This window comes from Astatotilapia calliptera, chromosome 5 (assembly GCF_964374335.1).
Source record: "Astatotilapia calliptera chromosome 5, fAstCal68.1, whole genome shotgun sequence".
NCBI classification, from domain to species: domain Eukaryota; kingdom Metazoa; phylum Chordata; class Actinopteri; order Cichliformes; family Cichlidae; genus Astatotilapia; species Astatotilapia calliptera.
In genome coordinates this window covers 10,945,947-11,234,304 of record NC_137426.1, presented here as the reverse complement: position 1 = coordinate 11,234,304, position 288,358 = coordinate 10,945,947, and the positions used below count along the sequence as shown (strand labels likewise).

The 288,358-nt window shown below is 40.6% G+C and overlaps 5 protein-coding genes and 2 long non-coding RNA genes across 17 annotated transcripts in view; 4 read left to right on the top strand and 3 right to left on the bottom strand.

Annotated features, from left to right (window-relative positions):
* The window catches only part of cenpp (centromere protein P), a 118,619-nt gene extending 114,876 nt beyond the window's left edge, over window positions 1-3,743 (bottom strand). The window contains exons 1-5 of one of the 2 annotated variants that reach the window (XM_026167225.2): window positions 3,708-3,743; window positions 3,476-3,611; window positions 2,472-2,626; window positions 2,242-2,396; window positions 1,705-1,793 (exon numbers count right to left, since the gene is read on the bottom strand). In XM_026167225.2, the coding sequence (XP_026023010.1) occupies window positions 1,705-1,793; window positions 2,242-2,396; window positions 2,472-2,626 (399 nt within the window). In that variant the 5' untranslated portion in view covers window positions 3,476-3,611; window positions 3,708-3,743. Of the gene's footprint in view, window positions 1-1,704; window positions 1,794-2,241; window positions 2,397-2,471; window positions 2,627-3,237; window positions 3,612-3,707 lie in introns of those variants that run through there. The other variant, XM_026167227.2, reaches the window with a different exon arrangement.
* A 155-nt stretch (window positions 3,744-3,898) lies between these two features.
* Window positions 3,899-16,152, top strand: nol8 (nucleolar protein 8). Of its 2 annotated transcripts, XM_026167216.2 has the most exons (18): window positions 3,899-4,030; window positions 4,695-4,823; window positions 5,410-5,472; window positions 6,324-6,402; window positions 6,659-6,815; window positions 6,993-7,279; window positions 7,785-8,041; window positions 8,618-10,092; window positions 10,531-10,734; window positions 10,903-11,016; window positions 11,134-11,230; window positions 11,661-11,793; window positions 11,885-11,968; window positions 13,189-13,484; window positions 13,586-13,727; window positions 13,968-14,029; window positions 14,277-14,359; window positions 15,659-16,152. In XM_026167216.2, the coding sequence occupies exons 2-18, from the start codon at window positions 4,703-4,705 to the stop codon at window positions 15,716-15,718; spliced, it is 3,714 nt and encodes a 1,237-aa protein (XP_026023001.2). In that variant the 5' UTR covers window positions 3,899-4,030; window positions 4,695-4,702; the 3' UTR covers window positions 15,719-16,152. The 2 variants fall into 2 exon arrangements, with proteins under 2 accessions (XP_026023001.2, XP_080157304.1); XM_080301178.1 differs by lacking the exon at window positions 6,324-6,402 and having other exon boundaries at window positions 4,000-4,030.
* A 2,883-nt stretch (window positions 16,153-19,035) lies between these two features.
* Window positions 19,036-25,025, top strand: gpr37l1a (G protein-coupled receptor 37 like 1a). The gene is made up of 2 exons (XM_026167215.2): window positions 19,036-19,817; window positions 23,857-25,025. Exons 1-2 carry the CDS (start codon window positions 19,176-19,178, stop codon window positions 24,877-24,879), a joined length of 1,665 nt encoding a protein of 554 aa, XP_026023000.1. The 5' UTR covers window positions 19,036-19,175; the 3' UTR covers window positions 24,880-25,025.
* A 7,244-nt stretch (window positions 25,026-32,269) lies between these two features.
* Window positions 32,270-33,778, bottom strand: LOC145428857 (uncharacterized). The gene is made up of 3 exons (XR_013909193.1): window positions 33,662-33,778; window positions 33,464-33,551; window positions 32,270-32,754 (listed from the first exon to the last, which is right to left on the bottom strand). It is a non-coding gene; the product is annotated as an uncharacterized LOC145428857 (long non-coding RNA).
* Window positions 33,779-128,513: 94,735 nt separating this feature from the next.
* LOC113021813 (uncharacterized) lies at window positions 128,514-131,733 on the top strand. Its single transcript, XM_080301694.1, has one exon. It carries the CDS (start codon window positions 128,679-128,681, stop codon window positions 131,715-131,717), a length of 3,039 nt encoding a protein of 1,012 aa, XP_080157820.1. The 5' UTR covers window positions 128,514-128,678; the 3' UTR covers window positions 131,718-131,733.
* Window positions 131,734-157,758: 26,025 nt separating this feature from the next.
* LOC113022133 (plasma membrane calcium-transporting ATPase 1-like) lies at window positions 157,759-287,234 on the top strand. Of its 9 annotated transcripts, none has more exons than XM_026167211.2 (23): window positions 157,759-158,309; window positions 185,716-185,775; window positions 213,624-214,037; window positions 236,655-236,852; window positions 239,524-239,781; window positions 239,980-240,105; window positions 240,501-240,626; window positions 245,503-245,538; window positions 250,960-251,133; window positions 254,636-254,850; window positions 254,951-255,193; window positions 256,816-257,057; window positions 257,168-257,405; window positions 261,089-261,268; window positions 262,187-262,274; window positions 262,434-262,540; window positions 268,170-268,361; window positions 272,299-272,512; window positions 272,650-272,861; window positions 273,614-273,721; window positions 274,808-274,990; window positions 279,271-279,481; window positions 283,369-287,234. In XM_026167211.2, exons 3-23 carry the CDS (start codon window positions 213,842-213,844, stop codon window positions 283,371-283,373), a joined length of 3,552 nt encoding a protein of 1,183 aa, XP_026022996.1. In that variant the 5' UTR covers window positions 157,759-158,309; window positions 185,716-185,775; window positions 213,624-213,841; the 3' UTR covers window positions 283,374-287,234. The 9 variants fall into 9 exon arrangements, with proteins under 9 accessions (XP_026022996.1, XP_080157816.1, XP_026022998.1 ...); XM_080301690.1 differs by lacking the exon at window positions 279,271-279,481 and adding an exon at window positions 212,602-212,666; XM_080301689.1 differs by lacking the exon at window positions 279,271-279,481 and having other exon boundaries at window positions 157,836-157,985; window positions 158,195-158,309.
* Window positions 163,402-176,039, bottom strand: LOC145428856 (uncharacterized). Its single transcript, XR_013909192.1, has 3 exons — window positions 175,956-176,039; window positions 165,446-165,576; window positions 163,402-163,595 (listed from the first exon to the last, which is right to left on the bottom strand). It is a non-coding gene; the product is annotated as an uncharacterized LOC145428856 (long non-coding RNA).
* Window positions 287,235-288,358: the final 1,124 nt, after the last annotated feature.

Below are 288,358 nucleotides of genomic sequence, written 5' to 3'. Positions count from 1 at the left end.
TAAATTTCTAAATGTTTTACAGAGTTAGGCTAGCCATTTCACCCCACCCCACCAGCCTTCATGCTGAACTTGGCTTCGACTAAACAGCTCTTTCTCTGTGTTAATGAAAAAGGTGTTTTTATATATATATATATATGGAGATACGCTGGTTGGTTTCAATGTGTTACAACAAACAAAACAATTTAAGGTTACTGGAAGTTGTGCTAGTCCACATTAAGGTGCAATAAAAAGGTCAGTAAACATTAAACTACAGTTAAGGGTAAGAAGAGATGGTTTCAAATCAACAAAACAAGTACTATTCTCATTAAAACAAGTTAAAACCCTTTGGCTAATTGTAATTTTAATAACATTTTGTGAAAAGCTTTAAATAAAACCATCTGCTTGCTCTAATAGTCAGTGTAGCTAGAATTAAAACCAGAAAACAAACAATTAAAGTCTTTACTGAGTTACTTGTGTCAAAAAGTATGGGTAAAATCTGCATCTTAAATGACTTCACGAAACAGCTTATATACATTATTCCTAAAGCCCAGCTTCACTGGTGGCCAAATGAGCTAAAATTAAAACCAGAAGACTTCTGGACCAACATGAAGCTGGTTTATTGGTCATTATACTGCACAATAAATTAAAAATTACTGTTAACTTTACATTTACACTATTAGCTGATGTTGAATTGTCTTTTTTTTTTTATGTGACAGTCAAAAACGGGATTCTAACACACCTAGATATGAAGTAGGATATAAAACTTCAGAACTTTTTTGTTACAGATACAAATGTAGCCTGAAAGAGCTCCAAGTGCTGAAAGTTGTCCTCGTGTGTTCGGTTACGTTCACAATTTTGAAAATAAATATACACCTGATTTAGCCATTTTTGCAAGTTACAAATCATTTAGGAGGATACTGTGTTCAGGCACCTGCAGCCTTTTAAAACATGTTAACATTTCCCAAGTAAGCTACTGGTGAATATCATAATCATAGTTTTATTATTGTTACTGAATATCAGACATCATCACAAGAATTGTAAAACAACACCACTCATCAGTGAAACACTAAGGCACATGGCTTTGTCACCCTCTGCTGGCTGGACACAGCACTCCAGAAAGAATTCAGTATGGTTTTTGTCTCTGAGAATGTTTATATACCTTATTTTCTACTTTAGTTAAAGATTGAAACAAATTTCATCTGTCGCAAATTAAAGTGGAGTAAGATTAAGGCAACACCAGTCTTTGTATGATCAAAACCTTAAACAGATTGTGCATAAGACAAGTAGAGATACATGTGAATACTAATAATAATAATAGCCTATAACAATAACAACTAATAATCGATACAGTCCCAAGCTAAAGCCACGATTTTAGTTAATTTTTAAAATAATACGTTTTATTAAGACTGAGATTTTGAGTATCTGAGCCAACATATCTACAACATGCAGACTCAACTGGACTTAAACACCAAGTCTGGGTCACAGTGACAGCTACATATATGGTTACACAATAATAATAATAATAATAATAATAATAATAATAATAATAATAATAATAGGTTAAAAAACAGAAAATCAGACACTAGATGGGTTAGAAATATGGACACAAGATAAAATAAGCTGAAAAGTACTTGCAAAAATCAAAGCAAGAGTTCAATGAACAGTTTCAGACCGGAGGAAAACTATAATCCATAAACAAAAACGGAAGGAAATATAACAACTCACCTTGATCTCGGAAAGCTGAAACTCGACCTGGAAGACCAGTTCAGAGCAGTTACCCGACAAAGAGAGCTGCTGAACCAGCTTTCTGCCACCTAACATACACAAATGCAATTATTTTTAGATCTATCATTTCATACCAAAATCCACTAAAGGGACCTTAAAGCCTACAGTGCATTGTGTTCCAAAAGAATGTTGTTCATGTATTATTTACATTCATGGTAGAAGCCTGTCTTTTTTGGCATACAGTCACATATAAGTTTTTGATCAGTGTCAATCATGCAGGCACAAACCAAATGAATATTGTTTAGCTCATCAAAACCTTGCAGATAATGGGAAAAAACAAACAAAAACAAATCAAACAACAAAAAATAAAATAAAAATACATTATATACTAAACTACACAGGGAACAAATGAAAACACTAAATGACATAAATAATTAAGATGCATCAGATTTATATTCTGATGGAATCTTAATCCTCTATTTAATACATAACAGGTCAGATGGCAGTGAAGACTGTGGTTTGAGACCCTGCTCTTACTGTTTTGTAGAGTCTTTGTGGTGCAGCTGTTCAAAGTGATGCCATTAATTTCTGTCTGCAGTTTCACATCCTCCTCCAGCTCCTCCAGCTCCTCTTTGAGTCTGGACATCACCATCTCCTTCCCTCCTTCTTGTCTCTGCCCGCACATGAACACTCTGTGAAGCCAAATAATTTATGATGTAAAGCTGTAGACAGATTTCGCAAAATGCAGAACAAAAATTAAAACTCACAGAGCATTTTCCATTTGTTGGCTGTAGTGGAACGTTATGTCCTTATTGATTTCCTGTTGTTGGTGCTGCAGCGATTCAACTTCAGCTTGAAGACGCTCGATCTCAGACTCAAGCACCTTCACCTCCTCGGTGTTCTCATCACTCATCTTCTCCATCTTGAAGGATAAAAATCAAATGATTTAGTTAAAACAAAGACACGCATATTAGTTTGCCAGCACAACTTTAGAACTTATAAAAAAGTATCAATTTGAAATTTACAGATTAAAACCACAAATCTACAGGAAAAGAAAAGAAAGAAAAAAAATTGTACTTAGAGGAATTATATATTTTCAGTCTGAAAAGTTGGATCAACTTCATTATATTACAGACATTGCTAATATCAGTTAATAATCTAATCAACCAATAATTTTATACTAATTATTGGATGCAATAAAGAAATGGTTTTGACTCTAACAGAGAATCACTGTTTTACCACAAACAACCCTACTTTCCTTCTCTTAACTCTCTCGTCATGGGTGCTTGTTCCAGTTTAGGTTAATCCAGCTTTGCAGAGTGAAGTGATAGGAATCCATGACGCTTGGACTAATAGGGTAGCTTTGCATTTGAATTCAAAATTAATCTCTCTTTATTTGACACTGGTGAAACTCCTTATTTTATCCTCTCCCTTTCAATTAACTTTAGTCAGACGAATTTACTGAAACGGTGAAAAGTGAACACAGCACCACTGAAGAGGTGCTTTTTCGAGAGTTTTAAACTATAAACGCACCAGTTAAGAAAAAAGGTGTCAAAGTGGTTACGCTTTCATTAGTTGAACCAGTAAATCCCGGCTAACGAGATACTATAAAAATAACAACAACGTTAACAACAACAGACAAACTTTCGAGCTAACTTTCCACAGCTGTTTCCGTTGTGAAGAAGAAGTGTTTTTAACAATTCACAGTTCTATTTCAGTAGCTGATATAAAAGAGTTCTGCCATTATTAAGTAATGATTATCTGTATTTACCTGTTTGTTTTCCGTTTCTTAGCAGATGGAACCGAGCACTTCGGAAACTCGCGCCCTCTGGATTCTACCACTTTTCTAAAATCCGAGGGGGGAAGAAATTGCCTCCTTGAATAACAGTCACGCCAGCACTATGGCTCTGTTAAAACAAATACTACTGTTGTATACATGTTTGCATTTTAAAGTAAATATAAGTGTTTTATCATCGCAAATGAGCCACAAAATCATAGCCCACCAGGAATTTGGGTGACTCCTTCACCCCACGTAGAAATAATGGAAATCCGCAGCTGTACCTAGTGTGTATTATTTTTTCTCCTTTATCAATAAAATGGAATATAACAATTATATGTTAATTAGCTTTCTTAAGTAAACACTTTTATAATTAAAAAATGTACCGGCATCCCTTAGCAGCGAGTTCGTTTATTTATTCATTTTTAAACCACCGTTGAGTCTACGGAACATTTGGGTGGTTCCCGAGAAAAATGTTACGGACGGATTTATCTGCAGGACCTCAGCTCCGGACAGAAATTGTGGTAACACCAGCTGGATACATGTGAGGTAAACATTTGTAGCTTTTCGGACTTTTTATGTAAAAATGTTCGCGATAACAAATAAGAGTAGTTATAAATCGACTCACTTAGAGATCATATATGTAGTAGATGCTCTGTGATTTATGTTATGCTCTATTTCTGGAGTTCCTCCAGGCTGAAATGGATTTACTGGATCCACTCAGTTGCTTACAGCTAAAACCTGAGGCTCTGCTCTCAGTCCAGTCCTCTTAAGTTTATTCATTTTGGACGCTGCTTTAAAAGGTGTTTCAGCTTTAAAGTTATTATGAAGTCTTTGGTTTGTAATTTCGTTGGATTGTGCTGTATTATACTGAGACGCACAATGTGCAGTGCAATGGAGTGGACACAATATTAGAAACAGTAAAACACAATTCAGAACCGTACAGACGAGCAGATCTCATCTGGCCTGATCTTTCATGCGAGCAGTGAGAGTATCTGTAGATTTATGAGAAGCATTTTGCTTTTCGCTTTTTGTTTGAATATGAATCTATTTTTTGTATGACTTTCCTGCATGTTTTACAAATGGTTATGTATGCAGTATTTATAAATGTGTAAAATATGCGAGGTAGTGATAGTGTACTTACTATGCCTGGTAGATCAGCTGAACATCAATTTACAAAGCTTTTTAAAGTGTAGCCACCTTATACTTACAGTCACAGCAATGCGGCGACTGTACGTCGGTGGGTTAAGCCACACGGTCACTGAGAAGGATCTGAAGGATCGATTTGGAAAGTTTGGAGCCGTTGAGGATGTGGAGCTCCGGACCAGGAAAGACCCAGAGGGTGAGGAATCCAGTATACACTGACACACTTTGACAGCCAGAATGGTGACAGTAACGATGTTTAAATTCTGTTTATCTAATTTTATTGAAATCACCTTTCACATTCAGCACTGTCACTATCAGGTACTTGTGCAATTGTTGTATTGGAAGGCATCTGATATTAACGAACCAGCAGCATTCATTTATGTATAACTTTATTTGTTAAAAGTTAAAATCCAAAGAAAACTAAACTCTAAAGCATTTTCTTATTTTACTGTGCATTTCTATTTAAAACAAGAAAACATACTTAAAGTTTGAACTTATTTACATCTAATTTGCATTGAAAAAATCTTTAGCTGTTGTTCTCACACTCCACAAATTATACAACTTTATTTACAAGTGATGCTTAAATACAAGATGTCAGGGCTGCTCTGAACATTAAAAAGATTTTCAATACAACTGTGAAAGTTTAGTTTACTTTTTTATTTTTTTGGTCAGGGACAATAAAAATTAATCAGAAAAAGCATAATCGAAAATAGATTTATGATCATTATGTTTTGTTCATTATGAATTCTTACATCTTGATAATCTTATTGTTCCTCCTGCAGGTGTTCCCTTTAAAACCTTTGGCTATGTCAACATCAATATTTCAGATGCCGACCTGAAGAAATGTAAGTGACCATAGCTGCCGCTGAAAATCCTCAGATTTAACCCCGAGGTCTAAGTCATTATCAGTGACAACCCCAAACTTCTAACTCTAAACATGTGTTTTAGGATTTAAGGGTTGTCATCCCCACTAAGTAAGTGGGGTTAGGTTAATTGGAGACTCTAAATTGTCCACAGGCGTGAATGCGGGAGTGAATGTGAGTACAAATGGTTGTCTGTGTATATGTGTTAGCCCTGCAACACACTGGCGACCTGTCCAGGGTGTACCCTGCCTCTCGCCCTAAGACAGCTGGGATAGGCTCCAGCGCCGTCCGCAACCCTGAAAAGGATAAGCGGAAGCAAATGGATGGATGGATGGATGTTATGCTCCAAGGTGCATAACACAAATACAACACAACAAAAGCAATATATACAAAAACCAGGAATAAGAAGCGTAGTTACAGTATATTTAAGTCTAAATAAGAATAGAGAGAAGCACAGATGACTATTTTGAGGGGAAAAAGTAAATAATTTCTTATGTGTGTCAGTGAGAATTATTTTTTTGTTTGTTTTATATTTACCAAAACCTTGGAGAAAACAAACATATTCTGTGAGCATAGGGTTGGAGTTGTCACCAGTGATGACTTAGACCTCACAGGGTTAACTAACTTATGTAACTAATATTCATTCACACTGTTAGTGGGACGCCTCATCCGCCAAACTGAAGGAACCCTTCATCTAAACATGTAGTTAACACTTTCAGTGAGAATTATGTTTGTGTTGTTTGCACCATTGAGTAAATTTTCTACAGTCTGCTTTCTAAACTAACATTAAAAAAAAACTGTTGCATTATGAGATTGGTGTGTTTCCTCTGCAGGCCTGACAGTGCTAAACAAGTCTAAATGGAAAGGGGGAACTCTGCAGATTGAAATAGCAAAAGAGAGTTTCCTGCACAGGTACAACCACGTCGATCGCGCCATGTAAATCTAACACTGACAGAAAAGTGGAAATTATTATTGAATTATTAGGGGGGTGATTTTTTTTTTAACTCAGACTTTAATATCAAGGCTCACAACTGTTGATTGTCTAGTTTGAAAATTCTGGATTTTACCGTATGTTCTCCAATCTTAAAAATTTGATCTCTGTACCTGTAGAAAATTATTCCTATCTATTAGCTTGAGAGCTAAAAGCTCTGTATTGACTGTGTCATAGGCTGGCTCAGGAGCGGCAGGAGTCAGTAGAGCAGCATCTCCAACAGCCTGCAGCTGAGGACAAGAGACAGAAGCTTCTGGACTCACTGAGTAAAGCTGGTGTGGACAACTTCACCATGAAGGCTGCGGTTCCGGGGACCGAAATCCCAGGACACAAGGTCTAGTCATACTCTTTCCCTCAAGACATGATTATAACGAATGCACTTGCTCTCTTGTGGGGTCATGTAGTCACAATGTGGAAACCAATTCTTTTAAAAATTGAATCCCCTTAACATAAATTATTACATTTTAGTTTTAAGGGTTTAAGGTTGGTGTTGACTGTCCTCTGGTTTCAGGACTGGGTGGTCAGTAAATTTGGACGGGTCCTCCCCATCTTGCAGCTCAGAAGTCAGAAAGGCAGCAAATCTCGAAACCTGAAGTACGACCCATCGAAATACAGCCACAATATTCGCAAACTGGACCGAAACACCATCCCTGATGAGGCCACACCTGTGACCCAGCTCACCTGGGAGGTCCAGGGTGGGGATGACGAAATCAGTAAGAAGAGGCGGGGAGAGTTCCCCCCATGTGAGCCATGGAGACCCAAGAAGAGTCGGACAGACAATGTTTCTGGCAGAACCAGGTATCCATGTGACCTTTTCAGACTATTCAAGTAAACCAGGTTTGATTTGGTTAATCCACAAGGTCTCAGTTGGTTTCTGTCTCCGAGGGCCTCTGGGATTTTAGATTTTCCTTCCTCGATCCACTTTGCCTCCTGGACATTTTCTGTAATTTCTGGGATGCCCAGGTGTTAGCTTTGGAATTATGAGGGATATCTACTGGTACAAGTGATTCTGACATATTTATTTCTGGAGTTAAGATAACTTTTTTTTTTAATGACTAAAACCTCTAATGGATTTATTGTGTTCTTCAAGCCACCTGGTTTCTGAACTTGTTAGAAGTCCACACTTGTTCCTGACATTCCATATTTCCATTTTTGTTTAATTCTCAAAGGTTCCTATCAGATTTCCTGATGTTCCTAGAGCTTTGCAAGCTTTCAATAATCCGTTCTGATTCATGGTTTCTGGGTTTTTGGAATACCAGTTTCTGAATATTTAGTGTCCCTTTCTTTTGTTGATTTACCTTAGATTTGAACACCCTGTCAACTCTGTCAATCGCACTGAGGGTCATCAGCTCACCAACGGATTTGAAAAACAAAACAACCACAGACTGGCACAGAAGAAGTGGACACGCTTTACTGACAGCGATGGCGACTCAGAAGAGGAAATCCGCAGGCTGGTGGCAGCTCAGCAGACCTCCCATGTTACACCACAGCAGCAGGAGGTGGAGGAGGATAATCTGGAAGTGGTTGGATATGACTTCTTAGCAAAATCTGCATGCATAGGTAACAGATGTGTTTGAAACAGGCAGTTTGCGCATTTTAAAAATTCAAATTTGTCATTGTTTATGTTTACAATTCTACCTAAGTGATGAGTTTAACTTTATGGCTGCTTATTCATTTTACTTTCAAATGCACATGTAGGTTCACGTGTGCAAAAATGCAATAACAAAGACTTCTCACACAGGATTCTGTTGTACTGAAGTAACCATGAAAGCCACAGGTTTCATTTTGTATGATTTTATTTGTACTTTGACGAGCAGAAAAGATGCCAAATTCTTAAACAGATTACATCAAGTAACCTGATTTTTATTTGTGGATTTTTGTGCCACATTGACTGCTAATTCTATGTAGTGCGTGTGTGGATGCAGATTTCTAGGGAAGAGTGCGGTATTAGCTTTATTCAAACCATGATATCAGGGATGTTCTTTCATTGAGTGACGCTGATCAGTACCAAATTATGTCAAAAGTCACTACAGTAAAAATAATAGAATTAAATATAAGTGAATCATTGTCATTTTCTCCATCCCAGAAAAAAAAATTGATCTTTGGAATAGCAGGTTTTCCTCTTTGTGATTCCAGGTGATCAAGACAAGGATGACTACGACTCTGCTGACACAGATGAACTCTTTGCATCGAGGAAACCTCCTCCTGCTAAATGTCAGGAGAAACATACTCCCCCAACAGCAGAGCACCTCTCAGGAAACAACACAGACAAGAAGAGAAAAACAAAGAAGAAGAGAAAAGCTGGAGAGCAAGAGGAAGAGGACGGATCAACAGATGATGAAGAACACCTTACTTCTAGAAAACCGTCCTGCGTGCAGCAAAAGAGGGATTCTAGTGAACAGAAGCTAAATAAGAAAACTCGTGACCTCCCTGTCGTAAGGCCGTCCTCATCAGAATCAGATAGGGATGAGGAAGATGAGGGTGATGAAGTAGACTCGGTAGATTCATGTTCAGACTCTGATTATGAAGCCATGTTTTCTAATATCACCCATCTGGAGATCTCCCTGGCTGACCTGCAGAGGCTAGCTGAGGCGGCCCAGCAGAACTCAAAGACTGTAGCTCCCAGCTTCCTCGGAGCTGGACTAGAACAAGAAACGCTTTTCCCGTCTTTTCCTGCAGAGCAACCTGCTCCAAAGAAAGGCTCCACGCCTGAAGAGATCCTCGCCATGATAATGGAGGACGACAGCAGCGAGGATGAACAGAAGAAGAAAAAGAGGAAAAGACAAGCTGTCACGTCAGCACCACTGCCTGCCTTCCAGGGCACAAAAGCATTGAATGAGGTATCGGAAGACGAGGAGGAGGACGATGGAAGAGGAAGAGAGGTTAAAAAACAGAAGATGAACGCTGATTCTACACAACTGGTTCACAAAGAAACAGACAGCAAAACCATCACAAGCGTAAGAGACCAGAATCATGCAGAAACTAAGATTTCAGACAGCAGTGAGCAAGAAGAGGATGACGATGAAGAAGAAGAAGAAGAAGAAGAAGAAGAAGATGAGAGTGATGATGGTGATGATGATGATGAAGAAGATGAGAGTGATGATGGTGATGATGGTGATGAAGAAGATGAGAGTGATGAGGAGGAGGAAAAAGGAAAGATTATAAAAGACATGGTTCCTCCTGATGTTTTAAAAAAGGTTACAACTAAAGTTTGTGTAAACACAGAAAAGGCTGAGACTGAGTCTTCGTCTAGCAGTGAAGAAGAGGAGGAGGAAGTGAAGCAGGGGAGGGTGAACTCCAGTCAGATTGTTGTAAATGTTAAATCTGCAGGCAAGGCTTCACCTTCATCCTGCAGCTCATCTGGAAAGGATAAGAATGAGCCGCAGGTCATTTCTGCTAAAGGGGGTGTGAAAGCAGCTTTGAACAGGGAAACCTCCACCAGTGAGGAAGAGGAGGAGGAAGAGCTGGCACTCCCCCGGATGGCATTAGGAGTTGAGGAGGAAGAGGAGCGGCAGAGACAGGCCAACATGAGGAGGCTGGCTGCTGTACAGCAACGACAGAAAGAGGCCGAAGAACATAAAAAACTCATCCAGGGAGCACTAGCCAACCTGGTGAGAGCGCAGCGTGTTTATAAGATTGTTATTGTAATAAACTGATTAGTTTGGAATTATTTTAACCTAGTTAATAAAATCAAAGCAGTACTTGAGGTTTGGAAGGGTTTTTGATTGATGTTTCTTTGGAAAACAAACAAACAAACAAACTAATCTGTAGGACAGAACACAGAATTATAATTTTTCATTATTAATGTAAAATTTCATGGTTTGATTGTTTGTTTGTTTTTAAATATATATTTTTTTCTGATATTAAGAACCTAAAAACATGTCAAGTATATCTACATATTCCTCACTACCTTTAAAAGCAGGCAGAAAAGTTTCAATAAAACTTTAGTCCTCTTTGTGTGCTGAAGGCTTCAGATTTTCTTATGACACAATTCGTATTATTTATTAATAATAATTACTGATAATGATAAAACGCTGTTTCTTCATTAGGATGCTCCCGTGGCAGGAGCAGGGAAACACATCGTATTTGGCTCTGACGATGAAGAAGATGATGGTAATGACGATGGAGATCAGCAGAGGATGGACTCAGAGGTCTTAGCATCAAGGAAGACACTCTTCCAGGACGGCCAATCAGAGGATGAGGCCACTGGTGATGAAGCCACAGCAAATAAAAGTGTCAAAGTAAAAGCAGAGGTGAGTGAGTGCTGAGCTAAGGTCTCTGAACTGGAATATAAGAATTTAAAGCTGCATTCATCCACCTTTATTTCACCAAAGATGGTTATTATCAGTAGACATCTTAACTGATCGTGATAATGTGGCTCTAAACGGGCTGTTTTTTAACTTTGCATTTGTGTGTTTCAGATGCGTCTGAAGTCATCGGGCCCTCAGCTGTTTGGCGGCAGTGACGATGAAGATGAGGAGGATGGCAGCAGGTTTGACATCAAGCCTCAGTTTGAGGGTCAAGCAGGACAGAAGGTGAGAAAAGAAGTTCCACACTGTTGCACAGAGGTGGTCATAATGTTTTAGCTCAACCGTGGACTTGTGCAAACTCGAAACTTCGCACTAAATATTGGTTTGTTGTTTTTTGCTCAGCTGATGGCGCTGCAGTCTCGCTTCGGGACAGATGAGCGTTTCCGGATGGACTCTCGCTTTCTGGAGGAGGATGAAGAGGTTAAAGAGGAGGACGCAGGTGAGACTGTGGATGCAGGTACAGTAGCTGGTAAATGCAGGAAAGTAGATCAAGATGGAGAAACCCCGTTTTTTTTTTTTTTTATGTGCTCCGGACCAGGTTATTTACAGCATAACACAACTACCATTAATTTCTTCCTATAAGATATTATGGACCTTGGTGTGCTTTTATTTTCTGAAGCTACATAAATCCTTTTGAAATATGGAAAATATCATCAGTCTATTAAAGCATCACCAGCTGGCCTGAAATTACACAGATGTTATAGATAAAATATTTTTTATTAACAAAACAGTCAAGCTAATTTTCTGTTTGAAAGCAGAAAGGTTTTACCAGTTTAGTTGTGCTGTAACACAACCTCTTTATGTTGTACATCATGCACACTTCTTTATCTTCGATTCTAAGAATTATTTGTTACGTGTTTGTGATTCAGAGACAAAGAAAACCCTGGTGGAAGATGATGAGGATTTGGAGGAAGAGAAGAAGAAGACCCTGTCTATTCTGCAGAGTGTTCTTGGCCAACAACACTGCAGCAGCAAGACTGCTGGCAAAGCCAAGAAGTTCAAGTGAGCTTCACACAGCTTCTGAACTGGAACAAGTCATATTCACTGTGGAGAAAATAAAGAAACTTAAAGCTGTGTGACTGTGTGTTTGCAGAGATGTGTCAGCGCTTCATTACGACCCCAGCAAGGAAGAACATGCTGCATTTGAGACCAAGAAAGAGGAAGTCAAGAAGGAGAGGTACAAGCTCAGAAACATGAATTTCCACCTATTTTTCTTAAGTTCTCTAAATAAACTATATTAACACTGTGTTAAGCTTAATGGATAGTTCTAGGATTTTGTAGTTTGTTGTTTTAGACAAATCCAGTAGAAACTTCTGCACCAGCGGTCCCCAACCCCCAGGCCACGGACCAGTACCGGGCTGCGAGAGTTGATGTTCGGGTGTGAAATTTATGATTTTCAGGGTTTCTATCAGCTTTTATCTTTACTTTTTTAAATAGTTTTTATCATTAACTCCGTCTTTTCCCATGTGTTATGAATAAATCTTCTTTTTTCTGGGTACCGGTACTGGTTTTATTTTGTTGTGTTTATCCACTACACCTATTGTCGGATGTAAACCGGTCTGTGGCACAAAAAAGGTTGGGGACCGCTGTTCTACACTCTTTCTATGGTATTTGTTTCCACTAAACACTTCAAAACTAGATCAGAAAAAGTAGTAAGAGATGGAAATTTCTTTTTGCGGGAAGATGTTTCTGACAAACACTGTTCAGTCAAACAAGTAGTACATTTGTTTGGATATTATTTTCCGCAGTGGATTTAATACAAGCCCTGCGACACACTGGCGACCTGTCCAGGGTGTACTCCGCCTCTCGCCCTAAGACAGCTGAGATATGCTCCAGCGCCCCTGCCAAAGCAGATGGATTTAATACGTCAGATAATCATTATTATTGTAGGTGCCAGACTTTGACAAGAAACTACCTTAGTAAAAATAATATATAACAGTGAGTGACTTTACTACTTGTAAGTCAGCTCAGCACAGACCCAGACAGACTACATTTAGGGAATATCAGGGTTTTATTTTTCTGGGCTCACACACTGTAAACAACACAATGGCTGTGTGCTTCTTAAAAAGAACTCGGGCATGCTCAAGTGTCACTCAGCCTTCCCTCCTCTGCCTGAATCACTCTGCCCATCCTCTCCACCTGCAGCTGAGCAGAAACATCACCCTACTGCAACACAATCATAACTATGGTTCTGTGTGTCATCATTGTACTGGTTTTACTGTTAAACCTGAATTCTAACAATGTTTGTAATGTTGTTGTTTTTTTGCGGTACTCAATATTTATGTCAATAAATGGTTTAATATGGTTTTTGCAAAGTTACAATAATAAAATAAAGTTTTTAGCATTCACATGTGCAGGAAACCAGAAAATTCAACCTGTGATCTGTTGTCTTCACAGCAAAGCTGCCAGGAAGAAGAAACGTGAGGAAGCTCAAAAGCTTCCTGAGGTTTCTAAAGAGATTTATTACGACGTGTCAGGTGACCTGAAGACCGTGTTTGGTCAGAGCAAGGATGAGACGGATCAACAAGAAGAGAAGATGAACTGGGACCAGAAGGAGGAAGAAGAAGAGCGTAAAGAGAAGGAGGAAGAGTCAGCCCCGCTGCTCTCTGTTCCCAGTGTGGAAAAAGAGGATTTGTGTGGATTTAAATTTTCCTTCTTTGGAGATGACACAGAGACAGGAAGTAAAGAGACAGGTAGGTAGAGCCTGAACTGATCTTAATCTTCCAAATACATGAATGCTGTTGTTTTTGGGTTTGTTTGTTTGTTTTTAATCTTTTCATTTTTCTCTAAACAGCCGACTACAAGGTAGAGGCCATTCAAGCTCCAAAGGTGTCATGGCATCAAGACCCACGTTTCCATGACAGCAGCTCAGAGGAGGAAGAGGATGAGCAGGAGGAAGATGAGGAGCAAGGCAACACCACAGCTAAAACTACAGAGTACGAAAAACAATCTGTGTTTGATTAGGAACTATTTATGAGAAAGATGAGAGCATTGTTGCCAGTTATTTTTGGTTCATTAACACAGCTGCTTTCACACACCTGACCAATCAAAGCATGAAGTGGATATGACTGTGAGATTGTTATGAAAGGAGACAGGAGATTGAAGGTGTGTTGAATCGATACAAAGAAAATACAGTATGATCTGAGCTTTTGTGTGTTTTTGTTGCGTTTTTACAGAGTGGTGATGCCGTCACACACTGAGTTCTTCTTCTTTTACCCTGATGATGACAGACTGACAGGTAGGATGGTGATTCCAAAGGAAATAAAAGAAAATTATCTTATTAGCTGTCTGTGAGAGTCAACATGTGTGTGGGTACATTTTTTTGCAAACTCAGAGGTGACAGAACTTATTAAACTGGTATCCAGCAGCTGGTTAGATCTGCAGTCATGTCAGTGGAGATTTCCAAATTTTTGTTGTTGCTTTTTTTTTTTTTTTTAATTGATAAAGGTTCTGATGTGTGATCTGAACACTGTTTTCTCCTTTAGATGGTCCCAAGTCGTTCTGGCGTGTGTCTGAGTTGGAGGAGCAGAGGGAGCAGTGGGAGGAGAGGAGGAGTGCACTCAGACAGGTACAGAGTTTGTATGAACACTGCTAAAACCGGTCAAGAAGTTAAACCTTGTTAGATGCTAAATCTTCGGTTTTAAGAATTTTTTTTTAAAAAAAATTTTAATGAGAAACATAGCTCCACAATTTGCTTTCACAGTGAGTGTGGTATACATTGCATATCATAACTTTATTACACTGCCAGACTGTTTTTGTAACACTAGGTTTTTTTAGTTTATCTGAAAAAATTCAGTAAAATCTCTCATCTAGACCAAAAAAGACACATATCTACACTCCCCTTAAAACCACTGCTGCTAATACTGGTAATTGAGTACCTTAAGGTGCCAATCAGTGAGGCAGTGTTAGAGAGAGTTGTGACTTATACACCTCTTACCCACCTTCTGGATGTTATTTGGTTTACTAACTGTCATCTAAGTATAAATCATATGGTACACATTGCAACTTCTTTGTGTTTTGGCTCAGACAATAAAAGTAAACAAGACACAGGTTGTGGTGCTATGGTCACCCTTCTACCCTGTACAGACATGTGATGCCACGGAGCTTAGAGGCCTTACAGCCTGTTCACCGGGAACATCTTGTGCAAACAAGCCTTTATTCCTTGACTTCATACCTGGCAGTATTACTTGCTTAGGCCTCTGTGTCAGCAGACCTGATCTCTCTAAATAAAACTTAAGCTTCCCGTTTGTCCATTCATCCATTTTCTTTAGTGCTTATCCAGCTCAGGCATGCAGGGGTGCTGGAGCCTGTCCCAGCTGTCATAGCTTGAGAGAATGAATGCTGGACAGGTTACCAGGCACTGACAGGTGGTCTACTTAATGATCTTGAAACCCAGCTACAGCGGCAGTGAGAAACGTCTGCAGTGGCAAGGCATCAGCCCAGAAACCCATAAGAGCAGCGAACCCAGCTGTCGTCCTAACCGCATGATCTCACAAAGTTCTAGCCCGTGATGGATGAAAGTAATCAAGAAGACAGAATTGGAGCAGAAAGATGTGTTTTAAAGTTTTGAAGAGACAGATTGTGGAGAAATTTTTCTCTATGACGAGTAACTTAGATAAAAATATTAGAGCTTTAAAAAAAATACTGTTTATGAGTTCAACATTTTCTTTGAAGTTGTTCGTGGGAGCATTTATGAGCACTGTCAGACAGTTCCATTACCAACCACAACTCTTTGTCTTCATGCAAGTCAAATCTGTAGGTGCATAAAAATGTCTTTGCCAAGTGTGATAATTATGTAGGAGTGAAGACGTAAAGTGGCTCAAGTTATTCAGTAAACATGTTTCGGCTTTCCCGTCTGTGTTCACAGGAGTACCGCAAGAAGCACAAGGATGCTCGGAGGAAGCTGACGTCCTCCCTGAAGAGCTGAGGATTGTGGGCAATGAAGTCTTTGTGTTTCAGCACTCACTGCCCTGAATTCGTGCCTGACAGAATTCATGCCTGACCGATCATTTCTCCTTTCTTGGTGCCAATTTTTTGGCTCGGACTGATTGTAGCAGTCAGCAGGATGGAGAGCAGATGGCTGCCAAAGACAGTGAACTCATCTGAATGTTTAATATCGTCCAGAGTTTCAGATTAAATGTTTATTTTAGTGGATATTAATATTTTTGATGAGATATTTTGTAGTAAGTTTGTTTTTTGTTTTTTGTAAACAGCAGGTGTTACCTGCTGTGAAAACATGAGTTCATATAAGCAGCAGCTCCCACTTATGGAGGACCAAACCTGCTATAAAAGTGGACAAATAAATAAATATGCTTCTTCAAATTAAAATAAGAATAAATGAAAATGAAAGGTATAACTTAACTAAACATTTTCTTTTCCATTGTTTCTGGTTTCAGGCATATTATCTTATCATTATCATTTTTTTTTTAAATCTCACCATTTTTACCCCTCCGCCTGTAAATGGCTGATAGGATATTGTTGTCACCCTGCTGGGCGGGCAGCATGAACACTCAAGTTTGTCAGTGCGATAACTCATAAATGAGGCGATGTAGGAGCTTCAAATTGATACCATAGTGCAGCTACTAAAACTCTCCCCTGAGTTTGAATCTTGTTGACCTCAAGCTAAAGGTCAGAGGTCAAGCTACCTGAAAATATTGTAAATTCCATAACTCAAGAAGGAAGACACCTAGGATTTTCAAATTGATATCGTAGGTGTATCTACTAAACTCACACAAGTTCAAATTCCAGTGACCTTGGCCTCAAGGTCAGAGGTTAAGTCCTCTGAAAATCTTTTGAATGTGCTAACTTCAGGATGTAGGATTTTGAAATTGATGTCTACTAGGAGGCTGAGGGGTAGCACTGGCGGTCGTTTTCTCTTCCGGGTTTGGTCTTCCGCACTTCTGAGATGAGCCACTTTGAATGAGAATATTGAAGCTCCTGTCGCCACTTTGGACCTGTTACCTCATGAAGGTCACTATGAGGAGAGGTTTCAGTCTCCCTTTGTGTTTTGTAAAATAATTTGAATGCTTTCAGTTTATGGGAAAAAGTTTATTAGATACACGTAACTCAAACCAGTCCAGTCTAACGAAGAGTCAATTTAGGATAAGATGAGCTTTATTCTCACTGTGAGCACAAACATAAAATATAATTGGAAAAAGCATATCTGTTGTATATAGACCAATGTTGCTGTAGTTAACTAAAAGCTAAATAAGAAAAAAAAACTAGACTTTTGAAAAATAATTCAAAGTAACTGAAACCATTTTGTGAACTTGGAAAAATAAAATAAAATTAACAGTCCTAATGAGAGCAGCTTTAACAATGCTGAGAGTTATTATAACCAATTACGTTATAATAACTTATTTGGTTAACTTTGACTTTCAGGTCCGAATTAAAATGTTCCAATATTTTATTTTTATTAATTTCAATTAAATTGTATTCATACAGTGCCAAATCACAACAACAGTTGCCTCAAGGCACTTTGTATTGTAAGGTAGACCCTACAATAATACAGCAAAGAAAACCGCAAAAATCATATGACGCCCTATGAGCCAGCGCGTTGGCGGCAGTGTGAAGGAAAAACTCCCCTTTAACAGGAAGAAACCTCCAGCAGAACCAGGCTCAGGGATGGGCGGCCATCTGCTGCAATTGCATGGGGTGAGAGAAGGAAGACAGGATAAAAGACATGCTGTGAATAATAACTAACTAAATGCAGAAAGGTGTATAAACACATTGTGCATGGACGGTGACTGAAGGAGCAATACTCAATGCATCATGGGAAATCCCCCAGCAGCCTACACCTACTGCATGTCTGACTACCTGAAGAACTAATAACAGCCTCACCTGTGCTTTGTGTATTTTGTTCATCAGCAAATATCAGATTTCTAAAATACTAACTTAAGAATATTGACAAGGTAAACATTGTTCTTGCAGAGCACTGGTATGGTATTACAGTAGTAGTAATACAGCTAAACAAAAACAAAACTGAGGTAATAGTCTTTGGCGCCAAAGAAAAACAATTACAGGTCACCAGAGAACTTCAATCTATACATCTAAAAACCACAAACCAGGCGAGAAATTTGGGTGTAGTGATGGATGCAGACCTAAACTTAGAAAAACACATTAAGACAATAACAAAGTCAGCTTACTATCACCTCAAGAATATTTCAAAGATCTGATGTCTCAACAGGACCTGGAAAAACTAGTCCATGCATTCATCTTTAGTAGGCTTGATTACTGTAACAGCATCTTTACAGGTCTACCTAAAAAATCAGTCAGACAACTACAGCTCATTCAGAACTCTGCTGCTCGAGTCCTCACTAAGACCAAAAAAGTGGACCACATCAGTCCAGCTCTGAGGTCCTTACACTGGCTGCCTGTCCGTCAGAGGATAGACTTTAAAGTTCTGATGCTGGCCTATAAAGCTCTGAATGGTTTAGGACCAAAATACATCAGTGACCTCCTGACCCAGTATGAACCTTCCAGATCCCTCAGGTCATCTGGATCTGGTCTTTTATCAGTTCCCAGAGTCAGAACCAGACACGGAGAAGCTGCATTCAGCTTTTATGCTCCATATACCTCGAACAAACTCCCAGAAAGCCTCAGATCAGCTGAAACACTCAGTTTATTTAAATCCAGGTTGAAGACTCACCTATTCTCAGCTGCATTTGAATAAAGCACCAAATCCACACTTTTAAGCTTAAATTTCAAAACTAACATTTTAACTACTGATTTTATCTATTGTTCTGATTTTATCCGTTTTGATTTTATATGCTGTTTTGTTTGTTTGTTAATTAGTTTGTTTGTTTGCTTGTTTTAATCAATTTTAAATCATGCTTTTTATTTGTTTTTGTTTCTAATGTCTCTGTAAAGCACTTTGAATCACCTTATTGTTGAATTGTGCTATACAAATAAACTTGCCTTGCCTTGCCTAGTAGTGTCTCATATTCTACACTAAACATAAAATAGTTTTTTAGAAAAGGTAAATATTGTCTAGCATTCTTGGATTTCTTGGAGTTTAATATAATTCACTGCATGTGTCATCTTTATCCAACTGTCTGGTGTTTGGACCTTAACTTCGTTTGTTCCAGTCAGTATGGAGCTCTTAAAGAGCGATCTGTGGTCACAAGACTTTTTTTATGACCCCTTTTTTTATTATTTTGAAATGTGTCACCGGAAACTCCGTGTTTTCTTCACGGTGTCTTGATGTTGGCCAATAACAAGTGCTGGAAACTGAGCAGCAGACTCCAAACTTCTCCGTCAGGACTGGAGAGAAGCTGAGCTGCATCACAAACAACTTTTTTTTTTTATTTCAGGAGTGAAGTTTTTCTGCAGCACATGTCTGTGACACACACGGATAACACGGAGCAGTTGCATTTATTTAAAAAATGAGCTCGGTTTGGTGTGTTTTGCTCCTCTTTCTGCACTGCGCGGAGCTCCGGTACGCAGCTCCGCTGGAGGCGCAGCAGGCAGAGGATGCTGGCGCACTACCTGCGCGCAGCCAGGCGTCTCTCTCTCCGGAGAGGAGCTCTCTGAACGGGTTTCAAAGTTCAGGACTGCCCGGTGTAAAGCGAGTGGCCCGAGGAGCCAAAGATGGGGGCTTCAGGAAAAAAGAACCGGTTCCCGCCAACAGTTTAGGGCACCCGCGCCGGTACGACGACCCGAGCGCCTACTTCACCACACCGCGGACGTCCCGCTTCACCTCCGCCCCGGTGGGGAACCACTCGTCCGGCCGCGGTTCAGGGCTCCACAACCCGCTGTTCCCAGTTACCGACGGCTCCTACTGGGCGTACGCAGTCATGCTGCTCGCGCTCGTCCTGTTCGCCGCGGGCATCGTTGGCAACCTCGCGCTCATGTGCATCGTATGGCACAACTTCTACCTGAAGAGCGCGTGGAACAGCATCCTGGCGGGCCTGGCCTTCTGGGATTTCCTCGTGCTGTTCTTCTGCCTGCCTGTGGTCATCTTCCACGAGCTCACCTTGAAAAGGTTGCTAGGAGACCTGTCCTGCAGGCTCGTGCCCTACCTGGAGGTAAGGAGGAGGTGAAGGTGCGCGTGAAGGAAGTGTTTTAGTATTTAGCCTACAAGCAGCACCTTTTAGTGTCGTGTGAACACCTTGTAACTTTCACACACCCGAGTTTTACCATGTACCAACTTTTTCCTGTGTTTCCACAAATTCCCTTAATCAATGCCGAGATAAATTGTTTAATAAATACTTACATGTTTATTATAGATGCACTTAAAGTGTTGCCAGGTGAAGAATCTGCGTAATACTTTGTTCAGCTGTTTTACTGAAATGTTTAAATATATTGTCACTTAATTTGTCTTTAAGTCATTTCAGTTTTTTGATGCAATACATTTAAACACAATCGACCTCGATCAAAGTAATTAAGACATCAATAAACTGTGGTAATAAATTAAATAAAAGCTGAAGCATCAAAAAACAAGAAAAGCGATTATAAATTAAACACAACAATGAAAACTGCCTGAAGATACTAAACTATTCAACAATTAAATTCATGATTAAAGAGTGATCAATGATTAAAACTGAATGCGATGTTGACTTTTCTTTTCTTTAATCTAATGGATAGACTCTAATGTCATTATGATTAATCTTTGATTTTACTGAAATACATTTCTAAATTGTGTGAAATAAGTAAAAAATATCTATGATCTCCTGACTCAATTCTAAATACATTTATGAAACATCAAGTTCTAGGATAGTGATATAAAAAGTTCAGTGATATAAAAACACTTTTATACTCATTTAGTTGATTGGAGGTCATTTTCTGCAGGTAATCTTTCATTGGTTGTTTATTTTAGCATCATCCTCACTGCAGCCATTCAGAATTGAACATTTCTGCACAGATAGCGAGGCAGCGAGGCAAACTTTCACACAAGCATGGAAGTTTTTACAGCTCGTGTTTGACTGATTTTAAGTGATTTCCAGTTTAATAAAGAGACCTCCAGGTCTGATGAATGGCCCGTTTGTGTCTTTGTTCCTCCTCAGTTTCAGCAGCCTTTACTTTGAACAAACGTCCGTTATGGTCTGTTTGGCCTCTTCACCCGTCTGTTATGAACCATCAGGGGAGGCTAGTGTGGGGCCCCAGCATGAAGAGGCTCTTCTTCCTCAAGAACGAAACAGTAAAATACAGAGATGTAGTTTTCAAGAATGGTGGTGTTTATGTGCAGGTGCAGCTCCAAAACTAAGTCTCAGTAATGAAAGAGAAACTGTTGCTAATCCTGATGAATCAATGAATGAACAAAGAAAGAAAAGAAATAGAGATATCAGGCCGTCACTGAAAGAGAGCTCCATTTCTTTAACCCTTGTATGGCGTTCGGGTCTGTGAGACCCGTGTTCAGTTTTTTTCAAAAGAAAAATTAAACAATTAATTATTTTTTCACGTGTAAATGTGTTGTGTCTTTCCACTCACTCCACTTGATTATAACTGATTTATTTATAACATTTTATATAAAAGAAAAACGAGAAGCACATTAATTCATAAATGTGATCTAACAAAGGTAAAGGGAAAAAATCAACCATGTTTGCTGTTCATATGTCTTGTAATTGGGATGAAGTAAACATCTGTTGAGTAATTTAACATAAAATTGTTTGATAGTGTTAATTTGGAAAGCCAAAACTCTAGCGGGTCCACCAGACCCATGAACACTGGCTGAGTAACAAAAATACGACCACCACACAAGGGTTAAATGCAGAATACCAGCTCAGGATGGGCCAGCAGCAGCTCAGTTTGGAATTAAAAAAAGCTTTTGTACATGTTTTTAAATCTCTATTTTGAGGCCCAGTGTACACCTGAGTTTAACTGGCATACAGGGAAAAAAGGCTTCCGGCTTATATGGAGGATAAAAGTACAAATAAAGATATTGCTTTAAAAATGTAGTGATTAATCAGACGAAGCAAAAACAGATTAGACACTTGGGATATAAAATGGTATTTAAAGAATGCTCTTGAATATGTCCTCTTTTAGTGTTTAGCCTAAATACAATTTGAGATGCTGACATTTAACTCAGTGGATCTTCTCTGCATCACACAACAGTGATGTTACTTTGATTCGCTGCCTTGGACAACAGAAATTTAAAGAACGTATCATAGAAGACCACCGGGTTTTAAGGACCTACTGAAAAATAGTTTTCATGATTAAATAGTCTTGTCATTATGTAAAATATCAGAAATGAATGAAAAGCAAGACGGTTACAATTCCTTAAAGACCAAATGATTTAAAGGTATTGGAAGAGGCCTCATTTAGAGGTCAGTTAAAAGCTGAAGCAAGAGCTTAATTTAGATTTACTCTCACTGAGCGATGAATGCTTCAGCACAGAGATAAAGTCCTGCAGCCTGTGGAGTCTTTGTTTTTGGCTCTAAACCAGCTCTGTCCGCCTACACAGCTTCAGATCACTGAAGTGGAGTTTCACTAATTTGTAATAACAGCTTGTGTGAAGCAGTCTTTAACAAGGTCAGGCTGCCGGCCTCCTCTATTCTTTGCAGCTTTACCTATTTTTATGCTAATGAGTGAATTAATTTCTGGTTAATGAATTACTGTTGTTTTGTTTTTCTAAATGCTCTTTTACTGAACAGTACTGAAGCAGGTCAGGCTGCCAGCTGCCCTGTGCTCCGTTAGTTAAACTATTTTGATGCTAATTAAAGCTCTGTGCTAATTATCTTGAGTTGTGTCTTAACAGTCTGAGGTCGTTAAGCACTGACAGAGGGAGGACAAGTCTCTGTAATGATAGTAAGTGTTTCTGGCCAAAACCACCAACTTTAATGGGCACGAGGCACCAATTACTGTCCGCAGTACGAAGGCTAAGAGCTTTTACAACACAATGACCTTTTTCCCCCTCTGTGTGTCCTTTCATTTCTGTTTCTGTGTTCTGAATGTTAATGGAAAGTTGTCTTTGTAACTTTTTTCTTAATGCTTGTAAGATTTGTAATTTAGTCTGTAGCCGGCATAAAGAGCAGAGGAAATCCTCAAACATGCTTTCTTCAAAGCACTGGTTGAATTATATTAATTCTTATTAGCATCATCTTACTGTTTATGCCAGTTTGAAGTAAAATGGTTAAACAAAACAACCTTTAAAATCGTTAATAGTAACAATATTTTGTTAACTATTAATAAATTAGGTATTAATATTGTATTGAACATTTATTAAACATAAAAACAATATTTGGGTAACGTAATGGACCGTTCCATCAGGACAGGACAGATTTTTTTTCTCTCATTAACCGTGTGGTGACTGACTGGGACCTGTTCTGCAGCTTCAGAAGTTTGAGTCATGAGTGTAAAAGACCAAAACATAAATAACTAAAAATAATTAAGAAACATTTGTTCTGTCATGGCTCTGAGCGTAGACCCAAGATTTTGTATTTTTGGACTGAATCAGTTTGTTTTGGGGGTTTTGGAGCTAATATTTATTGTTTTGAAGGCGTCTTTAATCTTCGGTTATTTTTTACGTTATCTGGTCTCTGTTGGTGTTTAGTTCTGCTTATATTCAGATCTCTCAGTCTTTTTAAGTCTTCAATTCCATTTCTGAGTCCTTGTAATGTAGATAACCTTTCATGTGCTGTAACTTCTTTTGACCAACCACCTATCCCACATTGTGAGATGACCTTTTTTTTTTAACAGAGCTCAAATGTGTTTCATGTGGCTTACTCCTATATTTTAAGTTATGCAAGCTCAAATATTTCAATCCAGAGTATTTATAGTATGAATGTAAAAAAAATTTCATGACTTCATTAAAATATTGAAGCATTTGTAGAAAAATAATCATCAGATTCTGAAAGGGTCAGGTGGGAGGCAGTGATTGATTTTTCAAGTTGGGCCCAGTGGGGGAATCAGCTACCATGGCTCTTTTTGAGGATAAAAAATCACACCTGGAAACACGTCTACATTATATTTGCTTTTTTAAACCAAGATCCTCATGTTGATGTTGTGGTTTGAATTAGTATATGACTGCAATGCAACTGTGAATGAATGTCTGTCAGCAACTGCATTGATTCTTAGTGATGGCTTATTAATATTATTTTTTTCTGATCAATTTCCTCACTCTGTCAGGTGACCTCTTTGGGCGTGGCCACATTCAGCCTCTGTGCGCTCAGTATTGATCGTTTCCATGCAGCCACAGGCCCTGGGCCTCATCAGACTCCAAAGGTGGAGTCCTGCCAGTCCATCCTGTCCAAGCTGTCCGTCATCTGGGTGGGCTCCATGGTCTTAGCTGCCCCGGAGCTCCTGCTGTGGCAGCTCCTCCAGGAAACTGTCAGCCTGCCGACGCTTCCCAACGACCTACAGCAAAGCCAGCACGCAGGCTCACTGATGGCGGCCTTTAGAGGCCGGACTGAAAGGTTCAAGGTGGATATGTGTGTCCGTGAGCCATCTGTGGAGCTCCCAGAGAGCATCTACTCTCTGGTGCTGACCTATCACGAAGCTCGAATGTGGTGGTTCTTTGGGTGCTACCTTTGTTTGCCACTGCTCTTCACTCTGGCCTGCGATTTGGTGACAAAGCAGGTGTTAGCACAGCGACTACCACAGAAACCCAGCAGCGAAAAGGTGACTATCAGGTGCTCCTCCTCCTCTTCATCTTCATCTTCGACAAAGAAAAAGCAGCATGTGAGGGAGCAGAGGCTACGCTCCACTGTGATGGCACTCACTGTCTTGTACATCACGTGCAACCTGCCAGAGAGTATTTGCAACATCACCCTGGCGTATATCTCTGTCCCAGTGACCGCTGCGCTTCCGGCTCTGGTTCTGCCAGCGTTGGGTCTGATTGGACAGTTCCTGCTGTTTGTGCGCTGCTCTGCGACGCCAGTGATGCTGCTGTGCCTGTGTCGCTCGCTGGGCCAGGCCTTCATGGACTGCTGCTGCTGCTGCTGTGAAGAGTGCCTCCCTGATGGCAACTCCTCTTCATCTTCCTCTGCCTCAACTGCTGCAACCTCCACCCTCTCCTCACCCACATCGCCTTCGCCAGTCTCCCTGTTTCCTTCCAGCAAAGAGGAGCCGATGAAGAGCCTGTTGCCGGCAGAACCAGCAGTCCATGAGAGAGTGAAAGACTCATCAGCAGCTATTGGGACACCCTGCTGAGGCTCAGAACATCACTTTAAAGGGTTATTTGGGGTTTAATACAACTTGGTTCTTAATTGGTAGTTTTGTCCAACATTTCAGTCGGGATAAGTATAGTCAAAAGATGGATTTACACCTGCATTAATTTACACTCGGTGACCTCCATCAACAAAAACAGACATGACAGATATGATATGAAAACAGGAACCAGAATGTAGGTGGGTTGCAAAGCAGCTTGCACAGGGGTGCAGTACATCTGAAATTGCTAAGGCATAAATTAAATTGCATGCTTCACATGAGATAGTTGGACATGTAGAAGCATATTAGCTAATCATCAGCTGATGTAGGTTTATCACTATGATCAGCTGATCTGAATGGATCATTACCTGTGTGTAACAATGTTATGCTTGATTTTACTACGATTCAAAGATCTGGGAGCACAGTTACATCACTAAGGAAGGAAGAGTTATCAGTACGGAAGAGAGGACGAGAAAGTTTGAAAAGATATCGGTATCGGGAAAGCTGTGTTCCAGTCTGTTTTTGTGATTTTAACCTTCATCTCTTAGGTCTAACAAAGGCACTGTAGTGATTTTCCAACTAGGAGGAATTATTTGCACCCAGGTCTATCATTTTACTTTATAAATGCTGCCATTCTTCTTTTTTCCTTCTGCACAACTGAGTCCCATGCAAACCTTTTTCTGCGCTGTTAAGATTTCGAAACAGTCACTAGAAAATCTGTTCAGGTAAACCTTTTTTTCTAATGTGGTTTCTTGTTTGACTGATGAAGAATCAGATCTAAGCAAAAGTAAGGCAATGTTATGAATAAAATCTCAGCTAAATTCTACATACCGAATCGGAGCAAGTGCCCAGGTGTCTAAATACTTTTGGCAATACAGTGCATCTAAAAACTAGGTACCAGTGGTACAACCACCAGTCAAAGTTGTAGCTTGAAGCGAATCTGTGAATTATAGTGTGTGCTGACAAATGTTTACTTTTTTCTATTCCAGATATGTTTGATTAACTTGGAGGTTTGTTCTCAACTTGTCTGATCACCTGAGCTTTTTGATGTGAATACAGGTTATATATAAACTGCCATTTCATCAGCGCTCAGCTTTTAGATTCGTGATTACACTGTTATTGCAGGTGGTTAAACTTAGGGACAAAAATACCTAAATAAAATCCAAGTCGTTGTAAATGGTTCTTTACGTTTAGTCTGTATAAACTTGGGTAGAGCCACTGTAGAGCAGAAGTTTGTCAGACTAGCGTTAGGTAATTATTCAGATTATGGAGCATGTTCTAGATGGATTTAATTGATATGCCAGTTATTAAATGATATGTCATTGTTTTATGGTACAATTTACATTTCATAGTTATTGATAATTGTCTAATTCCCATTCAGGATATTTGCATCACATTTTCTAAGTACTGTATCAAAAAGAAAGTCATTTGAGTTTTGGGGGATTTTTTTTTTTTTTTTTGTAAGGCATTTAAACTGAATATGAAGAAATACAGCACCAGGACAACTACCAGCAGACTGATATTTTTCAACAGTTATTTGTTTTTTTTGTCTGTTCCTTTTTTAAAATATGTTATTTTACTGTTATTCCTCATACATAGCTGATCTGCACAGGAGACATCAAATATGTGGATACATAAAGTTCAGGTGGTACAGGTTCACAATGGGATCAATCAACATGCAGAAATGTGAAACAAAAGTTTGACTTTTTTTACTTGTTTTATTATTTTGATTGAATAAAATACATTTTGAAAAAAAATGTGTTCTTTGTTTCTTTAATATCTGGCATAAACAACAGCAGACAGTAGACAAAACTATCCATCAATGACTTCATTTATGAAGAGAAATTAGTTATTAAGATAAAATGGTTTTGATTTTTTTTTTTTAATAAGCAAAAATAGCAATTTGAAAGCAAGACATTTATGAGGGTGTTTTATTTATTTTTTTCTATTAATAAATATATTGAAGTTGTATCAGTTTGCTGTTTACATCCTTGTCATTTGTGTTTACAGTGTAGGTTTACTGCATTATATGAAGGCCTTGCATTAGAGTGTGTTGTAGCTTATACTCAGTAAGTACACACCTCCAGCTAAGTTAAAAAATAAAAATACCAAAAAAATTAATTAATAAAAAATTTTCATCTCATACACTAAAAAAGAAGAAAAAGCCCAAAAATGTAACTTTTTGAATACATGATTTGAATACATGTAAATTATCCCTGCAATTTTGTTACACAAGTAAAATGTCAGGTTTAATGGAATCAACTGAAATTTACTTGACTGATATACATTTGGTTTATACCAAGCACATTTTCCTTAATGATTAATTATTTGAATTTACCTTTGATTTTATATATTTAATATGTATTTTACTCAAAATTTGTGTTTATTGAGGGTGAAGAATCTCTTTTCATTGTATATATTTTTTATATTCTGCATCAGTGAACTTCACTTCTGCCTAGAAACAATGAACACACAGTGGGTTACATTGCATCAGTTCACATGTACACACTACACTTTGAGCTAAAGAGCCTGCAGAACTAAAACCTTTAACATGTTTGCCACAAAAAAGTCAGAAAGAAGAAAAAGTTCTCTCGATACTTCCAGGAACATCAGATTTGTTTTATTTTTAGTTTATAGACAATTCTGAATGTGATTAATGTTAAACCTACATGTAGAGACAGAAAAAACAGGCTGGAGGACAGTGAGAGAAAACATTTCCTGAAAGGTGCATTACATGTAATGAACATCTGAACTCTGGGTGATTGTTGTCTGGATTCATTTTCTTTAGCTGCAGACGGCTCATGAACACTCTGATGTCTACTGGAAAGAATGCCTCTGCGCTGTGATTCCAACACCCACAGACTCAGAACGCTCTTCATGCCTGACTGTGACACTCCTTTTTGACATTATTCAATTATTGAAGGTCACAGCTTCACAATAAGTGCTGGCCTTTGAGTTCGAGCAGCCATAATGAACACAGTCACTCTATGACCAGTTGCTTAGGAGAACAGACAGGAATTCCTTGCTTTCCCAATTTTTATCCACCCATGTATTTTAAAGAGGCCCAGCCTGTTTTCTCCTTTTTCATATACTGACGTGAAAAAGTTTGTCATGCTTCCTCCAAATGTCAGCATTGTGCATACAATGTAGAGCAGCCAGAAAATTTCTTCAGCACAGGTATGTAAACACACACAAAAAAAAACATTAAAAATTTATAATTATAAGAAAAACTTTCATATTATGCAGAAGGTAGAAGCAGGCGTTCACAACACTGAATCTGATGCACGATTTTTATATTTCAGTCCATTATTTTTGAAATTGTTCATTTATATCGTGACATATAAGATCATATCTTGTATCCCTCTGCAGAAAACATAATATATGGATGACGATATCTTTGTGGCCTAATAAATTTAAATTATAGATTTTATTCAGCTTGACATTGGACAGAGTAGTCGATATTTTGCACCTCGTTTCCTTCGCTGAATTCACGTCGCTGCACTGATTCAATATTCTGGATCTCAGCAATTCTCAAGCTTTAAAATACTCTTACACAAAATAATGGAAAATAGTACTTCTTATTCAGTCTGTTTGAACATAAATCATAAATAATGCTTTTTCCACATATTACATGAATCAATATGGGCATCTTGTGTCCTTAACCTATACGCATCAGGAATTAATAGTAATGATTTTCTGTGCCTTTTCACTAATGTGCAAAGCCAGCAGTTTCCACATGCAGTACCTGCTTATTACATAAAAAACATTACATACTTTTAACAGCATGTTACAGACAATGAATTATACAGTACATGTTGAGCTTTTCAGTGATGATCTCTGGGTAAAAACTCCTTTTGAGGCAATTTTTCTTCACCTTGTTTGATATTAATCTTGGTTAATATTAATGTTATCTTAGGCACACACCTGTGGCTGTGAGTAAAGACGGTCCGCCCACCTGGTAAACTTTTTATTTGCAAGGCTCAGCCAATTAGGACAAAGCTGGCCTGCAGAGCTACGCCCCCGCCCCTCTATGTCCAATATAAGATATATAAGGATTCCATTAAATTGGAAATCATGCAAAACTCATCAAAAGTCCAAGAATAAAATTCAGGAGATGAGAGTATTAGGCTTTCTTTAACTGCTTGCAGATAACTCACACAACTTCTGTGTCAATTATACATTTCAGAAAAAAGGTTTGGAGTACTTTCCGTTAGGTTTCAGTAATACAAACGCTCCAGCAAATGGACAAAATTTCATTTGACACTTAATGAAGAGTAACAGAGCACCAGAGGTTGGGTTTGATTCCGGAAGGGTGTAAAATTCCATCAAATGAAACACACGGAGCTACCTGCTTATAGCAAAGGATCAGTTCAAAGTACCTTCATCTTCTGGATAAAAAAGCGGCCCCTGGATTTATCTGCTGTGCTAAAGCTCCCATCTCTTTAAATCCACCCTCTTTTTAATCCAGCTTTCTCCTGATTGGCTGCTCTTTGCAAACACACTGAACAAATCAGTCCAAATACCTAAAGTTGAGCCAGGTCTGTATTTGGGCTGAGGCTTGTGTATAGTTTGACCCAGAAAAGGTGATTGTCCGAGTGTCATGTGGCTCTACTTGGCTGGAAATCTGGGACAAAGAGGTTGGCTATATGTTTACGCGTAGAGTTACTTTCCTCATTTTTGGATTAGATAAAACTAAATGATAACTGCTTTCTGAACTTATTATTGGTCTTATTTTACCCAGTTTTTATCCGTTTTCCCTTCTGTGAAACCGATTAACACTAGTTAATGATTTCAAGCTGGCATATAATTTTGAGGTTGTTAATGTTCATTCTTGCAGGGAACAATCCCTGTGAAAGTTGTAAACAAAACAAAACAAAACCACAAGGAGGCACTTAAAAACCACAACAGACATGAAGCTGAATAAAAAAGTGGAGATCCAAATAAATCAGGTTTTTAATATCACAGAGTCCAAGTGTCTATTTAGTCCCAAATGGACACATTTAATCAGATGATGTACCAAGGAGTGAAAAAACGTTGCTGTTGACTTTAGAGGTGTGATTATTTGAAGTGAATTAGGAAGTGTGACGTACATATACAACTTCACTTTGAAGGTTTAAAGCTTTAATTTCACTGAGGACACCAGAGTCCCTTCACAGATGTTTTTACAGCCTTTGAGTTTCACTTTAAGAACCTCTGCTGTATGTTGAGTCTCGGTTCCTTTTAGCTGACATATTTGTCCTCCCACGTCGCCTTGCCTGGGCAAAAAGAAGGAGGAGGGGATGCTTCAATAAGGCCTGCTTTGTTCAGGCATCCCCCTCTCTGGCTCAGAGAGAGAGACACTTGAACAAAGCTGCATATCAATCGCCATCCGCTGAGGGAGTTGCTAAGCTACACGACACCCACCGCCTCCCACCAGCTGCCCCAGTCGCTGAGAAGAGAGAAGAAAGAGGGCTGAAATGCAGGGGAGGAAAACTGCTGTGGTCTGCTAAGATAAGCCAAAACTCCTCTCTTCTTGGTTGCCTTGGCAACCAGCTGAGACACAGCAGCATGGTGGCCTCAAGTTAGCAATATGGCCCAAAACCAACACTAAAGGCTCTTTCTAAACTCTGCATGGCCCTGCTGTGTTTACGTGGGCCCGAACGATGTTTACATTACTTGTGTCTAAAATGTTTTATTGCAAGCGAGTGAACGTAAAACAAATCGATAATTCATAATCCACTGATGGATAATATGTTAATGATGTTTGTAGCTTCTGGGTCTGAAAGGTAATGTCCATGCACAAGTATTCTTTCTAATGGACAGCAGGGGGGGACTTCTCTGGTTGCAGAAAGAAGTTCAGAAGACGTTTCTGTGAAAACTGCCTTTGACTGTCATGCTCAGGACTCAGTAAACATTGTCCTGATTATTTTATGGTCTCAAGTTCTAGTTTCAAGTCCAATCGTGTCTGTTGTGGTAGCCTAGATTAAGCATGAGTCGGAACGCCGTAAGAAAGCAGTTATCATTATTTTTCAATCAGAACTGTCCTTTCTGTTTGTTTTGAAAACACAGACATGGTGTTGCTGAAAGTCTTGCTTTGAAAGCTTTGAAGGTACACAACAGACTTAATAATGCCACAATGACTATGTCCATCCTTTATATACAGTCTATGATGCTAACCAGTTATATAACTGCACTGTAGTCTTATATCATACACACCTTTAAAAAGTCCCAAAACTTCATGCCGCACATGAATTTCAAGTGAGTTTTCACTTTAGAGTTTTAGAGTGGAATAGAAGTTATGAGCTAATTCTTCAGGTTGTCACAGATCCTTGCTGCTCAGAACTAAATAACAGACAACTGACTAATTCTAATTTCCCCTTGTGGGACTAATAAAGGTATCTCATCTATCTATCCCAAAATCACACACCAGGCCATATTTTAGTCAAATAGCCACTCAAATGTTCAAAATGTTCAAAAAGCACCCACACTGCAAATATGGTCTTACAAGTTCAATTAGGTGGCTTGAACTGATGAAGATCAGGAATAGCAGATAAACTATCAGGTAAAGCTGCATGTGTCAAGTCAGCACACCTATCAGTAAAATGTAAACCTGGGAAAACTTCAGAATGGTGTGTTACATTTTTATTTATCACGACTCAAGGTCCAACAGTAAACCACAGTTTTCATGATGGGGGAAATCATACAACAGGCTGTAAACAAATATTTTTATGCCTTTTTTGGGTCATTTTGGAAGTCTGTAGTCCAAACTCCAGTGGCCATTAGAGGAAGTGCAGTTTCAAGCTTCATTTTTCAGCCCCCGGGATTTCTGCTGGGGAGAGCGAATCTAAACTGTCTCATTTACATTAGCACAAAATTGGCCATTTTCTATATGAATGAATTAATATATTAAATGGATTAATAAGTAAAATAGATGAAAAAGATCAAAGAGATACGTTCACTGACTTTCCTCACAAATTGCACAGAATTCCAAAATAAAAGCACTCTGTTGCCTGTCTTTATCCCCATTATATTGATGTCCAGTCTTTCCTCTGTGTGCTCTGACAGTTGTGGTTTGACTCTGTCTTGTTCTGTCTCCAGCCACAGTGGGCTCAGGAAATATGCAGCACAGTATCTGTTAGCAGTGTCCATTTCCAGGACAACAGCTCACTGCTAATCAGCGATGCTATCAGAGGCCTGTCCACAAATGAAACCCTCTGTTGGCTAAATGCAAAGCCAGCACAACCCAGAGTTGTTGCTTAGGATCGCAAAGACACTATAAAGGCCTTTCATTCGTTTGCTAGTCATTGTTGAAGATATTACCAATAAAACAACATCATTTAATTTTTTTTTTTTTTTAAAGTCTATCAATCTTTTTTTAAATATTTAATTTTTTCTGTGACATGTACACACAATCGCTGGAAATCCTCAGGGGTGATGGCATGTGTATTTTTAAACTTTTTCAGGCTAGTGATTTCTTCTTGTTTGCAGTCTTTGAGCTGATCATATCCAGACTTCCTTAAACACAAGACTGAGACTGATTTCAGTTATCTCAGGTGAAGTATTTTAATTCCCAGTTTCAGATGCTAAGAGGAAATTGTCCTATATGAGAAAGAGAAAGTGCTCTTGAGGCAGCAGGAGGGATGGTGGTGAATTCTAGTTTTTCTTGACTGTGTCTTGCACCAAAAAAAAGTTTTTCTCTGTCTCTGCTTGATGCTAGACTCCCACAGAGTCCTCTGAGCTGCAAAGTTCCCATCAGAACCAGAAGGTCCGAATGCTTTCTTGTCCTCGGTCACCAGTCCAGTTTGTTCTGTTCAGTGAGAGACGGCAGGCGGTGGAAGCTGACTGGAGGCCCACCAGCAGCCTGGGGGAGGACTGCCAGGGCCACTTCCTCGTTGATCCCTTTTAAATGACATGGGAAACATCAGTAAAGCTCACAAATAAACTCTGGGGGTCCCTTTGAGTCCTGAGTAAACAGAGCTTTCATTAATTTGGCAACACTAAGACAAAAAAAAAAAAAGCCAAAATTCAAAGGCAGACTTCAGGAAAAAGTTCAAACACAAGATCTTGTGTTTGAACTTTTTCCAGAAGTCTGCCTTTGAATTTTGGCAATTCAAACTAATTCAATTCAAACCAATAAAGTCAAATTAATCTGACTTTATTGTTTATTTTCATGATGAGAAGGGCGATACCACAGATTGTGATTTGGAATAGATAAAACCTATACCAGGGCCACAATCAGCACTTTTCATATCAATAGTTTTTCATGAAAATGAATTTCTATTCAATTCAATTCAGTTTCGACCGTTTGGGCCGAGCGGAGGAAGACAGAATATTTCTGAAAAATGTTAAATTTTTTGATAGAAATCATTTTATAATTTTTTTTATGCCGGTTTAATTTGATTTAAAGCCTCAACCATGTGTTAGATCAATATACTGATACTGAAAAGTAGTTGTGTAGCTGGCAGAATAACAGCACATTCACACCCCAATCATCATGACGCTTGTTCTGTCACCTTGTTTTTATTATAATTTAACAGCCTAACATCATTTTCTGACTGACTCTGCCAAACGCAAAGTTTTTCCAGTGCGAGGAAGAAGAAAAACAAACTTATGTTAGGAGGCAGGAAAGATGAAAGCATGATCATCATCAGGCCCTCTGGCAAAGTTCCAGAGGTCCACAATACCCGAGCGTCCATCTGTGGCACAAAAAAGGGAAAAATTATCTTTTGTTTTAGTTCTCTTTTTTGTGGGTTACGATTAATCTGCCCCAGCTGATTCATTTTCCATTTAATGTAAGGTATCTCACCCCTAAAGTTGTAATGTGATGCTAACTTTTCCCAGTGAAGAACAGCTCTCTCAGTTATTAGAGGAGGGAAAAGTTCTTTTAAAAGCAGCTTAAAACAAATCAGTGTCAAACCAGTTAGCATGCATGTTAGCATTAGTTACGCAGGTGTTGGAGATCTAGTAGTCACACACACACACACACACACACACACACACACACACACACACACACACACACACACACACACACACACACACACACACACACACACAAATCCAAATGAGGATTTGAGAGAAAGCATGTAACAAAATTAAAAAAAAAATAAAGGTTGAATGTCAGACTATATATTGTGACATATCTTGAAGAGATGAAGACAAGTTCATGATAAATCGTATTAATTCAAGATTGGCAGATCTCTTTTTTGCCACACGAGGGCAGTGTTGCTCCATGACTGAGGATTCAGCGTCTCTCAGACATGAAGGGCGACACCAGGTACAGATTAATGATACAGCTGCAGTGTTGAGAAAGTTTAAAATCAATAACTTGATTTCAGTCTGACAACAGGCACATCTATCACTACAATACGTTGTGGCAAAGACGGGAAATATCTGTGAATCATAAACGTATCTCAGTTCATGAAACTTTGACAATTTCAGTGCATTTTATTCTTTCTTAAGGATTTAAAAGCTGAAACAAGCTGATTTGTTCTGAAACGTCTGAAAATAATCTCAAAGGAGGTTTTCATTCTTCTTGAAACTTTTAGTGCTCAGTCAGCATTATAAAGATGTAAAAACCTGTAGCGACTGCCAGGAGAATATTGGAGGATGTAGTTTGTGATGCTGTGGAAATATAAATGTGAAATCCTGACTGGCTTTTGAAGCATTTTGTATCACTCATATTACCGAGTGTAGACAAACAGAAACACCTCTGAGCAGCAGGGGGGACCTGCGGCAATTCTAACACCCTCAATATCTCCAATTAGAATCAAGCTGGAGGGCTGACACTGATTTTGACGTGACCACGAACAACTTACAATAAAAAAAATAAACTAAAAAAAAAAAGCTGTTTCTAGACAGCATAAAAGGTTTTTATCAGGGCTGCAAGATCTAAGCTCCAGATGGCCCAATCTAAGTGCTTCTGTCTGTATTGAGAAATGAAGCTATGACTCACCGAATTAAATCCCTATAATGTACTGTTTTGGTTTCTTTTGGGGTATTTTAATGGAATTATCATATAAAACTTTTGACTTGAGTTGTATCCTTCAGATCTTTCAGAAGGTTCATGCTTTATAAGATTATTTTATAGCTCTGTTTCTAAGCGCTAATTAGGAGTTTTCTGTCTGTAGTTTGCTAACCTAGCTTTAGCTGATAATAGTGTTTAGCCTACTCTTGCAAATATTTGCACTTCTGCCACTAGAGCCCTAAGACAGGAAAGGCCATAAAGTCAAAGAGAAGAATTTAAAAAGCTGGCTTCAGTAACAAATGGGTGGGGTCATGGTTCCTACATCCTGGATCCTTCTTTTTTACATTTGAATATGCAACATTTAAACGTGACATTGTTTTTAAAAGGGGTGTCTTTAAACAAATGTGTTAGTTCTCAGCAAAGACAACAGTTAGTTCACTTATAGGAACCACGCATACTATGAACTTAGCAAATGTTTACATTCAAGCCCAGATGTTAATGCTGACTCACACTTTCAAATCCATTAATTAAAACTTAATTAAATTTTGCTGGAGTGGCCACTCCTGGAAAGATTGGCAGCTGTCCTCACTGTTTTCAACTCATGAATAATATTTCCCTCTGCAAAATGATGGCGTTTATATATTTTGGAAATGGCCTTATAGCCCTCTTCAGATTGATGGGCAGCAACAATTATTTCTCAAGATCTGCCAAAACCTTTGGTTTTTAGAGGAGGTCACACTCACTGACGATCAATCAATGATTAATTAGTCAAGTGCATTTGATTAGTAGCACCTGGCTGCTACCTACTCTCTTAATTGGAAGTAGTTAAGTTACTCAGTTTTTCAAAGGGTTGCACAGATTCCCATGAAAACTGACTCCGTGTTTCTGAACCTATAACTGGTGCATTTCAAGAAGTTTGTGAGCTATGACTGTGCTACAGCCATGCAGTACTTCTCCATCCTCTGTCACTGTTGCATATGTATTAACACTTTAAGTCATTCTTTCCAAAGATAATAAGTAAACCTGTCATGGACACAAACGCTGTCTGATGGCTGTTAGGGTGTTGGAATACATGTTCAGTGCAGAACATTACTGCTGAGGATTTTCTATCAGCACTGTTCCTCAGTGTGTTGGATATGGAGGCTGGATGTTTATACAGGAGGCCTGCAGCTCCCTAACAGAGACCAGCTCACAACGTCCATATTTAGACTCTCAGCAGGTCCAACAGCTCGGCTTGTTTATGACAGCGAAACGCAAGACACAACACAGCATTTTATACCCGCATATGGTGTTTGTGTGTGTGTGTGTGTGTACTGATACAATCACATTGTTAGGACTAAGTAGTCCTCCCATGGTTAACTGTGTCTCTTGGGGTTTTGTGTCTCATGGAAGAAATGTAAGCTAATATGATGTCTTCACAAAGGTAAAAACAGGTTACGTTTTTTCTTTTGCCTCCATTTCACGGACCAAGAAAAGCTCAAGCCCAAAATTCAAAAGATAAGAAGGAATCCAAATATCAAAAACATGCTAAAGAAATTCAAAGTAGAAGAGGAGAATTAGACCACATATACACAAGATAACGAGGGGAAAGGAAACAGATGGGGACCACGACAGGATCTAATGCGCAACAAAGCTAAGTACAAAGCACAGATGCATGACTATCAAAATAAAATACGAAGCAACTAAACAGGGAAACACCTAATACAAAGAAAAAGAAGACTTGACAACAAAATACAGTGAAACACTGAGAAAGCTAAACTGAAACACACAAAGAAATAAATGCAAATCAAAAACATGAAAATAAAAATAAACCAAGAACCAAGACATTTTTTAAAAGTCAGGACACTTTACCATAGAGGACATGAAAGTTTGTCCATCCAAACTATATTTATGATCCCTCTACAAATAGTTATTTTCCAGTTCGGTTTGCAGTTTCCATGGTTGGGATGTCAAAGTCCTCACTGGCCAGATGTGGAGGAAGAAAACTGGGAAGCTCAAAATTCCTTCTCTGTTCTTTGCAGAAGATGTGATTAAGCTGGGTTCATCTGATCACCACAGGGGGAAAATACTCAGCCTGAGGCTCTAGTTTCAGACTATCCTGCCCATAGATTATGTATAAAAAAAATGAAGGACATAGGCCTGAAAAGTGAAGCCCATGCAGATGTTTGTGTGTGATGTTTATTTAGTGAACTTTGGTTCCCTTTAGATTCCAGAAGGGCATAAACCAGGATAAACTTTAGAGTGAGCCTTGATTCTGATTGAAAACTCAGAACCAACTGAGTGTTCTTCACTTTCACATTGAAAGCCACTGCAGGTGCACTTTTCTGGTTTCAAGAAGCTCAAATGGTGAAAATGCTCAGCTCAAGTCTAGCAGAAAAAGGGAACTTTGGACACCCTGAGTGTAATTGTTGAGAATGGGAACATTTGAACCCAAATGAAGCCCTTTTTCTAATGTTGAAAGTAAAAAGTGGAGCAATTGTAAATGATCAGTGAGTGAAAATAAAGTGAAATTTGGTCTCCTGAGTGAAAAGCCTATGCTGTCACTACCTCTGCAAATGTGGACTTGTGTTTCTCTGCAGCCATTTGTGTGCAAGAGCAGCATCTGAGTAGCATTTGACAGCCTGGGGTGAGAATACACAACAACAAAAGAAAAAAAAAGGGAAGCTATTAAAATTAGTTTTCGTTGAAAGGTGTCTGGGTTCATCCTCACAGGCGAGCGCTAAGACACCAAAGGGATCAGAGCTGCTGATCGTTTGCATCAAAAGAACCCAGTTGAGGCTGTTTGGACACTTATTAAGGATCCCTAATGGATGCTTTCTGTTGGAGGTTTATGAGCATGGTGATTTGAGGTCACCTGGGAGAGGAATACCTGAGAATTTGATCAATGGTGTCACTTGCTGACACTACAACCTGCCCCTAGAATAGCACAAGAAAATAGTTAAAAAAAAAAAAAAAAGTACACTTCTATTTTACTAAAGTTAGTGTACTTTTAAAAACCTCAGGAAAGCACTAATTTTAAATGAGCAGGAAAAGAAATAAGCCCTCATGCTGTCATTATGTGGGGACACAAGGTTGTAGGAAAAATTATTTATTAGAGAAAAGAACATAACACTCTTAAAACAATACAAACTCCAAAGGTTTCCACTAGGAAAGTTCGACCCAGCTGTTGTGTGGCGGTAGGGGATACGTTTTGAGTTTAATGTGTAGGCAGAGAGAGAAACACATACCTGGACATTATTTTCCACTTCTTCCCACTTAGTGTATAAACTTGCCAATAAGATACATCGTCTAACTTAACAGTTGTAGCTTTTGTCTTAAAAAATGTGCTTACCACTAGCGTGCTTGTAGTACACTGGTGAAAACCGTGGAATAAAGGATGTGGTTGTCAGCATGACCTTTAATGATGTTAGTGCTGAATCTAATAAAACTGCACCGCATTTTGTCCCCAGATTTGCACCTCCTCATGACAGCAACCTGACTACTCTTTGGCATTTGTCTGCTCTGCCTCTTGCTAACTGAAAATTGTAATCACATTACCGTAATGCTCTGCTGCCCGCTGCTATGGACACAAGTACATGTATGTCTTGTGAGCCCCGTGTGGAGGATAATGGTTGATGTTCTTGTTTTTGATTTGCAGGAATCAAACTGAGCAGCTGCTGTAAATCAGCGGCCAAACCTCCACACAGCAGAGACAGCATCTCCCTCTCTCTCCGTCTGTCTTTCATTCATTCTGTCTGTCGCTCTACCTTTCTGTTTGAAGCCGAGCTCTATTTAATTCCCAGTTTCCCTCCCCCTCAGAGACTCAACACTACATCCCATCTTGTCCTTCCCTTTGTTTCTCTCTCTTCCTCCCACACCTTCTCCCCCTCTTTCATTCCATCTCTCATCATCCGCCGCCTTCAGCTAACCAGCCTCCCAGCAGAGAATTATGAATAGAATTCAAATCAGTTGAGCTTTATTGTCTCCCACCCCCTCTCTACCTGCCCCCTCCACGTCTCTCTGTCTCTACTTTCTAACTTTCTCCAACTGTTTTGTATTTATTATAGCTGTGACCTCACACCCACACCGCTCAGCCTCCTATACATTAACCCCTTCTTTTCCTTTCTGTCCTGTCTCCTGCCTGCTTCTCACAGAGCCTCCGCAGCCACCCAGCGTTCATGAACCGCCACCGTGACTGAACGTGGGATTAAGCCTGGAACAGAAGTGTTGCACAGCAATTCTCACTGTCAGATTCTTTCTGAAGACAGAGCTTCTTTTACACAAGACATTTTGTAGGAGAGCACAGGTGGAATTAACGATGGCTCAATTCCATTAAAGCCGCGTTGCAGACGTGCACTCCAGTCCATTAATCTGACTGCATCTGTTTGCACTGGCTTCATGTCTGAATGCTTGCAGCTGGTTTAGCAAATAGGCTGACACACGATTAGAAATGTGTGAGTTTGCTAAAGAACATGACTCTTTTAAGCTAAACCCAGGGTGTCAAACACAAGGCTCGGGGGCCAGAATCAGCCATCCAGCTTTGGACCTTTAACTGTATTTTCACAGGTTTTGCAGCATTTCTACTAAATGAAGACCTTCACCACTGACATTTATAATACACCAAAGTAATTCAGAAATATATAAACTACCACAGAAAAGTTCCGGTTTTTCTACTATAGACATTTCTAGTTATTATTATTTTTACAGTGGGTCCACAGGAGGAAAGGGGAGATTTTCTGGGCACTGAGTTACCAGAACGTTTTCTGTAATTTTATACAATTATTTATTTGTGCTGACAGATTTCTTGCATTCACTAGAACAGCATTTCTATATTGTGTAGAAAAACTGAAATATACTGTTGAAAATGCACTTTTTTAATTTTTAAAATGGGAATAAATGTGCAGTTAAACATCTTTGCACTGACATCAAGGGAGGTTTCGCTGGTTTGGCCCATTTTAAGATCAGAGTTGGCTATGTGTGGTTCATGATGTAAAATGAGTTTGACCTGCCTGATCTAAACCATCAGTGTACCTCGATTTCCATTAATGCCTTGCCAGTGCTAGTGTAGAGCCATTTTTGAGAATGAGCCCACATTTCAACAGGTTTGAGAGCAGGTTTATTATGATGCATTTCTAGCAGAAGCTTTAGTGACGTCCCTGGAAAGAAAATCAGTGCAGACAGAATCTGTGGGCTGAGATTCATCTGTGAATTCCTTGTGGTAGCTACTCCTATTGCTGCTGATGTTAGTGTCATGGCTCCTCAGTCCTGCAGTCCAGCCTTGCCAGCTTCTATCTGTCTCTTCTTCTTGTTCTCTCTCTTTGGCTTTTCCCCTGTGTGAGCATAGATGTTGGTGTTGTGTTTACTGTTTTCAGGGGTCATCATGCTTGGTACCCTTTATCTGCCCAAGTTACAGGCACATCTGGCTGCAGGGCACTGAGGAACTCACCTGTGAACAATGACTTATTTCCTGTATGCTTCTTGAGGCTGAGAAAGTGGACTTACTTGTGGAATCTCTAAACCTATCCCTGCCTGTCCTGACACTCTTCATGCCTTTTATTTGTTGCTTGTTTTCTCCCATTCTGTGCAAAGCAAATAAACTGTGAACTTTCTTTCTGTGTCCTGCATTGTGAGTCCAGTTCCCCAGTGATCTTTGACCATTAGTGGCTACAACAAATCACACCATTGTCAGATTTTTGGTGGCCAAGCATGGAATCTGTTTAATCTCCGAAAAAGAAAAATAGAATTACAAAAGAAAGTACATTGATTTTGAATAAGATTAAGAAATTCACAAGCAATTTTGAAAAGAAGCCCGACGTTTTCACACATCCCACCAGGAGAAGGTCCTCAGAGCCGACCCAGCACATGCTGCAGAGATTAGATTTCTTGGCTTTGAGAGCACATTGGTGTCCCCCCAGAAGTGCTGGAGGAGGTGGCTGGGTAGAAGAAGATGTGGGCATCTCTGCCTTGAGTTCTGCACTTGTAACCTGGATAATGGCTGTCATGGTCCTGGGCCATGTGGGCCCAGTATTCTTAGTTTTCATGTATTTTTGTATTTTGTTCTTTATTTAGGCCATGCTTCCTGGGTTGATCTGTTACGTTGTTCCTTATGTGTTTTCCCTTCGTGACTCTTACCCCCTGTGTGCCCCTCTGTGTATTTATGAGCCCTCGTCTCTCTTTGTGCTTTATTCTATGTTTTCCCCAGCCCGTTATGTCTGCGTTCTCCCCGTGCTCTCTCTCCTCCTGTTTGAACCTCTGTGTACTTCCTGCTTTACTTTGCCCATCTCCCATCAGTGTTACGTTCACTCCTGCCGTGTCTTGTTATGATTATCAGTGTCACCTGTGTTCCCCGTGTGCATCCACTTCCCCTGATCTTCCCTCATGTGTATTTAGTCTCTGTGTTTCGTACAGTCTGTGTCGCGTCGTCTGTGTTCCCACCCTCCATGTTTCCATGCCCGGTCTGTTGTATGCATAGTCTTACCTCAGTTCATCCCCAGTTTAGGTTTCTGTTTAGTTATTGCTTTTGAGCTGCCCTTATTCTTGTTTGTTTCTCTTGCGTTACCAGCCACAATAAAAGGCTCGCTTTTGTTTAAAGTTTACTCCCGTGTCACTCGTGTCTGCACCTGAGTCCTCCACGCACTCTCCACACGGTCTGTCACAGCGGACCGTGACAATGGCCGGATGGCATGGATGGTTGGATGAATGAATGGATGGATGGTTGGATGGACGGATGGATGGATGATTGGTCAATTTTGCCAATGCAGTGAACAGATTTCTGTGTGATATGTGGAAGCAGCTATTTGCTGCAAGCACACACATGCACACGCACATGTCTCTGTGAAACCAAGGCTTAAAAAGCAAGGTCACACGAGACAATGGTGACGATGCTCGTTGCCACAGTGGCAACAAATCTTTTGCATGTATGGAAAATATCGTATGCAACAGTGAACCACATGCAGAAAATGCAGGATCACCCCAGACTGGAATACAGCCAATATTAAAACACCTCTGCTTTCCTCGCTGTGAGTAAAAACTGTTTCAAAAGAGGTCAAAGAAACCCAGAGATAAAGAAATTTTTTTTTTCTTTTCTGACAATGAGCAGATGGATCTAAATCTGTGTGTGTGAAGCAGTATATAAGTTGCAGGATGGTGAGGCCAGCTTAGTATAAAGACTGCTTCCCGTCTGTTAAAAAATACACCTGGAGACATCTCTGGAGATGCTTACAGAGATGTCGCATGTTTGTTCTGATCTGGGTTCATGAAACAAAGAGATGCTAAGATTGGAGTCACAGGAAGCTGCATCATACATGGAACGAGGACTGTGGTGTCCTGAGCAGCTGGGCATGTTCTAGGTGTTCCTAAATATCAGTCCACTAAACAAATGCGCAGCCTCAATACACTTCATAGCTCACAAATATATATAATGTTACAATTTTTACAAGTTCAGACTGTGACTGACTAAAAGACAGCGGGCATTGCCTGTAATATGAAAGGGTAAATTATTAATGATGATAATATTACTGTGTGGTCGGTTTCAGGCATGAGCTCAACACTTCTGTGGTTCAATTCTGCTTCATTTTCTGATCCATTCATGTAGTGACACACATGCATGTTACCATGGTTACAAAATCACCTTTTATAGATATAGGTTGTACAGCTCATGTACAGATTAGAAGACAGGCTTCTTAACTAGTCACAGTCACTACAATGACACGCAGTCTTGTTTCTGGGCTGCTTTCTATTCACACCCCAGGCAACAGACCCAGAGACTGACTGGAAGCGGAGTGAGACCTTTGCCAGCGTGTATGACATCTTTGACACCTTACATAAAAAAAATGAACCAAAGAGGTTAGGTGATTAAGCACCCTGAAGCTCATAATTAACACACTGGATATTTTTTACATGCGTGCTGGTTGAAACACGTAACTATTTTCAGTCTACCTGCCAGTCTAGTGAGTCATCCTGTGAATGTATTCATTTGTTTAAAAAAAAAGTAGTTTTACCAGAACTTTGAGACTATTGCAGCTGTCATGAGGCAAAAGGTGGGCTACAACCTGGATCGGGCAGAAATCTGGGCTAACACAAAGACTTATAGAACCATTCATACTCACATAAATACTGCCAGCCAGAATCCCCTAACAAACACGGTTTTGTGCTGTGGGAGGAGACCATGCAGGCAAATAGAAAACAACTGGATCAAAATCCAGCACTTTCTGGCGGTGCGTGCTAATTACCTCACCACCATGACAAGTTTAGTTCATACTGTGCTACCAAACTGGCTCTGACCGTGACAGGACAGTGGATGCTCAGAGTTGTCCTGTACTTGGTGAGACATGGCCGAAGAAGACACCACCCATCCAGCTGTAGCATCTTTTTTGGCCATGCTTTTGAATTGCTTGCCTGTTAGCAGGACCCTGATGTCTAATGCCCCATGTGGGCTGTGGAGTCAGAGCCTTCAGGGATCCAGCACATTATGTGGATGCTTGACTGAATTGTGATGTGTCGGTCAGAGGCCTGGCTAACTCTTTAGGATCTTTGTCAGATATGCTGTGTGTTAATACACTCAGAAACCCTTTAGTCTAAATGATAGACTGTAATACAGGTTAAAGGTTAAAGGCAGTTCCTGTTTCCTCTTGCTTTTCATACATCAGAGAAACCTTTCAGTTGTTTCATACTGAATTTGCTCTCAGACCCGAGTGTTTGACTGATGATATGTGCCTGTTTAATGCAGTCACATCGTTATTCCACCCACCTCCTCCCCATATTACTCAGTAAATTATCTGAGTCACTTCAGTTCTGTTGTTTGACAGTAGAAACAAATTATACATGCAAATGAGAACACCTTTACTCTGATATTGACTACATTAAAACAGAGCACAAGGTGACAGAGCAGGAGGGGACTGAATAGACAAATATCTCTCACTGTGTTCCCCTTTTTCTTGTATGTCTCTCACTCACTGAAGGAAAATAAGAAGATAATTTGTGACTTATCTGTGTCTCCTACTTATGTGTGTGTGGGTGTGATTGTTTAGCTTTTCTCCAAGGTGGTTCCTTCCAGGTTTCTCCACCTCTCTGCTGGTCACTCACCTGTTCACTGATGAATTCACCTGCAGCTCATCGTAGGATTAAGGTTGGAGTTGACATTCGGCCGTTACCAAATCGTTGCGTTGGCCAAGTAAAATGCTCAACCTCAGTCTGTTCATCTCACTCAAGGTCTCTATGCAGACCTGTCGATGCATCTGGAACCAGTAAGAGCCTAAGAGACTGTGCAAGAGTGTGTCTGTGCCCACTACTTCACCCTGGAAATACCACCAACAGTGCTAACCTGTTTTATCCTCTACTTGTAAATGAGCCTGTTAAGATTGTTCCAGTGTATGTGTCCATCTTTGTGTTCATTCCGACTATAAATAGTCATGAATGAACAGAACATATAGTCAGAACATCAGTCAAATAAATCAAAAAGTTTATTGGCATTTCGTTTGGTATTTCGAAAAATACTCAGACTGAAACGAAATACTGTTTCTCACCAGCCTCTACAGTGCAGTAATCAATACAAATTTTAAAAAAACTAAAAAGAGCAGTAAAAAAGGCAATAATAAATCACAGTAATAGTAAGGATAAATAACAGCGATTCTTAATCTAAATTCTAAAGCAAGCTGAAGTCTAAACAGCCACAGAAGGGAATAATCAGCTCAAATAGTATATGTATCTGAGGAGTATATTGTATACGTGTGAGTGCGTGAGTAGATAGGGGGCGTCACAATCTACGTGTGGATCTTACAGTATAGCTGTGTGAATAGCTGAATGGATGGGAAGGGGCACAGCCCATTTATCAGTCTCACGGCTTGTGCAAAGAACCCTTCCAACATCCTGGTGGTTCTGCAGCTGATGCTCGTGTACCTCTTGCCAGAGGGAGAACAGGCCATGAGAGGGGTGGTGGGAGTCTCTGATGATGGAGATAGCTCTGCGTATGCAGCACTGTTTATAGATCTCTTCCAGAGACGAGAGAGGGACACCAACAATCCACCTGGCAGTCTTAAAAATCCTATTGAGTTGTCGGTTCTCATAGGACTTCCAGCTGCCAAACCAAGATGTAAAACTTTGTGTCAGGATGTTTTCAACGGTGCCTCTGTAAAAGTTAAGAGGTGAAGTGTTTTTAATAACTGCTGTGGTATTAATGGAGAAGGACAGATCATCAGCTAGGTGCACATCCAGAAACTTAACACTGCTGACCCTCTCCACAGCAGCACCATCTATGGTGAGGTCTGTGTGGTGATCTTTGCCAGATTTCCTGAAACTGTTCACCATCTATTTTTGTTTTGTCCACACTGATGGTGAGATTATGGGATCTACACCACACTTCAAGCTGCTCCACGTCCATTCTATAAGCAGACTCATCATTGTCAGTGATGAGACCAACCACTGTTGAGTTGTCTGTAAACTTCACAATGTGGTTAGTGGTGAATCTGGCCGTACAGTCATGTGTGAGCAGACTGAACAACAGCGGGCTGAGGACACATCCCCGAGGAGAGCCTGTACTCACTAAGATGGTCTTTGATGTGTGGCTGCCCACCTTGACTATCTGTTGCCGCTTTGTCAGAAAGCTGAAAACCCAATTGCAAATTTCAGGTTTAATGCTAATAGCATCAGTTTTTCCACCAACTGCTGTGAAATGATTGTGTTAAAAGCTGTGCTAAAGTTTATGAAAAGGACTCTGGCGTAGGTGTTCTTCCTCTCCAGGTGAGACGGCATAACGTGGTGTGTGGTAGAGATAGCATCTTCTGTAGATCGGTTGGTTCTATATGCAAACTGAAGGGGATCCAGGTCTATTGGGAGACTGTCCATAATATGCTTCAAAAACAGCCGCTCGAAGCATTTACTCATATATTTACTCATATATATATATGTTCTGACTGGACTTCATACTTCAGAGATGGAGTCTTCTCAGGCTTTACTAGAGCTGAGATCAATCCCACCGGCAAGTCTCCCTAGTTTTGTTTTTCTATTTTGCAAGGAGGTAAGTTGATTATCAAGTGGCAGTGGCCATCTAATGCCTCAAACAGATCTGCAGACTGGGACTGGGTGTTTGAGCAAACTCCAGAAACACTAACTCACAAAGGTGTTCAATACATGTAAATTAGTCTCTAACAACTAACTGAAGCAGATTTGATTCGGCCGCTTTGAAAGTCTTCCATAGCAGAAGCTAAAATGTCAAGCACTTTTTAGCCTGAGCCCAGCTCAGAGATGCAACAACATGATTCACATAATTGGAGATAATCTTAATTTCAAGAGCGGGACCTGGGGATCTGCCCGGCCCAGGAGCCGCCGCCAGTCCCCTCTGAGGCCTCCCCCAAACTGCAGCCTCAATTAATGTCCAACCAATCTGCTATTACCTACTAGAAATCCAGTCAAACTTAAAATGATAATGTGGTCCCAGCTATTGAAAGTAGTTTTTGAGGCAAGGTTCAATCACCTGCCTAAAGTTGAAGTGTTTCTACCTGTAGTGACTGTCCACATTAAAAGACGAGTGCAAAGAGTCTGCTGTGGTAAAGAATGACTCATGCAAATGAGAACAGTGCACACTTCACACTTTCAGCCTCTCTAGAAAAATGCCTTTTATTTCCCAAAGATTAGTTTTTCATTGCTCTCACACTGAATGATGCACTAATACTGTGCTTAGCAGGGACCTATTATGCTCGTTTCCAGCTTCATATTTTTTCTCTGGAGCTTCAGAGAATTGCTTTGCATAATTTTGAGCTTTAAAACGTTCTACATTATTTATATTGGCTAGTGTTCCCCTGGTGCTATGAAAAAGTAATCCATTACACAAATACCTACTTAGAAAAGTAACTTGCTAGAGGACATCTCGGTTACCAAAAATAAACTCGTCTTTGCTTTCAGCTTGCACATACTGGTTGTATTTTTTGAGTGACTTACTGTCAATTAACTAGCTTGTATTGACTTTACCACACTGCACAACAAGATGATATTGGCTGGATCTCCTTCAACACATAATCAACAACAAGCTTGTTGTTAATTTCCATCTGACAGCTAAAAGCTTGCACATTCAGAGCTGCAGCACCGGCATCATTCTCCTCCTCAGTGATCCTCACCACCAGCTTTATGGAGTTGAGTTTGGCAGATGCAAAGTACAGCTTCTTAGCAGCTAACACTTATCACCCTGCCATAAAATATTATTAATACTAATATACTATAAAGGAGTCTATATCATTGCAGTAACTGAACTTTGCTTTGTTTTCTTTCCCCCTATTTTGTCAGAACATTTTGCCTATTTTTATTAACTTTCAAAGCATAAATATGAAAATATACCAAACAAAAACAGATGTTACATTTGAACAAACAGGCACAGGGTTGTTATTTTCTCTGCAGTCTAGTGTTGGGTTCCAAAAAAAGGTTTGATGATTGAAAGTGGTTTACAAAGACTGTCCAGGCTTTCTGAAATTTATCAGAAAAGCCACGTTTGATGAATGTTATTTGTCTTTTAGACTTCTTTAGGAAATCTACGGCGGAGATTCTGATTAAAATTAAGATTCTGTTTCCATTGTAAGGTATGAAATAGATTTTCTGTCTAAATCACAGAAATTTTAAACATGCTCTGCTTTTTTTCCCCTCTCTCAGCCACTATGTCAAACTCATGAAAATCTGTGTCTTTGGAAAAAAAAATGCTGACTTTTATTTTAAGCTCCAGAGGAATTCTTGTTGTTCTCTCCCACATTACCAAACAGGCATTTAATAGATAGCTTATTTGAAAAAACACTAACCTATTATGTTACTTGCTACAGCAAGTGGTAATCTGAATACTCTCACAAACTGGGTTACCCCAACAATGGAGTACGGTAACTCTTTTCTGACTGACTGCCACAGATAAGCACAAAAGTTTGAATTACAGGTAAGCTGCTGTGATCACAGGCAGAGCTGTCTGATCAGGATGACCACATTTGGGATATCTCCTCACAATCACATCATCCAGAGCCAAGAGTAGAAAAAAAACTGACCGTAACCCTGAAGATATCAGATATATGAAGCAAGATTCATGGAATTATGTAGCAAAGAACAAAATTATGAATAACTCTTAAATATGTCTTTTATTTTAGATTTCGGGAAGTAGCCACACTTTGCTTTGGTGACAGCACTGCAAACCATTGGCCTGCTCTCGATGAGTTTCATGTAGTCACCTGAAATGGTTTTCACTTCACATGTCTCTCTTGTCATGGTTCATTTGTGGAATTTCTTGCCTTCTTAATGCGCTTCAGACAAGCAGTTATGTTGTGCAGAAGTCAAGTTGGTACACAACTCACAGCCCTATTTGACAACTGTTAGAATTCATATTATGGCAAGAACCAATCAGCTAAGTAAAGAGAAACATCAGTTCATCATTACGTTAAGAACTGATGGTCAGTCAGTCAGGAAAATGTCTGAAAGTTTGAATGTGTCCCCAAGTGCAGTCACAAAACCATCAAGCGCTACAACGAAACTGGCTCACATGAGGACCGCCCCAGGAAAGGAAGACCAAGAGTCTGAGGATGAATTAATTACTCACCAGCCTGAGAAATCGCAAGTTAACAGCACCTCAGATTAAAGCCCAGATAAATGCCCACAGTTACAGTAGCAGACTCATCTCTACATCAACTGTTCAGAGGAGTCTGCGTGAATCAGGCCAAGTAACTGCTAAGAAACCACCACTAAGGAAAAGCAACAAGCAGAAGAGATTTGTTTGGGCCATGAAACACAAGGAATGGATGTTAGACCAGTGCGAATCTGTGTTTTGGTCTGACGAGTCCAAATTTGAGATCTTTGGTTCCACTCGCTGCGTGTTTGTGCAACACAAAAAAGGTGAATGGATGGTTTCTGCATGTGATGATGTCGGGGTGCTTTCCTCATGACACTGTTGGTAATTTATTCACAATTGAAAGCACACTGAACCAGCACGGCTATCACAGCATCCTGCAGTGACATGCCATCCATCATCATTTATTTTTTAACAGGATAATGACCCCAAACACACCTCCAGGCTGTGTAAAGGCCAAATCGAGATGGTTTGGGATGAGATGGGCCACAGAGTCAAGGCAAAAGTGGCCACCAAGTGCTCAGAATCTCTGGGAAATCCTTCATGACTGTAAGAAAACAATTTCTCGTGACGACCTCACGAAGCTCATTGAGAGAATGCCAAGATATACACACACACACACACACACACATATATATATATATTTATTAGGGGTGCAACGATACACAAAATTCACGGTTTGGTTCGGTTCGATACTTTGGTGTCACGGTTCGATATTTTTTCCATACAAAAAAAATGTTCGTGCCTTTTTAATTTGTCATTTATTAAATTTTCACGGCTCATTCTGGACCACATCTCTGTGCGTTCATCATTTGTTTGAAGCCAGCTCACCTCGTGCAACCACTTTTCCGAGAATACGCGCTTCTTTTGTGGTTCGGACTCCTGACATTTCTTTGGAGGTGGAGGAACATCACAGTAATTGCTTAAAGGAGCTTCTTCGACATCTTTAAGAGTTCTAAACAAATGTCTGTCCTCCTCCTGAAAATCTTATGTACGCAAACACGCGTTGCAACTTCTTATCTTGTGCCCGTTTTTTATTTTGACAGCGAATGCGCACCTGCGGACCACTTATGTGCAGCCCTGGTTATTTAGCTCGTCATATTGCAGCCACAGAAATGATTTTGTCCATGAAACCATAAAGCTGCACTTTCTTTTTGCCTCATAGTCTGATTTGTCATAACTTTTCCGTTTTGTGGTAAGCTTTTCTTTGGCTGTCACTTCTTCACCCTGACCTGTCTTATTTGGCTCAGCAGAACTAAAATATAAATCCTGCTGCTTTTACACACGGACTCACATAAGCTCAGCGATTCTCTGCGCGATCAACCTCTCACATGTTTAAGCTTGCTGCAGGAGATTTCACTTGTCATGTTTGCGTAGTAAGCTAACGATTAATAAGACGATGTCAGAGGAATTGGTGCACAAATTATCATCACTCACCAATCAGTGCTGTCGCTCTCTATACACAGTTCACGCGATTGCAAAGTGAAAGCAAAAAACAAGCGCAAATTCAAACGCGATTTCAATATGTCACATATTGGCAGTGGCTCACCGATGCCAATGACATAATTACCCAGCTACATTTCCGAAAGAATGCAAAAGCATTGACATATATTTTTCCTTCCTACGATAGGCCGACGGGCAGGGCAGAGATAGATTTTGGTAGCCCGACTGGAAAAATCGCTAGCCCCAGGACGTCGGGCTAGCGATTTTGCGAGCCCTGTATCTGATTGAGGAATCACTCATCTTTGGAAAAGAGAGTTTATTACAGAGAAATGTCTCTTTCCAAAATAAAAGCTATACTATCCGCTTCTTCTGGGCTATATTCTCAGCAGCATATTAAACATATCAGGTCCCCATGAGGAGAATCATGTGCTAACGGCTGTCTAAATGACTCTGGTAAAGTTTGTAGCATGCATGCTTGTTATTTTTGTCTGTTTTCACTTGTCTTTGCACTAGGATGATGTCGGCGTAAATGTGCAGTCATATTTGTTGTGTTCCCACTAGTGCTGTCAGCGTAAATCTCGTTGAAATGACGTTAACGCCACAACACGGCAAATCTCCGTTAACGAGCTACGGCGGATGGCCTGTGCATGGGGCTGGACGGCCAACATGTTAATGAGCTAACTGCGCTAACACACTAGCTCCCACCCATATAATTGAGCATTGCGTGGCACATCCAACATACTGTTTTACTTTAGTCCATGACTCGCTTACCTTCAGGGTCATACGTCACATGAAAACCAAAATAGTTCCAAACGCCAGATCTGAATGAGGGTGGGGGAGGTTCAATTTGCCATGTTGCAAGGAGAGCTTAACTTCTGTCTCGCTAGCTTGCCCTGCGCCCAGTGAATCTGCCTACTCCGCCTAGGCTGCACTGTGGAGCACAGATCCATTGAGCGCTCAACACAGACAGCATCGTCAGAAGGAAAGTTGATAAAATAAATTAAAAATTTTATATTGTTCGATACATATGCGTACCGAACCGAAAGCACTGTATCGAACGGTTCAATATCGATACGAATATCGTTGCGCCCCTAATATATATATATATATATATATATATATACTGTATATATATGAATGAAAATAAGGGAAGCACAGTAGGCCCTCTCTGAAGGACATTTTCGCAAAACCAAATCAGGCGGTGTATCCTCAAGAAGATGGAAAAATGATTAATTTTTTCCATGTGGAGGCTGGGCTGCTAGATTTAGAAGAACAGCCACCAGTTAATCAGTGTCACAGCTTGAGCACCATGACTGCAGCACAGAGCTGGTTATATAATGTATGACTGTGGGATTCCCAGCAGCTCTGCCTCCTCCACTCAGCAGTCTGAGAGGAGAGGTGGGGGGCTGCAGAATGGATGGCAGCCAAGGGAGGAGGGCATTGATATTTATGATTGTGGTCATGAGTGTGAAGGCCTCAGATTGGCCAGCAGCTCCTCTACTCTTCAATAATCCAATAATTACAAGCAGCATCGTAATAGGGGATCCCTCTGCTGCCGCTGCAGCCAGGCTTAGCAAATCGATAATGCACCGCATGTTTGTACAGAAACTGAGGGCACAACATTGAAAAATTACTTTTAAGAGACTGAAGAGCAACACATCTCTCTAGGAAGACTGTCCCCGTTAACTCTGGATGACCCACAGAAAACACTGCCTGTTTTTTTCCCCAGCAGAAGCTGAGTTAAAATAACTGCTGACTGTGAGATCTGTGCAGAAAGTAAATGTCAGCTGGTTGGACTCAAGTACCAAGGCTTCATTTTCCCATTCCCTTGAAGTCTTTCGTTGAACCTGCTGTACCTCAACTCCTTCTGCTGTTTGTTCTCATGCAAACACAAACTGACCTCAGACAACAACTTGTGAGTTCTCTCGATACTTTATGACGCCCCGTCTGTGGTACTCAACTTCAAAACCACTGGTTTCGGGTGAGAAAATGCATTTTTTTTATCTTGGCTCATAAATATAATTAATTTCCTTTAAAAGATAGCAATTTCCTTCTCTTTTCCGTCCTGCTTTCTTCACATACTGCAGCTTGTCTTTACCTTCATAGCTTTTTTTTTTCTTTTCTTACGCTAGCACAAACTCCTGGCTGGGAGCAAAATGCAGAAGAACTTCTAAAAACAGTTTTTTATGAGGGAAATATTGCCTTATATCATACTCATATTATACAAACAATCTGTTAATCATATTTATCTGCATGTTAATCTGCAGCCTCTTTCTTCGAATGCCTGATGACCCACGCATTTGATTTGGAAAACATTCAAAATGCCTTTCGTGACGGACGTAACCTTCCCATTTTATCCGTGCTTGTGGACACTAGGAGTACACTGCCTTGTGGCTCCCCCTGTGGCCCTGTGGTCCTTTTACTCTGCTGAGTTTACTTGACTGCTTAAATGGTGAGATTGGGAGTTTATTTTTATCCATGAAAATTAGAGAAAAATGGAGAGTAAAATTTAACATATCACATTACCTCAGTGTCTATAACAATATCTCTGCACACATATGTTGCACCTTTTGCCATGAAGGCATGTAGAAACCAAAAACAAGACTCTGGTTTCAACAGCAAACAGCCCAGAGTATGAAGGGATTTACTGATGACGAGCAAGAGTTGGGTCAGTGACTTCTAAATGTCGGAGTGTCAGTGACTGTCGTGACCGAACCATCTAAGAAACACAACCTTTAGAGATGACAAGTTTGGAATTTCCTGGAGTCATATTTCTGCTATTTTAGAACGGGGCACTGAAAGTAACTTTCCAGTGCTGAAAATCACTATAGGCTGTATATCAAATCTGGAAACATTGTCAGATATACCCTTAATGCTTCAATAGAAATTATGGGAGGCAGATGCTGGTGATCAAATGTAACCATATATCACCTCTATAAAAGCAAAAGTTTTGGCAGTTTTTAGGTGCGGTGCATTCAGGTGTGTTAACACAAAGCCACAATCTTCCCAGGACTGGATTCACCCCAAGGTCAGAGAAACTACTACTACAGCACAATCACAACAAGACAAATATGGCTTATTTTTAAAGTTTTTCCAGGAAAAGCCTTTTGTCCCTAAAAAGTAAGGAGGCCCACAAGGGACATGAGAGAAAAAAAAATTAAGATGAACTTCGCAAAAGTTGAATTCCAACAATGGCGGCAACTACTTAGTTGTAATATTAGTCTTTCTGGGTCACAAAATAAACTTTTAAGATATTTTGAAGCGTGAATGTAGCTGTGTAAACGTCAAATATCTGCTCGATTTACAAGACATCACATATTTACAAAAGTGCTCCGACGTTTTCGGAGACGTCTGACACCCACCATCTCGAAGCTAACGGGAGGTCGAGACCTACTATAGCTGGGGGGATCACCGCTCTCCTGGCACATCGTGCCTCGACCTCCCGGTCGGCTTTTTTTTCTCCCATGTCCCTTGCGAAGCTCCGTAAAAAACAACATCATGTCATGGTTTGCAAAATTACACTTTAAACCTCAAGACTTCTTAAACAATGATCTTTGGACAGATTAGATCAAAGTGGAGATGACTGGTCATAATGCACAGTGTCATGTTTGATAAAAATCCAAACACAGTATATCAGCACAAACTATGCAAACTATCAAGCACTGTGGTAGAGACTCAATGATTCTGGCTTGTTTTGCAAACAAAAAATAACATTTTTAAAAACGTAATCGACCTCTGTTGGAGTGGACATTACTTTGAGTTTGAGTCCTTAAAAAATGCAAAAACATATCCGCTGTACACTCTGAGTGGGAAAAAAACTGCTTTCTACAGCAAATAATTAAACTTCAAATCTGAGCAAGCACCTGGTACGCTGCCACGGGAATGTGAAATTCACAGACAAACCCTGGGATCTCCCCGCTGACATGACCGCTGCGGCCACCGTGCTCCACAGGCCTCACTCCTGCTAAACAGGTGAAAATAGATTTAAGAGTGACAGGACTTAGTGCCACTGAATCTCTGATTTTATTTATTTTTTGCTGTGTTTTACTTGCATCTATTATGAGTGAGTGTAAACACAAAACATTATTTTATTTTATATGCTGGAATATGCAGAAAATAAGTTTAAATATTAAACAAATTTCTTCCAGTCAGAAAATGTTGCATGTAATTTAATTTTTGCTTGATACAATTTTGCAAAAGTTAAAACTAATAAAACAAGTTTTAAAGAGAGACTTTTTCATTGGATTCAATTTTTATGATGGATTATGTATAAAAAATAGAACTGGCCTGAAAGGTCTATTGCTATATTATGAATGCAGGTTATCACGTTTTTAAAAAGTAAAAGTAATAAAGTAACTAGTTACCTTTCAAATAATCATAAAGCAACAGTAAAGTAATGGATCACTTTCTTTGAGAAGTAATCAATAATTAGTAACTAATTACTATTTTCAAGTAACTTGACCAACACTGCATATGTCACAACAGAGCCAGAAGCCAGTTGAGTCTAATAACATATTAAATGCCGTGCTGAGGCTGTTATTTTTACATCCTGCTGTAACCAGGTTTTTGTCAGCCAGAGTAAATCAATTTGTTGATCAATTATTAATTCATGTACTAACAGAGACTTAGAAGAGAGAAACCTGCTGATTTCCTGATTTTTCTGTTTTTTTTTCTGGGCACTGACACAGTCGCTAAGGGGCCAGATTTGGGGGATAACAAGAGGAGAGAAGCTGCAGAGAGGCAGGTAAGACTGCAGCTCTGCTTCCTGGTCCCAACTCTGGATAATCATGTTTTGGGAGGGTTTAATAAATTTGGCCAGATTTCCAAAGTGGGTCTCCTAATAAGACCCGTTTTTCTCCTCAGAAAGTGTCCCAAATATATATAAAGCTCACACCTTTTTTTGAACACCACCCAGACGGCCAGCAATTTTAGGAGAACATGCAGCCAAACATGTCACTCCTGGTCCAAAGGCAGGAGGCAAAGGCACAATGCAGTCCAGTTCACTTACTGGAATTACTCCTAGCAGGCAGCTATCAGCACACGGATCAATCATAGAGGCCACACATAAACGTTAGAAACTATAATAAAACCCAAATGGGTGATTTATAAATATATACTATGAATTTAAATTTCACCCCAGTGCAGTGATTCAGGATAAAGCTATAAAGGCTAACACTGCTTTTTGAAACATGAAATAATCATGAACTTTAAACGTGTCCTTGCTGAAAAAAGTAATCACATTACTGTAGCATATTCCTAAGTCATTTATTGCTGTCCAACACTGGTAATGACAATAATCCAGGGTCGGGCGGTACAACGTTTCCTCTGGATTCAAACCTGCTTGGGGTCTTCCTCTGCTGACTTTGGATGTTCTTGCATGTCTGTGGATTTTCTTCACGTTCTGAGGCTGAAAGTCTAAAGACAAGCAGGAAAGAGAAACTTTGACCCGTTTAGGGAACATGTTCTTGATTTGACAATGGGTCAGAATGTTTGCAGTGTTCAAACCATCCTCGGTAGACATCAAGAAGTCTGAACAGATGGAAATTACATATATAAGTAGTAATAACACAGAGGTATCACCAAAAAGCTTCATCTCTAATCCACCAGTTTGACCTCCTTGACGTCTTTTATATCTTTCTTGATCATCTTACTCGCCTTCTTAATGACCCATTTCTCTTTTCTCACCCTCTCTTCCTCTCTCTCGCTGACCTGCTCCCTGAAATCACAGCTCAGTCTGTTTTATTAGGTCCAGGCAAAGAACATAAACTATGGATTTTACAGCCTTCTTTCCTCTTGTTGTTTGTGTCAGTATGAATGGGCAACAGGAGCAGGTTGAATATTTATAGCTGCCTTGAGTCTCACAGCAAAACAAAACAAACAAGGCTCCATCCTGAACAACAGTGTGTGTGTGTGAAAAACAAGAAAGACCCATTTTTATCTTTTGTTGTGTTGTTTATTGAGTAGCTGCCAAATTCACACATCCAGCCCATTTAAAGGCCGTCAAAAGTGCAGTTTGTTTCATTTTTGTTTACATTCATCTTGATTTCCTCGTATACATACGCGTCATCTAAAACCATGCTAATCATCAAATGGCCAATAAAAAGAAAGAAAATAAAGACTGTTTCTGACTGTTTACTTTGCAACAAATTCAAACTTGTTAAAAATCTTTGAAGATTTAGTAAAAATATTGACAGAATTTTAAACAACGACTTCATGTCTGAGGAGATATTAAGTGAAGTTGAACTATGACTGGGCCGTACTTTTATGCTAAATTAAAGTGAGTCAACTAATCGACTCACACTCCGGTTCACAGTCGAGGTCTACAAAAGGTCTGAAGCTAAAGGTAAAAAATTCGAACAAATGGTGGTGGGACTAAAATCGAATCCTGAAACTTAAAGGAGCACTTAGCAAGTTCTAGATATAAAATTCTTGCTAACAACATGCTGTTACGGTATCTGGGTCTTGTGACCCAGTGTTTTTGTTTTGATTATCAATATTCTTTGACTTAGTGTTTCTAATGGTTTAGTCTTTTGTATTTCTAGCTCCTCAAATTATCTTTAGGAACTCTTGGGCTACGTCCACACGTACCCGGGTATTTTTGAAAACGCAGATTTTTCTATGCGTTTGCACCTTTCGTCCACACGTAAACGGCGTTTTTGGTCACTGAAAATGAAGATTTTTAAAAACTCCGGCCAGGGTGGATATTTTTGAAAACTCCGTTTTTGCATTTACGTGTGGACTAGAAAAACAGAGAAAACGCAGCGTCAAAGGTGTGCGCATTTTTTGACATCACACTGTGCGCCACGTTATTGTTTCGGTGAAATGAATTTCTACAATACTGTTACTGTTAATTGTACTCTCTGCAGTGTTTAAATGCTTACATATACACACACAGTTACTGTCCCTCCACACATACGACTCGGTTCTGCTTCTATGCCTCAGCTTTGTTTACTTTTTCCCACCGAGGCTTCTAGACTTCTGATTGGCCAACATTTCTGCACGGTTAGGAATATATCGCCACCTGTTGCTTTGGCATGTTCATAGCAGCGTTTTCCTTCATTTCTGCCTTTACGTGTGGACGGGATTATTTTTTAGAACGAAAACGGAAAATCTCCGTTTTCAAAAATACCCGTGTACGTGTGGAAGTAGCCTTGGTTTTTAGTTCTTAGGCTTTGTTACGGTGACTTCCCTGTCTTTCTTGTGTCTTGTTGACTGAGTTATGTTTTCATGTCTGTTCTTTCCCGGTCCCCACGTCCAGTACGTGTCTCAGCGTGTGTCTTATGTTTCCTTTTACGTTGATAGTTCCTCTTCTTGTGTTAGTGTTTTCTGTTTTGCTTCCTCCCGGTCTCGTTTCCCTCCCGGTCCTCATCCCCTTGTTAACCTCTTGTATTTATTGTCTGTGTCTTCCTCTGTTCGGTGTTGTGGTCTCCCTCAGCCCTCTCTGTGTGTTCTGCCTGCATACCTATCCGTTCATTTTATTGTGTATTCCTAGTTTAGTTAGTTTTGGTACATCTGGTATTCAGCAATAAAGCTGCCTTCTGAGTTTACTTTCGCCTCCTTGAGTCTGCATTTTGGGTCCTCCATTCCTGCACACACAGCGCCTGACACATGAAAAGCTGTTGAAATGCAGCCAGCCTTATCTGACTTTCCATGAGCAAGCTGAACATTGGCGAAAATAGTGATGAGACATCTGCAAGACAGTCCTGCAGTAAAATGTATATTATAGCACATACCCCTGGATGTACTCAGTCATGAGTCTTTTACAAAACTTAGAGGCCAGCTTATGCCTGTCCATCAGCATAATGGCAACAAAACTGACTTGGATGTGTCCAATGTTCTTCTGCACTCAGCCATCTTCAGATGTCTGCAGACACTTCTTTTATGCAGTTATTTTGAAGTATTATTGATATGACTATGCTGGACATAGGAACTGTGTGTATCTGATTACAAAAAAATAGATGACCTTATCAGGCGAATTACAGCTAGGGTATTTGTGGTTGTTGATTTGTAACATTACCTGATGCAGTAATTTGCAAATGGAAGTTAAGTTAATAAAAAAAAAATACCCTTCAGTTTCTATGAATATATATCAAAGGAACAAAGACCAGAGTTGGATTAAATATCAGAACCCAAACAAACCTGCAATGAATTGAAGGCCGTGTTCAATCTGACACAGGTTTTCCCTGATAGTAAATTTCCTCTTCCAGAAATTAGTCCACACTTTGACAGACTCACATGTCATGCACATCTCATTTGTCTTTTAACCAGTCCAACCAACAAGCAACATTTCACAATCATCATTTTTTCAACTTTTTGGACCTCTATTCATTCCAATGAGCACCACTCACTGTTCTAAGGTCGAGATACTCTATAGATATTTTATCTACTTTCTGACCAGTTTACCACTGGTCAGATGACAACACTTCACTGGCACTGGTTAGTTAAATATGAATTAATTATGAACGCTTCTCTGTGCTTGTTGAACTAAACCCTCTCCGACCCTGATGCTCTTTTAAACGTGCATCCCGATTTAGCTAAAGCTTTCAAACCTCAGTTCATCTCTCTGATGTATTTAGACTGAATGCATCCATTTAGAAAGGAAAAAGCAGCCAGGAATACACTCGCTCTGAACTCAGACACACAAACAGCAGCTGATGGACACAACAGCCCAGAATGACTCTCTGCTGGGAGCAGTTTCCTCTCAGCATCACGAATCAATGTGGATTAGAGGAGCTGAGCTGACACATGCAGCAGCACGCAGCGCATAAGCATAAGCATGTGCACTAACAAGGGACGGGGTGTGTGTGTCTGTGTGTGTGTGTGTGTATGTGTATTTGGGGAAGGGTGGGTTATGAAGTGACTGCAGGACTTTGTTGAAGCTAGATGCTGCAATGGACACATGAATAAGTACTGCACCACTCTTTGTAGCACACAGAGAGGCAGGAATCCCCAGCTGAAGCTGTGACAGGATGCAGGCTTTTTTCAGTGTTAGTGCAATACTGTTCTGTAGTCTGTTAGGATTAAATTTGCTCTTAGTACCAAAGCAGCTGTAAAAAATAAGAATGGCAAACCTGAAACAAGTTATTAAAATATGATATAAACCTCCTGCTCTGTTCTTTAGAGCTGCCTTGGCTCCACTGGATGACTTGAGATTTATTGTCAGTTTAAAATTGTAGGATTTCCGTCACTGGTGCCAAATCCAAATGTTTCATAATGCTACTGCTCAGATTAACTGGTCACCATAGTCTGTATATAAAAGATGGGAAGCCACTGTGTCTGTTATTTGGAGCCATAAGTGACAATGTTTGAATGTGGGGGAGAATTAAGGCTTCAGTCACACAGGCCTAGAAGCCAGTCAGCAACCCACTAAAACCTCTGGTCTCTGAGGAAAAATGTGTATCCCACTAAAACCTCCATGGAATTACTTTGGTTGTGAGCAGGTTGCTGCATTTGCCCATAATTGACGTGGAAGATGCTGACTGGTCTGCAAACACTCACTGCTGTTTTTGCACTATATAAATAAAAATTTAACTAATTTGAAAGGATCCTCTCGTAACCACACACCAATCAGTTGGGGAATACATGTTTTACCAAGGCATCACTAACTTTGGCCTATGTGACTGGAGCTTTAGCAGTCGATTTAAAAAAAAGATTTAACTAACAACCAGGCTTTAGTCAGACATAAATGCTTTTGATTAAAACATCTTTTCACAAGATTGAGCATGTAACAAACCCAAACCTATATCTCCAAAAACTTCAACACACATTCTTTTGTTTAATACATTTGCCTACAATCTCATAGCATTTATTTAAGAAAGAATTTTACCAAAGTCTATTGGACTATCTTTTAAGGTAGAAAATAAGACGCAGCTTCAACCAAGTAGATTTATGTATGTGACAAGTCGGAAGTAGTTGAGGAGTATTTAGAGCTCAATTTAGGATGATTTGTCAGATTTTTGCACTACATGCCCATCCATTAATGCATTCGTACTCGTGCTTTTATCTTTCTGTTGATGGATTTTGAAAGACGGTGGGTGGAAAATGCACATGGCAGCATGTTTGCCCAGTGTAATAAAGTATTTAAACATTACATGTGCTCGCCACAGATAGACAGTATTTAAGATGACGAAGATGGCGCGAGGAGGAGGTAGACGAGGTCAGACAGATTCACCAGACTGGAATGAAAATGACAAGTTTTACACTTTTTACTTTTTCAATGTAAATGACAAAATGGTTTTCATAAAATTGAAACTATGAAAGAATTTCATGATTAACAGGTTAAGATCCTGCACGTTAACGGCATGCGGACTGGTTCTTTTACAATGTTTTTCTACTCCACATAAGCACTAAAGACCTTTCTTCGACACCTAGGTACTTTCTGTGTAACACTCACACTTCAAAGAGAAACTCTAGGCTCAGTATCTTACCCAAAGGCATTTAGGCACGCAGACGGGAGACCGAGAAGGCAAGGATTGAACCGCCATCCTGTAGGTGACCTATAGCCACCCTGTGGGATGCTCAGCAAGAAGAAGGAAAACCGGTCTCTCTTTCTCACACGCACAGGAAGCCTCAGGAAAGCCCTTCGAAGCTGCCAGCTGATCCATCTGAGAGCAAAGTCAGCAGTTTTCAGTTCTTCTTTTTGCTCTGACCTGAAAACAGCTGAAGTCTTTGTTTTCACAAACCAGAGAGGTCTGGATGAAAAGAAGAACCAGCAAAAGTCACATTTGAGCTGCGTGAACAATTTGCGGAAATTTGTGAAAAGTCATCAAAAAGAGGATCTCGGTTCCTCTTCATACATTTCCACTTTAAAACATGCTCATTTTCATCTCCCGGATTTTGTTCTTGTATTTTGCTAGAGTAGCTTTGCATGATTCACAGTTCACAATAATCCTCATTTATCTTATAATTTGCTTTGGTGAAGCCCCTCGGTTGATCCGCTGTTTCAGCTCCTCTCCCTTTAAACCAGGCGGTCTGAGCCACAGGCGAGTGGAGTTAGTGTGCCTGAGTTGATTGTATTAATAATATCCTATTTGTGTGACATCATTAAAATGAATAAAAAAAACTGTAAGCAGAGTGCTTAGAGCAGTCTAAGGCTTGAAATTATAGTTTATTAAGATTATTTGCACATACACTGACCTTGAAAACTTTGGCCATGTTTAATATGAGCCTTCGGTAGTGTGACCTAGTTCATGGTCACACTAACGAACGATGAACTTGTCATGTACTGTGTGCAGGCTGGAATAGTGGACCCAAAAGTGCAGACTCACGCTCCACAGATGGGCTTTGGGTGGTTTCTGGGGTTGATACTGGAGGTTCATCGGTTGTGTGTTGAGGTGATTCAGCAGGTAAGGAGTGTGATGTTAAAATCCCTCTTATCTCTGGAACAACACAGTCCATGATCACTTCTGGTCTTCCCTCTGGAACTGGTGGAGATATAACTGGGGATTTCTCAACAGTTTGTCTCTATGGTAACAGGTGGTCAACATGTATTGTGCATGTTTTCTGTCCCTCTTGTATCATATAAGTAACACTTCCCATTTTCTTCAGAATTGTTCCATGAGTCAATTTTTTTTGTCTCCCCCGAGGTTTTGGTTACGGACAGCCTCTCCTTCCGAAAAAACACGTACAGGTGGAGTTCTGTGATGTTGGTGTCGCTTCTGCTCAGACAGTTTCTGTTCAATGTGTCTGGTGAGTTCAGGCTTGAGCAGGCTGAAACGAGTCCGGATCTGACGTTTCAGTGACAACTCTGCTGGTGTACTGTGATACATGATAAGGAAGTTTGCCAATCGACGACTGAGTGACAATGTGGCCTTACCATCTGCTTCCAGCACATTCTTCATCAGGGATGGTTTCAGGATTTCACCTCTCTGCTGCTCCATTTGATTCAGGATGAAGCTGTGTGTCTGATCCCATTTAACTCCAAGAACTGACTGAATTCTTTTGACACAATTTGAGGTCCAATGTCTGAAACAAGCTCTTCTGGGAGTCCATATACAGCAAATAACCCTCTTAAAACCTCAGTGGTATTGTTTGAAGTAATGTATGACATAAGAAACACTTCCAACCATTTTGAATGCCTGTCTATGACAACTAAAAAATACTGCTTGTCTTTTTCAGGAAAATCAATGTGAATCCATTGCCAAACTCTCCCAGGCCACTTCCACAGATGGAGTGGTGCAACTGCTGGCGACTTCTGTACAGCCTGACAGATTGAGCAGCTTTGAACTAGTTCCTGTATGTCACCATCACAGCCTGGCCACCACAGGTAACTGTGGGCGAGATCTTTCATAGGATGTCTGGATGTTCATGATGCAGGTCTTCCATTACTTTCTGTTGGTAAACTGGTGGAATGATAACTCGTTGTCCCCAAAGAATACATCCTTGTTCTGATGACAAGTCTTGTCTGCGTATAAAATAAGGCTTATCTTGCTTATAACTCAGCCACCCATTCATAGTGTAGCTCCAGACTTTGCTGAAAACTGGATCTTCGTGGTTGCTTTCTCAGTGTCTTTAGCTACTATTGGTGGCTCTTCCCCATGTGAGAAATAGAAGATACTCCCCTCCTCTGCAGTATTGTCCGGTGAGAAGTCGAAGGTCTCTTTATACATGTCCGCTTCTCGATGGCAGTGAATGGCATATAACAACAACACAAGCTGAACACGTTCAACATGAGGAATTTATGACACAATCTGGGCATAACATGGAAAGATGGAGAGAGTTGTCAGAACAAGATTACCAACCATGTACACCATCCTCAAACAAAGACTTCGCTGGCTTGGACATGTCGGAAGAATGGACGATGGAGGCATCCCAAAAGACCATTTCTATGGAGAAATGAAAAAAGGGAATGTCCCCAGCTGAGGTTTATGGATGTGCGTTAACGAGACATGAAGAGCACCAAATACCCACTGACTGCTGGGAGGAAACTGCCTTGGACCATGGATCATGGAAGGCTGAAAGTGGGTGAGCTCTTAAACAAAACGAGGAGGAGACATCAGAAAAGACAACAGCAAAGAGGAGTAGCAGTACATAAACAAAGAACAGCACAATCGATCGATTTTAAGGTTCTGGTATCGGAAACTCCAGGTTGAAGGGTCATTTTTGAAGAGCAAAATGGGGGGGGGGGAAAGAATGATGGAGAAAGAAATGGGACCAGAGGGAGGTGACAGAGGGAAGAGATGAATGAAATGTGCTGGAAGAGTTATGGCTGCCAGTCAGCACTGCAGGCTGCAGTCGCTGAGCACGGGGGTGAAACATGCAGATTCATTTCCAAGAAATGCGTCAGTCTGTGGAAATGTTTCTGCAAAATTATGCTCTGTTTGCATTATTACTCCCCCGTGCTTTCTGACGGTACCAATATCATCGCGACTGCCGAAGCGTTACCAATTTAGGCGGTGACCTTGCATCTGTTCCATAATACTCTTCCCCTGGTGGTTGTAAAGAAGGTCCACAGCTCATTCGTCTCAGTGTTGTTAAATTAGACATGAAGGTAATAACTTCTTCTTCAGTTGCTGTCCTCAGGCGTAGGGCTTCCCTGTTTTTATTCCGTGTGTGCTCCTTAAAAAGTCTCATCTGCTTCGGCTGATATATCTTTACTCATTTATTTATTTTAAGTAAATAAATTAAACCACTGAAACTTCAAATCATCAGAATGACTTCAATTTCTAATATAAGTGAAAAAAAACAACTGTTTCTAAAAAAAAAAAAAATCTTTCCTTTGTTGTCGTTTTTTCTCTGTTAAATTAGCAAAAAAAGAACGGATTATAAGGAGTGATGCTTTAAATGTTTTCAGAAAGAACCTTAAAACTCAGGGTTGATGGTCTGCTTTGTCAATTTCTAGACACAAAATGATCTTACTTGTTGACTTACACAGATCAATACAATGTGGCAAATTACTCTCTATCCCAAGACTCAGTCTGTCTGTCCTGAAATGTGACATTTGGAAAACAGTGTTATAAATTTGCAGCTGTCTCCTAGATTCAGCTGCAAAGTCAAGAAATTAAGGAACTGCTCTGCCTCGTCCTACTAACGTATTTAACATACACAAACTACTGGGGATTTACTGCAAGAAGCAAATATAATAGCAAAAAATTATAATGACAGCAAACCTTATTTCTAAGTGTTATTTGTAAAGGATATATTATATGTTCCATATTGACAAGTCTGCCAGGATGCTTTGGGTGAAGTAAATTTCATTATTGGACCATTAGCAGGAAAATTAATGTGAATGTCCATGGTCCTGCCTGTTTTTTGTGACCAAGTGGACACCTTCATGGAGAATTTACATTACATTGCACCAACGACGCATGCTCCCCAGGAGGTGCACTTCAAGCAGATGTCAAAGAAGTAGCTCTAACAGGCCACTGTGTCTCTAGCTCCAGCAGACTCCAGCAGGGGAGGGGGGGATTTTCACCCACACGAGACGTGTTCCCATGCAGTCCTCCAATATCCTGACTGTGTGTCGCTAGAAGTGGATGACATAAGCAGCTGCTGAATGTCGACTGGTTGACAAATGAGTTGCAATAGAGAAGAGCGATGGCAGAGTTCACCGGGAACAGGGGAACCACAAAGAATATTCAAAGCTTTAAAAAAGTGCAGCGGACAGCAAATGTGCTACCTTGACTGGAAACACATTTCTGCCACTTGTTGTTATGTTTCGGGGTGGGTTCAAGGTTTTCATTTTCCCTTTTTTCCCCATACTCGTTTCTTTTTCTGGACAGGTGGAGAAGTGGGCTTAAGTTTTCCTTAGTTTGGCCTCAGGTGTAGCCTCTGCTGGTGGCTGTTCACACCTGTGCTGAATCCACTCATTTACCTGAGTAATTAGTGGCTGCAAGGATGTCGGATCTCTGCCTGATCATTTCAGTTACATGCACTCTGTCTCGGAGTAACTCTGCTTACCTGTTCACACAGCGCTTCACTGGAATCCTGCTTGCCAATCTGGGAATCCTCACACTACTTCCATTCGGCCCTTGGCCAGGATTAGTGCACCTCTCCTCTCGCAGATTCCTCTCTTCTGCTGGTGGTTGCCCAAGCACGTTTTCACCCAGTTCAATAAACCTTCTAAACTGGTGCCGGTGTACCAAGTCTAGCTTGTGAGTCTGAACCATGTATTTTGTATCCATTTATCTATAATAAATATGATATTGTTCTTTCAGTCACTACACACAGTTCCCTACCAAGGAGCCAATAAACTGACAGTTGACAAACATCACAGTACAGCATCCACATCACTATCAAAACCACATTCTGTCTGTCTCCTGCTCTACTCTTCCCTCACTCGTGAACAAACCCTATGATACTTCAACTTCCATTTCGGGCAGCAACTCCAACCTTCCCCAGCTGAGAACCACGGCTTCAGACTTTGAGGTGCTAATTCTCATCCCAATCACTTCACACTTGGCTACAAACTTCCTCAGCTATGGATTGATGAAGCCAACAGAGCTGCATCATCTGGGATAAACAGAGACGAGATCCGGAGACCATAAAATGCTCCACCTACAGACTCTTGCCTAGAAATTCCGTCCATACACATTATGAGTAGAATTGGTGACAAACAGCAGATCTTGTGGAGAACTACACCCGCCTGATCAAGCTTGACTTACTGCTGGCAACATGAGCTAAGCTCTTACTATGACTGCACAGGGAACAGATACAACTGAAACACCTGCAGGCATTTAGAGCACATCTCATGGTTTGCTCAGGGCATGCTGGGATGTGACAGGAGGCGCAAACAGTCGCTGCCTTCCTCTTTGTGTTTCAGAAGCAAAGGTGACACCTTTATTGAGTAATCTTATGGTTGAGCGTTGGAAAGTCACACCAGCAGATGAAGGTCTCGCTCACTCCCAGCAGTGTCATTCCAGCTCAAATTGAGGCTTGCAATGCAGCTGTATCTGTGCTCTCCTCTGCTCATCTGTGCAGCTACCATTGATTGTACTGCTGTCTGTCATGACCACAACACTGTTGCAAAGGAGATTTTCTTTAATTTCACAGTGTTATTGTCCTGGTGAAATAAGAAGAGAAACGAAAATGACACAATAGGGACAGGAATCACAGGCAAACTCTCTGGGTGGAGAGTGAGAGATGCATCATATTGTCGTAGTATTGAGTTTTTGTTTTAGCTTCATTTCCTTTTTTATTTTAGTAACTGCTTTTTCTCGTGTGTCTCCTGTTGCTTTACTTCCTGCCTTTGTCTTAACAACCCCATCTCACTGACAACTGTGTTGAATTGGTGGCACCAGTGGTCCCAGCTGTGTATATGTACTACTTGTCTTAGGCCATGTCCACACTAATATGTTTTCGTTTGAAAATGCGTCTTTTTCTCCCCGTTTTGGCCTTCCATCCAGACTGAGACGGTGTTTTCGGTCAAGGAAAGTGCAGCGTTTTGAAAACGCTCTCCAAAGCAGATACATTTGAAAACGGCGTTTTCGCATCGCAGTGTGGACAGCGAACCCGGAGCCTTTTCGAAAACGATGACACATTTTAGTCATGTGATGCAGTCATGCAACCAATTAAACTAAGAGAGAGGAGGGCATTATACAGCAGTTGTTTTGTTTGCGCTCAATTTTCACTGTTACTCGCAGCAACAACTCCACCTCATTGTTAGTCATTTAAAAAACTTGGTGCTTTTCCTCGACATTTTGCTGCGATGTTTCAAAGAGCCGGAAAGTAAATAAACGGCAGACAGAAATGAGGCAGGTCGAACTGCCTTGCGTTTCACGCATGCGCAGTACTGGAACATAAGTGTTTTCTGCCATTTCAATGTGGGCGCACAACTCTGTGAAAGCAACTGAGACCAATAGTGTGGACGCGGAGTGTTTTCAGACGAGTAGTAGCTAGTGTAGACATAGCCTTATACTTCTCACTGGTCAGACTGTCTTGTCCCATGAAAGTCAAGCTTTCAACCAATTTTGGGTTTTGTTCTTTTCCTGCCCCTTTCTCTCCTTAGATAAGGGATTTGTAGTTTGTTCTTGCTGCCTTGTACATCCTGAATTAGTGTTTTTTAAATAAATGCTTCTATAAACAACCATCAACTATCAACGACTGTATGTTTCATTTCATAAACAGTACAGAAAAAAAGGGGATCACTACTATCTGGAGATGCTTTGACTAGCTGGGCTACCTGATGATGATGGGCTTCCCGAATAATGAACCTCAGACATGAGATGTGAGATGTATTTCTTTTTTGGCTACAGAAGTATGAGATACTATGAACTATCAACTATACTTACATTTCCAACTTCATAATTTTATTCTTGGATTGTACTGAGGTAGCTTTGCTGATTCACAGATCAGAATAATCCTTATTTATGCTATAATAGGCCTTAGTAAAGCCCCTCAGTTCATCTACTGTCATCTTCTCACAGTAAGAGGGTTATGACAGAAAATGGGGGAACGCATAATACGTGCACTTTCCATCTTTACACTGACAGGGTGTAGGAAGAACCTGCTGTGAAAGGGGGGAAAACAGAGCTGCGAGTGATGAAATGTTTAGGAATTTCTATATGGACATTATTAAGACATTATTAAGATGTGTAACAAAAGATGAGAATATGTTCTTGAGCCATAGGCTTAGGCTGATATCACAATAATAAAAGACTGACATAAAAACCACAAGAGGTGTGTGTGTGTCTCATTTAAGGGAATATTTAACCCATTATCTTCCTTCAACACCATCAGTGTCGTGTTGTGCCAAAGTCAGATCAAACTTTACCCACTTTGTGTCATTACTGAAACGGTGATTTGTAATGATTGTTAAAGGCACAAAGACTGACAATAGATTTTGTCTTGTAATATGGAGGACTAGTAAATGAAGACAATGTTTCATTTTTAGGTGGTGGTGGAAAGATATTTGCTGAAGAAGAGCCACTGAACAACAATAACAAAACAAGAAGAAATCACAGTTAAAGAAGCTTTGTTACGACAGCATTGAGACACAGAGGGTTTTTCATTTTAATTGTACTTTCTGAGACATGCAGACTGATTTGGAGCTATTCCTTTTTTTTGCTTTATGAATTTCTGAATGGATTTGCTCATCACAGGTGAAAGATTTTTCTTTAGTAGGGATGTAGCATTGGTCAGCACTGTTTGTAACTAAAAAGGCTTAAAAATGAACAAAGAGCACAACTTGTTATCCCAGAATAACGAGATTAAGTTTTGATCCCAGGTTTAGAAGCTGAAGCAACAGCTGCTGACCCGCCTGTTAAGACTCTTCTGAGGTACATTCTTATTTTTCACACGTGATTAATTTCAGTCACCTTGGCAGTTGTGTGTGTTTCTGCTCTCTCCTTTGCTTCCCTCTGTGTTTTGTCACTAGAAAAACCTTCATTCCTGGTCATCTATTATTGATCAGCTTCAGCGGTTAATTATAAATGACTGTGTCCCTTTGAGAGCACTAATGAATCCTACTTCACATGGCGTATTCCCACTGGCTAACAACCTTCCCAACTAGAGATAGACAGTGAGTTTATAAAAAAAGGAAGGCTATTTTTATGTTTTTACAATGCACGCATCACAGAGGAAGAAATGCCAATTTATTACCAAGGTTGCAATTTTGAGAAAAAAGAAAGCTTACTGCTAAAATAAGCTAAATGAATGTTGATGCTGTTCACTCATAGATGAGCAACATTAAGAGTTTCAGAACTGAAAACAACACCCAGACTGAGGACACTGAATTTCCACCAAATCGGCTCATAGGGAACACTCAATGAGTCACTGTAATAAACATGGAACCTTCCCTCATTTGAACAAGCTTTTTGTCGCCCATCACATTGCAGCTACATCCTGACAGAGCTGATTGAAAGAGCAGCTGGGTTTTTTAAGAACCATGGTCTGCTTTTTCTAAGTCCTTATAAATTCTGCTTCACATACTTTCCCCTCTGACTTCATAATGTTTGCCATCAAGGTCAAGGAAAAGTAATTAAAAAACAGTTTTCGGCATCTGTTCAAATACAGCCATCTCATTTTTCTTGACCCCCCCCCCCCCCCCCCTTCTCTGGAGTTGTCTATGTCTTTGTTGCTCATCATGTAATCAACCACCTGCTGTATATATATGGCCTGTCATCCCCTGCTTAGCAAATTATCAGTCAGCCTGCTGTGGTGGACAGCACTGAGGCTATTCTCTTCTATTTTTTTTCTTGTTAAACTCTGCACCGAACTCATTACTCACTTCCTTTGTGCTGCAGACCTCTAGAAAGTGTTAGCTAGCATCCTCTGATTTGTGGCAACCTGTTTCCTCAGCTTCTTTTCTACCTGCCATTCTCCGCTGTCAGCTAAAAACCCCGCCTGCCACGCTCCACCAATGACTCCAGTGTCTACCTCTCATCTCCTCTTCAACCTTCTCCTCTACCTTTGCACACTAAACTTGGAAGGAAACAAAGGTTGATTATTTTCTTACAGAAAAGTTAAGTGTTTTGAATTTGAGTCACCAGTTTGTTTCTCATTACCCACACTGTATATGGATGCGACACTTCCTACATTGACTGTAAATATTTTCAGTGTATCAGAATCACTGGAAATTGGGACGTTGGGATGTTTTGTCTTGGGAAGTTTTCACAATAGCCAGTCTTCAAATAAAAGCTGGTTTTCAAAGGCCATTTTGCTTTAACTCTTTGCTCTTTTGAAGTCTATTGGGGTAACCTTTTTTTTTTTTCCTTGTGCCTGTCCCGTTTGGCTCTTTTGCCATCAGAATTGTTGTCTAAAGGCAAAGAAAGATGCCCAACGGATTTACTTTACCAAATTGACCATCCCAGCCTTGCCGTAATGGTCCATTTGATTCACCTTTTATTGTTTATTTTATTTTCACTTACTGAATACGGGACAGACTTGACTGGGGGAAAGAAGGGGAGAAAGAAAGAGGGAAAGAGAAACAGTTGAGAAGAGGGACGGGGGAGAAGGGCAAAAGACAAAAACCAACAGAACGGGCAGAAAAAAAAAGAAAAAAAATGCATATATCGATCACCTGGATCACCTGTTGAGAAAGAAAAAAGAAAACAAGCAGAAGAGAACAAGAGTATAGAATAAACAACATCACAATGATATATGGGAATATGACAGTAAATACTAAATATTAAACATTATTGTGCAGCACATAAGATCAACAGAACACAGTGTGCTTTGAGGTAGGAGCCAAAAAGGGTGTAGTTTGTGGGTGTGATCACCCGTGTGTACGCCTGTGAGCATGGACGCGCTTGGTTTTTTTTTGTTTTTTTTAAAAGGTTCCTTCATGTAATGATCTATTGGGGTAACCTTTGTTTCTTTCTTCTAAACTGAGTGGTTTCTGTCATATTTCAGGCCTGCTTCAAGAACAAAATGACTGAGCGTGCACCAGAGGTTAGTGAGGGTGGTCTCTGCTTATATAGCTTACTAGGGCTACTTTTGGAAAAACGCAGACCTTATTCTAATATTTGTGAAACCATGTTTTTATTTATATACAGATTTTTTTTTTTAAATTTCCTGCAAAGATTTCAAAATAAGATGTTGAACAGAAATTGTCCATAGACTGTATATAAAAGATAGCTCAAAATTGAAGCCAGTGGGGAAGTGCTTTAAACCTGCAGTGCTTTTTTTAAACAGCCAGCAGGAGGCGACTCCTGGTTGTTAAAAAAGCTCTATTGAATACAAAATAATGTTCAGTTAGTGAATTAGGGAGACCAATAAGAATTCAAAAGGTAAATAAAGTTTGGTATACTTAAGAGCTGGTCAGCTACCATATGAGAGTTTAACCACTTCTTTCTTGTCACATCTAGTTTCAAAAACAGTTAGGTGAAAATGCTTAACTCAAGGCATCACAAAGGCATCACTAATGGGGTGATGCCACTGTGACTATGCCAGTGGTACTTTTAAAGTCTACAGGGGGGATTGCAGCTATTGAGCTGCTGGTATGCCTTTATAGTGTTGTTCTCAGGCAAGAAACCCCATTTTTGGTTTTTACAATGTTTCTTATAATTTGTTTTGTTTTTTTGTTGGTGGTGGGTTTTTTTTTAATGTAATGACACAGCAGTCTCACACCTGTCTAAAGCATTTAGCATTTATTAAACTCTGGCTTTCTCTCCTATAGTTTACCCTTTGCCCTGTCTCTCTTTGCTCTCTACTTTTTCCCCCATCACCAACTTTCTTCTTGTTAAAAGGGAGTTTTCCTTCCCATTGTCACCAATTGTTTGCTCATAGATGGTATGATTGTTGGAGTTTCTAATATTCTAGGGTGTTGACCTGACAATATAAAGCACCTTGAGGTGACTGTTGTGTGATTTGCTTCTATATAACCATAATTTATTCATCATCACTGCAACCTAAAAATAAAAATAAGCATTTAATTATGAACACTCTTAATTTATCTGAAACTCATATATTTTTAAATTCACATTTCCTAAAAGTAAAAAAGTACTCCAAACTTAATAGTTTGTCCTGTGCAAATGAACAGTTTGTCTGGAGGAGAATTACGGCTGAAATATAAGAATGCAAATTTCTAGATCTGTCTTGTGAGCTCTCTGTTTATGCCTCACATCCAGGCAGGTCACCATGGAAACACTTCATGCAACTTTCATGTTGCTAAAAAAACAGTTTATTTTGCACTAAAGTAGACTACAATTTATTTATTTATGAACTGAATAAAGTGTAGGCTATAGCCGTCCTTGGGTCAATACTGTGAAAAGATGCATACAAATGACGAGTGTTGATTCAGAAAAGGAGGATGAAAAGCCAAGCTGTAGGGTCATGTTGTTTCATATGATCTTCCTGTTTATCCCAATTTTCTCATTGTAGATGTAAACTTAAGCAGTAAAACAATGGCCTACAAGAGTTCTTTAAAACACGAAGCCGTGGGCTGTGGAAGACAATGATGCATAAATTTGTACCCTGACAGTATCTGGTATATATGCAGAGTTGGTCATTTGGATAAACTGGCCCTATAAACAGCCCAAAGGAAGAGACCTATGTGTATTCTGTAAAGCTTGAAGTCCCACAGGAAAACAATGATACTTCAATTAATTAATTAATTACCAGGATACCCGTTGCCATGTTTTGTTAGTTACTAAAGTTTAGAGAGGCTACACTTGTTACGATGTATCCTCTGGACAGAGGAAAGAAGACAAGGAGACAAGGTTATGTAATGCAAGCCACTCTTTAAAGGAAGAAGCTGGCAAAGAAAAAGTGGGATAGTCTGAAGAAAGCAGCCAGGAGTCCTGGGAGGTTTGACATACATCAAAATAAGAAGTGAAAATGCATGTGAGTTATGTGAGGCTCGACACCAATGAAAGAGAAAAGGACTTGTCTTGATTGGATGGCAGAAAAATCGACCTTGAAACGATGTGCAGCAGGGTGATTAATGTTAGACAGAAATCAAAATGTACTATCGAGTGAACAGAGTGTCGAGGAGATTGAAGGAGTACTTTTACTTCTCGAAGCTCATGAGAGTGACAGATGAGGACTGATGAAGTGAAAGTTAATGAATCAGGAAGTGCAGAAGATCAGTTAGTTGAAGGTGTGAGTGGGACTACACCAGGGATCAACTTTAGGTCCCTTCTTGTTTGTAGCAGTGACGGAAAAGCTGGTAGATCTTTTGTTTGTTTGTTTTGCTATTTATTAAGGAAGGAACTTTTAGATGCAGTTCACCTGCTGTGCATTGTTGTTGTATGTCTTCCATGTATTTATGTCCTCCACTTGATCAATTTCTTGAACTTTGTTCCAAGAATTACTGCACACAGTGCTTGGATATGTGGTGTTTACAGTTAATACACTTTTAGAATCACCCTATTGTTTGCAAAACTGCAATTTAATATTTGACAAATTGTGTTTTTGCACTGAATTCTTAGTCCAATTAGTACTAATTGGCTTGAAAACAACAGCAAGAAAAACACAAAAGAATTTCGAGGGCATTACTATATCTATTTGATAACACACACACACACACACACACACACACACACACACACACACACACACACACACACACACACACACACACACACACACACACACACACACACACACACACACTGGATTAAGTACTTATTTTTACTTGATCTTTGTCAAAATCAAATTGGAAAAACAATAAAAAATCATGCCACAGAGGTTTATTATATGGAATTAACATCAAATAGCTAAAGCATGAGCAGAACATGATTCTGGTGATTCTAACTTTACAGAGAAAAAAAAGTAAAAATGTTTGGTTATTCTTCACAAGAAAGGGGGAAAAACATGAAAATCAGCAGTAAAGGCCTAGTTGTTGTCTAAGTTAAAGTTTTCTTGTGGGGCAGATCTTTGAAAGAAGTGAATTTCCAGCTGAAGGTCAGCTCTTACTGCAGTTCTGACATGTAAAAGTAGTTATTTAGGTTGTATTTCATAAGTGTCACACGGTGGAAAGGGACAAGTTATCTAGGGTTTTTTACTATGCATGTTTTGCTGTGTTTTACCTTTTTAATGTTTTAATATTGTACAGTTTTTTAATTCAGGGCATTCCCTTGGCTGCTCCACTGCTCCGTCTGTTTTTGAGGAGGGTTCCCCTCCTGTAGTACACCTGTGTTAATTCACAATCTCGGTTACATAAGTGGTGTTGTCGACAGGATGCGGAGGTGCAGTTGGTGATAGCTGGGGGAATAGCAAATATGATGATGTCTGTGTATTCCAGTGCCCCAGTATTATTGTGGTTTAAAGGGATAGGCCAAATAAGAAGATGGAGGATTAACTGTTTGGAGTTTTAGCCAAGGGCCCCCTGAGCAAATGGGTATGGACAGTGTGCGCAGGTATGAGTGTTGGTCACAAGAAGAGTAAATGAGGAACTTCCGACTCAGGTTGTCATGGGAGGTCAGCTGCAGGGTTGCGGGATCTGGGGTAATGGTTTGCTGCTAGGCAGCAGTGCTTGGGATTAAGCACAAAGCCCAGGTTAGGCCTGGAAGTATCCCCACAGTACCAGTTAGGTGCAGTTTAGGACCTTATGGCTTCCGGGTAGCTATGCTATGGGGACGTGAAAGGGATCGCTCGTTGTGGCATTTGACTGTATGGCGCACTTTGTTATATTTTCGCTTGGGGGTAGAAAAAGGAACCGGACTCCAAGAAGGCTGCATGACTGGAAGCTGGGCCTTAGCAGGGACTGCTAATCTTTCAGTGTGGGGGGATGTCACGGGGTGGAAAGGGACAAGTTATCTAGGGTTTTTTACTATGCATGTTTTGCTGTGTTTTACCTTTTTAATATTTTAATATTGTACAGTTTTTTTAATTCGGGGCATTCCCTTGGCTGCTCCACTGCTCCGTCCGTTTTTGAGGAGGGTTTCCCTCCTGTAGTACACCTGTGTTAATTCACAATCTTCTTCACCTCAGTTACATAAGCATTGCAGGGTGACAGAAAGTAGATTGGGATCCTTGTGGTTTGATTGTGCATCGTGGCTACCGCCTCAGGGCTTTGGTAGTGTGGAAATTGTGCTGTCTAACTCAATATAGAAGAGTGAACAGAAAGCAGAGCGCTGGTTTCCTTCAGCTATCTTCCTGCTTTTACAAGGTATTTACATTACATAAAGCCACATAAATAACCCAATGCATTATTTGTGATTTTGTCTTTAATATTTCAGAAGTTATTTGGTAAAATAAAAAGGAAAGGATTGTGGTGTAAATGGTGCCTGGCTATGTCAGTTGATATTTAAACTAGCTGAGACATTAGAGGTAGAATTATAAAACAAAGCATTTATTAAAGTGATGGAACTCGATAAGGACAACACACAACAATATGCAACTCTTCATCTGGGAGTTAAATCGATTTCCTGGAAACAAAAGCTGTTTTCTAGCAGTGTTCTACCAATCTCAAACCTCCACCTGGGGAAAGAAGCTGGTGGTTGGTGGAGGAATATTTCACAAGTGATGTTTGTCCAAAAGGATTCTTCAAACTTGGAAAACATATACGAGTCTAAAAAAAATGTCTGTATAAATAGACATAAAATAATATAATGGCCTGAAGAACAAACAAACTTTATTTTAGTGTTCTGTCTTGTAAAGTCATCGCCTCTGTGTCCAGTGTTTCCCTGTTGTGTTACTTCCTGTTTTATTTTGTCTCCTATTTCCTGTGTCACGCTTTAAATTTTACTTCATCCCAGTCATTGTTTTGATTACTTTCAGCCGAGTCTTGCTGCCCACCTGTGTCTAATTCCCTTGATTAAGGCTACTTCATTATTGAAGTAGCCTTAATCGTGGCTTCCTTTGAGTAAATTTTATATAATAATTATATTTATATAAACCTCTTATTGACTATCTAATTACCAGCAGTGTCTTTCCTGTCTGTTTTAGATCCTGGTTTCTTCTGTCTGTAGATTTTGTAACAGTTTTGACAGGTTGGGCCTAAGAGCTTAAACAACATGTTTCAAATCGTGCAGCTTTTATTTTGAAGGGGAAGGGCCAGTTTGTGTCGCACTTTCTCAAATTTCACTCCCACGCTGTGGTGGCATATTGCACTCTTCAGTTTCGCAACAGTTTAAGAAATAGTAGACGAGTGTTTGTAGTCAAGTCAGCATTTCCCATGCTGCATATCTCTTTGTGACCAGTTTCACCTACCAAATGCCAGTGACCTCCAGGAAGTTAAAATTGCTTTTATAAATCATGAATTGTGTTGATGTCGTTCAACACACAATTTAATCATTTTGGAAAGGTTGAAATTATAATTTGATCACATTGTTTTGTTGAAGTAAAGCAGTGTTCTGGTTTTTGCCTTCATTATTTTGGTCATAAGAGAACAGTGCTTTGAAATTTTGATTTAGCATTTCATTTAACCTCGTCTCTTCAGGTGAAAGCATAACACCAGGATTTAATTTGATCTTCATTAGTACCCATTAAATTCTCTTCTCTGATGGAAACTCATGATTGGAGTGGTGCAAACTGAAGTCAGGAGAGTTTAACATAAATTTTAACTTTAATACATTTGCAGCCATGAAAAAGAAATTATGGCGTGCAGAATAAGTATGTCTAGAAGGGCACTTCTCTCCTGCTGTTTCACTGCTTCTTCTTCTTCATTTCCACCCTCCTCCACTCCCTCCTTCCTCACCCCCTCGGCTCCCTTGATCTCTCTTTAGTCTGTCTTTCCTTCATCCAGAGAGAATCATTAAAGCGCTCAGATATGATAGTTGGGATACATCAGAGGGAAGCTGTACCCCCACGTTGTGCTGCTTCACCTCCTCTTTTCAACTGATCCAGTGTCTTTTCTAATCTTATTAACATTTGACATTTACATTTCGTCTTTCTGCCCCAAAAATGAGCTCTTACTCTGTGCAGCACCTCATCATCTCACTTTCTGAAATAGGCACTTGCAGGTCCAAGAATATAACAAAAACCTAATAAACTTTTAATTCCAGCGTGAATGACTGCTTTCATTTTTACTAAGCTTTCATTTTCAGTGTTTTGCTGTTTTTGGTTGCATCGTAAAATATTTAATTTTTCAAGTTTGGAGTTTGGAAAATATTTTACACTACCTTGGTTCAACATACACTCACTGGCTACTTTTTAAGGCATTCCTGTTCAGCTGCTTGTTAACACACTTCAATGTTTTCTTGGCACTCTTTAGGCCAGTTACGACATTAGCGGCCCCATGAGCTTCTGAGACCTTGATCACTGCAGCTGGCCTATATGATCCTCGCATTTAATGTGTGGCTTTTATTCAAACTGTGAAGCACTTTGTAATTCTGTTTTTAAAAGTGCTATAAAAATAGTAATTATTATTATTACTAACTGAACATCATTTATAAGCCACAGCCTGCCTGAATATTTTTGCTGACCATGTCATAAATGACCACAGTGTACCCATCTTCTAATTACTGCTTCCAGCAGGATAAAAAGCCATGTCACAAAGCTCCGATCAATGGATTTCCATCCATTAGTGCACCTCTGGGATGCAGAGAAACCACAAGACAACATAGATGGGCAGCAGCTGCCATGTCAGATTTTCTGAGGAATGTCTTTTAAATCTATGCCACAAAGAATTGAGGCAGTTCTGAAGGCAAAAGGGAATTCAATGGGTACTTGAAAGGTGCACCTAATCAACTATCTGAGTGCATGCCAGTAGATATCCAAAGGGCATGCTTTCATGTTTGAATCTGAGACTGTCATAATGTTAGACTGGCCAGACCCATGAAGCAGACTTGACATGCAGAGACTTAACTAAGTGAGCTTTATTGCAAGGACAATGATCAAATGGGGGTTTATGACCAGACCAGAGAACAAGAATCACTTCAGTGTGAGAGGGATCACAGGAGCTCTGCCAGAGGAGAGAATTGGAGTTAATTAACTGCCCACAATGTGCATAATGATGGTTGGCATAAATAGAAGTAAGGCAGCTCGAGTTATCACCAGACTGTAGTTAAGTTGATTCTTTAGCGAGCAGATTCCAAGCAAGGCTCTTAAGTGAGCAGCTATAAAGGGCAGAGGGAGAAAAAGGTAAGAACAAACAAGACTTCGAACTGTGAAGAGCCTAAGAGCTGCCATAACAACAGGAGCGGTCAGGCAGGGAACTGTGGCACCACCTGTCCGTCTTATACTCAATGCTTGATGAATCAGTTTGCCCACAGGTGAGGAGGGCTCGACCCACACCAAGAGACGCTGCCCTCAGTCGGAGACCACAGATGAGACCAGCAAGTCCACCTGAGAAAACAGAGGAAGTAGAGAAAAGAAAAGGAAATAGAAACAAACAACTCAAACCCTCCCAGGGCTGCTGAATCATAACTGAGAGATTATGTCTCGATGAAAGTACCACTTCTGTTCAAGACATCCATTAATAAATCTACTCTATGATCCATATCCCATCCAATTTCCCATCTGTTACCACCTTTTTATTCATGTGTCTGTGGGTTTTTAAAATTTGTTTTTATTATCTATCCGTTACATTTTCCCCATTAATGTATAACCCCCCCCCCCCCCCCCCCCAAATTACACATTAACCGTCCGTCTTTCTAATTGTAGTCCTTCCATTCAGTTATTCATGCACTTCAACATTCTGATAGCAGCTGGTAAAATATGTGGATTAACTAACAAGTCCTGGAAGTCACTGTGTCCCAAACCTTACCTCCAAAACACCCCTTTTAAAATGTAAAAATATATTCTAGCCCCCAACTCTCCTAGTCGCTTAATCTGCCTGATAAGTAGGATTTACACGAGTAAGCAGCATCATAAATATGCAGGTTAATGACTTATGACAAGTATTTGGAGGCAGCACAGAGAAATTACACTGGCAGTTCACCGCCCTGCCCTTTGGCCTTGACAAGACTTTAATACATGCTGCGAGATATACAAATGCAAATGATAGCAGCATTCGGGGCCACCACCGCTCCACCTTTTTATACCTGTTTCTGAAAATGTACTGACTATATATTAAGCTCACTGCTATAAATAAATAAGTTATTTATTTACTGATAAATTTAAACTTGAACGGTTTTAAGCTTATGTTAGGGTTTCCTCTTTCCTACTATCTCCTGTATTTGAACAGTCAGCATGTTTTCATCCCTGAGGCATCAGTTGGTGCCATTTTGTCAAACTGTTGGTGCAGCTCAAGTTGTGCTTTAGTGTCTGCACCTTGTCACACTGGGATATGATATTAGTGAGAGTGATGGGTAACTTCCAACTTGTCAATGAGCAGGTGTACTGCTGTAAAGGATTGTGTTTCAACCAAAACCATGAGCTTAGGGTGGCTGTAGGTCCAGAGGTAGAGTAAGTGATTTTAGCAGTCAGAAGGCTGGGGGTTCGATCCCTGGCTTCTCTATTCTGTATGTGGAAGATGCAAACCCCAAGTTGCTTTCTGTATTCACTGGAGTGTGAATGTTTGATAAAAAAGCACTTAAGCATGGAAAAAATGTGGCATGTTATGTAAAGTGCTGGACAAGAACCAATTCATTTACCATTTTTTCCTAAAACTACATTTTTTAGTGACTCAATCTAACAAGTGAGTGGAAATAAAAAATTAAAAACGAGGGAGGAAAAACACAAACAATGTGCAGAACACAAAGGTCTCAGAGGGATGAACCAGAGTCTTCGCTCAAATTAAGCTGCTATCACCAAACCTTAAATAAAAAAAAAAAACACTTCATGGTACTGCATTTTAGTCCATTTGCATGAGTGTTTGGCTAAACAGATTAAAGGACTTTGGGTATGCAACCTACTCAGAGATGTTGACTGTTTGAAATCTTAGCTTGAAAGAGAAAAGGAGTAATGCCAAAGTTTAAAAAAAAAAAACCCCAGACAGAAACACACAAATATCATTACAGATGATGGCTGCACTTGAAAGTTTTCATTATTTTTTAACATTTGTTTTTCCTTCACAAAACTTATTTTGCATATTACAACATTTATGTTCTCTGCAGCAGCGTCTGACCTAAAGGACCAAATGCAAATAAGATTAGCCCACAGAAAAGAGGGATGTACTATGTCACCATATTTTAGTGAGCCATGTCAAGCTCAAAGTCAGAGTTTTCTGTGTTGAGCAAGTGGATCTTCTTTTGCCTGGTTAAATCACCATGGTAACTTAATTCATAACCCGATAAGGAGCAGGTTTAAAGTCGACTAGAAACACCACGTTTTCACTAATTCTTTTATTTAGAGCATGGTTTAAGTACATTATAGATTTTATGTAGTAGGAATACATTTTATAAGTTGCCACATTGTCACAGGAATGTGTATGTGATTCAGAAAACATATAAATGCTTAGCTTGAGTCCGCTTTGCACTGCTAGAACCGTAGCAGACGTAATATAAACAAATGTTTATATTACGTCTCCGTATGATAAATCCGAAGATTGAGGGTTTCTGCAGCATTAGTCTCTTGTCTCATTTGCAAAAGTGTTGATTTTACTGTTATATTTCTTATGTTCTTTAGAGATTTTCATCAACAGTTTATTTCATCCTCATCATCATATTTCTAGATTAGGAGGCACTGGTAGGGATCCTTTTGTGAGTCACATGACCCACAAAACACTCATTTTTATGCCTGCCTCAACAGAGGAATTTATTATCATCGTCATGATACCCACGTACGGGGTAACTCTCTGAATAAAAGACAAACATCAACTCAGCACACTCTGACTGTCTGTGGAAACAGGCAAACACTAAAGAGGACAGAAGCCTATAAGTGTGTTGACTCAGCAGGGATAACTGAATGAGATAAATGAGAAAAGGGCTCTTTTGGGGGGGGTTCCCACTGCATTATGTTCCTGTATGAACTGACATCCAGTGCGTGATTTTGCACAGACCTTTATATAAATAAGGTCACTTCCGACATATAATAATGCAACAAGGTTTAAAGTGGTGTATAGAAATTCATCACGATGCAGTAAATGCAATGTTTGAACTTATTAAAACTATAAAAAAACAGCAACATGATAAATAATTTTTCACCAGCATTTCCACAGTCTTCCAGCTGATCAGCACATCATATTTCCAAAGGCCAAAATCCTTTTTTAAACCAATATTTAATAAGAAAACCTGAATAAAACAAAACGCTCTACAAATATTCTCTTATTTAATCCATTTTAGATGTTAGTATCTCTCAGGGTACTCAGGGAAGTACCTGCTTTCCTAGAGGTTAGTTATGCTTTAGTTGGTGTACAGATTAATGTCAACATAGGCCATTTAATTTTAGTCTTTATGATGCCTTTGGGTTTTTACACACCTGAGTCACTTACAAGCCTTTTGTCCACCTTGTGTTGCTCCACTGTGTTCAGACTCTGAGGTAATAAAGCTGTGTGTTGATGATAAATAGCTATGTTGTCTTACTGTTTTTTGTTTTTTTTACATAGAAAACAGATCAGAAATCAATGAGGGAATCAATATCAAATTGCACCTATAAGCACAACTGATAATGGCACTAGAGTTGATCCCATCAGGGTGGTCAAAAGCTGAAGAGGCTGACTGACTAAAAAAGATGGTATCGAGTTACAGCTCACCAATTCGGCCACAGAGCTACCACCGTGAAAGCAACATCCAATGAGGCAATAAAGAGAGGCTGCCGTTCAACATTTGTCAAGTGTAATGCAGTTTAGAACAAATGCAGAAGATCCACACTTGCAGGGAAATCTGATGAAACGTCTCTCTCTCTCTCTCTCTCCCCCCGAGCTGCTACCAGCTGTGTATCATGTTCCTGAGAGTGAGTCATCACAGACATTGTAGAGGAAATTATTACAGTCATCTGCAAAGACTTTAAAAAAAACCCCAACTTTGTTATAAAGCATTGAAGTAAGTGCAGTGCCACTACTTCTGTTCAATCTATTCTGAATTTCATTTCTAGACCCAGCAAACTTCTGCAGAGATCTTTCAAAAATGTCTAAAAGGCACAAAACCAACCGATTTTCCCTTAAAGGAAAAATAACAAAGCACAGAAAGAGAAGTGAAGACAAACAGCAACAAATAAATAAATACCAACATTGTATTTCCCCCAAAAGGCTCCATATGTGCATCGGAGCTATTGATTCTTTTGAGATAAATGGCATTTATCATTTAGCTCCAATGTACATAAGAAATGTGTATTTTAATATTTGAAATTTATATAGTGGTTTTTTCCCCCACAGACAGCAGATATAAAGCACTTTGGGAAAGTCAATATAAAAACAATAAATCTTAAAAAGAGATACAAAGTAAAATTTAAAAATTCTGGAAAAAATTAATTCAGCTTGTTTAGAAGCAACAAAAAAACCCACAATAAATAAAATAGGGTTAACGGTAATTTCATTCATTTATCCATTTTCCGCAGCTTGCAAAAATCTGAGTCGCAAGGGTAGCAAATCTCTCTTTTCTGCAGCCACCTCCTTCAGCTTTTCCATGGGAACCCAAGGGGCTCCCTGGGCAGTTTGGAGACATAATTTCTCCAGCTTGCCCTGGTTGTACCCTGAAGTCTGAGCAGGACATGCCTGAAACATTTCACTTAGGAGGCACACAGGAGCAAGATTCACAAACCACCTCAGTTGTTTCCCTCATGCAGCCCACTGAGGTGGCGGTTCAGGAATCTGGCAGTAAGGGAACCAGCTGAGATGTGTTGAGAAGTTTAGAACTTATCCATCTGTCAGTCTCCCACTCTATCCTCCTTTCACTGATGACACCACCCTAAGATAACTGCTGCAGCTGGGGGTAACTCTTCTCCTACCCAGTGCTACTTCTAATTCCTGCTGCTTCACACTCAGTTACAAACTGCTCCATTGTGAGCTGGAAATCATGGATCAGTGACCGAAAAGGAGCTCATCATTTGCAAAAGGTTAAAACATTATTCTGAGGCCTAAGTCTGAGGTGTATACCTCAGACTATGCCTAGAAATCCCTTTCACAGTTAAGAACAGAATTGTGTCAACAAGCATGAAACAAGACTAATTACTTAATATAAAACAAGTTCTCAGTTAGGGCTCACAGATACTGAATGGCCTTCAACAACAGGCCCAATCCCCCACACTCCCAGAACACAATCAACAGGACATAATTGATATGTCCTGTTGATTATCAAGGATATTGATTATCCTGGAAAGGTTGCTGTTGTCCATGGCCTGGACAATCACAATCCTGAATCTGAGGTTCCACCAATCGATGGTCTCTCCTCTTCTTCAGCACCTCTCCTTTCATACAATTAAAGTGAAACAAAAAAAAAAGAATAATAATTGGAGAAATTTTGTTTCTGACAAAATACTAAATAAATAAATAATAAATAATAATAAAATATAAAATTAAGCACAGCTGTTGTGCCGGACAGAGCGAGCAAGCAAGAAAGGAGTGGTTTGGTTTCAGGTCCCCCCCCCCCCCCCCCCGCTGGTTTCATCTCTCCTCACTTCCTTTTAGCATGTACAGAACTCTTCCTCATTTTCATTCTGTCTTCAGCTCCATGCCGTTAGCTCTCTCCCTCTCTCTTAGTCATTGTCTCTCTGTTTTACTCACCCAAGGCTACTCTCTCACCCCCTGTCTCTCTGACAGATAATCAACGAGCCAGCAGCCATTGGGGAAGAGGCTTCAGCTTTAGCTGCATGGATTTCCAATTGGGCTGTCGACCCGGTAAAGGGTGGGGAGGGGAGACACCACTGGAGCGTTCTACGGAGTACAAAATGTACCGCTGTGTGTGTCTGTGTACCCATCCCAACATCCACAGTGTTTTAGGACCTGCTAACAACACAAACACTCACACACGTCAGAGGTTTGTGTGTGACAGAGTTGTTAATTGTCAAGTCCCTGCATGATATTTAATGTGATAAATGTGAGTATTAATGTTGGATTCAGTGTCATTATTCTTCCAGCAAAAGATGTGTAGAAGGTAATTTAAACTAGACACCTATTGTTTATAATCAGGGTGGGCCTGTAAAGCAAAGATTACTACTAAAGTGCACAAATAAATCTTCAAAAGCAGTTCGGAAGTCATCACATGATTTATCCATAGATAAATATAAAAGATGGATATAGCTTCCAGCTCGGAAAACCTGGAGTCTTTCTAATAGGACAGCAGGTGGTGAATCCCCCTCGAATACAGACATGTTCATTTTTGTAAATTATTGTCCCAGTAAGAAAAGACAGTGACGCACGGAATGCATCGCTTCTTGAAGATTGACAAATTTCAGCCAAGTTGTGGCTAAAAAAATGAAGAAGTGCCAAAAGAATAGCAGTTCCTCTATTTCACTTGAATCTGACAGCAAAAAAAAGTAATTCCCCAATGCTTGCCTTTTAAAAGGTCCAAATTTACAACAGAAATAAACATGTTTATGGCCAACAAACAGTTTTGGTCTCCATAGCTACAACTCTACAGGGGGTGTACTTTGTTGATGGCACCTCTTTGGATTTTATGAAGGAACTGTAAGCTCTAGCTAATCACCGTTTGCTAAACCTCATCCCTTCAAGCCACCGAAATGGAGCTTTTAAACCTCTGTTTGTGGTGCATTTTGGGAAATTTTAATGGGATTATCTGACTGCCCAAGAAGTTTGTGTTTCAGATGATGGTACTTTATTGATTTATTTTGTTGTTGCTTGGGCACTAATCACTTGGCACCTGTCTGTGTGCAAAGGCTACTTTTATAGACTCAAATGCTAAAAAGTTCAGAAGTTTTAATTAACTATTTGTCAAGCTGGATGAAAAGGATGAGGGCAAATATGCACTTAGAACCGATAAGGGACTGTTAGTTTGTAAATGTGCAACAGATACTGTGAAGAGTTAAGTATTTAGCAGGTACTAAGCGCAGAGAAGCAAATGACTGGTGTTTTGAGCCAGTAAATATTTCACAGGTTCTGAGAGCCAGTTAGTGTGCAACAGGTACTCGGGCTGGTACGCTAATCTGTGTTTGGGTCTCAGGTTGGGAGTTCAAGAATGAGCGGACGACGCTTCATGCACGTATCTAAACACCAAGATAGCAAAGGGCGATGTCACAGTGGCTACGTGAGTTTAAGCATGTTTACGTTTAAGCCCAGTTTCATGCACTCAAGCTGGAATCAAATTCATTCCTATTATTATTTTTGAGTCTTTACTCTACATTAAAAAGCGCTTTGAAATGACTATTATTGTGATTTGGTGCTATATATATAAAAAAAAAAAATGAAATTGATAACCGAAACACACAAATATCCTGCTGTTGGCACAACACCTATTTAAGAAAGAGACGGATTTAGTACAATTTTGTTAAAGAGTGTAGATGCAAAAAAAAAAGGGAAGAGAAAGAGAAAGGAAGAAATCTGTTCCGGTTTTATCCTTGTTGATAAATGCACAACAAACGGAAAACACCACACCAAATGCTGCCAAAACAATCACTTCCTAAATTATCCATATTGCCTCAGCAAACAGGTCATTCCTCATAATCAGCACTAAATTCCTCTTCAGTCATCTCAGACTCCACAGCTGAGCATCTGACAGATTGAAAAATTCATGCAGTGAAACTCTTCACGGAGTACAAGACAAAAACATCAAAAGGAAGTTTCTTGTGTTGCCAAAACAGTTTAAGACCGTGTTTCTAAAACCAAGGTAGTGGTGGGAGAAGTTAGTGTAAGCTTGTTTTTTCACTGTTCGTGTGTGATATCCGTCTGTTTTTACGTTAGATTCAGCTAAGACTCTTCATTTGCAACAACTAACATGTTCATCACCATGGCTGTTCACTGGACCGATGTTCATATATGTCTCTGTTTCCATAAACACACATAGCCCCCTCGAACATGTATTATTACGGAGACATAAACATGAATTATTGCTACAAATTTACACACAGCAGTACAATATCTGTATAAAATATCTTCACCTGTGGAAGATTATTCTCTGTTATTTAGTTTTAGCATTTCCGTGATTGGAACTTGAAAAAGAGAGCAAGACGGAGCTGGAGACACATCTCATAAGCCAGGATAAAGCACCGTGTGTATGTGTGCTACAGTAATAACAAACTGAGCTTTTCCTACCGATGCCCAGAAATTCCATATAAATCATTTGCTTCCTCTGTTTGAAGTTGTTTAAATAACAGCGATGATTTGTTTCAGTTACACCTGCCGGACATTTAACCAGACAGCTGCAGTCAATTAAAACTGATTAGTGTGCTGAGTGACAAGTGCTGCTATTTCCTGCAGGCCTTTTATTTATTAATTCAGTCATAGGTTCACTGTGCTTCTGCCTGCAGATAACAGCGAGAAGCTGACGTTTGGTGACAGAAATATGAGGTTTAATTGGTAGTTTTATTTTTTCAGTGCATCTGTAAAGGATAAGCATCGTGCCTCCTGCCTCCTTTTATGATACCTCTACGATTACATGTGAACTGTAATGTTTTATTTGACGGGGCCTGTGCTACACGATTGATGCTAGGGTAACTGAAACCAAATAAGTGAACGATACCATTATATCTGGCATAGCTTACCCTAACACTGAGAATCAGGATAATCAACTCAATAAATCAACACAGGGTCAGTCTAGCTGCAAGATCATTCACATGAAAGGGGCAGTGTTGGCAGCATCTGACCAGTCACAAACATGGATATTAGAAAAATATGAGCAGTTTAAACACATAATAAAGGCTGAAAGCAACACAGCTGCTGCGGACAAAGCAGCAGAGGTTTAGTGTTAGACTGCATGTGTGCTTTCAGTGCTCTTTACATGCCAACTGTATAATATCACAAATTCCATTAATTCAATGTGTTGTTTAGATGTGCATGAGCTACTTCTGCTCTTATTTTTTCATCTGCAACCCTGGTACTGTTAAACTAAGAGGAGGGGTGAACAAATATAACACCAAGAATCAGACTGGTAAGTTGCAAATTTCACACAATGTTCAGATAGTGCAAGGCATAGGCCTTCTGTTTTACTTTTCTCTCACTATGGAGGCTTATAGATGAATATAAAACTGCTTTAAAATTGCTTTCATCCAACAGGAAAATAAGCAAGGAATAAAGTTGCTTCTATTCCAACTTTTTGGCATAATGCAGATACTTTAAGGCACACCTGAAAAACCTAAGACCCTCTAACTACCTGTGCACTGAGCCTCAAAGGATCATCAAAGAATCGTAAGGAGTTGGTGACTGTGCACGTGTTAATCTCCAATCTCAATGATATGGTAGCCTTGAGAAATCAACAGAATGCAACTTACGAAAATACCAGAAAATACACAAATGCTACAAAAGCACACAAAAAACAAATAAACCAAAAAGAAACAACCCACTAATAAACAATAACTTGACAGACAATCTAATAGCAAACATGCATCAACAGTATTATTTGAATCATGCAATTACAACACCTACAACGTGTCTTTGTCCTGCCTTTCTCTCTTCACTCTGATGGCCGCCGCTCCCTGAGCCTGGCTCTGCTGGAGGTTTCTTCCTGTTAAGAAGGAGTTTGTCCTTCCCACTGTTGCCAAAGTGCTTTCTCATAGGGGGTCATATAATTGTTGGGGTTTTCTCTGTATTATTGTAGGGTCTTTACATTACAATATAAAACACCTTGAGGCAACCACTGTTGTGATTTGGCGCTACATAAATCAAATTGAAAAATCAGAGTGAAAATTAAACATTACCTTGCGTTTTTTTTCCACTCACAACTTTTTTAAGCGTGTCTCAGTGCAGTCTGTCACCTGTTCACTTTCTGTCACCTGTTTGCAGCTGTTCCATTGTGTTATTGTGTCCCCAAAAACACTTCCATTACGTTTTTGTGAGATATTGTTTTATTCAACTTCTGTGTCTGCAACTTTTGTGTCTTGCATGCATTTGCAGCTTTTTTCTATTTGTTGGTGTTATCTTAAGTTGAAGTCCGTTTGACCTTTCAGAGCCGCCGTACAACAGCTTCCTGTGATGACCATCAAAATATTGAAAACCCAGAATTAAACTTGAACTTATGTAACTAGCTGCCTACTATTGCTTTATCATACAGGCCTCTGCTGAATATTTAGATGAAATTAAAATGTGCTTCTGTATGTAAATACTCCTGTTAACAACAGCATGTCAGGTCTGTCAGGTTTTGTTGAATATAAAATGAACCCAAACCTGAATAGAAACAGTGCAGAGGCTGATAAAGAGGGAAGACACAGTGCCGTGTTAAAGGCAGTGACAACATGATTGTGATTGATCGTGGCACTGGGACTTAACAGGCATGTTACCGGGCAGATGTGGTTGGATGTGGATCAGCTGCCCCTTGTGAGACCTGAGCAGGACTTAAGGTCATCCTTCACTGTGTCTAAGTTGTCTACATGACGTGTTGCTGTTTTAAAGTTGCTGAATGTAAGAAGATGCTGAGTCAGCCCCCCGTTAGTGTTTTAGTGTGCTCCTCAGGCCTGATAGAGGTCGAAGGCTGTCTAATGTATGACATGTCAACACCTTCGTCATATTTTGTTAAGTGTGATGAGCCGGCTCACAGCTCCTTCACATAGCTGACGGTGCACCTCAGAATGTCTGAAAGCATAAAGTCAAAAAGGACAAAGAGCAGCCAATAAGATGACTGTAGGATTTCTTCTTTTGTGCAACTTTTTACCTCCAAGAAAACAAAACAAATTGATATTCTAGTTGTTACACAGACCTTGAAGAAAGCCTTGAGTGTATAATATTTCTGCTTGCCATGCAGCTGAGGGAGTTAGGTAATATCCAGTGTGGTTTCACAGAGGTTTGTACAGGTTAGTGCAACCTGTTGCTCCGGGTAAAAATCCACTGTGGAAAAACTCTTACAGGTTACAGATCATTGGCTATATCAACAATAAGTGAACAAACCCATATGTACACTCTGGAAACTTTAATGAGCGTGCAATGAGCAAGAAATAAACCATAAATGTTTGTAGTATTGACCGAGGCACGCTGAGCCCAGAACGTCAGTCTAGATCACTTAATTTAGTTGTTTTGCCTCCATACATTCATGTCTGTGGTAATCTTTATCCAAAAATAAACCACATTTAGTCACTTTTAAATGCACATATCTGGAAATGGTGTAATAGTGTAAACATAAGGCATATGTTGTTCAAAATACCCACACTGGTGTTATACAGTACATCAATTTCTATAATATAACCTTGATTAAATCTTATTTGATTCTGCCAGGCTGAAAATCTGACAGAAGTCTGAACACTTTCTAGTCATTTCTGATCATCACAATGTCTGTTACACTTCAATAAATAAAACCCCAATTAACTGATTTTCAAAAGAAAAAAAGTAATTTCATTAAAGCGCTGGTGATTTTCTTTGCCTCTAACAAAAACCTCTTTGAGTGGTGACAAAGTTTCTCTATGCAGTAAAAACCCTGCCCTGGCACACTAGCAAAACAGCTTTAAAGACCTAACAAAGGATTAAATTAAAACTTTTGATTGCTGGCAGTTTTTGTTACTAAGGGCTTTGTTTTGATGCAGCACACAGCGGGCGAACTGGCATTTCCCCAGGATGCACTGAGACTATTTTTTCCATTTCTGTCGCCCACCTGCCTGGAGCAGGCCATCAGCTTAGCACCTGTTTTGTGATATTTTTTGTCGCTTTCCATTGTGAAAGCACATCCATACAAACCCTTGTTTCAGTTCCACCTTCAATATATGTTCTTAAATCAACAAATCACACAAAAAGTAAAGCTTTATTTATTCTAGCTTTTCAGCTCAGAGAGAAAGACTCTGGATAAAATCATTCTTGCCCACTTGGTGGTCTGGCAGGTTGTTTACAACCTTCTCTGCACATGAAACTTGTTGACCATCATGAAGTATTCAACACAATCCAAAGAGTTCTGCCAGAGGAGAAAGGAAATGTTGTGCCCAAGGTGAGGATTTGATTTGGTTTGCAGGATTTGAGACTTGATTCTGGATTTTGACCGTACTCACTGGAAGCGATTTGTGGCAACATGGTGACCAGAGACCATAGAGAGTGAAAGATATTTTGTCAAATAACTGCTGGTCACATGGGGCTCGAAAGTGATGCGAATTGCTTCCCTTTCGTATGTGACTTTACTTGTTTCTTGGATAGAAGGTCTGGAGATGCTATTGACAGGCAGTCAAACTTCCAAAGTGGCCAGAAAGGGCAACAATGGAGAGCAAGGAGGCAGGTATGTTACAGATTGGTAACTTTCCTTTGCAGGCATGGAGAATGCCTGGGAGTGGCTGGTAGTGTCCATTAATTTCCTTAAAAGAACCAGAATCCTGGAGAATGACTTGAAAAACAGGCTTTTCAGATGGGCAACCATGAGACAGACGGAGAAAGAGAGCTACAGGTTAAAAACACAAGAACTTGCAGGATTCAAAGAGGGCCTGATTAACACCATACTGATGCAAGGAGGAACCCCACCCATGTGTGTGCCAGCAGGAGCGTCAGCCCACAACTCCTCCTGAGACTTAGAAAGAGGTTTTCAAAGGAGAAGAGGGAAAAAAAGGAAACGAACCCCCAAGCATGCCAGGATGATAAAAAACTGTGCCTTTGCACCAGGGCAGATATATGCATGCACATCTTCTGGCAAGCCAATGAATGAATTTATTGTCTCAAACTCCTTTATCAAAAACATGGTGAAAACTGCAAGAAGAAAAACAATTTCCTCACCAAATTTATATTTATGTTCTACAGCTCCTCAGGGCCCCATTCATTCTGTCTCGCAAGCGCCCCGTCTGAAACTGGAAGTCCAGAGAGTGGGAGTTCTCAATTATACTGGAAGTTCTGTGCTAACGCATAAATGTCAGGGCCCAAAATTTACCAGCAGAAAATTGCATTGTAATGGCATGGTTCATGTTACTTGCGTCACCTGTGGGTAGTTTTAATGATCAGCATGAAGCTTTATAATTAGAATGCTTTTCTTTGAAATGTACATATTGTTGTTGTGTCACTTTCTGCAATAATGGACCTGCAATGAACACTGCTGCCTGTAGGGGACGCTAGCAGGACTATGGTGCTGTCACTACACCCAACTCCCAGCCTGGAGTGTGTGTGTGAATTAGATCCTGTAAATTGGAAAAATGAATGCTGTTCATCCCAAAACGCTCACACACACACACACACACACACACACACACACACACACACACACACACACACACACACACACACACACAGTGTCATACTGCTCTCGGACTCTTGACAAACTTCTTCGCTGCAGAGTGCAGCTAGCTGTCCTCTCAGCTTCACCCTGCTGTCAGCTCCCCAGGCTGGTGATAGATCCTTTGGGCATTATTGATCTGGGCAGCATCATCACCCACACTGAACAACATGTTCACCAAAGGTCAGTGAAAGGTCACAGAGTCAGCTGTCAACCCTGAATACTTTCACATTTTATTGACTTCAACTCTCTGCTCTCACCGTTTCCACCCGCTGGTACACATTCAGATTGCCACCTGTACCGTTGTAAAGACAGCACACAGAGCAAACAACTCAATTCAAATTATGCTAAATCACAACAGCAGGTGCCTCAAGGCACTGTATCTAATAAGGTAAAGACCCTACAAAACTACAGTAATAAAGAGAAACAGTCCCCTTCAAATTGCTATTGATAAGTGTTTTTTACTTTTTGTTTTGTGGATTTTTTTTGGTGTAACCAAGTCAAACTGTTTGACTTTCACTTATCCTGTAACTGCAGATGTAGTGATGCTGAACTGCTGTATTCAGTATTCTTAAGGACAAGCTAGAAAGCAAAAACATGTGTTTAGATTGGAGGACTAACTAATTCATATGCATGTGGTATAACACAGCAATGCTAAATCCCAGAGGCAAAACAGTGAATGTATATTTTTATTCTGGAGCAGAGCTTTGATAAATTCACCCGCAGTAGCACTGAACTCTGTTGCAGAATAGGAGACGGCTGTTTCAGCTCGAGGGGATGAAGTAGCAGCATCATCATCCGGACGACTTCAGACTCCTGAGACAGGAAAGAAAGAAAAAAAAGCAAACGGCTGTAGAGACTTCCAGGCAAAAATGTTGTTCATAAACAAGCAAACAGCATAATCAGGCCAGCTCCCTGGGTCGGTACACAGCCAAAGCGCTTAAGTGGTGGAAAGTGTAAAATAATTATTCATGAGTGCTTCCCTGGAAGCAGGTGAGTGTATTTGGATGGATGCTCAGAAAAACAGAATTCACATTCAATTGTTCCAGCAGAAGCAACGGAGTCAAACGCTCTGACGCCTGGTGAAATATTTATCATCCCATAAGAGGAGATGCAGCACACTAACTTTTAAAATGACAATAAAAACTGTGTATCAGCCCAGAAGACAACCTTCCCAACAGTTAATACATATTAAGTACCAAGACCTTTGATAGACTTTTAAAGATGAAACTACACAAAGAGGTTTTTTTCCTAAATGAGGGAAGTATTATTATTTGTCTCAGGCAGAATAAAACAGCATGTCAACTTTAGCCTCATAACAAACCTTAAGTTTATCCTCATCTGTGGGTCAGTAAATAAAAACATATGCTATACATATGTACTTTGTTTAGGTTCTCTAGTTCTGTCCATATAATCATTATAATCATTATATATTATACATTATAATCACTACCTATGTGAATGGTTGAGTGTGTCCAAAATTTTGACTGCTACTGTTTATTTGCAATATTTGTATGATGTAAATACACATCACACAAATATTGTCTAATACAGATATTTTAAGTTAAAACACACTGATTCTGACATTATACGAGGAACCAAATAACTTGGTTCCTTGTATAACTTGTATAACCATTCCCATGTTATTACGGTGTATCCATATAAATGGCCCACCCTGTATATCCAGATGTGATGATTGAAGCCATACCTGTGACCTCACCACTCACTTTTATGCTCAGTCAGTTTTAAGTGTTGGTTCGAGTCAGTGTTGGCAGTAGCATGTTACAGTAGATGACTGACAAGAGCTGTTCCTGTCCTTCAGCTCTCCAAACATCCTGCACACATGCTAAGTCTCTTGTGGGTTTTTCTGTTCCCATAGTTCCAAGCAAAACCAACACGGCTGCTTGTTTGCAAACTTCCTCAAATGTTATATGTTTGAGGCAAGAATAAGCCACATGGTTTTTTATTCAAACTTTAGTTTAGACCAACAGTCTGAACCACTAAAGTTTCCAGGGTTGCTGTCGTACTGGATTTGCATGAAGTACCCTGGACTTTAAGTTAATGGAAATGAGAAGCTGCCAAAGCACAACATAACACAATGCAGCACAACCACAGTGCATCACAGAAAAGGTTACATAGACCAGTGGTATCCAAATGGTGTGCTGTGAGGCAATACAGGAACCATGGTAACATCAGAAATATATACAACTAGAGAAAAAGTTATCATTGACTTGTGAATTTACTGCATCACTACTATAAAAGTCCTTAAAAAAAACTGCAGTTGAAGGGAACCCAGTCTGATTATGTAGCTGCAAGATATGGGAAATTATGAGACTGTGACACATCAAAAGGCTTGACTGACACTGAGGGGGTTAATAATTACGGGAAGAACTGATCACTTTCTTTTGCAGAACAACCCAAAATTAACCACCATTGTGCCAGAGCACATAGAGAGAAAAGAAAAGAGCACAGAAACTGCACCAATGGCAACATGTGCATTTGCTGGATTGTGGAAAAGTGTCCAATAAGGTGATGGAGAGAACGTAAATGCTGCTCAAAATAAACTGCAGATGGCATCCTTCACATTAGGTCCACATGCTACAAACAGTGTATCAAAAGCAACTTCAACTGACAAACAAAAGAGAAAGCAACTACATGTCCGAAGATATGGAGACTATTTTGCACAGATATACAGTGGGGCAAAAAAGTATTTAGTCAGCCACCGATTGTACAAGTTCCCCCACTTAAAATGATGACAGAGGTCAGTAATTTGCACCAGAGGTACACTTCAACTGTGAGAGACAGAATGTGAAAAAAAAAAATCCATGAATTCACATGGTAGGATTTGTAAAGAATTTATTCGTAAATTAGGGTGGAAAATAAGTATTTGGTCACCTCAAACAAGGAAAATCTCTGGCTCTCACAGACCTGTAACGTCTTCTGTAAGAAGCTTTTCTGTCCCCCACTCGTTACCTGTATGAATGGCACCTGTTTGAACTCATCATCTGTATAAAAGACACCTGTCCACAGCCTCAAACAGTCAGACTCCAAACTCCGCCATGGCCAAGACCAAAGAACTTTCGAAGGACACCAGGAAAAGTATTGTAGACCTGCACCAGACTGGGAAGAGTGAATCTACAATAGGCAAGCAGCTTGGTGTGAAAAACCAACTGTGGGAGCAATCATCAGAAAATGGAAGACATACAAGACCACTGATAATCTCCCTCGATCTGGGGCTCCACGCAAGATCTCATCCCGTGGGGTCAAAATGATCATGAGAACGGTGAGCAAAGATCCCAGAACCACACGGGGGGACCTGGTGAATGACCTGCAGAGAGCTGGGACCAAAGTAACAAAGGTCACCATCAGTAACACACTACAACGGCAGGGAATCAAATCCCGCAGTGCCAGACGTGTTCCGCTGCTGAAGCCAGTGCATGTCCAGGCCCGTCTGAAGTTTGCCAGAGAGCACATGGATGATACAGCAGAGGATTGGGAGAATGTCATGTGGTCAGATGAAACCAAAGTAGAACTTTTTGGTATAAACTCAACTCGTCGTGTTTGGAGGAAGAAGAATACTGAGTTGCATCCCAAGAACACCATACCTACTGTGAAGCATGGGGGTGGAAACATCATGCTATGGGGCTGTTTTTCTGCCAAGGGGACAGGACGACTGATCCGTGTTAAGGACAGAATGAATGGGGCCATGTATCGTGAGATTTTGAGCCAAAACCTCCTTCCATCAGTGAGAACTTTGAAGATGAAACGAGGCTGGGTCTTCCAACATGACAATGATCCAAAACACACCGCCCGGGCAACAAAGGAGTGGCTCCGTAAGAAGCATTTGAAAGTCCTGGAGTGGCCTAGCCAGTCTCCAGACCTCAACCCCATAGAAAATCTGTGGCGGGAGTTGAAAGTCCGTGTTGCTCGGCGACAGCCCCAAAACATCACTGCTCTCGAGAAGATCTGCATGGAGGAATGGGCCAAAATACCAGCTACTGTGTGTGCAAACCTGGTAAAGACCTATAGTAAACGTTTGACCACTGTTATTGCCAACAAAGGTTATGTTACAAAGTATTGAGTTGTATTTTTGTTATTGACCAAATACTTATTTTCCACCCTGATTTACGAATAAATTCTTTACAAATCCTACCATGTGGATTCATGGATTTTTTTTTCACATTCTGTCTCTCACAGTTGAAGTGTACCTCTGGTGCAAATTACTGACCTCTGTCATCATTTTAGGTGGGGGAACTTGCACAATCGGTGGCTGACTAAATACTTTTTTGCCCCACTGTAAATGCAGGTGTGCGTTAAAATGTTGGCATGCCCTCTGACGTGTCTTCAGCAGAAAAAGTTTGAAAACCACTGACAACGAATGGAAACATGCAAATAACCGATCCCATGGACGTGTGCCAGTCTGCTAATGAGAAATGATGTAATAAAATGCTGTAAAACCTAGCTACACAGACGTTGCTCTGGTTAAATGATAGTTAACTGAAATGCAAACTTGTAACAACAGTTCATGCCTACTAGAGATCATCTTTGTATTTGCCCTCCAGCAGAATTGTATACAGATGTATACAGATATCTATCCTTCTCCACTTGTTATTATTGTGAATTGTTATAAATTTTGATGAAATAAATCCACAGAAAAGCATCATCAAAATTTGCATGTTTCCATTCTGTTTTTATATTTAACCTTCATTCTACTCTCAAATCCTCAAAACACCACTCGCTTGGAGCTGAAAGAATAAAAACTAAAACTAACTTATGTTGTGTTATATCTAAATATTAATTTCATGGAATTATAATTATAATCCATCAGATGTTCCCGTTTGTTAATGAAAGAGCGTGCCATTGCAAGGAGGTTTGATCATGGAGATTCCAGGAGTTACTCTAGGGAAGCTGGACAGAAGGTCCTCAACCCATCAGCAGGATTTGTATTTGCTCCTTTATGCAAGGAGGAACAGGATGAGCACTGCTACAACATAATTTCCAGCAGGTCACTGGTGTGAATGTTTCTGACCAAACAATCAGAAACAGACTTCATGAGGGTAGTCTGAGGACCCAACGTCCTCTAGTTTGCCATAAAATAACAGAATTGGAAGGTCCATCACTGGCACCTTGTGGTTTTCCCAGATGAGAGCAGGTTCACCCTGTGACATGAAAGGATCTGGAGAAGCCGTGAAGAACGTTATGCTGCCTGCAACATTGTTTAGCATGGCCATTTCAATGGGTCAGTGATGGTCTGGGGAGGCAGACAGATCCCTGCCGGCTACCCAACGACACCCTGACTGCCATTAGGTATCAGGAGGAAATCCTTGGACTCATTGTCAGACCCTACACTGGTGCACTGAGTTGTGGGTTCTACTGACTGGTCTGCATGTTCGTCTGAATGAAATCCAACAGAACACCTTTAGGACATTTTGTTTTGGTCCATCTAACGCCGCAGGGTTGCACCTGAGACTCTCCTGGAGCTCAGCGATGCCTTGGTGTAGATCTGAGAGAAGATCCCAAATTCAGTCCCGCGTAGGTTGATAATTTTCATTTTAATAAAACAATGTCCTTTTGTTCCAAACACATTACCCAGTCCATATCAGTAAAGATATCCAGCATTACTTTTTTGTTCTTACCTAGATCTGGTGTGTTTTCATGGCATTCCTTTAATGTTTTTTGGGGGCAGTGTAATTTTTTCTTCTTTGTAAAATCCGCCACTTTGCTGTCAGCAAACCTGTATGTGATTGGTCAGACATCGCCAGGGCCATCCTTTTCATGTGGACTCATTTGCATTCAGACTGATAAACCCTGAGTTTGTTTACTGAGTCACTGAGCATCTTGACCTGACTGCCGATGCTGAGGTTAGCAAAGCAAGCTGAACCAAACCATAAAAGTATGAAAGCTAAACATTTCATTAATACTGACTATAAAGATCCATAATGCTGTGGGAAGCTGTAGATTCAGGAGATAATTGTCACAGGCTGGGTCTCTGACCCAGCGCTCTGAGTTCATGTTTGTATTTGTCTCATTTTGTTATGTGATTTAGTTTGTGTTATTTCCTATCTGCCTTTAGTTTAGGCAGTTATTGTTCCTGGGTTTTCTATGTTTTGGGGTTTTGTATTTATTCATCACATATTAGGTCTGTTAAGTTGTGTTGTCATGTTTTAGTTTTAGTATTTCCTGTTTTATTCTGACAATGTCATGTGTTCTTTGTTTATTGTATTTAGCTTTCCTCTCCTGGTCCTGTCATTAGGTTTATGTCTGTCAGCTGTTTCCCCCATGTGTCTCCACCTCCCCTGATCACCTCATGTATGTATTTAAGCCCTTTGTTTTCTGCATGCCATTGTCAGGTCGTCTGCTCATCCATGTCTCATCTCCAGGTACCCATGTCAGTTCACTATGGTTAAGGTTTTTCATGTTTTGTTATTAGTTCACCCAGTTTAGGTTATTGTTTAGTTTTCACCGATGCCCTATTATTTTGTACCCTCGTTGCTAACCTCAATAAACGGCTTGTTTTGTTAATCCACACCACGTTTTGGTCTGCATTTGAGTCCTCCTCTGCAACACATACGGTCTGCCCCAGCCAGACCGTGACAGTACGACCTGACCACTATGGACTCAGCAGACCGCGAGCTTTACGAGCGTCGGGAGGCAGCCTTCGCCCAGCTGGAGGAGGAGCTCCGCTGGAAGCCGTGGCGTACCCCCGACTACGAGCGCATTTTCCACGGGACTCGGCTAGCTCTCGGAGGTCCCAAGAGCTGCCGAAAGTCCCCGCCTGTTGCGCTGCCTGCATCTAAGCCTCGCTCGCTTCAGGTGGGAGTCCTCCGTGTGGCTTCAGGCGCTCACGCTCCAGCCTCGGTGTCACCATTCTGTGCACCAGGGGCTCAGTCGCTCGCTCCGCCGGCTTCCTCCACTCGCAGGAAGCGGCGCGCACGCCGCCATAAACCGGACATCGCTGAGCAGCTCACGGTGGTGAGTGAAAATGACTTTTATTCTCACGTCCCGTCTGACATTAACAACAATCGGCTCACTTCCGATCCATGGGGAATTTCCCTTATGGATGACGACGTGGACTGGGAGGATCCGTTTTGTTTTACTCCCTCTACGCAGGGAGGGATGAAAGACAATTCCCGCTCGCTTAAGTCTGCACATGCGGTTAAAGGAAAAACTGTTAACACTTCTACCAGGTCTACAACACTCAGTTCAGGTTTTGTTAAGTCTGGTTCAATCATCCCCAAGTCAGCTCACTCTAAGACCGTTAACCCAAGGACTGCTAATACTAAGACTGCTAAACATGAAGTGGACGGCGGATTCATTTTTGCTAGGTCTGTTTTTGTCGACCCAATACATATTAACCCTAAGCCTGCCGTTTCTAAGACTGTTTTTTCTGAGCCTGCTCCTTTGCCTGTTCGTGTTTCTGCTGCCAGGGCAGCTCGGGCCCAGCGTACCCCTGCACCCGTACCAGTTCCTCGGGTGAGGGAGTCTGAGGCCCAGCTGGTCCCTGCTCTGGTTTCCAGGCCAGCTGAGGCTCTGTCCGTTTCTGCACCCGTACCAGCTCCTCGGGTGGGAAGGGCAGTTGCCCAGCCGTTGCCGGTGCCTGTCCCGGCTTCCGGGGTGAGGGGGGCTGTGAACCAGTCCACCCCTGCACCCATGCCGGTCCCCAGGGTGAGGTCAGCCAGGATACAGCCCGTCTCCGCACCCGTACCTACTCCTCGGGTGGGAGTGGCTAGTGTCCAGCAGGTGCCTGCACCCGTTCCTGTTTCTACTGAAGGCTCAGGAGAATTCAGTCCGCAACCAACACCACCATCACTACTGCATGCTTTTCAGTCTATAGCTCAGTCATTAGCTCTGTTAGCAGCCCAGTCAATAGTTCATTTTCCTGTGTTTCCGTTAGCTCAGCCCTTAGCCCACTGTGCAGCTCAGCCAGCTCCCCATTGTTCAGCTCAGTCATTCGCTCCATCACCTGCTCAGCCTTCTGTCCAGCCGGTGGTCTCTACACCTGCTGGTCATGCTTCGTCTGCTGGAGGTTCAGGAGAATCCACCCAGCTTCATGCCTCGTTTGCTGGAGGTTCAGGTGAACCCAGCCAGCTTCATGCTTCGTTTGCTGGAGGTTCAGGAGAACCCAGCCAGCTTCATGCTTCGTCTGCTGGGGGTTCAGGAGAATCCAGCCAGCTTCATGCTTCGTTTGCTGGAGGTTCAGGAGAACCCGGCCAGCTTCATGCTTCGTCTGCTGGAGGTTCAGGAGAACCCGGCCAGCTTCATGTTTTGTCTGCTGGAGGTTCAGGAGAACCCGGCCAGCTTCATGTTTTGTCTGCTGGAGGTTCAGGAGAACCCAGCCAGCTTCAAGTTTCGTCTGCTGGGGGTTCGGGTGAACCCAGCCGGCTTCAAGTTTCGTCTGCTGGAGGGCCCGAGGAGCCCGTCCAGCCTCATGCCTCGTCAGCTGGAGGGCCCGAGGAGCCCGTCCAGCCTCATGCCTCGTCAGCTGGGGGTTCAGGAGAACCGCACCAGCCTCATGCCACGTCAGCTGGGGGTTCAGGAGAACCGCACCAGCCTCAAGCCACGTCAGCTGGGGGGCCCGAGGAGCCCGTCCAGCCACCTTCAGATTCTGCTTCTGTTTCGCCTGCTGCAGCTCCAGCCTGTGCTTCGCCTGCTGCAGCTCCAGCCTGTGCTTCGCCTGCTGCAGCTCCAGCCTGTGCTTCGCCTGCTGCAGCTCCAGCCTGCTGCAGCTCCAGCCTGTGCTTCGCCTGCTGCAGCTCCAGCCTGTGCTTCGCCTGCTGCGGCTTCGTCAGAGCCTTCGTCTACGCCTGGTCCGGCTTCGGCCTCAGCTTCTGCCTCGCCTGGTTCGGCCTCTGCTACGCCTGGTCCAGCCTCTGCTTCAGCGTCGCCTGGTCCTACGGCTGTTATGCCGCCACCCAAGCCTCGCTCTGCACCTGGGAATCTTCGGCCACCTGCTGGACGTCACCGCCGTCGAGGTCGGCCACCTGAACTGTTTCTACGCCGTTGCCGTCCACACGGTCGGCCACCTGAACTGTTTCTACGCCGTTGCCGTCCGCACGGTCGGCCCCCTGAACGGTTTCCATGTCGCCACCATTGCCGTCCGCACGGACGGCCCCCGGAACTGTTCGACCATGGACTTCTGTGCCGTCGGCCTCCGGGCCAGCCCCCTGATCACATGAACTATGATTTTTCTGGACCGTCACCCTCCGGGTCGGCCCCCTGAGGAGTCATGAACTGTTCCCTGTGCTCCTGTGATTTTGATGGACATTTTGGTTTTTTTGGCCTTGTTTGAGGCATTGTTATACAAATATTAATTGCAGCTTGGATTTTTTATTTTCTTGACACTTGGTGTCGTTTAATAAATAACTAATCAACTGAAGAGGGAGTGTGTGCATATCTGCAGTGAAAAGCAGGGCTTGTGGTGTTTTTTTTCTTGGGTCACAGCCCAGAAACCGTACAACACAATGAGTCATGCTGGGTCACATATTTTAGCTGTTTCCTAACATTTAATTAAATTTTCAGCAGTGATTAAGTCCCATCACTAGTTATGAGTACAGCTCGTTACACTGAGGGGGCACTTTTAATCTGGGTAGGAGAGGCCGGCAAACAGTCCCGTTCTAAACATAGAGAGGAATTTGGGTGATTGAGGGACACCTGGACCAGAAAACAAAAACCAGCCAAGTGTCACAGCACCATCAGTCACTGTTGGGCTGAATTTAACGGTTGTAAAAGGCAAAAGGTATTTCCAGGCAATACCTTAATGTTCTGGTCTTTTGAAGAAATGTGACAGCATGCAAGGTAGTTACCTAGGTGCATGTCACTGAAAGCATTTTATCTGAGAATTTTATATAAAGTGTAAGTGGAGGTTCAGTATAAAAAAAAAAAAAAACACCTTTCAAAATGAGTCTAATGCTGAGATCACAGTTGTGATAATTGGTTGCTGTGACACATGACAGACATGCCGCTCACTGACCAGTAAGAGTGTGTTGTCTTTCATCATCTGTTTCATGAGGATGGTCCTCCTTTCCATTTCTTACATCCTCAGTTCTCTCCTTACATCTCAGTCCCTCCCACCATAGTGTTGTTTATGTGATTATATAAATTATGGAATGAAAAATTAAACTGCTGGGGATAAAAGTGGTTTATATTTAGCTGGAGATATTCCATGCTATGAGAGTTAAGCTGCACCATTAAAATCGGCCATGGTGCTCACTGGGTTCACCACGTGGAGTCCACGAATTAATGAGTGATGTCATGATGATTAAAATCGATAAGTGTAACCAGAAACCTCTCTATTGTGTCGGTTATGAAGAGAAGATGCCGTGACACGCTGCGGTCTCCATGGAATTGATCCCTGTTTATTCTGACAATGGTAAATGAGAAACATCTCCACATAAAGAAACTGCCCACTTCAGCTCCTACACAAAGTCAGTAGGTTTCGAGGTCCTCACGATGTAGTATGAGACGCGTGAGGCAAAACAGATTTGGTGTAATTACATCAAAGGATTATTAATGACCTGGTTATTCTAGTTTTGCTGACGAATACAGAGTTTTCTGTTGTTTAATAGTAAAGACTCAAAGCTTTTAATGTAAAACTGGAAGTGATCTCTTTAGATTATCAATAAATTATCAGCACAGGCAGAGCAAACAAAGTACATTCAGGATTACAGTGGCTTGTCATTGGGGTTTGCACCGTTGGCAGGGGCTACTTTTTGCAGGGTTGTGCTTGACTTGCTGATTTGCTGATTAGACAGTGGGGCCTTACTAGTCGACACCACACAAACATTCATGTTTTATTAACACCAGCTGGTACAACACCAGTCGACTATGGTCCGTTATTATTAATCCATTAAGATGTTAGGACATTGCCCAGCATTGCCTGTGGCTGTAGCCCTGATAGACGGCTGCACAACTCAAAAACTATCAAGGTGGAACTAAGACAGATAACAGCTCTGTGAACCAGTTTTTCAATACAATATGTACATAGTATTGAGTCTGCACAGCCAAGTGGTAACAAGCAAGTTAACAATAATCTTGTGTGTAGACAGTAATTGTGCAATGCTACTGCAAAGTCATGATTATTTCAGCAGCGTTTACAGTTTGACTTGATGATCAAATAATGAGATTAAAGGAATCAAATGGCTCTTAACTCATTCACTGCCATTGACGTCTATAGCCGTCAATTGCAGTGAATGAGTCAATGGGTTTAACTCATTCACTGCCAATGGCTGGCAGTGAATGAGTTAAATTGTGTTTTATTACTTTTAGATTCCACTCATATCCTGTTTAGATAACCAGTAAATTAGTCACCAGTAACATCCTTATTATTTATACACATTTATATGCCTCAATCTGGAACCTCTGGTCACAGTTTTGTGAAAGTATAAAAGTGGACTGTTAATAACAAGCTGTAAAATAAGGTATCCAAAAATGTATTTTGGGGTCCTATCCTGCCTGCCTAACACAGGGCACCATGACAGTTAGAGATGGATGTCAGTAAGGCTCCCTTAGTGCACTGTCATTTTGCCTTCCTGATACTCTGACTGACAGGATCTAAACCGAGTGTGCAATCAGACCTGTAGCCATCGCATCAGTTTAGATCCGCTGAGTGCTTCAGTTCCCCAGGTGAGTCTACGGCTGTTTTTGATCAGTTTGTCCTTTCACTCTGAAACTCTGATCGTCCTTATGTAACCACACAGCTTTGTGTTGTTGCCATGGTGTCGATATCTAACACTCTGCTGCAGCGCCTACATGATTTAGGTGGCACAGTCACATCTGAATCAAACGCACACAGGCACACACAAACGAGCGCACACACTTCATTACAGTGGGAGAAGAAAGAAAACAGTATTTAGTATCTGCCTCTGTGAGCTGACTGTATCTTCTTTTAGACGTATCTATACACTGTGTTCATCCAAAGAGATGTATACATGCTGTATATGTGCATACATACAGTTTATGCTTCATGTATTTCTTTAGAAGACATAGAAGTATATATAAGAGCAGTCTGTGCATGCTCTTCTGCAACTATTCCATCTAAAATCGATAGTAACTCATGCTCTGAAGCCCGGTCTAGAACTGCATCCATGCATTTTAGTCACAAAAAGACAGGCAGCATTCAAACTGTGAAAAATATGCAGTTCCTCTAATGTCCACTTGAAGCAGGCTCTAAAAGTAGTTCATGTGTAGCGTGTTTATTGGATAAATCTGGATAAATAAATTTATGTTTGAGAGTGAAATTCTAGTATTGGATTAACTGGATTGGTGATACCTGTGTCTCTGTGTTGTAATCATAAAATGTATGAAGGCAGTTTGGTAACCAAGCTTGCCCAAATATGATAACTTGTGGTTCCAAAGCCAAAATGGCTGCAGCCAGGATGCTTAAATGCTGATTACAGCCTAGCTTAGTGTTTTATATACAGTCTATAGTGCCATAACAAAAAGCTGATACAAACACAGCATCACGAAATTGCTGAGCACAAATTTGTGTCATGGCTTTGAGGGGAGTTACTGCAAGAAATGATTCGGATGAAGCCTGCAGATAATTCACCACATAAAGAGCCCTGCATTTTTGCTGCATATTGGATTTTCTGTGTTAAAAATAATAGTTTTTTTAAGAAAAGCAAACGAATGCAGTTTTTCATTTTGTTTTTTTAGGTTTATGAAACAGAAAGCCAACTATCCTAAGCTCTGAAGTTTCCGCTGAGACTATGTAAAAAACATTAGTGAGTTAGTTCAGGCTTTATGATGCGAATCTTAAACCATGTAGGTCGCCATTAGTGGCATCTGCTCATATCTTTTGCTGGTGATGATCCTCCAGATGATTAACATCTGCCATAACAGAACTGATGCTGAGGTTGTTTTGTTAGAGGGTTATGGGAAAACTTTTATTTTGTCATCTGAGTTTTTACAAAATCTTTTGCTTTGTGTGTGTCATAGCAGCTTAGTTTGCTCCGGATGTTGCATGTAGTTAAGACTGGGTCATACCTGCTTTTATGACTGATAAATGAAGGAATCCTACTTAAATATTATTATATTTAGCTGGCTGTTGTTCTGTTGTGCTGCCTGCTAGGCTAATCAGAGTGTTACAGCTTATCAGCAAAGTTACTTCACCTTTCAGGAAACAAATCTTGTGAAACAGTCTCTCTGTCATGAGAATATGTCACTGTCAGATTCGTCTGGGAACACTAGTGGATACAGACACTAGAAACCAGGACATGGTTTCTCAGAAGAGATACATCTGCTGATTTTTAAAAATGTATTCAAATGTAAGTGGGCTGAGTTTGACTTCATGGCCTAACTCCATGGTTAATTAGAATTGGTAATATATGCATTTGTATTTATACTATATTTATATAGCACTTTTCTACATGAACTGAGCACTCAAAGTGGTCACTTAGGACATTTTTACACCTATACTTCATTTACTCTGGTCTGATAATGTTCTGCTCTGCTGCTCTAGAGTTCAACCAGGCTGAAACCACCTCTGAAAGGTCTTGGTGCAATTGTTTTGGCCCACATTCAGTTACAAATGATTAGCACCAGTTACAATTTAATAGACTAAACGCTGAAAACGCCTCAATGGGATAGGTGCAACGTGTTTCAGTATCTTAGCACACTTCAATATTTGGATTAGAGAAGCCTGGGATAACTCACAAGGATAACTAAGCATGTGATTTAAAGCTCAGGTACCTTTTTATTTACAAGTTTTTATGTAAACTTGAATTTTCCTTGATTTTTGAGTTTCAGATTCACTCTTTGCATATAGTGTCTGGTTTCAATAGACCAAAAATTCCTCTGAACATTAGTCCATAAACCAGTGGGTGACATCACTGATGTTTTGCATTTTGAGGCATGATTTTCACTTGTGTAATTGGGAAATGTTTTATCCACACGGCGTTTTTATTTTTCTGTAAAACCTATAAAGAAGCATTTTCTGTTTCTGGAGCTGATTTTTTTTAACCTGTTTTGTTCTTTAGTGGTTCTATAGTTTAAAAAGCTTTTAAAAAATCCCATTTGACAGCCCTGTTTCTAAATCTGCTGCATTGCTACTGCAGGTATGAAGTCAGACTTCCTCATCACTGTGTCACCGACATAATTCCAGCTTCCGCAGGAAATAAATAAAACATCTAGGCTGGATCCTTGTTGTCTGCAGACAAACCGGGAAACCGAGTGAAGAACCATTTTTTTTGCTTTCTTTGACGTCAGTGAGTGAAGTCAGCTTCAATTACTTAGTAATTACACTGGTGTGGTCATTAGCAATATATGGAGATGTACTCACAGAAGCTGCAATACAAAGATGCACAAACATACAGTTAAACCAATCAGCAACACTCAGGTTCAGTGAACTCTGTCTCTTCTGCAGCTCAGGACCTGTTTTCATTGAAGAGCAGCATCCAGTTTGCTAATTAATGCACTCTGCTCTCATTCCCACCAACCTCCCAAGTGTTGGGAATGTGTAATTAGAAATTACCATCTGTGTTGAAGCTCAGATCAGTTCTGAGGTCACCCACACATGAATCCATTGATTTTACATTATGAAGACTTGCTTTGGTTGCGTTATTACAGGGCTTATCCTGCTAGCTTGGGAGGCTCTCCAGGGACGGCTGTGACGTGCAAAATGAGCTAGCTAATCTGCACGTCTACCCACAGAAAGAGTTTTATTTAAGAGACTGTTCAGGTTTGAGGCTTAGATCCTTGCTGGCAGGTTCAAGTGAGGTTTGCAATGTTTAACTCAGGCTGATGAAGACAGTTTGTCCTCCTGCTGCCCTCTCTGCTGCTGACAGGAGGACTGCTTTGAGCAGAGAGACTGAAATCACTGCTAGACCTCACATGTCATTAACATCTTGCATTTTATGTAGATTTTCCAAAAGAAGCCTGTAAACCCCGGGAACTATAGCAATAGCATTAGCCTCATTACATGTTTGACTTTTGTTTCAATTGTTCTTTTTGAGCCAGTTCCAAATTTGAGACATTTAAAGCAGCATCGTGTAACCTAAGCAGCAGAATTCCCCTAAATACATGCTAGACCTTTGAATGTGGCATTGACATTATTGGAGTTGTTTATTTAATCTGCATGGGGTCATAATGTTCTTGCTCTTCTCATTAGATTCTAGTGTAATTGCTGATTACGCACCTCCAAGTCTGAGGGTGAGGTGCTCAGGTGGAAATAATGGATTGCTTTACTTGTGATTAGAACTCAGCTGAAAGAACTAGATTGCTGATGCTAGGAGAAACAAGCAGAGGCAAAGCCGCATCTGTGAGAGTTAAAAATGTCTACAAAAATGTCGGGTTGAGAAAGCCAATCAGCTGATATTCTCTCAAAGACTGTCCTGATGCTGCTGACAACCAGAAATAGAGGAAAGGCTTATTGTTGTGTGTGGTCATCATTCAACTTCACTGTCATAATAAGACTCCTGGTATGTTCTGAAAATATGTTCCTGTAACTTTGTTTTAGCTATCACTTACAACCCTCTCCCTCCTCCCACTGGCTTTTGTAATTATTTATGATTTTTCCAATGTGGGATAAAACTCCACTGTGCTTGGCCAGAATATTCCATGACAGACAGGATGAGGAGAGCACAGAGTACAGCCACTGCCCCTTAACATGAAAAGGAGGAGATGGCTCGAATCAGGATGCCTTTCATTAGAGTTATTGCAGGCATTTCCTCGTAGTATGAATACTATGAGATTTTTGGGATCTTACAAGAGGAAATGGAAAATGTTGCCGGGGAGAGGGACAGCTAGACTACCATGCTTAGCCTGCAGGAAACCATAGACACTATGAAAGATAGGAGGTAGTTAACATGAAAACAGCCATTGGTTCAAGAAGTCCTGTTATAAAGCATCAAGATGAGCATTTTCGCCATCTTGGTGCTTTAAAACTGGATGTGACGAGTGAAGTGTGCATGTGACTAACAGTTAATGCTGACTGGCTGATCACTTGTGATTGACTTTAGCCAGCAGACACTGACCAATGAGGATATCCTTGATAATCGTCCGTTTTGAAGCTGAGAATCACCAAAATTTACAAAATGGAGTCGAGGTTTTATGACTAGTCGATGTGACTGAGCTTATAAGCTCAACAGGAAAGTGTTTTGTTTTTTATTATTTTGGTTAAGGGGTTTTTCCAAGATAATTTCTACCAAGCTGTATAGGCAGAGATCACCCTCATTAACTTCCAATCCACACAGTCATTTTGTTCTTGAAGCAGACCTGAAGTGTCATAGAAACTCTTCAGTTCAGGAAAGAGAATAAAGGGTTACCCCAAGTAGATACAGGTGATAGGAAGGCATGAAAACTACTGTTGTGCTCAAACAGGCACCCTTGTAAATAAAGCACACAGAAGACATCTGCAGTGAGCACATATAAATCTTTTGTAATTATGTGACTTCTTTTGGTGCTTCTGTGAATATACTAAACCCTGCAACACTAAACCTTTACCTATACTGTTCATCAGCTGCTCTGAGCCATTATTAGTCCAGTCTTTTATTAGTGGGTTGGGTGCACAGTGAGCTTAGGGATAATTGTGAGCTTTGTGGGTGTTGGTTTGGGAGCAGGTTTGCTGTCTGGATTCATACAAGAGTCTGAAGGAGAGCTAAACTTGCTATGTTACATATATGTTCCTTCTCGTTGTTCTCAGCATGCAGATAACTGTGCTTTGAGACTCTACATGATTGATCAATGTAGACCCAGTGTGTAGACTCAGATAAGTAGTTAAGTTCATTTTTAGTCTAGTTTCTATAGCTTCTGCATGAGTTACATTTTTGCAGAGGTATATGTCAGCTGCGGTGGCAGTTGTGGTGTAGCTCCAGAGGCTCCTGGGATCTGCCTCTGTGCTGTTACCTCCTAATGCACAAGTATAAATCTAGCTCTGCACTCAGACTGTTTGAATTTGTACTTTGGGAAGAAAGTGAAAAATCAAGAAAACATCCTGAACAGCTGAACTGGTTCTGCAGAGAAGCAGACTGTGTGCGTGTGCAGTGCTTCCTCTGTGTGGGTTGGTAACTGTGTGCGTGTGTCACTGACTGCGTGGGTTGAATGTCAAATGAATACATCTCATTGACATGTACAAAGTGCTATTTCGTCTGCTGTTGTGATATATGAACTGTACTACATGGTCAGAGTGTGCGTGTGTGTGTCTAAGCGTGTGTGTTTGTGTGTGCGTGTGGGAGCTGAGGTTGGGCTGCTGTTTGAAGTGAGCGATGGGGTGCAGCGCTGCAGCTGCTGTTTGCATGCTAATGCTGCGGCAGAGCTGGAGGACGTGGGAGAGGAGGGGAAAAGGCCAGAGCACGCCCCCACAAACACACATACACGCACAATCACAACCTGCCATTTCACACCTTTCCTGGTGGAGAATCAGAACAGGCTGGATGTGTTGATGTGTTGCTGCCTCGCTGCAGAGAATCAGGAGGATCAAACCCACAAACACAGACTAATCAAAAGCTCTGTCAGCCATCGTTGGACTGGTGTTACAGGTCTCCTGCAGATTAGAAAATTGTGTTTTTGCAGCATGTCGGAGTCGTTTGGGAGGTAGCACACTGCAGACTTTCTTCCTGGGCATCTTCGACAGAGAGGGAAGACTCGGTCATTTCAATTATTTGCAAAAAAAATCAGAAAACAAATCAAAAATTTACCTCAAGGAGGTTTAAGCTCTGTCTGATATTTGTATATAACACATAATTGCAACAGAGCTGAATATTAAACAAGATGAGAATAAAAAGCGTTCAAATGCGAATCATAATGTTCCTGATTTCTACAGTGAGGCTTAATGGCAGACATGAAGCCTCAGTGTGAGGAAATCCTCATTACCAGTTTCTGCTCCCATAAAAGAAACACAAGTCCAAGAGAGAAATGTCAGCAGTAATGGCCTGAGTCTGAGCACAGAGGCATAAGCCGATCAAACTATCTGAAATGCTACTGTGAAAAACATTATGTAGAATATAAAGCTGAACGCTGAGAACTCAGAGAAATAGAGATATTTTAATTCTCAACGTAGCTCAAGTTTGAGGCAGTGTGTTTGAAGCATTTATTTATAAGAACAAAATCTTTTTTACACAATATGGGATCAACAAGAAAAGATTTTTAGAATATCAACAAATTAAATCCATAGCAAAAAAGAAATTTAAACCGGGTCAAGTTGAACTACAAACACCACCAAGTGTGGTTCAATTTCTTACTCTTAAACCCCCCAAATTACTATCCAAAATATACAGAATGCTTTCTAAAACAGATGAATCAATATCACTTCCTATTGCAAAATGGGAAGCGGATTTATCAGTTAACTTAGACCTAAACTTCTGGTCTCAGATTTGCTTAAAAACCTTTCATCTAATTAGAAATCCCAGTCTTCAATTAATTCAATACAAAATATTACATAGAGTACACTATACAGGTCATCGGATGTTCAAGATGGGCTTTACGTCTACCAACAACTGCTCACACTGCCAAACCAATTCACCGGACAATTATATCCACGCTCTTTGGTTCTGTCCACCAGTTCAGAAGTTTTGGCGCGAGATATGTGAAGACTTATCGAAGTGTCTGAAATGTAACATTCCAACTTCCCCCTTAGTGTGTTTGTTGGGCAGCTTAGATAATGTCACTTCAGAAAAGAATATCGCCCATATGGTTTTCACTGCCCTATGCATAGCCAAGAAAACTGTCCTCATGAACTGGAAAAATAAAAATAATCTTAATTCTAACCAATATAGAAATTATCTATTAGATTACATTAGTCTTGATACAGCCTCTGCCACCACATCAGATCAATTGCTCTGGGCTCCTTTGATCAGCTCCATCACCTAGTGGGGGTGGGGGGTCATAGTTTGGTCCCGCCTTCACTGTTGTGATTGGTGTGGGGGTAGGGACAGGCTTAGGGCGTCGGGGGGTTCCCCGGAGGCATCTTCCTTGGGGGGCTCAACCCGGGGTAGCGGTCATGTCCGGTTAGGGGCTCTGTTGGCTCTCCGGTGACTGTTTCCTCGCGGCTGCGTGCAGCGGGGCTAGGGGAGGGTCTGTGCTGACGGACGTGGGTTACTGACCTGGTAGCCTGGCTGGCCCTGGGTGGGTCCGGGATGGGCGTGAGGTTCTGGGGGCGCTCTGTCTCTGGGCTGGGGCCCGGACTGGGCCTCGGGGGCTTGGGTCCTGTTTGGTGTGTTGCCGGGGTTGTGGGCGGGTGCATGGGGGCCCAGCCCTGGAGCAGGGTGCCGCCGGTGCGTCGAGCCACCTGGGGGGCTCTTCAACTGGTGGGGGAGATTGTCACATCTTGCAGGAGCTTTTCCTCTCCTCAGGAGCTCCCTCTGCAGGAGGGGGAGATACAGGAGAGGTGGAGGAAGATCTCAGCCTGGGTGTTTATTGTCTTATGTAGTCTGGAAGATGAGTGGATGGTGGGGTGGGTGCAGTTTTCTCTGTGGTGGGGTTGGGTGGACTGTCCCGGGCTCTGTGGGGCCGGGCGGCGCTGCTGCACTGGGCCCGGTCTGGATGGGCCTGGGCCCCCTTTCCCTGGCGGGTCGCGGAGTATGGGGGTGCCTACTGGGGTCAGCGGGGGAGCTGGCCCCAGGGAAGGGTCACTTGCCCCTCCCTTCCTTCCCTCCCCATCTCCAGCTGCCTCCCTCTTCCCGCTCCACCACAACCACCCACACATGCAGGGCCTTGGAGTAGGGGTATGTCACCAGGGTGCAGAGGAGGCTACCCCCCCCCCCCCCCCCCTGTCCCCTTCTGGCTGCCTCTGCCTCAATTTTATCTCACAACTTAGACATTCACATTACTCACACTCTCATTACACATACATATAGGATCTTGGGGGTGGGCACGATACACGGAGTCCAAAGTACCATCAGGGTGTACACCCCACCCCTGGCATCGTTGCCCACCTCTCAATTTTAAATACACGTAGACATTGAGGGCTAGCAGGAGGGACCATGCGCTTACCTGCTGCTCTCTGGCAGGTAGCTCCATGCCCTCCTGGGTTTTAATTGCACCTTAGAACACACATGCATCAACATTACAATGAGCGGGTGGAGGGAGGTTTGGAGTCTTCTCTCACCCCCGTTCTCTGCGACCTGCTGGAGCAGGGGGGCTAGGAGGAGGAGTTGGCCGTCCGACTGCGGTCTGGAGTGTGGAGCCTTCCTGCTGCTGCGGAGTCGGGGCGGTCTGCCTCCCCCCACCGCAGGGAAAAGGGAAACACCACCTGGGTCTGGGTGCAGTTCCCCCCTCCAGGGGCGGGGGCACCTAGACCCGGTTTGTAGAGTACGCTTGGGGAGTGTGATCGTGTGTACAACGTCTCTTTATGTCTGTCTCCACGTTGGTTGAGTGTGGAGTAAGTGCATATGAGAGCATGAGGGTGGGAATGGATGTTTGTATCTGTGTGTGCCTGTATGTCTGTGTCTATATGTCAGATTGGGTGTCAGGCGCCACCTCTCTGGGGACATCTCAGGTCCTCCAAGGTATGGAGGCCTATCTCCCCCTACCACCACTTCCCCTGCCAGTGGCGGACCCCCTCAGACATCGGTGCGTTGGTGGTTCTTTGTGTCCGGGGATGGGCGTCCAGGTACACACCGGCTCACTCCTTGGCGGCCGCTTATCGGGGCCTGGAGCCTGGGGCTCGCTCGGGCCACTTCGGAGGTGGGGTGCCCCCGGCCTCTCGGCCTGGGGCTCGGTCACTCAGGCGCAGCTGGCTGCCGGCGGAGCTCACGGGCGCGTCACTGCAACTCCCCCTGGCTTCTGCTCCGCGGCTGCTGAGTGAGCCCTCATCTGGGACTCTCCTCAGCTCTTTCCGGGACAGTGGCGCAGCTGCCCCTCTGTTGGTCTTCCTTGGTCTCTTGTGTTCTGGGGGCCTCTGGATGTCTGGAGTTTTGATCTCCTCCACACCTGCTTCATGCCCTGGAGGACGGGGCTGTGGCCCCCCCACACCCTCTAGCAGATTATTACATGAAGGAACCTTTTAAAAAAACAAAAAACAAGCGCGTCCATGCTCACAGGTGTACACACGGGTGATCACACCCACAAACTACACCCTTTTTGGCTCCTACCTCAAAGCACACTGTGTTCTGTTGATCTTATGTGCTGCACAATAATGTTTAACATTTAGTATTTACTGTCATATTCCCATATATCATTGTGATGTTGTTTATTCTATTACTCTTGTTCTCTTCTGCTTGCTTTCTTTTTTCTTTCTCAGCAGGTGATCCAGGTGATTGATATATGCATTTTTTTTTTCTCTGCCCGTTCTGTTGGTTTTTGTCTTTTGCCCTTCTCCCCCGTCCCTCTTCTCAGCTGTTTCTCTTTCCCTCTTTCTTTCTCCCCTTCTTTCCCCCAGTCAAGTCTGTCCCGTATTCAGTAAGTGAAAATAAAATAAACAATAAAAGGTGAATCAAATGGACCATTACGGCAAGGCTGGGATGGTCAGTTTGGTAAAGTAAATCCGTTGGGCATCTTTCTTTGCCTTTAGACAACAATTCTGATGGCAAAAGAGCCAAACGGGACAGGCCAGAAAAAAAAAAAAAAAAAAAAAGAACAAAATCTTTGCGTATGTACAGTGCATTCAGCTTTTTCTGACTTCAGCTTGTGCTAATGAATGAGATCATTCACTAAATAAAATGTGGACGGTGACAAACCCACTGAAGTGGCTCACCTTCATCCTTCTCTTCATCATGCAGACACTAGCCCAATTCCAGTCCATTCTCTACAATGAGTGTGACAAATGAGTGTAGCTTTGTGTGGCGTCACACTTGCAGCTGCAGAAGGGTTTCTTTATTAAATGAGAATAGAAGAATAGAAAAGAGGACTGTATCCTCTTGAGGATATTCAAGGGTGCAAGGGAAACCAGGGTGTCCTGTTGTGGGCGCTCCACAAGTTGGGGATCAGTCACGTTGACAGTTCCTACACAACTGCAGTGAGAGTTTGGTTTGCATTCCCGGCAATATGTTAGACTTGTTCTTGGTGGGTGTTGTACTCTGCCAGGGCATGGATCCAGCAGACTCAATGGAGAGGCTAAGGAGAGGGAGGTGACTAATAAAGTTTATAAACTGCGTGACTTGTGGTGGGAGAAGTCTGAGGAAGTGTTGCGTAGCGCCGTGGAGAGGCAGCTGCAGGAAACACTTCTTAATTTTCCCTGGCTGGTGGACTCTCTCAACCCAGTCGCCACGGACTTCCTGCTCTCCACCCTCCACCTCCACTCTCCAACTCAGGCTACTCACCAGCCTGGACAGCCGGTAGATTCACAGCCTGACATGCCAGCCCCATCGTCTACACGGAAACGATGTTCCGGGAATCCGGCTGCGGTGAGGAGCCGGATTCCCGGACATCTCTACAGCCGGCTGTTAAGGATAATTTTTCATTTCCCACACCATCTGTTTTTGTGTTTGCAGTGGATGGTGACGCTGCTGTAAGCCAGCCGTTAGTGCAGGTAGCATTACCTCAGTCAGAGGTCTCCACACCACTCCCTGCTTCACCATCTGCAGCGGATGTGCCACCATCGTCTCGTCTGCCTGCAGCCACCACTCTGCCATCTTCTCCACCACCTACTGCTATAGAGCCACCCAGAAGTGTTCAGCCTGAGCTGGAGGAGCTCAGCGAGCCAGAGGAGTGCACGCTCCCCGCAGAGGAGTTTAGCGAGCTGGAGGAGCCAGCGCTGCCCATGGAGGAGCTCAGCGGGCCGGAGGAGCCAGCGCTGCCTGCGGAGGAGCTCAATGAGCCAGAGGAGCAGCGCTGCCTGCGGAGGAGCTCAACGAGCCAGAGGAGCCAGCGCTCCCCACGGAGGAGTTTAGTGAGCTGGAGGAGCCAGCGCTGCCCATGGAAGAGCTCAGCGACTCGGAGGAGCCCGCACTGCCCGCAGAAGAGGTCTGCAACACTGCCGCCACCGAACCCGTGGCACGCCCCCGGAACTGTTTCACCGCTGCTGCCGGACCCATGGCCACCCGACGGAGCTGCAGCGCCGCCACCACTGGACCCGTGGCAGGCCGCCAGAGCCGCGACACCGTCGCAGCCACTGCAGCCGAGGTAAGCCACCTGAACTCTTTTTGTTATAGTTATCGGCCGCTGCTGGATGCATGGTCTGACTTGGGACTGTGAGCTGGAAAGGTGAGCATGACCAACTGGAACATGGAGCAGGCCCCAGAGATGTTGCAAAGATGAAATTTCTTAGATGGCTTGGGAATGAGAGAAGAGCTGCATGAGGTGGCAGGGGAACATCTCTGGTTTGAACGCTGGCCCATGATCCAGATCCAGATAAGCAGCAGAAGACGGATGGGTGGATGAATGGATGGATACAAATACTTCTGTCCTTTCTTGGGAAACAGACACTTACCAATAAGCCTCTATTGCTATCTCTACTTCTCTAAAGGATAGAGTAAAATCATCTAAATTTTTATTAGATGTCAAACTATTATATTTCTGTTTAATGTATTTATTAACAACATTTCTGAAATGTTCCCATCTTAATTCCTCTGTTCTTTCTTGTTCATTGTAACTCAATAACTTATGAGATGACATATATCAACAATATAATAAAAAAGGTTGAGACACTTCTCGATTTAATTTAATTTATTACTGGAAAGGCTGTGAAATAATCAAATGGAACTCATATTTTAAGTGTATGGACTTTCCTCCATGTCAGATGGTGCTTCACCATCACAGAGTGTGGTTAATAAACTTGCATTGGTGCAGAGCCTGTGCTGGAGGGCTTTATAATATAGTGCCAGTGACAAGTAGTTGCTTTGAAGTGGCACCTAAAGTGGCAGAACCTCCATGAGAATGCTCAAGAAAAGTGAGGGCTGGACTGGAATTTTTTCCATACTGTGGGTTTCACTTTAACAACACTATTAAGGATGACACTGAGGCGGTTGGCAAGATGGCGTCGTAGCGCGAACACCCGTCTCGCTGTGCTCCGGTGAGGTCCCCCGATTATCCGTCTAAAATACGTGTTCACCTGGTGAAACGTTACAAATGTGCGTGGGAGTAACTCTATAATGAGTCTGGACGACTATTTTTCTAAAATGCCTAACGTCAGGTCTAAGAAAAAGTTGTGCAAGCTAGCGACATTGTGGGTCCTATGGCGGCTGAGCCTGAAGAAGCTAACGCCAGCGACACAGAAATCTCCGCTGACGCTGAGGAAACTGGGAGTGATATCGACCCGAATATCCTTGCGGCTCTGAGTAAGATAACTGACAGCATTACAACTTTATTGGATGTTAAAGTTGATACTGTGCTGGCCGCAATCCGTGAACAGACGTCTCGGATCCAGGCTCTGGCGACACGGGTGGGAGACGCCGAGATACGGATTTCAGGCGTGGAAGACACGGCAGGTGTATTGCAGGCGAAAGTGGCTCGACTCGAAAAACAAGTAACTGACATGGCAGACCACATGGACGATTTAGAGAACCGCAGCCGCAGATGTAACCTTCGCCTGGTCGGGCTTCCCGAGGGCACGGAGGGAAATGATGTTGTCGCCTTCATGGAGTCATGGCTCCCCTCCTATCTCGAGCTCACAACTAAAAATGGGAAGATCAAACTAGACCGCGCTCACCGCTCTCTAGCACCGAGGCCGGGCCCCAGCCAGCGCGCCAGACCCATCATTATGAAGCTTCACAACTTTGCTGATAAACAACGTGTGATGGCCGCAGCTCGGCGCCTGGCTACGCAGCCGAACCAACCAACAAGTCGGATCAAAGTCTCCTTCTTTAATGATTATTCAGCGGCGGTAGCCAAGAAACGCAAGGCTTTCGACGAGGTGAAAAGCTGCCTGAGGAAGAAGAATGTGGATTATGCGCTTCTCTACCCCGCCACACTGAGGCTGTTTGCCAACGGCAAGGAGAAGAGATTTAACACACCGGAGGCAGCTGCGTCCTACGCGGACTCGCTGCCCTGAATCCCCGTAACCACCGGAGTACTCCTTTTCTTCACACTATGCCTTAATTAACCGGTGTGAGTACTTGCCGAATCTAGGCGTATATGACTCTTTTTTCTCGTCCTCGCTGCTTATAAGCGACCAGGTGAAATCTTCCACCCCATCGGGCACCGGACGGACTGTGTTTTCGTCTATGGGTAGGCGTGAGTTACGCGCGTGCAATGCCCTTCGGCTTTCCCGACGGGCAGGAGGAGATTGGTTTTTCCCTACATGTTTAGTAGGGCTGTTGCCAAATCACTGTTCTTTGAATGTTCCGTCACACAGCTCTTTCATGCCTTTTTTATTTTTATTTTATTTATTTATTTTTTCAACCAGGGTGTGGTGAACCCTTTGGCTCAATATGCTTTGTGTGATACATGAATAAGTCTAATAATGAGTAGGCTGCGAATATGCACCTGGAATGTACGAGGGGTTCACAGCCCTATTAAGAGGAGGAAGATATTTACTTGTCTAAGAAAGGACGGTGTAGATGTTGCTATGTTACAAGAGACACATCTTGATAATAATGAACACTTGAAGTTGCAACAAGGATTATATGGACAAGTGTTTTTTTCATCCTTCACTACAAGAAGTAGAGGAGTGGCAGTGTTGATTAGGAAAAATGTACCTTTTGTAGTAACTGATTGCGTTAAGGATCTGAAGGGCCGCTACGTGATAGTCAAAGGGATTTTGCAAGGACAAAATATCTTATTACTGAATGTTTATTTTCCACCTGCCCACCCAACTACCTTTCTTACCAAAATGTTTCTGGAATTAGCCCCATTTCTTCCTAACTCTACCGTTATTATTGGTGGTGATTTCAACTTAATGTTAAATCCGCTTATGGACAGATTTCCACACAGCATTGCAACTCCTTCTCCTCAGGCCAAAGCGCTTCATGCTCTATGCGACGAGTTTGGACTTGTGGATGCTTGGAGATATACTCACCCCTCCGATAAGCAATACACATTTTTTTCGGCTCCGCATAGGTCCCAAACTAGAATTGATTACTTTTTTCTCCCGAAAACTGACTTAGGTTCAGTAGTATCGTGCGACATAACAAGTATAATCATCTCAGATCACGCTAGGGTAATCATGGATCTCGATCTTAAAGCTGCGCTTCATAGGTCCCGCCACTGGAGGCTTAATACCATTATTCTTAAGGATGAGGAATTTACCTCTCACTTCTCTGCAGAATTTAAAGCGTTTTTGGATATCAACACCCCCTCAGCTACTACTGCCTCTGTTTTGTGGGAAACATGCAAAGCTTATGCGAGGGGCCTAATTATTTCGTATTCTGCGACAAAGAAGCGACAACGGATGGAGGAACAAAAATCTTTAGAGCGCGAATTGATGGATAAGGAGAAAACATATATTGCCTCCCCATCACCACCATTATGGCAAGAAATAACCGCACTCAGGTCAGCGCTGAATTGCCTTCTTACCAGAGATGCAGAGAAGAAACTTAAATACACCAGACAGAGGTTCTACGAGCATGGAGATAAGGCCGGTAAATGTCTGGCGTACTATGTTAAGAAGCGCGCAGAATCGAATACCATTGCAGCGATATCTGATGAAGGTGGCCACAAGATATATGAAAACAAACTGATAAATGACTGTGTTAAGAAGTTCTACGAAGCCTTGTACTCTTCTCAACAAGTCCCGGAGGGGGTGCAGCTGATGCATAATTTCTTCACCCAATTCGACTTACCAAATTTGTCAGAGGAACAGAAGACTGCCCTTAACAGCCCTATAACTAAGACCGAAGTGTTTAAGGCTATTAAATCACTGCGAAGTGGAAAGTCGCCAGGGCCTGATGGCTTCTGTTGTGAATTTTATAAACAGTTTCGGGATATTATTGTGGAACCGCTTCTTGATATGTTCAACCACTCCTTCATTACGGGTGAATTCCCGCAGACACTGAAGGAAGCCAACATTTCCCTAATTTTAAAGAAAGGGAAGTGTCCTGATTTGTGCGGATCCTATAGACCTATAGCCCTCTTGAATGTAGATAGGAAACTGCTTTCTAAAATTCTGGCCACCCCCTTAGAAATTTTTTTACCTGTGCTGATAAGGGAGGACCAGACAGGCTTTATAAAGGGTCGAAACTCAGCCACCAATGTTAGACGCTTACTGAACGCTATTGTAGCTTTCAAGCAAAAATCTATTGACGGCCTGGTGCTTTCTCTCGATGCGGAGAAAGCATTTGACAGAATTGAGTGGTCTTATTTGTTGTATACTCTGGGCAAATTCGGCTTAGGGGAGAATTTTATAAAATGGGTCAAAGTTATCTACAATAATCCACAGGCAGCAGTCCTGACTAATGGACTTAGGTCTGATTACTTCAACACTCATAGGGGAGTTATGCAGGGCTGCCCCTTATCGCCCCTTCTATTCGCTCTGGCCATAGAGCCTCTTGCTGAGGCCATAAGGGCGACGCCCACAATACGTAGTTTAGAGATTGGACAGCTGTGTCATAAAATAACCTTATACGCGGACGACATCTTGATTCTTTTGACTAACCCTGTAACATCCGTACCCAGTCTCATTGAGGTGATTGACAGGTTTAGCCATTTCTCTGGCTATAGAATCAATTTGGCTAAGTCAGAGGCCATGCCTCTCGGTACTCTTTTCACAATGCCGGCTACTGTTCCTTCCTTTCCTTTTAAATGGTCTCCTAATGGATTTGTGTATTTGGGGATCTTTATTACCCCGTCTCTCGACCAATTGTACAAAGCCAACTTCACACCCTTATTTGGCAAACTCAAACAGGACCTAGAGCGGTGGGCGTCACTTCCTGTCTCCTGGCTAGGACGCATTACCCTGATCAAAATGAATGTGCTGCCCAGGCTATTGTATCCTATCCAAATGATCCCCGTCTTGTTCTCTAAGAGAGTACTGAAGGACATAAATGGTTGGCTCACCTCTTTCATCTGGAACAAGCGCAGACCCAGACTCAAGATGGCAGTGTTGCATCTGCCAAGCTCCAGGGGCGGCTTGGATCTACCTAATATTAGATTGTATCAGCTTTCTGCCCATTTAAGATTTGTGAGCGACTGGGTTAGGGGTAAAACCTCAATCTGGTCGGATATTGAGACAGCTCTGTCACAATGCAAACTGAGCGATCTATTATTTTGTAATGATTTTAACGGAATTAAGGCCCTTTGTACAAATCCTGTAACAATCAACACCCTAAAAGCGTGGCGAATTGTCCGCCGTCTTGAGGGAAGATCGAGAATAACATCAACCTTTACCCCTATAATGAATAACCCTGCTTTCCCTCCGGGTTCTTTGGACCCCGGCTTTCAACGATGGTCTGATAAGAATATTAAGTCTCTTGGTGACCTTTTCTCGGGTGGTGAACTCATGTCGTTTGAACAGCTTACCAACAGTTACGGCTTGCCTAGACAGGATTTCTTTCGTTTTTTGCAAATACGACACTATATCACTCACAATACAACCCTTGCTGAGCACCCTGAAGTATCTGATGTTGAGAGGGTTTTGTTTGGGCAACAGCTGACGGTGTCTCTGAGTTCATTTTACCATGTGCTTAATGCTTTGACTACCACTGATGCGCAGGGGATTAGAGGTGTGTGGGAGAGGGAACTGTCGGTAACCATAGATGAAGATAAGTGGGATACCGTTTGGTCTCTCGCAAAAAGGATTTCAATTTGTACTCGGACAAGAGCAATCCAATTTAAGATTTTACACAGATTACACGTATCCCCTCACCGCAGACACCTCTTCAGCCGCTCTCTTTCTGTGTCTTAAGTGCAAAACTGATGTAGGGACTTTAACTCACTGTTTTTGGTCCTGTTATAAGCTTCAAGAATACTGGGCTGACATTACAGGTGAACTGGGGAAAATCTTCCACGTTGATATAGAGATGGACCCTTTGTCCCTGATTCTAGGTCTTCCAAGTGACCGCCTAAAAGCGGCGGCCAACAAAAGATAACACTCTAACATTTGCAGCCAGGAAAAATATCCTCTTACAATGGATCAACGATAGGACTCCCACTGTCTGTGGCTGGCGCAAAATAGTTTTTGAACTGATTCCTCTGGAATACCTCACACACGTTATACACCACAGTGTGGGTCAGTTCTATGGGATGTGGCACCCCTTTTTGGACTATATTGGACCGGACCTTTCCGCTATCTTATTCAAAGGACTACTACACACGTGATCACCACCCGGGCGCTGTAAGACTGACTCACCACCTCTTGTATGTTATATTTTGTATTTTGTATCTTGTATTATGCCTTATTTAAGAGCTGTTGTGTACGTTTTGTGTTTGTACTGTTTTGTTGTTCTGTGTCTACTGTCGAGACACTGTCGTGTTAAAGGAAAATCTGCAATAAAAACAATGATGAAAAAAAAAAAAAAAAGGATGACACTGAGTCCTGGAGTTCACCTGGACACTCACATTGGCATTATCTGCACACTTTAAGAAAAAGCCATTACTCAACTAGTTTAAAGCAGAGGAAAACGCGGCTTAAATACAGAAGGGAGTAATGAGGGAATGGGAAACAGGGGGGAAACACAGCTGGGACTAATATGACACAACAAGACCGGGAGGAAGCAAAACTGAATACACTGAACACGGGAAAAGGAACTCTCAAAGTAAAACAGGAAATACATGAATATACACAGAGATGCAGACTTAACAAGGAGACACGGCTGGCTGGGGAGACACAGGAGATGAATGAACACAGAAACACATGTAACTCAACAAAAAACAAGGAACACAAGAACAGCCCAGAGAACACACAGAGACTAAACACAGGCTGAGGTAAACACAAAAGGAGGGAGAACGAAGATCGCTGAGAACTAAAAACCAAAACCATGAACAACAATAATCAAAGAATATAATTCCAGAGTCTGAAACACAAATACTGGTGACAACATGATTCCTTGGTGTGGTACGGCAGGCCATAGGTAATGTCTTAATGTCAGTAAGAACATTTAAATATGTAAGATGATTCAGAACATTGAATGATTTAATCTAACATCATGAAAGTTGGTCACCTGCAACTTGTCAGGGTTTTGGGGTCTTCACACAGGATGCAATATTGCTTTGTTCAGGCCATTGTTCAAGGGAGACAGAGAGGATAGCAAAATATTCAGACTATGCAAATCCCCCTGTCCGAGGTTTCGGACAGGAACACATGATAAGATGATATTGCTGACCTATAAAATGCTACATGACATTGAAAACACATGCTTTATATTGGAACTGGTTATTGGAATATGTCTAAGAAAGACTTTTCCTCCTTGGGTCTGAATAATAACTCCAACTTATGCTGAATAACTCAGACACACAATGTCATGTATGTTGTTTTCATGTTTTGTTCCTTGCCTCCTGCTCGCTGGATCCTTTGTTTCTATCTGTTTATCTCTATCTGCATGTGTGTGTCATATAGCAGTCAGTCTTTAAATTTGTGCAGTTTGTAAAATCACATTTAGGGCTTGGGTTGAGTGTTGTTTTGAAGAAAAAAAAATTCTAAAGAAGTCAATTTTAAGAAACAAGAAAATGTTGCAGTTTAAATTAAGCCTCACACGTTCATTTTGACATTACAGTTTCTGTCTTTCCAAAGCAGGGGAAAAATACTCTGTCCTATGATGATCCCATCTAGATTGGCTGCTGGTGATCTAGTGGATGTCAACAGGTTAACAATTTGCAGCACAATGCTTTCGCATGCAAAATAAAGGGGATTCATGTTCTCAAGTCATCCAGTGGACCTGAGTGAAACCTTTAGTGGGTTGGCTCTGGCCTGTGGACCGTTTGTTTGACACCCCTGCTGTATGTGGTGCCAGTGTGAACGAGTGTGTGATTCCACTTGTCACATTTCCAGTATTGTGGGCTGAGTGCCTCATGGGAGTCTTCTGTGGTAGTTATTTTGCCAGTTAAGGCAAACTAAGTGATGTATACCATTCGTATAAAGGTGGTGGAACTGTAATTTACTGAAGTTCTGCTGAAAAGCTGAGATCAGTCTATCATTAGTGATGTGTGATACTGCATATTTAAATATGTAAATATGGGACAGTATCGCCGATACCGATCCTTTTCAATAAATAAGGTGGATGCGTCATTGAATTGCTAAATCGCAATTAATTTTCATGACCTTAAGTGTTTTTTGTAATGTTTCCTTTTTTATTATTAAATAGTAAAAACTCAGGACATAATTAGGACAAAGTCTATAATTAAATAGAAAATACTTTATTATTGTGGCGGACGTGGACTCACCTGCACGTCATCCACAATCACGCCTTGCCGGCCTGTGCACTGCTTGTGTTGTTGTTGTTTTTGGTGGTGATATGTATGGCTGGCAGCGGGAGAGCTGCAGCCGTTGAATGTACTGTTACAGCAACCGTGTGATTATTGTAAGGTGGACAGCGCGCAGGACGGACTGGCTGGGGGTGAGTTGGAGGCTGGCGTGCCAGCGGGACCTGCCAAGCTGGAGACAGAGGTCGAGGTGCGCGAGAGTCCTTACACGCCCGAGGGCGGCGTACTGTCCGGTCTGGCCTCTCTTCCAACAGAGGCTGGTATGTTGCTCCGGCTCACTTCCACGCCTGCTGTGCCACCGCTGCTTGCCACATGGGTGGCCCCCGGACCAGCTCCGGGGCTGCTGCCTGAGGCGCGGACAGCCCCCGGATCCATCTTGTCAACCAGCGCTGGTTGTCAAGTTAGGCTGCCAATGGTGCACGAGGCGGGCAAGATCCATTCAGACTCCAACTTGCAGGTGTCATCAGAGAACAGGCGAGAAAGAGCGTCGGGTTTGACGATTCTAGAACTAGGGCGACAGGATCCATTAAAGTTAAAGTGTCCAAAAAACAAAGACCAACAAGCCTGGCAAGCATTTAATCTTTTAGCTGAATATAACGATTTTTATGGTCTGTCCAAATGATCAAAGGTTGCTCGGTTCCCTGTAGCTAGTGGCACTGAGGTGAACAGTTTAGTTTGGAAAAGGATACTTTGGATTCTGCAGACCAGTCAAATGGAACTTTAGGTGAGGTGAGTTCAGTGAGCGGTGTGGCTACCTTGTTTAGTTACAGACGAAGCAGCGACACTGCCGAATCTGAGGAAGCGTTGTCAGTTTTTCCGTAAGGTTGGGGTGGGCCAATCAATGACGGCACAATTTTGACTGGGTCCGTGTAGCCCAGAAACGAAACAGCTAGGGAGTGAAACTCCCACTTCTTAGCCTTCATGTAGAGATGATTCTCCAAAAGCTGCTGCAACACACTGCGGACATAAACACGGTGTTCTAACAGGAACAGAAAAAATCAAAACCGTGTATACATCAAAATGTTGTCAAGGTAGATAAACACATTTAGGAAGCATCTTAACATGTCATTAACTAAGGCCTGGAAGACGGCTGGGGCATTGGTGAGTCCAAAGAGAGCAGGTAGTTAAAGTGTGTGAGAGGGGTATTAATAGCTGTTTATTATTCGTCGACCTATCGGATGCGGACGAGATGGTTGGCATTGAGAAGCTTAAGCTTTGTGAAGCTCAGTGGAGAGGTTCAAAGGCAGAGTTAATGAAAGGCAGTGGTTATTTATTTTTGACTCTGACTTCATTAAGCCTGCAATATTCTATACACGGTCTGATTGTATCTTTTTTTGCCACAAAAAACCCCTTAGCTCCTACTGGGGAGGAGGACGGGCAGGTGACTCCTGCAGGCAGTGGCTCATGGATGTACTTTCCATTGCCTCCCTTTCCTGCTGTGACAGATTGTATAAATGGCTGGAGGGAAGAAGAAGGTCGGCAGCCTGTCCAGAGAGGACAGCGCCATGTTTTTACTATCTCCTATAATCTTGATACTCCTCTGACACAGATTAGAGGTCTGCCGTAGCAGGAGGTGCAGGATCCGAGTTAGTGGGGCCTGAGGGGAGTGCAGATTGAAGACGGTTTCTGGGAAAGCTGTGGAGGCCTGGGCTGTCTGAGCTGAAGTGGGAGATAAAGATGGCATGAATTTCTTGGAGAACAGAAAACATCTTGTCCCGAGTGTCGCTAATGGCTTGACAGTGTTGATCTAGGTATTGTAGCACTTGCTCATGTACACCAATCACTGCGCCCTGTTTCTTAATTGCAGAGCAAATTGGGTGTGCTGGGTCCATGTATGGCCAGATCATACTGTCAGAAAGGGCTGAGAGGCCAGTGCGAGAATGAACCCAAAAGTATACTCAGTGCAGGAAGGGTTCAAATTTAAACTGATTTTATTTAAAAAAAAGAATTGTTGCAGATAAAGTGAGGCACTGAAGGAGTTTCACAGGGACAGGCTCCACTGCAATGGGAAGAGAGAGGTATTATTACCAGAAATGATTGCTTTAAGTGGGTCTTGCAACAACAGAGTGAAAGGAGATGACTCACTTGGCAGGCAGGCGAGAAAGATTATCGAGGGACGGGAGATTCTCTGGGGAAGACGGTAAGGTGAGCGGCAGGTGAGGTGGGATGTCCACTCACGATTTCGGTGAGCTGTGGATGATTACGGAGAGCAGGACAGCAGGCAGGTAAGTTTTCCATTTATTCCACAGGAGGTGCAGTCGTGACTGGGAGGTGAATTTAGTTTGGCAGCAGCGGGAGCAAAACGCCAGTTTCAGAGAAATTCAGGTAGGTACAGAGGTAGGTGAGGAATGAACCCGAGGAGAAGGCAGCTGGAGAAGGCCCACGAGATTACGGAAAAGGAAACACTTGAATGAACGAAACGTGTTAGCTGACGATCTGGTGGAGAGTGATGGTCTGCACCAGTCCTGAAAGCTACCACGCTGAATACTGGTGACAAGCTACAGGTGGAGAGAGGCAGCCAAGTAGCTCATGAACTCCAGAAGTCAGCACCACCACATCACCAACACCAGGATCATGACAGTACCACTTTGATAGCTTATAAAAAATTCTGTGACTGAGCAGCAAGACATAACTAGTGATATTCAGTAGTTATGTGAACACATAAAACAGGACTGCAAAATAAAAGAATAAAATTATTGATTATTAAACAGAATTTAATTAAATTAAATAAATACCAAGCGAATGTGTGTGGTATATGTGCAAGAATAAAAATTATTCACAAAAGATTCATTATGAATAAATAATTTAACACTGTTCGTGGCCTCAGTCCAGTTTTTTCTTCCTTGTAGATATTCCAACCCTCAGTCTAACAGACAAATAACTCAAAGAAAGAATAGATAGAAAACTATAAGATCTAATCAGACTTATGACTGCTGGAGAGATGTTCCAGGCAAAGCTGAATACATGCTTTCTTCCTTCTGAATGCATAAATGAATCTAAAAATTAAAAGAAAAAAAGCAGCTCTCTTCTCTTCTGTCCTGGATCAGGCCACTTAGCACAAAATGTCTGTGCACAGTTATGGCTCTGACTTCTCAGCCCACTCATTATGATACATAACAAAGTTATCCACCTTTAATCAGCTGCTCATGCATCTGATGGCTTCTGAAATAAAGGAGTCCTTCATCTACTGATCACTACATATATGTTATATACATATTTTTTCCGTCAAGATCAAAGACCGCCACCTCCAAAGAGAATCAGAAGAAGAGAACAGGTGTGCAATATGCCATGTGTTCTCTGGATAGACACTGTAATGTTGCACGACTTGTTTATGAATGTACAGTTGCAGAAAAGAGAGAAACAAACACCTACTTTGTTCTAAAGAGTAGTTTTTGATTTGACTGATTTTATTCATACATTTTATTTCATTTTTTGTCATGCATAAAACAATATGCACAGAGGCAGCCAGAGTAGAATCACAATTTACAAGTACTGTAAAAATAATACATAATACAAGAAAAAATAGCTTTAGAAATAAAGGTGGGTAATTTATAAACTCTGAACATTCTCCCACATTTCATTTCCAACTTATCTATTTAACATAACACAGCCTGTCTGGGTAATTTTGACAGAGGATTCATCTTCAGTTGTGCAACTAAAAACCGTGACTTCTTGCCAGAAACCTTCTAGATGAATCCAAAATAGTATTAGCGATATTCTGTGTTGAACTCTTAGCTTTATGGTTTAATATGCCTCATTATAGTGTGCAGAGGCCTTCACTAAGGGACATATCTGAGGCGGTGCTTATTCTGGGATGTGAAAAACCGCAGGTTAAAAAGGCTGGATGGTGGTAATTAGTCTTTGTGGGATGGCATAATTAACTGCTAAAATAACCCCCAAAAGATTTAATGACTTAAATATGTAAAAACTGTAAAGGTTTATATTGTTCATGTCATTCAAATGATGGATGAAGCTGCAGAAAGACCGTAGAGTGTGTGGTATATTTCTTCTAGATGTATACACGGTACATCTGAGAAAGAGAGGGAAGCTTCCCTGAGTTGAAAGCCAGAATGATGTTAATGGTGTCAGCGAGCAACCCCTCCCACCTGGACAGCAATAATGACAAGGTTGGACTTCAGGTCAGGGACCACCAGGAGAGCTCCAAGCCACGAGGGAAACCTCACGCTGCTGTGGGGACTCCTCTGCCTTGTTATCCATCTCCTCATAACCAGCTGCAGGAGCCATGCTGCTAGACTCCCTGAGTAGGTTACAGAGATCAATGTTTAATGTTGCCTCGTATGGATCCCCTCCCGACCTTTCACCCCAGCTGTCAAGGCAATATTTCTTCTTGATCAACTGTGGAAACAACTAAAGACGCAACACTGCATGCATTTAAAATTTGTCATTAAAATAAATGTAAAGTGTAGGCTTGGTTCTACTGAAGTCAATCATAAAATATTAAACAGCCCACCACACAGAACTTTTTTTTAAAAATATTAAATTATGAATAACTGACAATTTATCAGTGAATACAAACAAAGCTAAATAACTCCAAAAACACAGATAAAAGAGTCATTTTGACATTTGTTCTTTTTATTTTTTATGTTTGAAGACCCCAGAGGACCTAATATGCAGACATAACAGGTACTTGCAAGTGGGTGGATAAACAAAAAACTTTAATCTAAAACTTAGTGATAACAAAGGGCATTGTACGGTGTGACACGAAACTCAATAAACAAATAAAATTGAAAAGGCTACAGGAATTAACCAAGAGGGGAGGGAGCCCGGAGAAAGAAAACAAGGACAACTCAGGAACAGAAAGGAAATGATGCAGAAAATCAGGAGGTCTCCAGATAACAGGGAATTTTGAACCAGGAACGTTTTCGATGTGAGACGGTAGATCTCTTTATATAAACAATGAATGAACAATGAAACAGCCTTAGAGGCACAAATCTTCAGGATATCAAATATTTATCATTTAAGACAACACCTTACAGGCAAAAATGTGTTAATTCCACGCACACGCATATTTAAACTGTAATACTAGTTGTTAGAGCCAATCTATAGAGAAATATTTTTGATACTGTTTCAGTTATTGTTACATGTTTAATTTTGTATGATATGTTGTTAGAGAATAAATGCTGCGTGTTTAATTTGTGTCGGGTAAGAAAACATTACAGCGCATGTGTTGTAGCAGGTTAGAGTGAGCCAGGACGGCAATGGAAGTGTGCGCTGTAGCAGCAAATAGTTTTTTGACCGTGACATCTTTTGTTTGTATGTACGAGTCAGAAATAAATCTGAACAGCTCACATTAAGAAGTGGAAGAATTATTTTTTCGAAGCTTGGGACAGAAATTCGCCACTACATAAAAGTCAAAAAACTAGCGAGTAACGGAGGAATGTTTTCCGCGGTGGAGCCACCGACTTACCGTACACTACTAAATCTCCATTTGCACTATTTGCCTATTTGCACTACTCTGCCTGGTTTACACTCAATGTCACTTACCCATTGTATAGCTTTCTTGTTATATGTAAAATTGTATTTATTTAAATTTTTACTTTTTAATTATTTTACTTGCATTTTTAATCACTTTTATATTTAAATATATTTAAATGTTCATTTGCTATTTATCTAGGGATTGAGAGTAACGCAATTTCTATTCTCTGTATGTCCTGTACATGTGGCAGAATCGACAATAAAGTTGACTTTGACTTTGACTTTGACTGAGACATAGAAAAGTCACCGGATCGTCGGCATAAGGACGCCTACATACAACAACACGGCGAACAGCTAAGTAAAAAGTGTTTTGTCAGATGCATCTTACCTGTGGAAGTAGCATAAAGGAGTTTGTGCAGTACACCACCCGACAGCTGTGCCGAAGAAAATCATTATGGCTTAGCGGTGTTATATGATTACAATGGCGGACGACATTAATGACAGTGTGGGTGTAGTTACGCGTGTTGGCAGCCAGAGGGCGATAACAGACAAAGGTCTGGAGTTCAAACTGCATCAGCTCACAAAGGTGAGAAGAGGCAAATTAGGACAAGTGACAGCACAAGAAGATGAAACTGAGCGACTTTTGAGCCATGAAATTCTGCCGGCTGTAAATGATGTGAGAGAGGCACTGAAAGTTTACAAGAAGTTGTATGAAGAGTTTCAAGAATGCAATTATGCAGTGTTGCTGTGTATTAAAGATGAGGAGGAAAAGGAGGCTGACCAACAACTTTGGTTTCAGCCAATGTCAGAACGATGTTTGCAGTTCATTAATAGAGTTAATACATGGATTGAAATACAAACATGTGATCAAGAGATAACTCCCATGGACAGTGCATCCAGAGTGTCAAAAACATCTAGAGTGTCAAACAAGTCTAAAGTATCCAACACGTCAAGGGTGTCGACAGCATCGTCGGAGCGCGTCAAGGAAGAAGCTAACAGAGCAGCTCTGATGGCACGAGCAGCGTCTCTGAAAGAAAAACAGGCTCTAGAGTTAAAAGAAGCAGAAATTAAAGCTGCAAAGGAAAGACTGGAAATTGAAACAGCCATTGCAGTGTCTACTGCCAAAGTGAAAGTGTATGAGGAATGTGAAGGGGTTAAGTCTCAAGTGAGTGAAACCAGACTTACGGTAATGCCACGTCGTGACCTCCTGAAGATGAATAACGAAAATGGTCATGGCAACGTAAAACACACACCAGGGAAGCCAACAGAGATAGAGAGGTCTGCCTCTTGGAGGAATCCTGGTGATCCAAGTACTGCAGCAGGGGCCATGCCTAAGACACATAGAACTCCACTGCAGGGGCCGAGCCAACGCCAAGATGGTGTCTCACTTCAGGAGACCAGACCAAGTGAGCTTTATCAAGTTATGCAGAAACAGGCAGATATCACAGAGATGCTTGTAAAGAACCAACAGCTGGCTCGGTTACCACAAAGGGATGTGCCAGTGTTCCACGGAGATCCTTTGGAATACAGGTCGTTTATGAGGGCATTCATGCACGCTATTGACACCAGAGCTGATAGCAATTCAGACAAGCTATATTTTCTGGAGCAGTATACTCGAGGCGAGCCTCGTGATCTTGTGAGGAGTTGTCAGCATATGCCTGAACATCGGGGGTATGAAAGGGCTTTGCAGCTGCTTCAAGATAAATATGGAAATGAGTTACAGATTGCTGGCACGCTAATTGAGAAGGCATCGAAGTGGCCACAAATTAAGGCTGAAGATGGAAAGGCGTTGAGCGCATTCTCTGTATTCCTGGTGAGCTGTCGTAATGCTATGGAGGATGTGGACTATATGGAAGAGATGGACAACCCTGCAACTATGAGGGTCATCATTTCCAAGTTGCCATTTAAAATAAGAGAGCGCTGGAGAGTCCATGCATATGATATCCAGGAGCGGCGCTGCAACAGAGCAAGATTCACAGAGCTGGTGGCCTTCGTTGAACGCCAAGCAAAGATCATGTCCGACCCACTCTTTGGCGATCTTGAAACAGCAGTGTCAGACAAGGTTATAAAAAAGCCACAGCAAGGAAATAAGTTGAAGAAAGACATTAGACATGGGAGCAGCTTTGCTATCAAGGTTAACCAAGGTTCAGAAATGGACAAAAGAAGCAGAGTGAGTAAGAACCAGAGTGACCTTTCACTCAACTGCGCCTTCACAAGACCTTGCATGTTCTGTGGGAAACTTCATACACTGCAAGAGTGTTACAAGATTAGAGAGGAGACTCATAAGGATAGAGTGGACTACTTGAAGAAAAACGGACTTTGCTTTGGATGCCTGCTAAAGGGTCACATGAGCAGAGATTGCAAAAAGAAGATGGTGTGCGAGGTTTGTTCACTCAAGCATCCAAGTTTGTTGCACTTCTCAAGTTATGAGGAAGAGAAGCCTCCCGATGAGGTCAATATGGGTAGCACTGCTAAAGGCCCAGCAGGGTTGTCTGAAGAAAAGGAGACAAGTGCCTGTACTGGGGCTGGAGGCAGCTGCGTGCTTGCCATTGTACCTGTAAGGGTGAAGTCCTGCAAGAGTGACAAGGCTGTGGAGGTTTACGCTTTCATTGACCCAGGTAGCTCTGCATCGTTCTGCACCAAAGCCTTGGCAAGGCAGCTGAAGGTGCAAGGCAGACGAACCGAGCTAACGTTGAGGACCATTAATTCCAAAAGTCGAGAGGAGAGTTATGTGCTCACAGAATTGGAAGTCAGCAGTCTGGCAGACAACAACTTTATCGCACTGTCAAAGGTCTTCACACAGAAAAGTATTCCTGTTTCCAGAGAGAACATCCCACTCCAGAAAGAGGTTGACAAGTGGCCGTACCTACGCGAAGTGAGGTTGCCTCATATTGAGGCTGAAGTGGAGCTTCTCATTGGAACTAAAGAATACACCATATTGGAGCCATGGAAGGTGATCCCAAGTGAGGACAATGGTCCATATGCCGTAAAGACAGCACTTGGATGGATTCTGAATGGACCACTCAGAGAAACGGATACTGCAGCCAATGATGTACAACCATGTGCTATTGTGAACAGAATAGCCATCGACAACGTGGAACAACTGCTTGTACGACAGTATAACCACGACTTTCCAGAGCGTCACTGTGATGATAAAGCAGGAATGTCTCAAGAGGACCACCACTTTATGGAGTCTGTGTCAAGCTCTACTCGTCTCACTGATGGACACTATTCCATAAGTCTTCCTACGAAGAAGTCGTGCGTTCAGATGCCGAACAATCGAAGTGCAGTGTTACAGCGTGCACTGAGCCTTCAGCGCAAGCTGAAGAGGAATCCTGCACTCCATGAAGAATACACTGCCTTCATGAGTGACATGTTGAGCAAGGGATATGCCGTTGAGGTTCCAACAACACAGTTAAACCGCAAGGATGGAAAACAGTGGTATATTCCCCACCATGGGGTATACCATCCACAAAAAAAGAAGCTGAGGGTGGTCTTTGACTGCGCTGCCAGCTACCAAGGAGTTTCACTGAATAGTGAACTTCTACAAGGGCCAGATTTAACAAACTCATTGATCGGAGTGCTGACACGGTTCAGGCAAGAGTCTATAGCCTTTACAGCAGATATTGAAGCAATGTACCATCAGGTGTGTGTCCCGGATGACGATGCTGACCTGCAGCGCTTTCTGTGGTGGCCAGCAGGGGACCTCAATCGAGACATTGCTGAGTACAGGATGATGGTGCATATCTTCGGTGCGGCGACTTCTCCCAGTTGTGCCAACTATGCACTGCGAAGAACAGCAGAGGAGAACCGCAGCAAATCATCACCTGAAGCTGTAAGCACAGTTCTGGAAAATTTTTATGTTGACGACTGCTTGAAGTCTGTTGCCACGGAAACTCAAGGTATGGAGTTATACACAGACCTCACTGAATTGTGTTCTGGTGGAGGATTTCACCTAACGAAATGGACAAGCAACAGTCGTGCCTTGCTCTCATTCATCCCTGAGCATGAGAGAGCCAAAGATGTCAGAGACCTGAACTTGAACCATGACCTGCTGCCTATGGAACGTGCTTTAGGAGTTCTATGGTGCCCTGAGTCTGACGCATTCAAGTTCAGGATTAACATCAAAGAAAGACCTGTGACGAGACGTGGAATACTTTCCGTCACCAGCTCCATCTACGACCCACTGGGATTCCTTTCCCCAGGAACTCTCCCCGCAAAAGTGATCTTGCAGCAGTTATGCAGGGAGGGTCTTGCTTGGGATGATGAGATCCCAGAACAGCTCAGTCATAAGTGGAACAAGTGGTTACAAGAGCTGTGCCAGCTGTCAGAGGTAACCGTACCCAGGTGTGTGAGACCATTGGACTTCGGTCCTGTCGCAACAGCACAGCTCCACCATTTTTCTGATGGGAGCGAAAGTGGATATGGAACAGCATCATACTTGAGGATGACCAGCAATGACGGACGGGTTCACTGTACGTTAATGATGGGAAAATCCCGTGTGGCGCCCCTGAAGCAAACCACTATTCCACGAATAGAGTTGACTGCAGCTATGGTTGCTGCAAAGACAGACAAAATGTTAAGAACGGAGCTTCAGATGAATCTTCTTGAATCTACATTCTGGACTGACAGCACAACTGTGTTGAAGTATATTGAAAATGAAAACCTTCGCTTCAAGACATTCGTGGCCAATCGCGTTGCGGTCATTAGAGAGCTAACAAATCCCCAGCAGTGGAGGTACATTGGTACAGCAATCAATCCAGCTGATTGTGCATCCAGAGGGCTTGCACCAGCTCATGAAGAATCTAAGCTGGTTCCACGGCCCAGCTTTCCTGAAAACCCCAGAAAGACAGTGGCCAGAAAGACCTGACAAGGAAAGGATTGATAAAGATGACAGCGAAGTGAGGCATGCAACCATGGTACATCTCACAAATGCAGCTGAGAATGTTCACACGTTGAGTGAAGAGAGCTGTGGCATGGATGATCAAACTCAAAGACTTACTGCTACGACGATGTGAAAAAAGGAAAGAGACGTACGTTAAACAGAAAGAACAAGACAACGAATCAATGCAGACAACACTTACCCTGAAAGATCTGGTGCAAGCTGAGACAGAGATCATCAAGTTCTGTCAAAGTCAACAATTCCAAGAAGAGATCACCATGTTAAAGAAAGGCAAGTGTGTGACAAAGACTAGTCACTTGAGGAAACTTGATCCCGTGATGCAGGACGGAGTTTTGAGAGTTGGTGGTCGCCTCGCAGCTGCTGGGATGCCAGAACATGTGAAGCACCCAGTCATTATCCCAAAGGGCTCACATATCACCACACTGATCTTGCAGGATATACATGAGAAGATTGGGCACTGTGGAAGACTGTATATGCTTTCACGGCTGCGACAGAAGTATTGGATTCCATCCGCTAACTCAGAAGTGAGGAAGTTTCTGTCAAGGTGCGTAATCTGCAGGAAAACTAGAGGCAAACCACTGGAACAGAAGATGGCAGATTTGCCAGAGGATAGGCTTCTACCTGATGAACCCCCCTTTTCTAATGTTGGGGTGGATTACTTTGGACCGTTTAATGTGAAGCATGGCCGCAGCACAGTAAAAAGGTATGGTGTGGTGTTTACCTGCCTTACAACAAGAGCAGTGCACATTGAAATCGCGCACACTTTGGACACTGATTCATGTCTGAACGCCATCAGACGCTTTGTGTGTAGAAGAGGTCAGGTATCTGTCATGCGTTCAGATAATGGCACCAACCTAGTTGCTGCTGAACGGGAGTTACGCGAAGCCATTCAAGAGTGGAATCAGTCAAAGATTCTAGATTGTCTCATGCAAAAGGGAATCCAGTGGGTATTTAACCCACCCGCTGGTTCTCACTTTGGAGGGATATGGGAAAGGCAGATCAGAACCGTGAGGAAGGTCCTGAGGTCTATACTGAAGGAACAGTTGGTCAATGATGAAGGTTTACTGACACTAATGTGTGAAGTGGAGTCAGTACTAAATGACAGACCGCTGACTACAGTAACAGATGATCCAACAGACCTGGAACCACTGACGCCTAACCACTTGCTACTAATGAAGAAAAAGCCGGGTTTGCCTCCTGGACTTTTCAGAAAGGAAGACTCATACTCCCGCCGCCGTTGGAAGCAAGTGCAATATCTTGCTGACTTGTTTTGGAAGAGGTGGGTGCGCGAGTATTTGCCTATGCTTCAAGAGCGTCAAAAGTGGACTCAGGTCAGAAGAAATGTAACTGTGGGGGACATTGTAATGGTGGTCGACGAGTCAGCGCCAAGAAGCTCGTGGATGTTGGGGAGAGTTCTTCGTGTCATTCCAGATGCTAAGGGTCTGGTGCGGCGTGTGATCATCAAGACAAAGACTAACACCTTAGAAAGACCCATTGACAAGCTATGCTTGATCTGTGAGAATGTCATGTAACTTGGAATGAGAAAATACAGTATATGTTCTGATCGGTTACAGGTTTTGTGAAAGATAATTTGAATGACCATGTGTGATACAGGAAGTGTTAATGTTATTTGGCTCTTTTGTAAGTGTTCGCTAATTGTCAGTCTTCACGCCCTCCAATTAGGGGGCTGGAAATGTTAGAGCCAATCTATAGAGAAATATTTTTGATACTGTTTCAGTTATTGTTACATGTTTAATTTTGTATGATATGTTGTTAGAGAATAAATGCTGCGTGTTTAATTTGTGTCGGGTAAGAAAACATTACAGCGCATGTGTTGTAGCAGGTTAGAGTGAGCCAGGACGGCAATGGAAGTGTGCGCTGTAGCAGCAAATAGTTTTTTGACCGTGACATCTTTTGTTTGTATGTACGAGTCAGAAATAAATCTGAACAGCTCACATTAAGAAGTGGAAGAATTATTTTTTCGAAGCTTGGGACAGAAATTCGCCACTACACTAGTACTAGTTTTGAACTAGTAGTCATTTTAAATTGCTCTGACTTCTGTACTTCTCCTTTATTTTTAAAAAAATAATTTTTGCTGTTCTGATTCTAGTACCCTCTAAAATGTCTGACGGTTATTTATTCCGCCACTTTGCTGAAATATCACAGCTATTACATGGATTGCAGTGACATTTTATCCAGATTTAATGGCGAAAAGAAGATCAGCGCTCATAACTTAGATTTTCCCCTGACTGTATCTCTGCTGTCACCAAATGCTCTCAACAAGATTGGGTTGTTTGCATGAAGCTTGGCACACAAATTTGTGTCTTCATCGGAATAGACAGCAATCATTTTGATGGCTCCTCAGCTTTTTATCTTGTGCGATTATTAAAGTCTTGTTAGCTAAATTTGGCACATTAATGTGCAGAACTGTGTTTGGAAGCTGTTATTGGTTGATCCAGACTGTGGATGATGCAATGATTTAAACAGTTCGATATGCCTGGGTCGCTTTTACCTAATTTCCTCTCATTAGAGATGGTACTGTATATATTGTATGAGATTAAAGCAAAGCTGTCACAGTTCTGGGTCCTTGTAATGTAGTCCTTGTTTTTCTACTTTCCACATCCTGTTTGTGTCACCTGAACTTCCAGTTTGTGTCTTCCCTCCCTTTTAACCTCCACTTGTGTCTGATTTCCCTTTTTTTACGATTATCTGGCCTGTCCACATTGCTTTCACCTAAATAGTAAATGGACTTGTTCTTATTCTTATTGTTCTTGCACTCAAAGTTTTTTCAGAGCAACTCAGGGTTTAGGATCTTGCTCAAAGGATACTTTCAAAGGAATACTCAAAGGAAAACTATCAACATTTCAGTCAGTAGATGACCTGCTCCACATGTTGAGCAGCAGCCACTTGCGTTCAGTCGCCTCTGTGTGTAGACAGTCTATATATTCTTGCTGCTCCCCTGGTCTTTTGGGTTTAAGTAAGCCAACTGCCATGGTCCCCATGTGCTCTCGGGTTCAGACCTGCTGTCTTCAGTCTCTTCCTCTCTGATGTGTGAATGTGTGCATGGGTGTATCTATACTACACAAGTATGATCTTGTCCTGATGTGCCCGCCCACCTGCTGGCTTTCTATAAAAATTTGCCTGCCCCACTCTCGCCCACAAAGAAATACTTGCCTGAACTCAAATCCGTAGACCGTGCTAACACTTGCCTGCACTCAAGTATGTGAAGGAACGCTTATCTACGTCTGTGCTGCTGTAAACCAAAGGAAACCCACCTGAGACCTTTCCTTAAAATGCAGTAGTTACTTACCTGAACCAGCAACACGTGGGCACAAAGCACTTTTTCCAGCACGTTTTGCCCTTGAAACCTTCGCACAAACTGTGACACCAGTAAGGTTTTTTGTTTATTTTGCCTGTCTCACTTACTGCTAGATAAAATGCAAATACAATTTCACCCTGAAAGACTACACCAATTGTTTTTGGATATGATATTAACCACTCAGCAAGCCAAATTATTTAAATTATTTGTTAGACAAATCCTTTAAAAATTTACTAAAAAGCAAAAACAAAGCCAGGCAAAACTTGTCAAAGTTGGTTTTGGTTTTTGAGTTGTCTTTGTAAATTAAAGTGAAAAGCCTTAATGCTACTGGCAGTTGCATCAGTTTGATGAAGGTGAATACAGTCCCCATATTTCAAGATTCTCACCAAAGCTCTGACTGACAGAAACATTCATTCAAGGAACTGCACTGTTGGTTTAATGCCGCAGCTCTTAAATACCTGAACAGAAACAAAACATTGACTGAAATCTCATCTGTTTGGATGGCATGTCAGACAGCTTTGTAAAACCTGTCTCACCCACACCTTTTAGATGTCAGCAACTATCTGTCTTGCACATTATCTGTAGCTGGCAAGAAGCTGACAGGCAATATTCACACTTTCTTTCTGCAGAGATCGGTTGGCACTGTACTGATTTAGCCCCATATTTTTGTTTTTTACAAAGCCCACTAAGTTCTATAAAGTAATGTTATTTGGCATGTGGGATCAAGTAATTTTTTTTTGCTCAAATAAGTGATATTTCAGTCTTGTGAGAACAAATGAATTATCTTGTGTGCTCAAGCTATTTATCTTGAGAAGGAAATTTTCTACAGAATCAGGATATGGTTTAGCAAAAATTCTCAAGACTAATGCAAAACACTATGTAGACAGACAGGTCACGTAGAAACCACACATAAAAATAGGAGGTAAAGTAAATATAAGTAAATATAATATATTTGAGCTTCTTTGAATTTTCTGCTATCTGTTTCAGCAAAGGTTAGGTTACTCTTAGATCTTACATTTACATTGGCCATATGGGGGCCACTAAAAATATTGGGGTGTCACACCAAAAACAGAATATTCAGTTTTATTATACTGTCACCAAATACTTTGAAATCCATAATAATCTGTTTTATTTGATTGATTGATTGATTGATTGATTGATTGATTGATTGATTGATATTCACACCTGAAGAGTCTGTTTCTTAAACTATGCACAAGAAAGGAACCCTGCCTTCCACCAATGGTTATAAAGCCCCTATGAATGACTTCAAAGGTGTACTTAAGTTTCTTTAGATGGAATGGGCAAAAAAGACCCATCATCATGGCAATAGCACTTGGGACATCAGACAGGATTACTGCCTCCTCAAGGACTACCAACACAGTGATGATGTTTTCTATTTCTTTCAACATTACAATGCCAACGCAACTTTAATCCCCTTGATGAACATGTCTTCATTATCTTAGGAATATAAAAGAATTCAAATAAAGAAAAAATATCATGTAACATCCTTACTTTACCGGGGCGGTCGTGGCTCAAGAGTTGGGAGGTCGCCTTGTAATCGGAAGGTTGCCGGTTCGAGCCCCGGCTTGGACAGTCTCGGTCGTTGTGTCCTTGGGCAAGACACTTCACCCGTTGCCTACTGGTGGTGGTCAGAGGGCCCGGTGGCGCCAGTGTCCGGCAGCCTCGCCTCTGTCAGTGCGCCCCAGGGTGGCTGTGGCTGCAATGTAGCTTGCCATCACCAGTGTATGAATGTGTGCGTGAATGGGTGGATGACTGGATATGTAAAGCGCTTTGGGGTCCTTAGGGACTAGTAAAGCGCTATATAAATACAGGCCATTTGCCATTTAAAATAGAAGCATTGATTGGCTTTGGGTGTCACCATTATTAGTTGAAGTTTTTTCAGAATAAAGCATCCACCCAAGCTGCAACTCCATTTCTTACAGTGATCATATTTAAAATTTTAAAATGATAAGTCACAGAGCATTTCTCTAATTGCACAATGTGAACAACAATTTACATAAGTGATTCCATAATTTTGTATTTTTGTCTAAAGAAGAATTTGAAGGTTCTTTTTTTTTATGTGCTAAATGTTAGAACAGTGCTAGTTACATTAAACTTAAATATTGATCTTAGCCCCAAAGATCCATATTTGGACAGAATCAGAATGTGCTTCCTTAATGGAAACAGTTCATTGTTTTTTCCACACATTCACAATAGTATGAAAAAATAGCATCTAGACATGGTCGGACAGGATGCATATCTGGCACTGAATGAAAACATCTACGTTGATCTTCATCCAATATTCCACTGACTCCGAGCCAATGCCCTTAAATCTCTTCTCCAGTCTACAGAAGCCCCATGATGACAGGGCCAGGTAAGATCTGGTTTCTCGATATTCTGTCACGAGCTGGGTCTCTGATCCAGCATTTTTGAGTTAATATTGTGAGCTTCTCATGCTAGGTTGTGATATTTAGTTCTTATGTTGTCATGTCTACGTCTCCCTGTTTCCTGTTTTATTTTGAAAGAGTCTTGTGTTCTTTGTTCATTAGTTTCACTTCCCCCGTGGTGTCATTATGTTTATTTCAGTCAGCTGTTTCCCCATGTGTTCCCACTTCCCCTGATCACTTCCTGTGTGTATTTAAGTCCTCTGTCTAGCTTTGTTCATTGTCAGGCCTTAGTTTTCTCACATTCATAGTTCTCTTCTAGTTCACAGTTAACAATTCATAGCTAATAGTTCGTGTTTTCCAGTTTTGTAATTTTGTTAATCAGTCACAATTAAAGGCTCTTTTTTTGTTGAAAACCTGCAGTTCCTCTCTCAGCGTCTGCTTCTGGGTCCTGTTTCCAAACACACCAACAAACTCTGTCGTAACATATTCAAATAAAAGTTAAGCAATTGCGTAACTTAATTGGTGAGTCAAATGAGTGTATACAGAGGAGACGTGTCCAGATGAAACATTTTATACAACGCTCCAAAAAAGCTGGTAAAATGTAGGCACAGTTGGAAAATCTGAAACCTCCCACACATTATTTTTACTTCCATCTTAATTTTAGAGGAAAACAAACTTTAAATACATCACAAAAAAATACCTTCATGCACAAGAAATGCTCTCAGCCTCTTAAGTGTGGTAATCAGGGTCTTTTTGTAACACCTTTATGAACTTACCTCAATGTCCTTTTCCCTTGTTCTCAGTGCCTCCCTGCTGGTTAAAAAGTGATTTTCTTATATTCCAAACCAACCTGTGTCTACTGAGCTGGTCAGCTTCCTCATAAAGCCTGCTTTGAAACATTCACATCGCTTCCCTGCTTGCCTGCTCACTATCCATCATCCTCCTTCCCAGGGAGAAAACCGGTGGATGAACCCCACCCACCCCTGAAGATGCAAAAAAAAAAACCCTATTGTCCCTCACAGCTCCCCTGGGTCCCTCAGTTACCAGTCCCCACCTAGCATTCAGTAAATACTTTACTATTTTACAAGTTGCCTTTCATTGTCTTGCATTCTGCGTTTTGAAATGAAATGAGATTAGTGTTTCAGTGTTTAGTTTTGAATTTCTGGCGTGGAAACGCAATCCTGTCTTACTCATTTTGGCATCAAGGTAACACAAGCTTTCCTCTGTAAAAGTAGAAAATGCTCTGCAGTTCTGAGTTCCACAATATATTTTGGGTACAGAATTACATGATTTTCAAGTGCAATATCACCACAACACCATCAATTAGCAGTGGTGGCAATCTCAGCAGTGTTCAGTTCACATGGTCTTAACAGACCAATGCTCTTTTCACAGATTGTCACAAACCAGACTTGAAAGAATCTAACCACGGTTTGTACAATCAGTGGTATAAATCAGTGTATGGGTGAAGAAATGATACATGCGATGTTGTTTAGTTGAAAAACCCAAACCAAAGCACAACCAGAATCCAAAAAGATGTGTCAGGGAGGAAAACCACAGCACAGCTCTGAGGGTTTTTATGGAGCACTTTAATGAGCCAGGTCTTGCCAGCGTCACTGACCAGAAACAAGCCACACAGCTCATCAGTGCCTTCAAATTTCATAAATCATCACAGTACAGAAGTAGTGTTAGTGAGGGTCACAAATGACCTTCTTATGGCCTGACAGTAGGTCCATCTCTGTGCTAGCTGTCCTGCCAGACCTCAGTGCAGTGTTTAACATTGTTGACCAAAATACTTTCTTACAAAGTTTAGAGCAGATATTAAATGTACTGGGCTGAGTGAATTAAATCTATCTAATAGATCAAAATTTGTTCATGTAAATGGGGAGTCTTCTTCACATACTAAAGTTAATTATGGAGTTCCACAGGGTTCTCTGCTAGGACCAATTTTGTTTACATTATACATGCTTCCCTTCAGTAGTATCATTTAAGGGCATAGCAAACATTTTTATTGCTATGCAGATGATACTCAGCTTTATCTACTCAAGAAGCCAGATGAAATAGCAATTTGTTAAGCTGCAGAAATGTCTAATTTCCCGCTTCTGAATTCAAATAAGACTGACATTATTGTATTCTGCTCTTAATATCCCAGAAATAAGGTGTCTATCAAAAGCTACAACATAAACTGGAGCCCAACACCAGTCAGACACAGGATTGTGAAAGTAATACTCTATACCTGTTTAGATCATCAATCAAAATGCCAGTTTCAAAAACATCACTGATTATTTCCTGGTTTATCAATTCAGAAATAAAGATGCAAGCCTTTCCTGAATTTTGTCATTGGTTTCATGGTGCATGGTGCTCCATGTCAGAATTATTTAACATCACTGTCAGTATTTTTTCCCTGCAAATGAACAGCTATTTCACATTCTACCAATTCTTCAGTTTCTTTTTCTTGAAATCTTTTAAAGTACAATACGGACGAAAACAACTTTTCTGTGACATAAAACTGGGGTAAATGTGTGATTTAAAAGGACACAGATTAGAACAGCAAGTAACAGTTTCCCTATTCCTCAGATGTTTACCTTGATGGACAAAACTGTTTAGTAATTTAATCCAACCGGCTCGATAAAGTCGCTCAATGGGCATTTTAGTTCTTCATCTATGACACGGTGATCTCTTAAATGGACACAGAGAGCTTTCCTTAGATTTGAATGCTGCAGACAGTCTGGTGTGTGTGCAGGGTGGTGGACAGTTTTTTCAGTAATGTCTGTGACTGTTTTTATAATGTTTAACGATTCCCACAAAAACAGTTCAAAGTTTCCAAGTCCTCCTCATTCAAAAAACACAAACAAGTGTGGTCATATAGACCTGGGAAAATAACTGAATGAAAAACCTTCAGCTATAAATGCTATTATAACCATGATGATGTAAACATACTGCACTGCTACTGTTGATGAATAACTTGCTGGTAGTATATCTATTTATTTTATGTCACCTCCATGTGATCATCAATAGCCCTATACTACTACTTAAGACGTGCCTTGACACTATAACCTTCATATCATTTATTCTACAGAGCAATTGAACTAAGCTATAATCGAGTAATATGAAAAATACACAAAACCTAATTTACCATTTCATTTCTATGAAAACATAAAAATACAAAAGATCCAGCACCAAGTTTTGTCACACAAACATAAAACAAGAAAGAAAATATAAACAATGTTATTTTTATTGCAGCACAAGGGATGAAGTTTGCCAAATTATGCAACAAATCAGTGAAACAACTCTGGGGATATTGCAGTATACCATGCCAAAATCAGTTTCTTCTATCACGTTAGCTCTTTTATTATGGAAACTTACACAGTTTGATCATATTGACTGCAAGAATTCAAACACATATTAAAAATAAAGCTATTTTTCTTAACTGTCAAGTATTTCAGAGAGAAATATATTTCTACTTTTTAGAAGACGCATGTATAACCTGCAACCATGCATGACATATTACCTGATGTATTTGTCAAACATACACAAAAGGAAACTGAGTGTGATTTTGTGTGAACAGGTTATGAGGGAAATTACTACTTAACATTACCTGGTTAGTGGCAGTTCAGTGTGTATCTCATGCTGGCAAGGTCATCAAAACTAATTTAAGGCTAGTCAATAGACCATGTGTAGAGTGCACTGTTGATGGCTACAGTAAATAACAACTGAAGTGATTACGTGTGGGAAAACAGACAGGTTTATTACAACACTTAATCTGCTTTTAATTTGGTCCGTGCGCCATAAAAAAGGGTGTCGGGATCATCTTATGTAACGGTTGACTAGTATTAACATAGCTGAAACAAACTTTTTAGTAAAGTTTGCAGTCTCAAGAAAACCACAGTTTATACCTCAGCAAACTCAAAACGCGTTTCAGCTTTTGTATCTTTTTTCCTTGTAGTTCTAACCAGTTTTACTCGCCTTGAAAACAGCTTCCAGTGGTGATGATGATGAAATGTCCACGTAATGTGAGCATGCCCTTAACCACCAGTTGTTCATGATGCACCTCGATGACAGTCATGGAAATGTAATGCCATTCTGGTCATTTTTGTGTACGTTTTTGATTTTAGCTGTACATGAATTTTCAAGTTAACATTTGCATACTTGAGACATTTTAAACTTGTAATTCTGTCACGGCTGGGGCAGCAGTCGTGTGGTGTTGTGAAGAAGAACCCAAAGTGCAGGCACTTGCTGTGATGCACGGGAGCTTTATTGTGGACGGTGAAAATAACAAAAGCGAGGACAGAACTAAACATAAACCTAAACTGGGGAAACTAATAACAAACCAAACCCAAAACCATAACTCATGGAATAACACACAGGGAAACATGTGGAGATGACACAGGGGATGACACAGGGGATGGAGAGCTGGAATGAAGAGCAGAGAGACGCAGTGATTACCAAGTAACACAGACAGCATGACGATGAGCAGAGGCAAACACACACTATAAATACACACCAGGTAATGAGGAAATGACACGCAGGGGTGGACACAGCTGAAACTAATGTGCATAACAAGACACAGACCTTCAAAGTAAAACAGGAAATTCACAGACTGTTTTACACAGACTCAGAGACACGAACAGAACACCGGGAGAGGACACAGGTAGGGATAACAGAAACACTAAACACAAGACCCAAACTCTAAGAACTAATACAAAAACAGAAGAAACTAGAAAATGATAACAATAAACTCAAAACACTGGGTCAGCGACCCAGGACCATGACAAATTCCATGTTATAACAATAACTTTGGTAATCTATTGTTATCCTGACATGCTAAATTACATGTTACAGTGGAAAAACAACAGAAAAGAAGATCATGAAGGTAGGGTTGGGTATTGAATTTTTTTTAGAGTGTCATCTGAATTAGAACAAAGTTACACGAAATAAGGCGATGCCAAATTTAGGCACCAGAGCATATCTGGTTTAGCAGAGTGTTAGACAATGAGACAATATGACGTGTGCTTTCAATGCACTGAGGAGCAACAAGTACACACAGGTCAAAGGTGTGGTTATACTTTTCAAAACTCTATGGAGCGTTTGTAGTACAAAATGTAGAGCAGATCTAATCTGAGGAAACACCTGACCAAACGCAAAACATATCTAAAAGTTGAAGTGTGCAATGACTTTTGATAGCCTGAAAGCCAAGTCCACTAAAAAAACCTGCAGCTGACTGGATAATGACGATGGAACTTTTAGTGGGACATTTTCAGGTAATTAATCAGGTAACTTTGGATGTACTGGCATTAATTCAACCATGAAAGATATCTCAGATGCAAAAGTATTTCTTTATAGTTTACATTTTTTACAAAATCTCCTCAAAATAAGCCAGGAAGTTCCTGGACAGAAAGACCAGAAACACAGATAACAAAAGGAAAGCACAGAAGTCACGTGAAGAAAATAACACTTGAAACTATTAAAAGCTAATGGATACCACAGGGCACGAAACGAACGAGTCTCTAACGACCTCAAATGCACACCGTCATCATATAGTGGAGAGAAGGCTGCTAATAAAATTTTATTTTACCCCAGTGAAATTGTTGCTGCCTTTGCATCTCGACTTGTCATCAGGAGGAATCATTTTCCGCGCATACTAAACAGCCGTATAGCAGATGACTGGAGAAATTTTTATAGTAAATCATCTTGTGTGTAAAATGAAATATTTAAGTGGCTTCTTTCCATATTGTTAGAGGTGCATATGAATTTATATTGTATTACAACATGCATAATTTGTGTGCATTAGATTAAAAAAATTTTTTTCCCAGGGGAAGTTTAGCAGCTTCAGAAGATCTCTCGCCTTAAAATAGAGACAGAGATCTTCTGAAAATGAGAGGCATTATTCATGTTTTTAGAAAAATATGATGCCTCCACCTTCCTCCCCCTCACTATGATAGCTGGCTTTTCACTCTGAATGACTGTGAATATATTTGATTTCCAGTGTAGTCAAATTGTATGTCTTAAAAACTTCTTCTGAGAGACATTAACACAGCCCATCGGCTACTCTTGATTGAAGAATTTGTCATCCTGGCCCATACAGACGCAGCAACAAAATACTTTTCATCCTTAGTCCAGAGGAAAATGAGTGGGGAGAAAAAAAGTTATATTTCATTGAAAGGGTCTGTAGGCGCAGCTCTACGCCTGTCAGTTGAAATGGAAATCATTTCACCAGTTAAAGGCACACAGACTCCAGTTTGCTCGTACTGATCACACCCTCCCTGTGTCTCTCTGAGTCTCTTCGGTTTAGTTTCTTCACATATAGAACTGAATCTGTGTATATCATGCTACCAGGAGGCTCAGGAGAAAAAGCAGGACGGCTTTTGTGATAAAAATAATGCAGATTACGTGAGGAGGTAGCCATGGATACAACATCCAGTCACCCTTGTCAGTGCATATATGGAGAGATTTATGTGTTTCCACCTCAAGTAGTTGTCTAAATGCTGTGTGTTGTCAGATAGCTGCCGTGTAGGTGGATCCTGACCCTAGGAAGTCACAGCGTTACATAAGCCTGATGGATTTGAATCACAGCTTCCATTTCATAATTAACATTAATACTGAAAAGTTTCTCTGGAAGACTGCGTCTCATTCCAGCAGGACTGCTGATCCGCGATTTCATGGTATCAATGGTTTCTGATGGGTTCCTGCTGTTTTCACAGAAAACTCCCACATACGACACCTCATAAAACCCTCCAGCTGAAGTGTAAACATGTTAGTTTAAAAGCCGAACACGTTCGAGTGGAATATAAAAGGACAATTCAGCTTTTTTCATTTTTTTTAAACAACCTGTTTGATCCTTTGTTCATTCTCAAAGGTGAAAGATAAAATTGTGAATCATTTCACTCATTAAATTGTAGTTTATTAATTTTTTACTAAGCAAAGATTTTATTCAGAGACCTGTAAAACCACTGATTATTAGGGATGGGAAGTGATGTGAAGAATTTACCCTTTCTAATTCCGTTATCGATTCTCTTATTGATTATCTTATCTCATTGTGTTCCCACTGGCTCTGCTTTAGGATCACCACCTATCACTAAGCAGCATATCAAAGACATTGCATCTGTGCAAATTAATTGCATGTTGCTTGGTCACATTTTTTTAAATGTTAGATATATTTCCCCTCTTTTGGTGTCATTATGCAAACAAAGGAATCTATTACATAAATACACACGAGAAAGTAATTTGTTACACTAATGTTACTTTAAAAATGTTTTCCGTAAAATGACCTGAAACACATTGTTTCGTGATTACCATTAAATAATATAAACCTAAAGGCTACAGTCCCACACATCAACACAAATCCCTGTCCTAATGCGGACACACATGATCCTTCTCTTTCATATTTAGGTATGAACAAAAACCTGATGACACAAAGCAAAGATGAAAGCGATCGCTACTTTAGAAACGTGAACAGGTAAGAACGAAGGCTGCAACCTGACTGCTCATCCCTTTGTTACCTGTGTGAAGTTCAGGGTCTGGTTGCTGGCCTGGAGTCAGCACTCACTCAGCTTTAACATCACTCTGGGTTCTTGGCTAGCTTGGCGTTAGCATGCTATCTGCACGAGCACTTGCAAAGAGTTGTGTTAGCTGTTTAAAAATGGAGCTGTTAGGCAGGAGGAAAAGTAGAAGACCACAGAAAAGATTCAGTGATGTAGTGAAGGAGGTGTGCAGAAGGTTGGTGTGGCAGAGGCGGAAGCTAGAGGTGGAGGCAGATGTGGCGTCCACTAAAGGGAGCGGCTGAAAGAAAAGAAAGAAAAAAGCAAAGGGAATAGTAATATGACTCAAATTATATCTGTAAATGAAAGAAACAATGTCTAGGCTTTCACAGAGGATAGGAATGTCAGAATAAACTTGTTCATTCTGTGCAAATGCAAACATAAACAAAATTAAATAGCTATTTATTTTGGTATTTAGATCATTCAGGTAGGCACATTCAGGGCTGATTCATGTTTCTTTTTGCCTGTGGATTAGCCAAAGGTGCTGCTGTTCTCTCCCACTCATTGAGCACAGTCAATCTAGAAACCTGCGAGGAGGATGAGTGTTGATTTCTTCAAGGGACAAAAGTTAAATGTCCCACTAAGGCTGCCGGTTTATTTCTATTTATTAAAGGAAAAGAAAGCTGCTCAAGGAAACTTAAAAGTAACTGAAAGTATAAGTAAATAAAAAAGTTTGTATATCTTCCCCGGGTTGTGTCCTGAGGGGGCTGTGGTGGAGTTTTGAAAGCAGAATTTGATATGCTCTGTAGAATTTACTTTAAAGCTTTAGGAATTTATTGTTTTGCAGATTTGAAAATACAAATCTTGTTAAGCTGAATACATCCCCCAGGCAATTCTGTGATCCTTTTTACTTCTGGTGACCACCAGAGTACTATGACACCACCATGATTCAGAGGTTTTCACATCAATTTCTAAACCTGAATCATGCATGGCCGTCATGTGGGCACCTAAGATTTTCTTCTTCTTCTGAGTACCTTGGAAAGCAACGCTACAAGGAGCAAAATAAAATGTGTTTCTGGAACTGTATCTGTACAGAAAGTTTAAACAGAAAATATTATGAAGAGAAAACTGCTGTTATAAGTCTTAGCAACTTAGCTAAGGTGAGGAGAGTTAATCTGGAATAAGTGATAAAGCTATGTGCTTAATGTAAACAGCTTTTTATTTGTTGTAATACAGCCGAGAGATTTTGTCTAGTGAATACTTTTACTTTGTGTATATTTTCATGTTTAAAACTTTAATTCAGCAATGAGATATCATTTGAAGAAGCTGAACATTATTAATTGAAATACAGAGTTTGGGTAGTAAACTTGAGTAATGCTCCCTACATGTTTCTCCAATTATTATATATATAGGCCGCCTTCTTCTTTCAGCTGCTCATTTTAGGGGTTGCCACAGCAGATCGCCTGCTTCCATCTATCCCTAGCACCCTCCTTTGTCACACCAACCCTCTGCATGTCCTTCTCTGTGGTCTTTCTCTTTTCCTTTTTCTTGGCAGCTCCATATTTAACATCCTTTGCCCACTATCCCTCCTCTGCAAATGTCCAAACCCTCTCTACCTTCCTTCTCTAATTTAGTCTCCAAATTGCTCAACCTGAGCTGTCCCTGAAAGTAAGACGATGGGACACGCACTAATTTCAGATACTGAGGAGTAACCAGACATTTGCACAAACACTGCATTAAATGCCACACGATTTATCCTCTGAGGATGCTGAAGATCTGAAACTAACTGTATTTTCAAACAGGATGCACAAGTTTAATTCTGAAGCACTGAGTCTTGCAGTTATAAATAAACACAAAGTATAAAGTTACATTTCCATGAAATTCACCACAGCTGCAGGACTGCAGTAACTCTGAGCCGCAGGTGGAATCAGTCTTTTGTATCTGTGAAACTGCAGGGCAGAAGCACCAATAACACACCACACAGTGATGTATGACGCTATTACACTACAGACAACAAGATCAGTCAGAAGCCTGCTTCAGTCTGTGCCGCACTTCTTTTTTTTTTTAAACAACAGCTTTCAGTGATTTCTACCATTAATACATTTTTAATTAGATCATCAATTTATGGTAAACAATATTCTGGTTATATTGTTAGTGGCTGTGGAATGAGTCAGAGCAACAATTTTAAATTCCAGTTAATCATAAGCTGACGTAATGGACGAAAAGATTAAAAAGCAAATTTAATATGTTTAATGTAATCTGAGTCATAAAGAATGAGCACGGCTGGGTAGACTGCACCGGTCAGACAGGAATCCTCTGACTGAGAAAATGTCCAGGACACAATCTGCATTCCTGGCTGCTGTTCCATTGAGGCTGGCTGAAACACATAAATCCTATAAAACGGATACTCAGATATGTCGAGGCTATGTTGAGGCTGTCAAAAGGACATTTTGGGAAATTACAAGTATCCCTTCTGCTTTGCCTCTTCGTGTGTTTGTATTACTCATCTTGTGTGGACATAAATTTGTTTATATGGTCACATTGTGGGGACACATCTCCCATTGTAAAGCAAAAGTTAAGTTCCTATAAAGTAAGCCATTGAATTATGGGGTGAAGGTTTGGTTTAAGGTCAGGGTAAGGTTTAGGCAAGTAGGGGATATGGTTGTGGTAAATCTCCAGGAAATCAATACAAGTCAATGAAATGTCCTCTGAAGTGTCATAAACACAACTTTGTGTGTGTGAGTGTGTGTGTGAGAGCTCCTGCTGCCTTTGCAGCCATGAGCAGATGGAGAGGTGACTTTCTTGCCCTGAACTGAGTCTCTTGGGATGCTCTCCCTCCAGGCTGTGGACAAGCTCCAGCAACTAAATAGATGCCTTGAATGGTTTAGGTTATGGATCAGGGCCCCCGCTTAAAAAACATTTGCAAACTAAAATATGCTAAATTGCAAAGTAAGTCAGTTGCAGGTACAGTACTCTCATTGCGATTCTTTTGACTGCGCATCACTCTCAGCACATCCTTTTGGATGTGACTATGATATGAATGAAGTCGTCTGACACCCCTCAGAGCTTTCCGTAAGTCTTAAAAAATTTTCATGAATCAGTTTATACATTCACATGTCTCTGAGTCAAATCAAAAGTAAACACAGAAAGAAGTTCCCACCATTAGAGGGCATACAGCAGGCGTAGTGTGAGCAGCATGTAAGCAGAGCAGCAGCTTCACTTCTTCATCTGTTTCTACACAGGAGGCGTTCAGGCACAGTTTAGAAGAGCCCAAAAACATGTTGACTGCGGCAGTAGTGCATGAAAAAGCAGGAAATGGATTCATTCACACTGTTTGTTCAGATTTTATGCCTTTAAAAAAAACACAACAACAAAAAAAAACAATTATAGTGCATGTTTTCATTTTGAATGCACAGTTTTTTCCATATCTTGGAAAAGGTCTGTAACTACATTTTAAAAGTGCTGTACAAATAAATGCACTATTATTAAAGCAAAAATATATGAAAAGAATATATATGATTAAACTAGGAGGATATGTTCTGTCAGATGGACACGAGCCAAACAGCTGTCTGTTCATCAACACATCTGTTTTCTTTAGCTTGTTTCGGTCCTCATCTCAGAAGGATAGTTAAGGAAACAATGTGGAGAGCCTGGTTAACCCCCGTAGTGCATTTCATAAGTGCAAAGTTAGTGTAACCCATAGTCAGAACAGCCCACAATTATGAGCATAAGATTCAGCTTGAAAAGCCTCTAATTTCCTTTTTAAGACTCTCAGGGTTTGTGGAAGAGAAATTCAGAAAGCACTTAAGCACTTAGACGACCTTGAGTATAGGGATGGGTTCCAGGAGGTTATTTTAAATTATTAAATAACCTAAATACCTGAATTTGTTAAGCTCAAATGATAACAAATCTCTTATTAAAGTTCAAATTTCTTTTTGCTGTGTTTTTTTTAACCACAGGACACGGCAATGTAAGCAGCATCTCTCTTTTGTCTTTTGTTTTTTGCCATTGATGAATGTTTTTGTTTCAAGACTGCCACTACTGACTTCACCATCATCTCCAGCTATTTAAAACTCAACCTGATGAAAAAGAGGTTGATCTGATACAAGGTTATCATGTCACAAATCAACCCAAAGTTTTAACAAAATGAACAGCATGTTGACCGTAAGAGGCTTGTACTATAAATTTAGCTTAAAGCCAGAGGCAGTCAAGAGGACACTGAGGACATAAAGACCCTGTCAGATTCAATGAGTCCATTGAAACATCCCTCTATATTTCAGAACACTGAATTTCCAGAACCTTATCAGCTTAATTGTGTTCGGTGTAGTCCACACCAATGCAATTACTGCATCGAGAATGAGAAACACAATGTAACGTCAGAGATGAATGGATGCTCCCACTGCTACAAAAGGATCCACTGGACATGGTTTAGGTGTCTGACCAGGATGATGCCTACAGGCAGCTTGGTCATGCTTAACTGGGAAAAGACCCTGGAGCAGAACCAAGACATGCTGAAGAGATTATGTCTCTTTTCTGACATGATAATGCCTTGCTTTCCCCAGAGGAGTGCGAGGCAGTACAATCAAGCTGTGCTTGTCAATATGTCAATATCATGTCAATATGGATCAAAAATCTCTGAGGATTGTTCACAGCACCTTGTTGAAGGGCCAGAGTTGTCTGTATTTTCTGAGGCGGGTGAAGTCTTTTAACATGTGTGCAATGCACAGGATTTTTTTACTGTTGTGGCCAGCGCCATCCTCTATGCTGTTGCATGCTGGGGCAGCAGGCTGAGGGTCGCAGATGCCAACAAACTCAATAAACTGATCCACAAGACCAGTAATGTTGTGGGAATGGAGCTGGACTGGCTTAAGGAGGTGTCGGAGACGTGGATATTGTCCAAGATATGGACAATACTGGATAAAGCCTCCCACCCACTCCATGAGGTGCTGGCCAGTCACAGAAGCATGTTCAGTGAGAGACTGAGATTACCCAAATGCACCACTGAACGACACACCCTGTACAACTCTTCCATCTAATGCACACTACAAAGTACAATAGTTACACCCTTTTACTTATGCTCTACAGTAAAATAACAAATAACAAGTTTTACAGTTTAGAGTAAAATGTCAATCATGTATATTTCACCTTTGTAATATTCTGGATATTTATAATTGAACTATTTGTATATATTAGAGCTATTTCTTATTTGATTTTGTTCAGTCGGGTACTGACTGTTTTGGAGCAACTATAACCACATAATTTTCTTAGGAGTGAATAAAGTATTCTGATTCTGAACACTGACCTTTCAAAATAGGCTAACACCCTCAAAATCTCACCAGGACTACATCCATAACATGCAATATTATGAGGGAGAAAGAAAAAGAAAAAAAAGAGCTAACGGACTGTGAGTGGCAGAATGCATCCTACAGGTAAGAGTGACAGTCGCAGCTGGTCTGTGGATTCTGAAAGGTCTGTCAACTCACTCCCCTTTGATACAAAACCACAGTTAAGCTGACTGTTCGTGAGAGGACAAATTGACCCCTAGTTCACCAGGAAGGGGGGGGGAACCAAAAACCAACAGATACAAACTTGTCCTACAAGTTTTAATACTTTGTTTTTATTAACTAATCACTAAAATATCATCTTAACCCTCTTGTACCCTGCATCCCTTGTTACACCAGCACTTTACATGTCATCTCTCTCTCTCTTTGTCTTCAGCCAACAGTAGCACAGTTTTCAGCAGCATCCAGTTGGCAAACAGCACCAGAGGTGGTTGCTGGTAACCTGGGCCCCCGCTGATCCAGTATGGAGTTCTTCATGATTCGCGTGTTTTGTTTGGGAACAGGACTAGAGGTACAGTGGATTGTGGCCCACCCATAGCTAGGTTACAACAATATTATCTACAATCGATAAGTAAATGTCAGGATTACCTGTTTTTTGACGTTATAGATGGACCACACAAAAAAATCAGAGCCTAATACTTATCGTATTTACAGATGCTGGACTTCCGATTAAAAGTTCTTCTTCCGCCTGTCCTGCCACTGCAGGATATATTGACCTTAGAATCACGGGTGTGTTGTGACAACAGTATGGTACAGAGGGGAGGTAAAGGACTGCAATGAATCAAGCAGGTAAGTCTTGACAAGGCACATTATTTCTATTTTAGTTATAGTTGAGGGGTCGGGTCTAACATCAACACTGACATGTTACAAGGTGTAATGAGCACCAGTATTATCAGACAATGTTTGAATTTATGGGGAGAATCTGAAGTCTGAAGTTCACTGCAAAAACTTTCAATTTCATATCCACATTTTAAAAAGTAAATAAATAAATAAAAATACTACCCCCTTTTGCAAGTATGTTTTCCTTTTATGACACTCCAACAGTCTGAACCAACAGTGTCCAGCTTTGATTTATGGAGAGCTAACAGCAGGACGATCAGTGGCAGTTTGACTTCCAGTAAAACACTCCACTCACTGATATCACTTATTGAGATTTATTAAATAAAAATCTGCACCTTTTTTTTTTAAGTTTTAAAAACATTTTGAGACAACCCGCTCCAAGCCCTTTGAGTTTACTAAACTGAGGTGTGACCTGTTGTATCAACTACATCCACCATGAACTCTGCGTCCTGACACAAAGCTCAGTAACTTGTACTGTAGTTACAACAAGAAGACACTTCTGAGTTTGGGCAACATGAAAATATCTATCTTCAACACCACAGTATCTTAAGAGGAGGGGGTCTTTATTGGCCCACTGATACATAAATGTAGAGCATAATCTGATAGCATTGTTTTGTTGCAGTGACATAACGATCCAGACCATACCAACAGAGATCAGCAAAGAAATTCACTAAATGATGGATTTCCAGTCCTATAAGCACATGTATTTAGCTCTCAACTCTAAAGGTACGAGGTAGGTGCTATTCCTATCCAGAGCTCCTTGCTGCTATACTTTGGAACCACTTCACTTTCACTATGGAGCAACTTCTATGACAAATTGACTCGACTTTAGTACTGAGAATCAGCCGTGGTCATTAAAGTTCTCTTCCCAAACCTAAATAGTGTTTTTCAGCAAAAGAGTCCAGAGTGACCATGCCAAAAACAGGGATGCCTCCAGAATCCCCGCCCCCATCCAGGTGGTGGCAGATCAGCTCAGGGGAGTGACCAGGAGCAACCCTGTTGTTGTTTGTTTATTTATTTATACATTTGCAGGGTTGTGCAAAGACAGTTCACTGAAACATCCTAAGAGATCTGAGGGACACCATATGTTGTAAATAAACTAAACTGTTGCTCCTGCCAGTTATCTATTTTGACCATGCTGAAAAGATGAAAGGGTGGAGTGTTAAGGTGCTGGCTAATTCTAGCAAATGAAGTAAGCATCTATTAACTGTATGGATGCAAAGCACAAACACGGACTGGATTGCATCAGTGCAAGAACATGAATGGATGAACAGATGGGGAAGAATAATGACAGCTGCCAATAAACAATAATATGAGAGAACTTATTGTAATTTTGGACTTTATTAAAGTAAAATGATAAAAGCGGATCGACTGAGCTAACTGTCAAACTGTTAATGCTAAGATAAAAAATTCTGATATAAAGAAATTTGGATATGCATTCTAAGTACATTGGCATCCATTACTGGTGCATATTATTGTGCTATATGTGCATTGTGGTGTGTGGATTTTATTGTATATTCCATATCTGCCATGTTAAAGCTTTGTAATTTGATGCTATTAACTGTTTTGAGTGTCTTATACTATATCATGCTATCTTTTCCCCAAATCGTTTCTGGCATCAACACCAGAATAGAAGGATAAGGTCACCCCCTCCAAATGCTGATAATGTTAAGTTCAGAATTTTGCTTTTACTTTTTTATTATACTGTACATGCATTGCACTCTAAAGAATCCTTGTAAAATGACATGCCATGTTACTTTTTTGTCATTTTACTTCAGCCAACATAAAAGAAATATTAAACTGGTATTATTATTAATTCATTATAATATTTTTAACATAATGGTGATGAATCTGGTTGGAGGACTCCTTGTGAATTTTTGAGCCTCAAACAGACTCTGTAATAGCTACTGCTCACCAGCAGTTCATTCATCTGTCTGTGGTCAGCCAGATGACACTAGTTGCTGCTAGTCGCTTCCAGTCTGGACGCCTGTTATACCAACGCTGCGAATGGCCTTTTCAATTCTTGTTGACATGAAACACAAAGAAATCTCTGAAACTGTAAGATGTGGCATGTGTTAGTTTACAGCTTGTTTCTACAGCCCACCAAATCAACATTCAAGATCAATGCCTAATTACTAATTGACATAATAAGCTTATTATTTATGTTAGAATGAATACATAATGTCATAATATTATTAGATGTCTTCCTATATTTTTCCACAGAGTATTGAAGTCAAATATTACTAAATGGTATGCTCATAAACTTCTTGGAAAAAACAAAACCAGGCTGTTTTCCATTTTTTACAATGTGCTTTTCCTGACTATACTAACAATCACATTATATCATATCCTGTCAATTAGACCCACCCACCCAAAAGTCTTTATAACCCCACCCTTGACCCCCTAACCATTGGAATTAAAACAAAGTGGGTCCTCTAAGTTAAACGTTTGTGAATTTATGTTATTAAGATTTAATGTTAAAAGAACTGGATGGATGGATGGTTTAAATATGCACATAACATCAAATGTTCTGTTAACCAATGGAATCCATTTTTATTCAAATATTTAAAAGAAACTCATCTGGATCTGCACCAAAATGCTCCTTAAATCCCCTCTCCACCAAGTGTGATGAAATATCTGCTTGGCAGTCATTCGTATAATCTTGCTGACAAAGAGACAAACAACTTGCAATGATCCTTTGCCTTGGAGATGGAACAAAAAACAATACAAAATATAAGTCAGACAAATTCAAAAATTCAAATAAAAAAAAAAACCAGTTTCCTTGTAAATATGCTATTTGAAAATTGCTTACTTGAATGTACAACTTATTTGCTGAGTTTTAAAATACAGTATATTGATATCTCCAACAATAACTGGAAGGAAACTGTGTAGTGCAAAGGTTATACGGTGTTTCAAGTGTAAATTGAGACTAATAAAACCAACGTCTCACAAATGCACACAGTAAGGATGAGATAGGGACTGGTGAGGACTTTGAACATTTCTGCAGCTCTCTTTCATCTGCAGTCAGTTTTTTATCTAAAGTGAGGCAGTGTAATGTGCTGTTAAATGGCAGCTTTAACCACCTCTCTGCCTCTCTGTCATTAGCATAGCGTAGGAGGAAGAGCTGATTGAGTGGCCAGTTGGCAGTCAGAGAGAAATTTCTTTTCAGAATCTTTGTTCAAGTTCTGCATTTGCACGAGTAAAATAAATAAATAAATCACCATCTCATCAACATCCACCTCCACCTCTGATTTATAATGATGTGGTCTCTGATTTTTTTTTTCATATCTCCATATTAAACAGATGTGCACAGGAGCTTGGAGGCTTAAATAAATCATTTTCAGGGAAGAACTTCAATAGATTTTACCCAGAACTAAACACAACAAAGAGAATGAAACCCAACCAAACCCCCATAATAAAGGAACAGATGACGCAAGAACAATTCAGTAGACTGCTATTTCAAGCAGACCCTTTGTTGATTGTTGGAGATTCAATTAAATTCAAGACAGATTAAATTTAATGTCTTTTAACTGAACATAAATCAAAAGAAGTGCCCAACCAGAGGGTCAAGACTCCTCTTGGAAGTCCCCAAATAAATCTGAGTAAAAAAATATAACTACTACTCAATAATATTGGCTTTTTCTAACTTTTCTCCATAAATTTTTATTTCATTCACCAATTCATCTTGTACTTGTACTATGTCTGGGTCTCAGGGACAGATGTCCAGACCTCCCTCTTCCAAGATGGTCATACCCAAAACACCTCACCAAAGAGGTACCTTTGTCATGTTTTAATCTTTAATTTTACTTTAAAAATATTCATAATAAAAAGTACCATCCATCTACCAACCTGTCCAGTTCAAGGTCACAGGAGGGCTATCACAGTCATGGGTTGAGAGGTGGACAGGTTGCTAATGTGTTGCAGCATCCACTTTCTTATTGTTTGTATTTACTACAAGGTAACAAAACTCAGGAACTTAATGTAACACTTCTATCCATCCATTCTCTTCCGCTTATTCTTGTCAGGGTGAAAAAGTTATGAAACTTAATTGATGTTAAAATAAATGTCCTGAGAAAGGTTTTAAAGTATTTTACCATGGATCTTCTTTGTCTTCAGCACAGTGGTTAGATCATGGTTACAAGGGTGGAGTTGTTTAGACTCTTGGGTGTGTCCAACAGATGGACACAATATGATGTAATCTGATAACTGTGGTTCAATTCACTTCAGTTTTATTTGTATAGTACCAAATCACAAAAACAGTTTCCTCAAGAATGTCCTTTACAAGTTACAAGTTAAAACCCTACAATAATAATAAAGAGAAAACAGAAAACCTCAACAATCAGATCATGTCCTATGAGCAAGTGTTTTGGTGAGAGTGGAAAGGAAAAACTCCCTTTTAACAGGAAAAAAAAAACAGGAAGAAACCTCCAGAAGAACAAGGCTCAGAGCAGTCATCTAATGCAGTTTCCCAACCACTGTGTGTGAAATGATCAGGTGTGCTGTGGAAGATTATCTGGTTCCACCTGATTAGTACTCGCGATTGTGAGTAACGCACAGAACAATTACATTCTCTTCCACTAGAGGGCAGTACAGCTACCTGCTCTAATTAAATGGGTTGCCAATCGCCCGTAAAACAGAAGAAGACGAAGAAGAAATTACATACTAGTCATGCTGTTGGAAGTCGCAGCATGAAATAGCAATAGATAAATATTTGAAAAGAAAAAGTAGTCAATCTGAACTGGGTCCTGCAGAAAGTTCCGACCCAGATGAAGGCCCTAGCATGAGTAGTGGTCAGAAGAAAGCAAAAAATATATATTGTGGACCAGTGTTGGTCAAGTTACTTGAAAAAAGTAATTAGTTACTAAAGTTTTTCCTTTATTGAAAAAAATTAATCCCGTTACTTTACTGATTACTTATTTTCAAAAGTAATTAGTTACTTTTCAAAAACATGATACACAACCTGAATACATAAAAAAGCAATAGACCTTTCAGGCCAATTCTATTTTTTATGCATAATCCATCATATAAAATTGAATCAAATGGAAAGCCTTTTTCTAAAAATTGTTTTATTAGTTTTAATATTATAATTTTTTTTAACGTCATTGTCATGAGACACTCTCACAAACAAAATCATGACAGTTTAGTAACGCAGTAACACAGCGTGCTTACAGGAAAGTAAAAGTAATCTAATGTCTTTTTTTACAATAGTAATCCCTTACATTACTCATTACTTGAAAAAGTAATCGGATTACAGTAACGTGTTACTTGTAATGCACTACTGCCCATTTCTGTTGTGGACAAACCGAGTCAATTTCACTATACCTGGTGCATGGGGAAAAATTATCAATATGCTTTTTGTGACATTTTTGTTTGGTGGTGTGCCGTGTGATTTTTCTAACGTGAAATAGCTCCAAAAGGTTGGGAAACACTGATTGAGAGTGACAGGATGGACAGGATAAAGACTAGCTGTGGAAGATAGCCAGAGATTAATAATAAATAATGATTAAATGCAATGTGGAAAAGGTGATTGAAGAAGAAACACTTAAATAAGTTTTTAAATATTTCCATAAATGGTAAATGGCAAATACTATTCAATGCCTAACTAAAGAAAATACAGAAAACATCCAGTTTAACATCACAGGAGGGCTGGAGCCTCTCCCAGCTGTCACTGAGGAAGAGGCTGGATACACTCTGGACAGGCTGCCAGTCAGTTGGTAGGCATAATGGGTAAATGATAAATTTTATCAGATTATATCAATCACTTTTATAATTTTATATTAAAAAAATATGATTTTCATCTTTGAATTGTACTTTACCTTTAAAACACTTTTTAAAGTAAAAAGATTACAATTTTATTAATTAATAATAAGATCTCAGATTTAATCTAGAATTTTCAAAAAAGAAAAAAAAGTTTTACATTACAACTGGTGTTTTCCATTAATTTCCCCCCAACCTTTGTGACAAAATAAGCGAATACAAAAAAAGAGGTAAAGGGGGGTAATTCATGAAGAAACTTAAAAATATTCTGAGTTTATCCTGAAACTTTAGCCTTGAATTATTTTGGAATTGATATGATGGCTTCAAATGCACACCAGTATAGTGATTATTTAATATGACTTTTGTTGTGGATTTTGCCTCAAACTATACTTCTTCTAAAAAAAGGGGGAAAAAAATCATATTTTGGCTTTATTATTTTTTGATTCAAATTATTACTGTTTAGTAACAATTTTTTATTTTTATTTAAATATTTATTTATTTTTTACCAAAATAGACTTTTTGGTAAAAATTTGACTTTTTCTTGAATCAGGGCAGGGTTTTCTGAAAACGTGAAGTAACTATGGCTTTAGTCTTTAAAAAGCTTTATCTCAAAATTAGTCTGACAACAGTTTTTCTAAACGTACTATCTCTAAACGATTTGTTTGGCTGAAAAGAGACTCCATACATCTGGATTTTTTTTCTCCCCCCCCCCCCCCCCCCTTGAGTTTCCAGACTGCATCTGTGGCCCGGGGCTGTTCTCGAGAGCAGGGCTCTGTTTCTGCCTTGTTACCTAATTAATTCATAGATCCACCTTAAAAACAGGGCAATCCCGGTCTGGTCCCTCCCCCCTGCTCGCCACCACAAGCTCACCTCCTTCTCTTTCAGTTTCCCAGCTTGGCAGGAAAAGATCTGATCCGGACTTTTGGTGTTTCCTCTGGTCTGGTTGAGTGTGCCGGACCCCACCTCCAGTTCCACCCACCGCTAAGCAACACAAACACACCACCAGTCCTCATTTTCTGGATCTGCTCTTTGTTAACAGAGCCTTTTCCCTCCTCTGCTTTTATTCCAGGAGAGGGAGAGAGTGAGTGAGCGAGAGAAAAAGAGAGGGAGAGAGGGTGAGTTTATCTTCTCCTTTTAAAGGATTCGTTTCTGACTGAATCTGGATCTGGTTTGTTTTCCTTGCTCGGGGCTGCCGCCACCACTGCAGGAACAGAGCTGGTGCCCCTACTGATGTATTTAAAAACGGTTTAAACGTCAGGAACGGTTCAAGGTTTTATCCACCAACCACCACCCGGCCTGTCAGTCATTTTTTTCGCCACTGCAGTTTTCAAGTTGGAGCTCTGCTGGGAAATGGACAAACCCCTCTAAACTAAAGACGCTTCCCAACCGTTCCGACTCAGCCACAGGACGTGATTTGGACGAAGATCCACGGAGTGGAGGTAACGTCTAATCTCAGTGTTTTTTTGCTTCTTAATTAAACTTAACTCACCACGAGTCTGTACAATCTTTCAATTCACTTGTGGCTGAAAGCCAAGAAAGGCTCGCTTAGTCTGTCGGAGACCGTGAAAGTGACATTTTGCTGTGTTTTAAGGGGTCTGTCGTGCCCCCCCCCCAAGTTGTCCGCACTGCTCAGCATCCGGGTAACGTTCATAACTGCCGTTTCTTTACCTTGACACCCAATTATTAGCAACTACAGGGAGATTTTTGGGATTTTCCACAGGTGTGAACGCACAATTATCCCAGTCCGACGCACTTTAATACGCATCTTGGCGTATTTTCCTCCCTAATAGCAACAGTGTCTCTTAGAAACCCCGAGTTACGGTTTCTGTCTCTTTCACCTCGCCAAACGTCCCGGCTGTTAGCTAGGTTACAGCCCCGATACGTGCCGTTCCCTCCCTGCAGTCAACGCAGTCGGGTCTTCATTCATAATGCGGACTTTAAAATCCAACTTAAAACGCTTTTCGACAAACTAAAATACCCATAAAGCATACACTGTGATATTGTGCAATAGTTTCTAATCAGACACCTGTAAAATTTACAGACGATGACTCACTTTTGGTGAAAAAAACAACTTTTGAACTGGATACGCACTGCTAGTTAGTTTGCCGCCTGCCAAAGTAAGGAGCCTGCTGGTAAAAGTTGTTATTTTATTCTGAATATTACATTTTTACGTGTCATTGGGGTATGCCGAATTGAAGGGTTGTTTCTAAAAGGTCTGTAAATTGTTATTAATGGCTACAAAATTGCGTTTTCACAAACCCAACAAGGAGATGTAGATCAAAAAGAGCAGATTCTTAATGGCGCTCTGGTGCCAGGTCTCCCCGGGCGACAGCGAGGCACGTATCTGCTGGTGCATTGGCTGCGAGGCAGGAATCAGACCGCCCGCGGATGTCTCCGGGCGCCTGGAAACAATTTGTTAACAGTCTCTGGCTTGAGTGTGTTGCTTTCCGAGTGATATTTCCAGTGGTAACCGGAAAAGGCGCCTTTTACCATCAGAAAAAACACAGGACCTGTGGTAAGTTGGTTAAAAACAGCTCTCTGAGCAGCGAGCGTTGGTTGCTGCGGTTGTTTGTCCCTGTTGTGATATTAATTGTGTATATTTCTGTATCACTGTGGTGTCCTCACACTGTTGACACGAATGTGGCGCCTTCAGGATGAGCTTGTTAAGCTTGTTGGAGTGGTTCCCCCATATTTAGCACTCGCACTGTAAATACTACTTCTGCGTTTTCAAGGCTGCCGGTATTGAACAAGGGTGGAAAAATCGTTACCGACTGCGCTTTATTTTAATTAAGGAAGGACCATCCTTACGTCATCGGCTTATTTGGGCGGATGAGGAGGAGCAGCAGCAGTTCTGCTTCTTTTTCCTCTCTTCTCATTTCATCCATCTCCACCTTCTCCTCCTCCTCCCCTCTGTAGCTGGGTGTGTCCTGCCTTATTGCGTTAGAAAGGAGGGGGGATCCCGCATCTTGGCTCATGAGGTGACTCCTCCTCAGCTTGTGACCTCCAAAAGAGGGCATTGCTCCTTCTGATTTCTGCTGCTGCAAATTATCGGAACATAGAGGGTTTTTGCAAAATGAAATTAGTAGAAAGGGAAACTTTGAAGACTCTTTGCTGAAAAGGGTTGAATTATAAGTATGACAGCAATGACTTTGCTGTTTGCTTGATTCTAAAGGGAAAATGGCTAGTTTTTTGTATTCCACCGAAGTCTGTACAGTTTATCGAGGTTTGGAATGAAATCTGACTATGTGGCTTCCAACCATTATGATAACACCAAGCAAACATTTCAAATTTGAATAACCGTTGTCTCTCAATTCTGGTTAAAGATTTTAACTAGTCCTCCATTCACAAGCACAGCAGGTAGCACTGCCTATTTGGTTTGGCATATTTTGACACCAGATGCTCTTCCTGGCAACCTTGAAAGGTTTTGTGTCTCCCCCCTAGGGCTAGAGAAGGGATCATTTTCTTGTCAGGCAAATGCATTGAGCCACTTTTTTAAGGTCTCGCTTTTGTTTAAACAAGGTTTTGAAAATGACAGTTGAACAAGGGTCGTCTGTTGGACGTACCTCCTTATCACCTAGATGTTCTGGTTGGACTTTCTAACAAATTAAGTCTCTGATAAGGAACTGTTGTATATTATCCTTTTATTTATGGACTACAACAACATAACAAATTAAAAAAAAAAATACTATGAGGGAAACTCAAACTCCTGACCTTTTGACACTGCCAAACTGCCTACTGGCTGTCTTTTCTAGTCAACATCTAGCCTTGGATCAAGCATGGCTCCAAAATAAAGGTTGTGCCAATGTTGGAGACAAACATTTACTGTCTGCTAGGCTTAGTCAAAGGAGCTTGCAAAGAAAGGCGTCTGGACTTCTTTAAATTACTTGAAGACGTTTCACCTCTCATCTGAGAAGCTTCTTCAGTTCTAAGGTCAAATGGTGGAGAGTCCCAGATATATACCTAGTGGGAGTAACCCCCCACAGAGGGACAATAGGACCCCCTAATGATCCTCTAATCGCCTGAGCCAAGGTGTGAAACTGGGTGTGGGTCCCAATCAGCCGGAGTTTCGGGTGAGTTCATTGTGAAACCTGGCCCCACCTTATCATGCGAATTCCTGAGATCAGATGGCCCAGGATGTGAGTGGGCGTTAAGGCGTCTGGGAAGGGATCTCAAAACTGGATTATAGATGGAAGAGAGTTGGTGTCGTAAACCACCGCCTCTGTTCAAAGATGGTCGCTCACAGTGGACATAGATGGCTTCTTTCACTCCTCTTTCAAACCATCTGTCCTCTCTGTCCAAAATGTGAACATTGGCATCCTAGAAAGAGTGTCCTTTATCCTTAAGATGCAGATGGACTGCTGAGTCTTGTCCTGTGGAGGTGGCTCTTCTGTGTTGTGCCATGCGCTTGTGAAGTGGCTGTTTGGTCTCTCCAATGTAGAGGTCTGAGCATTCCTTGCTGCACTGTACCGCATACACCACATTGTTAAGTCTGTGTTTTGGCGTTTTGTCTTTCGGGTGAACCAGTTTTTGTCTGAGCGTGTTGCTGGGTCTGAAATGCACCGGGATGTCATGCTTGGAGAAAACTCTCCTGTGTTTTTCTGATACACCGGCTACATAGGGGATGACAATGTTGTTGCGTCTGTCCTTCTTATCCTCCCTCGCTGGTGTCTGGTCTTCTTTTCTGTGCCTCTTTGCTGACTTTAAGAACGCCCATTTAGGATAGAAGCATGTTTTGAGGGCTTCCTTTACGTGTGTGTTCCTTCTCTCTGGCTGATTGGGACCCACACCCAGTTTCACACCTTGGCTCAGGCGATTAGAGGATCATCAGGGGGTCCTTTTGTCCCTCTGTGGGGGGTTACTCCCACTAGGTTTATATCTGGGACTCTCCACCATTTGACCTTAGAACTGAAGAAGCTTCTCGGATGAGAGGGGAAACGTCTTCAAGTAATTTAAAGAAGTCCAGACGCCTTTCTTTGCAAGCTCCTTTGACTACGATGACCTGGATGACTGAGAACCTTCACAGACATATCTGCTAGGCTTACTTTTTCTTGCCTGGGTGTCTTTGTTAGACGTTACAGCAAAGTAAAGTTTATGTTAAACCACTGTTTTATGTTGGTGTCTTGGTTGATATGTGGTTCCAGAATGAAAGTTGAAGACAAAATTTTGCCATCTCTTGCGTGTTATCTTATCAACATCATCTGGACATCCCTGTTGGAAACCCAGCAAACATGGTCAAAAAGCTAAGCTGGTGGTAAACTGGTGATTCTAAATTGTTTGTAGGTGTTAAATGAATGGTAGCATGAATAGTTGTCTGTCTCTGTGTCAGCCTGGAGGCAGGGTCCAGGAAGTACCCATCTTCTTGCCTTTCTTGTGATGGACTCTAGCCCTCCCCGCAACCCTGAATTGGATAAGCAGAAGAAAATGGATGAATGGTCAAGAGAGAGGTCAAGAGTTTGAGTCGGATTTATGGCGTGTTTTCAAGACTAGACATCAAGAAAAGATGGACAGCCAATGGTTATTCAATGTCAAAATGTTTTGGGAAGTCGATGAAAGAATTGTTTTATATTAATCTTAATTGAGTAGAAGAAAATGTGACAGAAAACGTTATAATTCAAGATGAGCATAAGAATGCCAGGAAAAACTCCTAAGGACACCCCTGTGTTCACATCATAGGGTCTATAAGGACCCCTTCAATTCACCATACAACAGATGAGACAGGATTCACGCCTAGTTATACATAAGTGGCTTAAAAGTAATGATGATATTTTTAAAAATGGCCATCTGGTAATACTACTCTATATCTATGGAGTAGATGTTATGCGGGTACCTTTTTACAGTCATTTGGTAATCAAATTAGTTGCAAGTCAGTGAATTAGTTGACTAACTAACAAAACATGTTCATTGAATGTCTTCACTGGATAGATCAATGCTATTTCCATGTATAACAATGGTCGTATTAGACCATCTCGTACAGTTTACAGGATTATTTAGATTTCTCATTAAGTGGTTCAAATGAAGTGGTCCTGCCACACCTATGTTGGTGCATCTTGATGTTATTTGTTGCTAAACCTTAACAGCAGCATCACTGATTTTTGCCGCTGAAGGTTAACGCTGTATTTTTGGATAAATAAATTATGAGGTTAAATGGGCGCTGTTTCAGGCAAGGTGGCCTACATCTGATCGAACTAGAACTGAACAGATTAGTTGATTGATCGCTTATATCACTCTAAACTGCTTTGGGTGTCAAGCTGCAGGCTAGACAAATCACCCCAGGCTGTGATTAAACTGTGATGGACATTTTCACTGTTTTCTCACATTATCTATACTCATCAGTTAATTGGGAAACAAATGAACCTCGTTTTCATAATTTTACGATAATTTTAGTCAGGTATGTGAGAGACAGGCAACCTGTTCTGGTAAGTCCAGTGGCAGTTTTATGTGTAAATTGGACTGTTGCCTTTATTGTAGTGGCAGATTGGTTGTAAAGCACTTGGCTGAAACTGTTCTGACTATGATTTCAGTATCTGATGATACTGACGTGTCATGGATTTACTTTAGTGCTTCCCACACACAGATCTTACCTGCAGGACTGGCCAAGAAAATAAAATGATCTGTCTTCACTTTTTGTACCTGAAGATTGCACCGTTAGGCTGACCATCACTCAATCCACATAACACCAAACTCCCTCTCTTCTCCTGGGAATTGGGACCCACAAGAAGGCAAACCTATGGTGCAGGAACAGTTATTTATAGTGGAAAAGTTTTTAATGACCAAAAACTCTGCTCAAGAAAAGAGATTTCTATTGAATTAGCTGATGCAGCATCTCACCCCAGTCAAAAGGTTTTTACATTTTATCCTTTTTCTTTAGTACATTACATTATTTCATTATCAGCATACATCAGATACGACTTGCTGGGTTTTTCCTGCGTATAAAGTATTTTGTCCTTCCGCCACAGAAAACTCTGAGATACAGAAAAATCCAACATGGTGATGTTTTTGAGGCAGAATTAAAATCCATTTCTTTGCGTCTTTGAAACCCTTTTCCTCATGTTTTTTCTGTTTTACAAACTAAGTGTCATCTTAGTAATGTCACAGCTGTTCAGGCTTTTGCTAAGTTCATGTAAAATAAAGGCATTCGTCTAATTTTTATTTCAGCTACAGTTGTGGCTTGCAGTGACTATTAAAACAAGATAATCTATATAAAACAAATTAAGATATAATTAAAATCCAATTTTAAAAGAAGAAGTAGAAAAAATATGTACAGTTTTTTCAAAGTCTTAGAATAATTATTTTTAAATAACCATCATCTCAATAATTACCAGAGTAATTATTAGGGGTGCAACGATACTCGTATCGATATTGAACCGATCGATACAGTGCTTTCGGTTCGGTACACATATTTATCAAACAATACAACATTTTTTATTTATTTTATCAACTTTTCTTCTGACGATGCTGTCTGTGTTGAGCGCTCAGTGGATCTGCGTTCGACTACTCCGCCTAGGCTGCACTGTCGAGTGCAGATCCACTGAGCGCAGTGCAAGCTAGCAAGACAGAAGCTAAGCTCGTTGCAACATGGCAACTACCTCAACGCTACCCGAAATTGAACCTCCCCCACTCTCATTCAGATCTGGCGTTTGGAACTATCTTGGTTTTCATGTGAAGCATGACCCTGATGGTAAGCGCGTCATGGACAAAAGTAAAACAGTATGTCGGATGTGCCACGCAATGCTCAATTTGTGGGAACTAGTGCGGTAGCGCAGTTAGCTTGTTAACGTGTTGACGCCGTCCAGCCCCAAGCACGGGGCGATCCGCGGTAACTTGTTAACCGAGATTTGCCGTGTTGTGGCGTTAATGTCATTTTAACGAGATTAACGCTGACAGCACTAGTGGGAACACAACGAATATGATAGCCCATTTACTCCGACATCATACTAGTGCAAAGACAAGTGGAAGCAGACAAAACCAACAAGCACACATGCTACAAACTTTACCCGAGTCATTTAGACAGCCGTTAGCACGTGATTCTCCTTATGGGGACCTGATATGTTTATATGCTGCTGAGAATATAGCCCAGAAGAAGCGTATAGTATAGCTTTTATTTTGGAAAGAGCCATTTCTCTGTAATAAACTCGCTTTTGTATTGTTGTATCGTTGCACCCCTAGTAATTATGATTGTTTTTCTTCTCCCTTAATGGAGCAGGCCTCATACTGCGCTGCTATTTATTTGGTGATGCATTTTAAGAGCAGATCACATTCAAAATTAGGATCTTTGTTGCCCAGCCTTATTTAAATAATCTCCTGAATAGATTTCTTGGTTATAACGGTGTATTACAGAGCCATGTAATGGGTGCTACTGCAGCAGGGGGTGTATATCTCTTGCCTTTCTGTAACAGACAGGTGGAGCCAGTTGTGCTCTAAAGCAATACAAAGTAGCTATATTACATGCAGTTGAAGTGATGTTAATAAAAATGTCTAAAAATAAAGTACGTTGTAAATTCCAGCTCTCATGCTGATCATTATTATCTCACCAACCTCGACCTCGTCCCCACTGAAGACACACGGTCACGCCTACCTGCAGACAGTCGAGTGTTCTGTATCTGTCTCAAGCTGCTGCCGTCGTCCTGATGACCACAAGAGACGACGTATGCTGACTCAGTGCGTCTGTCATTTGAACGGCCTGCATGAGGCTCTAGCTCCTTTAGCCTAAGAAGAATTAACCAAGGCTGTGGTCAAAAAGTCCAAAAAGTAACCCCGTGTCTTTGTCTTTGTCTAATCACTTTTCCTTGACCTTGATGCCGTTTTCCATCAATGCGAGAGAGAATTTAAGGACTTGGGAAATGGGAACCACAATGCACAAAAGATTCATAAGATTTAGCTTCAGAATACACAGGATTTACAGGTGGGTTTAACATGGCTGAAGGTGAAGGTTCAAAACACATCCTAGCTTATACAAAAACACACTAATATTTATTGAACAACACCATCAACATAACATTGACAACGCTGTTTACGGATTGTTCGCAGGCATATTCTTTGCTAAAAGTGGTAATAAAAAAAGCAGTATAGGTATTCAAAGAATTTAACCAGCTTTTTTTATGGCCACGCAGATGCTTTCCAGTCGTGTCAGTCAGTTAAAAGCATGTTATAGATTCCATGTCTGTGAGTCTGCTTGGCTCTGGTTGAGTCAGAGGGATATGAATTTCATAATCAGGCCTGATTTAAACTTCTGCAGTGATTTACTTGTAGAGCCTAAAATGTAACCGATTTAAGTGGCCGCCGTTGCTGTCAACATTTCTCGTGCGAGGTGCATTGTGTTAATTACCGTGTGGTTGTGTCCCTATGTTTTATGTGGGGTACCAGCTGATAGAAACAAATAAAATGCTGCAATGCTGGTATATTCCCTTGTATCCATTTTGATAGTTTCAGCAATCTCCCTCCATGAATTTAGATTTTTTTTTTTTTTAATTATTACTCCTTATATTTCAATTGATGAAGGGTATTCTTAAAATGAAAAACTGCAGTGTAAGAGTAGCTGGATATATACAGGCTGTGAGTTGTGAGCTGTGTCGACGCCACAGTTTGCGGTTACAACTTAGCTAGATTCCCCACTGAAGCATAAATGTCCAGTCAGATGGCAACTCAGAAGCGGAGACTTCACATTACAATGTAGCAACTAGTCAGACTTCTAAGAAGTATAACAGCACTGCCTACTCATCCGTGTCTGCAGCAGAGTGTAATTGCTCCTTCCATAACAGTTCTTAAGAAGACTATTTAACAGCACCACATGCAGCACATAGCTGGTATCTTTGTTGTGAAAAATTAAATTGTTATTAACATTAATAGTTCAGGGGCAGGCTGAAGGTTTCATCATTCAATTAATGTTTGTTTTAGGTTGGATATTGAATATCAGACAGTAAATGTAAAGAGGTGTGACTCGTATAGTGGCCGGATATATATTTATATTAATTTTAACCAATGTCCGTTCTGTATGGAAGAGCGGCTCTAGCATGTGTTTTTATTTTTGTTCCATTTGGTAGATTGCTGTAAATCAGCGCTTCTCCACCAAGTGGACGGAAAAGAGGAGCTGGTGCTTCATTCTGCGTCTGTGTAGTTGTTGAAGTACCAAGTAAAACTGCCATACATGTTGTTGTGTGGTACATGCTGTCTCACTGTGTGTATTCAGCTCTGCTTTCAAAATGGTGACTCGATAAAAAGCCCTCGCCCTAAGATTCTACATGTACTGTTTTTACTTATTAAATTGCAGCACTGCATAGGAAGCGTCTGTTTGTTGCAGTCTCATCTGATTCTGTTTTCAGTCTGTAGACACTGGCTTAGCAGCCATTTTTGCAGTAAAAGTGAAAAACAATTGTGGCTCTTACTTCACTTAAATGCAAGCTGTTCCTTGGCTGCTGTGGGCATTAAAACAAGAGGCGTGACGCAGATGTACATCGAGACATTCGTGCTGGTTTTTATCCATATGCCTTTTTCGTTGCAAGTGTTGACATCTCAGGCTGACCTGCTACACTGACAATGAGACTGCAAACAAGTGTGTTGTTGTGATCTCACTGAGTCAGACCTTCAGACCCCAGATGGAGTCTAAACCATCTGGGACTTGATTTACAGATCGATGTGATCTGAGTCACCCCGAGGCAAAACCGCTTCCTCCCTTACTGCCGAACTTTGAACCGCTGGGTGTTCATTCTTCTGTATGTTAAAGTTGCTGTTTGTGCTGAAAATACTTTTTAAAAATGTATTGCCTTTTTTATTACATTTTCTTAGCGGAGCTCCGCTTCCTTTCAGCTTCCTTTCAAGTATTAAAATAATACAAATATATATCTCATCTCATCTTTTGACTCGGTTTGGAAATTATTTGAACAAACTAACTCTTTTATTGCTTTCAGGTTGTTTTTATCTTGGAGCTTTTATTTTCTTGTCTGACATTTTATAGTGTTTAGACTTTTTATTGTAAAATGTAATTTCAGCTTTTTACCATTGACACTGGTACGAAGTTTGTGATGATCTGTTCTTCAAAAGAAAGGCTCTTTTATGGGTAAAATCCATTATCGTGTGTGTGTGTGTGTGTGTGTGTGTGTTTTATATAATGACAATTGGTTGATTCCAAAACAACTATCAATCTAAAGACATCAACTCTGGGATATTATCATTGTCATTTTTCTCATTTTTGATACAGGAAATCATTCTATCACATTAAAGTACTTTACTGCACATAAATTAAGAAAATGCAATAATTTACATATTGCTGTTTTGCTGTTACAAGGAGACATATAAAGGCATCAGTCTATTGTTAAAAAAAAAAAAAAAAAAAGTATAGCAACATCTTCAAAGGTGGACATGTTTATACTGTCACTGTCATGACACCATCCACCTCACAACCTGTGGAGATTCATGCTCATGTAGCAGTCTGTATCATCCATGCCTGTTGCATCCAAAAACACCATCCATTACACTTGTATGGACGTGGTTTTAAGATTTAGTGAAATGTGGAAACCCCTCTGCAGGCGGAGTCCCTGCCTGTAAGACAGACCCTGCAGCGCTCACTTTGTCTCTTATGTAAGTTCACATCAAAAATTAATGAATGCAGTGCAGCTTTGAGAAGCTCAGGCCTATATTTAAGATATGCATGCTCTCTGCTCTGCAGAGCCTCAGTGATTGTGGTTATAATAGAGCCATTGGCCTTTATCATTTTTTCATATCCCTGCTGGCAAAAAAAAGAGGTCATCCCACTGTAATAAAGAACTGCTGAACTATGACTGCATGCTATCCATTTTATTCAATTGTAAAATATTTAAGCAGGAAATCCTCACTCAGGCAGCAGTACCCATGAGCTGCAGATACAAAATACGCCATGAATTGGAGGTTAACAAACTGAAATTATGAATAACATGAGAGCTGAAGCCCTTGAAAAGGGCTCAAATGTTCTTTTTTTGTTTCTAGTGTGTCTCACAAAGGGAGTCTTTGTGGTTGACTTGCATGCTCATGGTTGGGGTTAGTGTAATATTTGCATTAGCTCACATTTTTATTTGAAATTGAATCAAATAACAAGATACACTCAAATGTACCAAAAAGTGCATTTCATCTCATGAACTCTTGAGGCTGGTTCCAAAAGTGATTCAATCCCCATAGACTCCTGTGTTTCCCAGCTTTGAAAAGAACATGTTGATGAATTCATTAAACTGAATTTCAACACCAAGTTTATTAGGGTTGCCACGATTAGTCGACTAGTCACGATTACGTCGACTATCAAAATCGTCGATCACAAATTTAATAGTCGACGCCTCATTTAAAGCCTTGTGAGATCCTGAAAGACAGGAATAAGTAGTAGGATTTCAGAGTGTAATAACGGACTGAAAAAGAAGATGGCAGCACTGACTGCACAAGGATGCCAGCTGCCGTTAAACCCCGAAGAAGAAGAAGCAACTCCGGTATCGTAGCTGTGTCCAAATTCAGGAACCGCATCCTTCGGAGGCAGCATTTGAAGCCTGTCCAAATTCGAAGACTTCTGTAAATGCAGCCGACAAACGCATCCTACTTTTCCCCTGATTTGAAGGATGGGTCGGGCGTATGACCAAACCTATCCCAGAATTCATTGCACAGCTCAGCCAATTCCTGTTTCCAACAATGGCGGTAGCTACTTAGTTTTAATATTACTTTTATTACTCTTTCTAGGTCACAAAATAAACTTTTAACATGTTTTCAGGAAATAATGTAGCTGTGTAAAGTTCAAATATCTGTTCGGTTCGGTCACATATTTGTAAAAGTGCTGCGACGTATTCGGAGACATATGTTAGGATAGCTAGCCGGGGTTCAAGGCTCACTAGAGCCGGTGAGAACAGTGGACTCCCGGTAAGTCGTTTTCAAACCCCCTGCGGTCTTTCGCTACTCAGGTTAAACATGATATATATATATATAAGTCACTTAGATAACTTAAAAATGTTATTGTTTGGCTTTTTCAGTCTTTTATTTGTTCCTAAGTAAATCTGTTTGGCTGAGATCAAAGTTCGTTTTCACACAGCTGAATAAACGTCAAACAGAAAACTGATTAAACAGAAGTGTGAGATAGTAGAGAATTTACTCCAGTGTCCTGTTATATTTTAGATAGCAAGGAGCAGACGGCTGAGTTTATTAAACTCCACTGAGACAATCTGCAAAATTCATTAAAAGTTTAAACTATCATTTTTGGTTTATTTTTCGTTAGCACATACCTTAAACACTTCAAGCTGTAAGCTAATGATAGTTATATAAGCGCAGACGCATGCTGATGCAATAAACTACGTTTTACATCCAGTGGATGCATGATCTGATTAGTCAACTAATTGCAAAAATAATCGGTGACTAGTCGACTATCAAAATTAATTGTTTGCCTCACCCTAATATTTATGGTGTAGGTGGCTTTTGAGTAATTTTAATGAAAACCTCTGATGATCCAAGAAGTTAGTGCTCTATGTTTATTGCAATATTTTATCAGTCTGCTATTTAGCACTAATTAACAAGTATGTGTCTGCACATTGTATCCATATGGTTTATGGATACAGCTTGTAAACCACGTCTTCTATTTTTAGCTGATAATTTTTGCACTCAAACCTTTTTTTCCAAATTTGGTCACTTTTGGCTCCAAAAACAAAATAGTGGTGCCCAAAACTAACATTGGGGAATGCACTTTGAAAAGTGCACTAACCAGTGAGCTACATGCGTTTTTGTTTTTTGTTTTTTTTCTTTTAATCATTTAAATGTTTTCTGATCTGCTCCAAGATATACTGGACAAGCTCATTTCAAGGTCTGCAGGTTGCGTGAGCATTTTTTTTTTTTTTTTTTTTTTTTACTTTCTAAAAATAATATCAAATGGATTAGAAAACATTTGGTTTCTTTAAGAAAAAACTGTTTGAATTCTGGAGGCACTGAAATACAAAGTTGAGATCCACTGCAAGTAATTTAATGGCGAAAACCCCCCAAAAAGTAGGCTAAATAAAATGTACGTTATGCAGAATCTATCATGAGCCTCACATTGGTGATAATTTGGTCTTTGTTTCAATCCAACTCACTTGCACCAGCAGCATGTGCAAGACATGGAAATATCAGACCTGTTCTTGTATGTTCAAGTGCAGGTAACCATAGCAACAGTACTGAAGCTTAAGGCTTCTTAGCGTTAGACTGGTGAAACTAGTCCAGTGGTAGAGATGACGGATTAAAGTGACTACAAACACTCTTCAAAGCATGAAGGAGGATTCAGCACAGTCGACCTTTGTTCTTCTGATCAGCGAACATGACAGAAGACGCAATAATGGACTCACAGTTGTCCAGAGAGAGAAAAAGCATGCAGCATTTTTCTTCTGAGGGCCAGACTGAATTGGATATAATAAATGAAGCGCCACACATTAAGTGACTAAACAGACACATGAACACATACAGTCCTGAAATATGTTAAAATCCCCACGTTTTTGCAGACATAACAAAAACGTGGGGATTTTACACCTGGTAAAAAAAAAATCAAGAATTTTCAGTAAGAAACCTTTTTCAGTGTCTACAATTCATATCGATGCTTAATGTGTTTAAGGATAATTTTATTCATAATTATGATTTAATTAAAATTAATTTTTTAGCCTCTGTTTTAAATTTTGTAGGTAACTCAGATTTTCAATACGTTGCAGTACCACCACAGGCATCACTGAGCTTAGCGTATGTTTACTATTTAATAACTCTTTTTTTGGGGGCGGGGAGATACAATGTCTTCCACATGCTATATTACTAGTCAGCCAAATATATTTTTCATTAAATTTTTTTTTTTTTTAACATCCATGATCAGTTTACTATTGGACAATCCCTTCTGTTATATTGAATGTTCATTCACTAGCTAGCTAGCTCCCATCTTGTGTTTACCCGTAGAGTTATCAGGTCACAGCTGTGGTGGTACCAAGACTCTCATCCCATGGTTCAACAGACTCTAGCTCCCAATATCTTGGACTGCAGTCCTTGTTTTTTCTTGGATATCGATTGTGACCAACTAACAAGGGTCATTCTTACCTGAACCTGCAGCATGCAGAGAACTGGTTGGCTATACAGAGGTCACCGAGGGCAGGAATTACAGCTGCAAACTGGAGTTCAAGGCATTAGAGTTTGCCTGCCAGATGAAACGTTGCAAAAAGACAGCTGATACCTGTTATTTATTATCACAAAGTATTGTATTTATTAATGTGTTTTGAAGGCTTGGGTGTACCTGCTTTTGCATGCTCCCTGCCCCAAGCTAAAACTTTTTACATTTTTTTTTATTTTGGGGACGTGTTAAATTCTCCCTTCAGGATGTCAGGGGGCCGGCATCTGGTCCACAGACCATATTTTGGCCATGTGTGAGTCTAGTATTGGATGGGAGTCTGCCTCCACCTCACTGCAGTGGGTTCACTGTCCACCTGCTTTATAGAAATATCCACACAGATGACATGGAGGCGTCAGCAGGATTGATGATTGTAACTGGACCGTCTGAGAGTGTCCTCCTGACACACACTTACATAACGCCTGCGTGTGGATGTGTGAGTGTGTGTGCTGCTTGGCAGGTGTTTAGTGGGTGGAGATGTGGGTGTTTGTGCATTTATGATAGACAGGAAGGTTTGAGCAGCAGGAGGAAAATTCAGAAACAGCATTTTTGTCAACACTCTTGAAATGAGCTCAACCAAAGAGTCAGTCTCAGTAGTTGGCAGAGTTCCTGAGATGTGATGAGCATTGCTATTTTATCAAATCTGCTCATCCAATGTAATTATGCTCAGCTTTCATCACTTTAAAGTAACTAAAGTTATGAGTCAAATATTGAATTCGGATCGGTAATCACCTTTGTTTGTGCGTTACAGTTTATATTAGTGCCATAATAAACATCGGCAGCCTGTAGCCTGAACCAGAAAATTAGATGAGCAGGAGATGATATGAAGTGTTGATTAAATATGAATCAGATTCAAATAATGGAGGTCCTGATTCACACTGTGAAGCTGATAAGAAATTTATATTATACCCTTAGAAGTTAAACTGGGTGGTTCTCCTGATATTTATCTGATACGAAACAGCACTCAGTGTCAGAGTCATGTTTCTATTTGGCTGTAGAGACCGTTTTCACTGGACAACAACCAAAACTGTAATTTTAGCTGTTATGGAATCAACATTAATTATCTGCTGCTTGTTGAAGCTGCTGCTTTTGATGTTTGTCATGTTAATCAACAACCTCAGCGAGGGTCACAGCAGCTAAAATTAAGATGCCGCTACCTGCTGTGCATGCTTTTATTTTCTAATGCTTTAGTAATAAAAACATAATGATTGGTGATAAAAGGTTCATTTAAAGTCTGGAGTCAGAGCTGTTAGCTGCTAACAAATGCAGGATATATTTCACTAAACTCTTTTATGTGATGAACTTCCGGCAGCCTGGATAGTTAGAGGTTTTCATGGACAGTATGTGAGTAGAAGACTACTAATCGAGGCCATGATCGCTCCTCCAGTGACCTGGATTTTATTTTTCCTACATCATCCCTCACTGTGCATAATGCACAAAAACTCAAAGTTAAACTAACACTTAGACTGTCAATAATCTGTTTGTTAACCATTAATAATTTGCTTTGCTGCAGACGTGAGTGAGGGAACGTTTTCAATTTGAGTTGGGGATGATCATAGTGACTAATTAACAAGTTGAGTTTTTTTTTTCTTTTTTAAGAAAAAAGTAAGAAAGAAGCAAAACTAGAAATTTAGCTGCATCTCAATTTTTTTTTCTTGACATGCTCCATGCAGTAGATTTTTTTTTTTTTTTTAGAATTAAATAACAGCTCCATCTGTGCACAATCTGAGGTGACAAATTAAATTCAAGATAAAAATAAAGGACTTTGTGTCTTTGGAGGTAAACTGTTGATTATCAGCCTAATTAAAAGTTACAAAAGGCACTGCATTTTCTGTATTATAAGCAGCAAAGATTCCCACCAACATCGAGCTTTGTCCTGGTTTCCAAGTCCTAGTGCACACAAAACAGCTGTAATCACACCAACATACAGCAGAATGAGACGTGGTTTAGAAGCAACATCGAAGAAGAAGTTGCAGTATAAATAAGGATTTCTTTTGCTGACTCATTCAGTCTGTCCCTTACTCCTGAAAGACTGGGGATTGTACTGTGGGTTTATGGCAAAAATATTTGTAGGCAGTCAGTCTAATTATTTCCAATCTACATTATGTGGCGACAATGATTAGATTCAATCTGGGTAATAAATAATTTTAATTGTCTGCCACCAGCTTTTACCTTTCTCTGCTGTTTGCCGCACCGGTGATCCATTTGAATTCCAATTCCTTTTCATTGTTCGTTATTTATTCATTATTCTGACAGTGCTCATGGTTTGAGTTTGCTTTTTATCATGTTTTGTAAGCTGAAATTCAGAAAGCAGTACATACTCGTATTTTTTCTGGCTCTGGGACATGAAAATGTTGTCCTTCCACCCACAAAGGCTGTGATTGGCTATTTGTTTTTCCATCCATGGAAACGCTTATCGATTAGCACAAAAAGAGACCTGTTGGAAGCACTGAAAAAAAAAATCAGATATGTGGACAATGACTCAGTGGTTCAGATCAGGCTGCCGTTTGGCATATGTAGCTACGATAATGCTGGCCCACATGTAGCTGTTTGACATTGACGTACTGTACACGTGTGTACTAAATGTTTGTGTGTCTCACAGGATATATACAATTTTAAAAAGAAATCTTAGCAAATCTAATGCACATTTATCTGTCTTGGTGCTCTCAGTTTAACATTTCTCACCTCACAAAGGTGAAGCTGCCGCTAAGACACACTCAGGCGTGTGTGTGTGTGTGTGTGTGTGTGTGTGTGTGTGTGTGTGTGTGTGTGTGTGAATCCTGATGAAGCCATTGTTGCAGAGAGGTGTTGAAGCTTGTTGTGAATGTGATGAGCTGCAGTGAGCCAGGCTGTGTGAGTCTGTGTGACTGTATTAGCATAGATGGATAAGTGTGAGTGTGTTTTATTTTTTTTGCTCTGTGGGTTGTTACAGTTGATGTCAGGTGATGCTGGATAACTATGCTGTTGCTATGAGGATAAGTTATATTCACAACAGTTAGTTCATTTAGTAGAAAATTATACACCAACTATTTGAATTATGCTCTTTTTTTTCTTCTTTTTTTTAAATTTTCAATCAGAAATGGCAAAAATGTTTCTGTTTTAAAATGTGAGAATTTGCTGCTTTTCCATGTCTACCTTAGAGCAACTTGAATATTTCAGATTTTGGACTGTTGTTGAGACAGAAAATGAAATTTTGCTGGCGCTGCTTTGTGCTCTAGAGAATTCCGGTTGCCAGTTCTCAGTTTTGTAATCTTTTGTAGACGAGACACTTGTTGCAAAAATAATCAGCAAATTAATTGATGATAAGAGCAATCTGAGACCTCCGTTAAGAATGAAAATTCCCTTAACAGAAGGAATCAAGATCCAGAAGGATATTTGGATCAAGACTAGTTTTGGATATTTTTCTTGAAAATCAAGACAATTGTTCCAATATCCTGAGGTGATATATAGTTTTGAACCTGTCTCACAATGGTAAAAAATAAAGGAAAACCGAATAACCCTAAAAAACAAACAAACAACAGAAGGCAGCACTATATTAATGAATCTAAACATGAATGACTATAATGAATCTGTGCCTTTCATGACTTTTGACTAATGTAACTTTGCTAACAAAAAGACAAGCACAATAGTCACCTAACCCTAGTTGCAAATATAAATACACTTTCATATACGTTTTCTGGATATCACAGAGATTTTATAGATCTAAAATAGAGATTAAAATGGAGCTTATTTGCTGTAAATGACCTTCTTCAGTCCTATTGCTCCTAATTCAGAGAACTCAGACAGCTGTAAAAGCTGCTCGTGCATCCTCTTCCTGTGTGCTCACTATTTAAAAAAGGTTAAACCATCATCGACTCTGGCAGAGTGATAAGAAAGGCCGACTCTCCAGCTGGAGTGGCTACAGTCCTGTTTACACCGGTTCCAATAGAGGCAGGTACAAGAGCCACTCCCTTCCCGAAAGCTCCATAACGCTCACCTTTAGATGTTGTATATTAAACAGACTGCGGTAATCTGACTCAGCTCCTTGGCTGAGCGGCTGTGTAATTCAGGTTGGTGTCTGTGAAGAGTGTGCAGCCCACTCTTGTGTTTGGGTGTGCATATATTCAAGAGGGGCAGCCTACTTGGCAGCCCTCTGCTACATGTTACCAACTGATAAAGACGAGGGAATAAAAAGACCGAAGCCACAGGAGAAAGTGTCTGTCCAAGACCAGAGAGGTTTGAACCAGCTAAAAAGAACTCCAAGTGAAATGACTCAGAGGTAAATATTTTAATCTGTTTAGTTGTGTTTTTCCTGAAATTTGTATTTGCTCTTATTCCCAAAGGGAAATCATCAGGATGGGCAGAAATGGCTGGAAATAGGAGGAATTTGAACAGGCTTCTGTTAAGGATGGTGACGCAGAGTCATTGCCTTAAAAATATGCAGAACAATAGTGCTTTTGTGCATACCATAGATGGTATAAAAGGGGGATGTGGCTTTACTTTGGGAAAAGTAAAGCCAGTGAAATCTGATTTTTATTTTTTTTTTAAATTGACAGCATTGGGCGACTCCTCTGGTTTCTAAAAGACTTACTGTTTTATAGAAATCTATGGGGAATAAGCTGTTGGCTCCCCTGACCTTTAACCCCAGTAAACACTTTCCTGATGCTCATTTGTTTGAAGTACAGTTCTGTAGGTTATATTGCATTGGTTAGGAAAAGGAAAGCAAGAAAATAGCCTTCTGGGTCTTCAAGGCCAAACCAACAAACAGACCCCCACCCACACCTATCCACTTTTTCTAGAAAGAAGAGAAACACCGAGCTGTAGGTTTAAAAAAACAAAAAAACAACAAAACAAAGCAAAACTATAAAACCTAGGCTCCCTGGCTAGCCACAAAAGAGGAGAGAAAGTGTTTAAATACTGTCAGAAAACTCCCACCAAGCTTGCAGCCAGATTTATTCAAACACAAAAGAAAGCATACTGAGGTTTTACAGGTTTGCCACAAGTCTGTTTCAAAGGACAGATTTCTAGTGAAACTAAACACGACTAATCCTAGCAACCATACAACAGAGAGCCCAAATGGCAAGAAGCGCTTTGTCGGGGGCTAGATGTGCACTTCCACTACTCACCAGAATGCTGTTCAGCTGCAGCACGTAGAGAGAGAGGGAGAAAATCTCTGTTTCAATAAAAGGCTAAAGAGATGCAAGGGATATAACAATGTCTCACACAACAGTCCGCATTCTGCTTGACTTGGAAAATGCTGAACCTCTGTATAAGTCTGTAGAAAACCCACAGGATTTTTCCACTCAGGTGGCTGAAACAAAGTGTGCGTGACGACCAGGTTTGAGGTGAAGGTGATGTGGGTGTGGGCCTGGTTTTTTAAGTGACACCCAAACACACACATAATGTTTAACACTGAAAAATATTTTTATACGCAACTTTTCTGTAGTAAAACATCATCATGCATTTGTGACAAAGTGTGTGGAAGTCAGTCATACAACATAGTTTGAGGTAGGCATCAGACTCTTCCTCCATCTCCTTCTCTCTTAATTATTATTGTCATTTATTTTATTTTTTTTCAATCTGGTACTTCATGACTTCAGAGGAGCTTCTTAAAATTTCAGATGTATAGGAAGATTCTGTTCTCAGAGACGGTCCGAAAAAAAGGCACCAGTCAGAGGAGGAAGTGAGCAGATGGAGGGCACATGGAGAGCCAACAGGAAGTGAAGGCTCTGTGGTTTCCTCATGTTGTGTTGGCAACAGTCAAAATTTCACTTCCCTCTACTTACACTCCCAACAGGTGCTGTTTCTGTGTGTCTGTTTCCTCCCTTTATTTGACATGTTGCTTTTTGACCTCAGAAACTTTTTTTAAAATTCAAAACAGTGTTGGTGTTGGTGCTTGAACCATTTTATTTTTCTCCATAAAATGAGCAGAGGTGGAGTATATTTCTTTCTTTTTCCCTCCACCACCAGACTTCTGTCTTTCTCTGTCATCTAATCCTTTGAAGCTCCACTGGAGGCTGAGTACTGTAAAAGATTTGGTGGAAATATCAGTGTAACCTACATAGTTCCTTATCAGATTTGTTCTCACATGAATGCAGTTGGAGCATCGGCTGCATCATTTTAAAGACTCACAGAGAAGAACAATAAGGTTTTTGGCCATTAGCATGATATATGTTGCCATATTTTGTTAATTATGTGGTTTGTTCCCCTTGGAAAAAAACACCTCATTAACCACTGGATAATTTTACAGAATTTTAACATATGAGTCATCTTATTGCAGAGCGAGTTTTACAGTTAAAGGGTACTTTGAACACTGCTGGTGTCAGTACCATTGTTTAATGGGCCAGCAACCTCCATTTTATTATTTGTTTTAATGAAGGCATTGTTAGGGATGCATTAAGGCAGCCCCGGGCCTCGGACCGGTACCGGTCTGTGAATCGTTTGGTACCGGGCCGCGAGAGTTGAGGCTCGGGTGTGAAATGTATGGTTTTCAGGGTTTTTATTGGTTTTTAGCGTTATTTTGTTATCGTTTTTATCATTAACTCGGTTTTCCTGGGTCTTTTCACGTGTGTTATGAATAAATCTTCTTTTTTTCGGTACCGGTACTAGTTTTATTTTGCTGTATTTATCCGCGACACCTTAAAGGCCGGTTTGTGAAAATATTGTCGGGCATAAACCGGTCCGTGGCGCAAAAAAGGTTGGGGACCGCTGCATTAAGGTATGTTTGTGGCAACATTTAAATTGATTGACATCAAATGAACGCATTTCACATCATATATGGTAAATTTAGATCAATATTGTGCGCACTGTTTATGTTTTTAACCTTCAAGTGACCATTTGGAGTCCAGCTCATATTTATGTGCTGCTGCAATATTTTTTAATATTTGTTACTCATTATGTTCACATTTCTACCGGAAATGGCCCGCTAATGTGGCAAGGATAAAGCTAAACTGTGCTGGAAATGTTTTATGTTTATTTTTTGAACTTTGATTTTGATATCATTTTCCACTTCTTATCACTACTTTGCAATTGTTTGCAGTGATCCATGGGTAAAAGACCTTTCAAGGATATTTGAACAACGTTTGCAGCCCAATTACCCAAAGACTATGTCCCTGCAGTGCATTCCAGCTAATCCAGCCAAGTGTGGCAAAAAGATTAGTGTTTTATACAAGAGGTGTCCAACCCTGCCTTAAATAAACAGAGCCTTCTTTTATACCTTAAATTTAGTGAATGTATAACCTCAGCACAGCATATCCGATGTGTGGGATGAGATGGGGGTCACTATAGTTTAGGCGGTGTGGCCATGGTCTGTTTTTACATGAGCTGTTTTAGGATGTGGGTGGACTGCACTGTTCTGTGGGGGAATCCCTGCCAGTAGTCAGTTCAGTTCATGTTCAGACTGCAGACGCTGCAAAGAGTCCCCGCTGTGGTTTGTTTTCTATCCTCCTGTCAATGTGTTGTTGAGCTGACCGGGAGCTCTGCCAGCAGGGAACTCTGCTACGTACACATCTTCTCTGCCTACCAGGTGGGAATCCCACTCAGGCCTCATTCCTGTTCCCGGTCTGTGACTGGTGCAGAGGATCGGTGGAATGCAATGTTTGTTTTGGAGAGCTGGGCGTAGCTCTCACAATCAGCACGCAGGCATTCATCACAGCGTGCACGCACAGACACGCAGGGCTCCGATCTGAACGCACACACTGCCATCACAGCCAAGATGCTCCAAACTGGGACAAGATGAAATCTGTTAAAACATAAAACACATCAGAGAGGAACAGGGACCCGCTCGCTCCTCTGCTGTTTGGGAAAGCAGAATAAATAAGTAAATAAATTCAAAGGCTGAATTTATTCTCAGCTGTTCCATTTCTGTTTCTTCATCTCCGGCTGTTGTTAACAACTCGGTGACTTTCTGACTCTGAGGACCAGAAACTGCTCTGGAGGTCTGGTCCAGTGACCTGCCGGTGCGTTTTTGTGTTTTCCACAGTTTGACTCTGAGTCCACTGAGCGAGGCCTTTGGGCTCAGCTGTGTAAGATCATGTGCTCAATAAAACCGAAGTGGCTTTTCATTTCAAAGTTCACCAGGAAAAAAAAAACCAAAAACAGGAGAGGCACAGAACATTGTCCACACAGAACATTCTGTGCATGCTTTCATGTGACTCTGTGTCATATTCTTGGATTCTGCTTTCACACACAGAATCTTCAAAATGGAGAAATTTAGCCTTTTCAACACTATGGGGGAAAAAAGTGGATGAGTCCGTAGAACTGGTTGTAAATTAACTGCAGAGTTGGTGGTTTCATCTGTAGCTCCTCACGTCTAGAGGCTGAAGTGTCCGTGAACATGATACTAATCACATACAAGTTTCCTGGTCTGTGTGTGTGTTGGTAGTGAAATAAATTTAATTATCTTTGCATTCAAGTGCGTTTGGCTTTGGAAATGTTTACGTGGCAATAACAGATGAACTTGAAGTAGCTGGCAGCTGATACGGAGTTATTTGAAGTACACATACTGATGGGAGTTCCACTGAAGGTGGTGCGCATATGATTAGCTGAATAACTGGTTAGTTGCCAGGCAAAAGAACACTATCCTGAGACTAGTGAATTAAACACACTTGGAGGCCTGTGATAATTCTGACACTGAGTGTTGTACAGATGGCAACGCCTTTGTGAAGCAGGCAAGTTTTAGTGAAAGCAGATTCAAAAACGGCAGCAGAATAATGCATTTTTCATTCATGATTTAAATGATGATCTCTGGTGATTTTTTTTTGATTTTTTATTTTTTTACCTGCACTGATATCAGTGCGTGTGTGTCATTAACTTACTTAATAGGTATTTTGGTTTTGAGTGTCTTTGAACTGGTTCTCCAACTTTTTTTTCCCCCTTTCTGCAAATTCATAAATTTCTGTACACTCAGTCCACATTCATTTGATAGGAGCCACCATATAAAGTCATAAAGTAGTCATAAAGTCAAAATGACAAGGGGAACACAATTTGTGTGTAGTTTTTGCCACACTTAGTATTTGTTTGTTTTTTGTTTTTATTGAATTGTTTCATGTTTTTTTTACTTGTTTGTCCAAAGATTATTGCTAAATTAGTTTTTTAATAATGAAAGTTAATTTAGAGGCCTAAGCTCTACACAGGGTAACAGGTTCACTCAGTACCAAACCACACCCATAACTGTAAGACCAGTACTTGTGATTAGATGAACTTGAATCCTGTTTAGATTAAGCAATCCAGGCACAAGAGTGTCAGGATAGTGCTGAGGTCCAATGCACAGTTTGCAGTACTAAATTGAACTTTGGGGGGGAATGCGAAATGGGAGCAGTCAGTGTACTTTCAATACAAGCGTGAGGACATCATTCAATAGAGTCCTTGTTGTCTCGGATGAAGGAACAAATATGTCTGAGTGGCCCTAATCAGTAATGTATGTGCATGGGAAATGGTGTTAGCTAATTTTCTTGATTCAGTGATGCAGGTCTGTACTATGATGGCCGTTTGGTTCAGGTATGCACCCTGAGTCATATCCACGACTATGATCATGTATTCATTCTTTATTCATTCATTGATGCAAACATGCATATTAATACATGCATTAGGCATTTAAGCGGATTTCATAACAGCCTGACAGAGAAAAGTCAACATTCTTTGGCTTTTACAGTTTAAAGCAATCTATCAAGACTGTCAAAGTTAATTGAGTGCGTCAGTGCAATAGCATTAAGGCTGACTATTTATTATTTGTCAGATTTTTGTCATTATCTTCTTCTTATTATTATTATTCTCCTTCTTCTGCCTAAAATTCAGATCCATGGATCTTTTAGCTTTTGGGAAACTCGAAAATAACTTTTATCAGGATATTAACATAAACAATTAAAATCTGTTTCTAGTTTCCAGCTGTCTACATTTTCCTTACAATATTTGCTGCAATCTCCGCAAACCTATTTTACACAGAAATAGGGACACTGGCACATTCATAATTTTTTCAGGAATTTTCTAGTGGATTTTAAGCACTTTGTTTCCTTCTGCTTACTCTATCTAACTCAGTCTGGCCCTCTGAGGAAAAAATGTTGCCAACACTGCCGTGGATACTTGTCCTGAACACTCGAGACAGAAACATGTTTCCTTGGTCACATTCCTCTTGTGAATTTGACCCTGTCACACATTCAGCTGCTCACCGATTGGACTGTTAGATACACTCCTCCCATCCACTGGTATGAATGGCAGCTTGTGTTTTCTGTGTTCAGACACTCTCCACTCTGTCAGCCTGAACAGTTATTTTTCACAAAACCCAGGAATGTTTGGTGTCACATTGTCCAGCTGGTTTTCAGCCCAACAAACAGCAGACTGTGAGGATTTTTTTTTTTCCGCTCTGCTCTCAGTCACAAGATGCTCCACCAACAGTCATCTGAGGCTGAGTAATGTGCTGCTTCACTGATGAGGGCTGAAAGAGGCTGATGGGTTTGTTATAGAATAGGGGGGGGAAAGTATGATTAAATGTAGGGCTGTTCGATATAACGATATATATCGGATGACGATATAAAAACGTCTATCGTTTCATTTTACGCTATCGTTTGTTTCGTGGTGTCGCAAAATAAACTTTACGGCAATATTTTTTTTTCATGGTTTTGATGGTCACTGTAGTGGCTACAGTATATTAATTTCTTAAAGTTCTCTCTTTCTCTTATATTTAATATAACCACACTACGGACGGACAAGCGCCTGTTTTTATGCGCTGTCGTTAGAAACAACGACGGTAAAACCATCACATGTCCTCTTGTTTATTTTCCACATAAACCTTTCACAATAAAGCTCAAGATCATGTGGAGACTTTTCAAAATAAGCGGAATCACGTGAAAAAGTATGCAGAGTATTGACGGATGAGAAGCAAAAAAGAGCCGTCAGGTGCTAAAAAATAAACCTTAGATTCAAACGTTAGAACAGGCTTTTCCCCGCAGCACGCCGTGTAATAAATACTCACAAAGAAAACGGCGGCCTTTACAACTTATGTCTAAAAATGTGTAGTTTCATGCATCGGTTAAAACACTCGACTCCAGCTACACGACGCCCAGCTGGAAACACTTCACCTACCCGAGATTCACAGAATTTACAGAAAATATAAATTTTTTTGTGATTTATATCGTTATCGGGACAATAGATGTTTTATATCGGGATATGAGATTCTGGTCATATTGCACAGCCCTAATTAAATGCTTGGACCCCAGAATTTGCTTTTTGCTTTTATTGTGTTGAAATATTGCAAAACTGTTGCCCAGTTTTTGGAGATATCGGCTGTAGAGATGTCTGCCTTTCTCTATAATATACTGGGATCAGATGGCGCTTTATTTGCAGAAAGGGGAAAAAAAACATGTTCACAGTTCATATAGGAACTCATTTCTTTCTATCAGACTACACCCACCAAATGCAATGCTGTGAAGAACAACGCCTCCATTTACTCGTGAAGAGAGACTCGTGACAGAATACCATAAATGCTTTAAGACACTAAACTGTGCCCCTCAGCTGCCTCTCGAACATGTTTCTCACCCCGTGGATGGACTCCAGCTCTGTCATCTTGTGCTGTAGCTGGCGACTAAAGTCCTTGTTTTGCTCTGAGCTCAGTGTAGTGGTCCCAGCTCTCCACCTACTCCAGGTTGTGGCGAAAGTGGCCCCTCCAGCTCCAGTTCCGGGAGGCTCTCTAGCATACTACCGTTGCCAAATTGGAGTATGTCTGACAGTGGGATAAGGCACAACAAAAACAACCTGAGCAACCTGCAGAGAACCATTAGACAGGAGGGAACTTTTTTTGCTTTGGTGTGAATTACAGAGAAGAAAGTAGGTCATTTTGATTTGGGGATGAAGCTGTTAAGCTGTTTTTAAACATGAACTCGAGTACTGAGTTGCCAAACAACAAGTTTTCCTCTGACTTGTTGTTTCCAAATTTTCCCCACAGCTGATAACATCACTGTTAGGTCCAGTCCAGAAGTAAACAAGCTGGCTGCTAACAAAACTGTTCCATGAATACCACTAAAAAAAACAATCTAAGTGGAGGCAAACATCCCTGTGAGGGGGCTGAAATCTCTTAAAACAAAGGGTTGGTTTCACATCTATGGGCTTTATATTCCCATCAGACGCCTGATGTCAGCAGGGTTCGACTGAAGTGCCCGTTTAGTCCACATTGACTCCAGCCTCAAAGTTAACATCAGACATTTTGCTGGACAAAAATAGTTTAACAGTAAGTTCCACGAGGAATAAACGGAAAGAAAAATGTATTGTTTTTATTGACTGAGTGATTGATTTTTTTATTTCCCAGCCCACAGCAGCTCTATATGCCCACAACCACACTGGAAAGCGCAGTCTGAAACTAAAGGCCTTAATGCATCAGTGTTGTGTATACGTTTTCTGCGTTTGGGATTTATACATGCTGCCTGTGGAAATTATACTTGTTATGCTCTTCAATTTGAGACACTTTGCTTTGGAGAGACATGTTTTTACACACTCTTAACTCATCTGCATTATTAAGATCATTCCCCCATTAGATAAAATAGGTAAAGTTTTATAAACTTTTGATTTAACAGACTGTCTGTGTTGCAACTGTGACCTACAGTATGGTCATGAGATCTTGGAAATGAACTAAAGAATAAGACTGATTACAAGCGATTGAAATGAGCTTCTCCTAGAAGGTAGCTGGGCTGGCCTTAGAGAGAGACGTTGGAATAGGGCTGCTGCTCCTCCGTGTTGCAAGGAGCCAGTCAAGGTGGTTTGGCCTGGGAATACCTCAGGATCTCATAAGGAACTGGAAGAAGTTGTAGGGGAGAAGGATGACTGGAACATCCTCCCCAGCATGCTGCCACCACAAATCAACTTTGGATAAGTGGAAGATATTGATTACACAAATGGAAGTTACACAATTGAATAGAGAGGAGACTGTGTTGTTGTCGGTACTCTGATGTGGTATTTAAATCAATATTTATGCTTAAATGCAACTCTTTTCTGTGTCTTCTAATTGAAATTTGTCGCTTGCAAGGTGCTTTTGAACTCCATAGTCACTGGGGGATAACTACATCCTCGGGATGTGTGGGGTTTTTTTCTATTTGGGTTTGCATTGCCAATAGGAACAGTACTGTGACATCCTGGAGATATGAAAAAGTTCCTATGATGTAAAAGGTTACTGACCCAAGTTGTAAAAATCTGCAGTGCTGCTCAGTTTCCCTGCAAGAAAGTGTTACCATTAATTTTAATATCCTCTTTTTCTTATAAAGGAAGCTGCATTTGCATTATTGTGATGCAAAAACCCCTGCACAAGATGCTTTGATAAGACTGGTGTGAGTCTCAACTGTTGTCTGGTCTGCTGGCTCTTCAGTCGTGCATGTTATGAGAAATTGAAACTGGCCCCTATTTTAAAAGAGACAGTGGACACTGGAAGACTGATAAACTAGGGTTGTGTCGATGGAGGATGATCTAAAGGTCAGATGATCGTTAGAGGGGATTCAAGGGGATTTTTTTTCCAACTCATCTTCTTGTCAGCGTATTAATTGAATGTCATCATTATAATTAGATTGATAATAAATCTAATCAGCCACGCTAGTTTCATGTTAGCATGCTGGCATGTAACCGACATGGTTATGTGCAAGTTAATGCTCGCAACTCTTCACACTTTGAAATGAATGTATGTGTATCTGGAGCGAATATACTCATTTCTCATCATAGAGTAAGGAAAAACTTTAACTTGTGTTTAAAACTTAGTGGCCTCTTTTCATTCTTTTTCACAGGGCTTTGTGTTTGCTGGTGAAAAGAATCCGCTGTGGAGGAAACCAGCGAAGGACAAACAGGTGGGACACATTAACCCTCTCGAGGCAGGCGTTGCAGATTTGCAACAGTTAAAAACTAACAACCTGATTACCCCACATACATATTTTATGAGTTTGTTTTTTTTTTTTTACTCAGAAGTACCACTGCAGGACTTGGTTGTGCATTAGCAACAAAAAGTTTAATTTGAGCCTGAGATGGTTGAAAGGAGACTGTGAGGGAGTCAAAAAGAGCCAAACAAATATGATGGCCTGGTATCTTTTTAGCTGTTTAACTGAATCTGGGTGGAGCACATAAGTTGATATTTCAGGGAAATGGTTGAGAATTCGACACACGTGTCAGGATGGGCATGCATACTCTTTTGTAATGGTTGTTACAAAGAAGTGTTTTGTTAGCCATTTGAAAATTGATGATAACAAGTCATTTTTTAAGCATCAATTAGATTTGCACTTTTTGAATGATATTAGAGTCTCATCATCGTTGGCTGCATAGAAATCCTGAGCTTAGGAGTAATATTTTTACATTATTTTCAGACACTGGTGCTTATATTTTTCCACAATAGCTCCATCGTGTCTGGTGTTTTTTAAATTCTTGTTTACATGTTTGTTTGTTTGTTTTTTGTCTAAACTGAGGCCAAGTTGGGCATTTAAATTCCCCATTGTTCAAAAACGTGCACATAAAAAAAAAAAAAAAAGAGTATGTTTCCCTAAACTGAAAAATTGTGGCCATTTAGAAAATTCAATGCCTTAAGTTAAAGATTCAAAAGTGAGAAGCATAAAAACATTAGCTGTGGTATCCAATGATTATGGTATGTAGTCTTTGTCAACATACTTGAAGTAGGAAGTAAACACTCAAAAGATCTTGTAAACACTCTTACACTCTCCGCAGTGTTGTATTGTGTGTTTGTGTGTGCGTGTGTGTGTTAAGGGTAAAGGTTAATCATGATGTACTTTTGACTTTTGGAATACCCAAATGGAAAACATTTTTAAAAGGAAAACTGTGATGTCAAAATGAAAACATGACACTTCACTTGAAAGGCAACATCTTTCTGTTTCTGAGAATTTGACCATTTTCCATGTGGGGAAAATAAAAACTAACCTTAACCCAAGACCAATCACCAATGACCTGGCAGGTGTTAAAATCTTAACCGCGCAGTGTTAAACTCATCCAGTGATTATCTCACTTATTAGCAATGACACTGGAGTTAATAAATGTCTGTTGGACTACAGAGAAGATCTCCCAGCCCAAATAGAAACGGAGAATAACTGGCAGCATTGAGAAGCTGTAACACTGGTGTCAATGAATTTTAGTGAAGAAGAGACATCATCATGTGTGTTGGCTCGGCTGCCTTAAGAGGTCTACTCAGCTGGCTATTAGCCGCATTCAGTGGTGATGATGACTAAGAGCTGAGTGCAGGCTCTTATGGGGTTTTGCTGTGTTTCTGTGTTAATATGCAGTCAGCTATGCGAGTGATGGCCTGAAAATGAGACTGATGGAAGTTTGTGAAACAAAGTAGGAAGGAAAGAAAGTGATTGCGGTGCTAACATTTCCCTCTTGATAAGCAACAGATATACAGTGACTTGTAGCTATAGCTGTTTATCCAGAACAGGAAGCTGCTGTCGTCGCGGAGTGTTCTAATTGCGGTGGGTTTGTAGGCTTTTGGCCTCTCGATATGTTTTAAAAGAGTGTGTATGTGTTGAGACTGACACAGAACTGATCTCTGTAGTTTGAAACCATCGAGATTAGGTGCTTCACACAGCTGTTTGTGAATGACTTGCACATTAGAGGCTAGTACTTCATGTATACATGTGAAGCAGCCCAGTGAGTCAGACAGGCTTTCACTGACATATTCATTTATTCATGTGTTTATTCATTCAGGTGCTGCATGTTCTCGTATGCATTCAACCTGCTTCAACTTTTCTGCTGACAAAGATTTCTCCATTTTTAAACATTTGCATTTTCTGTTGGCTGAATTTTATTTTTCAGAAAGATGCATTTTTCAGAAAGATGCAAAGAAACTGAATTACATTCAGAGTAGACCCAGCTGTTAAAAGAAGAAAGAAATATTTCAAGATCCACTAAGGTTTTGTTTGTTTGTTTTTTAACAAATGTTTCATCTACTGAAGCATAGGCATATTTTAATGAATATAACAGGGAAAGACATACACTGTATTGCCAAAGGGATTCACTCACCTATCCATGTAATTGAATTCAGGTCTTCCAGTCACTTCCATGTCCACAGGTGTATAAAAATCAAGCACCTAGGCATGCAGACCGCTTCTACAAATATTTGTGAAAGAACGGGTTGTTCTCAGGAATTCCAGCGTGATACAGTGATAGGATTCCAAATACGTGACGAGTCCAGTTGTGAAATATTCCAAATTCAACTGTTAGTGGTATTATAACAAAGTGGAAGTTATTAGGAATGATAGAAACTCAGCTACAAAGTGGTAGGCAATATAAAACCGCAGAGCAGGGTCAGCGGATGCTGACGAGCATAGTGCACAGAGGTCAGCAACTTTCTGTAGATCTCTACAGACCTCCAAACTTCATGTTGCCTTAAGATTAGATCAAGAACAGTCGGTAGAGAGCTTCGTGGAATGGGTTTTCATGGCCAAGCAGCTGTATCCAAGCCTTACATCACCAAGCACAATCCAAAGCTTTGGTTGCAGTGGTGCTTTAGACCACTGCATCTGTCTGAGCTAATTGGAGGGTCTTCACTGCATCCTTTTACTAAGTTCCAGTGAATGGAGCTCTTAATACTTCAGCATACCAAGGCATTTTGGATAGTTTCATGCTCCTAACTTTGAAGGATGTTTGAGGATGGCCCCTTCGTGTTCCAATGTGACTGTGCACCAGTCCACAAAGCAAGGGCCATAAAGACATGGATGAGTGAGTTTGCTGTGAAAGAAATTGACTGGCCTGCACAGAGTCCCGACTTCAACACGACAAAACACCTTTGGGATGAATTAGAGCGGAGACTAGAGAGGACATCTTGACCAGTATCAGTGTCTGACCTCACAAATGCGATTCTGGAAGCCCATAGACATGTACTCGTAAAACTTGTGAAAACTTTTCCCAGGAGAGTTGATGCTGTTATAGCTGCAAATGGTGGGTTGACATCATTTAAACCCTATGGATTAAAAATGGGATGTCACTCAAGTTCATATGCATGTGAAGGCAGGCGAGCGAGTACTTTTAGCCTTATAGTGTGTATCTCTGTCAGTCATAGCATATCCAAATGTTGGCTTTAGTAGAGTCAGACTTATTACCAAGTCTCTACAAAACTTGTATTAAATCACAAGTATATAGTGCATATGCAGTAATTTATTGCTCACTTAACACAATAACTGCATCTCAACTAATATAAACTAAGTGGTACTATTTAAAACAGGAAATGTGCTTTATTAGCAAGGCTCCTTCCGATTGTCAAACACATCAATCTTCATAATTTAGTCTGTTATAAAATATTACATTTTGGCACCAAATCACAACAAAAGTCACCTCAAGGCACTTTATTTTGTACTGTAAAGACCTTACAATAATAAAGAGAGAACCCAAGCAATCAAACGACTCCCTATAAGCAAGCACTGGCGACAGTGGGAAGAAAAAAACCTCCCTTTCAACAGGAAGAAACCTCTGGCAGAACCAGGCTCAGGGAGGGGCGACACTCTGCCAAGACAGGTCGAGGGTGAGAAAGACATTTGCTGTTAAAGGCAAACTCAAAATAAGCCCTAGATAAGGTTGTTTTTTTTCCCAATACGGAGAGCGCATCTGATTTCAGAGGTTTTTGGTAATCGTTGCTTTAGAAAATCCTAAAAACACAAATAAAAGAAAGATGTATTGGGGTTCAATTAAATTTGCATTTGGTTGTCCAAAGAAAGATCTGCAAAACTGCTGCCCAGAGTGAGCTCAGCTTTTTAGAGAGGGGATAAAGTGCACAGTTGTGAAGGAAAGGGTTGCACTGGAGAACGAGACCACCAATATTAGTTTTATCTTTAATATCTTGTTTTCTAATTGTAATTGGAAAAATAACTGACACGAGGAGTTGAATTTTAAGTGGAGTGATAATGGCAGTTTTCTCATATCCAAGCGTGTTAAATGATGCGCTTCGACATGTGTGATGTCTCTCGTCAGGATGTTTGTTGTCTGCCGCTGTCGTATTTTTAGCTGCTTCTTCTTCTTCATTTACCTCTTGAGGAAAATGCTGCCATGTCCCGCTCGGTGCGACCTGCTTATCAACGTGCTGCAGACAACAGCTGTTATCTAACATGTTGGAGACGCACTCCATGTCTCATTGGCATGCCTTGGCTTTCACTCTCACACATCAACATAGACTCATGCACTTTGTGATGTTCTTTAAGAAGGAGAAACATGTTTTGTTTTTTTTTAGGGGTGGGAGGGGGGGTTCATCTTTATTGAACATTAATATCAACAGTGAAAGAGAATCTATATCCACTGCATAGCTTATACAAATCAGTTATTCCGGCTGGCTTTTTCTTGGATACAAATCTTTCAAAAATGGTCCCCAAACTCTCAGTCTTTGAGAATATATGTAATTCTTTGTAGCGGAAAGTGTGGAACATTTGGCCTGTGAGATTTTGCCCTCAAAACAATACAATTAGCATTTAAGAGATGGAGATTCATCAGCAGTTTGTTTATTTGTTTTTAATTTAATTCTGTCCCTCTGGCTGCCAAAAAAAAGCTCTGGTTCAAGACTCATTTCCTTTCTGTATATTTTTATTATATTGGTTTAACTTGGCCCAAATCACAGATGTTCTGATTAAGCAGTTATAGCGTATTCACAGTCCAAGTGTGAATCACAGCACAGACTGATTTCCACTTTATTTTCTCTTTCTAATTGTTATTTAAAGTTTTTTATGCACCCTTTTTCCTCTTCTTGTGGAATCTCATCAGTCATGGACCACACAACTCCACATTTATCTGGGAATTCTCCACATTCCGCTCTCGCACTTTTGTTCGATGTTTGTGGTAACTTTAACATATCTGCTTTCAAATCTAAATGATGCGTTGCTCTTAAGGTTTTTAATGCTTTCTTACATAAAAGGATGCTGTGGTTCCAGTAGGGACTCCATGAAATATTCATGTTCCTAATGTAAGGATGTGTGTAACATTTCCCAGAATCTGTAAAACATACCTCTTTCAAAAAGGAGAAACTGTAAACAGTCACACCATCACACTGGTTATCTCTGTGGTTTTACTTGCGGACTAAAGGTTAAACGAGACACAGTGTCCTGGGAAGGGTTATTATGGGTCAGAATCTGGCAACCTCATGATTTGATTACATTTAGATTCTTTTGAATCACATTGATCCAGATTTGATTTAATGATGATGATTTTGGCTCCACTGGGGTCTCAGCCTCGGGATTTTGCTCACCTAATTTAATCAACGAGTGGCACAAAATATTGTACATATTGCTCTGAATTACCAGAGAAATAAACTGGAATTGAACCCACACTGTATTTTCACACTTTTGTATCTTGTTAATATATTACAATATGTGTTAATAGGATTATATACATTTCAATCGGCCTAATTTTGATTATATTTTAGCTTGTTTTAAAAAAAACATTCAAATGTGAAAATGAATTGGTTTAACAGAGTACTATCAGTACTTTGTCCTGTGATTGTCAGAGTCAGAACAGCTGTGTGGCGTGACGTGAGGAGAGAGATGGGTATTTAAACACTTTGATTTGATGTAATTTGTTAGTATTTTGGTTTTTAAACATACCTCTGTGACGTTGTGGCGAGCTGTGCAGGAGGTAAAAACGTGTGGGCTGTTAAGTGTTTTTTGTTTGTTTGTTTTTGTTTTGTTTTGTTGAATAGTTCTTGACAAGCGGCATCTAGGTCTTTTACTGTCTATCACAAGGCTAACATGGAGAGACAGATAATCATTCAACCTTGCAATCACACTTGCAGCCAATTTAGAAATACCAGTTAGCCCATTATGTGTGTCTGTGGAGTCTGGAGAGAACCCACACAGGCACAGGGAGAGCATCCAAACATCCCAGCTGGTGAATGTGAACCGGTTGTAGCTTGCTATGAAGTGACCACTGCTCCAACTTTATTGTTTTCACAGTTTTTTAGCTCTCTCTAATAAGAAATGTACATATAGATTAATACAATCAATAAATGGCTTTGCAATGCTATTATAAACAAATATAATGTGTCAGTAACATGCATATAAGTAGCTCTTTGTAAATTCACCCTTTCTAAGGCCTTATAATGGCCTTATATACCCATTACCTATTTAGGACCGAACCCATAACAAAAACTCATGCTTAAAAATGATGTTTAAGAGATGGATCACAGATGATGATCGGCCTCTGAAACAGAGCACTCAGGCAGCAAACACATTCAGCCATCACGTGGGCTTCAGATGACATTAATATTCATAGAATAAAAGTGTGTGTGTGTGTGTGTGTGTGTGTGTGCCTGTGCCTGTGCCTGTGCCTGATGGGATAGTACCTTTCTCATTACTGGCGGTGCTGTGGTAAGATGCCCGGCTACTTTAGCTACCAGACAAAAGCAGTTTCAACCTAATCCTCATTCAGTGATTTCATTTCCTCTTTAAGCACTAAATGGAAAAACAAAGACAAGAGAAAGGAAAATAAAACCAGGATTTTCTGTAAGAACTGCTCTCTGTAGACCTCACCATCACCATCCCGCCGGTTCAGTCAAGCGGTGTTTGATCAAAGCCTGAGAGGACTTTTGGTTCGGGCCTACAGCTGTTAGCATGCAGCCCAGAGAGGGTCAGCTGTCTGTGACCCCAGCTGCAGGTACTGTCATCTGTATGGAGCCGCCCTGTGGAGCTTGTTAGCTGTCTGAGCTAATTGGAGGGTCTTCACTGCACAGATGCTGACGCACTTCAAAGGAGTTCCCCTTCAAAGAGCAGACAGGTCAGAGAGGGAATAGAAGGAGGATATGAATAAATGCATGATTTCATTTCTCATTTCAGAGTGGAGAACCTGGAGTTTCTTTGTATAAATAATTTTCTGTTGGCTTTGGTAAATTTGTCAACATTTCCAATCTGCATTGTGTTTGCATCAACAAGCTTGTGCAGCCATAATTCTTTTGCTGTGGCAGCCTCTATATTTTCTGGAAAGACTTCCCAACAGGTTAGTGAATGGGTTCTGTGACTTTCATCAGGCCTGGCTCTTCATCTTGGGAAGACATTAAGAGAGCCAAAAGAGAATATAACCCCCACTCAAGACAATGCCTGTAACTCCACCAGATGTACCAGAGCACGTTTCAAAACTTGTCTCGAAGAAAATCTGTTTGGGGATAAAGGACTGAATTTGGTTTCCAAAATGAAAGAAACTGTGCAGGCTAAACACTCAGCTTCTGAAATGTTTGCGAGTTGAAGCCTTGGAACAAAACTGTATGAGACGCCACATCAAATGGAAGCACTCGAAGGGTTTGGATGGGGCTGAGGAAGACCAGTATCATCTTTATTTTTACTTATCTAGGTATCTGGAAAAGCTTCCCAAAACAACAGAATAATCTTTGTCTAACGCATGAAATGTAATTTTATAGTTAATACGTAAAACAGTTTCACATATCTCTTTCTGATGTTTGAAATAATCAAACACTTCAAATTCAAATTTTATTTGTCACTGAGTAAACAGGTTTCACTCAGAGTTTCTTTGAAGCAAAGTTTGAGAATCATTTACCTGACGCACAAGGCTACAGGCCACAACCCCAACTAGAAAAAGGCACTACTGGGTACTCAACTAAAGCCATGAACTGTTGTGGATTTTATCCACCTATTAAAGAAGTGACATTCATTTGACTACACTATATGGAGTATATTTTGATATTTTCCCCACCTTACTCGCTTTTTTGTTACAAATACGTGATTCTGTTACACTCCATCAGACTCCAATGACAGACACCAAGTAACATAGTTTGAGGTATTTTCTGACTGTGGTGTCTCATTGAGTTAGTTCAGATCCTAACACATAGTGAGCTTGCAACTCGTTTCCTGAGATGTAAAAATCAGTATTTATGTCAACGTCTCACATGAGACAGGGGAAAGCCATTTCTTCATGGGCAGGCCTTTGACCACAGGGTGTTGGAACAGGTCAAACTATAAACTGCTGACACAAAGCTAAGAAAGAACATGGTGCTTTATTTAATTCTCTACTTCAAAATTCAAATGCATCACTTTTCAAAGCTTACAGAAGCTCCTTTGTCTTCTGTAAGGTGATTTTCATCCAAACGAACCCAAAAACATGCTCTAATTATGAGAAGGATTTGATTAAAGTCTCGGGTATGACTGCGTTGCTCAACGGTGAATGCGGTGTAGAAAGAGGTGCAGAAGAGGTGCAGAAAAGCTACTGGGCTGTAGAGGACTGTTGTCGTCCTCCCAAATTTCTCTTTTTGCCAAGATATCCCCACTCCTGTAATATCACTCTGGTAAGCTGTGATACATGAGTGATTATGCATTTTTATACGGTAAGCAGAGCCTTGAGCTGCTGGCCCAAAATCAAATTACATGTTATACATTTACAGTATTTGCCCCCAAGTTCAAGATGAGTCATCTAAATCTTGTAGTGTTTCACAGAAAGAGGAAGAAAAATAGGATAATGTAATTTGAAAAAACTATAAATACCCATGAATCCACCATTACCAGGAAACCATTGATATACTATCTCTATGATCTTTTTAAAAGAAATGTCAGACTTAAGTTCCCTGGAAAGCCTTCAGCTGATGCAGAATGCTGCAGTGGGCGTACCGACAGGGACTACCCCCCCCCCCCCCCCCCCATGTTGGCTTATCTTCATTGGCTTCCTGTGAAATCTAGAATCAAATTCAAAATACTTCTCACATTTTGAATAATCAGGCCCCATCTTGCTACAAAAGCCCCACTTTACTCTTAGACTGCTGGTTTACATGTGGTTCCTAAAGTATTTAAAAGTAGAATGGGAGGCAGAGCCTTCAGCTTTCAGGCTCCTCTTCTGTGGAACCAGCTCCCAGTTTGGATTTAGGAGACAGACACACTATCACTACTTTCAATATTAGGCTAGAACTTTCCTTTTTGCTAAAGCTTATCCGGTTGTTCAGTCTGACGTCACTAGTCGTGTCTGGACCTAAACTCCGCTGCAGGTCAATATCAAACGATCACTATGGCATTACTGAGAGTTGAAAAACTGTCTAAAGTCTTTCATCTTTAATAAAATGATCAGCGTTCTGCTCTACCAGGTGTAACAATTGAGTTTAACATCCAGGCATCCATGAAAACAGAATTTATGACATTTAACGGAGTTAGAAGTTAGCAGGGAGTTAGCTCGCTAGCTTCTATCTAAATACAACATAGCATGTCCTGACTGCGGGGTTTTGGACACAAATTAAAACGTACAGCTCTGTTATCACTTCCAGCATAAATGAAGACAGAAAACTAAACACCAGTGACGTTTGTAGGGTTACTGAAGTTGGGCTAGCTGGTATATAATGATGTGCTACGTGACCGCTAGCGACACAGCTATGTTAGCATAATATAAACAAGCTAACTTTTTTCCCACTCGATAAAAGTTAACGTGAGTGTTCTCGGTGGTCAGGAACAAATGTAATCGCATGGCAGGATGCTGTAAAAGGACCAAACTTCAGCTAGGAGAACAACTGAGATAATCCATCCACAATACGAGGTTAGTCATTCATATACTGCTGCATGTGTTGGGCTGTAGTTACTTCCTAAGGTTTTAAAAACTGAGCTTAAATAAATGATTAGCGGTAATAAAAGCCGAGGGAGGTCAACAGTGATCACTGACTGTTTTAGGAGCTTTTTGAGATTAAATAGAAGAAAATACAAAACATTAAACATGTTAACAACACAAAAGCCATATTAAACGCAGACTACTTTAGGCCTGGAAGTAGGATTCGTCACGTCATCACTTAACAATTGGATAGTTAGGGCTGGATCAGGTGACCCTGACCCCTCCCTTAGTCATAGGCCTGATGGTGCACTGAGTGTTTCTCTTTTCATCACTCTGTATTTAATGATTAGTTACTATCAATCTCTGGCTTCCTTCCACAGTGTGTCTTTTGTCCTGTCCTGTCCCAAACCCCTAAGAGCCCTTCAGTGAGCCTGGTACTTCCTGTTAAAAGGGAATAATTTTCACCTTTCTGTAATGGAGGCAGTACCTTTTAAGTAAACACCTAAATAACCGATAGTTAGGATTGTAAAACTAACATTTTCTGCATCTGCATTTAGCACGACACCTGTAATTTGGTCATTGTAGTTTGCTCCATGCAAGAAAGCAAGAAAAGTCTCTTCTAGCTCCCCACTATGAATCGGGTCCTTTGATATCTACTATTGCAATGAGTTTAAATCTCATTTATTATATTGTATTTGTACAGTTGCAAATATGAAGTATGGTTGAGACAAAATCCAAAAGTGCATGAGTGTGCTGTTTGGGAATGTAAGGGTTTGTATCCACCTAAGCATTTCTTACCAGCTGAAAACAGCAGACATTTTAGCCAATGAAATAAATAAATAAAATGACAAATAAACAACTGAAAATGATACAACAGGGAGCTGAATTGGTCAAAATCTAAATTTTGATGTAAGATTTTATGGCTGAAACATCTGGAAACAAAGATGTGGGCTGAAGTTGATAAAAGATTCTTTTTTTTTTTGGTCCAAGTGTCTGCATACGTTTATGAAAACCAAACTAAGAATCAAATCTGTTGGATCAGAAACGGCTGTGGCGGCCCAGAGGGGCAATATTGTGTCATGCAAAGGACAAACATTAAAGGGGCAGTGCTCTAAATCTTTCAGCTGTGCGGCGTGTTTTTAAATTTTACAGCCTGTTTCCCTTCATCTGCGGCAACAATGGAGGCCTTTATCAACCTGCTTCTCAGACAGTCACACCTGGGGACTGACCAGCAGCAGCAGCAGTGTCTGATGTTTCCCTCCCCTCCTCAGTGTTTTTGGGTTATGATCAGCGTGGATCAGGATTCAAGTGATGAACAGCTTCAGAGCCTTAGGCTGTAAACAGGATTACTAAATCTCTGGATGCTCTCCAGATGTTGCTGCTTTGTTTGTTTCAGAACTGTCTTCTCCTCTGTGTCATTCTTTGGGCTTAAAAGAAAGGACAATAAGGTCATGTCCTCTTTAATGCTGTGTCTCTTGTCCCTTCTTATTACTTTCTCTGTGACAATTTGCCTAATCTAAGTGCAGGAAATAATGGATTCATTTACACACAGCATGCTTATTATCTCACACAAGTGTCAGGCTGCAGCTAATGAATAATTTCAGTTGTCATATTTGATTAGCTCGCTTAATTCCTTTTAGGATTATTCAATTGACAATTTAATCTATAGAATACTGTGCATTTTCAAAGAAAAGTTGACATTTTCAAATGTTTAAAACAATAAAACGTTTTTCATTCCAGTTGAGGAAGAACAAAACAAACAACAGAACCAGTAATTTTCTGATTGATTGACTTAGCAGTAATCTTTTGGCAGGAATGCTTAAAATCAAAGCGATGGTCCAAGAACACACCAGTATGCTTCAGTGGAAAATAAACTTGACAATTGTCCACGTAACAATGAAAGGAAATGGCATGTTTCCAGAAAATATTACCAAGTGGCAGCAGGTACAAAGAGAAAAGGAAAGGTCCAAGAACATAGCCTTGCGGTACCCCCAGGGGAGGGCAGCAGGTACAGAAAATTCTAGTATTATTTTGGTCTTTTACCTTAGCATTAATTAGCCAATATGTGTGTTTGTGATTCCACAGTTGTTATCTGATCACAGCCAAACACAAGACTTTTGACTGCAAGAAAACAACACAGCCATAGTTAGAATGCTAATCCTGAGGATTTAAAATGCCACTGGTTAATGTTATGGTAGCAATATTATTGTTCTGTGGCTTTAATACATGCACTGCAGCCCTGACATTCTCAAGGCATTACCCAACAAAGGTGCATATCAGAGCTCAAACATCCAGGTGCAGTTTGACTGGATATAAGCTGCTCTTTAAACTGCCAGTGTGCCTGCACAAAATCCATGTGGCGTTGGAATGCTCCGGTGTGCGAGCATTCCCTCTTGCATGCTGTCGTGGTACCTCCCTCGCCTAAAACATCTGAAGTGGACTACTTCCTACTGTGTGCTACATCTGTGAAAAGACAACTGTGGAAATAATCCTGATGTGATTCTCCAGGAGGATCCTGCGTGAAAATGGTGAACAGTTTGTTGTTATTCATACAGTTAATGGAGGATTCAAGTCTTTCTATACCAAGGCTTCAGGAGACATTAAGGACGAAGCTCAGCTCAGCTAAGACAATCAGACTTTTCCACATCATCACCAATCACTGATCGACCGAGAGCCTGATTATTCAGGATTTTCTGAGGGTCACAAATTTTAGTCTGCTGCCACTCAGTTTTAGAAGTTTCACAGTCTAATTTCCCTTATGGCGGCTGTTACAAGATTAATATAAATTGTAGTGAGCTTTTCAATATAACTGAATTGGATTGTACCTGAAGCTGTAGTCTTGAGACTTGTGTGATATAAAACTGCACTCAGCTGCAGAACAGATTGTAATTTATTTTTATTTCCTTTATCAAACCTTCTGTTCGCAGTACAATTTCTGCCCTTCTTCCAAAGATATCTGGTCCTAATAAAATGTATGGTTGACTGGGGGCTTCCTCCTGATGTACAACGCAGCTTAAGGTGCAGACTAAAACACATATAACCAAAAATATATGATCAATAAAATCTTACAGTGGCTATTTGGGATTTTTTTTTTTTTTTTTTTTTTTTTTAAAGGTCAGCCTGCAAGCTGTACGAGATGGGGATCTCTGATGCAGTTAGAGGCGGCTCGTTTTCAAGTATGCTATGGATCAAGCTGAAAAGCTAATGATTTATGTGAAAGATAAAGTTCTTGTTAGGCTGAAGGGAACTTGGGCTTTTTGTCCTTTTTAGATTCTATTTTGTGCAACTCCCAAACCTACTGATACAAGGGGAAAAAACTTTGCAACAGGAAATTTATTTTTAACTTTAAGTCTCCATAGCAGCTTCCAAAAAGGCACGAAAACATCAAAGAGTGGAAATAATGACACTATTATGCAACAGTTGCTCATGTGGATGTGCTTGTTGGTGCTTTCAGCCTGTGTGGTCATGAAGTTTGGACTATATTTACAGATGTCACATGGGCCCCTGTAGCCATTTAGATGGGGAGGAGAAGACCTTCAGACAATGTCATCATAGCAATAGCAATGTCTGATATTGTATAGTTATTCCTAAAGGCTCAGTTTGAGACAGGAAAAACCTGGAATAATAAAATGATGTTGGGTTTAAATGTCTGTCACTTATTTGTGGCACTCAGTAGATTAAATTCTTTTACCACAGGACCACAGTCTGCACACTACCAGCTCTGTTAAAGTTTGCCTGTAGATCTTTTAACAGAGCTGGTAGTGTGTCAGAGGCAGACTTGACATCTTACAAATGAAGAATTTTATGTTTTTGTTTTCCAACCAATTGAAATAGGAAAGTTTGAGATCTCTTCTGGTTATTTTTGTGTTGCTTCTTTCTGAAATTGCATGTTATAACCTTCAGAGTTGATTACCAACATGCCTGATTACACTCTCTCTGGCCTATCCATGACAGCAAAGAGGTTTCCACTTGATCCAAAATGAGCCCTCTGTAAATCTACGGGGTCTCATATTTCATCGCCCTGATGGATTGGATTGTCTAGGATTGCACTGACTCTTTTCTAGAGTTAATAAAAACACTTTTCAACACTAGAGCCCCTAGTTTGGTTCTTTTGGCACAGATGACAGCTGTAGCTCAGGAGGTAGAGGGGCTTGTCTACTAATGGGTCGATTGTTTGATCCTATATATTGAGAAGTCCTCGGATGAGATAGTGAGTCTCAGATTTTCCATGCTGTGTCCATTGATTTTGAGTATGTACATAATGGATTAAAAGCAATTAAAGCGCCAAAGATAAAAGTGCTCTATAAATATGACACCGCCTCCGTTTCCCGTGCAGTTTAAGACCATCTCCAAAGATTGTAAACACAAGATAATTGGGGTAAGAAGATTCTTGTTTTCCCTTTATTTTTCTATTTTTTCCCTTTACCTTTTTTGCCCCTGACTAAAAGCCCAGAGTCATTCTTTAGGTGTAAAGAGAAACCTCGTTTAACAAGATCTATCTAGCGGAAGTAAAACTCTCAAAGTTTTCATAGATGATGATGTACAAAGACTTTTCGTTGCTGCAGCTGACTGTCTCCAGATCACTTAAGGTCTGTTTCCTGGTCTGCTTTTGGCGAAACACAGCAACTGCCAGCATGCGTTTCCAGTGGTTGCCCTGCTGCTACAGTGCAGGTCAGTTCATCTGTGATGGAGGTGATGTGGGCAGAAACCCCAGGCTCTCTTTGCCACCTTCTTCACCCCAAAAATCACCACCCCCACCCCTTTCCTTCATTTATGCATTGGTTTATTTGTTTTTCATATTATTTATTTGTTTTAGACGTCATGGGAGTCATCTGTAAAAAATCTGAATGAATTAGCCTACTATCAGCAATCCTTAATAGGTGATACTTGAGACATGTGTGACAGGTTGTAGACTTTGCAGTTTTGGGAAAGCTGGGCCCATTTTCACCCATTTAAGAGTAAATCTTAGCAGGTATCATAGCGGAGTGAGTGTGGCCTGTAGTGTGAAGTTGCTTGGAGTTCTCAGCAGGAGTAGAAATTATATATTATATATCTTATATATTAATATGAATCCATCCACCATATTTGCTGTTTCAAATGAAGGACAGTGATATTTCTAAATCCTGCTTTTTATCTCTTTGCACAGTCACTCCTAGATAAACAATCAGCTGACTACCTAAACTGTGGTTATGGTTGACAGATTTGTCATTGTTCATGCAGACAGAGACGTCAGCAGCTCGGTATCCATTTATACTCTCACAGCATCTCAGTGCGGTTTATTCTAGTCCCATCTTCGAAAATAGAAGTCAATATAGGAAGCAAAGCAATGGCTAAGGTTTCTTCACTGTTTTATGTAGAACATCTCATCTTTTCCAACTGCTGCAACAAACTCATCTGGGAATTTCTGTGCTTCTGCGTTGTGATAGAACTTGTGAAATCTTGTAGAGACAGATTCCTGCTGTTAGGCATCTTGGTTACAAAGAATGGAAGGCGCAAGGCAACTTGGCAGTATCGTCATGAACAATAAGTACCCGATAACCTGAAAATATTAAAATTGTCCATTTTTGACTTTTAGACACATTGTTCTCCTAAGTCCTGATCACAAACATGTAAACTGACAGACATCAAAACTATTCACATATTTTTCATAAAAGGCTCTTTTACTTCCAAAACATAGGTTTATAGATTCAGGTTTCGTAGATCTGACTGGTTAATGGCAGTTTTCTGCTCTGTGATGGGAAGATTAAATTAAAGGGTTTAAGTTGATGAGCCTCAGTTTGTGCTGACTGCCTTAAAGTTTGAAGGGTTAATTGCACAGCCTGAAATAAACAGACAAACGGGAAGCTGGCACTGCTTGCACACATGTCTTGCTTCCTGTGATCATGAGTCATTTACAAACCAGTGAATGAGTGTGCTTGTGTGACTTTGAGCCTTGGGAGCTTTTTTTTTTTTTTTTTGCAGTGGAAAACTGTAAGATGAATCTTGCTAATTGTCCATATAGTGTCGCTGTGTGAGAACATCATTAACAGACACAAAGGCAATGTGTGTGGGTGTGTGTCTGTTTGTGGCTCCCTCCAAAGATGTTTTAGCTTTCCGCCCCAAAGAAAAGTCACCAGAGTTGTAACAAAATATGTTTCTCATATTTTAGGTTAATTATCATTCATACAACCATCAAACTGATAGAAACAAGAATATGCATATAAATATGGGCATATTCCTCATGTTTTAAATAATTTGACAAGGTCAGTGCATGTACAGCATAACTTTTACATACCCTGACCTTATTATTTGTAACTCTGGGCATATTTAATATGAAGTTTACCACTATAACAGTGTATATGTTACATAAAAGAGGGGACAAATAGTAATAGTGATAGAATAGAATATAAATATACATGTACTGTTCAGTAAGGTAACACAGAAAACACATTTGTGTGCACTGTAAGGGACCCAAATATTTTTAGCTGCATAGTCACCCAGTAAAAGCCTATTTTGTGCTTTAAAAAAAACACCCCCCTGGTGTGTGTGTGTGTGTGTGTGTGTGTGTGTGTGTATTAGCCATGCTGAGGGGCCATAAATCTATAGACACACTGTGGGGACTCCGACATGGGGTATGATTTGGGTAAGCCTCAACATAATTAATGCAAGTCCTTCCATTGTGAAGTGATGGAAACATGACTGTGTGTTTGTGTGTTCTTGTGTATATGTGACGTTTCTGTTCTCTGCAGTATGGGGATTTCCTTTTTCCACTCTGGTCACATGACTGCAGATATGGGTGTGGTCTCCTGCATTCCTGGCCTCTTGCTTTGCTCTCCTTAGGCCATCTGGCATCCTGCGACACACTCTCTCTCTCTCTTATACACACACACACACACACACACACACACACACACACACACACACACACACACTGTCGTCTAGACTCAACTCACACTAGCTCAGTGTAACGTGTCCTGCATGTGGAAAAGCCTGTATGAAGTCACTGACATGATTCAGGACTCAGGACTGTATGTGTGTGGGGTGTGTGTGTTTGCATGTGATTGGTTGTTGAGCGAACCAAGAATCAACTTCTTCTTTGTGTGGTGGGTGTGGGCAGCAGTGAGGTTGAATAGTGTGTGTGTGTGTGTGTGTGTGTGTGTGTGTGTGTGTGTGTGTGTGTGTGTGTGTGTGTGTGTGTGTGTGTGTGTGTGGAGGAGGGCGGTGCAGGCTTCTCCTTTAGTATGCAGAGCAGGTGTGTCTGCAGAGGCAGAGAACCGAGATGGAGGAAAAGGAGGGAGGATAACAGCAGCTGAACAGCAGACCGGTCTGATGGAAGATAATGAAAAGAGAGAGATGAATGAAACTGTTTTTATGACCTGTTATTGTGTGTGTTTCACTGCGTGTTTGGAGGAGAGAGAGAGAGACAGAGAAATTTTAAAATTTACATTCAAATCAAATTTCCTTATGCCAGCAGCCTTCTCATAGCAGGCAAAATAATATAAGTGACAGCAGCTGGACTGTGGCTGAAACATCAAATAAAAGATCAAAGTATTTAGGAAACAGTTTGTGATTAAATATTCTAAAGACAGGAAGAGAAGAACTGTCTGACAGGCTGAGCTGTGATGAGGTATTGATCCTGTTTCCTGGTCCAAGCGTCTCCACCATATGAGGAACCCCCACACACACACACATACGCACACAAAATCCCCAAAAAAACTGTAGAGGCATATGATTCTCGGTCCCTACAGTTTTGTGTATGCACTATTCATGTGCAGCAAGGCTTCAATTTAAGTTTTAAAAACTCGTGGTGCACACTTGAGCCTCCAGCCTCATGCTTTTTCCAAATATTGATTTTTGACGCTTCAGAAAAGAGTCACTCTTAGGCCGTCTAAGATTTCAGTGTGGACTTTAAACGCAGGACCAGGGTTTCTTTTATTTAGTGATCAATCCAAAGCACACAGCATCGATTTAATGGCTGTCCTCGTGTTGTGAATGGACCCGTCTCATATGTTCTCTCGGCTGAAGTTTAATCCATTAGGAGCGTTTTCTTCCTGCCATGTGTGATGGCATTCCTGTGCCCATCAGGGGCCCCATTATTTTATTTTTTAAAATAATTTAGCCATCATCAGTACATCTCGTGTAGTGATCGGTTTATATTATTAGCCTAGCTCTGTAGCTAGCGACCTGGTAACAGATCATTAAATGTCAACAAGGCCAGGGGTGTGAAACACATTTTACTTCACGGGCCGCATACAGCTCAATTTAAACTCACAGGAGCCAGTCAGTAAAGCCATATATTCTAAAAAAGGAAAGAAAACTCAAATTTTTTTCATTTTTATTGTAACTCTATAAATGCATGACAAGTGTTGAGAAAAACAAATGTGTTTTTATGGCTTCAAGAAAAGTTGTTCTAAATGTATAAATATGTGGAAATTTCCAGAAATGTTCACTCCTACGTAAAAAATGCTGGAATTGATATGTCACACCAGAAATAAATAAATAAATAAATAAAGCTGATTTGGACCTGCTGGCAGGTCTGTCACGGCTCCTGGGCCACATGTTTGACCCCTTCAACTAGCACAGCTTCACCGACCCTCCAAACATTTTTATAGCTGCTGATGACAGTGAAGCTTTTGATAAGAAGCTGAGTGATTTACAACATTAAGAGTTACAGTTGCTAGCTTCTGGAGTTTACATTTACAGCCCTCTGTGTTACTTCCTGTCCTCCACCCGTGTGTTTAGCCTTGCTGCATGATTGCATTTCCTGAGATAAATTGTGGTCTGCCTGCAGCTTAGCTTAACTTTCAAAATAAAATGTAAGCAGGGTTCCTTCCTGTCTTAGCTTTGGCCTTTGGTGGGTTAATTTGTGTAAAGGGAAGCATTAAGTCTAATTAACAAATCTGACTGCTTTTTCCTGTTATTTTCACTTCACTGCTGATGATTTCAGACCTCCGGGCCATGCCAAAAATTTCTCTAAGCAGGAAAAACACTGTAAACATCAGCATCATTTTGTCTAAGGCCAAAGAGTAGCGCACAATGACTTCATTAAACTGCAATGAAAAACATTTTTCAGACGAGTGTGTTAAAGTATTATGATTGATTGGTTTTATTTCTATCTATAGGCTCAGAAACTAGATGTGCAAAAAGCTGTAAACAGAAAGGCACAGTCCTGTAAGATAATCAATATCAAAAGAGTTAATGGCATTGGCTGAGACAGAGCAGGCTGAAAACAGACTTTACTATAGAGCCCTGCTTCTGAATGGATATGCTTATCAGCCTTTGTCACAGCCTTTAGCCATATCCTCTATCATTCTCTGACATGTGATATGTCCTATTTCTAGTTACCTGCTTGATCTTTGACCTTATATATTATAATATTCTTGGTAATAAACAACCTATAATGATACATTTTCTAATCTGTGTTCTAGCTATTTCATCCCCAGCAGCCTGAATGGGACCTGGCAGCAGATCGAATCAAGCATAAAACATTTGTGTATTTTCTGCATCACCAGCTGAATGTCACTTCATGTGATTTTGTAACTTGTACTGTAACTTTATTGCGCAACTTCCTTCTCTAGTGTTATACGGCTCAATGGGCTAAGAATATAAAAAAAAACCCCAACATTTTTCTTCTGCAGAGAATCCGTTTCGCTCACGGAACGTACAGAAAACGAAAAAAAAACCCATCAGTGAAAATGTGGGAAAAACAAAACTCTGAACATAACTGGCTTCAGATCAGGTTATAATGAGCATCAGCTGCTTTGATAATTAACCAGGTAAAAGAGATGCAAACGTGACGATGTCTGTCAGTTTATCCTTTACCTGACTTTGATTAATGGCGGCATTTCAGAGTGACCCCAAACGCCACATTAATGCTAGGGGTCAGTTTTCTGAATTTGAGGTGACTTGTTTTATTTGTATCAGTTAATTAAGTACGTTTCAGAAAATGGTGATACTTGGTGGAGCTCAGATTGAGCAAATGTCTTCCACGCGTCCAACAAACACAGTTCAGCATCTGCACTGCAGAAGTCTGCAGTCCCGCCAATAATTTATTCAGGAGTCGCGCTGTCTAGATAATTGTGTCATCTTGACGGTGTTTCTGACGTTTTAGGTGCCTTTTTGAACATTTTAACACAACTCTATTGTGTTAATGTCCCGCAGGTTTCTTTATAATAACAATGTGATGTCAGTGCGTGAGTCATTGTGCACCTTGGTTTTGTTTAGTTTAACCAAATGCAGTTAGAACTGCCAAAACATGAATCCAATCCTCTCTGAGGCAGAGTGTGTCTGCAAACTGTTTACATGTGAAAAGACGTGCCTACATGTTTATGTTTTCAGGTGTTTTCCAAAACGTTCTCAGAAATGGGCTCCAAAGCGAGACTCGTTTATGAGAATATTTATTCATAACCAGCTCTGCAGTCTTTCAACTGCCCTCAGTTTTTGAATAATACTTACCAAGTTATAAACACGGCGCTTTCTCCATCTCCACATGATGTGAAAGTGGGATGCCTCGCTTCTGTAACAATTGGGTTCTTGTACTATAAAGTGTTTTAAGGCTTCTTCAAACCACACATATAATCCAAAATAGTCTTTTTTTTTTTCGCTTTCCACACACACAAGCTTATGCTATCGCACATGCATATAAGTTGAGTGGCTGGCAACATGGCAACTACAGCATAATTTAATCTGCAGTAAGAAATAGATAAGACAGACAAAGAACAGACACACTGCCTCTCATGCACGGAAACTGGTTGTCTTAATGCCACGTTGATGCTCCATCTATATTTAGATGTCTGCTCAAAACCTCTTGGGACTTTCTTATCTTCTCTTTGTCAAATATTGAAACACGAAAATGTTGGATTATTTCAGCTGACAGCATTCCCACTGCATTTCCAGAGGAAATGTTTAGTAAAGGTTCTCCACCAAACACTGGATGTTAACACCTTTAAACCTTTAACTTTCAATGGGAATCGGCCCATTACTGTGGCAAGGAAAGCTGCCTGGAAATGAATGCATGTTCTCTCTCTTTTTTTTCTTTTTGTCTTGCAGTGAATCAGGGCTCACAAACATACAGAACAGGTTTCAGAGATATCCTGCGGCTGCGTTCAGTATGCAGACAGACATACTATAGGCATGCCGCTGTCATGCATATATGAACAATGTTTGTTGCCCAGTCTCTCAGATACTATCTTTCTATGAATGATCTCTGTGTAGATGAACAACTTGCAAGGGCATGTGCAGTTTTAGCAATACTCTCACGAACACATCACCTGTTTCCAGTGTAGCATTTGGTCATAATTTGGTTACTACCAACAGGTGACGTCTTGGAAACTTTGCTCTGTGGTTTCAAGATCACCAGGCCTTCTGCAGTGTTGCAGAACAACATAAAAACTAACATATCTGTGACATCATATCTAAGTCTGGGTAATGCTATATCGAGTCATCAAAAGTAACATTTTTAGAACGTAAAAATAACGCATTAACATCATTGTTTCTTTTAACAGTGCTGCCGGGTGTTCTTGGCCTCACGTTAAGACTAAAATCTGAATAGTACTTGCATAATGAAAGTAATTCTTTGGCCTTTGTGCTCAGTCAAAACTTAACTTGTTAACACCTGCAGTTCTGCATTTAAGGCAAAAATCATAACAATTATAACTTGAAAACTTGGAAAGACGACTTAACACTTTTCCGTTTTTAATCAAATCCATGACGTAGTTTGGATGTCTAGGAAAGTCATCTTTCAACTAGTTCTTGCCCAGTGGGTAAATTTCCGCCTAAATAACCTGCTTTTCCTTTAGTGTTGATGTGAGTGTCATTAGATCACTAACTCTTGCTTACAGTTTTTAATAACTAGCTTCCACCTAAAAAGATTTAAAAATGTACACTATACTCAGTAGTCTAAATTAAGTGTGCGTTTTCTGTCTGTGTGTATTTATACTTCTATATTGTAGATGTGCTGCAGCCTCCAAAATGATCTCGCAGTAGAATTAACACCTCTTTAAAACTGTTACTCATTATAACCTTCATGAAAGGGCATTTAAGAGGATTGTTGCATTAGTTTTAGCTAATAATAAACCGGCACACAAGTGTATTAGAAAGCTACTTCTCATTCCAGCTGGCACTTGGCTAGTGGAAATATTTCATCACCAGTAATCTGAGAAAGAACTGGTTTGTGCGAGTGATATGTAAGTGTGCAGGAGGATTAGCTTGTGTATGTTGACCTGATCGGACCTGTCGGTTTTCACATGTACATTATTCTGTGCAGCTTGTTTGTAGTTGTGATTACACATTGGAGAATTTTCCAGCGTTAGCTAGTTGGACCTGTGTTACAACCTTGTGGTTTTGTGATTTAGATTTTACAAATATATTCCATTCCCATTTGGCAAGTGGTTGTAACATGTTAGGGGCGGGCTACTTTGCTTTTGTAATCTATTGTTTAGGCTACACGATATCGATGTAGGGAAATGAAAATGGGTTTCATGCAGTGACTCTCACATCATAATGGATGGAAGCTAATGCTGCAGCTGCTCGAAGACTTTTTGGTCGTCCACGTGTTTCTCTAACCAGCTGGTAAGGTTTTTGTAGGTTTTAGTGATCGTTTACATTTTTATAATTCTAAAAACAGAGATTGGGTATTTGTCAGGCATTGTAGTGGAGGACTTACTGTCATGTAGACATGCTAGTCTAATAGAATAATACACTAGTTTGAAGGAAAAAAAACACAAATGAGCTAAAAAATAAAAATAAATACAATACTAAATAAATTGCCTTTTTTATTTTAGTTTGTTTTTCAGGACAGAAATGTGAAGTTTTTTACTTCACATTTCTGTCAGTTCACTTAAAAGTTTCCACACTCCTGCTGCCCACCTTTATGTTTAGTTTAGTTAAATTTAATACACTTAGTGATTTCCAGGAAAAGAAGATGTTTACACCAACTAGCAACTCAGCAGGAGCAACTCGGTAATCTGTAACACCTCTCATTACAGATTACAGTAAGAAAAAAGCAGGATTTTATGACTCCATAATCGCCTAATCTTACACAAACACTAACGCAACAAACAGAAAATCATGTAGTTTGAGCCGGGCATTACATAATTTACTAACCCTGAATTAGCCCCAACCACAAATGCTTGATTAGTTTGTTTGTTTGTGCAGCAGCAGAGAGCAGATCTAATCAAAACTGAAAATGATCAAAAATGAACCACCAGAAGAGGATGCAGCGTTTCACTGGCTCTCATCTCTGTATTGATTTGTGTATGTGCAAGTCATTTTTCCTGTCTTGCTCTCAAACACAAGAGGTGAAAATCCCATTTCTCTCCTGACTGGCATGAGGATTCAGGAGGATTTTTTTCTTGTTGTTTTAAAAACTTTCAGTTGTTATTATGTTCTTGATTTCATTTGAAATCTTAGATTTTACTTTAGATTTGGTTTCCAGAGAGAGATTTTGTTGTTAGCGATAGATGAATTTGTCAGATGCAAGATGCTATAAATTAAGAATCAGCATTAATTATACATGTGTGTATTGACATATACACATCTCAGTAAATTTATATACCAGTGCTTCTGCATACTGCATGTCTTTTGTAAGTGCCCAGTATTGTTTCAGTTATTTTTTCCATTTTTCTTTTCTAGTTTCTATTTCTATTTGTATTTTAACTGAAATGTGTCTCCCCACCCAGTTTTAGTCGTCAGTGACAATAACATGGTTTCTGGCCAAGTTCTACACTAATATTCAGTAGCAAGCTGACCTGCACATGAGCTTAATGGCTCTGCAGCTTGTTATGTATGACAGTTATCAGATGACAGCTTCTGTGGGTTTCAATGCCTTTGCAAAGCAGATGAAACAAACCTATTTTTTTCTGCACTGTGACAGTATATGCAACCTGGTGGTGTATCTTCGTGTCATCACTTTGTTCCCCCACTTATGTTTGTGATAAGGAAACAACTTGTTAAAGCCTGACAACCTTGCAAACACTCAGTGACCTGACAGGCTAGAAAATGTGTGTTTTGTTTGAATGAGCAGGTGTGTCATTAGGGTTTAAGGTCAAAATGCTTACCTTCGAACTGAGCTGGGTGTGGTTGTATAGTCAACAAACAGAAGGTGTATGTTGTTTGTGAAACTCCACCCAAAATATGTGGGTTGTGCAGTTTTGTTTTATTTACATTTCACATTCATGAATGAGGGACTTTTATTAAGTAACAAACATTAATGTTCTGACTAATGTTGCTGATTATATCCATGCTGATAAGACGGTCATAAAGCTTCTGAAAAATACTGCTATTAATAGGAAATTGATAAGAAACTGAGCTATGAATTGCACACTGAAGCTCTGCCCATGTACATCAAAACACACTAAAAGCACAACATGGTAACTCATTTGGTTTCTTTAATGCACATCTGAATAATGAATGTAAACGTAGATATTCGATCTTTTTTAATTAAATAGTCGCACATTTCATCCTCTTATTGCCTCTGTAATTAAGTAATCTCATTATCCATAATTAACACATTCCATCACAGTGACATCATCAACAATTTCTTTAATAACTTAGAACAAACAAGCATTCATTTTATTACCGCGTTCTTATGTTGCGACTAATGACTCAAAAATAGTTACTGAAAACATGAAACCGACTTACGGGATTGTTAAATTATCTGGGAGAGGCCAGTGCCGTGTGAAACTGTGGCGGACATTAATATAAAGCGTGTAAATACAAAAAAAAGAAAAACACGAGCTTTTTCTTATTAATATTTTCCAGTTAACAAAAAGACCAAAAAAAAAAAAAAAAAAAAAAACGAGAGATGGGGCATAAAACAAACTCATCCAGCTCCTCTTTTTTACTTGTAAAAGTGCAGCAATCATTAATAAACGTTGACACAGATGTTTGACACAGATAAATCTGTAAACTCTTTACGGCAATTATTTACAATTTATTCAAATCAACTTTGCAAACATGTTAATGTAATTTTGTTTATTTGTGTAGAATGACCCGATATTCTACTTGGTGAAGGACTGCACAGCATCTTTATGCGCCACGTTATTCTTTTTCATTAGCTCTGTAATATTCAACGCTGCAGAACAGAAAGTTTTCTCAAATCTGCCACTGATCAGTGGCTGTGACGAAAGCGGGGAAGGCCCCGTCCCCTTAGGGGGATGTCGATCAAACTGTGCGCACACGGGTTCAAGCTCAGGCTAAGCTGTCACTGTGAACGCTGGCGTTGCTCTAAACGGGAAGAATTTGGAGTCAACCCAAAGTTGAACATTACGCAGGATGTGGTGAAAACCCTCACAAAGAAAACCATCACACAGACTGGGAAAATGTTTATTTAATATGAATTATCTGGTTTTATTCCATCCATCCACTCTTAATATTTATTTTGGATATTTTTTATTGAAATAGAGAGTACCCCTGGATTAAGGGTAAGGAGCAGTAACTAATAGATTTAGGTAAAAAAATGAATTTTTAATTAAGTATATAGATGAGCTGCAGTCTATTATTAGCCTGGTAAATGCTGAACCATGAAATAGCTGCCGAACTCATGTATGAAATATGATACATTTGGCGTTACAGGATTAGGTTGTAAAGGGGAATACGTGAGTGGAAGCAGATATCTGGCATGAGAACAGCAAAATGTCAGTCAAAAAACTTGACTTTTACAATTTAAATGACCCAACTGGAAATCTGCACCGTGTGCAGTTGTCATAGCACAACAGCTTACACTGAGACTGCACCTCTTCTTCTTCAATCATTAATATGTCTAGTAAACTTTTCTTATTTCCTGTATTGTGGCCTGTAAAAAGTAATGCCATTGTAGTAGATTTTAAAGTATCACATTGCAGATATTGCACTGCAAACGTGAGCAGGGATAGCTCAGTAGGTAGAGTGGTGGCCCCATGATCGTAAGGTCGGGGGTTCGACTCCACTGAACGGCTACCCTGAGGTACCCCTGAGCAAGGTACCGTCCCTACACACTGCTCCCCGGGCGCTGCACTGGTGGCTGCCCACTGCTTCACTGGGTGAATGGGTTAAATGCAGAGGAACTATTTCCCTATGGGGACTAACACGCACACTTTACTTTACTGTACATGTCGAGAAAGAAAAACGTCTTTGATCCTTGTGAGCTCTCGCTCGTACCGCCACGCTGATGTGGAGTGAGTCTCCCTGTGCAGTGTATTTTGTTTCAGGTTGGGAAAATTTGCATTATGTAAAGTCATACTGAGATGGCCATCAGCAATTCCTGTTTGAACAACAATCTCTGTCTTACATTTGATACCGAGCAAACCATGTTAGGATTATTATAAAGACTTCAAAGCAAATTTCTGAAGAGGAAAGCATCACGAATTTTTTTTAGCATTTTTACACAATAAACATTTAACTGTCTCTGACTTGGGAGTCCAGATGCCATCGAATGTAAATGAGGTCTATACTTTGATTAGACGTTCAGTTGGTAATTTCTCTAAGTGAACCAGGTGCCAATTATTGCACAGCGAGCCAGCTGAAGCTCCCACTGTTATATTAAGCATTCACCAGAGCTTTGAAATTGTTCTGTCTGTCCTCCTCAGTCTGAGAACCACTGACCCAAGCATCATCCTGCAACACCTGTACCAAAAACCACCACTCAGAAAATGCTTAACCCTGGCAGTAATGGTAGTACTTCTCTAACAGGGTCTGTGTGTGTGTGTGTGTGCACGCGCTCGTCCATCAAAGAGCGCTAAACTGCGAAAAATGGAGGACAGCCTTTGATGTGCACTTACATAATCTGTAGCGATGGGCTGGAGAGTCAGAGTTTGGCCAGACACACATTTTCACACTCTGACCCAGTGGATATCCTCCATCTCATTGTCTCCTGCTTGATGCTGATTGGCTCTCAGAGCTGCATTGCATTTACAGTGACCTCTGGCTCTTCATCTCTTCATCTAGTTTTTCCTAAACTCTTGATTATGGCATCTAATCTTTTCCTGATTTGTAGTCTGTAATTAAATTTGCTGCCTGATATTGTTTTCACAGATGCTTCAGTTAATGAATTCAGAGGCCAACTGCTGTCTTCAACTGCTGTGTTTTATTTCACTGTATAGCTGTGCTTTTGCACACATAGTAAGGCTGAGAAGAAGAGAATATGTGAATAAATCAAGGCCTGTGGGCCAACTCAAACCCTTCAAAATGTTTATATGGCTCACATATAATTTCAGTGTTGACCAAATCTGATCCACCCCGTTGTAGCTGTGGTCTACACACACCAGTGTAACCGAGGGGGGTGAGTCTTCTTCCACTTTTTTAAATTATTTCTGCAGGAATTGGCCAGTTGGTGTGGCAGAGGAAATGGAAAGCTCTTTCTGATAGTAATGAGTAAATGTTAACTAAGGTGGAAAAATTGCCACTTGGGGTTCAGGATTTGCCCTTGGACCCTTTTTCAATGACACAGTGGCAGTTCTGTAGCATCAGATTCAGAATACTTCATGAATCCAAGAGGAAATTATGTAAATTATGAAATTACTATGATGGTACTACACCCACTGGCAAGCAGTAGTAACCCTACCATACAATGAGGTATTTATTTTATATGGCACAGGTGTACTACGTGATCTTGACTAAATGTTATAAAGGCTAATAAATGTTTTTGTGTGGCCTGCTTCAGGGCTTTAATGTGAAGAACTAGCAGAAGACATACATTTTCAATGAAGGTAAACCTTGTCAACAGACCGTATCTGTCCAGCACTTGATTTCGTTCTCATTTCCCAGTGTGGTTGTTAGTAAAACTACATTTGACACCCTTGATTTTGAACTCAATCCACAGCTGTTTGCAAGGAAATAAACTATGACTCCCTCATAAATACAACAAAAGACAAAATGCTGCTTTTTCTGACCAGAGTGATAAACTCACAGCATATGGTTAATGGAGAGCAGATATTTACCAAATAACCACAAGTCTCACAGGAGCTGCGCAAACTGATAATAAGTTTATATCATAACGACCTCGGTGATTCAGGGGACTCCTTTAATAATCTAAGATGAGAAAATCTCTTCTCTAATTGGGCAAATTAGTCTCTCTGCTATTAATTAGAAAGATTACTTCAGGAGTCCCTTTAATTTATTTATTTCTTTATTTTTTATGTGTGCTGCTTCTGATGCTGGGCTGGTACGTCTTTAGACAGTTTCCACTCTGGTTCTGGTTTCTAAACAACTGTTTTCCTGTTTTCTATTTTCTCTGCAGAGTAAAACCAGCAGAACATGTTTACTCCACTGTTTCCATAGTTACTGAGAGGAGCATGCACGTCCAGAGAAGGCTTTAACGTCACAGTTTGTCTCCTCCGACTGCCATCTAAAAGAACTACACTACCCACAATTCCTGTGACTAATAACATAGCCAACGTTTCGATCACTACAAACAAAGACAGTCAGAAGAACGACACTGCTGTGAAGAGGACCACCATGGCAAACAACCCTGCAGACCACCCTCCGGGGAATTCGGTTGCTGAGGGCAACCATGAAGGGGACTTTGGGGTGAGCATGGTGGACTTGAGGACCGTGATGGAGCTGCGGAGCACTGAGGCCGTCAACAAGATACGGGACACTTACGGAGATGTGCAGGGCATCTGCCGCCGCCTGAAAACATCCCCTATAGAAGGTAAGACCGGTTCAATACACACAACCAAACCATTTAAGTCAGTGGATCTGAAACAGTTCACAACCTACAATTTTTATTAGTCTGTGACAATAAAAACAAATGATCCAAGGTGAATTAGATTGGCAGTGGTCACCGTTATATCATCAATAAATACTTTTGGAAAGTTTTCCCTCCAGAAATCACATTTATTCTGCTTAACTGCTTAACTTCTGTCAACACGTGTTAGCTGGGATAGGCTCCAGCCCACCTCTTCATGACCCCATATATGGTGTTATGTACTAAAAAGTCTGGAAGTTTTTTGTTTATTGGAGCCTTGTGTACAGTCAAGAAAGTTTGCTTTTGGTACCTTAGAATGATCTAAACAGTTTTAATGAAGATACTTTTTTATTTCAAACAATGTCAACAATCATGGGTGATAGTGTTTCGAAAGGTTGGCTCTGGATCTGAACAACAGGTAGTTAAAGCCAGAAGGTTGTACCATTTTAATTGACTGTACGAGATTATTTAGTATGCTAAAAAAAAAAAAAAGAAGAAGCAATAACTACACTTACACCAGATTAATCACACCCAGAGTATTACGCAACTACGCTTCACGTGGTCTGATGAATGACACACCCAGGCCCAGTACATTTCTGCTCTTATGTTTACCTTGAGATTTGGCAGCACACAGCTGAACCTGCTGTAAGCATGAGCACATGAGCCAACACAACCAGCTCATGTACTTGTTCCTTGTTGGAGTGTTGTGGAATCGCCCTTTAAAGGTGGGGACGGGGCAACCTCCATCTTTGACATTCCTAACAGCATTTAAGTCAGACAACACAAATTCTGGGATTTTAGGAGCCCTAAAAACAAAGACTTGGAAACTGCTTACTCTGTTAAATTGAAAAAACGCAGGGATTGTGTTTCAGTCTGGGCAGGTGGCAGTGGAGATCTGTACCATACACGCTTGTTCTTCAAAAAGGGCTTCTTGTCCTTGCCTTTCACAGTAAAAATCCTGGAAATACACAGTATGTGGCTGTCTTAATACACCATATTTTGCTGCTAAGCAACTGAAAGACATGGGTCACATCTTCCTATCAGATAAACCGAAAAAGAAAAAATGTTGATTTTGTAATGCATGTACAAAAATGACGATAAAACCTTTAATTAGTAGCATTAAATAGATGGAAAAACATACATTTAAGAAATTATTTATTAATTTACAGGAGGAATAAAATCTTAATCTGTAGCTACTATTTTCATGACATTATGCACACTAAACATTTTTTATTAGTACACATTTATAAAGAGTGATTCTAATTGTGAACATAAAAATTGTATTTCAGTTCAAGCTTTTCTTCATAAATCTCTGCATTTAAGAAACACAAAGAAAGAAGCAAGCTATTGCAACAGAAGAAACCAACTTTAACAGTAGTGCACTAATTAACAGCGGTGACGGGACGTGGCATTTTTGCTGTGTACTATTAGGATTAGGATTTGTTGGGTTTACGATTGATTCGATGACCTTTCCATTCCTAATCCATTGATTGATATTCTGGTTGGAATCCGTAGTCTTTTTTTATAATCCTTAGTTAGGATTAGGCAATAATCTGTGGTTATGGTTAAGAAAGATGTTAGTTGTCCAAGTTTTCTTATAGCCAGAGTTATGGTTGTGGAAATTCAGGGGAGGTCTGTTCACACTGCCAAAAGTAATGGATTGGACTGAAGGCTATTATTGCAGCACTTTTCCCCTCGTGCAAGTAAAGCTAGCGATTGTCAGACCAATGAGAATTTAGTCTGATAAGATCAAACATGATGAGACTGCAGCCTTATTCAGCAACTCTGAAAGTGACTGTAGCTGGCAGGGCAATAAATAATACTGTTTCTCAAAATTCTTGCTCAGGCATATTGATGGAAGTGCATCAACAGTTACATTGACAACACAAGTAGAGCAGGAGATAAGTGTGTGTGAGCCACGCTTGTTTGGTGAAACATGGATACCCTCGTTATTTTGTGCTAAAAGATGATCATTTTGGAGCTCTATGTGAGACCAGAAAATGGCCGACATGTGGCTGTTTGTTATGTCTCTCTCCCACTCTCATCCTTTGATCCCTCTGTGTTTGTGTATGTGTGTGTGTGTGTGTGTGTGTGTGTGTGTGTGTGTGTGTGTGTGTGTGTGTGTGTGTGTGTGTGTGTTTGTTTGTATGTGTGTGAGTGTGTTTGCAGCCACTGGTCCATTCCAGGATTGAAATTAGTTCCAGCCCGTTCCCCTAATGGCTCCATAGATCATTGCTCCGTTCCATTTAGTAATCAGAGGACAGCTGTAGTCGAGTCCTCCACGCAAGAAATTACTCACTTTAATGAAGAAAGTGTAATTATATTTTCACTGCAGAGGGGGGAGGGGGTAAAAAACAACAACGGGGAAATCTGGATGTAAGATTTAGGGCAAACACGCATGAAATGAGACTGTTAGTGTGTTACACTGTAAAGACATCAATCCAGGTTTATTAGTAACATCATGTCCTACATGAGCATCTTTTTGTCATCTAAAGGGCTCCTGCTTTTCCTGTGGGGCAGGGTTATATCATACATGGTCAAAGTTTCTTCATAAATGCAAATAATCCCCCTGAACCTAAATCTCAGGCTTCAGCCTGCTCCTACTACTCACTGCTACAGTGAGAGCAAATATACTTAACCATGTAAATCATGAAATAATTGACAGTAAATTCCATTTTTTTTTAAAAAAACAACAAAAACAAAAACTGAGCTTTATGACAATTTAAGAAAAAAAAAGGTCAATTGTCAGACAACATTTTTGTGTATTTATTGGTCAGTTTGTTTGTCTTAATCAAACAATCACATATAAGGGAGTTAGAGTTAAAAAACTGACAGCACATAGCCTGACGGTGAAGTTGCTAAGCATACCGGTAGGTCGAATGCCTGTTGGACAAAAGGGGGCAACAAAGTTCGTCAAAAGGAGAAAAAGCACAAAAAAGACAACAAGGGATAAAAAAAGCATTAAGAGAAGCGCAAACAGCAGCAGCAGCAGTGGACAGTTTACATTGTTTTTAAGACTGTTTAACTTCAAGATGGAGAATTTCTTTATCTGGAAACCAAAACTAGCACAAAAGTGGATAAGTGGATCCCACAGACTAGTTGTTTTTGACGCTGCTTCCTAGACACATGATTTTATCTCACACTCATAAGATGTCCAAGAAAATCTCACACCAGATACAGGAAAACACTCAAGGCCTGTACTTTGTGAAAACAGTGATAAGTTGAAGTGGCGTTTTTTCTTTTCTTTTTTTTTTTCTGACATCAGGCTTCTTTTGCACCAACAGTAGTCCATAAACATCAGGAAGCACAGAATAAAGTTCATGTGCTTAATTTGCAAATGTGCACGAGCCTGGTTAATAAAGAGACTTGCCAGTGAACGCAGCCTAATCCTGGTTTGACAAAACGTTAACAGGACACTGCACACATTTACGCATATGGCACTACAGCAGTGACTGTTATTTATTCAATTATTCCTGACACACAGAGAATATAGGTCAGGGCCTAACCTTGAATCACAGCCTACTAAACCTGAAACAGGTGAGCTACAGCACAGAGTCACCGTGCTACTGTTGAGTCCTTTTACACAGGTTCAAGAGTCCTGAGACTAAAATGAAAGACAAATCCATCCATTTAGTGCATTCCACAAATGACTTTTATTTATTTATTTATTTTTCTGTTACACAGTCAGTATTTGCATTAGTGGCTGTTGCATCTATAGTGTTGATGGATGTTTACGTAACATGACTTCATAAATCATAAGGCTTTAAATTCAGTGGTTTAAAGCCTTTGGTTATTCAATAAAACTGATAAACCGGTAAAACATTTATGAGATTTAGATTCATTTATATCAATTATGTATGATTGTTCCAGTACATCATATGAGTTTCTCTTTGTGTGTGTGTTTCTGTGTTGTTTTTTTTTTTGTTAGTGGCTAAAATGACACAGGAAGTTCATTGATACCAATTAAAATACATTTAGATTCATCGTAACTGATATTTGAAACCTGCCTTAATATGTTTATCTCAGATTCACAGCTCTGATTGCAAGTCTTTAGTACAAGTGTTATTTGACAGTATACGCATGGTTTAAACGGCAGTTTGACTGATTACTACAGCTGCAAGGTGTACAATGATATATATAATATGTAGCTCAATGAAATCAACAATTTATGACAAAACAAATACCTTAAAGTAAATATGGTGTTATTTCTAATTATATAAATGTATGTTGTCAAGTCCCTTCTATATATAGTAACCAGTTATCCAATCCTTATTTATTTATATACTCCGCACCGCTGCATTGTTGCACATAAACATCAATATGACATATGTCCTGCTATTGTCTGTCATGTTGCTGTTTTTGGTATTATCTGTTTTCCATGCTGTTAAGAACATTGAGAGCAAAGAAAAAAACGATCCCGTTTCCTTGAATGTGTCCACCTACTTTGTCAAAAAAAAGCTGATTCTGATGGACCAGTTATTTGAAATTGTGGTTCAATACAGATGCTCACTTTTAACATGAAAACAAAGAAATCTCTGAAAGTCTCTGTCCCTGAACGTTTATTCAGGGAAGCTGCGCTGACAACAGATAAACATCGGCTACCTCATTTGTCGATACGTTTCTTTCTCTTACCCAGGCTGATACAGGGAGGTGCTGTTATGTGGCTGATATATCACCCCGTCCCTACTTTTTAAAAATTCAATAAACCTATAAAATGTAGCCTAAGTAGTGAAAATGTTTAAGCTATGAAACAGAAAAGCCCAAGCCTAATCATTAAGGTGGCTGTGGTTTATGGTTTGTGTCACGGTTTATGGTTGTTTCAGTGCAGGATTTAAAGTTTAGTGCTGGATTTTGACAGCACTGCTACACTGGCTGAACGTATCACAGTTTCCATCCTAATAATAAACTCCAAATTGATTTTACAGTCTGCATGGCAGGCACAGAGTTTGCTGTGGGAGTACGCTGTATTGATAAATCCTCTTTTACCGCTCTCCTATTCTCCATCTAGAAATGTGAACTATATACCATAACCATAGTTTGTTAGTTTACATCGAAGCATTCAGCTACCCAAGTGGTAGATGATGGAAGCCTGTTTTCTGTGACTCTAAACCAAAAATGAAAAGCAATACTGTGATATACAGTGGGGCAAAAAAGTATTTAGTCAGCCACCGATTGTGCAAGTTCCCCCACTTAAAATGATGACAGAGGTCATTAATTTGCACCAGAGGTACACTTCAACTGTGAGAGACAGAATGTGAAAAAAAAATCCATGAATTCACATGGTAGGATTTGTAAAGAATTTATTCGTAAATAAGGGTGGAAAATAAGTATTTGGTCACCTCAAACAAGGAAAATCTCTGGCTCTCACAGACCTGTAACGTCTTCTGTAAGAAGCTTTTCTGTCCCCCACTCGTTACCTGTATGAATGGCACCTGTTTGAACTCATCATCTGTATAAAAGACACCTGTCCACAGCCTCAAACAGTCAGACTCCAAACTCCGCCATGGCCAAGACCAAAGAGCTTTCGAAGGACACCAGGAAAAGTATTGTAGACCTGCACCAGACTGGGAAGAGTGAATCTACAATAGGCAAGCAGCTTGGTGTGAAAAAATCAACTGTGGGAGCAATCATCAGAAAATGGAAGACATACAAGACCACTGATAATCTCCCTCGATCTGGGGCTCCACGCGAGATCTCATCCCGTGGGGTCAAAATGATCATGAGAACGGTGAGCAAAGATCCCAGAACCACACGGGGGGACCTGGTGAATGACCTGCAGAGAGCTGGGACCAAAGTAACAAAGGTCACCATCAGTAACACACTACAACGGCAGGGAATCAAATCCCGCAGTGCCAGACGTGTTCCGCTGCTGAAGCCAGTGCATGTCCAGGCCCGTCTGAAGTTTGCCAGAGAGCACATGGATGATACAGCAGAGGATTGGGAGAATGTCATGTGGTCAGATGAAACCAAAGTAGAACTTTTTGGTATAAACTCAACTCGTCGTGTTTGGAGGAAGAAGAATACTGAGTTGCATCCCAAGAACACCATACCTACTGTGAAGCATGGGGGTGGAAACATCATGCTATGGGGCTGTTTTTCTGCCAAGGGGACAGGACGACTGATCTGTGTCAAGGACAGAATGAATGGGGCCATGTATCGTGAGATTTTGAGCCAAAACCTCCTTCCATCAGTGAGAACTTTGACGATGAAACGAGGCTGGGTCTTCCAACATGACAATGATCCAAAACACACCGCCCGGGCAACAAAGGAGCATTTGAAAGTCCTGGAGTGGCCTAGCCAGTCTCCAGACCTCAACCCCATAGAAAATCTGTGGCGGGAATTGAAAGTCCGTGTTGCTCGGCGACAGCCCCAAAACATCACTGCTCTCGAGAAGATCTGCATGGAGGAATGGGCCAAAATACCAGCTACTGTGTGTGCAAACCTGGTAAAGACCTATAGTAAACGTTTGACCTCTGTTATTGCCAACAAAGGTTATGTTACAAAGTATTGAGTTGTATTTTTGTTATTGACCAAATACTTATTTTGCACCCTAATTTACGAATAAATTCTTTACAAATCTTACCATGTGGATTCATGGATTTTTTTTTCACATTTTGTCTCTCACAGTTGAAGTGTACCTCTGGTACAAATTACTGACCTCTGTCATCATTTTAAGTGGAGGAACTTGCACAATCGGTGGCTGACTAAATACTTTTTTGCCCCACTGTACACCAAAAACATATACAGAATTAATAACTTACCACGCATAGTAAGTTAGAACTAAAGGGAAACTGCAAGCTTTTTAGGTTAAACAGCATTTTATTTGTTAATATGGGTTTTGTTCCATGTCAGGATGTTGTAATATCAATGATACAGTGGATGCGCAGTGTCAGAGGTGAGGAGTTAAATAGTGAATATTGTGTGTTTTTTGCCCCTCAAAGCATGTACATCTCATTTATTGTGTCTCTGTGACAGAAGGGAAACCTGCATGAAACCTGAGTCACACACAGGGGTTGTCTGTTTCTCACCTTAAGCTAATTTTCTCACATTGATCGCATGATTTCTTGTGTTGATGTAAACAGATCTGGAATGAGCCTCAGATGAATCATGCTTCTCACAATAGAAAACCTGTTCCTTCTCTCTGATAGCCCACTGCCATGCTAACTAACCTGATTAGCTCTGTAACAGCTCAGTTCGTCGTTATGTTAGCAGTTAGAGATTTCACACAGTTATATTTAACCACATGCGAGGCGCGTCTTTAGCAGCTCTCTCTCGATGGCTATGATAGATAGTTAGATGCTTCAGTCTGTAAAACCAGCTCATGAATGGACACAGACACAGACCTCGTCATCCTGAGTTGAACCTGATCATTAACACACACAGACACACACACATCCTAAAACCGAAGGCTCAGCTGCAGCTGTGCATCCTGTTGGTTAATGTGTATTGATTAATCAAAGTCTGAGTGTGTTTCATGTTGCGATGACATGCAGCTTTTGAACATAACACACGGAGCCAGATGTAAACTTTATAAAAATACACATGCGGGCCTTAAAATAAGCCTCTATTTTAGGAAAGTGCCACTGAGCAGCAGCGTTTTCTGTCACTGTTCAGGTGAGAAGAAGACAGGAGATAATTCCCTTTGTATTTTGTGTCATCGCTTTTTAATAGCTTCAAGAAATTAGAGCTGAAAGTGGCAGATAAAAATGGATTTAAAGAGTTTCTTACTGTGGCATCAGCTAATGATCAAATGTTCAGTTTCATGCTAATTTTGAAGCGCAAGCGGCATGGAAGTCACACAGATGTCTTCCTGTTTATCTTGTGTACAAATATCGGTCTCATTTGAGAGCCAGCAAAGGCGAAATGCAGTTTATGGTGATGTGAGACAGCTGGAGAAAGTGGAGCCAGAGAAGAGCTGCCGTTGATGACTGATGAATGACTTAAACAATTAACTTAACATCAGAATGGCTTTCTGATTAGTTAACTGCTTGTCAAAAGCTCCGATTGGTCGATTTGTGCTGCAGTGAATCAGTCACGTCACTTGAAGTCTATTCAATAACAACAGAGATGGGGTTTTGGAATGAAACAAATTGTTCTTTTATTCCCGCTGTTAGTGTTAATCTTTCTTGCACAACAACCCATTCCCAGCTTGTCAGTTGATGCCATTTTGTCAAAGACCACACTAGGGCGGCTCATTTATGCACACTCTGCTCTTTGGTAACCAGGTAATGATACTAGGGAGATGGTTCTGTCACACCCGGTAGTCATTTTTAAACATGCATTGTTGCTCTCACCATTTTCCCAAAGCTAACCAAGAGTTTTTAGTGCCTAAATCTGACCAGTGAATGAAGCTGAAAGTCTATTTATGTGATAACCTACACAAATCACCATTGCCAGGATTTGCAATTGTACGTGTTGTGCCTCCAATTTGCTGCCGAAACACTAGCTGGGGTTGTAGTTTCTCACTTCCAGCCTATTAACAAAGATTAAAGGGAGCAGATGAACAAGTAGCTGGATTTTCATGCAGAATTTAATGATGGTACAGGGAATGATGGCACTGAACAGTTGTAAGTAGTAGTTCTTGCAGAGTAAGCTTTTAAAGGGTTTGTCTTTATGATGTTCCTGTGGTGTAGTTCAAGTGCAGAAATGTTAGTGGGTGCTTTTTTTTATATTTTTGACCATTTTATAAACAAAAATGTGCTTCAAGTTTGAGAACATTGAATCATTTTTAGAAAAACTCATCAAAAATGTAGTCTGGTGATGGGAAAAAAAAATCACCTCTAGGTCAAATCCCACCGTGTTTTGGCCAAATATATATATATTTTTTAAAGTGTCTTTAATGTATTTTTCAGTTTCAGTGTGTTATTCTGCACTCATGAACGTGTGACCTTTACTGTTGGGTTTTTCAGATATAACTTAGTAGGAGCGACAATAGTGTGACCTTGACTGGTTCCCAAATAATCTGATTTCCAGAAGCTTGTGAAGTTTACCTAACTGTGGTTTTAGATGACTTATCACTCAATGGAAAGATTTTATTTTGGGCTCATGAGCTGTAATCAGTTGGTTCCTCCACCCTCCCTCTCACATACAGTGACTGAGAGCAACTAGAAATGGAAACAAAATGAAATAAAACTATATCATGATAAATAAAGTAATATTTTTTGTATTAGTCCTATTTATTGACTTTTGTCCGTTTCTTTGGCTTTTGGAGCTGCATGGGTTTCTCTAATCATAATCAAAATACTGGCACTCATCAAAATAAACCACCAACTCCTGAGAAGATAAGTTGGAAACCTAAAATGTTTGGTGGGTGCGTATTTCCTGTGTTCACCTCAGCCATATCCTGTTTGCCGTAATTGACAAATGAACATCGACAAATTCAGAAGCCACCCTCTTGCAGGGCAAGTGGATCCAAACCATGCCAGGAGAATGCCATACTAGTGCAGTCAGTTTTATTTGTAAGACCAAAAAAGTGGACCACATCAGTCCAGCTCTGAGGTCCTTACACTGGCTGCCTGTCCGTCAGAGGATAGACTTTAAAGTTCTGATGCTGGCCTATAAAGCTCTGAATGGTTTAGGACCAAAATACATCAATGACCTCCTGACCCAGTATGAACCTTCCAGATCCCTCAGGTCATCTGGATCGGTCTTTTATCAGTTCCCAGAGTCAGAACCAGACACGGAGAAGCTGCATTCAGCTTTTATGCTCCTTCTATCTGGAACAAACTCCCAGAAAGCCTCAGATCAGCTGAAACACTCAGTTTATTTAAATCCAGGTTGAAGACTCACCTGTTCTCAGCTGCATTTGAATAAAGCACCAAATCCACACTTTAAGCTTAAATTTCAAAACTTACATTTAACTACTGATTTTATCTACTGTTCTGATTTTATCTGTTTTGATTTTATATACTGTTGTTTGTTTGTTTGTTTGTTTGTTTGTTTGTTTGTTTGTTTATTAATTAGTTAGTTAGTTTATTTGCTTGTTTTATTCAATTTTAAATCATGCTTTTTATTTGTTCTTGTTTCTAATGTCTCTGTAAAGCACTTTGAATCACCTTGTTGTTGAATTGTGCTATACAAATAAACTTGCCTTGCCTTGCCTTGCCTTGCCTTGCCTTGCCTTGTAGACCTCAATCTGACATGTGAATTTCGAAGAGCTTCATGGGGAAAAATAATAATTTAAAAGAATAAAAGGACATAGGTTGTAGGGGTGGGGGAAAAATCGATACTGTGTAGTATCGTGATATTTTGTTTGCTAATAATGTATCGATACAGGGACAGCAGAAATCGATATTTTGTTACAAAAAAGGTTTTTGTGGACTGGAACTCTGACTTCAGAGCATTTTGATCCTTTTTCTGAGCAAGAATCCTGACATTCCTTCACTGTCCAAATGTGTTTAACTTTTTTTTTGGCAGCAATAAACATGACAGTTTACTTATTTTAATTTAAGACATGTTTTATTTTAATTACGTTTAAAACTTTTTTATTTAATGTAAAATCATATTTTGTTTTAATTTACTTTCAAATTCTTCAGTTGCTGAATGGGCTGCATAGTTTTCATAAATTGCATAGTTCAGAATAGCTATAATTGTACCAGATGGTTGCATTCAGTTAAGTTGGACTAGACTGTAATACAAACCGTTCAGTTTGTCAACAATAAAACTGACTGAAATGAGAAACTGAGTGTGAGACTTTGATACTAGATAAAATGAATATTGATAAAGTTTACCTTTATGTACAGAATCTGAATATCGCAAAATATTTTTAAAAATTGCAATAATATCGTATCGTGCGTTAAGTATTGTGATAATATCGTATCGTGGGATGTATGGTGATTCCCACCTCTAATAGGTTGTTGGAGTGGACAAAGGAAGAGCGATGTGGCAAGAGAAAACAAACTCAGAGATAATAAAAGTAGAAAGCTGACGTGATATTGACGTTGATATTGACACAAATGCTCTTTTTGACCTGAATACTAAATATGGGAGAACTCACATACTGGTTATTACAAAATGGACTTAATGGTTTATTCAGTATGACTCAAATGAGTGACTGAGCAGCTGAAGGCATCAGGAAAGTGTTTACAGAGGTCGAGTCCAACGGTTTTTTCCATAGACTTGTATGTGACAGGAAGTTGTTTCTCTTGTGCAGGTGTCACCCCAAGGTCAAATAATTCATTTTTAATAATGCAGATTTAAGGTCTTTCTGGTTTGACACAATTTGTCAGACCCTAAGCTATGTCATCTTCTATGATAGTCTGTGATGCAAACACTAGTTAGATGCAAGATTAAAGAAGTAGATGTTTAAGAGTTTTTTAAATTATCAGTCTAGTTTGAGGAAAGCAGCACCAAATGTTGGGGGCATAAACGGCAAAAGCTGCATCCCCAGTTATTCTCCTCAAGGAATACCAGATCTCTAACAGTTCAGTCATGGAGGATTAGGAGTGCAACTTTGCACATGAAGTGTCAGACAAACAGAAATGTTACATAGCCTTTAAATACGAGCAGAAGTATTTTAAAATCACGCTTCCAGATCCCCTCATTATGGTGTCACCTGTCTGTGTGTACTGTGAAAGGGCTAATTATCAGCCACAGTTCAGTTCTGAGCTTTATGTAAATGAATTCCCATACACACACACGGACACACAGACTCACACACACAGTGTACGTGTTTGTAGGTTAAGAGGTTTCTCGGCCTGCTGGTCTGTCAGATCTTTTTGAACTCTTTGGTGCAAGAAGTCAGCACCCTATCAGAGTTTCAGTATTAGCTGCATGACCCGAGTCCTATTCACTGTCTCTCTCTCTCACACACACACACACACACACACACACACACACACACACACACACACACACACACACACACACACACACACACACAGCCTCAGGACATCCATGTCTTTGCCAATTCAAGCTGAACGCTCCTCTAAGCAATCAGCAAGAGGAAGAAAGCTACAAAGACACTCTTCTTTCTTTCTTTCTTTCTTTCTTTCTTTCTTTCTTTTAGTTGAGACGTACACATTTAAATACAGTGTAAGTCATTTTGCAGCATACCAGGTCTCTGGTTTTGTTCAAAGAGGATAGACCTGAGGACTTATAAAGCTCAGCCTTATGTCATTCTGCAACAGAGGATGCGAGTCTGTGTTAAAGAGAAATCTATCTCCTGTAGACACTCGTCTCTTCATACCGGTGATATGGTCATCACGGTCATCATTCTCCATCTCTGGCTTAGCCTGTGAATGAAATGCTTCAGGTGAACTATTGGTCCTCCGTTCAGCCAGGATGCTTTTATCTGTCACACATTACAATTTATTGCTCTCATTAAATTTAAAAAAATGTGTTGCTGACAACAGCAGGTGGAGTTAGTTTGGGCAGATATTGGATTAAGCTATAACCTCAGGAGGGTTAAAAATGGCATGCTGAAGTGCCAAAGAACTTTTTCAGTGGCCACTTGAGGCTGGCTTAAATTATATTGAAGCTTAAAAATGTAAAATATTAGGGGTGATGCAGCTTTCAGAGACTGGTGGGGGAATTTCCTCTCTTAAAACACAATACAATTTTCTTTAATTATCTTATTAATTTTTTAATAATAATAATAATGGATTGCATTCGCTTTGAGGGCCTCGAAAAGCAATCGAGGCCCTCAAAGCGCTTTACAATTCCACTATTCATTCACACACTGGTGGAGGCAAGCTACAGTTGTAGCCACAGCTGCCCTGGGACAGACTGACAGAAGCGAGGCTGTCATATCACGCCATCAGCCCCCCTGGCCATCACCAGTAGGCGGTAGGTGAAGTGTCTTGCCTAAGGACACAACAACTGAGACTGTCCGAGCCGGGGCTCGAACTGGCAACCTTCCGATTATAAGACGAACTCCCAACTCTTGAGCCACGATCGCCCAAATTAGCACCCTGTTTAATAGCCTTTCACATTAAATCAGACGCACCTTATTAATCAAAATGGTTAGCCAGTGCTAACAATAGCTGATAGAAATACCACAGCTGTACAGTTTTAGCTAATGTTTGCCATGCAACTGTTTCCAAACAACAAAGAAGTAAACAAACAAAACAAGATGGTGAAAGCATCACAGCTGAACTCTAGACATCTTGACATAGTTGCTCCTGTATTTTATGCAGTCTGTGTTAAATGTTTGTTCTGCATCCACATCTGTGCCTGTTTTTGCTAGTGTTTGCTGATGTGCTTTCTCTTTATCTAATTATTAAAATAGGCCTCATTCGGTCACCAGGCTCCATTTAAGGTGCTGTTGGCACTGAAAGAAAAGTGGTTCAGAGGATGCTTGAGGCCTCAAACAATGAAAGAAACATCCAGATTAAACAGGGCTTGGTGATGGCTTTAAATAGAAACTTGACCACCAAATAAAACTGCATTGTACAGTCAACCGATTGATATCTATTCCTGCTCTGTGGCATATACAATATGAAAAATGCTGAGCAATGACACAAATTCTGATTTTACTTCTAGATAGCAAGAGAAAAGGAAAATAATAGCAGGCATTACAGTAGCAAAGTCCTCACTATGCTTGTATTTCTAGAGGAACAGTGACTAAAGAGACAAATGCTTTAACATCTATGGAAAAGACATCAGTAAAAACAAATTTTATCCATGTTTTCACAGTGACCAGGGTTATTACCTCCTCAATTCTTTAAAATGTACTTACATCCCACTATAATAACAATTTCTCACAATATGAGGCCCTTCTCTACATTATATCAGAAAAATGTGTTGGTGTTATTACGCAAGGAAACAAACAGAAGGTAAGTTCTTCATCAGAAGAGAGAAGATGTAAGAATCCAGGACATGAGAAAACAAGACGAGACAATTACCTAGAGAGGGATATTATAGCAGGGATGCAGTGAATAAACACCTCGTTACAAAGATGAATGCAGATTTAAGAGTTCAGTAATGTGAACACTACCGGATCTGGTCTAGAGGGATGTGGGGGAAAAGTGATGTAGTCATCCTTTACCGCTCATGCTCTCAGTTTTCAGGAATATTATGGAGACCAAGAGAACAGGGCCGTAAATGCTTCATCCCGATATCAAAAAGATCTTTGTGCTGTGGGGGGCAATTTAGTGCCATGGTTACCAGAAAAATCCCCACATATGGACAGTTACAGCATGTGGAGAGAACAGTGTAGTGATGACTGTTACTTTACAGCATGTTTATTTCGGGGTAGGGTAAATCTCACATTTATCTTCTCATATAGAGTTTTCACTCCCAACTGTGGGACTAATAAAGGCGATCTTATCTCATCTAATGCATGACAGAGGGCTGGTTTGAAAGCTGCCGTCTTCTATTTTTTGAAAGCATCTGTGTCACTTGTGGTTAAATGGAGCCTCAGCCCAACCCTTCCACTCTGTGGTTCACCGATGACCTGGTGGAATTTCAGAGGTTAATCACTCTTTAACGAGATGGTTCCCAATTTAGGCCCGTGACATCATTTGAGTCACTGTTCGTAATGTCAGGTCACATCAGTGCAGCATGCATATCAAACAGGTCCATTTAAATGAAGAAGAATATATTTAGCTGGCAGTTGTAACTTTTTAAAAACTTTTTTTGTAGGAGATCAAAGGTAGGAAAGATGTCCGAGACAAATTTTAAGTTTTAATAATTTATTTTATTATTTGAAACTCAAAAACTGTCTTCTTTTTTTCCACAGTAAGGTGTTGGAAAAACCATCGTCGATAGTCAAACTCATAGGCTTGCCTTTTTGCATGGACAAAAGGTTAAACAGCCTCAAAAAAAAGTAATTTCTGTTTCATTTGTTGTTAAATATTTGTCGCCTACTGACATGCCCTGCAGCTCGCTGTACCACTTCTGCATGAACTCTCTGTTCAACAGTTTGTCTTATCACTATTTAATGATAACATTTTTGTGTGAGCAAAAGATGAAACAAGCGAAGCCCTTTGTAGAAAAAGCCTTGTACCTTGTGTTGGATTTTGTTACATTATACCTGTTTCTTTTCTCAGCTTAAGGGTTTTGAAAAAATATCATCAGAGGATCTTTGACTCTGAAATGTAAACCGAGAAATAACTGTGCAGTTTCTGAATTTATAAGGCAAAGTATAAGAGAACTATTCTCGCACAGCTTAAATCAGTGCTGTGCTGGATGGGTTTGGCTCATTTTTACAATACAATATTTACTTCGTTAATACTAACAGTGTATTTGTATCCATATCGGAGTATACAGGGGGACACTTGACTTAAATTACTTCAGGCTCCGTGTAGACGTCTGCACGACTGCCAGTTTTTAGTGATTATGTGGATTCATCCAAGACACAAATAACTTCTGGATTTTAAACCAGCCGTTAGTGCAGCGCCTCAGTCCATCAGCTTTGTGTGTTCCTGAGTGCAATTGTTTAAAAATGAAGCTGTAGACTGGTCTCATACAAACTCATTCGTGCCCTACTGAAATGAAAGTTATTTTCAAAATCTTGCTGATGGTTATAAAAAAACTTGACAATTAATATCCATGAACACAAACAAATAAATTGCTTTTTTGTTTCTAATCCACATTTTTGCAATGAGAAAGGCTTTTGGGTCAGCAGATTTACCTGCAGTTACACTGACTTCATTATTTCAAACAGTGGCCATGTTTATTATGAGTGTTCCCCACTGTATCTCTGACAGAAAATGGGTAAAAGCATAATAGGTTCTCTTTTACTGAATGAACCTGTTCTTATATATAGCACTTTTCTACTCAAGCTCTTAAAGCATGTTTATACAACATGATGAGCACTTTCTTTCTACGTTTAAGTGATCTCTATCAGACATTCACATTCTGATGAACACATCAGGATTATTGGAGTTTGGTATCTCGCCCTCTTATTTTTGGCATGCAGAGTGGAGCAGCCAGAGATTAAACAACCAAACTTCCGATTAATAGATGATCTGCCCTACCTCCTGAGCCACTCCTAAACTAAATTATCAGTACAGGGTTTGTTATTTTGTTATTAGATCCGGGTGTGCGACTTCAGCATGAATTGTTACTGCTGCTGTTTTTCTCAATAAGTCCAGCTGTGGGATGGTGGTGAAAGGAAAAAAAAAACAAACGACAAGGTGGAAGAACCACAGAGAGGATGAAGGAAACGTGAAGCGGTTTTGGCAGCATGGAGGACAGAGAAAGGACAAATAGTCCTCAGTCTCTGTAGTGGTGTCTTTTTGTAGTAGAGGAAGAATGAATGAAAGTGAGAACTGTGTGGTGGCTGATAAAACTGTAGATTGGAAGAGTTCTCATTTTGGATCGAGGTAGCCCATTTCTGCTGGAAGCTGAAATTTCCAAACATCTGTGACTGGCGAGTGTGCGGCGGTCTGCTCTTCTTTTACTGGAACGTCATCTTAGAGCTTTATTGTGCATCTCCATGGGGACGCTTGCTAACAGGAAGCTGATGCCAAGCACTAGATGAAACATGATTTCACAATCACAGCATTAAATGGGAAAAAAACAGACTCATATCGTTCAAACCTTCAGTAAAGGTGCTCTGTGATTGAACTCATCTTTATTTTAATCTGACAGCAGCTTTCAGTGACAATCACTGGCCTCAGCATGATCAAACTGGACTCTGCACTAAACCACAGTGTGATGAAACATGGCCGATGGTGCCTGTGACAGAAAGTGTATTTTTAAAATATCGGAGTGTGTCATAGCTCATCATGAAGATATTCTGTCCTCAGCTCTGTTATGTTGTGTCAGAATTACTGTATATTTTCTTATCCCACTGCATGGTAGGGTGCTCTCATTTTTATATTTAATATGTGTCATGTCACCTTTAGTTGCTAAAAATAAAACTATAAAAAAAAGGCAAAAAGCTTGGAAACGATCTGTTCAAAGAATGCAAATGGTTTGCAGCATGTAGAGATTTAACAAGTGCCACATTAGACAAGGATCATTAAGAAGTATCCAAAAAAAACTTCATTCCTTATTTTCTCATATTTATACTGGTGAACATTAATCCCTATGAGCCACAGATTCAGGGTTCAGACTGCTGTAAATGCCCACTTTGGCAGTTTTGTGGGGGGTTTTTTTGCTCTTGGGTCTGTATTTCTAAGCAAGTTTATGTCGTGGTCATCTCAGGCACAGAGCTCTGCCTGCCTTCTGATTAAACCAACAAAAGACAGCTAGCTTAAAGGCTAAAGCTGCTTGTTTTAGACAAAAGATGAACTGAGGTGCTGTACCGAGTAGGGCTGGGCGATATGACCCAAAATTCATATCTCGATATTTTTTAGCTGGATGGCGATATAAGATATATATCTCGATTTTTTTCTTTTTAAAGCCATAAGTTAAGAACAAAAAGAGAGTTCTAGTCACACTGTGTCCCAGATGTCACACGGGCACTTTTATTTACATACAGCGTAGATGTACATGAAGAAATTACTCAAAAATAAATTATCAGCATTTATTAAATAATCATGGTCCATAAATAAAAGAAAACAATGTTGTTTTTGTGCATAACAAAAAGCTCACAATTGTGCAGTCAAAATGTAAACTAATAGACGCTGAGCATAATAACAAAGAGACAGATTTCACTGCTGCACCACGTCTCTGAACAGGTGCCATTTGTGGTCCTTATACACACACAGTACGGTAATATTACGTTGAAGCACAGTACGTATCACTCCGCGAGGCTCCTCCCCGGTAGCCGTAATCCTCCGACAATCCATCAAGCGGTGCAGCTCCGTAGCTTAGCAAAGTCATATTAAAACATTTTTTGACAGATTGCTGAGCGCTGTGTACCACATAAAATCGGTTCGCGGTCAGTAAGCACAACCAGAATTCATACATAAGGCGCACTGTCAAGTTTTGAGAAAATGAAAGGATTTTAGGCCGTGCAGCCCCTCCGGGCTGCATGTCGTTAGCGCGGTTAGCTCGTTAGCGCGGTTAGCTCGCTAACACGTTGACGCCGTCCAGCCCCACGCACGGTAACTCGCTAACGGAGATTTTCCGCTTTCATCTTGTCATTGCCTGCAGGTGAAGCTATGGGGGAGGCGGAGTTGTGTTCAGTGAAGGAGAGGCAAGGCCGAGTAACGTTGCGTAGAGACAAAAGTGGACGAAAGAGAGGCAAACCTGCGGCTCCACGAGTATAATTATAACGTAACATAGACTATATCGATATAAACGATATTGTCACATCTTATATCTCGTATGAAAATATATCGATATTTTTAAAAAACTCGATATATCGCCCAGCCCTAGTACCGAAGCTGATGGAGATTTAAAAAAAGGGTGATTTTGAACCGTGAATTATGCAAAGCGTGAGTCCAATGATAACAATTTACAATTTGTTAGCATTAATATTAACTCATTCACTGCCATTGACGTCTATAGCCGTCAATGGCAGTGAATGAGTCAATGGGTTTAACTCATTCACTGCTAATGGCTGGCAGTGAATGAGTTAATATTCAAATATTTTTTTAATTGTCAAAGTTTATGTTTTCAGATCAGCTTACTTGATTTAGAATTAGCTCATGCTATTTAAGGTATGATAGTATAAAGTCAGCTCACTTAGTTGATTCACTACCAGATCGCAGTCATTCTCTGACCTGTTGGAAACGATGAGTTTAGCTACAGATACTTGTACTGTCAGTGGGCTCAGGAGCATCCACTGTCTGTGGGACAGCCAGTGTCTGCTGATAGATTTTTGAGACACAGAGTGAAAATGTGATATATTTAACATCCACACACAGATTCACTTCTACGCACATCTCCTACTTTGTGTCTTTGCATAGGTTTTGATTGGGTTTGGTGTGAATATGCCGTAGGATCACCTTACTTTAATTTTCTTTAATCACATTTCACCTCTACTGTCTTAAGCCGCCTCACATCTCATTGATCTCACTGAACTTATTTAATCTCAACTTGTCTCTTCTTATCTCTCGTTGTGTCCTTTCTCCTTATTTTATTCCGTCTAACCTTATATCATTACACCATCCACACCCCATCTCTTCTTCCCTCACCTTATTTGCCCTCCTCTCATCTCTCCTTTACCACATCTAATCTCTCACCTTATCTCGGTCAGCCTTGATGTGGAATATTTCTGCCGCTGAAGCTGTCCAATTAAGATTAGATGGCATGAAGCTAGTACATCTGTGTGTGCTGTGTGTAGGCAAACCCTCAAAATGGCAGAAGCTAGTGTCTCATAGTTTCACCTCATTACTGCATCCAAAGAGGAGTGTGACAGACGGGGGAGAATTCACGAGGAGGAGAGGAGGAACTCTTTTTTTTCGGTCCGTCTGGACAGCATCATCAGAGAGAGCGAGAATAAGAGTTCGTTATTAAAACGTGACGGCAGAGACATGGCTGAGCTCATGTTCATGCTGACTTGGAGGCTGTCTTCATGAGAGATCCTGGCAGTGGGGTCTGTTAACATTCAGATCACGTTCCACTGCATACCTCCCGATTTCTCTAAGAATCCCCAGCAGCCATGTTGGTGCCCGCGTGACCATGAGGAGGACGTCTTTGATGATCAGACTTTAGTGGAAAAATACATAATTAAACAAGTGGTTACACTATTTTTCCATTCAGTTGTATGTGTGTGTCATTAAAGTTGCAGCAAACACCAGTTAAAGTTAACGAGAACACGTGATTTTAAAGAGCTAACTGTTGAGATTCTTCCGGTGAATGAAAATCAATACAGAAACAAGCTGCTGATTATCCATTTTTAATTAGCAAACTGCAGTTGGTGTTTTTAAAATCTAATTTAAGCCCAGTTTCAATAAAACCACAAGTAAGGAGCTCTGAAGATGGATGAAGCCCTGGTGTCTCCGTCTTTCTGAGCATCTGGGTCGACTGGGAAATCTTTTTGTTTGTACTATCTTTATATGGAGAATGAATGAGCAGCGAGATATGAGCCACGGCTGGAAAATGACAGTCACAGTTCTGGAATCAATAACTCAGTGATATTGTTTGTTCCCCGGTAAGCAGAGGTTTGGGAGCAATCTCTGCAGAGTGATAAGAGGAGAAACATTGCCATTTTTCAATTCGGTGAACTCATTGATTAGTTGGAGAAATCCAGTGACTGACATTAGCAGAAATTTGATGCAACTCTGCTAGAAGGGATGCTTCCACAAAAATAGCAAACACCATCTGCAAGTTCTAATGGTGTGTTTAAGGAAAGTGTTTTACTCTTAAACAATAAGGTTAAGTAAGGTGAGGTTTGACTGCAGTTACAGAAGGTGTTTTCAGACTGTTTTGAGGGGAACGTTATGAAAAGTCCTTCTAGAAAACAGTGCTGAATAAACATTTACACTGCAACATAGAGCAAATGTTCCTGTAAAGCAAGATGACATTCCTTGTACATTCCTCCGCCTCTGACTGCCACCCATTACAAGCGGCAACAATGGGTTTCCTTCTCCCTTAGAGATGGGGTGTGGAGCCATTCGAGAGGGCCTCGGCGTGCAGCTGCTGCTCCTCCACATCAAAAGGAGCCAGTTGAGGTGATTCAGACATTTGACTAGGAGGCCTCCAGGATGGCTTCTAGGTGAGGTATTCTGAGCCTGTCTTACCGGAAGAAAGCCCCGGGGTAGACCCAGGACTCTTTGGAGAGATTTAACAAGTTCAGTCAGTATTATCCTTCGCTCTCATTGGTAGTTGTTTCAGGTGCTAATCTCAAAATTTGCTGAAATTTGTGGACCTTTAATGGTCTGGTCAGTCTCTTCCTGTTGGAACGCCCCTTTAGACACAAAAACCCAGCCACTTTAGTCCACCAGTAGTTTTTTCACCTTAAACTGGTTGAATGGTAAATGGCCTGTATTTGTATAGCGCTTTACTAGTCCCTAAGGACCCCAAAGCGCTTTACACATCCAGTCATCCACCCATTCACACACACTGATGATGGCAAGCTACATCTTAGCTACAGCCACCCTGGGGCGCACTGACAGAGGCGAGGCTGCCAGACACCGGCGCCACCAGGCCCTCTGACCACCACCAGTAGACAACGGGTCTTGCCCAAGGACACAACGACCGAGACTGTAACTTGTGTTTGCGTGCTCTCCCTGTCAGGTTAATTGATGATTCTAGACATGCGGTTGACTGCCAACTTATCCACAGTCTGCTGCCTCTTGCCCAGTGTCGGCTGGGACAGGCTCCAGCTTTAGTTTAAGGTTTTGATAAGCCTTAAATCATGATTGCTGCAGTATAAAATGTGTATCATCTGTCAATTTGTTCATTTAGATTTCAAATTTGATTAGCGGGATGGTTCATTAGTTTCCTGTGAGCGACTGGGCTGGTCTGAACGGGTGGTGCTGTGTTGACGTGGAGCAGATTGGCTCTGGTGGAGCAGCAGATTGCGTGTTCAGCGGGAGGGGAACTTGGGTCAGTTCAGGCTGCTTTGGTTTCATCGCTGCCGCACACACACACACACACACACACACACACACACACACACACACACACACAGTGGAGGCCCCTGACCCGGTGACTGTGATCAACACGAGGGGCCACAGAATAAAGCTGAAGGCTGGCAGGATGACTGCTTTCTTTCTGCTTTCCGCTAATATTTAGGTTTCCTGTGATTTTCAGTTCATCACCCTCTAAAAGTTAATTACATCATTTCTCTTTGGTTGAACTAATTGCAGCCCGTAGACGGTTGTAACTTTGAATGAAGGGTTGTTTTAGAGGTCGCAAGCCACAAAAGTTCAGCCGCTGTTACAAAACAAAGCGAAACAAAAAGAAACGTTCAGGAATCGTCACTGAAACTTATAAAACAACACACCCCATCACAGCTGCTTATAATTCACCCTTGATCAGGGGAATTATTTTTCCAATCTTTGTAGCTGAACCTGAGTGTACCAGATTTCTGACCTTTAGGTCATTTTTTTTGTGGCGGAAATGATGAGTATGTCATTGCAGATGGTTTCTGGGTGGAACAGGTCTGTTTTGGTGAATTGCTCAAATAAGTACTGTGTGTGGAAATGCTGCAGTCTGCAGCAAAAGGGGGCTGATCGTGACTTTCTATTACTAAAGTACATCTTCTGCCCTGTGTGGTGAGTTAACATAATAAAGTTTGAAGACAGGAGTTAGCCTTTGACCCTTATACACAGCTGCTATTGCTGCTGCTGATAAGCTGTGGTGGAAAAAGCATGTCTTGCAGAACAAGATTGTAATAGTTATATTTCAAATTCATTGAGATATTTAGGGCCGGTGAACTTTAGCACTATAAACAGCATTGCTCTAACTAAATATTAACACAGCAACACACTTCAGTCTGACTGCAACACTCATTCACCTGCAACACAGGTACACACAGAGAGACGTCACAGAAATACTGAAAACGGAGTAAAGGTATATCTCTGCACAGTTCTTTAAAATATTAAATAATTTCAGTTAACAGAAATAAAATAAAACCCAAGCCTTAAAAAAAAGTGCAAAAACTAAAATAAATTGATATAGAAAAGTCCTTGTTCTTTGTAACTGTGTCTGTATGTCTGCACTCTTTGTCATGTTGCTGGATTCATTTGACATTTCTCCAAGTTTCCATCCACATGTCAGAATAATTACTGTTTTACTAAAGAACAATAACTAATGTTGATGTCAATATTCATGACCTTTCGGTTGTGTCTGCAGGTCTGTCTGGTAACCCTGTCGATTTGGAAAAACGTCACACGGCATTTGGACAGAACTTTATCCCCCCAAAGAAGCCCAAGACATTCCTGCAGCTGGTGTGGGAAGCTCTGCAGGACGTCACGCTTATCATTCTGGAAATCGCTGCAATCATCTCACTGGGTCTGTCTTTCTACCATCCACCTGGCGGTGACAGTGAAGGTCAGTGTAGATCGTCGTAGACGCTGTGTCTTTACCCATTGCTTTCGGTACACTGAAGACTCAACCTGAGCATTTTAGCTGCTGCCAGCTGGTGGTTTTTCAGAGCCAGAGATGAACATATATGGAGAGGTGGCAGTGCTAAGTTATCAGTATACCAAGCTGCACACATAGACATAACAAAGAGGGTTGTTTCTCCAGTGGAGTTTTCCTTCCCACTGTCGCCAAGCGCTTGTTTGCAGCGTGTCGTCTGGTTTTTGGAGTTTTTCTCTGGATAATTTTATTATTTTAAACGAATTAAGTTAAATTAATTAAGAAATGAAATAACTGCTAAGACAAAACTACCCGTGGCTTAAAATAGAGGGAACTCCAACATTAACCAAAGCAAGTGAAGCTAACTTGGAGGAGAAAACCACCGTTTTATTAGACTCCCAGGAAGAGAAATCATTTCCTTTGTGAGGTGGAAGGCAACATGGGTTAAACACCTGAAAAAGGCAAGCCCAGCAATCAGGTGACTGGCTGGGTTGGTCACAGCTGAATGGGTGTCATGCACAGATGCAGATTAATTAGAGCACTGTTATAAAATACTAGAACTTGATGTGGACACTCAAGTTTGTGAACTCTTGTGAAAGAAGGCGACATGGGAGTTTCAAATGAATACCATACATGTATCTACTAAGGGGCTGACGGGTAGCACCAGCGGCCACCTGTATTTTTTTTCTATATCCATGTTGTTTATTTTAATTACATGCTTTTATCAGGTATGTTTTTCTGGGTAAATTATAAGTGGATTTATTTACTTTCATTTTTACGTAATCCACTTTTATAAAACAAGAAATCTGATCATTGATTTGTTTAAAAATGTCAGTAGTTACTGGGCTAGTTTCCATTACTGTCAATTTTTGCATTAAAATGAAGTAAGAAAATAAAGTGGTGCAGAAAACAAACATCTAAACGTGACTTTCTTCAAGTGTTTACACGCAGATACGTTTTATGTCATGCAAATAATGAAACAATAATTGTGGCAAGAACTTCATTAGCTCGGTGAGCCTTAATTGAGTTGGCTAAGAGAGGTTAAGAACTGCCATCAGGAATTGTCACTTGATGACAATTCAGAGCCTGATAAATTATCTGAGTCTTTAAGCCTCGTGGTAACACTCACACATTCACGGGCTCCTCTAATCAAGTGAGTGAGAATCTGAAAATGAAGCTGATGCCTACGAAGCAGGGAAGGCTATAAAAGGAAATCAGAGCACTTCCAGCTTGCTGTCTAAAATGTCATTCAGTAGTGGTGGTTGATGGGAGCGCCAGGAATCGAAACAAGATGTCTGCAGAGGAGCAGCAACGGGAATGTTTAGCTGACACAGAAGTGATGCTGCACTGTTTCGCTGCGTGGGGTTCATTCACAATCAGGGCCCACATCAAAGGAAAAACCTCACCTGCTGCTGCGTCACAAAAGTCAGTCTGTGTGGTCAGCAAAGCAGCATTTGGATCAGAGTAACAGCTGCTGTGTGCAGACTGAGATAAAATATGTTTTGTTGGCCTTAATTATCAAAGCTCTGTTTGCTGAAAAAGGGAGCAGTATGTTTGTGGATTGTGAAGATGCTTTGCATGCAAGGGAGTCTAAAAATATCTAGAAACAGGAAATTATCTGCTAGTCACGAATTTCTGAAAGATGACAAATTAGGAGAAGAAACTTTTTCAGCTGATTAAAGGTTAAGGTTTTCCAAGCTGTGATAATCCCTTAGGGGTTACTGAAAGCCCAAACCTTTGCACGTCCCACAATTACTGCATCTATTCCAAAAGTAACATGTATTTATTAATTATTATTATTTATTTTCAGTATTCTGATATATGTAGGTAGTTGGTTTATATTTTAATTTGTATTATTATTTATATGGGGATGTATATATTATATGTACTGTAAATAAAGTTGTTTAAGTAAAGTTTTTGTTTAGCTTTTGACAGTATTCCTGACTGAAGGATACAGGTCATTTTTGCTTTTTGCTAATTTGAAAGACGGCTGAGCAATTAATTAAATTTTAATGATTTTACAATTATTAAAGCAGGATAACTGAGATACAGTTGTTGTGCAATGTTGTGTTTTGTGCCTTAATAAAAATCCAAAAGAGAAAAAATTATAATGTGATGATGTTATGCCTGAGTGGAGCATATTCCATTGGTCTATGGTTGTCACAGCAATTTAAGAATTCAGATGTGGGTTTTTTGTTGCGTCTCCAAATTCTAAGTAGAAAGTCTGACTTGAGAGAGCATCCAGATGAAAATTGCAACTGGAAACTTGGAATTTCAGGATTCCCACTTTAAATGCACAATACAATACCATATGTCATCTTAACCCTCTCCAGGCAGACGTTGCAGATTTGCAACAGTTAAGACATAACAACCTGATTAACCCACATACATATTTTATGAGGTTTTTTTACTCAGAAGTACCACTGCAGGACTTGGTTGTGCATTAGCAACAAAAAACTTAATTCGGGCTTGAGAGGGTTAAACCCCATCACAGCTTAGAGCTTCTTGCCTTACCTGTTCATTAAATCATTACACAGTCAGCCATTATTGCCTAACCTTTCCAATAAGAGCTCTCCATCTCGCCATCTGTCTTTGCTGTTATGATGGGATTTGATTTCAACATGTCCTCATGTTTTCACAGCATGCGGCGCAACTTCGGGTGGCGTAGAGGACGAGGGCGAGGCCCAGGCTGGCTGGATCGAAGGCGCTGCCATCTTGTTCTCAGTCATCATTGTGGTCCTGGTGACGGCCTTCAACGATTGGTCCAAGGAGAAGCAATTCCGCGGGCTGCAGAGTCGCATCGAGCAAGAACAAAAGTTCACGGTCATCCGCAAAGGTCAGGTCATCCAGATCCCTGTGGCCGAGATCGTGGTTGGAGACATCGCTCAGATCAAATACGGTATGAAACGCAAACATTGTTATTGGTTATTTCATGTGATGTTTAACTGTCAAGCTTTTATGACTACAGCAACAACCTTTGTGGAGCTGCTTTACAATACAAAATTTAAATTTAAAAGGACTCTGTGTAAGATCCTGTTCAAACCCTGTGGCTGATGGGGGAAAAAGATTCTGACCTATCTGATCGATCTGCTTGCAGGAGACCTGCTGCCTGCTGATGGTATCCTGATCCAAGGCAACGACCTGAAGATTGACGAGAGCTCTCTGACAGGAGAATCTGACCAGGTTCGCAAGTCTATGGAGAAAGACCCCATGCTGCTGTCCGGTGAGTGTCTGGAAAACTGTTCTCCTAAAAAAATCAGGTTCACGGTGTTTGACTGAAAGATTGATGTCCTGCTTATAACACAAGAGCTGTCTGAGACCCCGCCAAAGCTAAAATTTCCCATGTATGAATTCAATCCCTTGATTCAGAAGGATATCTGGATGCAGAGTAGGGCTACACAGGAGTGCAAGACTATTTACCTAGAAAAAAAGCAACATAAGTAAAAGCATGTCATTTTAAATATTCAGTAATGCGTCTTAAAATGAGATTAGATGGATAAATAAGTGCTTTGACATTGATTTAAAATGAAAACAAATGACAGTAACACAGTAACAGTTTTAAAAAATAAATAAATAAAGCTTCTTTTTTGACTCGTAGCTTTTTGAATATTTCCTCAGGGACCCACGTGATGGAGGGATCAGGCAGGATGGTGGTGTCAGCTGTCGGCCTCAACTCTCAAACAGGCATCATCTTTACTCTGCTGGGCGCCAGCGAGAACGACGAAGAGAAGAAGGTCAAGAAAAGTAAGACATGAGACAGAGCCTGTCACACATGTCAAGAAACACAACATATGTTGAAGTGTGGAAGGTCATACGAGGACAGTAAGTCTGTGAAGTGTGAGGAAAGTTTGGCTAGAACGACTGTCACTGTGTCAGCTTCTGAATATTTCTGAACAGGCTGATCGGAAATATTTTGCCCGTTTTTATCAGCTGGTGTTGATTTGACGTTTCTCCTGTCGTACCAGCCGACTCTGTCAGCAGGTAGAGTTCATCCAGTCTGAGCTGATAACAGCAGAGCTTTTTGAAGGGTCTGAATGTGATCTGTAAGCTTAATTTAACTTCAATCTAAGCACAAAAACCTTCCATAGTGAATACACGAGACCAAAGATGAGTAATATTGTGATTGTACCGGCCCAAAACAAGTGAAATAAAAGTGACGTCTACAAAGGAGCTCCCACAATCTTACCAAACTTAGCTTATCGTAATTTTAAAGTGGCATGCACACCTTTTTAGTGACCGATTCCAAAGAGTTTGTAAGATTATAGTTCATTTGCTATGACCAGGTAATTAGCTTAAACTGTATATAAAAGATGAATTAGCAAAGTCCTGTTTTGAAGTCTTGAGCTGACCTTTTTTGGTATGACAATCTTGGTGATTACAAACAGGATATGATGTGAGGTGGAGCTGATTCAGAAACATATCGCGATGTCATAGGCTAGAAATGTTAAATGTGCTTCATCAGACAAGTACTGAGGACAAGTACTTCCTAGACGTCTGCAAACAGTCACCTCTTGCTGGACATTTGAAAAATGCTGCACTAGCTGCACTTTTCTGCTCTGTCCTTCTTTTATATACAGTCTATGGTTGTACCCAAAGCTACATTTCAAAGAAATGCATGTGACCATGTATCCTTAAGGGGATAAATGGCTATTATATCCATGGATCATTATAGCCTACTTCATTCTGTAAGTTAAGCAGACAGCCCCAGTCCTTCAAAGGACTCAGTGCTGCCCACTAGATGAATCTCCAGAGTTTGGAGGCTGTTGAGGAGTCAGACATAATTCTTGGACTCAAAATAGCTTTGCATGATTCAGTTAGAAGATAACGCTTATTGATATTTTAATGGTCCTTGGTGCAGCACCTCAGTTCAAACAAGCTGTTTTAGCTACTCCATCTGATTGGCTGCTCATTGAACAGGTTTGAATAGCGGGTAGGTGGGGCTTCCGTGCTCACAGGTGGAGCTGTGTGCCTGAGGAGACCATATTATATATATCTTCTCTTATTCACATCATACAGATCCAAAAGTAGAAAAAATGAAATCAAGCATTCAGAGCACACTGCAGCCTGAACTTTTGGCTCACAGAAATTACTCAAGGATATACTGACCTCTTTATTTGAAACTTTTGCCATGTTTAATAAGAGAATCCACCATTATGTGACATATGGCAGAAAATATTTTCAAAAAAGCACAATAGGTTCACTTTCAGTCACGTCAAGCTGTCATTTGTAAGTGGATGGTTCATTAAACAGGAAAGTGTGCAGAATGTACTTCTGTACACTAAAAGAAAGGGAGCACTTTAGGGGTTGTTATGCAATGGTTTGCAATTGCCCACTTAAGATCAAATCAAGCTGTATGTGGCCTACGAGCTAAAATGAGCTTGACACCCCAGATGTAAAATTTTAAAAAATACTTGAATTTTTAACATTATTCAGTTGTTATGTTTAAGTGCTTGATGGGAATCTTGATAGGCCATTTAAACTTTTGTTCTCTGTCGTGGGCTTGCAAACAATCTTTGTTAATATTTCAGTAAAGCAACACTTTGAACTGTGATTTCACAAAGACTCAAAGACAGATTGATTGGTCACCTGAGCAAACACCTCATCGTGGTCTCATTTATTCATGTAAATTCATGGCCACAGTACTGAGTAAATTGGCCAGTTACGTAATATCAATTAACTGTGAAACACAGTTGCTTCTTTTATAGAGGGACCCTTCAAAAGCCAACGTCCAGATGATCTTTGTACTATGTCAGAGCAGATGTAAAACAACAGGCTTCTGCAGTCGGTCTCTATTGCTTTTGATTTGCTTGTGATCATGCTAACCCCCTTTTACACATGTATCCTTTTCCTTTAGTTTGTTTTTGTCTTATCATTTTGTTTTACTGGCTAAAGTTTGAGTTTGTCAGGCATTCATTGTGAACTGGCTGAATGTACCAGCTCAGCGGAGAGAGACGCTCAGGTTTGCATTTCGGCCTCCAGTTTCTGGTTCATAAAAAATACAGACAAACAGACAAAAACAAAATTGGTGCTGGCTTCCTAATGAGGAGAACCACAAAACAGATTCAGCTAAAAGTAAATTCTAAATTTTCAAGAAAAGAGCCTTTACATTTACATCTCATACACAGGCCGTTACTTCCATGTTTACATTGTCAAAGCTTTAATCTTAATCTTAAAATGTGTTACTAATCCTTATGCTGAAACAAAGCACAAACCCTCAGAAAGTCTTTGAAGTGAGAAGTGTCATCACTTTTCAGAACAAGTCCTTGCTTTGATATTTTCAGACTTTTCAAAAGGGATCTTAACTTAAAAAAAAAAAAAGCCCTTATTTTCCAAATTGGAAGTGAATCCTCGCAAAGATAGAAGCGCGCACACAAACACACACACACGGAGGCACTGTCATGAGGTTCTTGTGTTCTTTTAACAGCAGACACACAGCAGACTTCACTGTCACACATGGCTGCATCAATCCGCCGTAAACACGCACACATGCACTGCACACATTCATGCATTCGTGTCAAGTCACAGCCATCAGTTATCTTGCGGGGATAAAAGCCTTCAGTGTTGCAAACGCACACATACACACACATACTCGAACCAGTTCACTCTCGATATCAAGCCACCAACTGAATAACAAAGAGGTGTGTGTGTGTGTGTGTGTGTGTGTGTGTGTGTGTGTGTGTGTGTGTGTGTGTGTGTGTGTGCGCGCGCGCTGTTTAGCTCTGACCTTGCCAAAGTTCCTTTCATAATAAAAGCAGACAGCTTAGTTTTACTGCAGCAGGAAGGTAACTTCCTATGAGCAGGAAAACGTACCTGACTTGCACTTCACCTGTGATGTGCTTTATTGTGTCTAATCAGTACATGCCACCTCGTTAAGATCAATTTCAGAGACAGCATCAGCCCATGTGTTTAGCTTTTCAGTCATTTTTGGGGTGAATAAAATCCCTTTTAGAGATTCAGCAGTCCAGTTCAGACAGCCCAGTTTCATCCACAGGGCATCAATTAGTGCTGTTTAGTCAAAGCCACTGGAATGGCTCGTTTACACACAAAGTGTCCGTTGGCATGTGTTTGGCATGTGGCATGAATTTGAATTTGAATTTGAATTTGAAGTGTCCGTTGTCATGTGTTCCCTGACACACTGAGTTTTAGCACTAGTGAGAGTGACTGTAACTCTCAAGTCATTATCTTTACATGTGCACGGTTACTGTTATAAAGATGCAGCTTCTAACCCAAACTGCAACGCGTAAGCCTAAATACTTTTTTGAGGATTAAATCTGAAAAAATAAATAAATAAACAAAAATATACATATCCAGCAAATGAAAGCAAAAGTAAAAAGTCAATAAAAGATTAGAAAAATCAATGCCATACTGCTATCCTCTAAAAGTCTTCTAAAAGGGGACCATTAGGGATATAAAAGGGGAACATTATCTCCAAGACTGCCTTGGCTGGCTCTTCGGGGCACCAACGCCACAGAACATCATGCACATAATGAGGATACACAGACGGCATCTTGGCAGGAAGTGAACGCATTGTTAGTCACATAAAAAAATCAGACCTCAAGAAAATCAGCAGACAAAAATAAAATGATGTTTTGATGCATGTCAGAGCATCTCACAACCACTCTACAAAGGGAGTGCCCTAAAAAGCAAAGCTTTCTGTTAACTCTCACTTTCTGCTCAAACAAGGAACGAATTTCAAAATAAAATGTAAACGTGGTCACTGTTTATCACAGCGTCTGCAGCTGTGCTGGCAGCCTTTTGAGGCAGTACTGAAACAAATCAATGCGGTGAACGTGCTAACATAGATTTGATTATTCACATCACACAACCTTCAATAATTGTGTGAAATAATTGAGTCTTAACATTTTTCATTACGTTCCACTTTAAAGTAAAAATTTTTAAAAAAATCCACACTCTGATAAATAAATGACCATAATATCAACTTATTTTTTTATATATATATTTTTATATTTTATAATCTGAAAATAATGCAGCTTACAAGAATGTGTCAGAACAGACCAACATGCAGTCTATTTAACGATGTACATAATGAACAAAAACCTCAGTAAGCTTAGATAAAGTATCATATTAACAATGTTATGTACCATGTGAAGCATCACCTTTTAAAAGAGGCCACAGTGTGCTGGTACAGATGAATTCACACTGCATAAAGTGAAGTGAAATACAGAAGCGAGCACACTAGTGGGTCTTACATGTTATTGTATTGTAATGATCAATAACATGAATTCAGTGTCATTTCAAAAACAGACAGACAACTTCCTGAAAGGTCTACCTTCTCACAATAAATGATAGAAACAGAGTAATGCAGAGCTTCAGGAAAGTACAAATAAATCGATCGCCTGATTACTTTTAAACCACATTTTAAATTTCTGATGAATATTTTTAAAACTTTAGATTTTGTTGGCCATCGGTTCTCCGCAGCGGGAAGTCGTGTGTCTCTCTCCTCTGATTCGTCCATTCCTGCCCACGGCACACACACGACACACACACACCTGTGGGTTTCTATCAGTTTGAACTTTGTGTTGTCCCTCAGTTTGATTTGATCTTATTTTTCCTTTGAGCCATCTTATCAGCATTCCGCCCTCTCTCTCTGTCCGAACAGGTAAAAAACAAGGACCCCCCGAAAATCGCAACAAAGGTAACCCCTCCATTCATCCATCTGTCCCGCTTTGTCCCTCCATCCTCCCTGTTACTCACCCACTCCTCACCCTTCACCCAGCGGCAGGAGGGGAGTGTCCAGTCCATCTCTCTCCCTCTCTCTCTCTTTCTGCTGTATAAAGGGGGACGTTCTCTCGCCTTGCTTTACCTGTCCAAGGGTGCAACTCTCAACCTTCAAGTCTCTAACAGCCGAGTCTGCGGTCGCCCTGTAGAAGTGCATTAATGCCTCAACCCTGAAAGCAGGGCATGTTTTTTGGAAGCACATGATTTATGTTTGGGTGAGAAATCAGCCACAGGGAAATTTTTAAAAATGTGAGTGTAGTGGTTATCTTTGTGTAAATCACGTTTATTTGCAGCACTCAAAACAAAAATAAGACGTGGGTTATACAAGTCATTTATGATCACTTACAGGAAGTTCATTGTCGCACTAGCCAACAGGAACGTGTACCAAAAGTGACATCACACCCATTGGCATGTTTTTGTGGTGACACCTGTTGCTAAGGAGTACACAGAAGCGAGGCCTGCAAGCTTCAGGTGCACGCATACACAAGAGTCAACAAGAAACAGAAGTATATAATGTTAAAAACAACAATCAATTAGTAATCATTCAGATTTACTTAATATATTATGTCTATAAGGAGACACACTAATGGTTAATCGCCTGCAGAAGGCCTGTTATTAAATATTAGCCAGACTAACGAGCTAGGACTTCAAATGATGATTAATTCTTGTTTGGTCAGCAAATCTTTAAATGTCACAAAACATTCAACAGACATTCACACTAAAAAAAAAAAAAAAGTTAAATTGCAGAAAGAAGTTAGGCTGTTTTCATAATATTCAAACAAACATGGAAGCACTACTGATTTGTAAATGTTATCAGTGTGCACTTTGCAAACTAACTTATGCAACTGTTGGGATCTTTATCGCTATTTTCTGTTTGAAAGAAAAAGAACAAAACATTGAACGGTTATTACTAATCTCTTAAATGTAAGTCATGTGCTTGCTAAACACCTTTTTTCCCCTCATCAGAGTCTCTCAGTTCACGGTCAGAATTGGGCTGCGAGACCATCAGTGAGGGTTACTAACTCCTAACATACTGCTCTGACCTCTGAGGTGTCCTTGTTTAATGGGTTTAATGACTGTGTGTGAGATTGCTGATGACGTCATTGCGGCAACCTCCAAAATCAGCCAAATGCCCTCCATGTCCTGGGTGTTCCAGCACATGGCCAGCTTCCTCTGCAAGCTGTCTCAGCAAACACACACACATACACACATTTAAACGCACACACCGACACACTCCCCTCATCCAGACCTCCCATGGTTAAAGCATCTGCTGCAGACAGAATGCTTCTTCATGTACAGAGAAAGACGCACACACAGCTTTTGGATGCTCATCACTGTTTTTCACACGGAAATTATAGTCAGTGCTGCAGTCACAGCCGACCTCCGCTGAAAAACACAAGCTGGACAACATTTCTAGGAACATCTTTGCTCATTTTTATGAACCTTAAAGCCCTGAATGCATTTGTCACCACCTTTTTTAGCTCCAAGTTTTGCAGCACATTAACTACGTGAAATAGCCCCAGTTCTCCCATCAGTCATGTTTCCAGCCGCTTATTTTTTCCAACCATAAGTTATGAAATGAACTTCCTGTTTTCTTCAGTGTGACCTGAAAGTAGCAGTGGAGCCATAAAGTCATATGGAAAGTTTTTACTGAGGTCAGAGTGCGAGGAAGCCGAGTGTTGTTTTCTTCTAGACAACCTAAAGTCTTATTGCAACCAGAGGAGGCACACCCTACTGGCCATTAAGAGTAATGCATGTTTGATGCACTTAGGCACTATTTAGACTGGTCAGCTGCTACCATCTTTTATACTGTCTATGGTGGTGACACCCTATACTGCAGGTGTCTTGGGAGGTGCAGATTCCACAAATGGGCTGACAAAGGTGTCTAACCCTTGTCTTTTGATTAAGTATCCCATTGCACGTTTTTAAAAAGCCCAAGGTCACATCTCATAATAGCTTGTTTCTAGTTTAAAACCTAAAGATTTAATTTTTAATATAGTTTATTTATCATTTATTTAATAATTGCTTTTCCTTTTTTTTTTTTTACCCTTTGTATCACAACACTTCCTGCAGATGTTTCACTTTAATATCATGTGGGTGTTTGTCCCTTGAGCGGTTGGAAAGCTTTTAATGTGAAACATCTGTGCAGGAAGTGCAGCAGCAAAAGAAGGATCTGAGAATCTGATGTTTCACCTTTAAAATACCCCACAGTTTGTTTGTTTTTTAAATCACATTTTAACATGCTGTGGTCAATGTAAGCTTCTCTTGGCAGTATTGAGGGGAAACAGACATGGCCGGGGGGGTTTGCGGGTGGGGGCGCTGAAGCGAGGATGTGGGAGTTGCACCCTTGCAGTATCAGTGGGCTGTGGGCTGTCGTCTGTTCTGTTTGTGTATTATCCTCAGTTTGTTTTCTTTTTCCCTTTTGACTCCTCTCATTTCTCTCACTGTTGCCTCCTCGCAGGGCGTTGCTCAGGACTTCATGTTGTCTTGTAGGCACTGTTTGATTCTCTCCTCTGTTCCTTTTTGTCTTGCTGAAGTCTCCTGCAGCCTCCATAGCTCTGCAGCCTCCACTACCTCCTCCTGTCTCTCTCTGTCGTGGTTCTGCATCGCTGTTGTTTTTCATTTTTTTTGGGGTGATCCTTTGAGTTCATCTTCTGTTTGTTGACTTGCTTTACTTTTTGATTGTCAGACACCCCCTCCCCTCTGCTCGCCGTGCGTTCTCCCATGGTTCAGTGCTGCGCCTGTTTACACTTCTGTGGTTGGTCAGTGGGTCTCAGTCCTGTTCGTGTGAAGCTGTGTCAGTTAGTTCTATGTTGTGGCTTGTCTTCAGAGTGGACTATGTGCATAAGGCTCCGCAGCTTCCCGGTTTAACACCGACCCATCCCCACATCCAGAATGTTAAATGTCTTGTTGAGGTCGTGCTGTTGTGAAATTACTTCCCTTCTGGAAATAATCTGTGTCGGAGGTTTCTCATTAACAACCTGATGAAACTCAGAGCAAGGTGGTGGTACTGAGGAGTGGATAAAAGTGGTCAGACAAAAAACATGTTAGGGCGACACTCCTGGCTTTGTTGAGCATGCAAATTCTTTCATTTTACCCAGGTTACAAGGCAATATAGCCGTTAAAGACAAGGAGCCTCATGCAGGGACTTTTTTAATGTTTCTATCTTAAATCTTCAGTTTTTTTGTTAGATTGAGCTCAGATTCTCACTATATACATACAACACATTTCAAACATCATCTTTTCTCACCAGCTAATACCAGGATTTATGTCAGAATTTCATAAGAATTTCAAAGTTAATCTGCATAAACAAAAAAGGAAAAAAAGACTGTTGCAGGTTTCTACAGATGAGACCAAAATGGAGATGTTTGGCTGTGAATCACAGCGCCACATTTGGACAGATCAGCACAAACACCTCATACCAACTGTCAGCACAGTGGTGGAGGGCTGAGGATTTGTTTTTCTCAGATACCTTGCAGTCACTGGGTCGACTGTGAACTCCAAAGTTAAATCTGAGGCCATCAGTCTGACGGCTAAAGCTTGACCAGTAAATTTACAACAGAATGGCTGAAAAAGGAAAAACTCAGGTTGCCGCAATGATCCAATCAAAGTCCAGACTTTAACCTGACTGAAAAATACTTAAGAGACGTGTATAAATAAATGATCCCAAACATCAACTTCAGTTCATAAACTGAATAAGTGCATAAACTGAAACAACATTTTAAAGAAGAGTGGGCAAAAATTACTCCACAATGATGTGAGAAGCTGATAAAGTCACACAGTGAAATGCTAAAGCTGCTGGGTTATAGGGTGTACTTCACAGGACTGCGCAAACTGACTGTATATTTGACAGAAAAAAGGAAAAACAGAATCAATTCCCTTAAAAACATTTAAATCGGTTCTTGCTTGAGGCTCAGTATCTCAGTTTGATTTAATTCAGTTTCTTTTAAACTTATTGCTGAAACTTTCTGCAAAAGTGAAGCAAAACTGGACAACATGGTTTTACTCCTCATTCCAGTTCACGTTATTATTGTTGGATTGTTTTTTGTTTTGTTTTTTCCTTTGGTTCATTCCATTGAATATTTTTTTTAACTAAAATTCAGAATTTGAATAAATGTTATGTTTTCACAGCAGTAGAGCTATAACCTTAGCAATACAAGAGTACTTGTTACTTTCTGGTCATCTGTCTAACTTGCTTTATATCCACGATTTGTTGGAAATGTTGGTTCCATATTTGATGTTGAAATGTTTACCAGCAGTCAGTCTGAATAGCTTTAATGATGTAAATTTGAGTAATTTTGCCCCAGTTTGTTGACCCAGCAGAGCATTTCCAGTATTTAATTGTGAATAACATGACATGGAAATGAAGGAATTTTCAGATAAAATCATCCAGTCAGAGTTGTCAGCTCAGTCGTTCATGAGGACAAATATCAAACCTCAGTGTGTGAGATTAGAGAAGCTCTGTTTTGTTTTCGTTCATCACCTGCTCATATTTCTTTGGTATGGAAATACGACAAACAGCGGATGGAGCGAGCGGAGCTGAATGCGCTGTGAGCAGAGATCAAACAGATCACAAACGCTCCACATACATTACTACAGTCCAAACAGGATCACAGCTGATGAAGTGAAATGCAAATACACAGTTTGTTTATGCAAATGCAGAGCAGAGCCGTCGAGCAGGACGCGAAGCTAGACTGCACATCAGACTTCAGATCTCAAACTCGGAGCTCTGATGTCAAACAAACTGTATGTGTGCGTGATTGTGCGTGTGATTGTGTGTGATTGACAGCCCCGTGTTAAATCCTCACTGTTGTATCTGCTGTTTTCTGTTCTGTCTGCTGCACTTCATTATGAACTGCTGCACCCAACTCGTCTGTGACACTCTGAAAGCTACCTGGACCTTTTTATCATGAATGTTGTGTGATCATAAAACGATGAAATGCTGCTCTCTGCATTCAGCCAAAGGTTCACCATGTAATGATTAGGAGTCAGAGGTGTTTCTGTTTTCTGAGAAAACTCGTCCTGTCGTTTTTCAGCTTTCCCTCAGACTGATTCTGTAACGTTTTCTCTGCCTCTCTTCCTTCATCCCCTAACCACTCCTGAACCTTGCATCCTCATTGTGTTTTATTTTGTTGCCAATTAAACATCAATTTAATTCATTCAAATTTTATTTTGCTCCCATCCAAAACCTTCCTCCTTTTCCAACTACCATCAATTTTCTCCATTATTCTGTCTGTCCTCATCTGTCTTTACTCACCACCTCGAACCCTACTTCCTTCCTTCTGTCATTCCCCGTAAAACCTTCCGCTTCCTCCTTTTACCGCCTCCATCCTAACAGCCAAGACCCAGGATGGCATTGCTCTGGAGATACAGCCTTTGAAGAGTGAAGAGGCCGCTGAGTCTGAGGAGAAGGAAGAGGTCAAACCAGTGAAAAAGGTCAATGTTACCAAGAAGGAGAAGTCTGTGCTTCAGGGAAAACTGACCAGACTAGCTGTGCAGATTGGGAAGGCTGGTGAGTAGCTCACACACACGCACACACACGAACAATCTTAACCTAGCTTAGAACAAAGGCTGGCGGTTGAGGGGAATCTGCTGGTCTAGCTTCAACCTGGGGTGGAGTATTTTTATTTTTTTTAATTCACTTTCCAAAAACGTAAAAGTCGAGTCAGCACAGTTTTGTAGACCACATTTAAAGAGACATGCCAAAATGAATGAAGCTAATAGTTTTGTAAAAGATTTTGAGGTTTAACTTTAACTGATTATTAAGAATACTTTAACAGCCACAAATGAATGTCAGTAATTTGAGTTTTTAAACTACTGTGAAACTCTGATGGGACCTCTCTCCTTCGTCTTCTTTTTTTTTATTTTTTTTTTTATGCTGGGAGCCTACAACAGGGATACTCGCGCTGCTTTGTCTGAGGACCACTTTTGCACAATCACTGGAGACCAGAGGCTGGTTAATAAACATTAAACAAGCAAACAATCTCCTCCACACAAGTGTTAGCATTACTGTAATTTAATTCACACTGATTATGTGTTTATCAGACCCTGATGAAAGCTTACAGTTGATATGCAGTGGTCTGTTTTTTTTTTTTTTTGCCATTTAGAAGAATAAACTTAAAGTGTTACTTCGCCAGGAAGACAAAGTGTTGTGGTAGTTTTCTGTATTCACATAATATTTAACATTTTCCTATATTTTCCTTATTTCTTATCTATATTAACTTGAATACCCGCCCAGAATGACAAGTCATTCATTTTACCATATTTGGAAGCTGCTGCTGCTGCTGCTGCGTTTTAGCTGCAGTTGATTGAATTGGTTACTTTTGAAGGACTCTGTACAGCATTAAAGATAGCTGGAACCCCTTCAGTAGATTTTATTTAGTGAATTATAAAATGTCTGTGGGCCAGCCAACGTCCTGTGGCAATCCTGAGTTGGTTCCTGAGTCATACGTTAAGTATTACTGCTCTGCCTCTGAATGATGGTGTTAAATAAAAATGTAAGAGATTGCCAGAGTTATTAAATCAGCTCTGTTGCCAAAAGAGTTCAGAGTGCCCTGAGCTAAGTAAACATTGTGATCATGTCTGACGGCATCGCCTTGCCAGCCTCTGTGAAGGCTAGTTAATGTTATCAGTATATTACAGCTATAAGCGGTGAGTCTCCAGCTGCAGTTCAGCGCAGTCACAATACCAAAGGATGTCAAAACTGATAAATAAAGCATAAAATGTACAGAATCACTAATAAAATGAACTGGCTGTTTTATTATGTGATCCTACTCATTATTAGGTGCCTGAATTTGACTGTACTGTTAGTTCAACCCAGATATCTACAGGATTGATTCAACATCAGACATATCTGAAGTTATTGGAAAGGCAGTTTTGTCTCTTTTTGATTACACTAAGAGGATCTTTGCAGTTTTATTTCTTTACAGGCTAGTAGATCCTAAACAAGTCTCTTTATTAGATACATAGAAATGAAACTTATGCTGCTACATGACTCTCACAAAGACGACATTTGAGAAAAAGTGTGTCTTGCCCTCTAATAGCACACAAAGTGATCAGGCAGCGCAGGGACGAAGAGGCTGAGGGTCAAAATGCACTCAGTTCTATTGGATGGATGTTTTTTATTGGGGACACGATTCATCCCGGAATTGAAAGCATTTTCTGTGTCATTTCAATTGACCTTAATACACCAAGGGGTTTTCAGGACATCATTACCGAACAGAAATAGAATTTGGGCCAAACACTTTGACTGGAGGTGACTGACAGGAGAGATGAAGTACAGAAACACAAACGGGAATTTTCTGTTACTTCCCCTCACCTGTTTGATATTCAGGATGTTGTCTGGTTACAGGCATCCAGACTTCACTGCCTTATTAAATATCATAGTTTAACCACCTTTCAATTTTTTACAAGCGAGACATATTCAAGTGTTGGCAGTCCGGAATCAGTGCAGTTAGACACCAAAGCGTAAATAGATTAAAGATTAAAGTGTATTTTCTTTTGGTAGTTGACTATAGAAACAGAGACATGGAAAGCAAAGGGGATGACATGCAATCAAAATTATTTTGTAGTAGCATCAGACTGGGGACAGTGTGGTTAAATATTTCCCAAAAGGCTAGACCACAGGGAGAGTTTGCCAGCAGGTCTTCAGCAGGACTGCTCATCAGATCATCTTTAAAAGCACCACAAGAGATCTGAAAAGTGCTGCCACAGCACTGTGAAAAATGCCAGGTTGGTTTTGCTTAAAAAATGCTAATTTAAATAAAAGAAGGTTTTTAATAACTTGAATGTGACTGAATCTGCAGTACTTAATGTGGACAAGTCACGTAAACCTAATAAACTAAGCCATAGTCTCCAAATGTCCTCTGTAATGGACATTTGGTTTTGGTCTATATCTTTTGACTTATTTGAGCTACCCTACTGATGTGCTCAATAGAGGACATTCCGGCCTTTCCAATGAGGCAGGAAATCAGAAAAAAAGATAGTTTAAGTTAAGGATACTTTTTACGTCAGTTCTCAGTGGATTTTTTTTGAGCAAATAATGGGGACTACAATCTGAAAATGCACTAAGATTGACCAACTTTAGAAAGCTGAAGTTGAGCAGCTGTATTTCCATCATGAGTTAAGACACACTGCGTTCCAGGAACGCTGGTTTTATTAACCTTAACAACCTTGAATAGGTTCACTGAACAAGTGTCATTAATCGCTGCAGACACAGTCATGGTGGGCTGTTAATAGCTAAGCCTTTACAGTGTTCTTCAACACACAAATGTCGTCACTCAAATAATGATCACAATGTCATTAAATTAAGCATTTAAAGGTAAACATTAACAGTCCCGTGCACTTGTCACTGCAGACGTGTCTTCTGCTTAGAAAAAAATGTGTAAAAGTATGAAATGTGGACAAGAAGTGCAGATCAGTCAAGTAAGTCAATTTAAAATGTGAGTATAAGTTGCTGAATACAAAATAAGATAATAGGTATTGGATCACCAAGATTATAACATCATACATGACATAAAATGGTTAGAGAAGATAGGCATGCTAACAAAAAAATTAGCCTTTATTTACTAACAGCTGAAAATGGTAAACATAATTCCCAAAGGAGTAAATAAAACAGGAATCCAGATGTCAAACACAGGATTTATGGAAAGACAAGATTATATACAGACAGAGACTGATTACATGAAACAATGGAAAGTAATTAAAGACAGGTAAAACTAATGAGTGCTAGAAAAACAGTTGCAAAGGAGGAAAGAGCCGGAGGTAAAACTAGAACCAGGTACATGAAAAACTTGAAAGTAAACTACAAAATTACATGAAGACAGAGACTAAACAAGTTAGCAGAGATGGAGGAACACAGGAGTCCATAGAAACTGGGAACACAGCAACAAAAGAACAGCCTCAGTCCCAAAGGATTGAAACTGAAGGTTTAAAGATACGTGTTGTAGAAACCTTAAAACCCTTAAAAAAAAGCTTACTTGACTTTAATGGAAAACTGCTCTTGTTCCACCCAGGTCTGATCATGTCGGCGGTGACAGTTATCATCCTCATCCTCTACTTTGTGATCGACACCTTTGGGGTCCAGGGTCGGCAGTGGTTAGCTGAGTGCACCCCCATTTACATTCAGTATTTTGTCAAGTTCTTCATCATCGGTGTGACAGTTCTGGTCGTCGCTGTCCCTGAGGGGCTGCCGCTTGCTGTCACCATCTCTCTGGCCTACTCTGTCAAGGTGAGCAGGAGGGAATTATTTAACATTAATAGAATCCTCTCAAAATCATGTCAGAGACGCTGAGGTTTTAATGAGTGCACCTTCATCGTCCATCCCTTAGAAAATGATGAAAGACAACAACCTGGTGCGTCACCTTGACGCCTGTGAAACCATGGGCAACGCCACGGCTATCTGCTCCGACAAGACGGGTACTTTGACTATGAATCGGATGACAGTGGTGCAGGCATACATCGGCGATACGCACTACAAGACTGTCCCAGAACCAGATGCTATCAAGCCGGATACTTTGGAAATAATGGTCAACAGCATCTCTATCAACTCAGCGTACACCACCAAGATCCTGGTGAGTCTTTAACTATCACATCGACAAATAGTGACACTCAGGTGTTCCAAATGCAATTATTTGGCTCTGGAGCATCTATAATAATAAACAGAGAATATTCAGTTATTTATGGGCCTAACATTTCATTTATGTTAAAGAAAGAAGCTGTGCTGTGATAAATGCTTTATTAATGGAAGTCTTCACTACGCAAGTTATGAGTATAGACTGACAAGCATGTAAACTGCAACATGAGTGCCTGCCTGAGGCAGTAACTATAGTTGGGACAATGTTTCCTGATGATTACACAGGAGAAAAAACATCTAAGCAAAGAACATACCAGAAAAATCTGAGCACAATCTAATGAATGAGATTCAGCATCATCCCTTCTTATATTGAGTGTATATTTATGAGCCAATACAAACTGTTGATCGCATTCTTCACAAACATACAACTTTGCCATACTCTGAAAATTTGGCCTCAGGTGTGCATAAATGTGAGCAGCATTCGCTCCGGGAGCTTTCTGTCCTTCTGTTTATCCTCCACACCCCAAGCAGAAAGTGGTAACGCATTACCTACATACAGTAACCATCTATTTTACAGATCAAAGTACTGTATTCTTATTACAGTATGTAGACTAGTATGTAGTGTTATTAGTGTTTGGTAGTCCATAGTTTTATTATAGCGAGTGTCATCATGACAGAGAAAACAAGAGGTAGTCAGATAATGAAAATATCTCAAAAAAGTAATCTCTGATATATTTTGTATATGTTAGATATAAAGCCTTTTTTTTATTTCATTTTGATGATTATGGCAATACAGAAATGTCTGGTGTCTGAAAATTATGGTCATTTACACACTGGATGCTTTTCAAGTTACGAATTACAACATCAGTGCGGTGTGGCATGGAGATGATCAGCTTGTGGCACTGCTGAGGTGTCACTGAAGCCCGCAGTGCTTGATATCAGCCTTCAGCTCTTTTTATATTGGACATTCTTCTCCCTGACAATATCCCCGTAGATTCAGAGTAAGTGGAGTTGGCTCGCTTATCAAACAGAGTAAAATTATGGCCAACAAACCGTTTGGTTGCGGTTTTGGCACTGTGTGTAGGTTTTAACTCCTGCTGGAAAAGGAAACTGTCATTTCCATAACGCATGTCCTCACATGGAAGCATGAAGTGCTCTAAAATCTCCTAGTACATCGCTGTGTTCATATTGGACTTGAAACCCAAGCTAACGCTGGCTCATGTCAAGTCAAGAAAAATGAATACTAACATTTTAATTAAAATCATTTATCTGATATAATTTATTATATTAATTTATTAGATATGTGTCACCATGTGTGTTAAGTGATTTTAAATTATAGTATTAAACCTGTTTCATGGCACCAACATGACTGACAGTTACTGTTAACCTGCACATGTACCTGAATTGCAGCTACAGAAGCGTTGTGTTCTTCAGATGGTCTTGTTTTGTGCGTATAGACCCAATGAAATGATTAAAATTTGATTAATTCTGGAGCCCAAGCTTCTCTGATTGAACCAGCAAACATCAAACAAACCTGAACCGCTGGATGTTCCTAGTGACCCGCTTTGCTTGTAACTTTAATCATGTTTAAGCACCTCCAAACTTTTTCTCGCTCCTCAGCCCCCGGAGAAAGAAGGCGGCTTACCTCGCCATGTGGGTAACAAGACTGAATGTGCTCTGCTGGGCCTGGTGCTGGAGCTGAAGAGGGACTACCAGCCAATCAGAGATGAAGTCCCCGAAGAGAAACTCTACAAGGTTTACACCTTTAACTCCTCCCGCAAATCCATGAGCACGGTGCTAAAGAACGCTGACGGAGGCTTCCGGATGTACAGCAAAGGAGCATCAGAGATCATCCTGAGGAAGTAAGAACAAACAGTCTGAGGAAAGATGGCTGCTTGGGTGGACACAGTAACCTTTTTGGTATACCTTTATAATCTCCCTTCACTTCCTCTGATTCTCTCTCATCTCCCAGATGCTCTCGTATCTTGGACGCCCAGGGCCAGCCTCGTGTCTTCAAGCCCAAGGACCGTGACGAGATGGTGCGAAAGGTGATTGAGCCGATGGCGTGCGATGGGCTGAGGACCATCTGTGTGGCCTACAGGGACTTTCCTGCTGAGGCTGGAGAGCCAGACTGGGACGCTGAGAATGACATCCTCAACGAACTGACCTGCATCGCCGTGGTGGGGATCGAAGATCCCGTCAGACCTGAGGTACAGCACCACCGATCAAAATGCTCTCTGTAGTTAACAGCTCATGTTGGCCAATGTGCCGTTAGGTTTCAAAATCAATGATGTTACCTGCTGAAGAATCTTTATACAGCTTATTTATTCTTATCATTTTCACCTTTCCTCTTTGGGCGTGTTTATGGCCAAACATCCCAATCTTTATTTCTGTAGCATTGTTGAAAACACTGTGTTGCAAAGCAGTCATATAAACAAAATATTAAAGTCATAAAAAGAGTTTCCATTCATCGTTTTAATTAGGCTAGAGCTTATCCCAGATGTCATAGGCTGAGGAAAAGACTTCTCCTTGGACAGTTTGCCAGTTCTTTACAGCGCTTACACAGAAAAGCAGACAAGCATTCTTTCACATCTGTGGCTAATTAACAAGCATAAATTAACCCGCATGTTAACATGCATTTTTGAGACTCTGGGAAGACATCAGAGTACATGCAATGTCCTCTGAAAGCCCCGAGCCAATCAGAGGGTTTGAATCAGGAACCTCCTTGCTGTGAGGTAACAGTGCTAACAAATGCACCAACATGCTTTCCAGCCACCATTAGCTCAGAATGTGTGCAGTTAAATATGAAGTTAATGCACATTTCTTGGTCCAAATTACTTCAATTGAATACCACTGTGGTAGCTTAGCATGATTCACAGGTGAAAATAATCCTGATTTATTTTTATACTGGACTGTGGTGCAGCCACCATTCCTCTCATTGGCTGCCCCTCATAAACGGTAACAGGTGGATGGGGCTTCATTGCTGACAGCCAGATCTGTATTAGCTCATAGGCACTACTTGCACATAAACTGACCTTGTTGTTGGAAGAGTATCCATCGCTTTGTGTATATATGACAAAAACATTAGGACAACCATAGAGGGCCCCCTTTACGAAGATATTTAAAGAGGACTGTGCGACTGGCCAGACTGCTACGAAACCCCAAGGTGAATGGTTTCAGCGTAGCCATGTTGGTGTTTTGAAATGTGACAGGGATCTTCTTTTCTGATTCTTAATGTGATCAGCATAATTTGAAGCTAGTCATTGAGACCATAAACTTATCAGGAAACTATACTGAAGTCACAGAGTAAGGGATATGAGGACCATTTTTCCATAGATTTCCATGGCAGCTTCAGTGGTTAGTGGTGGTTAGTATGGAATTGCATGGGCTTACCATTTCACGTCTTATATGGTTTTGACGTTTTTTTGTTCAGATTTGTTTGTGATTCGCTGTTTAGATAAAATCGTGGATCTGTTTTAACCATGCAAAACCGCAGCTCCGAATAAAAAGGCTGAACATAAAACAATGTTCGCTGTTCACCAAAAAGACTTTTCTATTCACGATGTGTCATTTCCTCTTTTGACCTGAAGTGTGGATAACCTAACAGTCAGTGAGAGCAGAGAGGAAGAGACCATGATGTTATTCAACAAGAAACACACTGTAATTATGGATTACATAATTACCATTCAGTCATATGTCACATCCCAGTGCCTTGATAAATATTGTATTTTCATGGGAGATGAATTTACATAATTTCCACTTTGCCTAAAAAAAAGGTAAAAGGACTGATAAGCTGTCTATGCATGCAGACTGACAGATAATCCAGTTGTTTCTACCTCCCGCTGTCCTCCTCCCTATCCTCTCGCTAACAGCTCTGTGCCATTTGTGTGTGTTTTTGTTTCTCACACTTCCAGAAGGTCCCTATTCAAAGACGTTCATAGTGTTGCAATCAGTTGTTCACATGAAAAGCGCCGGAAATAGCTTTGTTGCTTTACTAAACAGCAGTAAGAGGCTGCTGCTTCTGTTGCCTGCAATAATCCAGACTTCACGCAGGGATCAGTAGATCTACGGGATAATCAGAGTTTGTGGTGTGCAGCTTGTTTTTTCTGATGATGCAAAAATAAGTTAAACAGACCAAACAGGGAGCTTAAATTTTCTTCATTGAGATTGAAACTCATCTGAGAGGCTGCTCTTGACTATATTGTTATATTTGTGTAAGCATGCCATTAACTTTCTCCTAACATGAAGACCGAAGTTTGTCCTAGCCAGATCTTACAGTCCGGATGCTCTGAAGTGTTAAATGAGGCCTGTAATGAAGCTGAGAAAGCATCAGTGCTGCTGCCTGCTGCTTTAATGTCAGAGCACAAAGATCACCAACAGGATGGAAATAACCGGAGAGCAGCAGGAGTCAATCAGCAGCACAGTGTTTATCTCTTCACAACTTGTGATGGGCACAAGACTGAATATTTTGGCTTTGTGCTACAAATAATTTTTTCTCCTCACGTTCAGAAAAAGTGTTTTTGTAACTGCAAGTAACCCCAAAATCAAGCAGTCAGTGCTGAAAGTTAAGGAAACACAAGGATCCCCTTTTAACCTGATTGGTTCATTAACTTAAAGGGTAATGTATGCAGACCATTCATAGAGCATTTCCTACAACATTTTACTATAATTAATGTAAGTGTCCGCAGTGTTGCGCCAAAGTCCTGAGCCACCCATTATTTCTTTACATTGTGCTACAAAAGGAGCCAGACTAATTTTAAAAATGCTCTTTAGCAATAGATCTCTAGGCTTTCTGAAGCTCTTTTAACATTTTTCTTCGGACACTGGCTGCTTTTTCACTCATTTTCAGCCCAGCCCTTGTACATAAACCTTTGAGAGAATGTTTTTTTGTTTCTTAAGCAATTTAGCAGGTGCATTTTGATGCTTGAATGATTCGTAGGTCACTAACTCCAGGTAATGAACCAGCGTTGTGTCTACACATAGCAGACAACTTAGCAAAAAAACAATTTTAAATTGTGTCTTTGGGAACTTTGTTACTCACAGCCTGTAAGAAAAACACATCTGTACCTTTTCTTTAGCCAAATCCATTAAAAATCCCAACGATCTTATAGTTTGACAGCAGAAAATCTTTGCTCCAACAAGTTGATTCCCAAAGAGATGAAAACTCTGCATATCTTGGCATGTTGTGTAATATGTCCTTAAAATTATGAGGAAAAGTGAGACCCGGAAGACAAAAAAAGAAGTGGGATGCCTAAAAAGACCTGACACAGGAATAGAGAGATGAAGCTGGCCGTTCAGGGGATCCACTGTTTACTTCCTCCTCAGAAATGGTCTCAGTGGAAGGATGGCTGTTAAGAAGCCATTCTTAAGGAAGGGAAACAGTATGCTGCACCCTGGCTGAGGCACTTTAAATGAGAACTGTGCAACATTTGTATGTATTTGTAAGCAAAAAATGTGCCCTCCGTTGGGTTTTGGTCATATCAGTCGGACCACCTGAGGAGCACAAGAAGCAGTCAGCACCTCTCTCGTCTGTGTACCTTTGTGTAGTCACTATCACCTCTCCCAGACCGAGATGAATGAATCTCAGGGTGGGTTTAAGAACAACGACGGTGGTTCTCATGTAAAATCTGCTGCTGCTGGAATTGGACCTCTTACACACAAGCTCTGCTGCAGTATAAACTCTTTCTTTAACATCTTTTAAGACCCTGAAGAAACAACCAACAGAATGTTTGTGACAGTTTTTTTTATTTGGGTTAAAGGCAAGGGGTCCTTCCTTATGTTTCAGACTCAAAATCATCTTCATCTTTTCTGTCACTCTGCATTCATCTTCAAGGTTTTTTGTTTTTTTTTACTGTGAAAATGCTCAAGTCCCTTTGTTCTGACTCTCCTCCAGGTACCCGAGGCTATTTCTAAGTGCCAGCGTGCAGGCATTACCGTGCGCATGGTTACCGGAGACAACATCAACACTGCTCGTGCCATTGCGACTAAGTGTGGCATCCTGCTGCCTGGGGAGGACTTCCTGTGTCTGGAGGGCAAAGAGTTCAACCAACAAATAAGAAATGACAAGGGAGAGGTAAAACGACTACAAAAAGAATCCAACTGCAAGCAACATTCATATGAGCATTTAAGTTTAAAAAAAAAAAAGAAGCTTTGACCAGAGAATGACTCTGAAATGAACTCAAAACAACCACCAAATTAAGTCAATATGGCCCAATAAGTCTTTGTTGCTAATGCCAGATTTCCACTAGCCCATTACATCTCTGGTGGCCTAACGGCCCTGAGTTAACCCCCTTCCAAAGGCTTATGTACAAAAGCAGCAAACATTAAGTTTCCTAATGTATCTTATAGGTATCTTATTAGAGCAAGGGAGATGTTGTTTGGTAGTGTTTTACCTGTTCAGCTGATACCGTCCACACAGCACTCTTTACAACAGTATCATGTTAAACTGATCTGTCTGCATTAAGCTTATATCAGCTGATTTTTGGGGGTTTGGGAGGTAGAGAGCTTTGTTTACTGATTGTACGGATAGTGAAGCTTAAATTGCCCCTGATGCATCCATCAGTGTGTGAGTGTTTGTGTACATAAAGTGCTGCATGAGTGTGTGTAAATGGATGGATGCAGCTCATAGCATAAAAAGTGCTTTGAGTGCTCAGTAAATCTAGAAAAGCTTATAGAACTATCAGTGCAGCCCATTAACCAATTAATCAGTTTAACTCTTAAGCAGTTGGCTGTTTCTCTCACTGCCTGTCCTGGAGTTTCGGACATTGTCTTTATTTGGATAGGACAGACACAGCAAATGGCCTCGAGGCAAATTCAAACACATGCATTAGGTTTATGACTTATGCTTTGCTTGCTCTGCCCAGTAAAGTGCTCAGATTTGTCCAGTTAAAGATGAAGCTCCAAGTCCCCATTATTGCTCTGTACCCAACTGGGATGGTTATTTTTATATGCTAGAAAAAGATTATTTGAAACTTAAACATGTCATTTCTAGGTGGAACAAGAGCGTCTGGACAAAGTTTGGCCCAAGCTGCGTGTTCTGGCTCGATCATCACCCACAGACAAACACACTCTGGTCAAAGGTGGGTTTGTTCTGACAGGAGACTGTTGAGCTGCTTTAAATCTGCGTGTATATGTAAACCTTTAGTCAAGCTGCTGTAAATGGATCTACTTTTTTCCCCCTTCTTTTTTTGAATGATCATGCACTCACTAGGTTCTTGTTGTTTCACTCTGCTGATCAGGCATCATCGACAGCACAGTGGGCGAAACCCGACAGGTGGTTGCAGTGACAGGAGACGGTACCAACGACGGCCCCGCCCTCAAGAAAGCTGATGTTGGCTTTGCTATGGTAACCACTTCTTCATTTTTTTTTCCCCTCGTCCTTTTCTTCTGTTGCCTTTGTTTCACGGCTCTTCATTGCTTCACTCTTCTGCTACTTAAGTTTCTCTGCATCATTACCTAAAGAAAAAAATAAGCCTTTCAGTTAATTATGTTTCTAATGCAGCCATGAAATAGGTCATTTCTCTAAACGTCATTGACAATAACTCTTCAGTTTAATGCCGCGGATTCATTAAGATAGCTGTGAAATGGAATAATAAATCAATAAATGTTGAGTTCGGTGCATTCAGCACAGTGGGGCCCCACTCTACCACCTTGTCACTGCCTTTGTTTTCTACAGATCAACTCACAGAGAGTGAGACTAATGCTGTTTCTTTATGTTGTCTGTTTTATCAACCAGAGTGCATGTACTCCGGGGTGCATTTTTGCACATTTTTGAGGGTATTTGGACAGATTTTCTCAAAAAGGAAAAAAGAAAAAACTGAAATTACAGTTTAATTAAAGAAGTGGTAAGAGTAGAATGTGTTTGAGCAAGAAAGTTAACACTTTTAACTAAAGTTAATAGATAAAAAGACCGACCCAGCCAAAATTAATTGCTAAAATGATTAAAACAAATAAGTAATGGTCACGAAGTGGAAAAAAGTTGAATTCGCTTAACAAAACAGTTGAAACTGTTAGATTGTTCACCCATTTACAAAAACATGTTATGGATAATCATTCATAATGTGAAGCTACAATGCTGAATTATTAAAATCTGGAAATATTAGTTCAACACATGTATGGATAAAAACATTATGGTTTTAGCTAAACAAACTTAATGAAAAAAATACAATAGCTGGTTAAAAATATGTGGAATTTATTAGTTAAATGTAGTTAAAATATTCAGGTAAAAGTAAAAATGAACAAACAAAATAGTTTAAAAACACATTTAGATAGAAAAATATCAAGCTCTGTTTCATGGCGAGCGTTTGGCTATCTTATCCCACCTTTCCAGACCTCACAGCACTTCAATTTACAGAGTCAGATATCGCCCCCTTTAAGAATTTTATGATATTACTTCACCTTGAAAATAATCACGAGAAAGCGTTTAGAGACATCACTAAAATATTTATCTGTAACTGCATATTAGCCACCTAGCTTAATTGTTTCTGGCATAGACTGATCCTGGAGTTACTTTACACCTTCCTGGGTCACGAGCAACATCTTGGCTTTTTAGATATACTATGTCCCTCTGCTGGTAATGCAACTTCACCTGTGCATTTCATGCTTTGGAGAAGCAAAGCATGACATACACATGATGGACCGCCGTGTCTATTACACACTTTGCCCTGATATTGGGTTCATGAGGCTACAGGAGGGTCAGTCTGAGGAAAAGTGGAGAGATGGTATCTCCTTGAAATGCCCTTCCTATAACTTAATTTCATTATATCAGTACTTTTTTATGATTTAGATAGATATTTCCTCATTAGGTTAATATCCAAGTATATCTGGTTACTGTAATTTATTAAGTTTGTTTGTTTTTTCTTTCTCTCAAACATCTCATTCTCTGTTTTCATATTCTTTAATTAAATAAACAAAAGCAGAAGAATAACCATAAAGAGGAATCGCACTAGAAAGCTGTATAAGCAATGGTGACTATGCATATTATTGTTGACCAACTGATTACTTAAAAAAAAGAAAAAGAAAGTTAAACAAATGAAATTGGTAGCTGGAAAAACTAGATAAACAGTTATTATAGTAGCTAAAATTATAAATTAAAAGAAGGAGCTTCTTGGCTAAAAGTGTGACTAGCACTTTATCAAGACACAAATGTGGTAAATTCATAGCTGAAAGTGTGTAATAACAGTTAAAGTAATGATGTTGAGAAATGCCTGAAAGTGGTCACTAAACGTGAAGAATAGCAATCAAAAGGTAGTGGGTGGGTGGCTGAAACTCCCATTTGAGTTTTATATATGACCAATAACAATCCTCTGGGCGATCTGGGTGTGTTTTATAGATTTAAGTGAAACGACATTTATTAGTTTTTATTTTTCGTTAACAAATTAATTTTCAGACTCCTGAAACTTGAGTTGAGTAATCCATCACATGATGGTTACATTTACTCTGGTAAAAGTATTGTTAATGCACATGACTCGCACATCAACAATAAATGAAACACCTCAAGCAAGTTTTAAGTAGGGAAATTGATTTTTTCTTTTTTCTTTTTTTTTGGAGACTATCAGGAAATACATTTACAACCAGTGGCATGCTGTAAGGAAATATGTCTTGGAAAATGTGCTGCTTTTCAGGATACATTTGAAAAGGGTCAGCAATCATCATTATTTACAATATTTATAGCTTTCTTCCAGGTGGCTTAGAAAGTTGTTACTATGGAAAATGAGAACATGAGACGTCCAAGTTTGGACTTGAGCTCAGCCCGGATAAAATGATCATCTTCCCAGTAGAACTTTTGGAACGAAACATATTGGGGCTTGTGTTTATAGCACAAAGCTAACTCACTAAGGGGAAACATCGCACTCCTTATTTACATCACCTAAAAGTTTCAAAAGTTAAAACCATATTTATCTTTGGAGGAAATGGAAAAGAGATAAAATTGCATAAACATGTTTTTGTTTGACATATGTCAAAATATGTCTCAGTAAACTTTCTCCTACAGCCACTCATAAACATTTGTTTGCTGTGTAAATTCAGTTGTTTTCACTGTCCCAGTTTTATGATTCCCAAGCGCTGCACCTACGTCAGCTCATTTGTTATGTAACACTTTTGACGCACCAACCGAATCTTCATCATATTTACCTCAAAGTGAAGACTGTTTTAAGTAAACTTGTACAGGAGTTCAGGATGGCAACTGCAACTTGTAAAGTAAATGGTAAATGGCCTGTATTTGTATAGCGCTTTACTTAGTCCCTATGGACCCCAAAGCGCTTTACACTACATTCAGTCATCCACACATTCACACACTGGTGATGCTACATTGTAGCCACAGCTGCCCTGGGGCGCACTGACAGAGGCAAGTATTCCAATTCTGCAGGAAAACCACAGACCTGGCAACCCAGTGCCAAATGGTAGCATTTCTTTGTATCGTGCAAGTTTGTAAAACAGAGACAGCCTGCGAGTGAAGTGTTTGTAGATTTAAAGGATCCAGTTCTGCTGTATTTGAAACTGAATGAATTAACACTGTGGCGTCATAACTCTCACCTCTAAAGAGTAACACTGAACAGATGATCAGCTGACAACTTGCCAATGTGTATCTGTTTAAAAACAGAATACATGCATGTGGACGAGTTCACAGCTGACTCCTCTGTGTGTTGTTGTGACCTTTATTTACTGGGGAAAGTCATCTGAACATCAGGCTCTCCTGCAGGGTGCTGAGCAGCTGCTGTGCTGTCAAACAATTCCCTGATAGTAGCTACTGTTCCTAAACACATCACAAAAGCAATTTGTGGATTTAAAGCAGTGACCTTTCAGCGCTTATATGTCCCATTTGGAACATTTTCAGTTTCAACTCCAGCGTCCCTGTTCAATTATCGCCTGGTTAGCTGGGAAACTGAAAGCGATTCACCTCCATCTGTTTGAGCGAGTCTGCCTGCGTAGAGAGACACAGCAGCTCAGAACTTCTTTAGAATTGCTGTTTAAGACAAGGCCGACCCTCCTGTTTTATTTTTACTTTACTGTCAGTTGAGCAGCATAAAATACTCTCTGTCAAAGCTTTTCAGACTTTAGATGAAAGGGGGTTTAAAAATTAAACGTCCAGCTGGCAGATTGTTCGCATCTACAGGAGATGAGAAAGAACCCAACAATAAGTCGTCGCTTTATCCATAGTGAAGCTGAACAGCTGGACTTTCTCCTTGTACCTGTCATACTGCTCTGCCGTTACAACCTCGGCAGCATTATTCAACTGTGCTTGTACCCTGCGGATGAGCTAGGAAGCAGTAACATTAAACTCCACAGAAAGATAATCGTTTATCCATCTCTGAGGAAACTGTGGGCTCTCCAGCTCAACATTTTGGTGTTAGATGAGCTTCAGTAAACCAGAGTTCTCTTGCTCACAGCTGAGATGTTTATGCACAATTAGTTAGTCATGGTTCCAAGGCTTTTTAGGTTGTGACTACTGGGACTCATTAAGGTAAAGCAATGTGTTATCTGTGACCGCTTACCACAGTTTGTCTAGTTGAGTGGTGATCAGTCAAGCATTGGGAGAAGATGGCAGTAAATGTGGAATTTGCATAGCAGAAATACTTGTTTCTGTCTTCTTACCTTATTAATCACTTTACAGTCCCTCAGATTTATGTGTTGTGCACTTTGGGGATCTATAAGTGCGAGTCTGAGAGGCAGTTTAGTACAAAGCCAGGCTGATGTTTTGACTTGGTCTCCACATTTTTTGAGCCTCAGTTAGCTTGTTGGCCATCTTGTTATATGGAGCTTGTCAGGATTGTCAGGTCAACTCAGATTTATTCATAAACACAGAAGTAGCAGCTGCGGATGAAAGTGCTATACTACTAATAGAATAAAGTGACCATAAAGTCATAGACCAATAATAATATCCCACAGGAAGCCATATTATTTATTGGATAACTGCATGAAAAGTGCTCCAGAAGGCACCAAAGTGACAAACACAGCTGAGAGGGCCGGTTTCATTAATTAATTTCGCTAACGGTAGCATTTTTAAGCAAGTTCAGTGTCCAGTGTAACAATAAAATCCTGAGTTTTCAGTTGTTTGGTGTAGCCTGCTTGTAACACTCAGCACTGTCTTACACCTGCTCTGCTCTCTGCTTTGTGTTCCAGCAAAGACAAATTGCTGCAAGTTTTGCTTTGGTTGATGTTCAAGTATGTGATCGATGTCGTGTCCACGGTATCTAAAGTGTTTTCTTTCTTTTGGACTGCTTGATCTGAGCAAATCACTCTTCAGCCGTGATTCCGAGCATCTTCCATTTCTGTCTTTGTTCGACAGTTTTTGTCTTTGCACATTATGTTTAAGGCAAACTGCGCAGTCTTTATGTAAAATCACATAGCCTGTGACAAAAAATCAGATTGGAAGAGAGTGCCAGACTTTAGTCTTTTACATCATAGGTCTTGTAGTGCTCAAGGGGGAAGCCTGGTTATTGTAAACATTATCTTCATGACTGAAGTTGGGCATTTGAACACAGGACCTATGAGCATTGAATGGATTTTGGAGCCAATGGACTTTTTGGAGGAACGATTAGAAATTACCTTAAGCATCAATAAACAGCAGCAGGCCCACACCTGGTGCTTGGGATGGTAATTTACGAGCAGTGTTTTAAACATGAGGAGGAAAATAGAAAAATTCTGATTTTGTACCCGGAGATGTCATTTGACTGAAATCTAAAAAATAATACTGTAGTTTGTGTCTCTTCCAGTACTTTATGACTCTAACTCACCACCCTAGCTCCAAATACACCGTTTCTCACAGATTCAGATATTTGAACTTTTTTATAAATACCATAAAAATACAAAAATGTATGTATAAGAAAGTTTCGATGAACACTTTTTAGCAGAGTTGATTCATTGCTTGTGTGGATCTTGTGTGAACAGAGTTTCCGTATTTGTTGGAAACTTGGCATCACAGAGGCTGTTTGCTCTTATTCAAGGACTAATGATGCCTCTCTGCTTCCTTTCAGGGAATCGCCGGCACAGATGTGGCCAAAGAGGCATCTGACATCATCCTGACTGACGACAACTTCACCAGTATTGTCAAGGCCGTCATGTGGGGGAGGAACGTCTACGACAGCATCTCCAAGTTCCTGCAGTTCCAGCTGACCGTCAATGTGGTGGCCGTGATTGTGGCGTTCACAGGCGCCTGCATCACACAGGTAAACCGCTTATGTCTGAAATTACAGCTCATTTAGCACACCAGTTTGAGTCTGAATAACGACAGACGGCTCAGTGGGACCTCCTGAATATGAGCTGAAAAAGCTGGAACGAACACGTGTGAATGAGAATTTTTGAAAAAATCTCACATAATGTTTGTAACTACACAACCCAAAAAGAAAAGGACGTCACGATCACTGGATTTTTCAAAATCTTCTGTTTAAATTCAGTCTCACAGTTTGATATTGTTTGCTTGTGTTTATAAAAAAAAAGAAAGAAGAAGTTTAGAGTACGAGTGGGCAGAAAAAACTGCGGAGGTTCTATTTTTGGTTGTGTTTGTGTGCGTGTGTGTCATCACTCTGTCTGTAAAAATGATAGCTTGAAAAGGGGTGTAGTGTGGGGTCATGGAAGCAATCCATTTAAATTTGGCTTCGATCCACCAAAGTCTTAAAGGTGAATTTATTGTGGTGAATACAATAAAAAAAAAAATACAATTCTAGTAAGAACTGCCTAGAGAGTGAGTTGTTTGGCAAAGGTTTGTGTGCTCAGTGTGCTTCTTCTTTGTAGTGTTTTGCTTTAGATTTTTTGTTTCCAAACATCATTTCAAATTTTCATTTTTCACATGTATGTTAATAGCAGTTTGTGAATGCCACAACCAAAAAGCAGAGTACCAGTGTGGCTGAATCTTAATGTCAGGTGTCAGATTTGGAGCACATACATACAGTGGCTTGCAAAAGTATTCGGCCCCTTGAACTTTTCCACATTTTGTCACATCACAGCCACAAACATGAATCAATTTTATTGGAAGTCCACGTGAAAGACCAACACAAAGTGGTGTACACGTGAGAAGTCAAACAAAAATCATACATGATTCCAAACATTTTTTACAAATAACTGAAAAGTGGGGTGTGCGTAATTATTCAGCCCCCTGAGTCAATACTTTGTAGAACCACCTTTTGCTGCAATTACAGCTGCCAGTCTTTTAGGGTCTGTCTCTACCAGCTTTGCACATCTAGAGACTGAAATCTTTGCCCATTCTTCTTTGCAAAACATCTCCAGCTCAGTCAGATTAGATGGACAGCGTTTGTGAACAGCAGTTTTCAGATCTTGCCACAGATTCTCGATTGGATTTAGATCTGGACTTTGACTGGGCCATTCTAACACATAGATATGTTTTGTTTTAAACCATTCCATTGTTGCCCTGGCTTCATGTTTAGGGTCGTTGTCCTGCTGGAAGGTGAACCTCCGCCCCAGTCTCAAGTCTTTTGCAGACTCCAAGAGGTTTTCTTCCAAGGTTGCCCTGTATTTGGCTCCATCCATCTTCCCATCAACTCTGACCAGCTTCCCTGTCCCTGCTGAAGAGAAGCACCCCCAGAGCATGATGCTGCCACCACCATATTTGACAGTGGGGATGGTGTGTTCAGAGTGATGTGCAGTGTTAGTTTTACGCCACACATAGCGTTTTGCATTTTGGCCAAAAAGTTCCACTTTGGTCTCATCTGACCAGAGCAGCTTCCTCCACAGGTTTGCTGTGTCCCCCACATGGCTTGTGGCAAACTGCAAACTTCTTATGGTTTTCTGTTAACAATGGCTTTCTTCTTGCCACTCTTCCATAAAGGCCAACTTTGTGCAGTGCATGACTAATAGTTGTCCTATGGACAGATTCCCCCACCTGAGCTGTAGATCTCTGCAGCTCGTCCAGAGTCACCATGGGCCTCTTGGCTGCATTTCTGATCAGCGCTCTCCTTGTTCGGCCTGTAAGTTTAGGTGGACGGCCTTGTCTTGGTAGGTTTACAGTTGTGCCATACTCCTTCCATTTCTGAACAGTACGATTCGCTTGAACAGTGCTCCGTGGGATGTTCACGGTTTGGGAAATCTTTTTGTAGCCTAAGCCTGCTTTAAATTTCTCAATAACTTTATCCCTGACCTGTCTGGTGTGTTCTTTGGACTTCATGGCGTTGTTGCTCCCAATATTCTCTTAGACAGTCACAGAGCAGCTGTATTTGTACTGACATTAGATTACACACAGGTGCACTCTATTTAGTCATTAGAACTCATCAAGTAAATTTCTAAGGGCAACTGACTGCACGCAGACCAAAGGGGGCTGAATAATTACGCACACCCCACTTTGCAGTTATTTATTTGTAAAAAATGTTTGGAATCATGTATGATTTTCATTCCACTTCTCACTGTGTGCACCACTTTGTATTGGTCTTTCACGTGGAATTCCAATAAAATTGATTCATGTTTGTTGCTGTAATGTGACAAAATGTGGGAAAGTTCAAGGGGGCCGACTACTTTTGTAAGCCACTGTATGTTCACTATAGCAGCAGCTAGCATTTGTGCTACAGTATCTCTAATCAGTGATCAATGAATCACATGCTTTTGAATGTATAGATTTTAAAAGGTTTTGAATGTAAAACTATTTAAATGAGTGTGCTATTTGCGTATAAACAGCATGTGAAATTGTGTTTGTGTCGTTGCTGGTTTTCATCTCAAATTCAAAAACAGTAAAAACATCGCCTTCACTTATGCTTTTGATTAACTCGTGTTTTGATTCGATTTTGAGGCTGGCTGGTGTGTTTGGTGTACCTCGTCGCACGCTGTGGAAACATCTTTAAATCTCCGCTTGATAAAATATCCATAGAAACAAAGAGTAATTTGTGATTTCGATGTGACCGTCTCAGTGCTGCGAGGAGGCGAGTTGGCCGTGTCACATTTTCTTTGTTTCATAATGTGCCTGTAATCAGAAAGCTGAACCCCTGACACAATAAAGAAGAAAGTCTTGGGGCTGTGTATTAATTGAAAGGCTCACAGCTGGCAAGACCAGATAACTAACTCGACTACAGAGCGAAGAACACAAAGTAGGCTAAGATTCAGCCTGAAACCATGGCAACACGTCACCATCATAATCCTGAAATATAACGGGGGACTCAGCAGGTCTGTGGTCTCTGTGCTGTGATTTTGCTCACTGATCATCAGGCGCTCGGTCTCTGTTAGTGCACGGAAAAGATCATTAAAAGGCGATTTATGTGTTTGGTGTGTGTACAGAGGAACAGAGGCAGGACCCAGAGGCGTAAACTGAGTTTTAGAAGTGGAGGGAGTGCTTTGAAATGTGTGTGTACTTTTTTCCTCATTTTTTTATGCAGTTAAATTACTCATTTGATGTTAGACGCACTAAGATTAAATCAGTTCTTACAGTATGGTTCTCACAGTGACAGCAGTATAAAAAATGCCCATATATTTGTTTCCTAACAATGCAATCCTAACAATATGTGGAAGTTCAAATATAACCATAGACACCATGTGAAAAATGGGATGTGTCCACCATGAGGTCCCTGAACCTTCTTAAACAATAACTTGTGTATCAGTGGCAACATTTTTTGAATCTCAGAGATTCCATATTTGTTCCAGACAGCAGGCCACTCATTGCCCTGTACCGTGTCAGAGCATGCTCCCTGAATGATCAGTTCTTCTCAGCATCTCAGCTCCTCTGTCAGTAGTGGTCACACTGTCCTCTCACATGTTTTATAGGTTTGTTATTTACCGTGTGTGTTACTGTGTCATTGAGAAAGCATTGGAGTTCAGTCATCTAGTATGAATACACGTTTATACTACATTCGAGTCCAACTGAACTGAGTCCATCTTTTCAAGCAGGTGGCATTTAACAGGGTCTTTTGATCACGAGATACCTTTACAAAATTTGAAACCAGTCACACCATTCCAGTTGTCACAATAAGGAAAATTAGACCAAAACAGTTTCTCATGCTGTAAACGTGGGAATTTCAAAGCTGTAGTTGGGAGTAATGCTCTTTGCTGGTCTGCAAAGAGTCTGCTGGTTTCCCTGTTGTTTGGTTGCTGAATCATATTTGTATTCTGTTATATACCTGATGTTATATTCTCTTCTCGTAAATTAAACTCCTACTCCTTCTCCAAAAGGACTCTCCCCTGAAAGCTGTCCAGATGCTCTGGGTCAACCTCATCATGGACACTCTGGCATCTCTCGCTCTTGCCACGGAGCCGCCCACTGAGTCTCTGCTGCTACGTAAACCCTACGGTCGGAACAAGCCCCTCATCTCCAGGACCATGATGAAGAACATACTTGGCCATGCTGTGTACCAGCTCGTCATCATCTTTACCCTGCTCTTCGCTGGTGAGTCTGACTCCATCCAAGTTGGGTGTAAACCTGGTTCTGCAGTAATGCATTGATACTAAGACGCTGATGTTTGTTAATCATTGTCGAAACAGTTGAGATACATTTTTGGGGTATTTTCCTTCATCTTTTATCAGGTGAGAACTTTTTCGACATCGACAGTGGGCGAAACGCTCCCTTGCACTCCCCACCATCAGAGCACTACACCATCGTGTTCAACGTGTTCGTCATGATGCAGCTCTTCAACGAAATCAATGCCAGGAAGATCCACGGAGAGAGGAACGTGTTCGAAGGTGTCTACAGGAACCCTATCTTCTGCAGCGTTGTACTGGGGACCTTCGCTCTGCAGGTAACACCTTCACCATCCTTTAGTGCTACCAAGGTTTTCCTGTTATGTTACCGCTCAGTCTGGATGGATTCATGGTCTCAGTAGCTGCAGCTGCATTTTTGCTCCACATAGTTTGGTTACATTTAAAAGAGTTTAGCTGAAACCTTCTGATGGTTTTTTTTTTCACTGAATTAGAAATGGTAAGAAGACATCAGCACATCAGGTTAAGACCTTAACAGTAGAACTGGTGGTACGATGAATCACACATCCAAAATGTTGACCAAAAACAGGTGGAAGATCACGAGATGAGCAGTTGCCTGTGCTGTGTGGGGGACAAAGTGTCGAAAGGTTGTCAATAGAAAGGTGGTGGTCGTGTTGATTCTGTAGTTAGCTGGCTAATGATTACAGTAAATGACAGAGAAGTTATTGGCAACTTAACTAACATCGCACCTTGGTATTATTTAAAAAGTAGTGCCCAAATGGCGAAAAACCTTAGTACCTAATAATAAGTTGTGTCGTTTCTGTCTCTTTTGGGTGCCAGTGGTCAGTGCAGGTGTCACTGATTCTCCCACCTGTAACACTGGAAATTGGAGTTTCCTCTGTTACCCTGTCATCTCATTTATTTGCCTTAACATTAGCATTGGAATAATGTATGAGTAAAAGTATTACCAATCTCACACTATAGAATAGTCTAACATAACTTTGTTAAACCACCAGATCTGCCGACTAAAAGTTCACACGGCTGACATGCCGCTTGCTTGTTTCCTTCCCAGATCGTCATTGTTCAGTTCGGAGGAAAGCCGTTCTCCTGCACGGCTCTGACCATCGACCAGTGGCTGTGGTGCGTTTTCATCGGCGTGGGAGAGCTGCTGTGGGGACAGGTGAGACGAAAACCTCAAGTGCACAAACAGCTGAGCAGAACAAACACCAGCCCGAGCTGTGAGAATAAGCAACGTGTACCCAGGAGCTGATGAAGAGGTGGATATGTGAGGTTTATGGCAGAAAACTGTTGCCTGTCACACTCGCGCTGCTGCGGTGTTGCCATCACGACCATCGCCATGGTAATGAGCTCAGCACATGAAAGCTGTGCGACTCCTGTTTACGAGGGCCGAGGGAAAACAAACCCGGCGTGTCAGCGCCTCTGTGGACGCGCACGAACACGCCATCACACGCATGATCCTGTTAGCATGCAAACACACAGAAAAACTGTTCAGTCATAGCTAGCCTGCTGGGTTCAGGTGGAGGGCAGAGAGACAGAAATATGCTGACAGAAACAGAGTCATCTGAAGTCTGTGATTTATTTAAGAGGTAAAAACACGTTTTGTTTCTAACGGAGAGAGAGGAGGGTGACGGAGATATAAAAAGCTGATGTGCAGCTCCAGCAGGATGCTGGGTGTCTCTCCGCTCTCTTTTAACAACCATGAACAGATAGTTCACCAGCAGAAGGAAAATAATGATTGCATAACCAAGTTACAAGTTAATTGTGCTTCATTAGTTTTTGTATATTATGTTTTAAAACTGAGGTCAAATCAAGCTTCAGTGCAGCTTTAGCAACATTTTGCTTGTTAGTAAAAAAAAAAAAAATGAAAGCGCTAATAAGTAATGAGTTCATTTGTTAGCTTTTTATTTTTTAAAATAAATTTGCCAAACTTTACCCAAAATACTTCCTACAACCTCTTAGTAACACCTCAGTCCTGTTGTCTCACATAAGTCTTGGTCCTAGATTGGGAAAGCACCCTGCACACCATGCTTTTTTTAATTTTTGAGTCATTATACACTACACATATTAATACGTGAATTATTAACTTCTGTGGACTTTAATCAGTCACACTCCAAAAGATCCTACATTTCCCATAATGCAGTTCGACCATCGATGTTATCGGATATTGTCAGCTGTTTTCATCTGCTGATTTGGCATAAACACCACCAGATCTGATCTGCTGACGATGGTTTTCTCTCAACCTCAGCTGATCTCGGCCATCCCCACACACCACCTGAAGTTCCTGAAGGAGGCCGGTCACGGTATCACAAAGGAGGAGATTCCCGAGGAGGAGCTGAACGAAGGCACGGATGAAATCGACCACGCCGAGATGGAGCTGAGGAGAGGCCAGATTCTCTGGTTCAGAGGTCTGAACCGCATCCAGACACAGGTATGCTCGCCTCGGCTCCTCGACATGTCTAACTTTATCACCTACTTCTGTTATCAGTTTCCCCCTTTGATGGCAACGGCTGAAGGCTTGTTTTGTTTTTGGTCTATTGTCTTATCTGAATTGTTGTTTGAGAGGCATTCTCTCATCAAGATGACAAAGAGAGACTTTAATAAAAATATTTTTTCCAGCAGACACCTGAATGCATCACAATCGATGGAATCCAACAACCGGGTCCATTTTTGATCTGGTTCACAATCAACAAATTCCTTACCAAAGTTTTTATTTCAGATCTCTCGAACATCATTTGTGTTTTTCAAGCAGAGCATCACCTCAAGCATCGGCTTATCACCACTGGTGACCAGCCAGACTCTGTTGCAAAACGACAAGTTCACTTTCATTCAACATAAAATGCTCTACACATTTTCTGCGCTCTCACAGTACAGTACATCTTTTTTCTTATTGACGTTCTCTTCTCGTTGCAAGAAAAGGAAAAAGGACCTTTTTTCAGATACATGGAAATCTCCTTACCATCTCTTACTGAGATAAAAGCAGTAAGTGGTAAACTGCATCAAGCTGCTTTACGGTGAAATTAACAGCTGGAGGGTGTAAAAAAATCTTTGAAGTCAAGCTGACCGCCGCTTAGGAGAAAAAATATATACAGAAAGCACAGTATCTACATTTAACGAGTGCGTGGAGCTGTGCCGCAAAGCCTGATTGGCTCTGCAAACTTTCCATGTGGAGCCTCTAAACTCTGTCAGCAGCCATCTCAGATCAGACACCAAATGAAGCCTGTAGAGTCTTTATCATATGTATACTGTACAACATAGTGCAGTCAACCAGAACTCTCGATAAAAGTTTACCGTAGCTGTATCTCCGACTGCAGCTTCATGTCGGCACCTCTGTGACACACACTGTGTGTCTGTGTGTGTGTGTGGAATTGAACTGAAGATTAAACACACACACTCAACTGCAGATGTTGTCCTGTCAATTTCACACTCTGCTGCAGAGCTTCGGCACAGAACCACTTTATTAAAAAACAGAAATTAAAGACTGCTACAGCGGCACAAACCTTCCTGAGTACTTTCATTAGTCAGTAAATTAATCAGTCATGTCAGCAAGCGTGTCTCCATCCACCTGTTTCCATCCGGACTTTCAATTCCTGTGTAACCTGAGGGAAACCACAAGAAATAAAAAAGTCACGCTTTTTGAAAAAATTACTGATTAAATAATAACAAAGCCAGATTTAGTGAGCAAATCTTTAGGAATACTTCTAAGAACCGCAAGGTTGACCCAAATACAGAATCACGGAAACAGACACGCAGAAAGGGTAAAGAGAAAGTTAGTTAGAAAACCTGCAGCACAATTAGGCTGGTTAGTCCAAAAAAAGCACTGAATCTAAAACATGGGGTGAATCTAAGGAAGACTGAGGAACAAGAGGAAGTTGAAAATGCAATAGCCTGGCAAAGACTGATTGAAATTCCGACTAAATTCAGACAGCAAGGAAGAGAGAGGGGTTAAAAAGAAAGCAATAAGACACAATCAAACCAATAACATGGGTCAGGGAAAAAAAAGTCACAAAATAAACCACAAAGTAAACAAAAAGAGCGACCGAGAGCAAAAAAAGCACGGACAAAGAAAAAACAAGAGTCAACACTCCTCTAATCAAAGGAAGAGATAAACCGGATTTTAAAACACGAATGCTATCATCTTTTTCTTCCATCAGAATTGGAGAGTAAGTGTCATTAGTGAATTATTATGTCAGTAAACTAACTTCATGCTACATTGCATTTGGATTGAAATCTAGCTGGTGTTCTTAGTAGTCGCTGTTTTCGTACGCTGGAACTTGTCTGTGTTATCCTCCTCCTACAGGACAGCTCACTGAGCTTTAGCATGTCCACGGGCAGTTCCATTCAGTCTCTGTGGGCTTCATTAGCCTCCATGCTAACGCCCACTTACAGTAACAGCAGTCATCGCTCCGCTCCCACGCGCACACACATGGAGTCAGCGGGGTCAGGTGTTTTCCTCTTACCAGTGGGCTTGCTTGTACTTACTGAGGCCAGAGGGTAACCAGGTCTGAATAATAATAGCGAATTTTTTCTGGTTTGTCGTCTTGAGTTTCTCAGTTTGACCTCTGCAGAAACACTGACTCTCTGCTTCTTCACTCAATTCTGTAACTGACAGAAAATAAGACTTCATTTTAAACCAGACCTCTTCCAAATAAAACACCAAAACAAATAAGTGTAGCTTCTTAATCCAGAGCTCTGGTGCTTCTCCATCATTTGTCCTTTTTATTATTGTGTTATACATTATACCTTGATTAAAACAGCAGGTGATGGCCAAAGTGTTCAACAGCTGTTCAGAAAAAAACTGGAAAGTAGACTATTAAATATCCAAAATACACTATCTATCACACAAACAGACTAAAACTGTAAGAATACAAATGAATTATTTAGTAAGTCGGTGGTTTCATATAGAAACTGTAGGCAAATCTGGTAATATCAAATTTAATAAATGATACTTCATTTAAAACGTGCCTGTTTTGCATGAAGCTAAAACAAAACCCTAACCATCGATGTGTTACCGGTGAGCTGGTAAATGTCTAGAGGTTAAAATGCTCATTCATCACATAATCTGATTGAAAGCTTCAGAGCGGGTACAAATGAACAGGCGAGGGCAAGTGGGATTTCAGGTGGAGCGGAAAACCCTGATCCACGTGTGCGGTTTACGATAATCTTTACCCGGTCCACGTAAATCGGTGTCGTGAAAGGCGGATGTTTCTCCTCCACTTCTCTCTGTCTGCCATCGGATCTCCTGTACAGAACTGAGGACGCTCTCCTTTTTCTCTTCGGGGCTGTGTATCTGTAATATCAGTGTTGTCCTCTCGGGATGGGAGGATGGGAGGAAGCGATGATGGAGAGGGAGGCGACGAAAGGCTGCAAGCTAATTAGGTTCTTATCTCTCCACGCTCCTCTTCCTGTCCTCTTCCTCTCTAATCCTGGTGGGCAGTGTTGTGCCGCTCAACGCCTCAACAGTCAGACACAGTGGGGGAATAATTGCTACATGCAGCACCTCGCTGCAGAAACTTTATCAGTCATTCCAAATGACACATTTCTCTTTCTCCTGTCTCAGCTCTCTCTCTCTCAGAGTGCCGTAAGCCTGATTCAAAAGCTCTTTATTCACTGTTCCATTTCTTTCTTCATCCCTTCGTTCTGTCAGAGGATTTTCACATTTTGACACTAAATGACAGCTCTCAAACTTCTCCTTGCTGTTACAACTTCTCCTCTGTCCTGATCTCTTTCTCATCTTTGTTTCTCCTTCATATTCTAGTGTCTCTACCTGCTAAAAGTGTCAGTAGCTCAGTTTTTCTGTATTGCAGCAGCACAGATAAGGACTGCAGAGGTTATCCCATTGGAAGATTTGATATTTTATTTTGCTTTTTCTTTAACAAATGTACTAAATATGCAAGAAATACCTCAATGGAAAAATCAGAAAGTTTCTTACTGCCATAATGTCCATTTGCTTTCTTTCAGTAAAACTAACTGTTGAATTTAAATGCTGGATACAGTCTGTTCAGTGTGGGGACAGTAGATACCCAGCTTCTGACAGAGAAGCGTTCCATGATTCACAATTCAAAATCATCCATTATTTGAAACTTTGCAAAGTTTAAAATGACCTTTCAGCATCAGTGTATACATACATGACAGAAAATAAGGAAAGGATCCACTTAATAAAATCTGTCTATTTCATCGGCACTGATCTTGATGAATGAAATTAAATATTAGTTGGTTTTGATCAGATGATTTTTTTTACAGTTTTGATTTTTGTGGTTGGATGATTAATTCAAGTCAGTATGAGAGGGAAAGGCTCAGAATCTGTGCCAACTTTCATTGAAAACATAGCGTCACCCTTTTGTCAGGACAATTTAAAATCTTACCACTGAATGTGTGACATATTCAGACTGATACAGTCCCAGTCACGCTGTTAGCAGCAAAGCATGACATAGATGAGTCTCATCGTAGATTGATGCACAACATTTTATCAGCTAATGCCATTGCACTGTTTCCTGCCAGCTAACACTAAATGTAAACTACCCTGAAATTGAGTAATTTAATCAGATGTGCTTGTCTTCATCGCTGTACTTGCACTACCTCTTCTTTACGTCCGAATGAATTAAAAGGTCAGACTGCACTGTCTCTAACCTCTGCAGAAGTCTGTTCCTCTGTGCTGTCTTCTTGCTCTCTCTGCTCTCTAACAGTGTGTTGTGACTGTCCTTCCTTCAGATGGATGTGGTCTATACCTTCCAGACGAGCCAGGCGGCGGTGCCCGGTGCCCTGCGCCGCCAGCCGTCCGTCGTCAGCCAGCACAATGACGCCACTGCTGCCAAAACTCTCTCTAGCCCCACCCACATAGGGCTTAGCTCCTCCTCCTCTCTCACCAACTCGGGTGGGGCTCTGCCCCCCGCTGCTGCTGCTTCCTCCTCCACTGCAGGCAGTGAGTCGGTGACTGGAGGCCAGCTAACAGCACGCTCCACCAGGCTGGACTCTGTCTTTTTTTTCCTCTGTTTGAACGTTGCATGACTTACCGACACTGAAGCCACTGCACTGCTGCTGTCGTAACTGGGTGTCTGCACGCCCTGAACTGATCTGGAATTTTTCATGTGAAGAGTGTGTCTAGGTTATTTATTAACTGCTCACTAAATAGAAACTTTTCTTTCTTTTCTACTTTCCTTCCTTCACAAGGAGCATAGCTTAGAAAGCTCTTCTAATCACACTCCTGGCTAAGTTGTGTTGTCTACCGCAGCTTTACAATAAAAGCCCCCCAAAGGTTTGGTGGAGAGCTTTAAATGTAAACCAGCAGCGAGGTGAAAAAGCTCCGTTTGCAATCGCTGCAATTAAAACCGCAAATAAAGCTGTGATGCTGCTGCTGAAATCTATAAGTAAACAAGTTTGAAGATGTGAGTATAGTAAGAGCTGAACATCACAAGATATTAAAAAGCATATTTGGAGAAAAAGTGAACATCTTTAAAACTTGCTAATCTGCTTCATGTTACCCTGCTTCATTCGAACAGTGGTGCGAGTGAGAAACAAAGGTTTAAGATTCTTTTAGATGATTTGTTGCAGCATTCAGATGTTTCTTTCATTCAGTTCAGCATTTCTAGAACATTCAAACATTTTCAGCTCTATTGTACAGAAAAAATTACACTGAATGTGTTTTATTAAATCCTTCTAAAGTGTTCAGTATGTACATTACGGCTTTGAATAGACACCAGTGTGAACTGCAGTTTGACTGTAAAAGCCAGAGAAAAAAGTACTGAGAGAGCCTGCAGACAACCTGATCTGTTTCCATCTCTCTGCTTCCATGTGCTGTCCACTTCACCTTCCTATGCTTTTATATTCATCTTTTTTTCTTGTTATTACTTCCATCACTTCCATCCTGCATGAAGAATTAAACTCACCATGCATCTATTAACCCATGATGAGACTTGGTGCCTGACAAGTCACTAAAGGCACGTGTGACCTACTAGAAGAGAAAGAGACGATGAATCGCTCTCATTTCCCCGTCCCATTTTCTTTGTTGATTTTTTTTCCCCCTCTATTTCTCTGAGGCAACATCCTGGTCATCGAGATAATTTTATGGGTTAATCCTGTGTAGGGTTAAATCTGTCAGGCTGAGCAAGTCTCCCTCGTGGTTTAACAGCCAAGAGCTTTTTAACTTGTGAGCTTTGTGTATGCACGAGTGTTTGTGGTTGTTGCATGCATGCTCTAAGCTGCAGAGCTCAGCCTGCAGCTCTCTTGTGGTTCAGTAATAGAGAGCTTTGAATTGCAGGGTTATTAATTATAATGAAGAGTGTCTACTGGTGCGTATAAATCAGTGTGATCAGCTGCAGCCTCTGCGGATTCATCACACAGAAAACGACTTTAGGCCGAGTGAGGAGAGCAGGCCGAGGACAAAACGATTCTCACTCGGAACGTGATTAGAAATGCTTAATAGTGAGATTGTGTTTGTTATGTGTGTGGTGTTTACTGGGGTCGGGGATCGGCTGAAATATTTCGGTATTCTCGCTGACGCCATCATAGCCGAGTTGGTAAAACGTGCCCTCCAACCAGCAGTGACCCCAGAAAGTCAGTTTGCTGCAGGACAGTTAGTTTATGGTATTTATATCTTATTTGCATAGACAAGATCATGCATTGAGGTTAAATTTTAGCCAGATTCAGATTAGACCTCCCAGTCACAAGCCTCCAGATTTCACTTTCCCAGGTAAGCGCTGAGAACTACAGATGGTGCAGCTTCCAACAATCAGGCCAAGAACTGGAGTGGCTACAAACCACAGTCGGAGCCCGTTTTTTGACTCAAAGTAACCCTTTCATCCACTGGGGAAATCTTTTAACACGCAGGAACCGACTCGGGAGGATAAAATTTAATATTAATTGTTGGTTTTAGTGGCAAAAATGGTTTTATTACACTTTCCTGGAATGCGGACACTGCTTTCACAGTTTAAAATTTAAAAATCATCCAATGAATCTCTCAGAAGAAAATGTTTGGGGGTTTTTAGGCCACTGTTGCTGTCACTGTTACATTGTGGGACATTCCTGCTAATTAAACCTTCTTTGCAGACAAAGAAGACAAATCCGATCCAGGCTTTTCCGTTTTGGGACTATAATCATGCGAGGCGATGCTGTATTGCCTGAACCTGAACCCCCCCCCCCCCCCCCCCCCCCCCCCCCCCCGCCACCCGTCACTCATTGTCCTTACTGGACATATTTATTAATTAGTTATTGATTGGAAACATATTTTTGGTTTGTGATTTCAGGCTGCCCAGTGCAGGGAAGCGCTGTGATTGGTTCATGGCTTTAAAAATAATACAAATTTACTGAAACTGAAATTTTAATCAGCTATTTAAGCACCATACAAATAAAGACGCTTCTGTGTTCGTGATTATGCCTTTTTTTCCCCCTACAGTATAATTTTTATTTAACAAACTTGTCATCTAAAACTGGGCAGCAGAATAAGAGTTTTGTCTAAACAAATAGCTCCACAGATGCATTTCATACTGTGCTTAAATTTTTTAAGGTTCAGTTTAGGAATTCATTCTCAGAGACTGATCTCTTACAAATGTAACGAAAGACTTGCATGTGTTTTTTGAGTCATTTTGGGTGATCTCTCATCAGGTATGAGATCACGAAGGCTGGGTGAATCAAAACCATTCACACCCTTTACTGTATTATGTAGTATGAGTGCGTTTGTCCTGGTGTTAGCCCCTGCTTTCCAGTGAGAGAAAATCTGAAAACAAATATGTTTGTAGTCTGTATTACGTTTCAGGTAATCCTATTACTCTTTCAGTGTGACACAATGTGACGATTCCCCAATGTACAAAAAGAATTATTAGTAAATATTTTTCCAGTTTGGTAGAAAAGAAAGGGGGGGGGGGAACAGAGCCCAGCCCCAATCTATCCACTCTGGAAAGAACTACAACACCCACTGTGTGTCAGGCCTCATCACCCAGCGCCAGCATCCGTCCTCATTAATACTGCAGTGGCTGAATGGGAGTGCATACAGCTTCGACATCTGGAGCTAGACGAGTGGGGGAGCGGGTTGATAACATGCAGCGTCTTCTGTCAGGAAGTTTTGATGACTGAGTGCCAGCTCAGGGATAAATGAACACATCAGATAAATTTAGTTAACATTGCTAATTGTGAGATCTGCGCTGGTTTAAATGGGGTTTTCGAATGTTAGTGAAGTGACGGTTACAGTGGCGGTTTTGTTAAGGTTAAGTCGGCTGTGATGGCTAAAAGTTAACTATGCATAAGTTCGTGTGTAGAAAGATAAAACATGTGATGATGCATTCTTTTGTCGATGTGCTCATACATTAAGAACCCAGTTTAACTGTAACTAAGGTGTCCACAGACTTTTGGACACATCGTATCAATATTTAACTGTCAGATATTAAAAAGCAGAATTATAGATGTAGAGAAAGCATCAATCGAACTCTCTCTGCAGACGTGTGTGCTTGTGTGCAGGTGTGCAGGTGTGCGTACTGTGGTGATTGTGATTCAGTGCTTCTCCACATGTGACTCCCTGATGATGCTTTTGTTTTTGTTGTGTGTTTTTTTTTGATGCACTTCCTGCTATGAGCTGCCTCCAGCATTGACCTTTTTTGCGTTGATGTTTTGTGGATATTTTCAGCTTTCCAACCGTGTTCTCATTCAGCTGTTCCACTCGTTGTGTTTTTTTTCTTTTCTCATTTCCGTGCCCAGATTCAGACGCACGACCGCCACGTGTCCCATCAGCCCCTGCTGCCAGTTTTGTTTTTGTTTGTGTAGAAATGGCTGCCCACCTACGAGACCTCCTCTGACGTTTGTTTCCTCTCTTTGTTTCAGATTAAGGTGGTGAATGCGTTCCGTAGCTCCCTGTACGCGGGGCTGGAGAGCCCAGAGTCCCGTAGCTCCATCCACAACTTCATGGCCCATCCTGAGTTCGTGCCCTTGTCCGAGGAGGAGGAGGCTCGCATCCCCACCATTAAGGAGACTGGAGACGAAATCGACCCCCTCCCCAGCTCCTCATCATTGATCCGGGGAGGAGAAGACTTGCCCACCACCTTCCCCCTCAACCTCGATTAATCCATCTGAGTTCCTCCTCTCTCCTCTTCATCAGCATCATCTGTCACCCCACCAACCGAACTGTCACACCGAGGAAGGGAGTCATGACTCATTCTGCACACACACATGCTTCACATCGTCTCCACCCCCCCCTCAGTCATTCCTGCCACGTTGTGTTTTTCATACTGACTGTGGCGTCGTTCTGCCTGTAAGTCTGATAGAGTCTCCACAGTGGAAGGCCTCTTCTAGTCCATTCATGTTTTGTTTTTTTTCTTCCTTTTTTTGTTTTTTTTAACTTGACATTCTTTTTGAAAAGCTTTTAAACTTTATTGGATTCGATCCTTGCAGGACTCGCAGCAGCAGCATGTTGTGTTCTGTACTCGCTTCATTCCTGCGTTCTCAAACGGCACCGAACTTTTCAAAGAGTGCAGTGAATCAGATGTACATACGCTTCCGCTCTTCTACACAGCTATAAGCCGGGTTTGTTGATCAGAAGATTTTTAGGCAAATGCAAAAATGTAACCTTATTATTATTATTGTTGTTTTTTGTTTTGTTTTGTTTGTTTTTTTAGACCTTGATCTTGATTTCTTTTTGAAACCTTCTAACGAATGTCAATCAATGGTTGATTCAGACTCCTGAGAATGTCTTGTGAGTGTGACACTACAGCTTTCAAGGTTAAAATAATGTTTTTCCCTTTATCGTGTCTGTATGTGTTGCTTTTTTTTTTTTTTTAGCTGCTGTGCTGCATGTGGAAGAACAGAATGTTTACTACCCAAAAATACTGAAGACGGCAGCGTCTGGAGGGGGCTCGCTTTCTGCTCAGTGGGGGTTCTGACCTCATCTCATCCAGTCAGGGTTCTGGTTCTCTCTGCCCCTCCCCCAGTTTGTCCCCTGTGAGGATAGGAAACGGGAGTGTGGTTCATGTTTTCCGTCTCTAGTAGGATGCATGTTTTTGTTTAATTCGTGTTGAGTCGCATGATAACGTACAGTAGGAATGAATATTCGGGATTCTGTTTCAACTTTGTGCGTCTGCAGCAGCGTCTGTTCAGAGCTCCATGAGCTTCCTGTCTGTAGGACTGAACCTCCTGTTACCACGGCAGCCTCATCGATATTCTGGCAGAGGAAACCATCAGGGTGTTTAACACAATCGATACCCCGGCGTCCGCGTGTGTTTCAGAGTAGGCGAGTGCAATAAAAGTTTCGGTATTGGGGTAATGCGAAGTCACAAAGCCCTGAAATCCAATGTCTGTCTCGGTGTTGTCACAACACAGGTATCGCTGGTAAGATGAGGTCGCCACACACACGGAAAGCCCCGAGGGCCAACGACAACAAACAAAAGCTGCAGCCTGTTTTTTCCACTGCTCGACCCCCACCGTGTCGCTCGCTCGCCACGTGGCTGCGACCGGCCCACTCCAATCTCATGTCGGCAGCTGTGCACAGAGATGCTTTCAGCTAGGAGAGGTTGAATACAATCAAAATAGTAATACATGGATAGAGACAGACTAAAACACATGCATTCTCATCTCTGGTCTTGTAATACTCGCACCTGGACACCGAGGTTAAGTCGGTGCTCTTCCTCTGAGAGGAATCACGGTTGTCCTCTCGATACACCGGGCACAGGGACGTGACCCTTTGCTGACCAAATTTATGTCACTCCCAAGCAGATGTTTGCATACCGATAGGTGTGAAAACTGTAACTCTCGTTTGTGTCTCCTCACTCTACACTCCGACAGGCTCGTATTAGACAAAACCCGCCCACCATCAGCAAGTTACAATTGATCACAACTAACTTCTTAGGGTATTTGCTTAAAGAGTAAACATTTCCTTCAGAGGATGAAGGAGTATTAACCTTTTAGTTTGTTCAAGGAAAAGTTTAGGTAAAGCATTTCAAATCTTATTTAGTCTTCTACCCATTTCTTAAAGATCGTCTCTGTCAGAGGTCAGATTGTACTCTTAGTGCTTCATGTCTGGACCCATGAATGTCAATCAATCAATCAATCAAGGCTTAATTCGCCACGTGCAGGTTGCCCTGCAGTGAAATGGGACCCCCCCCCCCCCCCCCCGACCTTACACACACAACACAGACATCACATGGGGATACAGGTCGATACAGAATGTAGGCTTGCCACAAAGTTTAGTTTTGCTATCAGTGAATCTGAAGCATTTTAAGCCTACGGGCAGCTCACATCTGTTGGTGTCACTCACATTTTTGCAGTCTGACTGTGGCGCTGGTAAAAGAAGTGAGTTTAAACGCGTGTTAAACAGAAAACGACTGCACCGCTGACAAGTCTGTTTTTGGGGCAAAGACAGGAAGTAAATGGAGCTTTAAACAGCGTCTGGACCGTCTGCCTGTGTTTAAGACAAATCTTAGCTCCTTTCTCAGACTTTATAACTTTATAACATAAACTTAAATCAGCTGTCAGTGACATCACACAGCCAGGAGCGGAGAAGATGTTTGATCTTCACCATCAACATCATTGCTCTCTTCTCTGCTGTGTCTGATTGGCAGGCATCAGTGTGGCGGCCATGCTGAGGTTTACGGGAGACTGATGATGTCACCAGTCAGCCCATAGATTAAAATCCACTGTGTTCCTGCTGCCGCTTAGTACTTCCTGCTTGTCTGCAGATTACTGTCTTAAAAGAAGAAAGACTCATCCTCCAATCAGAAGCAGCGGTGCGTCTAATCCCCTCTTAGTCTGACTAGCAGCCATCAACCTATCTCTGAACTAGGACACGTTATTGAAGTAATGTGCTACTACTGCCATATTTCCAACTTTTGTCATGACTAGGTTTCCCCACTGATGAGCTTTTTCTATGTAACTCAGAGCCATATTTTATAGGTTGTCTGTATTGATTTTTTTTTTTTTAAATCTCATTGTTATCGAGGTTTGCTTTGGACTTTCTCACCCCTCACCCTTTCTAACCCCGTCCCAGCACACACCCTCTCTCCTCCCCTGGCCCTTTTACTTCAAACATGACCAAAAAAGAAACAAAAGAAGAAAAAAAACAAGGAGAAAAATCTTCAGTCGTCACTGCCGAACCAAGTTAAAAGGACCTCTACAATGTTTACATGAAAAGCGAGTCGGTGGCAGTTCGTCTGCGCTTCTCTCATCCGACCACTTCCCTTTCACTCCCTTGTTTTCCTGAATCTTAGAGTTACTATTTAACTAAATGGGGAATCTTTCTTGCATGGTTTTCATATAAAATTCAATGTTTTGCTCATTTTTTACAATTCTTCTGTATTTTTATATTAAGTAATTTTTAATATTTTGGAGATATATGAATATATATGTATAGGCTGAAGAGTTTGGTGACAGTACCGTACATGAATGAGATGAACCTACCATGGACTCTGTCTTTTTACAGCTCTCTAAATATTTCTGCCACGTGTGTCGTCTTGGTCACCTGACGTTAGGGCTCAGAAACCTGCAGTGACTTGTTTACTTCCTGTCGCCCAATCAATTGGAATCTGAACAGTCTAGTCCCATCAGCCCCCTTTTACATGAGTATAATCACTTTACCTGAGATGTTGTGACACACTACACCTTAAGTGATTTTTCGCAGTTATCCAACTCCATTAGAGTTCAGAAAATGCATCAGCTAACTGTATCAAACATTAAATGGGAGTGTATAATTATTTATCCAACCTCTGGGTTTGTTTGTTTCTCTGCTTTGAAGCTACAGCGACTGATTTCTTTGAATGAGTGGATTGATGCTGTTTTCCAGCTTGCAGGTGTCGGAGCTGACGACTTTAAAGAGGATCAAAGCTGTGTCCCACGTCATGCTCCGCCTCCGTTTTGAAGGGGCCGTGGTCCGTGAAGGCACGCCCACCTTTGTCCAAATTGACTTCCCAACCCCTCTGCGAGAAAAACCTCCGAAAGTAAGCTCCATGTAGTTGTAGTCAGTACAGAGACAGACCAAATCACAAAGCAAGCTCTGACCTCCCAGACTCAAGGTCAAAGGCTTTAAGCTTAATTTGAAGTTCTGCATTGAATTGCCACAAACCCCAGAGCGGCCATCTTTGCTTTTACTAGCTGAGCTGCTCACGTTGGACTGTGAACAACAGTTACTTTTACTTTAAAGCAGGAAGAAGGGAACTGAGCTGTAAAAATGAGAAAATGCCATGTACACTGGCAGAATACCAGCCATTGCATTAGCATTGTGATCGCACTAGATACAATCACAGCCTATTACATTTGGTTCAACAGAGGCATTAACAGAGTGCTAATCAATGGGTTTTACAGTGTATGCACAGCAAACACAGGCGACAGAGAGAGAAAGAATCGTGGGACAAGTCTAACTTCTTTATTGAAAATCTTATTCTGGGGCAAAGTTGAAAAATGACTTTTTAAGCTGTTTTTTCAAAATAAATGCCCATGTAAGGGCTTGCAGGATAACGAGTTCTGTGAGTTGCTTCAAGAAAGACTTTGGTACCACCGAGTAGACCAATCCTGTGTCGTGCACATCAGGATGGAGTGTGGATTCAGTGCTGTACTCTAAGTCAAGCTTTAGGTAATCTTAGTGTTGCTGTAAGTCTTTGAGCCCTCGTCCAAAATTGTCACAAGGCGTGGTCTGGTTAGCTCTAAAATTTAGCGCTCTGCCCAAACCAGGTTAGACTGAATGTATTTGAGCCCACAGCGACTTGGCTTTGTGTTCAGGACTCGGTCACTGGTTAAACTGATAAAGGTGAGGCTTCACTTTGTAGAGTTAATATTTATTACAACATCCAGGTACAGCAGGAGCTTTATGAATTTACTTGAGGCATTAATG

Coding starts and splice junctions, on each gene's coding strand:
- LOC113022133 (XM_026167210.2), top strand. CDS start 213,842: ATGGCAAACAACCCTGCAGACCACCCTCCGGGGAATTCGGTTGCTGAG. Junction 236,853..239,523: donor ACCTGGCGGTGACAGTGAAG/GTCAGTGTAGAT, acceptor ATGTTTTCACAG/CATGCGGCGCAACTTCGGGT. Junction 239,782..239,979: donor CATCGCTCAGATCAAATACG/GTATGAAACGCA, acceptor ATCTGCTTGCAG/GAGACCTGCTGCCTGCTGAT.
- gpr37l1a (XM_026167215.2), top strand. CDS start 19,176: ATGAGCTCGGTTTGGTGTGTTTTGCTCCTCTTTCTGCACTGCGCGGAG. Junction 19,818..23,856: donor GGCTCGTGCCCTACCTGGAG/GTAAGGAGGAGG, acceptor TCACTCTGTCAG/GTGACCTCTTTGGGCGTGGC.
- LOC113021813 (XM_080301694.1), top strand. CDS start 128,679: ATGGAGGATGTGGACTATATGGAAGAGATGGACAACCCTGCAACTATG.
- nol8 (XM_026167216.2), top strand. CDS start 4,703: ATGCGGCGACTGTACGTCGGTGGGTTAAGCCACACGGTCACTGAGAAG. Junction 10,093..10,530: donor AGGGAGCACTAGCCAACCTG/GTGAGAGCGCAG, acceptor TTTCTTCATTAG/GATGCTCCCGTGGCAGGAGC. Junction 11,794..11,884: donor GGCAAAGCCAAGAAGTTCAA/GTGAGCTTCACA, acceptor GTGTGTTTGCAG/AGATGTGTCAGCGCTTCATT.